The 255,360-nt window shown below is 43.2% G+C and overlaps 4 protein-coding genes, 2 long non-coding RNA genes and 1 pseudogene across 14 annotated transcripts; 4 read left to right on the top strand and 3 right to left on the bottom strand.

Moving 5' to 3' along the window:
• Positions 1-52,899: 52,899 nt before the first annotated feature.
• LOC139537460 (dehydrogenase/reductase SDR family member 11-like) lies at positions 52,900-93,911 on the top strand. Its single transcript, XM_071338774.1, has 7 exons — positions 52,900-53,233; positions 89,935-90,144; positions 91,012-91,106; positions 91,330-91,459; positions 91,648-91,740; positions 92,002-92,067; positions 92,288-93,911. Exons 1-7 carry the CDS (start codon positions 53,102-53,104, stop codon positions 92,327-92,329), a joined length of 768 nt encoding a protein of 255 aa, XP_071194875.1. The 5' UTR covers positions 52,900-53,101; the 3' UTR covers positions 92,330-93,911.
• Positions 93,912-94,246: 335 nt separating this feature from the next.
• Positions 94,247-172,753, bottom strand: LOC139537457 (T-box transcription factor TBX6L-like). Of its 3 annotated transcripts, none has more exons than XM_071338765.1 (10): positions 172,304-172,753; positions 171,819-171,984; positions 161,697-161,799; positions 161,271-161,435; positions 155,270-155,416; positions 152,803-152,873; positions 152,419-152,495; positions 151,647-151,911; positions 150,798-151,459; positions 94,247-94,464 (listed from the first exon to the last, which is right to left on the bottom strand). In XM_071338765.1, exons 1-10 carry the CDS (start codon positions 172,383-172,385, stop codon positions 94,433-94,435), a joined length of 1,770 nt encoding a protein of 589 aa, XP_071194866.1. In that variant the 5' UTR covers positions 172,386-172,753; the 3' UTR covers positions 94,247-94,432. The 3 variants fall into 3 exon arrangements, with proteins under 3 accessions (XP_071194866.1, XP_071194867.1, XP_071194868.1); XM_071338766.1 differs by having other exon boundaries at positions 151,647-151,908; positions 172,304-172,752; XM_071338767.1 differs by lacking the exon at positions 94,247-94,464 and adding an exon at positions 143,308-143,913.
• Positions 101,467-150,178, top strand: LOC139537458 (flotillin-2a-like). Of its 5 annotated transcripts, XM_071338772.1 has the most exons (12): positions 101,765-101,857; positions 122,692-122,773; positions 135,672-135,762; positions 138,323-138,477; positions 141,926-142,049; positions 142,356-142,474; positions 142,583-142,696; positions 142,822-142,941; positions 143,099-143,313; positions 144,830-145,013; positions 145,280-145,429; positions 145,922-150,178. In XM_071338772.1, the coding sequence occupies exons 4-12, from the start codon at positions 138,475-138,477 to the stop codon at positions 145,958-145,960; spliced, it is 1,068 nt and encodes a 355-aa protein (XP_071194873.1). In that variant the 5' UTR covers positions 101,765-101,857; positions 122,692-122,773; positions 135,672-135,762; positions 138,323-138,474; the 3' UTR covers positions 145,961-150,178. The 5 variants fall into 5 exon arrangements, with proteins under 5 accessions (XP_071194869.1, XP_071194873.1, XP_071194874.1 ...); XM_071338768.1 differs by lacking the exon at positions 138,323-138,477 and having other exon boundaries at positions 101,467-101,857; XM_071338769.1 differs by lacking the exons at positions 101,765-101,857; positions 122,692-122,773; positions 138,323-138,477 and adding an exon at positions 131,605-132,225.
• On the bottom strand, positions 137,661-142,453 carry LOC139537459 (uncharacterized). Its single transcript, XR_011667539.1, has 3 exons — positions 142,338-142,453; positions 141,915-141,986; positions 137,661-137,771 (listed from the first exon to the last, which is right to left on the bottom strand). It is a non-coding gene; the product is annotated as an uncharacterized lncRNA (long non-coding RNA).
• Positions 172,754-177,269: 4,516 nt separating the features above from the next.
• Positions 177,270-178,472, top strand: LOC139537482 (uncharacterized). Its single transcript, XR_011667548.1, has 2 exons — positions 177,270-177,515; positions 178,023-178,472. It is a non-coding gene; the product is annotated as an uncharacterized lncRNA (long non-coding RNA).
• Positions 178,473-178,577: 105 nt separating this feature from the next.
• LOC139537478 (GTPase Era, mitochondrial-like) lies at positions 178,578-190,493 on the bottom strand (annotated as a pseudogene).
• On the top strand, positions 190,436-252,776 carry LOC139537474 (protein FAM222B-like). Of its 3 annotated transcripts, none has more exons than XM_071338827.1 (3): positions 190,436-190,573; positions 235,491-235,618; positions 245,449-252,776. In XM_071338827.1, exons 2-3 carry the CDS (start codon positions 235,537-235,539, stop codon positions 247,170-247,172), a joined length of 1,806 nt encoding a protein of 601 aa, XP_071194928.1. In that variant the 5' UTR covers positions 190,436-190,573; positions 235,491-235,536; the 3' UTR covers positions 247,173-252,776. The 3 variants fall into 3 exon arrangements, with proteins under 3 accessions (XP_071194928.1, XP_071194926.1, XP_071194929.1); XM_071338825.1 differs by lacking the exon at positions 190,436-190,573 and adding an exon at positions 198,943-199,165; XM_071338828.1 differs by lacking the exon at positions 190,436-190,573 and adding an exon at positions 234,348-234,818.
• The last annotated feature ends 2,584 nt before the right edge of the window (positions 252,777-255,360 follow it).

Raw genomic sequence — 255,360 nt, 5'->3', positions numbered from 1 at the left:
TAAGAGTGCAGTGTTTGAAGTCAGAACATCTGCTGTCTCAAGGTACTCCCTTGGTGACAGGTAATGGCTAAGGCTCGATCCTAGGTCCCACGCTCTTCTCAATTTACATCAACAGCATAGCTCAGACAGTAGGAAGCTCTCTCATCCATTTTTATATGCAGATGATAGTCTTATACTCATCTGGCCCCTCCCCAGATGTTGTGTTAAATTCTCTACAACAAAGCTTTTTAGTGTCCAACAAGCTTTCTCTACCCTTAACCTTGTTCTGAACTCCTCCAAAACAAAGGTAATTTGGTTTGGTAAGAAGAATGCTCCTCCCCACAAGTGTGATTACTACCTCTGAGGGTTTAGAGCTTGAGGTAGTCACCTCATACAAGTACTTGGGAGTATGGCTAGACGGTACACTGTCCTTCTCTCAGCACATATCCAAGCTGCAGGTTAAAGTTAAATCTAGACTTGGTTTCCTCTATCGTAATCGCTCCTCTTTCACCCCAGCTGCCAAATGAACCCTGATTCAGATGACCATCCTACCCATGCTAGATTACGGAGACGTAATTTATAGATAGGCAGGTAAGGGTGCTCTCGAGCGGCTAGATATTCTTTACCATTCGGCCATCAGATTTGCCACCAATGCTCCTTATAGGACACATCACTGCACTCTATACTCCTCTGTAAACTGGTCATTTCTGTATACCAGTCGCAAGACCCACTGGTTGATGCTTATTTATAAAAACCCACTTAGGCCTCACTCCCCCCGTCTGAGATATCTACATACAACACCCGTTCTGCCAATCACATTCTGTTAAAGATCCGCAAAGCACACACGTCCCTGGGTCACACCTCTTTTCACTTCTCTGCACCTAGCGACTGGAAGGAGCTGCAAAAAACAATCCAACTGGACAATTATCTCCATCTCTTCATTCAAAGGCTCAATCATGGACATTCTTACTGACACTTGTGGCTGCTTCGTGTGATGTATTGTTGTCTATACCTTCTTGCCCTTTGTGCTGCTGTCTGTGCCCAGAAATGGTGTGTTGTCATGTGTTGCTGCCATGCTGTTTTGTCTTAGGTCTCTCTTTATGTTGTGTTTTGGCGTTTTGTCCTATATATATATAGGCCTCGCAGGAGGCCTTTTGGTAGGCCATCATTGTAAATAAGAATTTGTTTTTAACTGACTTGCCTAGTTTAAAAAAATTAAAGTACACTTGGGAATAGCACACTGGGAATGCCACTGTTCTCATACTGTACTTCCTATTTTTCTGGCAGCAGCCTGGGCTTCTTGAGACTGGACTCCCTACTCTTACAGGTGACCCTAGAGGTGAGGAAACTGTCAGTCCTCTGATGCTCTTTTCCTCTTAAGGGGTGTGTCCTCTGGCTGAAAACCTCCTGGGCAGCTAGTAGTGGTTGATTCTGTGGCTGTCCTATGGCAGCACTTTAGCACTACAGAGATTTGTTTATCATGCAAAGATAGTCATGAAGAGGTCACGACAACACCTTTTCCCTCTCAGGTGACTGAAAAGATTTGGCATGGGTTCCCCAGATCCTCAAAAAGTTCTACAGCTGCACCATCGAGAGCATCCTGACCGGTTGCATCACTGCCTGGTATGACAACTGCTCGGCTTCTGACCATAAGGCGCTACAGAGGGTAGTGCGTACGGCCCAGTACATCACTGGGGCCAAGCTTCCTGCAATCCAGGACCGATATAATAGGCTGTGTCAGAGGGAAGCCCATAAAATTGTCAGAGACTCCAGTCACCCAAGTTATAGACTGTTTTCTCTGCTACCGCACAGCAAGCGGTACCGGAGTGCCAAGTCTAGGACCAAAAGGCTCCTTAACAGCTTCTACCCCCAAGTCATGAGACTGCTGAACAATTAATCAAATGGCCACCAGACTATTACATTGATTGCCCACCCCCCCCCCCTCCCTCCATTTGTTTTGTACACTGCTGCTACTCGCTGTTTATTATCTATGCATAGTCACTTCACCCCTACCTACATGTACAAATTACCTCAACTAACCTGTACCCCGCACACACCCCATGTATATAGCATTGTTATGGTGTTACTTTTTATAATTTTTTTACTTTAGTTTATTTGGTAATTATTTTCTTAACTCTTCTTGAACTGCACTGTTGGTTAAGGGCTTGTAAGTAAGCATGTCACGGTAATGTCTACACTTGTTGTATTCAGTGCATGTGACAAATAAAGTTTGATTTGATTTGAATGACATTTAAATAAAAGTTGAATACCTCTGGCGGCAACACCACACTGAAATTCTGGAGGATGCCCTTGTGCCATGATAAAAATATATATTTTTAAGTTCTAATACCTGAATTTGAAGATCGAAAATAAATCTTTGCTCAGTGTCACTGCGGTCTCAAGTTGTTTGTGTGGGGCTTTGCATATATGGTTATTTTAAGGAGCAGTTCTCTCTCTGGGTCTAACCCTAAGAAGTTCTGGAAAATGGAGAATAAACCCTTCTCACAGCTGCCCATGTCCCTTAATGTTGTTGATGGTGTTGTTACTGACAAGGAGCGCATGGCTGGTCTACACGGACAAGTTCTGGCCTGGTTTAGATCTTATCTGTCAGAAAGATATCAGTGTGTCCCTGTTGCACCCTCTACAACCACTGATTATTATTATCTGACCCTGCTGGTCATCAATGAACGTTTGAACATCTTGGCCATGTTCTGTTATAATCTCCACCCGGCACAGCCAGAAGAGGACTGGCCACCCCTCAGAGCCTGGTTCCTCTCTAGGTTTCTTCCTAAGTTCTGGCCTTTCTAGGGAGTTTTTCCTAGCCACTGTGCTTCTACATCTGCATTGCTTGCTGTTTGAGGTTTTAGGCTGGGTTTCTGTACAGCACTTTGTGACATGGGCTGATGTAAAAAGGGCTTTATAAATGAATTTGATTGATTGATTTAATCACCACTTCATTAAGTCAGGATTCCTATTTGACTCAGCCATGCCTCCTTGCCCGTCCAACATTTCCTCATCTCCCAGCCCTTCTAATGTGACTAGCCCTGATGCTCCTCCCTCTTTTTCTCCTGCCCCACTAAAAAGTTTCTCCCTGCAGGCAGTCACTGAGTCTGAGGTGCTAAAGGAGCTCCTTAAACTTGACCCCAAAACAATATCTGGGTCTTATGGTTAAGATCCTTTCTTTCACCGTGTTTCTACACCTGCATTGCTTGCTGTTTGGGGTTTTAGGCTGGGTTTCTGTACAGCACTTCGAGATATTAGCTGATGTACGAAGGGCTATATAAAATAAATTTGATTTGATTTGATTTAAGGTTGCAGCCCCTATCATCGCTGAGCCTATCTCTGACCTTTTTAACCTGTCTCTCCTTTCTGGGGAGATTCCCCTTACTTGGAAGGCAGCCACGGTGTGTCCTTTATTTACATTTACATTTACATTTAAGTCATTTAGCAGACGCTCTTATCCAGAGCGACTTACAAATTGGTGCATTCACCTTATGACATCCAGTGGAACAACCACTTTACAATAGTGCATCTAAATCTTTTAAGGGGGGGGGGGGGTCAGAAGGATTACTTTATCCTATCCTAGGTATTCCTTGAAGAGGTGGGGTTTCAGGTGTCTCCGGAAGGTGGTGATTGACTCCGCTGTCCTGGCGTCGTGAGGGAGTTTGTTCCACCATTGGGGTGCCAGAGCAGCGAACAGTTTTGACTGGGCTGAGCGGGAACTGTACTTCCTCAGTGGTAGGGAGGCGAGCAGGCCAGAGGTGGATGAACGCAGTGCCCTTGTTTGGGTGTAGGGCCTGATCAGAGCCTGAAGGTACTGAGGTGCCGTTCCCCTCACAGCTCCGTAGGCAAGCACCATGGTCTTGTAGCGGATGCGAGCTTCAACTGGAAGCCAGTGGAGAGAGCGGAGGAGCGGGGTGACGTGAGAGAACTTGGGAAGGTTGAACACCAGACGGGCTGCGGCGTTCTGGATGAGTTGTAGGGGTTTAATGGCACAGGCAGGGAGCCCAGCCAACAGCGAGTTGCAGTAATCCAGACGGGAGATGACAAGTGCCTGGATTAGGACCTGCGCCGCTTCCTGTGTGAGGCAGGGTCGTACTCTGCGGATGTTGTAGAGCATGAACCTACAGGAACGGGCCACCGCCTTGATGTTAGTACTATTCTATTCTTAAAGGGGAGATCAAGCTGATCCTAATTGTTATAGGCCAATTTCTATTTTGACCTGTTTCCAACACTTTTGGTAAAAGCCAGTCAGTTGATTATTGCCAAGTTTTCTTGATGTCTATACTATTCTCTCTGGTATGCAATCTGGTTTACTCTAAGGTTATGGATGTGTCACTGCAACCTTAAAGGTCCTAAATGATGTCACAATTGCCCTTGATTCTAAGCAATGTTGTGCCGCAATTTTTTCTTGGCCAATTGGACTTGGCCAAAGCTTTTGATACGGTAGACCATTCCATTCTTGTGGGCCGGCTAAGGAGTATTGGTGTCTCTGAAGGGTCTTTGGCCTGGTTAGCTAACTACCTCTCTAAGAGTGCAGTGTTTGAAGTCAGAACATCTGCTGTCTCAAGGTACTCCCTTGGTGACAGGTAATGGCTAAGGCTCGATCCTAGGTCCCACGCTCTTCTCAATTTACATCAACAGCATAGCTCAGACAGTAGGAAGCTCTCTCATCCATTTTTATATGCAGATGATAGTCTTATACTCATCTGGCCCCTCCCCAGATGTTGTGTTAAATTCTCTACAACAAAGCTTTTTAGTGTCCAACAAGCTTTCTCTACCCTTAACCTTGTTCTGAACTCCTCCAAAACAAAGGTAATTTGGTTTGGTAAGAAGAATGCTCCTCCCCACAAGTGTGATTACTACCTCTGAGGGTTTAGAGCTTGAGGTAGTCACCTCATACAAGTACTTGGGAGTATGGCTAGACGGTACACTGTCCTTCTCTCAGCACATATCCAAGCTGCAGGTTAAAGTTAAATCTAGACTTGGTTTCCTCTATCGTAATCGCTCCTCTTTCACCCCAGCTGCCAAATGAACCCTGATTCAGATGACCATCCTACCCATGCTAGATTACGGAGACGTAATTTATAGATAGGCAGGTAAGGGTGCTCTCGAGCGGCTAGATATTCTTTACCATTCGGCCATCAGATTTGCCACCAATGCTCCTTATAGGACACATCACTGCACTCTATACTCCTCTGTAAACTGGTAATTTCTGTATACCAGTCGCAAGACCCACTGGTTGATGCTTATTTATAAAAACCCACTTAGGCCTCACTCCCCCCGTCTGAGATATCTACATACAACACCCGTTCTGCCAATCACATTCTGTTAAAGATCCGCAAAGCACACACGTCCCTGGGTCACACCTCTTTTCACTTCTCTGCACCTAGCGACTGGAACGAGCTGCAAAAAACAATCCAACTGGACAATTATCTCCATCTCTTCATTCAAAGGCTCAATCATGGACATTCTTACTGACACTTGTGGCTGCTTCGTGTGATGTATTGTTGTCTATACCTTCTTGCCCTTTGTGCTGCTGTCTGTGCCCAGAAATGTTGTGTTGTCATGTGTTGCTGCCATGCTGTGTTGTCTTAGGTCTCTCTTTATGTTGTGTTTTGGCGTTTTGTCCTATATATATATAGGCCTCGCAGGAGGCCTTTTGGTAGGCCATCATTGTAAATAAGAATTTGTTTTTAACTGACTTGCCTAGTTTTTAAAAATTAAAGTACACTTGGGAATAGCACACTGGGAATGCCACTGTTCTCATACTGTACTTCCTATTTTTCTGGCAGCAGCCTGGGCTTCTTGAGACTGGACTCCCTACTCTTACAGGTGACCCTAGAGGTGAGGAAACTGTCAGTCCTCTGATGCTCTTTTCCTCTTAAGGGGTGTGTCCTCTGGCTGAAAACCTCCTGGGCAGCTAGTAGTGGTTGATTCTGTGGCTGTCCTATGGCAGCACTTTAGCACTACAGAGATTTGTTTATCATGCAAAGATAGTCATGAAGAGGTCACGACAACACCTTTTCCCTCTCAGGTGACTGAAAAGATTTGGCATGGGTTCCCCAGATCCTCAAAAAGTTCTACAGCTGCACCATCGAGAGCATCCTGACCGGTTGCATCACTGCCTGGTATGACAACTGCTCGGCTTCTGACCATAAGGCGCTACAGAGGGTAGTGCGTACGGCCCAGTACATCACTGGGGCCAAGCTTCCTGCAATCCAGGACCGATATAATAGGCTGTGTCAGAGGGAAGCCCATAAAATTGTCAGAGACTCCAGTCACCCAAGTTATAGACTGTTTTCTCTGCTACCGCACAGCAAGCGGTACCGGAGTGCCAAGTCTAGGACCAAAAGGCTCCTTAACAGCTTCTACCCCCAAGCCATGAGACTGCTGAACAATTAATCAAATGGCCACCAGACTATTACATTGATTGCCCACCCCCCCCCCTCCCTCCATTTGTTTTGTACACTGCTGCTACTCGCTGTTTATTATCTATGCATAGTCACTTCACCCCTACCTACATGTACAAATTACCTCAACTAACCTGTACCCCGCACACACCCCATGTATATAGCATTGTTATGGTGTTACTTTTTATAATTTTTTTACTTTAGTTTATTTGGTAATTATTTTCTTAACTCTTCTTGAACTGCACTGTTGGTTAAGGGCTTGTAAGTAAGCATGTCACGGTAATGTCTACACTTGTTGTATTCAGTGCATGTGACAAATAAAGTTTGATTTGATTTGAATGACATTTAAATAAAAGTTGAATACCTCTGGCGGCAACACCACACTGAAATTATGGAGGATGCCCTTGTGCCATGATAAAAATATATATTTTTAAGTTCTAATACCTGAATTTGAAGATCGAAAATAAATCTTTGCTCAGTGTCACTGCGGTCTCAAGTTGTTTGTGTGGGGCTTTGCATATATGGTTATTTTAAGGAGCAGTTCTCTCTCTGAACCCTAAGAAGTTCTGGAAAATGGAGAATAAACCCTTCTCACAGCTGCCCATGTCCCTTAATGTTGTTGATGGTGTTGTTACTGACAAGGAGCGCATGGCTGGTCTACACGGACAAGTTCTGGCCTGGTTTAGATCTTATCTGTCAGAAAGATATCAGTGTGTCCCTGTTGCACCCTCTACAACCACTGATTATTATTATCTGACCCTGCTGGTCATCAATGAACGTTTGAACATCTTGGCCATGTTCTGTTATAATCTCCACCCGGCACAGCCAGAAGAGGACTGGCCACCCCTCAGAGCCTGGTTCCTCTCTAGGTTTCTTCCTAAGTTCTGGCCTTTCTAGGGAGTTTTTCCTAGCCACTGTGCTTCTACATCTGCATTGCTTGCTGTTTGAGGTTTTAGGCTGGGTTTCTGTACAGCACTTTGTGACATGGGCTGATGTAAAAAGGGCTTTATAAATGAATTTGATTGATTGATTTAATCACCACTTCATTAAGTCAGGATTCCTATTTGACTCAGCCATGCCTCCTTGCCCGTCCAACATTTCCTCATCTCCCAGCCCTTCTAATGTGACTAGCCCTGATGCTCCTCCCTCTTTTTCTCCTGCCCCACTAAAAAGTTTCTCCCTGCAGGCAGTCACTGAGTCTGAGGTGCTAAAGGAGCTCCTTAAACTTGACCCCAAAACAATATCTGGGTCTTATGGTTAAGATCCTTTCTTTCACCGTGTTTCTACACCTGCATTGCTTGCTGTTTGGGGTTTTAGGCTGGGTTTCTGTACAGCACTTCGAGATATTAGCTGATGTACGAAGGGCTATATAAAATAAATTTGATTTGATTTGATTTAAGGTTGCAGCCCCTATCATCGCTGAGCCTATCTCTGACCTTTTTAACCTGTCTCTCCTTTCTGGGGAGATTCCCCTTACTTGGAAGGCAGCCACGGTGTGTCCTTTATTTAAAGGGGAGATCAAGCTGATCCTAATTGTTATAGGCCAATTTCTATTTTGACCTGTTTCCAACACTTTTGGTAAAAGCCAGTCAGTTGATTATTGCCAAGTTTTCTTGATGTCTATACTATTCTCTCTGGTATGCAATCTGGTTTACTCTAAGGTTATGGATGTGTCACTGCAACCTTAAAGGTCCTAAATGATGTCACAATTGCCCTTGATTCTAAGCAATGTTGTGCCGCAATTTTTTCTTGGCCAATTGGACTTGGCCAAAGCTTTTGATACGGTAGACCATTCCATTCTTGTGGGCCGGCTAAGGAGTATTGGTGTCTCTGAAGGGTCTTTGGCCTGGTTAGCTAACTACCTCTCTAAGAGTGCAGTGTTTGAAGTCAGAACATCTGCTGTCTCAAGGTACTCCCTTGGTGACAGGTAATGGCTAAGGCTCGATCCTAGGTCCCACGCTCTTCTCAATTTACATCAACAGCATAGCTCAGACAGTAGGAAGCTCTCTCATCCATTTTTATATGCAGATGATAGTCTTATACTCATCTGGCCCCTCCCCGGATGTTGTGTTAAATTCTCTACAACAAAGCTTTTTAGTGTCCAACAAGCTTTCTCTACCCTTAACCTTGTTCTGAACTCCTCCAAAACAAAGGTAATTTGGTTTGGTAAGAAGAATGCTCCTCCCCACAAGTGTGATTACTACCTCTGAGGGTTTAGAGCTTGAGGTAGTCACCTCATACAAGTACTTGGGAGTATGGCTAGACGGTACACTGTCCTTCTCTCAGCACATATCCAAGCTGCAGGTTAAAGTTAAATCTAGACTTGGTTTCCTCTATCGTAATCGCTCCTCTTTCACCCCAGCTGCCAAATGAACCCTGATTCAGATGACCATCCTACCCATGCTAGATTACGGAGACGTAATTTATAGATAGGCAGGTAAGGGTGCTCTCGAGCGGCTAGATATTCTTTACCATTCGGCCATCAGATTTGCCACCAATGCTCCTTATAGGACACATCACTGCACTCTATACTCCTCTGTAAACTGGTCATTTCTGTATACCAGTCGCAAGACCCACTGGTTGATGCTTATTTATAAAAACCCACTTAGGCCTCACTCCCCCCGTCTGAGATATCTACATACAACACCCGTTCTGCCAATCACATTCTGTTAAAGATCCGCAAAGCACACACGTCCCTGGGTCACACCTCTTTTCACTTCTCTGCACCTAGCGACTGGAACGAGCTGCAAAAAACAATCCAACTGGACAATTATCTCCATCTCTTCATTCAAAGGCTCAATCATGGACATTCTTACTGACACTTGTGGCTGCTTCGTGTGATGTATTGTTGTCTATACCTTCTTGCCCTTTGTGCTGCTGTCTGTGCCCAGAAATGTTGTGTTGTCATGTGTTGCTGCCATGCTGTGTTGTCTTAGGTCTCTCTTTATGTTGTGTTTTGGCGTTTTGTCCTATATATATATAGGCCTCGCAGGAGGCCTTTTGGTAGGCCATCATTGTAAATAAGAATTTGTTTTTAACTGACTTGCCTAGTTTAAAAAAATTAAAGTACACTTGGGAATAGCACACTGGGAATGCCACTGTTCTCATACTGTACTTCCTATTTTTCTGGCAGCAGCCTGGGCTTCTTGAGACTGGACTCCCTACTCTTACAGGTGACCCTAGAGGTGAGGAAACTGTCAGTCCTCTGATGCTCTTTTCCTCTTAAGGGGTGTGTCCTCTGGCTGAAAACCTCCTGGGCAGCTAGTAGTGGTTGATTCTGTGGCTGTCCTATGGCAGCACTTTAGCACTACAGAGATTTGTTTATCATGCAAAGATAGTCATGAAGAGGTCACGACAACACCTTTTCCCTCTCAGGTGACTGAAAAGATTTGGCATGGGTTCCCCAGATCCTCAAAAAGTTCTACAGCTGCACCATCGAGAGCATCCTGACCGGTTGCATCACTGCCTGGTATGACAACTGCTCGGCTTCTGACCATAAGGCGCTACAGAGGGTAGTGCGTACGGCCCAGTACATCACTGGGGCCAAGCTTCCTGCAATCCAGGACCGATATAATAGGCTGTGTCAGAGGGAAGCCCATAAAATTGTCAGAGACTCCAGTCACCCAAGTTATAGACTGTTTTCTCTGCTACCGCACAGCAAGCGGTACCGGAGTGCCAAGTCTAGGACCAAAAGGCTCCTTAACAGCTTCTACCCCCAAGTCATGAGACTGCTGAACAATTAATCAAATGGCCACCAGACTATTACATTGATTGCCCACCCCCCCCCCTCCCTCCATTTGTTTTGTACACTGCTGCTACTCGCTGTTTATTATCTATGCATAGTCACTTCACCCCTACCTACATGTACAAATTACCTCAACTAACCTGTACCCCGCACACACCCCATGTATATAGCATTGTTATGGTGTTACTTTTTATAATTTTTTTACTTTAGTTTATTTGGTAATTATTTTCTTAACTCTTCTTGAACTGCACTGTTGGTTAAGGGCTTGTAAGTAAGCATGTCACGGTAATGTCTACACTTGTTGTATTCAGTGCATGTGACAAATAAAGTTTGATTTGATTTGAATGACATTTAAATAAAAGTTGAATACCTCTGGCGGCAACACCACACTGAAATTCTGGAGGATGCCCTTGTGCCATGATAAAAATATATATTTTTAAGTTCTAATACCTGAATTTGAAGATCGAAAATAAATCTTTGCTCAGTGTCACTGCGGTCTCAAGTTGTTTGTGTGGGGCTTTGCATATATGGTTATTTTAAGGAGCAGTTCTCTCTCTGGGTCTAACCCTAAGAAGTTCTGGAAAATGGAGAATAAACCCTTCTCACAGCTGCCCATGTCCCTTAATGTTGTTGATGGTGTTGTTACTGACAAGGAGCGCATGGCTGGTCTACACGGACAAGTTCTGGCCTGGTTTAGATCTTATCTGTCAGAAAGATATCAGTGTGTCCCTGTTGCACCCTCTACAACCACTGATTATTATTATCTGACCCTGCTGGTCATCAATGAACGTTTGAACATCTTGGCCATGTTCTGTTATAATCTCCACCCGGCACAGCCAGAAGAGGACTGGCCACCCCTCAGAGCCTGGTTCCTCTCTAGGTTTCTTCCTAAGTTCTGGCCTTTCTAGGGAGTTTTTCCTAGCCACTGTGCTTCTACATCTGCATTGCTTGCTGTTTGAGGTTTTAGGCTGGGTTTCTGTACAGCACTTTGTGACATGGGCTGATGTAAAAAGGGCTTTATAAATGAATTTGATTGATTGATTTAATCACCACTTCATTAAGTCAGGATTCCTATTTGACTCAGCCATGCCTCCTTGCCCGTCCAACATTTCCTCATCTCCCAGCCCTTCTAATGTGACTAGCCCTGATGCTCCTCCCTCTTTTTCTCCTGCCCCACTAAAAAGTTTCTCCCTGCAGGCAGTCACTGAGTCTGAGGTGCTAAAGGAGCTCCTTAAACTTGACCCCAAAACAATATCTGGGTCTTATGGTTAAGATCCTTTCTTTCACCGTGTTTCTACACCTGCATTGCTTGCTGTTTGGGGTTTTAGGCTGGGTTTCTGTACAGCACTTCGAGATATTAGCTGATGTACGAAGGGCTATATAAAATAAATTTGATTTGATTTGATTTAAGGTTGCAGCCCCTATCATCGCTGAGCCTATCTCTGACCTTTTTAACCTGTCTCTCCTTTCTGGGGAGATTCCCCTTACTTGGAAGGCAGCCACGGTGTGTCCTTTATTTAAAGGGGAGATCAAGCTGATCCTAATTGTTATAGGCCAATTTCTATTTTGACCTGTTTCCAACACTTTTGGTAAAAGCCAGTCAGTTGATTATTGCCAAGTTTTCTTGATGTCTATACTATTCTCTCTGGTATGCAATCTGGTTTACTCTAAGGTTATGGATGTGTCACTGCAACCTTAAAGGTCCTAAATGATGTCACAATTGCCCTTGATTCTAAGCAATGTTGTGCCGCAATTTTTTCTTGGCCAATTGGACTTGGCCAAAGCTTTTGATACGGTAGACCATTCCATTCTTGTGGGCCGGCTAAGGAGTATTGGTGTCTCTGAAGGGTCTTTGGCCTGGTTAGCTAACTACCTCTCTAAGAGTGCAGTGTTTGAAGTCAGAACATCTGCTGTCTCAAGGTACTCCCTTGGTGACAGGTAATGGCTAAGGCTCGATCCTAGGTCCCACGCTCTTCTCAATTTACATCAACAGCATAGCTCAGACAGTAGGAAGCTCTCTCATCCATTTTTATATGCAGATGATAGTCTTATACTCATCTGGCCCCTCCCCAGATGTTGTGTTAAATTCTCTACAACAAAGCTTTTTAGTGTCCAACAAGCTTTCTCTACCCTTAACCTTGTTCTGAACTCCTCCAAAACAAAGGTAATTTGGTTTGGTAAGAAGAATGCTCCTCCCCACAAGTGTGATTACTACCTCTGAGGGTTTAGAGCTTGAGGTAGTCACCTCATACAAGTACTTGGGAGTATGGCTAGACGGTACACTGTCCTTCTCTCAGCACATATCCAAGCTGCAGGTTAAAGTTAAATCTAGACTTGGTTTCCTCTATCGTAATCGCTCCTCTTTCACCCCAGCTGCCAAATGAACCCTGATTCAGATGACCATCCTACCCATGCTAGATTACGGAGACGTAATTTATAGATAGGCAGGTAAGGGTGCTCTCGAGCGGCTAGATATTCTTTACCATTCGGCCATCAGATTTGCCACCAATGCTCCTTATAGGACACATCACTGCACTCTATACTCCTCTGTAAACTGGTCATTTCTGTATACCAGTCGCAAGACCCACTGGTTGATGCTTATTTATAAAAACCCACTTAGGCCTCACTCCCCCCGTCTGAGATATCTACATACAACACCCGTTCTGCCAATCACATTCTGTTAAAGATCCGCAAAGCACACACGTCCCTGGGTCACACCTCTTTTCACTTCTCTGCACCTAGCGACTGGAACGAGCTGCAAAAAACAATCCAACTGGACAATTATCTCCATCTCTTCATTCAAAGGCTCAATCATGGACATTCTTACTGACACTTGTGGCTTCTTCGTGTGATGTATTGTTGTCTATACCTTCTTGCCCTTTGTGCTGCTGTCTGTGCCCAGAAATGTTGTGTTGTCATGTGTTGCTGCCATGCTGTGTTGTCTTAGGTCTCTCTTTATGTTGTGTTTTGGCGTTTTGTCCTATATATATATAGGCCTCGCAGGAGGCCTTTTGGTAGGCCATCATTGTAAATAAGAATTTGTTTTTAACTGACTTGCCTAGTTTTAAAAAATTAAAGTACACTTGGGAATAGCACACTGGGAATGCCACTGTTCTCATACTGTACTTCCTATTTTTCTGGCAGCAGCCTGGGCTTCTTGAGACTGGACTCCCTACTCTTACAGGTGACCCTAGAGGTGAGGAAACTGTCAGTCCTCTGATGCTCTTTTCCTCTTAAGGGGTGTGTCCTCTGGCTGAAAACCTCCTGGGCAGCTAGTAGTGGTTGATTCTGTGGCTGTCCTATGGCAGCACTTTAGCACTACAGAGATTTGTTTATCATGCAAAGATAGTCATGAAGAGGTCACGACAACACCTTTTCCCTCTCAGGTGACTGAAAAGATTTGGCATGGGTTCCCCAGATCCTCAAAAAGTTCTACAGCTGCACCATCGAGAGCATCCTGACCGGTTGCATCACTGCCTGGTATGACAACTGCTCGGCTTCTGACCATAAGGCGCTACAGAGGGTAGTGCGTACGGCCCAGTACATCACTGGGGCCAAGCTTCCTGCAATCCAGGACCGATATAATAGGCTGTGTCAGAGGGAAGCCCATAAAATTGTCAGAGACTCCAGTCACCCAAGTTATAGACTGTTTTCTCTGCTACCGCACAGCAAGCGGTACCGGAGTGCCAAGTCTAGGACCAAAAGGCTCCTTAACAGCTTCTACCCCCAAGCCATGAGACTGCTGAACAATTAATCAAATGGCCACCAGACTATTACATTGATTGCCCACCCCCCCCCCTCCCTCCATTTGTTTTGTACACTGCTGCTACTCGCTGTTTATTATCTATGCATAGTCACTTCACCCCTACCTACATGTACAAATTACCTCAACTAACCTGTACCCCGCACACACCCCATGTATATAGCATTGTTATGGTGTTACTTTTTATAATTTTTTTACTTTAGTTTATTTGGTAATTATTTTCTTAACTCTTCTTGAACTGCACTGTTGGTTAAGGGCTTGTAAGTAAGCATGTCACGGTAATGTCTACACTTGTTGTATTCAGTGCATGTGACAAATAAAGTTTGATTTGATTTGAATGACATTTAAATAAAAGTTGAATACCTCTGGCGGCAACACCACACTGAAATTCTGGAGGATGCCCTTGTGCCATGATAAAAATATATATTTTTAAGTTCTAATACCTGAATTTGAAGATCGAAAATAAATCTTTGCTCAGTGTCACTGCGGTCTCAAGTTGTTTGTGTGGGGCTTTGCATATATGGTTATTTTAAGGAGCAGTTCTCTCTCTGGGTCTAACCCTAAGAAGTTCTGGAAAATGGAGAATAAACCCTTCTCACAGCTGCCCATGTCCCTTAATGTTGTTGATGGTGTTGTTACTGACAAGGAGCGCATGGCTGGTCTACACGGACAAGTTCTGGCCTGGTTTAGATCTTATCTGTCAGAAAGATATCAGTGTGTCCCTGTTGCACCCTCTACAACCACTGATTATTATTATCTGACCCTGCTGGTCATCAATGAACGTTTGAACATCTTGGCCATGTTCTGTTATAATCTCCACCCGGCACAGCCAGAAGAGGACTGGCCACCCCTCAGAGCCTGGTTCCTCTCTAGGTTTCTTCCTAAGTTCTGGCCTTTCTAGGGAGTTTTTCCTAGCCACTGTGCTTCTACATCTGCATTGCTTGCTGTTTGAGGTTTTAGGCTGGGTTTCTGTACAGCACTTTGTGACATGGGCTGATGTAAAAAGGGCTTTATAAATGAATTTGATTGATTGATTTAATCACCACTTCATTAAGTCAGGATTCCTATTTGACTCAGCCATGCCTCCTTGCCCGTCCAACATTTCCTCATCTCCCAGCCCTTCTAATGTGACTAGCCCTGATGCTCCTCCCTCTTTTTCTCCTGCCCCACTAAAAAGTTTCTCCCTGCAGGCAGTCACTGAGTCTGAGGTGCTAAAGGAGCTCCTTAAACTTGACCCCAAAACAATATCTGGGTCTTATGGTTAAGATCCTTTCTTTCACCGTGTTTCTACACCTGCATTGCTTGCTGTTTGGGGTTTTAGGCTGGGTTTCTGTACAGCACTTCGAGATATTAGCTGATGTACGAAGGGCTATATAAAATAAATTTGATTTGATTTGATTTAAGGTTGCAGCCCCTATCATCGCTGAGCCTATCTCTGACCTTTTTAACCTGTCTCTCCTTTCTGGGGAGATTCCCCTTACTTGGAAGGCAGCCACGGTGTGTCCTTTATTTAAAGGGGAGATCAAGCTGATCCTAATTGTTATAGGCCAATTTCTATTTTGACCTGTTTCCAACACTTTTGGTAAAAGCCAGTCAGTTGATTATTGCCAAGTTTTCTTGATGTCTATACTATTCTCTCTGGTATGCAATCTGGTTTACTCTAAGGTTATGGATGTGTCACTGCAACCTTAAAGGTCCTAAATGATGTCACAATTGCCCTTGATTCTAAGCAATGTTGTGCCGCAATTTTTTCTTGGCCAATTGGACTTGGCCAAAGCTTTTGATACGGTAGACCATTCCATTCTTGTGGGCCGGCTAAGGAGTATTGGTGTCTCTGAAGGGTCTTTGGCCTGGTTAGCTAACTACCTCTCTAAGAGTGCAGTGTTTGAAGTCAGAACATCTGCTGTCTCAAGGTACTCCCTTGGTGACAGGTAATGGCTAAGGCTCGATCCTAGGTCCCACGCTCTTCTCAATTTACATCAACAGCATAGCTCAGACAGTAGGAAGCTCTCTCATCCATTTTTATATGCAGATGATAGTCTTATACTCATCTGGCCCCTCCCCAGATGTTGTGTTAAATTCTCTACAACAAAGCTTTTTAGTGTCCAACAAGCTTTCTCTACCCTTAACCTTGTTCTGAACTCCTCCAAAACAAAGGTAATTTGGTTTGGTAAGAAGAATGCTCCTCCCCACAAGTGTGATTACTACCTCTGAGGGTTTAGAGCTTGAGGTAGTCACCTCATACAAGTACTTGGGAGTATGGCTAGACGGTACACTGTCCTTCTCTCAGCACATATCCAAGCTGCAGGTTAAAGTTAAATCTAGACTTGGTTTCCTCTATCGTAATCGCTCCTCTTTCACCCCAGCTGCCAAATGAACCCTGATTCAGATGACCATCCTACCCATGCTAGATTACGGAGACGTAATTTATAGATAGGCAGGTAAGGGTGCTCTCGAGCGGCTAGATATTCTTTACCATTCGGCCATCAGATTTGCCACCAATGCTCCTTATAGGACACATCACTGCACTCTATACTCCTCTGTAAACTGGTCATTTCTGTATACCAGTCGCAAGACCCACTGGTTGATGCTTATTTATAAAAACCCACTTAGGCCTCACTCCCCCCGTCTGAGATATCTACATACAACACCCGTTCTGCCAATCACATTCTGTTAAAGATCCGCAAAGCACACACGTCCCTGGGTCACACCTCTTTTCACTTCTCTGCACCTAGCGACTGGAACGAGCTGCAAAAAACAATCCAACTGGACAATTATCTCCATCTCTTCATTCAAAGGCTCAATCATGGACATTCTTACTGACACTTGTGGCTGCTTCGTGTGATGTATTGTTGTCTATACCTTCTTGCCCTTTGTGCTGCTGTCTGTGCCCAGAAATGTTGTGTTGTCATGTGTTGCTGCCATGCTGTGTTGTCTTAGGTCTCTCTTTATGTTGTGTTTTGGCGTTTTGTCCTATATATATATAGGCCTCGCAGGAGGCCTTTTGGTAGGCCATCATTGTAAATAAGAATTTGTTTTTAACTGACTTGCCTAGTTTAAAAAAATTAAAGTACACTTGGGAATAGCACACTGGGAATGCCACTGTTCTCATACTGTACTTCCTATTTTTCTGGCAGCAGCCTGGGCTTCTTGAGACTGGACTCCCTACTCTTACAGGTGACCCTAGAGGTGAGGAAACTGTCAGTCCTCTGATGCTCTTTTCCTCTTAAGGGGTGTGTCCTCTGGCTGAAAACCTCCTGGGCAGCTAGTAGTGGTTGATTCTGTGGCTGTCCTATGGCAGCACTTTAGCACTACAGAGATTTGTTTATCATGCAAAGATAGTCATGAAGAGGTCACGACAACACCTTTTCCCTCTCAGGTGACTGAAAAGATTTGGCATGGGTTCCCCAGATCCTCAAAAAGTTCTACAGCTGCACCATCGAGAGCATCCTGACCGGTTGCATCACTGCCTGGTATGACAACTGCTCGGCTTCTGACCATAAGGCGCTACAGAGGGTAGTGCGTACGGCCCAGTACATCACTGGGGCCAAGCTTCCTGCAATCCAGGACCGATATAATAGGCTGTGTCAGAGGGAAGCCCATAAAATTGTCAGAGACTCCAGTCACCCAAGTTATAGACTGTTTTCTCTGCTACCGCACAGCAAGCGGTACCGGAGTGCCAAGTCTAGGACCAAAAGGCTCCTTAACAGCTTCTACCCCCAAGTCATGAGACTGCTGAACAATTAATCAAATGGCCACCAGACTATTACATTGATTGCCCACCCCCCCCCTCCCTCCATTTGTTTTGTACACTGCTGCTACTCGCTGTTTATTATCTATGCATAGTCACTTCACCCCTACCTACATGTACAAATTACCTCAACTAACCTGTACCCCGCACACACCCCATGTATATAGCATTGTTATGGTGTTACTTTTTATAATTTTTTTACTTTAGTTTATTTGGTAATTATTTTCTTAACTCTTCTTGAACTGCACTGTTGGTTAAGGGCTTGTAAGTAAGCATGTCACGGTAATGTCTACACTTGTTGTATTCAGTGCATGTGACAAATAAAGTTTGATTTGATTTGAATGACATTTAAATAAAAGTTGAATACCTCTGGCGGCAACACCACACTGAAATTCTGGAGGATGCCCTTGTGCCATGATAAAAATATATATTTTTAAGTTCTAATACCTGAATTTGAAGATCGAAAATAAATCTTTGCTCAGTGTCACTGCGGTCTCAAGTTGTTTGTGTGGGGCTTTGCATATATGGTTATTTTAAGGAGCAGTTCTCTCTCTGAACCCTAAGAAGTTCTGGAAAATGGAGAATAAACCCTTCTCACAGCTGCCCATGTCCCTTAATGTTGTTGATGGTGTTGTTACTGACAAGGAGCGCATGGCTGGTCTACACGGACAAGTTCTGGCCTGGTTTAGATCTTATCTGTCAGAAAGATATCAGTGTGTCCCTGTTGCACCCTCTACAACCACTGATTATTATTATCTGACCCTGCTGGTCATCAATGAACGTTTGAACATCTTGGCCATGTTCTGTTATAATCTCCACCCGGCACAGCCAGAAGAGGACTGGCCACCCCTCAGAGCCTGGTTCCTCTCTAGGTTTCTTCCTAAGTTCTGGCCTTTCTAGGGAGTTTTTCCTAGCCACTGTGCTTCTACATCTGCATTGCTTGCTGTTTGAGGTTTTAGGCTGGGTTTCTGTACAGCACTTTGTGACATGGGCTGATGTAAAAAGGGCTTTATAAATGAATTTGATTGATTGATTTAATCACCACTTCATTAAGTCAGGATTCCTATTTGACTCAGCCATGCCTCCTTGCCCGTCCAACATTTCCTCATCTCCCAGCCCTTCTAATGTGACTAGCCCTGATGCTCCTCCCTCTTTTTCTCCTGCCCCACTAAAAAGTTTCTCCCTGCAGGCAGTCACTGAGTCTGAGGTGCTAAAGGAGCTCCTTAAACTTGACCCCAAAACAATATCTGGGTCTTATGGTTAAGATCCTTTCTTTCACCGTGTTTCTACACCTGCATTGCTTGCTGTTTGGGGTTTTAGGCTGGGTTTCTGTACAGCACTTCGAGATATTAGCTGATGTACGAAGGGCTATATAAAATAAATTTGATTTGATTTGATTTAAGGTTGCAGCCCCTATCATCGCTGAGCCTATCTCTGACCTTTTTAACCTGTCTCTCCTTTCTGGGGAGATTCCCCTTACTTGGAAGGCAGCCACGGTGTGTCCTTTATTTAAAGGGGAGATCAAGCTGATCCTAATTGTTATAGGCCAATTTCTATTTTGACCTGTTTCCAACACTTTTGGTAAAAGCCAGTCAGTTGATTATTGCCAAGTTTTCTTGATGTCTATACTATTCTCTCTGGTATGCAATCTGGTTTACTCTAAGGTTATGGATGTGTCACTGCAACCTTAAAGGTCCTAAATGATGTCACAATTGCCCTTGATTCTAAGCAATGTTGTGCCGCAATTTTTTCTTGGCCAATTGGACTTGGCCAAAGCTTTTGATACGGTAGACCATTCCATTCTTGTGGGCCGGCTAAGGAGTATTGGTGTCTCTGAAGGGTCTTTGGCCTGGTTAGCTAACTACCTCTCTAAGAGTGCAGTGTTTGAAGTCAGAACATCTGCTGTCTCAAGGTACTCCCTTGGTGACAGGTAATGGCTAAGGCTCGATCCTAGGTCCCACGCTCTTCTCAATTTACATCAACAGCATAGCTCAGACAGTAGGAAGCTCTCTCATCCATTTTTATATGCAGATGATAGTCTTATACTCATCTGGCCCCTCCCCAGATGTTGTGTTAAATTCTCTACAACAAAGCTTTTTAGTGTCCAACAAGCTTTCTCTACCCTTAACCTTGTTCTGAACTCCTCCAAAACAAAGGTAATTTGGTTTGGTAAGAAGAATGCTCCTCCCCACAAGTGTGATTACTACCTCTGAGGGTTTAGAGCTTGAGGTAGTCACCTCATACAAGTACTTGGGAGTATGGCTAGACGGTACACTGTCCTTCTCTCAGCACATATCCAAGCTGCAGGTTAAAGTTAAATCTAGACTTGGTTTCCTCTATCGTAATCGCTCCTCTTTCACCCCAGCTGCCAAATGAACCCTGATTCAGATGACCATCCTACCCATGCTAGATTACGGAGACGTAATTTATAGATAGGCAGGTAAGGGTGCTCTCGAGCGACTAGATATTCTTTACCATTCGGCCATCAGATTTGCCACCAATGCTCCTTATAGGACACATCACTGCACTCTATACTCCTCTGTAAACTGGTCATTTCTGTATACCAGTCGCAAGACCCACTGGTTGATGCTTATTTATAAAAACCCACTTAGGCCTCACTCCCCCCGTCTGAGATATCTACATACAACACCCGTTCTGCCAATCACATTCTGTTAAAGATCCGCAAAGCACACACGTCCCTGGGTCACACCTCTTTTCACTTCTCTGCACCTAGCGACTGGAACGAGCTGCAAAAAACAATCCAACTGGACAATTATCTCCATCTCTTCATTCAAAGGCTCAATCATGGACATTCTTACTGACACTTGTGGCTGCTTCGTGTGATGTATTGTTGTCTATACCTTCTTGCCCTTTGTGCTGCTGTCTGTGCCCAGAAATGTTGTGTTGTCATGTGTTGCTGCCATGCTGTGTTGTCTTAGGTCTCTCTTTATGTTGTGTTTTGGCGTTTTGTCCTATATATATATAGGCCTCGCAGGAGGCCTTTTGGTAGGCCATCATTGTAAATAAGAATTTGTTTTTAACTGACTTGCCTAGTTTTAAAAAATTAAAGTACACTTGGGAATAGCACACTGGGAATGCCACTGTTCTCATACTGTACTTCCTATTTTTCTGGCAGCAGCCTGGGCTTCTTGAGACTGGACTCCCTACTCTTACAGGTGACCCTAGAGGTGAGGAAACTGTCAGTCCTCTGATGCTCTTTTCCTCTTAAGGGGTGTGTCCTCTGGCTGAAAACCTCCTGGGCAGCTAGTAGTGGTTGATTCTGTGGCTGTCCTATGGCAGCACTTTAGCACTACAGAGATTTGTTTATCATGCAAAGATAGTCATGAAGAGGTCACGACAACACCTTTTCCCTCTCAGGTGACTGAAAAGATTTGGCATGGGTTCCCCAGATCCTCAAAAAGTTCTACAGCTGCACCATCGAGAGCATCCTGACCGGTTGCATCACTGCCTGGTATGACAACTGCTCGGCTTCTGACCATAAGGCGCTACAGAGGGTAGTGCGTACGGCCCAGTACATCACTGGGGCCAAGCTTCCTGCAATCCAGGACCGATATAATAGGCTGTGTCAGAGGGAAGCCCATAAAATTGTCAGAGACTCCAGTCACCCAAGTTATAGACTGTTTTCTCTGCTACCGCACAGCAAGCGGTACCGGAGTGCCAAGTCTAGGACCAAAAGGCTCCTTAACAGCTTCTACCCCCAAGCCATGAGACTGCTGAACAATTAATCAAATGGCCACCAGACTATTACATTGATTGCCCACCCCCCCCCCTCCCTCCATTTGTTTTGTACACTGCTGCTACTCGCTGTTTATTATCTATGCATAGTCACTTCACCCCTACCTACATGTACAAATTACCTCAACTAACCTGTACCCCGCACACACCCCATGTATATAGCATTGTTATGGTGTTACTTTTTATAATTTTTTTACTTTAGTTTATTTGGTAATTATTTTCTTAACTCTTCTTGAACTGCACTGTTGGTTAAGGGCTTGTAAGTAAGCATGTCACGGTAATGTCTACACTTGTTGTATTCAGTGCATGTGACAAATAAAGTTTGATTTGATTTGAATGACATTTAAATAAAAGTTGAATACCTCTGGCGGCAACACCACACTGAAATTCTGGAGGATGCCCTTGTGCCATGATAAAAATATATATTTTTAAGTTCTAATACCTGAATTTGAAGATCGAAAATAAATCTTTGCTCAGTGTCACTGCGGTCTCAAGTTGTTTGTGTGGGGCTTTGCATATATGGTTATTTTAAGGAGCAGTTCTCTCTCTGGGTCTAACCCTAAGAAGTTCTGGAAAATGGAGAATAAACCCTTCTCACAGCTGCCCATGTCCCTTAATGTTGTTGATGGTGTTGTTACTGACAAGGAGCGCATGGCTGGTCTACACGGACAAGTTCTGGCCTGGTTTAGATCTTATCTGTCAGAAAGATATCAGTGTGTCCCTGTTGCACCCTCTACAACCACTGATTATTATTATCTGACCCTGCTGGTCATCAATGAACGTTTGAACATCTTGGCCATGTTCTGTTATAATCTCCACCCGGCACAGCCAGAAGAGGACTGGCCACCCCTCAGAGCCTGGTTCCTCTCTAGGTTTCTTCCTAAGTTCTGGCCTTTCTAGGGAGTTTTTCCTAGCCACTGTGCTTCTACATCTGCATTGCTTGCTGTTTGAGGTTTTAGGCTGGGTTTCTGTACAGCACTTTGTGACATGGGCTGATGTAAAAAGGGCTTTATAAATGAATTTGATTGATTGATTTAATCACCACTTCATTAAGTCAGGATTCCTATTTGACTCAGCCATGCCTCCTTGCCCGTCCAACATTTCCTCATCTCCCAGCCCTTCTAATGTGACTAGCCCTGATGCTCCTCCCTCTTTTTCTCCTGCCCCACTAAAAAGTTTCTCCCTGCAGGCAGTCACTGAGTCTGAGGTGCTAAAGGAGCTCCTTAAACTTGACCCCAAAACAATATCTGGGTCTTATGGTTAAGATCCTTTCTTTCACCGTGTTTCTACACCTGCATTGCTTGCTGTTTGGGGTTTTAGGCTGGGTTTCTGTACAGCACTTCGAGATATTAGCTGATGTACGAAGGGCTATATAAAATAAATTTGATTTGATTTGATTTAAGGTTGCAGCCCCTATCATCGCTGAGCCTATCTCTGACCTTTTTAACCTGTCTCTCCTTTCTGGGGAGATTCCCCTTACTTGGAAGGCAGCCACGGTGTGTCCTTTATTTAAAGGGGAGATCAAGCTGATCCTAATTGTTATAGGCCAATTTCTATTTTGACCTGTTTCCAACACTTTTGGTAAAAGCCAGTCAGTTGATTATTGCCAAGTTTTCTTGATGTCTATACTATTCTCTCTGGTATGCAATCTGGTTTACTCTAAGGTTATGGATGTGTCACTGCAACCTTAAAGGTCCTAAATGATGTCACAATTGCCCTTGATTCTAAGCAATGTTGTGCCGCAATTTTTTCTTGGCCAATTGGACTTGGCCAAAGCTTTTGATACGGTAGACCATTCCATTCTTGTGGGCCGGCTAAGGAGTATTGGTGTCTCTGAAGGGTCTTTGGCCTGGTTAGCTAACTACCTCTCTAAGAGTGCAGTGTTTGAAGTCAGAACATCTGCTGTCTCAAGGTACTCCCTTGGTGACAGGTAATGGCTAAGGCTCGATCCTAGGTCCCACGCTCTTCTCAATTTACATCAACAGCATAGCTCAGACAGTAGGAAGCTCTCTCATCCATTTTTATATGCAGATGATAGTCTTATACTCATCTGGCCCCTCCCCAGATGTTGTGTTAAATTCTCTACAACAAAGCTTTTTAGTGTCCAACAAGCTTTCTCTACCCTTAACCTTGTTCTGAACTCCTCCAAAACAAAGGTAATTTGGTTTGGTAAGAAGAATGCTCCTCCCCACAAGTGTGATTACTACCTCTGAGGGTTTAGAGCTTGAGGTAGTCACCTCATACAAGTACTTGGGAGTATGGCTAGACGGTACACTGTCCTTCTCTCAGCACATATCCAAGCTGCAGGTTAAAGTTAAATCTAGACTTGGTTTCCTCTATCGTAATCGCTCCTCTTTCACCCCAGCTGCCAAATGAACCCTGATTCAGATGACCATCCTACCCATGCTAGATTACGGAGACGTAATTTATAGATAGGCAGGTAAGGGTGCTCTCGAGCGGCTAGATATTCTTTACCATTCGGCCATCAGATTTGCCACCAATGCTCCTTATAGGACACATCACTGCACTCTATACTCCTCTGTAAACTGGTCATTTCTGTATACCAGTCGCAAGACCCACTGGTTGATGCTTATTTATAAAAACCCACTTAGGCCTCACTCCCCCCGTCTGAGATATCTACATACAACACCCGTTCTGCCAATCACATTCTGTTAAAGATCCGCAAAGCACACACGTCCCTGGGTCACACCTCTTTTCACTTCTCTGCACCTAGCGACTGGAACGAGCTGCAAAAAACAATCCAACTGGACAATTATCTCCATCTCTTCATTCAAAGGCTCAATCATGGACATTCTTACTGACACTTGTGGCTGCTTCGTGTGATGTATTGTTGTCTATACCTTCTTGCCCTTTGTGCTGCTGTCTGTGCCCAGAAATGTTGTGTTGTCATGTGTTGCTGCCATGCTGTGTTGTCTTAGGTCTCTCTTTATGTTGTGTTTTGGCGTTTTGTCCTATATATATATAGGCCTCGCAGGAGGCCTTTTGGTAGGCCATCATTGTAAATAAGAATTTGTTTTTAACTGACTTGCCTAGTTTTAAAAAATTAAAGTACACTTGGGAATAGCACACTGGGAATGCCACTGTTCTCATACTGTACTTCCTATTTTTCTGGCAGCAGCCTGGGCTTCTTGAGACTGGACTCCCTACTCTTACAGGTGACCCTAGAGGTGAGGAAACTGTCAGTCCTCTGATGCTCTTTTCCTCTTAAGGGGTGTGTCCTCTGGCTGAAAACCTCCTGGGCAGCTAGTAGTGGTTGATTCTGTGGCTGTCCTATGGCAGCACTTTAGCACTACAGAGATTTGTTTATCATGCAAAGATAGTCATGAAGAGGTCACGACAACACCTTTTCCCTCTCAGGTGACTGAAAAGATTTGGCATGGGTTCCCCAGATCCTCAAAAAGTTCTACAGCTGCACCATCGAGAGCATCCTGACCGGTTGCATCACTGCCTGGTATGACAACTGCTCGGCTTCTGACCATAAGGCGCTACAGAGGGTAGTGCGTACGGCCCAGTACATCACTGGGGCCAAGCTTCCTGCAATCCAGGACCGATATAATAGGCTGTGTCAGAGGGAAGCCCATAAAATTGTCAGAGACTCCAGTCACCCAAGTTATAGACTGTTTTCTCTGCTACCGCACAGCAAGCGGTACCGGAGTGCCAAGTCTAGGACCAAAAGGCTCCTTAACAGCTTCTACCCCCAAGCCATGAGACTGCTGAACAATTAATCAAATGGCCACCAGACTATTACATTGATTGCCCACCCCCCCCCCTCCCTCCATTTGTTTTGTACACTGCTGCTACTCGCTGTTTATTATCTATGCATAGTCACTTCACCCCTACCTACATGTACAAATTACCTCAACTAACCTGTACCCCGCACACACCCCATGTATATAGCATTGTTATGGTGTTACTTTTTATAATTTTTTTACTTTAGTTTATTTGGTAATTATTTTCTTAACTCTTCTTGAACTGCACTGTTGGTTAAGGGCTTGTAAGTAAGCATGTCACGGTAATGTCTACACTTGTTGTATTCAGTGCATGTGACAAATAAAGTTTGATTTGATTTGAATGACATTTAAATAAAAGTTGAATACCTCTGGCGGCAACACCACACTGAAATTATGGAGGATGCCCTTGTGCCATGATAAAAATATATATTTTTAAGTTCTAATACCTGAATTTGAAGATCGAAAATAAATCTTTGCTCAGTGTCACTGCGGTCTCAAGTTGTTTGTGTGGGGCTTTGCATATATGGTTATTTTAAGGAGCAGTTCTCTCTCTGAACCCTAAGAAGTTCTGGAAAATGGAGAATAAACCCTTCTCACAGCTGCCCATGTCCCTTAATGTTGTTGATGGTGTTGTTACTGACAAGGAGCGCATGGCTGGTCTACACGGACAAGTTCTGGCCTGGTTTAGATCTTATCTGTCAGAAAGATATCAGTGTGTCCCTGTTGCACCCTCTACAACCACTGATTATTATTATCTGACCCTGCTGGTCATCAATGAACGTTTGAACATCTTGGCCATGTTCTGTTATAATCTCCACCCGGCACAGCCAGAAGAGGACTGGCCACCCCTCAGAGCCTGGTTCCTCTCTAGGTTTCTTCCTAAGTTCTGGCCTTTCTAGGGAGTTTTTCCTAGCCACTGTGCTTCTACATCTGCATTGCTTGCTGTTTGAGGTTTTAGGCTGGGTTTCTGTACAGCACTTTGTGACATGGGCTGATGTAAAAAGGGCTTTATAAATGAATTTGATTGATTGATTTAATCACCACTTCATTAAGTCAGGATTCCTATTTGACTCAGCCATGCCTCCTTGCCCGTCCAACATTTCCTCATCTCCCAGCCCTTCTAATGTGACTAGCCCTGATGCTCCTCCCTCTTTTTCTCCTGCCCCACTAAAAAGTTTCTCCCTGCAGGCAGTCACTGAGTCTGAGGTGCTAAAGGAGCTCCTTAAACTTGACCCCAAAACAATATCTGGGTCTTATGGTTAAGATCCTTTCTTTCACCGTGTTTCTACACCTGCATTGCTTGCTGTTTGGGGTTTTAGGCTGGGTTTCTGTACAGCACTTCGAGATATTAGCTGATGTACGAAGGGCTATATAAAATAAATTTGATTTGATTTGATTTAAGGTTGCAGCCCCTATCATCGCTGAGCCTATCTCTGACCTTTTTAACCTGTCTCTCCTTTCTGGGGAGATTCCCCTTACTTGGAAGGCAGCCACGGTGTGTCCTTTATTTAAAGGGGAGATCAAGCTGATCCTAATTGTTATAGGCCAATTTCTATTTTGACCTGTTTCCAACACTTTTGGTAAAAGCCAGTCAGTTGATTATTGCCAAGTTTTCTTGATGTCTATACTATTCTCTCTGGTATGCAATCTGGTTTACTCTAAGGTTATGGATGTGTCACTGCAACCTTAAAGGTCCTAAATGATGTCACAATTGCCCTTGATTCTAAGCAATGTTGTGCCGCAATTTTTTCTTGGCCAATTGGACTTGGCCAAAGCTTTTGATACGGTAGACCATTCCATTCTTGTGGGCCGGCTAAGGAGTATTGGTGTCTCTGAAGGGTCTTTGGCCTGGTTAGCTAACTACCTCTCTAAGAGTGCAGTGTTTGAAGTCAGAACATCTGCTGTCTCAAGGTACTCCCTTGGTGACAGGTAATGGCTAAGGCTCGATCCTAGGTCCCACGCTCTTCTCAATTTACATCAACAGCATAGCTCAGACAGTAGGAAGCTCTCTCATCCATTTTTATATGCAGATGATAGTCTTATACTCATCTGGCCCCTCCCCGGATGTTGTGTTAAATTCTCTACAACAAAGCTTTTTAGTGTCCAACAAGCTTTCTCTACCCTTAACCTTGTTCTGAACTCCTCCAAAACAAAGGTAATTTGGTTTGGTAAGAAGAATGCTCCTCCCCACAAGTGTGATTACTACCTCTGAGGGTTTAGAGCTTGAGGTAGTCACCTCATACAAGTACTTGGGAGTATGGCTAGACGGTACACTGTCCTTCTCTCAGCACATATCCAAGCTGCAGGTTAAAGTTAAATCTAGACTTGGTTTCCTCTATCGTAATCGCTCCTCTTTCACCCCAGCTGCCAAATGAACCCTGATTCAGATGACCATCCTACCCATGCTAGATTACGGAGACGTAATTTATAGATAGGCAGGTAAGGGTGCTCTCGAGCGGCTAGATATTCTTTACCATTCGGCCATCAGATTTGCCACCAATGCTCCTTATAGGACACATCACTGCACTCTATACTCCTCTGTAAACTGGTCATTTCTGTATACCAGTCGCAAGACCCACTGGTTGATGCTTATTTATAAAAACCCACTTAGGCCTCACTCCCCCCGTCTGAGATATCTACATACAACACCCGTTCTGCCAATCACATTCTGTTAAAGATCCGCAAAGCACACACGTCCCTGGGTCACACCTCTTTTCACTTCTCTGCACCTAGCGACTGGAACGAGCTGCAAAAAACAATCCAACTGGACAATTATCTCCATCTCTTCATTCAAAGGCTCAATCATGGACATTCTTACTGACACTTGTGGCTGCTTCGTGTGATGTATTGTTGTCTATACCTTCTTGCCCTTTGTGCTGCTGTCTGTGCCCAGAAATGTTGTGTTGTCATGTGTTGCTGCCATGCTGTGTTGTCTTAGGTCTCTCTTTATGTTGTGTTTTGGCGTTTTGTCCTATATATATATAGGCCTCGCAGGAGGCCTTTTGGTAGGCCATCATTGTAAATAAGAATTTGTTTTTAACTGACTTGCCTAGTTTAAAAAAATTAAAGTACACTTGGGAATAGCACACTGGGAATGCCACTGTTCTCATACTGTACTTCCTATTTTTCTGGCAGCAGCCTGGGCTTCTTGAGACTGGACTCCCTACTCTTACAGGTGACCCTAGAGGTGAGGAAACTGTCAGTCCTCTGATGCTCTTTTCCTCTTAAGGGGTGTGTCCTCTGGCTGAAAACCTCCTGGGCAGCTAGTAGTGGTTGATTCTGTGGCTGTCCTATGGCAGCACTTTAGCACTACAGAGATTTGTTTATCATGCAAAGATAGTCATGAAGAGGTCACGACAACACCTTTTCCCTCTCAGGTGACTGAAAAGATTTGGCATGGGTTCCCCAGATCCTCAAAAAGTTCTACAGCTGCACCATCGAGAGCATCCTGACCGGTTGCATCACTGCCTGGTATGACAACTGCTCGGCTTCTGACCATAAGGCGCTACAGAGGGTAGTGCGTACGGCCCAGTACATCACTGGGGCCAAGCTTCCTGCAATCCAGGACCGATATAATAGGCTGTGTCAGAGGGAAGCCCATAAAATTGTCAGAGACTCCAGTCACCCAAGTTATAGACTGTTTTCTCTGCTACCGCACAGCAAGCGGTACCGGAGTGCCAAGTCTAGGACCAAAAGGCTCCTTAACAGCTTCTACCCCCAAGTCATGAGACTGCTGAACAATTAATCAAATGGCCACCAGACTATTACATTGATTGCCCACCCCCCCCCCTCCCTCCATTTGTTTTGTACACTGCTGCTACTCGCTGTTTATTATCTATGCATAGTCACTTCACCCCTACCTACATGTACAAATTACCTCAACTAACCTGTACCCCGCACACACCCCATGTATATAGCATTGTTATGGTGTTACTTTTTATAATTTTTTTACTTTAGTTTATTTGGTAATTATTTTCTTAACTCTTCTTGAACTGCACTGTTGGTTAAGGGCTTGTAAGTAAGCATGTCACGGTAATGTCTACACTTGTTGTATTCAGTGCATGTGACAAATAAAGTTTGATTTGATTTGAATGACATTTAAATAAAAGTTGAATACCTCTGGCGGCAACACCACACTGAAATTCTGGAGGATGCCCTTGTGCCATGATAAAAATATATATTTTTAAGTTCTAATACCTGAATTTGAAGATCGAAAATAAATCTTTGCTCAGTGTCACTGCGGTCTCAAGTTGTTTGTGTGGGGCTTTGCATATATGGTTATTTTAAGGAGCAGTTCTCTCTCTGGGTCTAACCCTAAGAAGTTCTGGAAAATGGAGAATAAACCCTTCTCACAGCTGCCCATGTCCCTTAATGTTGTTGATGGTGTTGTTACTGACAAGGAGCGCATGGCTGGTCTACACGGACAAGTTCTGGCCTGGTTTAGATCTTATCTGTCAGAAAGATATCAGTGTGTCCCTGTTGCACCCTCTACAACCACTGATTATTATTATCTGACCCTGCTGGTCATCAATGAACGTTTGAACATCTTGGCCATGTTCTGTTATAATCTCCACCCGGCACAGCCAGAAGAGGACTGGCCACCCCTCAGAGCCTGGTTCCTCTCTAGGTTTCTTCCTAAGTTCTGGCCTTTCTAGGGAGTTTTTCCTAGCCACTGTGCTTCTACATCTGCATTGCTTGCTGTTTGAGGTTTTAGGCTGGGTTTCTGTACAGCACTTTGTGACATGGGCTGATGTAAAAAGGGCTTTATAAATGAATTTGATTGATTGATTTAATCACCACTTCATTAAGTCAGGATTCCTATTTGACTCAGCCATGCCTCCTTGCCCGTCCAACATTTCCTCATCTCCCAGCCCTTCTAATGTGACTAGCCCTGATGCTCCTCCCTCTTTTTCTCCTGCCCCACTAAAAAGTTTCTCCCTGCAGGCAGTCACTGAGTCTGAGGTGCTAAAGGAGCTCCTTAAACTTGACCCCAAAACAATATCTGGGTCTTATGGTTAAGATCCTTTCTTTCACCGTGTTTCTACACCTGCATTGCTTGCTGTTTGGGGTTTTAGGCTGGGTTTCTGTACAGCACTTCGAGATATTAGCTGATGTACGAAGGGCTATATAAAATAAATTTGATTTGATTTGATTTAAGGTTGCAGCCCCTATCATCGCTGAGCCTATCTCTGACCTTTTTAACCTGTCTCTCCTTTCTGGGGAGATTCCCCTTACTTGGAAGGCAGCCACGGTGTGTCCTTTATTTAAAGGGGAGATCAAGCTGATCCTAATTGTTATAGGCCAATTTCTATTTTGACCTGTTTCCAACACTTTTGGTAAAAGCCAGTCAGTTGATTATTGCCAAGTTTTCTTGATGTCTATACTATTCTCTCTGGTATGCAATCTGGTTTACTCTAAGGTTATGGATGTGTCACTGCAACCTTAAAGGTCCTAAATGATGTCACAATTGCCCTTGATTCTAAGCAATGTTGTGCCGCAATTTTTTCTTGGCCAATTGGACTTGGCCAAAGCTTTTGATACGGTAGACCATTCCATTCTTGTGGGCCGGCTAAGGAGTATTGGTGTCTCTGAAGGGTCTTTGGCCTGGTTAGCTAACTACCTCTCTAAGAGTGCAGTGTTTGAAGTCAGAACATCTGCTGTCTCAAGGTACTCCCTTGGTGACAGGTAATGGCTAAGGCTCGATCCTAGGTCCCACGCTCTTCTCAATTTACATCAACAGCATAGCTCAGACAGTAGGAAGCTCTCTCATCCATTTTTATATGCAGATGATAGTCTTATACTCATCTGGCCCCTCCCCAGATGTTGTGTTAAATTCTCTACAACAAAGCTTTTTAGTGTCCAACAAGCTTTCTCTACCCTTAACCTTGTTCTGAACTCCTCCAAAACAAAGGTAATTTGGTTTGGTAAGAAGAATGCTCCTCCCCACAAGTGTGATTACTACCTCTGAGGGTTTAGAGCTTGAGGTAGTCACCTCATACAAGTACTTGGGAGTATGGCTAGACGGTACACTGTCCTTCTCTCAGCACATATCCAAGCTGCAGGTTAAAGTTAAATCTAGACTTGGTTTCCTCTATCGTAATCGCTCCTCTTTCACCCCAGCTGCCAAATGAACCCTGATTCAGATGACCATCCTACCCATGCTAGATTACGGAGACGTAATTTATAGATAGGCAGGTAAGGGTGCTCTCGAGCGGCTAGATATTCTTTACCATTCGGCCATCAGATTTGCCACCAATGCTCCTTATAGGACACATCACTGCACTCTATACTCCTCTGTAAACTGGTCATTTCTGTATACCAGTCGCAAGACCCACTGGTTGATGCTTATTTATAAAAACCCACTTAGGCCTCACTCCCCCCGTCTGAGATATCTACATACAACACCCGTTCTGCCAATCACATTCTGTTAAAGATCCGCAAAGCACACACGTCCCTGGGTCACACCTCTTTTCACTTCTCTGCACCTAGCGACTGGAACGAGCTGCAAAAAACAATCCAACTGGACAATTATCTCCATCTCTTCATTCAAAGGCTCAATCATGGACATTCTTACTGACACTTGTGGCTGCTTCGTGTGATGTATTGTTGTCTATACCTTCTTGCCCTTTGTGCTGCTGTCTGTGCCCAGAAATGTTGTGTTGTCATGTGTTGCTGCCATGCTGTGTTGTCTTAGGTCTCTCTTTATGTTGTGTTTTGGCGTTTTGTCCTATATATATATAGGCCTCGCAGGAGGCCTTTTGGTAGGCCATCATTGTAAATAAGAATTTGTTTTTAACTGACTTGCCTAGTTTTAAAAAATTAAAGTACACTTGGGAATAGCACACTGGGAATGCCACTGTTCTCATACTGTACTTCCTATTTTTCTGGCAGCAGCCTGGGCTTCTTGAGACTGGACTCCCTACTCTTACAGGTGACCCTAGAGGTGAGGAAACTGTCAGTCCTCTGATGCTCTTTTCCTCTTAAGGGGTGTGTCCTCTGGCTGAAAACCTCCTGGGCAGCTAGTAGTGGTTGATTCTGTGGCTGTCCTATGGCAGCACTTTAGCACTACAGAGATTTGTTTATCATGCAAAGATAGTCATGAAGAGGTCACGACAACACCTTTTCCCTCTCAGGTGACTGAAAAGATTTGGCATGGGTTCCCCAGATCCTCAAAAAGTTCTACAGCTGCACCATCGAGAGCATCCTGACCGGTTGCATCACTGCCTGGTATGACAACTGCTCGGCTTCTGACCATAAGGCGCTACAGAGGGTAGTGCGTACGGCCCAGTACATCACTGGGGCCAAGCTTCCTGCAATCCAGGACCGATATAATAGGCTGTGTCAGAGGGAAGCCCATAAAATTGTCAGAGACTCCAGTCACCCAAGTTATAGACTGTTTTCTCTGCTACCGCACAGCAAGCGGTACCGGAGTGCCAAGTCTAGGACCAAAAGGCTCCTTAACAGCTTCTACCCCCAAGCCATGAGACTGCTGAACAATTAATCAAATGGCCACCAGACTATTACATTGATTGCCCACCCCCCCCCCTCCCTCCATTTGTTTTGTACACTGCTGCTACTCGCTGTTTATTATCTATGCATAGTCACTTCACCCCTACCTACATGTACAAATTACCTCAACTAACCTGTACCCCGCACACACCCCATGTATATAGCATTGTTATGGTGTTACTTTTTATAATTTTTTTACTTTAGTTTATTTGGTAATTATTTTCTTAACTCTTCTTGAACTGCACTGTTGGTTAAGGGCTTGTAAGTAAGCATGTCACGGTAATGTCTACACTTGTTGTATTCAGTGCATGTGACAAATAAAGTTTGATTTGATTTGAATGACATTTAAATAAAAGTTGAATACCTCTGGCGGCAACACCACACTGAAATTATGGAGGATGCCCTTGTGCCATGATAAAAATATATATTTTTAAGTTCTAATACCTGAATTTGAAGATCGAAAATAAATCTTTGCTCAGTGTCACTGCGGTCTCAAGTTGTTTGTGTGGGGCTTTGCATATATGGTTATTTTAAGGAGCAGTTCTCTCTCTGAACCCTAAGAAGTTCTGGAAAATGGAGAATAAACCCTTCTCACAGCTGCCCATGTCCCTTAATGTTGTTGATGGTGTTGTTACTGACAAGGAGCGCATGGCTGGTCTACACGGACAAGTTCTGGCCTGGTTTAGATCTTATCTGTCAGAAAGATATCAGTGTGTCCCTGTTGCACCCTCTACAACCACTGATTATTATTATCTGACCCTGCTGGTCATCAATGAACGTTTGAACATCTTGGCCATGTTCTGTTATAATCTCCACCCGGCACAGCCAGAAGAGGACTGGCCACCCCTCAGAGCCTGGTTCCTCTCTAGGTTTCTTCCTAAGTTCTGGCCTTTCTAGGGAGTTTTTCCTAGCCACTGTGCTTCTACATCTGCATTGCTTGCTGTTTGAGGTTTTAGGCTGGGTTTCTGTACAGCACTTTGTGACATGGGCTGATGTAAAAAGGGCTTTATAAATGAATTTGATTGATTGATTTAATCACCACTTCATTAAGTCAGGATTCCTATTTGACTCAGCCATGCCTCCTTGCCCGTCCAACATTTCCTCATCTCCCAGCCCTTCTAATGTGACTAGCCCTGATGCTCCTCCCTCTTTTTCTCCTGCCCCACTAAAAAGTTTCTCCCTGCAGGCAGTCACTGAGTCTGAGGTGCTAAAGGAGCTCCTTAAACTTGACCCCAAAACAATATCTGGGTCTTATGGTTAAGATCCTTTCTTTCACCGTGTTTCTACACCTGCATTGCTTGCTGTTTGGGGTTTTAGGCTGGGTTTCTGTACAGCACTTCGAGATATTAGCTGATGTACGAAGGGCTATATAAAATAAATTTGATTTGATTTGATTTAAGGTTGCAGCCCCTATCATCGCTGAGCCTATCTCTGACCTTTTTAACCTGTCTCTCCTTTCTGGGGAGATTCCCCTTACTTGGAAGGCAGCCACGGTGTGTCCTTTATTTAAAGGGGAGATCAAGCTGATCCTAATTGTTATAGGCCAATTTCTATTTTGACCTGTTTCCAACACTTTTGGTAAAAGCCAGTCAGTTGATTATTGCCAAGTTTTCTTGATGTCTATACTATTCTCTCTGGTATGCAATCTGGTTTACTCTAAGGTTATGGATGTGTCACTGCAACCTTAAAGGTCCTAAATGATGTCACAATTGCCCTTGATTCTAAGCAATGTTGTGCCGCAATTTTTTCTTGGCCAATTGGACTTGGCCAAAGCTTTTGATACGGTAGACCATTCCATTCTTGTGGGCCGGCTAAGGAGTATTGGTGTCTCTGAAGGGTCTTTGGCCTGGTTAGCTAACTACCTCTCTAAGAGTGCAGTGTTTGAAGTCAGAACATCTGCTGTCTCAAGGTACTCCCTTGGTGACAGGTAATGGCTAAGGCTCGATCCTAGGTCCCACGCTCTTCTCAATTTACATCAACAGCATAGCTCAGACAGTAGGAAGCTCTCTCATCCATTTTTATATGCAGATGATAGTCTTATACTCATCTGGCCCCTCCCCAGATGTTGTGTTAAATTCTCTACAACAAAGCTTTTTAGTGTCCAACAAGCTTTCTCTACCCTTAACCTTGTTCTGAACTCCTCCAAAACAAAGGTAATTTGGTTTGGTAAGAAGAATGCTCCTCCCCACAAGTGTGATTACTACCTCTGAGGGTTTAGAGCTTGAGGTAGTCACCTCATACAAGTACTTGGGAGTATGGCTAGACGGTACACTGTCCTTCTCTCAGCACATATCCAAGCTGCAGGTTAAAGTTAAATCTAGACTTGGTTTCCTCTATCGTAATCGCTCCTCTTTCACCCCAGCTGCCAAATGAACCCTGATTCAGATGACCATCCTACCCATGCTAGATTACGGAGACGTAATTTATAGATAGGCAGGTAAGGGTGCTCTCGAGCGACTAGATATTCTTTACCATTCGGCCATCAGATTTGCCACCAATGCTCCTTATAGGACACATCACTGCACTCTATACTCCTCTGTAAACTGGTCATTTCTGTATACCAGTCGCAAGACCCACTGGTTGATGCTTATTTATAAAAACCCACTTAGGCCTCACTCCCCCCGTCTGAGATATCTACATACAACACCCGTTCTGCCAATCACATTCTGTTAAAGATCCGCAAAGCACACACGTCCCTGGGTCACACCTCTTTTCACTTCTCTGCACCTAGCGACTGGAACGAGCTGCAAAAAACAATCCAACTGGACAATTATCTCCATCTCTTCATTCAAAGGCTCAATCATGGACATTCTTACTGACACTTGTGGCTGCTTCGTGTGATGTATTGTTGTCTATACCTTCTTGCCCTTTGTGCTGCTGTCTGTGCCCAGAAATGTTGTGTTGTCATGTGTTGCTGCCATGCTGTGTTGTCTTAGGTCTCTCTTTATGTTGTGTTTTGGCGTTTTGTCCTATATATATATAGGCCTCGCAGGAGGCCTTTTGGTAGGCCATCATTGTAAATAAGAATTTGTTTTTAACTGACTTGCCTAGTTTTAAAAAATTAAAGTACACTTGGGAATAGCACACTGGGAATGCCACTGTTCTCATACTGTACTTCCTATTTTTCTGGCAGCAGCCTGGGCTTCTTGAGACTGGACTCCCTACTCTTACAGGTGACCCTAGAGGTGAGGAAACTGTCAGTCCTCTGATGCTCTTTTCCTCTTAAGGGGTGTGTCCTCTGGCTGAAAACCTCCTGGGCAGCTAGTAGTGGTTGATTCTGTGGCTGTCCTATGGCAGCACTTTAGCACTACAGAGATTTGTTTATCATGCAAAGATAGTCATGAAGAGGTCACGACAACACCTTTTCCCTCTCAGGTGACTGAAAAGATTTGGCATGGGTTCCCCAGATCCTCAAAAAGTTCTACAGCTGCACCATCGAGAGCATCCTGACCGGTTGCATCACTGCCTGGTATGACAACTGCTCGGCTTCTGACCATAAGGCGCTACAGAGGGTAGTGCGTACGGCCCAGTACATCACTGGGGCCAAGCTTCCTGCAATCCAGGACCGATATAATAGGCTGTGTCAGAGGGAAGCCCATAAAATTGTCAGAGACTCCAGTCACCCAAGTTATAGACTGTTTTCTCTGCTACCGCACAGCAAGCGGTACCGGAGTGCCAAGTCTAGGACCAAAAGGCTCCTTAACAGCTTCTACCCCCAAGCCATGAGACTGCTGAACAATTAATCAAATGGCCACCAGACTATTACATTGATTGCCCACCCCCCCCCCTCCCTCCATTTGTTTTGTACACTGCTGCTACTCGCTGTTTATTATCTATGCATAGTCACTTCACCCCTACCTACATGTACAAATTACCTCAACTAACCTGTACCCCGCACACACCCCATGTATATAGCATTGTTATGGTGTTACTTTTTATAATTTTTTTACTTTAGTTTATTTGGTAATTATTTTCTTAACTCTTCTTGAACTGCACTGTTGGTTAAGGGCTTGTAAGTAAGCATGTCACGGTAATGTCTACACTTGTTGTATTCAGTGCATGTGACAAATAAAGTTTGATTTGATTTGAATGACATTTAAATAAAAGTTGAATACCTCTGGCGGCAACACCACACTGAAATTCTGGAGGATGCCCTTGTGCCATGATAAAAATATATATTTTTAAGTTCTAATACCTGAATTTGAAGATCGAAAATAAATCTTTGCTCAGTGTCACTGCGGTCTCAAGTTGTTTGTGTGGGGCTTTGCATATATGGTTATTTTAAGGAGCAGTTCTCTCTCTGGGTCTAACCCTAAGAAGTTCTGGAAAATGGAGAATAAACCCTTCTCACAGCTGCCCATGTCCCTTAATGTTGTTGATGGTGTTGTTACTGACAAGGAGCGCATGGCTGGTCTACACGGACAAGTTCTGGCCTGGTTTAGATCTTATCTGTCAGAAAGATATCAGTGTGTCCCTGTTGCACCCTCTACAACCACTGATTATTATTATCTGACCCTGCTGGTCATCAATGAACGTTTGAACATCTTGGCCATGTTCTGTTATAATCTCCACCCGGCACAGCCAGAAGAGGACTGGCCACCCCTCAGAGCCTGGTTCCTCTCTAGGTTTCTTCCTAAGTTCTGGCCTTTCTAGGGAGTTTTTCCTAGCCACTGTGCTTCTACATCTGCATTGCTTGCTGTTTGAGGTTTTAGGCTGGGTTTCTGTACAGCACTTTGTGACATGGGCTGATGTAAAAAGGGCTTTATAAATGAATTTGATTGATTGATTTAATCACCACTTCATTAAGTCAGGATTCCTATTTGACTCAGCCATGCCTCCTTGCCCGTCCAACATTTCCTCATCTCCCAGCCCTTCTAATGTGACTAGCCCTGATGCTCCTCCCTCTTTTTCTCCTGCCCCACTAAAAAGTTTCTCCCTGCAGGCAGTCACTGAGTCTGAGGTGCTAAAGGAGCTCCTTAAACTTGACCCCAAAACAATATCTGGGTCTTATGGTTAAGATCCTTTCTTTCACCGTGTTTCTACACCTGCATTGCTTGCTGTTTGGGGTTTTAGGCTGGGTTTCTGTACAGCACTTCGAGATATTAGCTGATGTACGAAGGGCTATATAAAATAAATTTGATTTGATTTGATTTAAGGTTGCAGCCCCTATCATCGCTGAGCCTATCTCTGACCTTTTTAACCTGTCTCTCCTTTCTGGGGAGATTCCCCTTACTTGGAAGGCAGCCACGGTGTGTCCTTTATTTAAAGGGGAGATCAAGCTGATCCTAATTGTTATAGGCCAATTTCTATTTTGACCTGTTTCCAACACTTTTGGTAAAAGCCAGTCAGTTGATTATTGCCAAGTTTTCTTGATGTCTATACTATTCTCTCTGGTATGCAATCTGGTTTACTCTAAGGTTATGGATGTGTCACTGCAACCTTAAAGGTCCTAAATGATGTCACAATTGCCCTTGATTCTAAGCAATGTTGTGCCGCAATTTTTTCTTGGCCAATTGGACTTGGCCAAAGCTTTTGATACGGTAGACCATTCCATTCTTGTGGGCCGGCTAAGGAGTATTGGTGTCTCTGAAGGGTCTTTGGCCTGGTTAGCTAACTACCTCTCTAAGAGTGCAGTGTTTGAAGTCAGAACATCTGCTGTCTCAAGGTACTCCCTTGGTGACAGGTAATGGCTAAGGCTCGATCCTAGGTCCCACGCTCTTCTCAATTTACATCAACAGCATAGCTCAGACAGTAGGAAGCTCTCTCATCCATTTTTATATGCAGATGATAGTCTTATACTCATCTGGCCCCTCCCCAGATGTTGTGTTAAATTCTCTACAACAAAGCTTTTTAGTGTCCAACAAGCTTTCTCTACCCTTAACCTTGTTCTGAACTCCTCCAAAACAAAGGTAATTTGGTTTGGTAAGAAGAATGCTCCTCCCCACAAGTGTGATTACTACCTCTGAGGGTTTAGAGCTTGAGGTAGTCACCTCATACAAGTACTTGGGAGTATGGCTAGACGGTACACTGTCCTTCTCTCAGCACATATCCAAGCTGCAGGTTAAAGTTAAATCTAGACTTGGTTTCCTCTATCGTAATCGCTCCTCTTTCACCCCAGCTGCCAAATGAACCCTGATTCAGATGACCATCCTACCCATGCTAGATTACGGAGACGTAATTTATAGATAGGCAGGTAAGGGTGCTCTCGAGCGGCTAGATATTCTTTACCATTCGGCCATCAGATTTGCCACCAATGCTCCTTATAGGACACATCACTGCACTCTATACTCCTCTGTAAACTGGTCATTTCTGTATACCAGTCGCAAGACCCACTGGTTGATGCTTATTTATAAAAACCCACTTAGGCCTCACTCCCCCCGTCTGAGATATCTACATACAACACCCGTTCTGCCAATCACATTCTGTTAAAGATCCGCAAAGCACACACGTCCCTGGGTCACACCTCTTTTCACTTCTCTGCACCTAGCGACTGGAACGAGCTGCAAAAAACAATCCAACTGGACAATTATCTCCATCTCTTCATTCAAAGGCTCAATCATGGACATTCTTACTGACACTTGTGGCTGCTTCGTGTGATGTATTGTTGTCTATACCTTCTTGCCCTTTGTGCTGCTGTCTGTGCCCAGAAATGTTGTGTTGTCATGTGTTGCTGCCATGCTGTGTTGTCTTAGGTCTCTCTTTATGTTGTGTTTTGGCGTTTTGTCCTATATATATATATAGGCCTCGCAGGAGGCCTTTTGGTAGGCCATCATTGTAAATAAGAATTTGTTTTTAACTGACTTGCCTAGTTTTAAAAAATTAAAGTACACTTGGGAATAGCACACTGGGAATGCCACTGTTCTCATACTGTACTTCCTATTTTTCTGGCAGCAGCCTGGGCTTCTTGAGACTGGACTCCCTACTCTTACAGGTGACCCTAGAGGTGAGGAAACTGTCAGTCCTCTGATGCTCTTTTCCTCTTAAGGGGTGTGTCCTCTGGCTGAAAACCTCCTGGGCAGCTAGTAGTGGTTGATTCTGTGGCTGTCCTATGGCAGCACTTTAGCACTACAGAGATTTGTTTATCATGCAAAGATAGTCATGAAGAGGTCACGACAACACCTTTTCCCTCTCAGGTGACTGAAAAGATTTGGCATGGGTTCCCCAGATCCTCAAAAAGTTCTACAGCTGCACCATCGAGAGCATCCTGACCGGTTGCATCACTGCCTGGTATGACAACTGCTCGGCTTCTGACCATAAGGCGCTACAGAGGGTAGTGCGTACGGCCCAGTACATCACTGGGGCCAAGCTTCCTGCAATCCAGGACCGATATAATAGGCTGTGTCAGAGGGAAGCCCATAAAATTGTCAGAGACTCCAGTCACCCAAGTTATAGACTGTTTTCTCTGCTACCGCACAGCAAGCGGTACCGGAGTGCCAAGTCTAGGACCAAAAGGCTCCTTAACAGCTTCTACCCCCAAGCCATGAGACTGCTGAACAATTAATCAAATGGCCACCAGACTATTACATTGATTGCCCACCCCCCCCCCCTCCCTCCATTTGTTTTGTACACTGCTGCTACTCGCTGTTTATTATCTATGCATAGTCACTTCACCCCTACCTACATGTACAAATTACCTCAACTAACCTGTACCCCGCACACACCCCATGTATATAGCATTGTTATGGTGTTACTTTTTATAATTTTTTTACTTTAGTTTATTTGGTAATTATTTTCTTAACTCTTCTTGAACTGCACTGTTGGTTAAGGGCTTGTAAGTAAGCATGTCACGGTAATGTCTACACTTGTTGTATTCAGTGCATGTGACAAATAAAGTTTGATTTGATTTGAATGACATTTAAATAAAAGTTGAATACCTCTGGCGGCAACACCACACTGAAATTATGGAGGATGCCCTTGTGCCATGATAAAAATATATATTTTTAAGTTCTAATACCTGAATTTGAAGATCGAAAATAAATCTTTGCTCAGTGTCACTGCGGTCTCAAGTTGTTTGTGTGGGGCTTTGCATATATGGTTATTTTAAGGAGCAGTTCTCTCTCTGAACCCTAAGAAGTTCTGGAAAATGGAGAATAAACCCTTCTCACAGCTGCCCATGTCCCTTAATGTTGTTGATGGTGTTGTTACTGACAAGGAGCGCATGGCTGGTCTACACGGACAAGTTCTGGCCTGGTTTAGATCTTATCTGTCAGAAAGATATCAGTGTGTCCCTGTTGCACCCTCTACAACCACTGATTATTATTATCTGACCCTGCTGGTCATCAATGAACGTTTGAACATCTTGGCCATGTTCTGTTATAATCTCCACCCGGCACAGCCAGAAGAGGACTGGCCACCCCTCAGAGCCTGGTTCCTCTCTAGGTTTCTTCCTAAGTTCTGGCCTTTCTAGGGAGTTTTTCCTAGCCACTGTGCTTCTACATCTGCATTGCTTGCTGTTTGAGGTTTTAGGCTGGGTTTCTGTACAGCACTTTGTGACATGGGCTGATGTAAAAAGGGCTTTATAAATGAATTTGATTGATTGATTTAATCACCACTTCATTAAGTCAGGATTCCTATTTGACTCAGCCATGCCTCCTTGCCCGTCCAACATTTCCTCATCTCCCAGCCCTTCTAATGTGACTAGCCCTGATGCTCCTCCCTCTTTTTCTCCTGCCCCACTAAAAAGTTTCTCCCTGCAGGCAGTCACTGAGTCTGAGGTGCTAAAGGAGCTCCTTAAACTTGACCCCAAAACAATATCTGGGTCTTATGGTTAAGATCCTTTCTTTCACCGTGTTTCTACACCTGCATTGCTTGCTGTTTGGGGTTTTAGGCTGGGTTTCTGTACAGCACTTCGAGATATTAGCTGATGTACGAAGGGCTATATAAAATAAATTTGATTTGATTTGATTTAAGGTTGCAGCCCCTATCATCGCTGAGCCTATCTCTGACCTTTTTAACCTGTCTCTCCTTTCTGGGGAGATTCCCCTTACTTGGAAGGCAGCCACGGTGTGTCCTTTATTTAAAGGGGAGATCAAGCTGATCCTAATTGTTATAGGCCAATTTCTATTTTGACCTGTTTCCAACACTTTTGGTAAAAGCCAGTCAGTTGATTATTGCCAAGTTTTCTTGATGTCTATACTATTCTCTCTGGTATGCAATCTGGTTTACTCTAAGGTTATGGATGTGTCACTGCAACCTTAAAGGTCCTAAATGATGTCACAATTGCCCTTGATTCTAAGCAATGTTGTGCCGCAATTTTTTCTTGGCCAATTGGACTTGGCCAAAGCTTTTGATACGGTAGACCATTCCATTCTTGTGGGCCGGCTAAGGAGTATTGGTGTCTCTGAAGGGTCTTTGGCCTGGTTAGCTAACTACCTCTCTAAGAGTGCAGTGTTTGAAGTCAGAACATCTGCTGTCTCAAGGTACTCCCTTGGTGACAGGTAATGGCTAAGGCTCGATCCTAGGTCCCACGCTCTTCTCAATTTACATCAACAGCATAGCTCAGACAGTAGGAAGCTCTCTCATCCATTTTTATATGCAGATGATAGTCTTATACTCATCTGGCCCCTCCCCGGATGTTGTGTTAAATTCTCTACAACAAAGCTTTTTAGTGTCCAACAAGCTTTCTCTACCCTTAACCTTGTTCTGAACTCCTCCAAAACAAAGGTAATTTGGTTTGGTAAGAAGAATGCTCCTCCCCACAAGTGTGATTACTACCTCTGAGGGTTTAGAGCTTGAGGTAGTCACCTCATACAAGTACTTGGGAGTATGGCTAGACGGTACACTGTCCTTCTCTCAGCACATATCCAAGCTGCAGGTTAAAGTTAAATCTAGACTTGGTTTCCTCTATCGTAATCGCTCCTCTTTCACCCCAGCTGCCAAATGAACCCTGATTCAGATGACCATCCTACCCATGCTAGATTACGGAGACGTAATTTATAGATAGGCAGGTAAGGGTGCTCTCGAGCGGCTAGATATTCTTTACCATTCGGCCATCAGATTTGCCACCAATGCTCCTTATAGGACACATCACTGCACTCTATACTCCTCTGTAAACTGGTCATTTCTGTATACCAGTCGCAAGACCCACTGGTTGATGCTTATTTATAAAAACCCACTTAGGCCTCACTCCCCCCGTCTGAGATATCTACATACAACACCCGTTCTGCCAATCACATTCTGTTAAAGATCCGCAAAGCACACACGTCCCTGGGTCACACCTCTTTTCACTTCTCTGCACCTAGCGACTGGAACGAGCTGCAAAAAACAATCCAACTGGACAATTATCTCCATCTCTTCATTCAAAGGCTCAATCATGGACATTCTTACTGACACTTGTGGCTGCTTCGTGTGATGTATTGTTGTCTATACCTTCTTGCCCTTTGTGCTGCTGTCTGTGCCCAGAAATGTTGTGTTGTCATGTGTTGCTGCCATGCTGTGTTGTCTTAGGTCTCTCTTTATGTTGTGTTTTGGCGTTTTGTCCTATATATATATAGGCCTCGCAGGAGGCCTTTTGGTAGGCCATCATTGTAAATAAGAATTTGTTTTTAACTGACTTGCCTAGTTTAAAAAAATTAAAGTACACTTGGGAATAGCACACTGGGAATGCCACTGTTCTCATACTGTACTTCCTATTTTTCTGGCAGCAGCCTGGGCTTCTTGAGACTGGACTCCCTACTCTTACAGGTGACCCTAGAGGTGAGGAAACTGTCAGTCCTCTGATGCTCTTTTCCTCTTAAGGGGTGTGTCCTCTGGCTGAAAACCTCCTGGGCAGCTAGTAGTGGTTGATTCTGTGGCTGTCCTATGGCAGCACTTTAGCACTACAGAGATTTGTTTATCATGCAAAGATAGTCATGAAGAGGTCACGACAACACCTTTTCCCTCTCAGGTGACTGAAAAGATTTGGCATGGGTTCCCCAGATCCTCAAAAAGTTCTACAGCTGCACCATCGAGAGCATCCTGACCGGTTGCATCACTGCCTGGTATGACAACTGCTCGGCTTCTGACCATAAGGCGCTACAGAGGGTAGTGCGTACGGCCCAGTACATCACTGGGGCCAAGCTTCCTGCAATCCAGGACCGATATAATAGGCTGTGTCAGAGGGAAGCCCATAAAATTGTCAGAGACTCCAGAGACTCCAGTTTTCTCTGCTACCGCACAGCAAGCGGTACCGGAGTGCCAAGTCTAGGACCAAAAGGCTCCTTAACAGCTTCTACCCCCAAGCCATGAGACTGCTGAACAATTAATCAAATGGCCACCAGACTATTACATTGATTGCCCACCCCCCCCCCCTCCCTCCATTTGTTTTGTACACTGCTGCTACTCGCTGTTTATTATCTATGCATAGTCACTTCACCCCTACCTACATGTACAAATTACCTCAACTAACCTGTACCCCGCACACACCCCATGTATATAGCATTGTTATGGTGTTACTTTTTATAATTTTTTTACTTTAGTTTATTTGGTAATTATTTTCTTAACTCTTCTTGAACTGCACTGTTGGTTAAGGGCTTGTAAGTAAGCATGTCACGGTAATGTCTACAATTGTTGTATTCAGTGCATGTGACAAATAAAGTTTGATTTGATTTGAATGACATTTAAATAAAAGTTGAATACCTATGGCGTCAGCACAACACTGAAATTCTGGAGGATGCACTTGTGCCATGATAAAAATATATATTTTTAAGTTCTAATACCTGAATTTGAAGATCGAAAAAAAATCTTTGCTGAGTGTCACTGCGGTCTCAAGTTGTTTGTGTGGGGCTTTGCATATATGTGTCTGTCTGTTTTAGGGGAGCTAAATAAGCTAACAGCTTTAGCTTTTCTCCACTACTGTCCTTCATGACTACTGATCTGAAAGGATATACTGTAGGTAAATTGTGGTGTGTTGGTGTTGTACACTTTTCCAGTATTTTGAACATGCAGCACTCATGAATGTAAGGAGATTAGTTTAAGAGAGGGAGGGAAGGAAGGAGAACTCCGCTATCCCTTGTTCTGGTCAGTGGGAGAATTAAGGCTAGAGGTGTAGCAGCTAGTTGACAATAATAGTCAATGTGGCAGAGATGGGTGTGGTGTGCCATTCTATTAACTTAAGACGATGCCAAAAAAAAGTATTTGGTGGCTTACTCCATTATAATACACACTTGTCCTGTACAGAAGCACAGTCATTCATGAAACTTTGGCTCCTCTTGGTGGCAAGAAAATGCAACGTGAGTTTGACGACAGTTTACACTGTTTTGCTATACATACTTTGTGAGGATGTCATTGCCTCTGGACTGTTTTAATGGCTCTTGTTTTCCATTCATGCCATGCCGGTGTTGAGATCTCTAACCAACAATTTACAGCAGTATTGTAATTGTGGGTTTGTAGCTAGGTTTCCATCCAATTGGCGACAGATTTTCATGTGAAAACTCTAGAATCCGCATAAAGAAAATATGCGCATTTTCCCATCAGTGCCCACGTTTACATGCACGGCAATATCCCGTTATTATTAGGGATGCTCAAGTATTCTGTATTTGAATTGACGGATATATACATCCTATCCCGTTTAGAATAACCCGCAAAGGCTTGTATGCCGGTTATGAGAAACCCGGATAAAATGCCTGGGATATGCTAATCTAAGACGGGATACTGTGACATGTAAACATTTTATCTCGTTTACTGTTGTTTTTGCAGTCTGCGCAGGTTCAGTTTCGCATATCATGGGTGTCGTGAGATTATATTTTTATCTGATTTTCAAACAAATCACTTCAAAATTAAGCTACCTGCGCAGTTCGATCCACCATTTTAATTCCTTAATAATTGTGCCTAATTATAATAGATTTGCTATAGTTTAAATTACGTTTCTACTTTCTACGACATTTGATAGGCACTATTATAATTTCCTACATTTGGTAGGCCATTTGTTTGTCAACTATAGTTTGATACATGCAGCTTCTCTTCTGTCATAACTTGTTGCCTCAGAAGACTAAATAAAATAGTGCTCACCAGAATGTCTTAAATCGATAGAATTAATGCATTAGTAATCTATACTGAACAAAAATATAAATGTAACATGCAACAATTTCAAAGATTTGACTGAGTTACACAGTTCATATAAGGAATTCAGTCAATTGAAATACATTCATTAGGCCCTAATCTATAGATTTCACATGACTGGGAATACAGATATGCCTCTGTTGGACGAAGATACCTTTTTTTTAAATAGGGGAGTGGATTAGAAAACCAGTCAGTATCTGGTGTGACCACCATTTGCCTCATGCAGCACGACACATTTCCTTCGCATAGAGTGTATCAGGCTGTTGTTGATTGTTGCCTGTGGAATGTTGTCCCACTCCTCTTCAATGGCTGTGCGAAATTGCTGGATATTGGCGGGAACTCTGTTCACAACGTTGACATCAGCAAACCCTCACCGGGCCATGCAAGTGGTCTGCAGTTGTGAGGCCAGTTGGATTTACTGCCAAATTCTCGAATACAAAGTTAGAGGCTGCTCTGGTAGACATTCTTGCAGTCAGCATGTCAATTGCTAAATCCCTTAAAACTTGAGACATCTGTGGCATTGTGGCACAAAAAATGCTAATTTTAGAGTGGCCTTGTATTGTCCCCAGCACAAGGTGCACCTATGTAATGATCATGTTTAATCAGCTTCTTGATATGCCACACCTATCAAGTGGATGTATTATCTTGGCAAAGGAGAAATGCTCACTAACGGGATGTAAACAAATTTGTGCAAAACATTTGAGCGAAATAAGCCTTTTGTGCGTATGGAACATTTATTTTATTTCAGCTCATGAAACATGTGTTTATATTTTTGTTCGGTGTAGTTAACACCGGTTGTCACGCCCTGACCGTAGAGGTCCTTTTTATGTCTCTATTTTGGTTGGTCAGGGCGTGAGTTTGGGTGGGCATTCTATGTCTGGTGTTCTATGTTGTCTATTTCTTTGTGTTTGGCCGTGTGTGGTTCTCAATCAGAGGCAGCTGTCTATCGTTGTCTCTGATTGAGAACCATATTTAGGTAGCCTGTTTTCCCACTTTGAGTTGTGGGTGATTATTTTCTGTTTAGTGTTTGTCGTCACCTTTCAGAACTGTTCGTTTGTCGTGTTGTTGTTTTGTTAGTGTTCATATTTATTAAAGAAACGTATTTTATGAGTACTTACCACACTGCACCTTGGTCCTCTTCTCCTTCTCCCGACGACAATCGTTACACCGGTAAAATTGTCTGTTTTGTTTTAGGGACAGAGGAGAAAACGCAATAACTCCAAAACAGTGGAAAGACTGGCCAGTGCAAAATGTCCAAATGTCATCAGTTTAACCGGTTTTAAGGAAATAAAAATCTGAGAAAATGAAGAAACACATTTTTGATAAGACTCGTCTTAGGTGCATATTTTATGTGGTGGAAATACTGTCTGCTTGCATAACAGTTTAAAAAATAACACATTACAAGATGTCGTGTCTTTGGCTATGCCGGATTAAGTGATATGACATGCTATTCTATAAAATCCTTTCTCTGTAATTAATATTACCTGATTGAGCCAATCATTTAAATGTAATTAACTAGAAAGTTGGGGCACCACGAAAGAGTGTTTATAGAGCTGTTATCTTCCGAATAAACTCTAAAAGACCTAGTAATATTTTACATCAATAGCAGTCAATATTAATCGTCACCTTATTTCAGTCTCATCTGAACATCGTAGAATTCTTGGTTATCTTCACGAACCCTGGATAACAAGTTGAATCAGCAATACAAAATTGGGTTTAATTATTTATTTACTAAATACCTAACTAATCACACAGAATTACATATACACAGAATGAATCATACCTTGATTACAAATTTTGTCATAAAGGAAAACGTCCCTAGCGGACGGAACAGACATGACAGCTGGATACACAAAGAAAAGGGGGTTGGGTTTGAGTGAAAGAGCGGGAAGACTGATAAACAAAGGGAGAAGCTGTGCTATCGTAAATACAGTATCTTATGCATTCTAAATTACCGCCCATTTAGAAAAGGAAAATGCAATAAATATTTACTCTGAGCTGCGCTTCGGTAGGTTGGTCGTAGATGCTGGCCGTGTTGGCCAACAGAGATCTTCCTGTCCTCGGAAGAATGTCACTGGTGGTAAACTGGATACATTGTAGTATCGTCGTTGTGTGGTAGACAGGATAGGTCGTCCGTCCTTTCCTAGCCCATGTTTACAGCTGCTGTTGCTAACTCAACAGCTAGGATGTCTCACTTCTTTAGTGAATAAGAGTTCAAAGTTTATACCATTCACAACCAAAGCTCACGCTGAGGTTGGCTTAGTTCTGTAGTTGACATGTTAGTCCTTTTCAACGTATGGACCGTCGTCCTATCGTCCTCTGGAACAGATAGTTACGTTTTTGTCAAGGGCTTATATAGTGGAGGGAGAGAAGGGTGTGTTTCATAGTTTATTACCCATGTCTCTTCACAGGGGCGGGCCACTGATTGAGCAGAGCTCTAACTTTATGAAAACCCAAATCTCTCATTTCGAAGCTAAAATTACATTTAATCTTTTCACAAATAGTGTCATATTTAAACATTTAAATTGCACAACAATTCCATGTGAATCTGATAACTAGAATGTGTAGACTTTCCCAGATACAGTTTGTTGTCCTGTCATCAGTCATAATGTCTCAGATGACAACCGAACTGACATCATATTCATTAAGTACCAACGCATATTTTCAACTGGTTCTATTACCGAAATATGGTTCCTTTCCCCCCCTTTTGTTTGATGTTCCCAGACTCTCTATGTTTAACAAAGGCTATTCAAGAGTCCTCCAGTAGAGTCAGAGAGAGACGGAAGGGAGAAAGGTATTTATGGGGGGGTCATAAACCTTACCCACAGGCCAACGTCATGACAAAGTGCATTTTCTCTAAAGATGCTGAAAGAAAGAAATCATATTTCTCCACTCCTGTTCCCGAGACAAAATGTACATTTGTTTATAATTTCTCTGTAAGAAATGCATAATTCTGCAGAAGTTCAGTGCGTGATGACGTAGTGCACACAAAATGTACTTTTTCAACTAAGTTTTCATGTACCAAAATACAAATCTAAAGTTCAATATGTTTCCATCGCATTTCCAACTCTATGGATCATATTGTCACAAACTGTTGCCTTAAATAGCAAATGTGCCTACTCTGGTCTTCGCACATGAGCTCCAGCCAACAACCGATACAGTGCTAGTACTTTGTGCGGGTATAGTCTACATCATGTGTCAAACTTATTCCATAGATGGCCGAGTGTCTGCGGGTTTTTGCTCCTCCCTTGCTTTTGGTTGATGAATTAAGGTCACTAATTAGTAAAGAACTCTCCTCACCTAGTTGTCTAGGTCTTAATTGAAAGGAAAAAACAAAAACCCGCAGACACTAGGCCCTCCATGGAATGAGTTTGACTGACACCCTTAGTCCACATGATGAGATTATTACTGATAAGAGCAAGAATATTTTTATTTGTCAAACAGCTGTCACCAGAATAAGACCCTTGATATTAATTGGAAATGGGCATCAAGATCACAATGCACTTTCACTACCCTGTGAAGTTCATAATTGATTTAAACTGTAGCCTAATAAACTGCATGGTTTCCAGAGTCATAGTGGGAGGAGGATCATCGCGTTACTCCAAGTTTATGTCGATATGATGGTTATTATATCAATATTTGCGAATTAAGGCGTTTCCACCGCCATTTCTGGCATAATTAATTTTACCGACACTAAAAGATCCCACCATGTAGAATGAACAAGTTGTCTGTCAGCATTTATAAAGTTGTACCGAAACTTCCTGTTTCCATCATAGCTGTTGTGATTTTTTTTAAATATGGTATGACTTTACTCTAATAACTGGATGGAAACGTGGTTTGTCTGTAATCCTTAATTTTTGACAAGTTTAGCCATTTGCCTCTGTCACACTCACTTAGATGTTACATTCTATTGCAACCAAGGGGAGACTAAGTTTCATCAGTGAATGACTGTGACAGCTAGCCATGGCTAATATTTCATCCAGGAAAGAAGGAATATGGAGGGGAAATGAGTTAGTAAAACAGACAAAGACAGACAAGTTCAAGTTTTTAATAATCTCCACATGGCAGTCATAGACACTGAAACACATGGATATTGCATTGCTAATAGACAATAAAACATACAAGAGAAAAGCATGACAAAATGTACATTTGACCTTTGAAGATACTCAAGTTGTGTTGATAAGTTGGCAAAAATAAGGTATGGGTGACTGTGCCTTTCACAGACAGACAAATGCAAACATGCATAAAGTCAAAAACACACTGCAGTGGAGGCTGCTGAGGGGAGGACGGCTCATAATAATGACTGGAACGGCGTAAATGGAATGGTATCAAACACATAGAAACCTTGTGTTTGATACCATTCTACCGATTCCGCTCCAGCCATTACTAGAAGCCTTTCCTCCCCAGTTAAGGTGACACCAACCTCCTGTGATACACTGAGTATTCAAAACATTAGGAACACCTGCTCTGTCCATGACATAGGCTGACCAGGTGAATCCAGGTGAAAGCTATGATCCCTTATTGATGTCATCTGTTAAATCCACTTCAGTCAGTGTAGATGAAGGGGACGAGACAGGTTAAGGAAGGATTTTGAAGCCTTGAGATAATTGAGACATGGATTGTGTGTGTGCATTTTTGTTACACTTTTTATATACACTGCCTGTATTTATATACTGGATTCATGCCATCGCTTACTGTTAAATACAGTATCTACTGCTGTACATATCATTCTTAGTATATATTTTTGCTGTATATACGCATAGATTGCATTTGGATTACAGATACAGTGTTATTTGGGTTGTTAACGGGACTTGTCTTGGCATTCGTGGTTTCTTGTTTTTCTGTTTTTGATTATTATTTGTGCACTGCATTGTTAGGAGCTGGTAACACAAGCATTTCGCTGCACCCGCTATAACATCTGCTTAACTGTGTATGCGACCAGTAAACTTTTATTTGATTTGAAATCCACTGTGATTATTATTTGACCCTGCTCATCATCTTTAAACGTTTGAACATCTTGAAGAACGATCTGGCTTTAACGGTTATGTACTCTAATTATCTCCTCCTGGCACAGCCAGAAGAGGACTGGCCACCCCTTGGAGCCTGGTTCATTGCTAGGTTTTTTCCAGGTTCCTGCCTTTCTAAGGAGTTTTTCCTAGCCACTGTGCTTCTACATCTGCATTGCTTGCTCTTTGGGGTTTTAGGCTGAGTATCTGTATAAGCAATTTGTCACAACTGCTAATGTAAAAAGAGCTTTATAAAATACATGTGATTGATGGAACAGGCAGTGGTCCAGGCTAGGCATGCTCATTATGGCCCCTGTAGGCCAGGAGATCATTATGGGCGAGCACCATGGTCCCCTGTCCCCTCCCTGATGCTTTACTGTTAGCATGACACAGGACTGATGGTAGCGCTCACCTTGTCTTCTCCGGACAAGCTTTTTTCTGGATGCCCCCAACAATCAGAAAGGGGATTCATCAGAGAAAATGACCTTACCCCAGTCCTCAGCAGTCCAATCCCTGTACCTTTTGCAGAATATCAGTCTGTCCCTGATGTTTTTCCTGGAGAGAAGTGGCTTCTTGGCTGCCCTTTCTTGGGCGCCCTGAAGCCTTCTTCACAACAATTGAATCACTCTCTCATTGAAGTTCTTGATGATCCAATAAATGGTTGATTTAGGTGCAATCTTACTGGCAGCAATATCCTTGCCTGTGAAGCCCTTTTTGTGCAACGCAATGATGATGGCATGTGTTTCCTTGCAGGTAACCATGGTTGACAGAGGAAGAACAATGATTCCAAGCACCACCCTCCTTTTGAAGCTTCCAGTCTGGTATTTGAACTCAATCACCATGACAGAGTGATCTCCAGCCTTGTCTTCGTCAACACTCACACCTGTGTTAACGAGAGAATCACTGACATGATGTCAGCTGGTCCTTTTGTCACAGGGCTGAAATGCAGTGCAAATGTTTTTGGGGGATTCAGTTCATTTGCATGGCAAAGAGGGACTTTGCAATTAATTGCAATTCATCTGATCACGCTTCATAACATTCTGGAGTATATGCAAATTGCCATCATACAAACTGAGGCAGCAGACTTTGTGAAAATTAATATTTGTGTCATTCTCAAAACTTTTGCCCATGACTGTAGATTGATGAGGAGAAAAAAATGATTTAATAAATGTAATCAAAATGTGGAAAAAGTCAAGGGATCTGAATATTTTCCGAATGCATTGTATGTCTCTGTAGTACCAAAGGGCTGCCATAGGACAGCCACAGAATCGACGACTACTAGCTGCCCAGGAAGCTTTCAGCCAGAGGACACACCCTCAAAGAAGAGGACACACCCTCAAAGACGAAAAGATTATCAGAGGACTCTGACAGTCTCTTCACCTCTAGGGTCACCTGTAAAAGGAGCACAGTCCTTCAAAAAGCCCAGGCTGCTGACAGCTAGAGGGAAACCCTCTGAATAAAAAGAGGAAGTATGAGGAGGACAGTGGCATTCTCAGTGTGCTAGTCCCAAATGTACCTTCAGTCTCCCGGAAGAGGACCTGGGAATTAGCCAGTGTCCCGGGAAACTCAGAGTCCATATAGAGTCCGAAGAGACAGAGGGTCCAGTGAGGATAGTGACTTGTCTCAATTTAAATTGACCAATCTGAACTAAACTTGTGCACATTGTTGCATTTCTTTTGTTGTATTTACATTGCAATAATTGTATTGTGGTTCCAACTAACCAATCATGGCCCATATGGTGCATTTATTACAGCATTATTAAATTATACTAATTTAAATAGGAAAACAAATATATTTTAAATCTACATTGTCCTTGTGTTTGTTATTATCATTGAGATAATATTTGATTATTGCTTACAAATGGTTTACCGGACGGGTACATTACATTTTGACTGGGTAGATACGTTTTGCATTTAGCCTAAATCAATTATTGACCAAAGTCAATACATTTTGAAGGAAATGTATGACATTGTCTCCTAGAGTACATATAATAACCAATAAACTCATTGAACATAAATGTCTTTCTTTATTGCTCATAAATTCTGCAATGAGGGCCCAGCAATGCAGCGGTTTCAGGTCTGCGAAAGTAAAAGCGCTAAAATAAACAAGCGGAAGGTGACGTCAACCAAACACATAGCGCAATGTTTGTCATTTAATATTTAATCCCGAGCGCAGGGATTGGGGTTTCCGCACTATGCCTTTTCCTGGATGCTACGAAAACAATATAAGGGAGGGTTGAACCGTGTAACAGACCGCCTCATATAAACAAGTAACTGTTATGTCTATTGTGACTGTTCAACAGACATAGGTAAACGAAATCTGTCGTTCTACTACGACCGTTTTGAAAACTAGCTAGCTAGTCTTTGTAATAGCCAAATAATCATTTGAAATGGAGCGGTGGAAAGGCAGAGTAGCTCTCGTGACTGGAGCCTCGGTCGGGATTGGAGCGGCTGTTGCACGGGCACTTGTCCAACACGGCATGAAGGTTGTGGGATGTGCCAGGAATGTTGACAAGATAGAGGTGAGTAAACATTAAACAATGTAAAAGTGAGAAAACTGTCGCAATCACTCAAAGTAGCGAGCTGACAGTTCCTCTGATGGCTGAAATGCGCCAAAAGACCAGTGTGCAGCTAACTGGCAGTGGCTAGCTATAGCCATTTTTTCTCACCTACAGTCATTGTTTCTCACTGTATTAGAGATACACAGTAGCTAGCTTTAGCCAGCCGATTCTAGTCTGCAATAGGTTTGCCCGCTTTAGAATTCAGAATAAAATAATACATTTCTGATTTACTTTGGCCTAACCAAATGAAATAAATGTAACCTTTTAAACACAATTTACAATTTATTTTTTAGAAACCTTCATGTACCATTTTAAGAAAATGTTAAATTAATTTCCCAGTTATTAGCTAGCTAGTTACATATCTAATCACTATTATTCCGTTTTATACAACGGATGGGTCTAATCCTGAATGCTAATTGGTTAAAACTGCCTTCCAGACGGTGTCTATTCCACAAGTTACCACCGCCTAAATCTATGAAGTTAAAATGCTTATTTACTCTCTTCAGTCTAACTGCGTAATTCACTGTCTCGTCAGCCCAGCCAGGCAAATTATAAACTTGATCTCCACTATAAAAAGCATCTAGACATTATCTCACATTTCTTTTAGACTAACATTTAGTTTTCAACAGCAGAGATTTGTTTAAACCTTCTTTTGTTGCTAATTTATTCATTACTCAACTTCATCTCGGGCCTAACAACACCCGTGACAATATATCCTCCAAACAGCGGCTTCTCGGGAATTATCACTTAAATACACATTCTCATTCTCTCTTTCCTAAGATTGAGAAATAGATGTGGCATGTCTTGTCAACATTGCATTACTGACAAAAGTTGTCTTCTAAAACAAGTGAATATAAATATTTTATTGTCACATACACCAGATATGTGCAGTGAAATGTGTTGTTTTACAGTGTCAGCCATAGTAGTACAGTGACTCTGGAGCACAAACACACACACACACACACACACACACACACACACACACACACACACACACACACACACACAGATTGGGAAACTGGCTTCTTTAGCCCTCCACCTATTTGCTGATCACCTGGCTTCCTGTCCTGTCAATCGTTAATTGCTCCAGCTTTGGCCAGAATTCTGTACCACCATATGACTCGTAATAAATATAAAACCTAGCTGTCAAATAGGGAAATGGTTCCAATTGTTTTGATAACCATGTACATCTCAGTAGGACAAGGTGACTTTTATCAATATATTTGCCTGTATTTACCTGCAAAACAATAAATGCTAATTAGCTGCTATCTGGACGAGAATGCCAAATCGAGGCAAAGGTAAGAATCTCTGGATTAACTGTCTAATGTTAGCTAAATGATGTAATGAATAAATTGCCAAAATGTCTTTCATTTGACAGTTCTGTGAATTGTCTTGTGCAAGTTTTAAATTGGCACAATACCTGTTTAGCAAAGGTTTCAGATAGAGATGACGTGCAGGAGCTTGCAGGGATTTGTGGTCTTCCAAGATGTCTACTTTGAAGCTAATTAGCATTTTCAAATATGAGATTAAATAGAGACGAATATATTAATAAAAGTCACCTTGTCCATGCACATTGGTGTGGCTGGCTACTTAGTTAAGCGAGTAGTGTGTCAAGAAGCAGTGCGGCTTTGTCACGCCCTGGCCATAGAGAGGCTTTTATTCTCTATTTTGGTTAGGCCAGGGTATGACTAGGGTGGGCATTCTAGTTTCTTTATTTTTATGTTTTCTGTTTCTATGTTTTGGCCGGGTATGGTTCTCAATCAGGGACAGCTGTCTATCGTTGTCTCTGATTTGGAATCATACTTAGGCAGCCTGTTTTTCCACCTTAGTTGTGGGTAGTTGACTTTGTTAGTGGCCTGTATAGCCCTAGTAAGCTTCACGTTTGTTTTTTGTATTTCTTGTTTTGTTGGCGACATTTATAACATTAAAAGAAATGTACACGTACCACGCTGCACCTTGGGCCTGTCATTTCCAAGACGACAGTCGTGGCAGGGTTGTGTTTCGGAGGACGCATGGCTCTCGACCTTTGCCTCTCCTGAGTCCGTAGAGGAGTTTCAGTGCTGGGACAAAACTGTATCGAGAAAAAGGTGTAAAAGTTTTTTTTTTAAACGAGTCACCTTGTCCAAGAGAGATTTACATGGTTATCAAAATATCACGCCAGGATAAGCCTACACGAAACGCAGCTCTTATTTTATTGTAGTGTTTCTAAAATCTCCAATGGGAAAAATGAATGGTGTAAAAACGTATAAACGATTGGAACTATTTCCCTGTTTGACCGCTAGGTTTTATAGGTATTATGACACCTCCACTGTGGGGCTCTATGGGCCCCTGTCCTTGACTTCTGCAAAACACCACAGCCACTTAGTTTCTCTAGATCAATCAGAGATTAGAGCAGTGACGGCGTGCCATTGCAACCTATAGACCAGACTTACTCTTTTCCATTGATAAGGAAGAGTTTGTCCACTATTAAAAGTTTGAATTTGTTCCATTATTTAGACTACAAAAAGTTACTCCAATGTTAAGACATCTTATTATTCTACAGGGTCACCATTGTTTGGAAGGTTGACAAACTCTGACACCTTTCTTGACCACAGAGAAAATTGCTTTACTATTAATTTTCATATTTTAGCAGACACTCTTACCCAGAGCAACTAGGGCTAAGTGCCTTGCTCAAGGGCACATCACCAGATGTGAGGGATTCGAACTAGTGACCTTTCAGTTACTGGCCCAATGCTCTTAACTGCTAGGCTACCTGCCACCCATTCAGCAACCTTTTGAATTTCAGGTTTCTGATATTGGAAATCACGGGTGATAAAAAGACATTAAGCAATAGGCTATTTGTTCTTTATTAGAATATGCTTGGCTTTACACAAGATTCCACTGACACTTTTGCAACCACAGGCCATCTCCAATGTTTGGCCAAGAACTGAGGGAAAGATGTCAGATTGTGTGGAAGCTGGAAGGTGAAGAAGGAGCGACAAGCTTTCAACGCCCCCTCTCTCAGACAGACTGCATCACTTGTATGAGGCCTCTGAGCATTGTCTGTGTTTGAGCTTAAGGGGAAAGGGGGGCACAAAGCTGGCATTGTACCCCCTCTGCCATGCCCACACTGGGGACTGGCTGTAACAGTGCCAAGCAGTGTATGCGCTCACTGAAACGGGGGCTTGTAACTAAGTGTCCATCACCATTTTGTGCTCTTTTTCTACATGGGGAAAATGAGGTGATGAGTACAATGTAGGCTACATATCCCAAGATAGCTATGTTCTTTGATAGCAGACAAGACACAGGTAGTTATAGACAGGTTTCCTAACAACGTCAAAAGGATGCGCACACATTGCATGGGTAGAAGGGATTCTGAACTGTCAGATAGCTAGCAACAATGACAAGAAGCTGCCATGTGGGGAGTCATAGGTGGCTTGTTTTTATTTAACCAGGAAAGTCAGTTAAGAACAAATTCTTATTTACAATGACAGCCTAGGAACAGTGGGTTAACTGCCATGTTCAGAACAGCAGATTTTTACCTTGTCAGCTTGGGGATTCGATCTAGCAACCTTTCAGTTACTGGCCCAATGCTCTAACCACCAGGCTACCTGCCGTGGATTCGCAACTATGTCTTTGAGAAATAACAAGTGCTTATAAAATGTATTTGAAGAGAACATATAGTTTACATGTTGTCAGTAATTCTATAATTCTAAACCAACCCAATATGTTTTGTCCTGAAGATCTGCACGCATCGGTTTCATTGCTAAACAACACACCCGTCTATTAACATAGATGAATCCCTATCTAATCCCATGGCTAATGTTTCTATATTATCTGGTTGGCCAGTTCCTGTGTAACAAAAGCCTGAATGAGTAGAGTTGAAATTTAGGGGGAATGTGACAGCAGTAGAGGCCAGTGTCACTGAGAGGGTAGAAAAATAGTAGAAAACAGAAAAGGAAACGATAATGAGATGGATGGAGATGTGTGGTCGCCAAGGGCTGCCTGCAGGAATGGGGAGATGGAATAGGAGCAACTTGGCTTCAAGAAGCAGGTGCCAGGCCATTACTGACATTAAACAATCCATTCTCAGATTGAAACTGATATTCAGCTGATCTAGCTACAGTAGGACTGTGGTGACCTCTTACCTTGCATAATGCTATAGTAATTACCAAGGTGTTTCAATATAATGAATCCTATGATAGTAGGTTGAGACCTTATGTTTCAGTGGCTTCATTAAGAAGATTCGCTATGCATTCATGGTCATCAATTGTATGCCTGTGCCAGCCCTGCTCTGTGGTCGTTCGCATTCAGGAGCTCTTTGACTGTCACATAAAAGCAAAGTGCCTTGGGCTATATTTAGGTTAGAGCAATAGCCTAGTCGTGCCACAGGCGTGTTGATGGGTGTGTTTTGTTGTTCTCTAGTCCCCTTTGGGTGTTTTGCATAGAACTTAATTGATTTATAACTTAGACTGTCAGTAAGTTTGATTGGTTGAATGTTAAGAATGATAATAGATTTAAACAAAGATTGATGCCTTAGTTTTTCCTGCTTTGCCCTGCCATGTTACAGCAGTTGGCCATGTTTTAGGCCTAGTTTGTGGTTGCACCCACAGATGTCATACAGTGCACTCAAACTAATATAATAGCTACAGTAGGCTATAATTCACTTAGCCGATACATTTATCCAATGCGACTAAAGCAACATTTTAATACATCAGTGTTGGAACGATGCTTTGTACATTTCCTATCACGGGCCAACAAGCAGGTAAAAAGGCATCCCACTTGCGGTCAGACTGAACTGTAATTCACATAAAAATGACAGCAGTACTTAATCGTCCCATGTTGTTCCAATATAAATGGACCTTTACTGTACAGTGAGAGTATAGTGCTAAATTTACCAAATAGGACCACACAGGACTGTGCACTGAGACTTTAGACAAGACTGGTTTCAGTGTGACTGTGATGTGTGGCACAGGCGGGAGTTTAGGACAAGCTGGAGGGGGGGCGATGAGGGTGTCTGTCATTTAATCTATGAGTGGCTGCACTTTGGGCTCAGTCAATTCCTAGAAGATGTATGAGTGGTGGTGCGTGGCATGATGCAGTTCCAGCAGGACGATCATGGTGTCATCTTTGGATCTAGTGTGAAATAATTCAGCTAGAATATTCCACTGACCTTGGCTTGAAGGGGGAGACGAGGAGCTAACAAAGAGGGAGGGGCCCCAGACCCCTGTCTCAGTTGGTGTCCTTTTGATTGGTCCGGAGTTTCTAAGGTCATCCTTTTTTTGATATCCAACCATCTTCATCATTTACATATCTTAACATTTCTGTGTCATTATTTGAACAGAGACCTTCAGTGATGCTTAATGCTGCATAATTGTGGGAAATAAAGGGTCACCCTAGCCTACTTTCAAGTACCTTTGTTCAATGTGCCTTGAGCTGCAATAGACAATCTTCTATAAACATAATGATGTTACACATTTGATAAATTACAGAGTAATCCTACATTCTAATTGTTATTGCCAACGGCAAGCAGGTCAGTTGTAAAGCCAGTGACAATAATGGACTTATTATCAGATTTTCCTACACAACCCCCCCAGTCCAGCCCAGTTTGTCATGTTTGCCAAAGATGGGCCAGTGTACAGTATGTAAGGGTATATTTGGCGTTGCTCTGCTTGTGAAGGATAGGATTCGATAGGGAGCTGAGGAGGATCGGTCTGGCCCTGGCCTTCAGTGATAGGAGTAGTGTGCTGTGCTGCTGTGCCTGGCCTGCATCTTAAAGCTAAAGTTCTCTGTGAGATGTTAATGGGTAGAAATCTAGTCGGGTTGCCCAACTTGCTTTGAAAGAACATACTGTAGGTCTATAAATCACACAGGCAGAATGCATTTGACATGACAGCCAACTTTATTTAGCCTTGTACAGCACCGTAAGGCTCCATCAATATGTGGTTGAATCCTTTGATTAGCTGTGTGTTAATGACAGCATGTCAGCAGAGCTTTAGTGGTACAATGGCCCTGGTCAGTCCGGACCACTGGTTTCACTGTAGCAGACAGTGGCAGTCAGAGCTGTTTAAGATGAGAGGGGACGATCATTTTTTTAGTGAGCATGGCCTTATTTCTATTACAGCATATTGAATGACTGTTATTCAAATTCCATTCACCCTGTTCAATGTAACAGCGATAGGTTTAGGCTACTACTCAAATTTTCCCAATACCCATCATGAGGTTGCCACAACCTAGCCTATGAATGAAAGTTTACAACTAGGTGCACACAGGTCGAGAGAAACATTTTAAGTGACAGTCACTTAAAATGTTTCTCTCGACCTGTGTGCACCTAGTTGTAAACTTTCATTCATAGGCTAGGTTGTGGCAACCTCATGATGGGTATTGGGAAAATTTGAGTAGTAGCCTAAACCTATCGCTGTTACATTGAACAGGGTGAATGGAATTTGAATAACAGTCATTCAATATGCTGTAATAGAAATAAGGCCATGCTCACTAAAAAAATGATCGTCCCCTCTCATCTTAAACAGCTCTGACTGCCACTGTCTGCTACAGTGAAACCAGTGGTCCGGACTGACCAGGGCCATTGTACCACTAAAGCTCTGCTGACATGCTGTCATTAACACACAGCTAATCATGGACAGACAGTGACACATTCAATACCGCCTTGCACACTCTTGCCTGCATCTAGCTGATAAAGGGTGTAATCGTTAGTCTAACAGTTGCAAACGAGAGTTTCTATTGAATAAATTCAGGTATGTTTATCCCCATTTTGTTCTGTTTAAGAAACGTTTTTAAATAGAATCGGCGGAATGAATACACCCCATATCACGCGTAAACAGTTCACTTTCATAACAGCCACGTTTTATTCCTTCTCGCATCTATGTGCTCTCCTCCTCTCATCTTTTCCCTTTGTCGCTTGTGGACATCAGTGCACAACACATCAACTGTATGTGACCAGGCGAAAACACCTTTCCAAGTCAAACCATAACATAACTGCTACACACAGCCTACATCGCTGTCACCATATTAGCTAAAGTAACGTCATATCCAACATAGCTAATAGAACTAATGCGTTAGTAAACCTAATACAATCATGCAGTAACATTACAGTGTACAGTCAGTAAGCAGTTTAGCACTTTAACTTCTTTGGGAAAGGGGGGCAGTATTGAGTAGCTTGGATGAATAAGGTGCCCAGAGTAAACTGCTTGTTACCCAGGCCCAGAAGTTATGATATGCATATAAGTAGTATATTTGGATAGAAAACACTCTAAAGTTTCCAAAACTGTTAAAATAATGTCTGTGAGTATAACAGAACTCATATGGCAGGCAAAAACCTGAGACAAATCCAACCAGGAAGTGGGAAATCTGAGGTTTGTAGTTTCATTTGTCGCTTATTGGATATTGCCTATCCAATATGCTGTGTCTAAAGATGCCAACAGTCTTTCTAAAGATGCCAACAGTCTTTAGAAAGTTGTTTGAGGCTTCTATTGTGGAAGGGGGTTGAATAAGAGCTGTTTCAACAAGTGGACTAGGCTGAGGCCAATGAGTTGTTTACTGCGCGGACGCGCCGTTCCTTCCTTTTCCTCTGTAATGAATACGCTATTGCCCAGTTGGAATATTATTGAAGATTAATTATAAAAAGACCCTAAGGATTGATTGTAACCATCGTTTGACATGTTTCTACAAACTGTAATGGAACTCTTTTGACTTTTCGTCTGGATTTTGAGCTCGCTCATTGTGCCTTTGGAATAGTGAACTAAACGCGCAAACAAAACGGAGCTATTTGGACATAAATATGGACGTAATCGAACAAAACAAACATTTCTTGTGGAAGTGGGAGTCCTGGGAGTGCATTCCGACGAAGATCAGGAAATGTAAGTGAAGATTTATAATGCTATTTCTGACTTTTGTTGACTCCACAATTTGGCGGGTAACTGTATGGCTTGCTTTGGTGGCTGAACGCTGTACTCAGATTATTGAATATTGTGCTTTTGCCGTAAAGCTTTTTTGGAATCTGACACAGCGGTTGCATTAAGAACAAGTTTATCTTTAATTCTATGTAAAACATGTATCTTTCATCAAAGTTTATGATGAGTATTTCTGTTATTTGATGTGGCTCTCTGCAATTTGTTTTGGAGGCATTTCTGAACATGGTGCCAATGTAAAGAGGTTTTTGGATATAAATATGAACTTTATCGAACAAAACATACATGTATTGTGTCCTGGGAGTGTCATCTGATGAAGATCGTCAAAGGTTAGCGATTCATTTTATCTATATTTCAGCTTTTTGTGACACCTCTCTTTGGTTGGAAAATGGCTGAATGCTTTCTGTGACTAGTTGCTGACCTAACATAATGATATGTTCTGCTTTCACCGAAAAGCCTTTTTGAAATCGGACACTTTGGTTGGATTAACGAGAAGTGTATCTTTAAAATGGTGTAAAATACTTGTATTTTTGAGAAATGTTAATTATGAGATTTCTGTTGTTTTGAATTTGGCACCCTGCAATTTCACTGGCGATCCCAGAGAGGTTAAGTCGGCGGGCCCCTGTGGCAATAAATTAGTAAAACCAAAAGCTTACCTTGACTTAGAAGAGTTCCAGTGTTGTGTTGGATAGTCATAGCCAGCTAGCTAACATAGCATCCCTCTGTTTGAGCAGGGTGTTTGAGTAGGCTAAACTAGCTAGCTGTATTTGCTAGCTAAGTAAGTGAAACTGAAAGTGAAAAGAATGGCAATGTCTCTCTCGCTCTCTTGCTTCGTGTTCATTTTGTAAGAAATTAATTTGTTCAAACTGTTCAACTATTGTCTTTCTCTCTCTTTGAGTCAACTACTCAGCACATTTTATGTACTGCAGTGCTAGCTAGCTGTATCTTATGCTTTCAGTACTAGATTTATTCTCTGATCCTTTGATTGGGTGGACAACATGTCAGTTAAGAGCTCTGATACGTTAGAGGACGTCCTCTGGAAGTTGTCATAATTGCAGTGTAAGTCTAAGGAAGGGGGTGAGAACCATGAGTCTCCTGGGTTTTGTATTGAAGTCAATGTACACATAGGACAACGGAAGCTAGCTGTCCTTCGGCTACACCATAGTGCTACTCTACAGAGTGCCGTTGAGGCTGCTGTAGACATTCATTGCAGAATAGAATGTTTTAATCAATTATTTGGTGATGTGATTATATTTAGTACAGTTTTATCTAAAAAGGATAACTTTTTTAATGTTTTACCATTTTTATTTGTCTGAAAATCACTGAGGAGGATGGTCCTCCCCTTCCTCCACTGAGGAGCCTCCACTGGTAGCAGGGTTAAACTGTCCATGTCCAACAACACTGTTGACTGTAGTTCTAGATTGTTTCTTTGTGAAGGGGTTGGTTCATATTCTCTCGAAAAGGTATTGCTCCCTCTCCCCTCTCTCTCTCTGTTTGACTCTTCAAAGAAAGCAATCAAAGAGGAGCTATGTACCTAAAAAAAAATATTTGCTTACTCAGAATGGCCTCAGAAGACTCCAGAAGAGATACAGTGCATTCAGAAAGTATTTAGACCCCCTGATTTTCCCCCCACATTTTGTTACGTTGCAGCCTTATTTTAAAATGGATTAAATCATTTTTTTCTCTCATCAATCTACACACAATACCCCATAATGAGAAAGCAAAAACAGGTTTAGACATTTTTGCTAATTTATAAAAAATAAAAAAAAACCTTCACCCTTGTCTGAGGTCCTGAGTGCTCTGAAGCATATTTTCATCAAGGATCTCGATGTACTTTACTCTGTTCATCTTTCCCTTGATCCTGACTAGTCTCCCAGTCCCTGCCACTGAAAAACATCCCCACAGCATGATGCTGCCACCACCATGCTTCACCGTAGGTCTGAGCGTCCTTTAGGTGCCTTTTGGCAAACTCCAAGCGGGCTAATTGTGCTTTGAAAGTTGATAACTTGTAACCCCACTTTTGAGAAAACGCCGGCTAGCTTGCTAGCTACTTCCAGACACAAATGAGAGAACAGCTAACTGACCTTTTTATTCGCCCTAGCAGAGCTGGTTAAGCTGTTTTTATGTTATCCAGAGCATTGGTGACTGCAACTGTGCTGCTGGTAACAATTTACACTTTTTTGCCAACATTTACTGACACTGATGTTGAGCGTTTGTAAATTTGTCAGTTATTCTACGCTCTGTCACACTCAAACGAGAGTGCTCTGAAATTGGAGTGAATTTACGTCTATCAACAGTTGTCGCAGTGACATTCTATTGAAATGGTTACTTGCATAGTGGAGTCTTTTGTTAAGACATGTTAGTTTTCATTGCAGCCTCGTTTGAATGTCGCGGTTGCGCAAATTTGTACGGAATGGGATTAGTCAGGTAAACAATTAACCATAATCCCAACTCATGACGTTACTACCCTGCATGAATCTGCAGTTAGCTAACCAACCAGGTTCAATGTTAGCTAGCTAACATCAGGCTATAACTAGCAATGGAAATGGCTCTGATATACGAATAATATCATACACGTAGTGTTAGCTAGCGAGCCATCCAGCTAACATTAGCTAGCTAGCTAAAAGTACACTTTAACTTCAAATGAAAACGACTTTCTGTCAAAATTAGAAACATGTAATATCTGAAAATGTAGCTAACTAGACTATCTTACCCGTGCTCTGAAATTGGAGTAGATATCAGCAGTGCCGTTGAGGCTGCTGTAGACATTCATTGCAGAATATAATGTTTTAATCAATTATTTGGTGATGTGATTATATTTAGTACAGTTTTATCTAAAAAGGATAACTTTTTAAATGTTTTACCATTTTTATTTGTTAGCAGTTGTCACAGTGACATTCTAATGAAATGGTTACTTGCATAGTGGAGTCTTTTGTTAAGACATGTAGCTATCTAGCTAGGTAAACAATGAACCATAATCCCAACTCATAACTTTACTACCCTGCATGAATCTGCAGGTAGAAAACCAATCAGGTTCAATGTTTTTATTTATTTTTAATTTTACCCCCTTTTCTCCCCAATTTCATGGTATCCAATTGTTACTATCTTGTCTCATCGCTACAACTCCCGTACGGGCTCGGGAGAGACGAAGGTCGAAAGCCATGCGTCCTCCGAAACACAACCCAACCAAGCCGCACTGCTTCTTAACACAGCGCGCATCCAACCCGGAAGCCAGCCGCACCAATGTGTCGGAGGAAACACCATGCACCTGGCGACCTTGGTTAGCATGCACTGCGCCTGGCCCGCCGCAGGAGTCGCTAGTGCACGGTGAGACAAGGATATCCCTACCGGCCAAACCCTCCCTAACCCGGACGACGCTAGGCCAATTGTGCGTCGCCCCACGGACCTCCCGGTCGCGGCCGGCTGCGACAGAGCCTGGGAACGAACCCAGAGTCTCTGGTGGCAAAGCTAGCGCTGCGATGCACTGCGCCACCCGGGAGGCACCCAATCAGGTTCAATGTTAGCTAGCTAATATTAGGTTAAAACTAGCAAATGGCTCTGAGATATGAATAATAAGATCATACAGGTAACGAGCCAGCCAGCTAACATTAGCTAGCTAGCTAACAGTACACTTTAACTTGAAATGAAAACTGTCAAAATTAGAAATGTGTAATATCTGAAAATGTACCTAGCTAGACTATCTTACCTGTATACATCATGGATGGACACCTCTCCCTGTCACGAATACCATGGTTGCCCTTAGTTTAAAGATGTAATCCGGAGACAGGTGTTTTCTCCATCTCCTTACCTATCATGCTCTAATTCCACTGATTTCAAAACTCGGTCCTCCAGAAAGTGGAGAGCAACACTTATACAATTCTACTACGAGATACATTTATTTTTAAAAAGACGCGTTAGACAGGATTACCTACACATACTGACCAGCTCAAATAGACAGAAGTGTGCTATATGGTAGACCAATTCGAACTCATCTCTCGGCATGTCCAGCCCACTCATTATCTCAGCCAATCATGGCTAGAGGGAAGGGTGCTGCATTTTTCTGTGGCTAAACCAACTAGGCTCGTAGTTTAAGAAGTTATTCATATTTACAGATGGCATACAAGTCTGTTATTAAGGCACATGAAAGTTCACATGTTCCAGAAGGTATTTCTGCCAAAAATCGTTTAGATAAAAATAAAAAAACATTTACGTTCAAATGGCTCTCCTATGAGGTAGTGACCCGCGACATATGCCTAGTTTCCTGAAACGAGTCACATTTTAAAATAAGACTGTAACATAACAAAATGTGGAAAAAGTCAAGGGATCTGAATACTTTCTGAATGCTCTGTATCTCTTCGAGCTATCAGAAAAGGGATGTCACCCTTCCATAAAGAAATTTCACCTGAATCACCCGTGGATTGTCTTGACAAACAAATCAGTGTCTTTTCAGCTGTCTGTTATGTCAGTGTCAATGCTCAGGAATAGACCCAGCGGCAATGTGGATGGATTGTGAAAGTCCCTTTCTCTTTTTCTCTCTTTCCATCAATTTATCACTTGAGCTTCTCAACATCATTGTTTGCTTTGATATTGAAAAGCTTATTTGGTTTTGATTTCAATAAAAAGCTATGGTTTTAGTTGAGAAGCAAAGGTTCAACAAATGCAATATACTGTAGGTGTAGTAATTCGGACCCTTTTGTCATACCTTTGACTGTATGCCAAAACTGCATAAGACATGATCTTATTCTTGGCACAACATGCTCAATCATGTTTCAAAGGACTGGAGCTGACACTGTAGAGAGTTTGTGAGTCTTTTCCCTGCTCTGGCTCCGCATTCCTGTGGTTTTAGATGAGGCTCAGTGGCCTGGTCCCAGATCTTTTTGTGCTGTCTTGCCAATTCCTATGGTCATTTTCATGCCAAAAGACCAATCGACCATAGTAGTTGGCAAGACAACACAAACAGATCTGGGACCAGGCTATGGGCTCAGTCAGTGGATTGTGAATAGTTTTGTCTCTCTACCTGGCCTCAGCCCGCCACCCATAGTATCTGTGAGACTGTCACTGTGGTGCCACTGGAGTGACATGCCCCCCCAACTCCCCCCTCTTGTAACTGTGGGTTCTAGGCGGTTAGCCAGTCTGATGTTCAGTTTGTTCATAGTGAGTAGTTTTCACACAGCAAAGCAAGGCTTTGAAGTGGGTCAGACCAGTAAGGGGTGACTTCACGTTATTTTACTCACTCACTCTGTCTTTTTCTCTCACTTTCTCTGTCTCTCTCTTTCCATCATCCAGCTTCTTAACATCAAGTTTGTTTTGATTTTGAAAAGCCTATTTGGTTTGGATTTCAATAAAAAGCTAGGGTTTTAGTTGAGAAGCAAAGGTCCAACAAATGCGATATATACTGTAGGTGTTGTAGTTTTGACACTTTTGTCATACCTTTTACTGTATGCCAAAACTGCATAAGACATGATCTTATTCTTGGCACAACATCTCTCACAGGTGACGATCAATGTTAGTTTTAGCAGTTTGGGAAAATCTGCATACTCATGACCTAAACAAAATGTGTATTCAGTCCCTGAAAAAAAAATCACTGTGTCTGCATGTTGAAGTACCTGCAGTGCAGGTAGGGTATTTGATGAGTCAGTTCACCCCGCAGCTCATCCGCTTATCACTAATTCATTGGGAGCAGTTTGTCTGGCCCACAGGACTTTTCCACTGACTTTTGATTTTCCATTGGGATCTAAGTGGATAAACCACTGCATCTAGCCTATCTGATGATGTGGTGATTTCCCCGTTTCAGACCGTTTTCTTTGGGCTTGGTGCCTAATGAACATGACCCTGTTCTCTGTGTTCACCCTGTGGAGTACCTAGCCTGGCCCTGTGTGTCTGTTGGCCCTAAGGCAGACACATCCTTTCACGCTGCTGTGGCTTCGAGAGAGAGAGAGAGAGAGAGAGAGAGAGAGAGAGAGAGAGAGAGAGAGAGAGAGAGAGAGAGAGAGAGAGAGAGAGAGAGAGAGAGAGAGAGAGAGAGAGAGAGAGAGAGAGAGAGAGAGAGAGAGAGAGAGAGAGAGAGAGAGAGAGAGAGAGAGAGAGAGAGAGAGAGAGAGAGAGAGAGAGAGAGAGAGAGAGAGAGAGAGAGAGAGAGAGAGAGAGAGAGAGAGAGAGAGAGAGAGAGAGAGAGAGAGAGAGAGAGAGAGAGAGAGAGAGAGAGAGAGAGAGAGAGAGAGAGAGAGAGCACTGAGAGAGAGAGAGAGACGAGAGAGAGAGAGAGAGAGTCAGCAGAGAGACACTGAGACGAGAGAGAGAGATCACAAAACACTGAGACAAGAGCTAGGTTCATTGAGTTCATATTTTCCAGTGGAGGAGGGGACAAATACTGCTGAGGAAAAGGAATATAGCTACAGTACAAATCCAGAGGGAATGCAGAAGTGATGAGACTGTCACGGCGGCACAGTGTGCACCAAGGCTGGGATTTGCCAGGGACCTCACAATCCGATATTATCACCATGCTTAGGTGCCAATACGATATGTGTTTTGCGATTCTCACGATTCTATATGTATTGCAATTTGATGTTGCTAACTATATGTCTGCTGCAAAGAGACGAGAGAGCATGAGGGGAAGTAAAAGTGCTCAAAACATGTTGGCTCACTATTTAAAAAGAAGATAGAGTCAAATATCGATATAATATTGTCCAAAAATAATATGAATAATATACAGTACCAGTCAAAAGTTTGGACACACCTACTCATTTCAGGGTTTTTCTTTCTTTTACTATTTTCTACATTGTAGAATAACGGGGATAGTGAAGACATCAAAACTATGAAATAACACATATGGAATCATGTAGTAACCACAAAAGTGTTTTATAACCTCTTGACGCTAGGGGTCAGATTTTTTATTTCTTTTAAATAACGTTCGCAAGGTAAACGGACTATTTCTCAGGTCCAGATCGTAGAATATGCATATCATTTACAGATTAGGATAGAAAACACTCCAAAGTTTCCAAAACTGTCAAAATACTGATTCTGCAGGCGAAAACCTGAGGAAATCTAACCCGGAAGTGATTTTTTATATTTTTTATCTGTGTTTCCTTGCCAGTCTTTCTTCCATTTAAAGGGGTATCAACCAGATTCCTTTTCCAATGGCTTCCTCAGGCTGTGACCAGGTTTTAGACATAGTTTCAGGCTTTTATTTTGAAAAATGAGCGACATTTTTCAAAAGTAGTCAGGTGTCCTTTGATTAGTTCCTGCGCGCAAGAGGGGTAGCTCTCCATTTTCTTTCTCTCTTTTATTGAATAGGTTACGGTCCGGTTGAAATATTATCGATTATGTTTGTTAAAAACAACCTGAGGATTGATTATAAAAAATATTTGACATGTTTCTACGAACATTACGGATACTTTTTGGAATTTTCATCGAACGGAACCAGGTTTTGGTTTTCTGAACATAACGCGCAACCCAAATGTTTTTTTGTTTGTTATAAAAGTAATATTTATCGAACAAAAATAACATTTATTGTGTAACTGGGAGTCTCGTGAGTGCAAACATCCGAAGATTATCAAAGGTAAGCGATTAATTTTATTGCTTTTCTGACTTTCGTGACCATGCTAATTTGGGGCTAGCTGTTGTAGCATTGATTGATACTATTCCATTTGCACAACAGCATGTGACATTTATTGTCAATCAGTGTTGCTTCCTAAGTGGACAGTTTGATTTCACAGAAGTTTGATTGACTTGGAGTTACATTGTGTTGTTTAAGTGTTCCCTTTATTTTTTTGAGCAGTGTATATAGGTCCATTATCTTTTCTACATACTTTCTATCTGGTATTAGTAGTTTAGGTTTACAGTTTTCTTTTTACTGTTTGGACATAGGCGAGAGAAAAAAAACTTAGGCGGCCCGCCCAAGACTTTTCTATGCAGAAAAATGCTGGTCTACTAGAGTTGGGTCTTCACCTCTCCTCAGCCACAGTGATGTACAGTAGGCCAGGGGTTCTCAAACTTTTGGGGGACGGGACCCCTTTTGTGATATCAAATTAATCAGGTATCCCCTCATAACTCGAGTAAGATAAAAAAAATAATAATATGAATATGAATAGCATACAATAAGTTTTACTATGACTTTGGCAGTGCATGGCAGGACGAACCAAGTCTCGGGCCCTGGGAAGGAACACTTTAAAGGCCCACCTCTTGGCATCCGAGAGAACTTTTAGCAGTTTTCAAGCTAATTTCCTACAGTTCTGCACGTTCATTGTGTCACGAGGCAGAGAGATTTTTGTTGTTACAGCTTTTAAGCTAATCTCTTGCAATTCTAAAGCTTAAAGCTAGAGTCCTTAATTGAAACAATAACAAAGCGTACACCCCGCCTCTGTTTTGGTATAAAGCTGAGGGATGGGCCTAGAGAAAATTGAACCGCTCTCCAATTCATAGACAGAACTATGGATGCAAACACTGACCATCCAAGATATTAAAAGTATAGTGTTTTTACCAATGTTTTGAGGCTATACAGATTCTACCTTTAGATTACAATGCAATGTTGTAATATATATTTTTTTAAGCAAATTACAAGAACATAATACAATAATTATTAAGTTGAAAAATTGGTGAAGCCCTGTGGATACCAATAGCCTACCAGGCCCATGTGGCCCAGGGTTTACAACATAAATTGTAGATTAATAATATTTCAACCTCTAAACTTATTCCACGGATCCCTTTGGCAAAATTATTTTAAACTGCTGAGATATATATATACACATACACACACACTGCATTCGGACCCAATATTCAGACCCATTGACTTTTTCCACATTTTGTTACGATACAGCCTTATTTTTACCTCATCAATCTACACACAATACCGAATAATGACAAAGCAAATACAGGTTTTTAGAAGAAAAAAAATCACATTTACCTAAGAATTCAGACCCTTTACTCAGTAATTTGTTGAAGCAACTTTGGCAGCGATTACAGCCTCGAGTCTTCTTGGGTATGACGCTACAAGCTTGGCACACCTGTATTTGGGGAGTTTCTCCCATTCTTCTCTGCAGATCCTGTCAGAGAAACTCTATAGGAAACATATTAGATTTGCAAAAATTAAGCAATCAACCATCACTAAGAATAGTCAGAGTTGAAAGCTCAATGAACAGAGCTGTCTCTCTTCTTTTATAGAAAGTACATCCTTTTTGACAGTTAGCAGACGTGCAGAAACAGGCCCTGGGTACAGAGATGTAAAAAGTAATTTAGCTCGTCTGTGTAGATCAAGATAGATGATATCGCCAACACTCTCTGTTCCTGCACTTCCCACATAGTTAAATTCCTGCCGATTGTAAACACAGGAGGTCACATACTGTGGTCGCACCCAAGCAGCTCATAAATCTGTATGCTCAGATTTATGACTAAGTTACACAAGACAAGCCTGTATCAGCAAAAACACTAACATATAACAATGGACAATTCTCAAAGTAAAAATAGCATGTATGTCTAATTAAACAGTATAGTATGTAATGAATATTACATTTCCACCACAATCCTCTCAAGCTCTATCAGGTTGGATGGGGAGCGTTGCTGCACAGCTATTTTCAGGTCTCTGGCAGTGCTCCTCCTTGCACAAAGGCGGAGGTAGCGGTCCTGCTGCTGGGTTGTTGCCCTCCTACGGCCTCCTCCACGTCTCCTGATGTACTGGCCTGTCTCCTGGTAGCGCCTCCATGCTCTGGACACTACGCTGACAGACACAGCAAACCTTCTTGCCACAGCTCGCATTGATGTGCCATCCTGGATGAGCTGCACTACCTGAGCCACTTGTGTGGGTTGTAGACTCCGTCTCATGCTACCACTAGAGTGAAAGCACCGCCAGCATTCAAAAGTGACCAAATCATCAGCTAGGAAGCATAGGAACTGAGAAGTGGTCTGTGGTCACCACCTGCAGAACCACTCCTTTATTGGGGGTGTCTTGCTAATTGCCTATAATTTCCACCTTTTGTCTATTCCATTTGCACAACAGCATGTGAAATTTATTGTCAATCAGTGTTGCTTCCTAAGTGGACAGTTTGATTTCACAGAAGTGTGATTGACTTGGAGTTACATTGTGTTGTTTAAGTGTTCCCTTTATTTTTTTGAGCAGTGTATTTAAAAGAAATATGCATGACTTACTGACATGGAGTGTTCCATGTTCCTGCTTGTAGCAGGCCTCAACTTGGATGCAGGGAAATGTCCTGCCTTGGAGTATTGTTATATTCATCTCCACCAGGTGCCTGGAAATCACATGACAAAGCTGCATAGATTAACAAAAGAAAATGGTAACTGTATTTAGTCAATTGAAGTCATGACAGCCATAGATTCTTTACACAGCAGTGTACAGGTTTTTGTTCCAGCACTTCACTACCACCTCATTCAACAAATTGTGGTTTAAATTGAGCAAAAAACTTGCACAGTTTAGTCCCCTGGGACAGAAATCACCCATGTCTGTATTATTGAATGACCGTCTCAACTTACAAGCTTAGCTACCTACAATTATGCATGATAGAGAATAACATGTGGATCTATTTCTATCTAACCTTGGTGGCTGTGAGTTTCCCAAGTTCTTTACATCTGTCTGGGTGTTAGGGATGTGCTTCAACCTGAGGAAAAGAGCAGAGAGGGGGAAGAAATCAGTGCTGGTTCAAGTTGCTGAGAACCACAACTACCTTAAATGTGCCATATTTTTTACATTTTTACATATTCATAAGCTTGATCAAGTTGTCACCAGTTTATTTTTAGCTAGTCTATTTGCAGTGAAATTGAGAGGGACGTTTTTCTTGACAACATTTTCATTCACCAATTTAATTAATCAATCAATAAACAGGTAGTGGACTGAAGTAGTTTGACAAAAAGTGTTCAAAAGTTGGTAACAAGTCTTTAAAATATAGCTATAGTTTTTAGAAACCTAGCTAACATTAGCTACACTGCAGTGATGATGGTGGGAGTTAGCTAGCTACCTTTCCCCCAGCAGTTTAAATTTAACGTAAACTGTGGTTTTGTCAGAGGGAACTGATTGGTCAGGAGTAAATGTCCTGCCCCCAGAGCGGAAATCAAGATTTTACTTGCAAATCTCTTCCTACAAATTTACAAAACTTTCTACAACGTGACAACAGTGACAGAACTCTGAGCACACACAGATTCAAAATCTGCAAGTCTATTTTTGATTCACAGCAGAATATTTATAGTTGTAAATGGACTTGCAATAATTCAGACATTTTTTTTTTGCAAATTGTATTACATGTATTCAAATGTGAAGTTACAAGTTTGCGACCGTTGTTAAATCTTTCACACATCATGATACACGCTTGCGAAATGAAATTACACATTTGCGAATCGTCCTTGCAACTATGAATCTGAATGTGCGACCACGAAATTCTAAATAGAAACTCAAGTAGTTCTGTCATCATTATAATCCCTTACCAACCTGCCTCTGGAAGCAACGTCAGCACAATAACTGTTTTTCAGGAGCTTCATGAAATGGGTTTCCATGACTGAGCAGCCGCACACACACAAGCCTAAGATCACCATGCGCAATGCCAAGTGTTGGCTGCAGTGTTGTAAAGCATGCCGCCGTTGGACTCTGGAGCAGGGGAAACGCGTTCTCTAGAGTGATGAATCACGCTCCACCATCTGGCAGTCCGACGGACGAATCTGGATTTGGCGGATACCAGGAGAATGCTACCTACCCGAATGCATAGTACCAACTGTAAAGTTTGGTGGAGGAGTAATGGTCTGGGGCTGTTTTTCATGGTTCGGCCTAAGCCCCTTACATTCTGTCCAGACAGAGCATGCGCGTGCACTATCTCACGCATGTTGATTTTGTACATCCACACCAGACGCAATCCAGACACACAGGTTGAAATATTAAAATGAACTCTGAACCAAATACATGAATTTGGGTGCAGGTCGAAACACATGAAACATTCATGGACGTTTAGCTAGCTATCTCTCTGTTACTAGCTAATTTGTACTGGGATATTAACATTGGGTTGTTATTTTACCTAAAATGCACAAGGTCCTTTTTTTAGGGATCTTTGTAGAATTTTGAACCATTTTGAGTCACACAAAAGCGTGTGCTCTCTACTCCGACATTTAATCCACAGATAAAAGGGGAAACTAATAGTTTCTAGTAATCTATCCGACTGTTGTAGTAGTAGTAGTAGTAGTAGTAGTAGTAGTAGTAGTAGTAGTAGTCTTCTTCTTCTGTGGACTTTATATGTCGGTTAGCAACCTGTTTAAGGTGCATTACCACCACCAACAGGACTGGAGTCTGGACCTCAGTTCATCTTTCAATCACACACGTAGGTATATGCGCCTAAAAACCAATGAGGAGGTGGGAAAGGCGGGACTTGCATTCTAGACAAATCTGTGCTTCCAACTTTGTGGCAAGAATCTGAGAAAGGCACTTTCAGCATTACAACGCCCCCGTGCACAAGGCGATGTTCCATACTGAAATGGTTTGACGAGATCGTTGTGGAAGAACTCGACTGGCCTGTACAGAGCCCTGACCTCAACCCAACCGAACACCTTTGGGATGAATTGGAACGGTGACTGCGAGCCAGGCCTAATCTCCCAACATCAGTGCCCAACCTCACTAATGCTCTTGTGGCTGAATGGAAGGAAGTCCCCGCAACAATGTTCCAATAGTGGAAAGGCTTCCCAGAAGAGTGGAGGCTGTTATAGCATCAAAGGGGGGACCAACTCCATATTAATGCCTATGATTTTGGAATGAGATGTAAAACGAGCAGGTGTCCAATACTTTTGGTTATGTAGTATATATATATATATATATATATAGTAGTAGTAGTACTACTATATACACTGCTCAAAAAAATAAAGGGAACACTAAAATAACACATCCTAGATCTGAATGAATGAAATATTCTTATTAAATACTTTTTTCTTTACATAGTTGAATGTGCTGACAACAAAATCACACAAGAATTATCAATGGAAATCAAATTTATCAACCCATGGACGTCTGGATTTGGAGTCACACTCAAAATTAAAGTGGAAAACCACACTACAGGCTGATCCAACTTTGATGTAATGTCCTTAAAACAAGTCAAAATGAGGCTCAGTAGTGTGTAGTGTGTCCACGTGCCTGTATGACCTCCCTACAACGCCTGGGCATGCTCCTGATGATGTGGCGGATGGTCTCCTGAGGGATCTCCTCCCACCATCCGCCAACTCCTGGACAGTCTGTGGTGCAACGTGGCGTTGGTGGATGGAGCGAGACATGATGTCCCATATGTGCTCAATTGGATTCAGGTCTGGGGAACGGGCGGGCCAGTCCATAGCATCAATGCCTTCCTCTTGCAGGAACTGCTGACACACTCCAGCCACATGAGGTCTAGCATTGTCTTGAATTAGGAGGAACCCAGGGCCAACCGCACCAGCATATGGTCTCACAAGGGGTCTGAGGATCTCATCTCGGTACCTAATGGCAGTCAGGCTACCTCTGGCGGGCACATGGAGGGCTGTGCAGCCCCCCAAAGAAATGCCACCCCACACCATGACTGACCCACCGCCAAACCGGTCATGCTGGAGGATGTTGCAGGCAGCAGAACGTTCTCCACGGCGCCTCCAGACTCTGTCACGTCTGTCACATGTGCTCAGTGTGAACCTGCTTTCATCTGTGAAGAGCACAGGGCGCCAGTGGCGAATTTGCCAATCTTGGTGTTCTCTAGCAAATGCCAAACGTCCTGCACGGTGTTGGGCTGTAAGCACAACCCCCACCTGTGGACGTCGGGCCCTCATACCACCCTCATGGAGTCTGTTTCTGACCGTTTGAGCAGACACATGCACATTTGTGGCCTGCTGGAGGTCATTTTGCAGGGCTCTGGCAGTGCTCCTCCTGCTCCTCCTTGCACAAAGGCGGAGGTAGCGGTCCTGCTGCTGGGTTGTCGCCCTCCTACGGCCTCCTCCACGTCTCCTGATGTACTGGCCTGTCTCCTGGTAGCGCCTCCATGCTCTGGACACTACGCTGACAGACACAGCAAACCTTCTTGCCACAGCTCGCATTGATGTGCCATCCTGGATGAGCTCCACTACCTGAGCCACTTGTGTGGGTTGTAGACTCCGTCTCATGCTACCACTAGAGTGAAAGCACCGCCAGCATTCAAAAGTGACCAAAACATCAGCCAGGAAGCATAGGAACTGAGAAGTGGTCTGTGGTCACCACCTGCAGAACCACTCCTTTATTGGGGGTGTCTTGCTAATTGCCTATAATTTCCACCTGTTGTCTATTCCATTTGCACAACAGCATGTGAAATGTATTGTCAATCAGTGTTGCTTCCTAAGTGGACAGTTTGATTTCACAGAAGTGTGATTGACTTGGAGTTACATTGTGTTGTTTAAGTGTTCCCTTTATTTTTTTGAGCAGTGTATATATGTATACTGAACAAAAATATAAATGCAAAACATTTTTTACCTTCATTTAACTAGGCAAGTCAGTTAAGAACAAATTCTTATTTACAATGACGGCCTAGGAAAAGTGAGTTAAATGCCTTGTTCAGAGGAGAACGACAGATTTTTACCTTGTCAGCTTGGGGATTCGATCTAGCAACCTTTCAGTTACTGGCCCAACGCTCTAACCACTAGGCTACCTGCCGCCCCGGCAGCAATTTCAACGATTTTACTGAGTTACAGTTCATATAAAGAAATCAGTTAATTGAAATAAATAAATTAGGCCCTAATCTATGGATTTCACATGACTGGGCAGGGGTGCAGCCATGGGTGGGCCTGGGTGGGCGTAGGCCCACCCACGAGAAGCCAGGCTCAGCCAATCAGAATGAGTTTTAGTACAGACAGAAGTACTCCTCAGTTTCATCAGCTGTCCAGGTGTCTGGTCTCAGACGATCCCCCAAGTGAAGAAGCTTGATATGGAGGACCTGGGCTGGCGTGTGCTGTGTTGAGGCCTGTTGGATGTACTGCCAAATTCTCTAAAACTACATTGGAGACGGCTTATGGTAGAGAAATTAACATTAAATTCTCTGGAAACAGCTCTAGTGAACATTCCTGCAGTCAGCATGACAATTGCACGGTCCCTCAAAACTTGAGACATTTGTGGCATTTTAGAGTGGCCTTTTATGTCCCCAGCAAAAGGTGGACCTGTGTAATGATCATGCTGTTAAATCAGCTTCTTGATATGTCATACCTGTCAGGTGGATGGATTATCTTGGCAAAGGAGAAATGCTCACTAACAGGGATGTGAACAAATTTGAGAGAAATAAGCTTTTTGTGCATATGTAACATTTCTGGGATCTTTTATTTCAGCTCATGAAACATGGGACCAACACTTTGTATATATATATATATATCAGTTGAAGTCAGAAGTCTACATACATTTAGGTTGGAGTCATTTTTTAACCACTCCACAAATTTCTTGTCAACAAACTATAGTTTTGGCAAGTCGGTTAGGACATCTACTTTGTGCATGACACAAGTAATTTTTCCAACAATTGTTTACAGACAGATGATTTCACTTATAATTCACTGTATCACAATTCCAGTGGGTCAGAAGTTTACATACTTGTATTTGGCTAAGGTGTATGTAAACTTCCGACTTCAACTGTATATACATATATATATATATTATACATTGTTTTGAACTGGCCGCGGACCCCCTGCAATACCTCAATACCCCACTTTGAGAATTGCTGTCGTAGGCTACATATAGTACCCAGTCTTTTAAAGGACAGCCCTAACCAGCAGTCATATTGCAGAACCTTAAGAACATGACATAAGACTTGGCATGATTTGGTAAGATAGGGCCCCTCAGGGGTGCATGCCTTGTCCCCTCCTGTACTCCCTGTTCAGCAATGACTGCATGGCCAAGCACGACTCCAACACCATCGTTAGGTTTGCTGACGACACAACAGTGGTAGGCCTGATCACCGACAATGATGGGACAGGCAATAGGGAGGAGGTCAGAGACCTGGCAGTGTGGTGCCAGGACAACAACCTCTCCCTCAATGTGAGCAAGACAAAGGAGCTGATCATGGACTACAGGAAAAGGAGGGCCGAACACGCCCCCATTCATATCGACGGGGCTGTAGTGGAATGGGTCGAGAGTTTCAAGTTCCTTGGTGTCCACAACACCAATGAACTATCAAACACACCAAGACAGTCATGAAGAGGGCACGACAACACCTTTTCTCCCTCAGGAGACTGAAAAGATTTGGCATGGGTCCCCAGATACTCAAAAAGTTTTACAGCTGCACCATCGAGAGCATCCTGACCGGTTGCATCACCGCCTGGTATGGCAACTGCTCGGCATCTGACCGTAAGGCGCTACAGAGGGTAGTGCGTACGGTCCAGTATATCACTGGGGCCAAGCTCCTGCCATCCAGGACCTAAATACTAGGTGGTGTCAGAGGAAGGCCCAAAATATTGTCAAAGACTCCAGTCACCCAAGCCATAGACTGTTCTCTCTGCTACCGCACGTCAAGCGGTACCGGAGCATTAAGTCTAGGACCAAACGGTTCCTTAACTTCTTTGGGATAGGTGGGACGGCAGTGTCCCACCTGGTAAACATCCGGTGAAATGGCAGAGCGCCAAATTCAAATTAAATTACTATAAATATTAAACTTTCATGAAATCACAAGTGCAATACATCAAAATAAAGCTTAACTTGTTTTTAACCAGCCACGGTGTCAGTTTTCAAAAATGCTTTACGGCGAAAGCAAACCATGCGATTATCTGAGGACAGCGTCCAGCACACAAATGCATAACAAATTATTTTCAACCAGGGAGTTGCGACACGAAAGTCAGAAATAGCGATATAATATATGCCCTACCTTTGAAGATCTTCTGTTGGCACTCCAAAAGGTCTCAGTTACATTACAAATGGTCCTTTTGTTCGATAAATTCCTTCTTTATATCCATAAAAACTCAGTTTAGCTGGCGCGCTTCAGTCAATAATCCACTCGGTTTCCCTCCGTCAAAATGCATACAAAATGAATCCCAAACATTACCAATAAACTTATCCAAACAAGTCAATCAACGTTTATAATCAATCTTTAGGTACCCTAATACGCAAATAAACAAATAAAATTAAGATGGAGAATCGTTATTGTCTTTACCGGAGATAAACAAAAAGAACGCGCTCTCTCGGCCATGCGCTTGGAAACACTACAGCCAAAATGGGAGCCACTTAGAAAAACTACAACTTCTCCCTCATTTTTCCAAATTACCAGCCTGAAACTCTTTCTAAAGACTGTTGACATCTAGTGGAAGCCCTAGGAACTGCAATTGGGGACGATTTCGCCCTATTATAAAAGTGCCAGGCATTGAAATCAGTGGTATGCTGAATTCTTTTTCTTTTTAATGGTTTGTCCTCGGGGTTTCGCCTACCATTTCAGTTCTGTTATACTCACAGACATTATTTTAACAGTTTTAGAAACTTTAGAGTGTTTTCTATCCAAATCTACCAATTATATGCATATCCTTCTGGGCCTGAGTAGCAGGCAGTTTACTTTGGGCACGCTTTTCATCCGGACGTCAAAATACTGCTCCCTATCCTAAAGAAGTTAACATATCTTCTACCTCCAAGCCATGAGACTGCTGAACAGTTAATCAAATGGCCACCTGGACTATTTACATTGACCCCCCTCCCCTTTGTTTTTACTCTGCTCCTACTCGCTGTTTACTATCTACAGTATGCATAGTCACTTTACCCCTGCCTACATGTACAAATTACCTCGACTAACCTGTACCTCCGCACATTGACTCGTTACCGGTACTCCCTGTATATAGCCTCGTTATTGTTATTTGATTGTGTTACTTTTTTTAAATGTTATATTTTACTTTAGTTTATTTAGTAAATATATTCTTAACACTATTTCTTGAACTGCATTGTTGGTTAAGTAAGCATTTTACGGTAAGGTCTACACCTGTTGTATTCGGAGCATGTGACAAATACAATTTGATTTGATTTGACTTGACTGATGTAGCATAAGCTTATTGACTGCAGTGAACATACAACATACCAGCCAGACTGGCTCAGTTGAGTTGCTTCCCAGGCCCACCCTTATTTATAGTAAACCTCTGCTCCTATCTATAGCTTCCTATGCTCTGTGTCAGTCAGTCAGCAGGTAGGATGAAATCCCGGCATACTGGCTAGCCTGACCCAGTGAGCGAGTTACACAACACCTGGCGGTGGGCCGTTCTGCCTCTGTCATTAGCCTACTCCACCCCCAACATGTTATCAGTGTGTCACAGCCATTCACACTGGGTTATACTTTCCAATCAGAGACTACTTTTTATACTTATTATTTGCCATATGTTCAATTTACCTTACCACTGCATGTAGGCCTACCCTTATATACCGTGGGGCAAAAAAGTATTTAGTCAGCCACCAATTGTGCAAGTTCTCCCACTTAAAAAGATGAGAGAGGCCTGTAATTTTCATCATATGTACACTTCAACTATGACAGACAAAATGAGAGAAAGAAATCCAGAAAATCACATTGTAGGATTTTTAATGAATTTATTTGCAAATTATGGTGGAAAATAAGTATTTGGTCAATAACAAAAGTTTATCTCAATACTTTGTTATATACCCTTTGTTGGCAATGACAGAGGTCAAACGTTTTCTGTAAGTCTTCACAAGGTTTTCACACACTGTTGCTGGTATTTTGGCCCATTACTCCATGCAGATCTCCTCTAGAGCAGTGATGTTTTGGGGCTGTTGCTGGGCAACACGGACTTTCAACTCCCTCCAAAGATTTTCTATGGGGTTGAGATCTGGAGACTGGCTAGGCCACTCCAGGACCTTGAAATGCTTCTTACGAAGCCACTCCTTCGTTGCCCGGGCGGTGTGTTTGGGATCATTGTCATGCTGAAAGACCCAGCCACATTTCATCTTCAATGCCCTTGCTGATGGAAGGAGGTTTTCACTCAAAATCTCACGATACATGGCCCCATTCATTCTGTCCTTTACACGGATCAGTCGTCCTGTTCCCTTTGCAGAAAAACAGCCCCAAAGCATGATGTTTCCACCCCCATGCTTTACAGTAGGTACGGTGTTCTTTGGATGCAACTCAGCATTCTTTGTCCTCCAAACACGACGAGTTGAGCTTTTACCAAAAAGTTCTATTTTGGTTTCATCTGACCATATGACATTCTCCCAATCTTCTTCTGGATCATCCAAATGCTCTCTAGCAAACTTCAGACGGGCCTGGACATGTACTGGCTTAAGCAGGGGGACACGTCTGGCACTGCAGGATTTGAGTCCCTGGCGGCTTAGTGTGTTACTGATGGTAGGCTTTGTTACTTTGGTCCCAGCTCTCTGCAGGTCATTCACTAGGTCCCCCCGTGTGGTTCTGGGATTTTTGCTCACCGTTCTTGTGATCATTTTGACCCTACGGGGTGAGATCTTGCGTGGAGCCCCAGATCGAGGGAGATTATCAGTGGTCTTGTATGTTTTCCATTTCCTAATAATTGCTCCCACAGTTGATTTCTTCAAACCAAGCTGCTTACCTATTGCAGATTCAGTCTTCCCAGCCTGGTGCAGGTCTACAATTTTGTTTCTGGTGTCCTTTGACAGCTCTTTGGTCTTGGCCATAGTGGAGTTTGGAGTGTGACTGTTTGAGGTTGTGGACAGGTGTCTTTTATACTGATAACAAGTTCAAACAGGTGCTATTAATACAGGTAACGAGTGGAGGACAGAGGAGCCTCTTAAAGAAGAAGTTACAGGTCTGTGAGAGCCAGAAATCTTGCTTGTGTGTAGGTGACCAAATACTTATTTTCCACCATAATTTACAAATAAATTCATTAAAAATCCTACAATGTGATTTTCTGGATTTTTTCTTCTCATTTTGTCTGTCATAGTTGAAGTGTACCTATGATGAAAATTACAGGCCTCTCTCATCTTTTTAAGTGGGAGAACTTGCACAATTGGTGGCTGACTAAATACTTTTTTGCCCCACTGTAGTTAGCCTAATTTCAAGGGTATTTATTTTTTTGCGAAGCTTCTATAGCAATGCTTTGACATTGACAGTGTAATAGGTGTGTTTAATGGGCTTAATCTGATTGAGCATATAGTGACTAACTAGCGACAAGCTAGTGATGTTGTTTTATAGCCCTATCTTGATTATCCTCAGGGAGAGGGGTAATAAAAGCCTTTTCCCTCTCCAACTTTTGGACCTTTCTGCGGCTGCTCTTTCATTCTGTTCAATGGATGTGATCATGCAGCACACACCCTCTCAGTGACGGCTCCACCACCTCCTCCTCTGCCATAATCCTTTTATATCTCGTCATCATTCCTCCCCAACTCATGAAGGACCTGCTTGTAGTCGATGTCTACTACTCTAAAGGCAATGATTTCAGGAAAGACAAGCAATGTTTTTGGTCAGTTTGTCAGGTCTCAGGTGACAGGATGAAAAAGATAGCCTATCTTTCATTTTGAAAGATCAGACACCCCTTACTCATTGAATTCATTACAACGGGTTGTCTCACTTCACTGTTATGGAGTTTTTCTGTTAGAATGTCTGAACCAAGAGTTTGATATCAGACCGTTTCTTACATGAATATGTCACTTTGATTTGTCCTGCCATTCACTTGGTCATTTTGTACATATATATTAGATTTCTTTGTAACTGCTACGTGTGCCCATCTCATTGATATAAAATTATTAGAGGTACACAAGTTGTTTTTTAAATAGGTCACTGTAATTATATATATGGCCACCGCACGTCCTGCGCGTAATGGACATATGGGCAGCTATTCCAACATAATCTCTTTTTTGCTTTTTTATTTTATTTTTTACTGTTGCCTAAATTTGTACTTGGACCCATTTGTATGTTATAATCCTTTATGACCATATATACCTCTGTGATTAATTATGATTGACTATGCGCAAAAGTGAATTTAATTGTTTCCACACCCACCATGCGTCATGTGCGTAATGGTCATGTGAGGTGAAATGTGTATATTTTGGGATGTGAACACTCAGTCTGTTTGACCTGACGAAGATCCGTTTCGGATGGAAACGTAGTCAATAAAGCGGTGAATTGGGAGCCTGAACAGTGTGCAGGCCTTCTTGTTCTTTATACGGTCTGGGCTGATCATGCATTGTTATGTGATTGTCATAGCTGCAGATTTGTCTTGGGAGGGTAGCTGGCTGCCATGGTGAGGGACTGCATTTAATAACTGTAATTAGAGACTTAAAGCTCTGACTTGACATCGCAAGACAACTACTGTGGTCTCCAGTTTCTCTCCTCTTTGTCATCCCTTTCCCTCCTCTCTCTCTCTCATTTTCTCTCGTCCACACGCATAGGCCTACATTCATTGAAAAAATATTTTATTTTATTTCCATTCTGTGTAATCTTGTGATTTGCTCATTTTGTAGTATGCTTTCTATCCAGCCCATTCTTTACCCCCCCCCCCCCCACACCCACCCAACCACCCTCTCTTTCCTTCTCTGTCTTGCTCACTCACTTTTTGTGAGGGCGGCACAGCAGTCTTGATAATGAGGACAAAAATGCAATGTGACAGGCCCAGTTGCATTTTGTGTTACAGGTGCTTAAAAGAGACGGGAAGAGAAAGAGAAGGGTAGGGGGGATGAACTAAACTGTCCGTCTTAGCAATGATGCCCACTTTCCGATCAAAAGGAGAATAGACACATTAGCCTAAAATACAATCCTTCTGTTGTCTCACTCAGTGCCATGCAGAGTGAGTTTACCTGAGACAAATCTAATTTCAGAGCACTTCCTGGCTGCTCATGGCTGCACTGTAGCTTACTAGCTTAATCGATTACTGCTGTCTCAACATAGGCTCCCATCCCATCTGAAAGCATTGTAGCCGATATTAATAATATTATTTATTTCATTTAGAATAGAAATACATCTAAATCCTATTAGAAGTGTGAACAATTGTGGATAAGCAGGGCTAAACGCGTACCCAGTCTTGTATAATATGTATGGATGAATGATTGGAACTATCTGATGCTGGATGGGTGTGTGGGACTCGGACACTGCCTGAGACAGTCAGTTAATGATGTCTCTCTGCATTCCTGACCTTACATAACAAACCGACCCAGCAGGGCTAGACTACTCGCCACTAGATGTCAAAAGAGCCACTAGATGTCTTGTGATACATTACATAAAATCCTTGAAAGATACCAACATTTTGGTAGTTTACTGGTAAACTTAACAAATATACCAACCCTTTACAACCCTAATCCCGTCCCGTCTACCCCTGCTCTGCTCACTCGCATCACCCCCTCTCTTCTTCTGGCCAAGGCTGCACTTCAGTTCACTGCTCTGTTTGGCGATCATTCCTGTCTGTTCCAGCCCACACAGACACACACACACACACACACACACACACACACACACACACACACACACACACACACACACACACACACACACACACACACACACACACACACACACACACACACACACACACACACACACACACACACACACACACACACACACACACACGGGGGTGCAGGGCAGGGTAAAGAGGGAAGCCCCTGTTAGAATGCTGAGGCTGTGATTACCAATTGAAATCCTCTTGCTTGTATTTGTGCTATTGAATTGATATTATGTTCACCCTCATATGACCCTATTTATTAACTCTGTTTACATTTACATTTTTGTCATTTAGCAGACGCTCTTATCCAGAGCGACTTACAGTAGAGTGCATACATTTTATTACATTTTTTTTTTTTTTTTTACATACTGAGACAAGGATATCCCTACCGGCCAAACCCTCCCTACCGGCCAAACCCTCCCTAACCTGGACGACGCTATGCCAATTGTGCGTCGCCCCACGGATCTCCCGGTTGCGGCCGGCTGCGACAGAGCCTGGGCGCGAACCCAGCCCAGCCTGGGCGCGAACCCAGAGACTCTGGTGGCGCAGCTAGCACTGCGATGCAGTGCCCTAGACCACTGCGCCACCCGGGAGATTAATATTGAATCATGTGTTTGTAAAACTAGAGAGAGCTTACAAAAATATTTCTAATCCTGGGGTTTTGTGTTCAGGTAATGCCTTCTCTGTAGATAATCCCAGTTCAATCACTACATCCCAGTCTTTGGAGGCTCTCTAGGCAGTTTAGAATATTAGGTAGCCCTTTCCACTCACAGCCCCTGTCATCCCGTATATGGGTTAAAAATGGCAGATTTTGTCATTGAGAAGCGCATTAATTGGAATGCAGTGGCTGTATAGTAAAACAGCTCTGTGTGGGTTTTGACTGACAGGCGTTATAAACTTGAGCACCACGTGCGACATGAAGTTGCCCCCACCCCTCCCGCTAATTGGGCTACTTTTGCACATTTGTTATTGTCTGAATGAGGGAGATGCTGTAAATCAAGAGGAGTCGATGTGTTCTGAAAGATGAGACGTTGAGGATTAGAATAAATACTGCTTTGATGTCATACAAGCAAACCACACACCCATGAGTCCAAATGTGCACATTTCCTTCCATATTTGAAAACTCGTGTAATTTACAGTATCACCGTTTATGATCGCTATGTTTGATCCACAGTTACAAGGAGGACATGCATAATACCCTGGGTTGTCCTGAACAGAATGAGCCTATGTTTGTCATATTGTGAAGAAAATGTTGCCGAGGAACACGAATTAACTCCATTCTATGCGCACCAAAATTACAATCTGTTTGAAGTGTCTTTTGAAAGCCTAACACTGTAAGATTGTATTTTATAACTTAGTTAGCCATGCTGGGAATAAGCTTTCAAATGATGCTCACCTGACCCAGAACACTATATATAACGGAACGTTTTTGGATTAAGTAAACAACAACAGTAATTGTGTGATGGTAGGGACGTAGGGCTGTATTCCAAAAAAAACTACAAGTGTACTTGCTTCAGTTCCTCAATTGCAAAGCTAGGAGGGCTCAAAAACCACCTTATAGTTGAAGGCTCTTTTCTTGAGTCATAAAGTGCATTGAAATTACTAAAGAACTGTGCCGTTTGGAGAGGTGTTTGGCCACTTGGAGACACCAGTTAGACCTCTCACACAAACCCTTGTAATCAGTTTCTTATCTTGCACCTACACCAACATGACAATGATTATTATGTCACTGAATGTATCCAGAGTATTTTTTGATTTTGTTATTGACTAATGCTGAGAAAAGTACAGTAAAAGTAAAATGCACAAATGACTCAGTCTTGTGTCAGGTGAACTGCGTGTCCTCACCTTCGTTCTGATAATTTCCCCATAATCTGCAAATTGTTCTCTATCAATTTCTACCATGGCCATGTACAGTGGGGAGAACAAGTATTTGATACACTGCCGATTTTGCAGGTTTTCCTACTTACAAAGCATGTAGAGGTCTGTAATTTTTATCATAGGTACACTTCAACTATGAGAGACGGAATCTAAAACAAAAATCCAGAAAATCACATTGTATGATTTTTAAATAATTAATTTGCATTTTATTGCATGACATAAGTATTTGATCACCTACCAACCAGTAAGAATTCCGGCTCTCACAGACCTGTTAGTTTTTCTTTAAGAAGCCCTCCTGTTCTCCACTCATTACCTGTATTAACTGCACCTGTTTGAACTCGTTACCTGTATAAAAGACACCTGTCCACACACAATCAAACAGATTCCAACCTCTCCACAATGGCCAAGACCAGAGAGCTGTGTAAGGACATCAGGGATAAAATTGTAGACCTGCACAAGGCTGGGATGGGCTACAGGACAATAGGCAAGCAGCTTGGTGAGAAGGAAACAACTGTTGGCGCAATTATTAGAAAATGGAAGAAGTTCAAGATGACGGTCAATCACCCTCGGTCTGGGGCTCCATGCAAGATTTCACCTCGTGGGGCATCAATGATCATGAGGAAGGTGAGGGATCAGCCCAGAACTACACGGCAGGACCTGGTCAATGACCTGAAGAGAGCTGGGACCACAGTCTCAAAGAAAACCATTAGTAACACACTACGCCGTCATGGATTAAAATCCTGCAGCGCACGCAAGGTCCCCCTGCTTAAGCCAGTGCATGTCCAGGCCTGTCTGAAGTTTGCCAATGACCATCTGGATGATCCAGAGGAGGAATGGGAGAAGGTCATGTGGTCTGATGAGACAAAAATTGAGCTTTTTGGTCTAACTCCACTCGCCGTGTTTGGAGGAAGAAGAAGTATGAGTACAACCCCAAGAACACCATCCCAACCGTGAAGCATGGAGGTGGAAACATCATTCTTTGGGGATGCTTTTCTGCAAAGGGGACAGGACGACTGCACCGTATTGAGGGGAGGATGGATGGGGCCATGTATCGCGAGATCTTGGCCAACAACCTCCTTCCCTCAGTAAGAGCATTGAAGATGGGTCGTGGCTGGGTCTTCCAGCATGACAACGACACGAAGCACACAGCCATGGCAACTAAGGAGTGGCTCCGTAAGAAGCATCTCAAGGTCCTGGAGTGGCCTAGCCAGTCTCCAGACCTGAACCCAATAGAAAATCTTTGGAGGGAGCTGAAAGTCCGTATTGCCCAGCGACAGCCCCGAAACCTGAAGGATCTGGAGAAGATCTGTAGGGAGGAGTGGGCCAAAATCCCTGCTGCAGTGTGTGCAAACCTAGTCAAGAACTACAGGAAACGTATGATCTCTGTAATTGCAAACAAAGGTTTCTGTACCAAATATTAACTTCTGCTTTTCTGATGTATCAAATACTTATGTCATGCAATAAAATGCAAATTAATTACTTAAAAATCATACAATGTGATTTTCTGGATTTTCGTTTTAGATTCCGTCTCTCATAGTTGAAGTGTACCTATGATAAAAATTACAGACCTCTACATGCTTTGTAAGTAGGAAAACCTGCAAAATCGGCAGTGTATCAAATACTTGTTCTCCCCACTGTATATGCTTTCTATAGTTCTTCTGTTAGAAACATTTACATTTGGCCCTATCCATATAGGCCAATTTCCACAAGTGTAAGGGGCTAATGTATGGTGTGTGTGTGCGTGTGCGCGTGTCCCCATGTCGCTCCATCCCTGCCCTGTCCTCATGAGACTGAGTGCTCTCGTCCCAAATGTCACAGCACTTTGGCTTGAAAAGAGAGAGGGAGAGGCTCAGAGTGCCATACAGTCCTTGGCATCATCTCTGCCTGCCAGTGCTGCTGCTGCCACCAACCCCCCCTTCTCCCTCCACACACACACTCCTCCCCCATCCCTCCCCTCTCTGTCTGTACTGAGAGCAGTCCAGACAGGGACATCATGTGATGGGTGCAGTTGTGCCCAGTAAAGGGATCTGTGTCCAGTTGTATCAGACAGACAGAACCACCCTCCTGGATGCCTGCAGGGTCGGGAGGCTGACCTGTTTGTGCTGGTTGGGCCTGGAGCAAGTCAGGGAGGCAGGGACTGTGGCTCTCCATAGCTGCATCTTTAGTGGAGGAGTAAGGTTCATAAGGGTCAAGGGTCACTGTAGTCATCATGGTTAGTAAGGGTCATAAACGTATTGCTTATTTCCTTAAACCAGACACTGTGTCTAGACAAACATATGGCCCAAAAGGAAACTTGTATAATACCTGCATTTTGTCAACAACACTTTTGAGATTGCAGATGTTTGGTATTAAGGTGTTCCTACACTCTTCAGACAAGACTAGATTAAAAGTTTGTTATGGTGTGCAGCAGCTGACTAGCCTGAGTTTGCCCTGATCATCTTCCTTTTATGCAATACAGGGATTGATTTTATGGTTGTGGCTCCTTTCAGATAATGTATGGGTGAATGGGTAGGGCAATGTTTCTTTACAGCTGAAATCAATGTGACTGACCAAATTCAATAGGCATATTTCATTACTAATAATTTTGATTGCTGAAAGCACAAGTTTTAATCTGGAGTTTTTTTAATTCTCATGTCACGGGCCTCCCGAGTGACGCAGCAGTGTAAGAGGCGTCAGTACAGACCCGGGTTTGATCCCAGGCTGTGTCACAACACAACCGGGAGTCCCATAGGGCGGCACACAATTGGCACAGTGTCGTCCGGGTCATGGGAGACTTTGGCCAGGGGGGCTTTACTTGGCTCATCGCGCTCTAGCAACTCCTTGTGGTGGGCTGGGCGCCTGTAGGCTGACTTCAGTCGGCAGTTGAATGGTGTTTCCTCTGACACATTGGTGCAGCTGGCTTCCAGGTTAAGCGGGGCGGGTGTTAACCTGTCTAGGACTGGTTCGCCAACAGCCAATGAAATTGCAGGGCGCCAAATTCAATCAACAGAAATCTCATAATTAAATTTTCTCAAGCATACAAGTATTAGGCATCATTTTAAAGATAAAATTCTCGTTAATCCAACCAGTGTCCGATTTCAAAAAAGCTTTTCGCCGAAAGCAGAACATGTCATTATGTTAGGTCAGCAACTAGTCACAGAAAGCATACAGCGATTTTCCAAGCAAAGAGAGGTGTCACAAAAAGCAGAAATATTTCTACAATTAATCACTAACCTTTGATATTCTTCATCAGATGACAGTTCCGGGACAACATGTTACACAATACATGTATGTTTTGTTCGATCAAGTTCATATTTATATCCAAAAACCTCAGTTTACATTTGGCTTTGCCACCAAAACATCCCGTGAATTTGCACAGAGCCATATCAAATCACAGAAATACTCATAATAAACATGAATAAAAGATACAAGTGTTATTCACAGATTTAAAGATATACTTCTCCTTAATGTTAATGCAACCGCTGTGTCCGATTTCAAAAAAACTTTACGGAAAAAGCAAACCATGCAATAATCTGAGTACGGCGCTCAGAGACATACAGAACCCAAGAAGGTATCCGCCATGTTGGAGTCAACATAAGTCAGAAATAGCATTATAAATATTCACTTACCTTTGATGATCTTCGTCAGAATGCACTCCCAGGAATCCCAGTTCCACAATAAATGTTTGATTTGTTCCATAAAGTCCATCATTTATGTCCAAATTCCTCCTTTTGTTAGGGCGTTTAGTAAACAAATCGAAACTCACGAGGCGTGGGCAACTCCATTGGAAATGTCGGACGAAAATTCCAAAAAGTTATATTACTGGTCGTAGAAACATCAAACGATGTATAGAATCAATCTTTAGGATGTTTTTATCATAAATGTTCAATAATGTCCCAACCGGAGAATTCATTTGTCTGTAGAAAAGCAATGGAACGAGAGGTTACTTTCCCATGCCCGCACATCACGAGCACGTGGCTGCTGTCAGACCTCTGACTCATTCCCCTCTCATTCAGCCCCCCTTCACAGTAGAAGCCTGAAACAATGTTCTAAAAACTGTTGACATCTAGTGGAAGCCTTAGGAAGTGCAAGATGACCCATATCCCACTGTATATTCAATAGTGGCTGAGTTGAAAAACTACAAACCTCAGATTTCCCACTTCCTGGTTGCCATATGAGTTCTGTCATACTCACAGACATCATTCAAACAGTTTTAGAAACTTCAGAGTGTTTTCTATTCAATACTACTAATAATATGCATATATTAGCATCTGGGACTGAGTAGGAGGCAGTTTACTCTGGGCACGCTTTTCATCTAAACGTGAAAATGCTGCCCCCTATCCATAAGAAGTTAAGAAGTGCGGTTTGGCGGGTCATGTTTCGGAGTATGCATGACTTGACCTTCACCTCTCCCGAGCCCGTTGGGGAGTTGCAGCGATGAGACAAGATCGTAATTGGATATCCCGAAATTGGGGAGATAAAGAGGGTTAAAAAAAAAATGCATGTCATGTGTTTACCTGATTTGTGACCGAGGTCTTGTTCCTATCTGTGTTGTGTTTGTAGAAGCTGGCAGCAGAGTGCCAGAGTGCGGGCTACAGCGGTACGCTGATCCCCTATAAGTGTGACCTGTCCTGTGAGGAGGACATCCTGTCCATGTTCTCTGCCATCAAGACGTTGCACCAGGGGGTGGACGTGTGTATCAACAATGCAGGCCTGGCCCACAATGAACCCCTGCTCAGTGGCAAGACAGACAGCTGGAGGAACATGATCGACGTGAGTGGACAACACGCACACTGTATACATGGGTTTACACACATACACGCTTTAACGAGCAGAAATATAAAAAATGAAGAGAATAACTAGCTAAGCAAGGGAAATACTTGTTGTTGTAGAGTAGGTGGTGTGAAGCATAGTTCAGGGGGTTCAGTGAACCCACATAACCACACACACTCCCCCTCACAAGAAGTCGTTCCATTGGTTATGAGAGTAGACCTGGCAGTGGTACTACAAAAAGGTCCACTTGTGGAAGAAGAGAGGCGTTATTTCCCTCTATCTATTATGCTGGAACTTTTCTTTACACTGTGATTCATGGAGCTCTTGACCATTACATTCAAGACCCCCAGGCTGAGCCCCCCTGCTCTAAAAGTAGTCCCATCCCTCCAGAGGAGCTGAGCATTTCTAACGCCTGTCCATCTGTTGCCATGGCAGCCAAGATGAATGTGTATGGCGTGTATATTTTTAGATGGTGTATTCTGACCTTGTTCCGCTGTGGCAACCCCCCAATGCTACCTTAGCTACGCCACTGTGACTTTAACCTGCCCTGCCTGGCATCACTCTCAAAGTCACTGTGACACGGTCATATGATGGATGAGACAGGTCAGGTGCCACAATCTGACACAGTGACACACAATGACACTCTCTACCTGTGTGACCAGCCAGTAACCAACCAGTATGTTGTCTGAGGTCATTTTTGGTCTGTTGTAATTTTTTGCGATGTAATTTCACAAGGGGCCTTAGCTTTGACACTGTTGAGAACTATAACTGTATTCTCATTCACCTAGACAGACTGTCTTAAACAAGTATTTTTGTGTGTGAAGGCAGATGCAGGTGCTTGTTTTTGACAGAAGCTCTCCCTTATAGGTGAATGTCCTGGCCTTGTCTATTTGTACACGTGAGGCCTACCAGTCAATGAAAGAGCGGAATGTGGACGATGGCCACATCATCAATATTAACAGGTAGACTACAGCTTCTTTACAGCCCATTAAATGCATGTTATAATTGACATTTAAATGATGAAATACTCTCTCAGGAGATACAGTGAAGAAGGCCTACAATTTCACTCTTGGTTTTAGACAGAAGATTCAGAGGGATACAGGATGGGGATGTAGCACAATCGTATACATGCCATTATTTCACTCTCTTTTACTACCTCCCGCACTCCCTTCTTCCCTGCTATAGTATGGGGGGGCATAGAATGGTACCTAGTGCAGATGAACATTTCTACTGTGCCACAAAATATGCTGTGACTGCTCTAACCGAGGGGCTGCGGCAAGAGCTACGGGAAGCAAAGACCCACATCAGAGCCACGGTGAGCAGAGCAACATTACCTGGTCACAGTTTTTCATATGAATCTGACAAATATCTTATACAATTATTAGATAGAAAGATGATTGTTGAGTATGTGTGTGTATTCGTCCGTGTATGTGTAACCATGTGTGTGTGTGTGTGTATATAAACATCAACAACGAGCATCGTTTGAGCCTTTCTCTTCCATAGTGTATATCCCCTGGAATAGTGGAGACTGAGTTTGCCTTCCGGCACCACAACAGCGATCCAGAGAAAGCAGCTGCTGTGTATGAGAGTATAAAAGTAAGGCAGCTAGATTTTGTGCGAGTTTGTGTGTTGGTGGCACCTTCAATTGGGGAGGACGGGCTGGTGGTAATGGCTTGAGTGGAATCAGGGGAATGGTATCAAATACATGGTTTTGATGCCATTGCATTTGGTCCATTACAGCCATTATAATGAGCCATCCTCCCCTCAGCAGCCTCCTGTGGTGGATGGGCCTACGGCTTCTCTCAATACAAATACTTTAACAAACTGTATTACTAATTGGCCATTTTTCCTCTGCAGTGTTTGAAAGCACAAGACATAGCCAGTGCAGTCACATACGTTCTGGGAGCCCCGCCTCATGTCCAGGTAAAGTAGTGCTCTGTCTATCTGTTGCTTCTGTCAACATTTGGCTTACTTATATCCTGCCTCTCTCAAGGCTAACTCTTAGATAGACTAATGATACTCTATGTTGTCAATGTTCCTGACCTGCAGAGTCTGAAACAGTGCGCTTTTATAGAGGACATTCATGCAATTTGTTGGATGCCTCTATTTTTTTGTGTATGTAACCCTGCTTGTTGGCCTCTAGATTGGAGATGTGCAGATGAGGCCGGTGGAACAAATGTCATAGCAACAGAGCAGGAAGTTAAGCAACTGGAGGAGCCGATAGAGCCAGGCAGCAAGCGCCATTGTGACGACTTCTTAGCGACCTCTGCTGGGCAACGACAAAAACAAACAAACTAGTGTTCAACTGGATTTGGACTGAAGGAATCAGTTTGAGGAGGTATGGAGGAGGCTGTGTGTGGTGGAGTGATATCTGGTCTGGAGATGAGAGGATGGGCAGGTACTCTTAACCACTACTGAATTACTGTGAGTGCTGCTACAACATGGGTTTTGGTGTATTGCTCTGGCAGCCTTGTTTCAAAATGAAGCCACATCAAACTTAGGAGAAGAAAAGAGGGTTGTTGCTCCTGTGCTTATGTGAGTCATCTATTCTACATGACCAGACAGACAGACAGACAGACAGACAGACAGACAGACAGACAGACAGACAGACAGACAGACAGACAGACAGACAGACAGACAGACAGACAGACAGACCGACCGACCGACCGACGGACGGACGGACGGACGAGTATGCCATCAATTGCACATAAAAAAAAAAATGTAGGTCATATTACATATATGTTTAAAATGATGGAATAAAACACTGCTATTTGTATTATTTTTTATATAAATATTTTAACTTTGATTATTGGTAGATTTGGATAATATGCTGTACCCTCTAACCATAGACGCGCGATCCATTTTTACTATTTTGACATGTTTTTAATAACAAGCAGATTTGGTTAGCCTGTTATGTATCAAGTAAGTCCCGCTTGTACGTTTTTCAAAACCTATGCCAACCATCACCAATCAACAAATGTGTATAAGGGACAGTCAAGCATGATTACGCAACCATCACTTTGGACCAAGTGTATTTCCCCACTCCATAAATCAACCATATGAGATAGGCCTAGATTCAATCAGATCAATTGTTAAGCGGCAATAGCCGACATGTGCATAGCTGATGTTTTGGGGGTGTTGGAGGTGTAACTGCGTTGGAGTTGTCAAAATCGGTGAGCAGTTGCTCTTTATTATTGTCACGAAGCCACACCTGCCGGGAGATGCTTGTGGATTTGACAGCTCTAACACAGGTCCACCTCCGACACTTTCAAAACATACGTTTTACAGATGTCAGCTAAAGCGGATTTGATTGAATAAGGCCCTTAAATTGTTTTGCACCATAGAGATAGATAGAGGACTCATCTTTGTATCTGTGATAGCATGGGCCACGCCACTGAGGCTTAGTAAATTCTCTTCTTCATGATTGGCTGATCTCTCCTGATGACCCGGTTGGACATGACTCCAACAGGGTCACCAGGAGGAATCAGCCAATGAAGTTGGAAGTCCCACCCATTTGACGACATTAAAATGGTGGAAGCCCTCAATGGCGCTGCCCATGCTAATATGACATTTTGGCCACTAGAGGCCTTTGTCATTCTCTATGTTTTGACTTTGGATCCATTTGGAGGAGCATAAAGAAAACACTGGCATCTTGTCTCGAGGAAGTTACTAACTCATGAGTGCACATGTATACTTTCCCCCAAGTGTGTACTTGTATGATACAGTAGATATTTCTCAATAAAATGAAATAAGAATTGTCAAAGGTGGCCTCTGTTTTGTGTGCCATTATTTGTTTTCGTCATGTGTTTTCTTCTTATGGATGACACTTTACTGTCAAATTCTATCCAAATAGACCTAAACTCGTAGAGCTATTCAGTTCATTGAACAAATATCAACTAGATGGCATAATCTTGGACAGGTTTATAAACGAAACACCTCTGAATATGTTTTTCTAAGGAACCTCTGTCTGTAGTGGTGTTTGTGACACCACCTACTGTTGATTGTAAAAACCTGGCACACCCTTTGGACTTTGAGTCAGTTGGCTTTTTTATTTTTACTAATGCTATAATAATGCTATAGGTAGGTAGATGAATAGAGAGAGAGAGAGATTGAGAGAGATAGAGACTGACAGATGAGTATATAGTAATTCAGTATCTCATTGAATAAGCCAGGCAGAACCCACAGTGTGAGAAGAGCTCTGGGGATCCAGATGATGGACGCCATGGCGATGACCCAGCCAATCCCCTGAGCCCACGGGGGATACACGTAGTCCTCATAGCTGGCTGGTTTAAACTGGATGATTGTGAACACCAGGATCCCCTGTTGCACAAGAGGAGAGAGAGGGATGATGAAATACATTTATCAATTGCATTCAAAGTATTCCTACTCTCAAACCTGGATGTGCCCATGTCATGGAACTTCCTTCTGAAACTTCTCAGTCTATTCTTGTTCTCAGAAATGAAGGCTATTCCATGCAAGAAATTGCTAAGAAACTGAAGATCTCATACAACGCTGTGTTCTACTCCCTTCACAGAACAGCACAAACTGGCTCTAACCAGAATAGAAAGAGGAGTGGGAGGCCCCGGTGCACAACTGACTGAGCAAGAGGACAAGTACATCATAGTGTCTAGTTTGAGAAACAGACACCTCACAAGTCCTCAACTGGCAGTTTCATTAAATAGTACCCGCAAAACACCAGTCTCAACGTCAACAGTGAAGAGGCGACTCCGGGATGCTGGCCCTCTAGGCAGAGTTGCAAAGAAAAAGCCATATCTCAGACTGGCCAATAAAAAGAAAAGATTAAGATGGGCAAAAGAACAGACACTGGACAGAGGAACTCTGCCTAGAAGGCCAGCATCCTGGAGTCACCTCTTCACTGTTGACGTGAAGGAAGGCCAGTTTTATTGCTTCTTTAACTAGAACAACAGTTTTCAGCTGTGCTAACATATTTGCGTAAGGGTTTTCTAATGATCAATTAGCCTTTTAAAATTATAAACTTAGATCAGCTAACACCACATATCATTGGAACACAGGAGTGATGGTTGCTGATAATGGGCCTCTGTACACCCATGTAGATATTCCCTAAAAGAAATCTGCTGATTCCAGCTACGAGTAATTTACAACATTAACAATGTCTACACTGCATTTCTGATCAATTTGATGTTATTTTAAATGGTCAAAAACTGTGCTTTTCTTTCAAAAACAAGGAAATTTAAGTGACCCCAAACTTTTGAACGGTAGTGTTAATACACATACACTTTTTTTTTTTGAATATCCTTTCCTTTATTATTCCCCACAAAGCCTACCACCCCTATCCCCAATTGGAGTAAACTAATAAACAACAACACTTGGGCTTCTACTTCCAGCTTATACATACTATACACATTTTACAGACACAATCTATTTTACAATAGTTATATTTTGTTTGTTTTTAGTCCTGGCCTTCCTCTATTTCTGATGTCCATCCAGTTTGATTTCTATTTGCCATATATTTGTAACTGTGCTATTTCACAAAAGTTCTGAACCTATATACATTTTACTTAGAGTTAGCAATCTAGTTAGTTAATTAGTTTTGATTTTCCACTTCCTCATGTGTTGAACACCAAATGAATAATCCTATGATATTAGTTAGTGCACATAAAGATGTATAGTGCCTCCAGAAAGTATTAATACCCAATGTTCCCTCAAATGTTTTCTGGTGCAGAGCGTAAATTTCAACATTGTGAAAATTCTGTGGAACTTCAAGTGCGTATTTACTGTGAACACTGAGGCTGTACCTGCTTTCAGTTACAGTTTCAGTGGTCAAGTAGGATACGATGGCTATTTGATCCTAATGTAGGCCTACCAGAGTGGCCTACCATTAAAAACAATGGCCAATGTGTGGTGTTGAATGTAGGCCTACATTTCATGAGACTTTTGGAGAGAAAAGAATACAGGGCTTGATATTAACCTGTTTATCAACTTTTTGTGTTGTTTGATGCAAGATACCACTTTACAAAATAAAATGCATTATTCCCTTACTATTATCACAGAGAATCAGACAAATGATGCTCCCCTCTGTCTATTGTCTACTTAGCTTATTCAAAACCGTCTCAAAATACAAAAACTGCCTCTTTAAGACAAAAAAGATCTTTACCAGACTTGCTTTTCAAAGACGTCAAGAAATGTACACATTTTGTGCTCTGTAGGAAACAATCACTCTCCCATTCCTGACTACAACTGCATGTCCGAGAAAAAAACCAAGCCATGAGGTTGAAGGAATTGTACGTAGAGTTTCGAGACAGGATTGTGTCGAGGCACAGATCTGGGGAAGGGTGCACATTTTTTTTTGCCATCATTGAAGCTCCCCAAGAACACAGTGGCCTCCATCATTCTTTAATGGAAACAGTTTGGAACCACCAAGACTCTTCCTAGAGCTGGCCGCTTGGCCAAACTGAGCAATCGGGGGAGAAGGGCTTTGGTCAGGGAGGTGACCACGAACCCGATGGTCACTCTGACAGAGCTCCAGAGTTCCACTGTGGACAAGGGAGAACCTTCCAGAAGGACAACCATCTCTGCAGCACTCCACCAATCAGGCCTTTATGGTAGAGTTGCCAGACGGAAGCCACTCCTCAGCAAAAGGCATATGATAGCCAGCTTGGAATTTGCCAAAAGCCACCTAAAGAACTCCCAGACAATGAGAAACAACATTATCTGGTCTGATGAAACTAAGATTGAACTCTTTGGCCTGAATGCCAAGCGTCATGTTTGGAGGAAACCTGGCACCATCCCTACGGTGACGCATGGAGGTGGCAGCATAATCCTGTGGGGAGGTTTTTTCAGTGGCAGGGACTGGGAGACTAGTTAGGATCAAGAGAAAGTTGAACGGAGCAAAGTACAGAGAGATCCTTGATGAAAACCTGCTCCAGAGCACTCAGCACATCAGACCTGGGCGAAGGTTCACCTTCAAACAGGACAACGACGCTAAGCACACAGCCAAGACAACACAGGAGTGGCTTCGGGACAAGTCTCTGAATGTCCTTGAGTGGCCCAGCCAGAGGTCGGACTTGAACCCATTCTAACATCTCTGGAGAGACCTGAAAATAGCTGTGCAGCGACGTTCCCCATCCAACCTGACAGAGCTTGAGAGGATCTGCAGAGAAGAATGGGAGACTCCCCCATTATGGGGTATTGTGTGTAGATTGATGGGGGAAAAAACAATATAATCAATTTTAGAATAACGCTGTAACGTAACAAAATGGGTAAAAAGTCAAGCGATCTGAATACTTTCCGAATGCACTGTATATAGGGGTGTGCCTTTACAAATCACTTCCAATTATTTGAATTTACCACAGGTAGACTCCAATCAAGTTGTAGAAACATTGAGGATGATCAATGGAAACAAGATGCACCTGAGCTGAATTTTGAGTCTCATAGCAAAGGGTCTGAATATCCCTTTCCTCGCGTCCTCTCCTCCGTAACCTTTCAAAAGGAGGCCAGAGAGGACAGAGGAGAGAGGACACAGGAGTTGACGGAATTTAATTGAGAAAAGGCCATGGACTGTTCTCCATGTTCCCAACCGTAATGCGGTACCGGTTTATCAAGGCTCAGACCAACAGACTCCAAAACAGCTTCTATACCCTGGTCATAAGACTGGTAGATGGCTAACAACTACTGCTTTCTCTCGCCCACAGACTATCCACACTGACTCTATGGCCGTCCACTGACTCTATGGCCATTAGACTTTTACTCAAGTAGTATTTTACTGGGTGACTTTCAACAACCTCTCCCCCATTCAGACACACGCACCTTCACTGTCACTCTTACTCACACGTACAGTGCCTTGCAAAAAAGTATTCATCCCCCTTGGCGTTTTTCCTATTTTGTTGCATTCCAGGTGACTACCTCATGAAGCTGATTGAGAGAATGCCAAGAGTGTGCAAAGCTGTCATCAACGCAAAGGATGGCTATTTGAAGATTCTCAAATATAAAATATACTTTGATTTGTATAACACTTTTTTTGGTTACTACATGATTCTATATGTGTTATTTCATAGTTTTGATGTTCTCACTATTATTCTACAATGTAGAAAATAGTAAACATTAAGAAAAACTCTTGAATGAGTAGGTGTTCTAAAACTTTTGACCGGTAGTGTACAGTGCCATGCAAAACTATTCATCCCCCTTGGCGTTTTTTCTATTTTGTTGCATTACAACCAGCCATTTAAATTGAAAAAAATAACTTGTTCCAAAAAATGTAAAAATAAATAAATAAATAAAAGTATTCACCCCCTTTGCTATGAAGCCCCTAAATAAGATCTGGTGCAACCAATTTCCTTCAGAAGTTACATAATTAGTTAAATAAAGTCCACCTGTGTGCAATTCAAGTGTCGCATAATCTGTCACATGATCTCAGTATATATACACACACACATGTTCTGAAAGGTCCCAGAGTCTGCAACGCCATTAAGCAAGGGGCACCACCAATAAAGCAACACCGTGAAGACCAAGGAGCTCCCCAAACAGGTCAGGGACAAAGTTGTGGAGAAGTACAGATCAGGGTTGGGTTATTAAAAAATATCAGAAACTTTGAACATCCCACTGAACACCATTAAATCCATTTTTCAAAAATGGAAAGAATATGGCACCACAACAAACCTGCCAAGAGAGGACCGCCCACCAAAACTCACAGACCAGGCAAGGAGGGCATTAATCAGAGAGGCAACAAAGAGACAAAAGATATCCCTGAAGGAGATGCAAAGCTCCACAGCTGAGATTGGAGTCCATAGGATCACTTTAAGCCGTACACTCCACAGAGCTGGGCTTTACGGAAGAGTGGCCAGAAAAAGCCATTGCTTAAAGAAAAAAATAAGCAAACATGTTTTGTGTTCGCCAAAAGGCATGTGGGAGACTCCACAAAAATATGGAAGAAGGTACTCTGGTCAGATGAGACTAAAATTTAGCTTTTTGGCCATCAAGGAAAACGTTATGTCTGGCGCAAACCCAACACCTCTCATCACCCTGAGAACAGCATCCAGGTACAGGGAAACTGGTCAGAATTGAAGGAATGATGGATGTTAACGGGATCGATTTGACAACAGCCAGTGAAAGTGCAGGGCGCCAAATTCAAACAACAGAAATCTCATAATTAAAATTCCTCAAACATAAAAGTATTATACACCATTTTAAAGATAAACTTGTTGTTAATCCCACCACAGTGTCCGATTTCAAAAAGGCATTACAACGAAAGCATACCATGCGATTATGTTAGGTCAGCACCTAGTCACAGAAAAACACAGCCATTTTTCCAGCCAAAGAGAGGAGTCACAAAAAGCAGAAATAGAGATAAAATGAATCACTAACCTTTGATGATTTTCATCAGATGACACTCATAGGACTTCATGTTACACAATGCATGTATGTTTTGTTCGATAAAGTTCATATTTATATCCAAAAATATCAGTTTACATTGGCGCGTTATGTTCAGTAATGTTTTGCTTCCAAAACATCTGGTGATTTTGCAGAGAGCCACATCAATTTACAGAAATACTTATCATAAATGTTGATGAAAATACAAGTGTTATACATGGAATTATAGATCCACTTCTCCTTAATGCAACCGCTGTGTCAGATTTCAAAAAAACTTTACGGAAAAAGCACACCATGCAATAATCTGAGTACGGCGCTCAGACACAAAAACAAGCCATAGAGGTACCCGCCATGTTGTGGAGTCAACAGAAGTCAGAAATAGCATTATAAATATTCACTTACCTTTGATGATCTTCATCAGAATGCACTCCCAGGAATCCCAGTTCCACAATAAATGTTTGTTTTGTTCGATAAAGTCCATCATTTATGTCCAAATACCTCCTTTTTGTTCGCGCGTTTTGTTCGCGCGACGAAAAGTCAAAAAGTTCCGTTACAGTTCGTAGAAACATGTCAAACGATGTATAGAATCAATCTTTAGGATGTTTTTAACATAAATCTTCAATAATGTTTCAACCGGAGAATTCCTTTGTCTTTAGAAATGCAATAGAACGCAGCTAACTCTCACGGGCGCGCTAGAGACTGAGCTCATGGCAGTATGCCAGACCTCTGGTTGAAAAAACTCTCATTCTCTCCCCCTTCACAGTAGAAGCCTCAAACAAGGTTCTAAAGACCGTTGACATCTAGTGGAAGCCTTAGGAAGTGCAATCGGACCAAATGTACACTGTATCTTGGATAGGCAAAGAGTTGAAAAACTACAAACCTCAGATTTCCCACTTCCTGGTTGGATTTTTTCTCAGGTTTTTGCCTACCATATGAGTTATGTTATACTCACAGACATCATTCAAATAGTTTTAGAAACTTCAGAGTGTTTTCTATCCACATCTACTAATAATATGCATATCTTAGCTTCTGGGCCTGAGTAGCAGGCAGTTTACTCTGGGCACCTTATTCATCCAAGCTACTCAATACTGCCCCCCAGCCATATTATTAAAAGACTCCTTTCGAAACCCCCACTTCTCTTTATATAGTTCCTTTCGAAACACCCACCCCTTTTGACACCCCAATTTTTCCTGAAAGATGCGCCACAGATAGAACAATGAGACAAAACAAGCGGGAAGGTACGTCAACTAGCGCAATGTTTGTCATTTAATATTTAAAACAGATAGAACAATGAGACAGATATTTCAACGGATGTATAAATGTGATGCATCAGCTTGGCGTTTCCACTCACTACCAAATATGGTAGCGAGAGGAAGCCCAGTGGCCGACAATGGGAGAAGATTGAACAAGATGGATTTTGGTCAACATTCTGCTAATTTTTTGTTGTTGTATTTAACCTTTATTTAACTAGGCAAGTCAGTTCAGAACAAATTCTTATTTACAATGACGTCCTACCCCGGCCAAACCCGGACGACGCTGGGTCAATTGTGCACCGCCCTATGGGACTCCCAATAACAGCTGGATGTGGTACAGCCTGGATTCAAACCAGAGACTGTAGTGATGCCTCTTGCATTGAGATGCAGTGCCTTAGACCACCGTGCCACTCGGGAGCGATTTATAATCAATGAAACATTTGATCTCAATATAGTTTCCGGTTCCCAAAACTATAATCTGTTATTAACAGAGTGGACTAAGTTGTATAGACTTTACCCTTTGCTAAAGTTTAAAAAAATGCGTTGTTTAGGAGTGCAAAGGCGAATTTAGTTATTGCACACGCGCACTTCACAGAGTAGGCGTTCCGTAACGGAAATTAGCAAATGTGTTCTAGAACACGCCAATAGGATCTCGCTAGCTTGTGCTTGGTTCTGCCCACCTCCTTGCTTGTTCTGCCGACTATGACGCGTTTGATTCCGTTTGAAACGACAGGCTGTGGTCTATCTTGGTTTAATTATACAACTCTTTGGATTGTCATTCTGCAACGCACTGAGAGATGTCATATCAGTAGATGGCAGCATAGAGACCCTGAGGGATGACTGCTCTGAGAGATGACGTCGCAGCTGGACCCCTCTTGTTTTGACGTCGGCCGAGGTGAAATCCCGGGGGACCTCTTCTCTCATAATGATAGGGGCGGGGCAGGTAACGGCTTCGAAGACGAGAGAAATCGGTCTGTTACGTTAGGTTTTTATTCTCGGTTGTGTTGCAACAGATTTGTAGGCGACCTAGGCACTTGGTTTGGGATCCGTGTTTTTAAATAACATGGGTAATTGCCACACAGTTGGACCAAATGAGGCCCTTGTGGTTTCAGGTACGTAACGTTAAATTACATTCATCTTCAACTTTGGGAATTGTAATTTAACGTTAGTTAACTACTTTCACCTCTTATTTACACAGTGCCACGCACATTGCAGCGTTATTCACAATGGATAACCTCATTTTGTCATTAGCTACGAATTCAGATGCTGCTCTGGCTTTCGATCTGTGGCTATATTTTATTTTGGCTTCCAGCTAACGTTTTTTGTGTTGATTTCAATATGCCACACTTCTCCTAACCACCATATGATTGTAAACAACACAACGTTACATCGCATTTATGCTGATATGAATAAGGGATCGTGTTCAACCAAGTCATTGATGCGATTTTCTAGTTTGGGAAATAGGAACGTTGTGATTATGAATGACGGTATCCGAGTCGTGAGGGAAGGGAGTATGATAGTGGGAGGATGCATATTACCGTATGTCAGGCCCATATATTCATACCACAAATGTCAGGCCAGATTGCATAATACAGATGAAATTATATGAAATTTGGCCTGGTATGTTATAGCCTCAGTGATTGCAACTAATGGAGTATTACCCATGAAATACCTATAAATACAACTCTAAACGTAATATAACTAACATAGGATATAAAAAACAAGGACATATTAATAAGTTATTAATAGGTTGTAATAACTGTTGGACAGATATAGCTAGTCTATCATATACTGTAGCCTTCTATTTGCTGAGTGGCAGTATGGGAGAGAGGTTGCAGTGACATGTGAAACCTGAACAAGCCAATGGAATTTGTGGAAGTAGGCCTAATGTGCTCTAGGCTATCTCATCTGTATGAGTTGAGTTAGAGACATTACAGATGTAGCGTTAGGTATTTTAAGGTCTGGGAACTAGAGCTGGGTATTGCCAGGGATCTCACAATAGGATATTATCACGATACTTAGGTGCTGATACTTGTATCACGATTCTCACATTCTATATGTATTGCTATTCGATACTGTGATTTTATTGCGATTCGATGTTCTAAACATATTACTCACCATATGTCTGCTGCAGAGGGACAAGAGAGAGCCATGAGAAAACAACTTTTGATTTTGATCAGTCATGAAAATAAAAGTGCTGAAAACAAATTGGCTCCCTGTTTAAAAAGAAAATGGAGAACAAGCAATGAAGGAAAAATACTGGGGTTTTGGTGCAGATACAGGCAACTACCGCAAACATAATATTGAGAAATTATCAAAACGATAAGAAATTATAAATTCAAAAATGATATCCTGATTATGTAACCTTATTGACCCCCCCTTTCAGTCTTTGCAGACCCTGATCTGTAGCAGCATGACTGGATAACGGCAATTAAATGGAAGCCATGTTGCTACGTTTTGTTGTGTGTATGCCTAGAAAGATTACAATGCCATTTCAATTAGGCTATTTCAAGGATAGGCCTCAATTTGCTATTCAAGAGTAACTAGGCTGTGTTTGGTGTAACCCAGGAAATCGTAAGACTTATTACATACAGCTGGGAAGAACTATTGGATATAAGAGCAATGTCAACTTACCAACATTACGACCAGGAATACGACTTTCCCGAAGCGGATCCTCTGTTTGGACAACCACCCAGGACAATGGATCGGATCCCAGTAGGCGACCCAAAACAACGGCGCCGCAGAAGGGGCAAACGGAGCGGTCTTCTGGTCAGGCTCTGTAGGCGGGCACATCGCTCACGAGTATACTACTCGGCAATGTCCAGTCTCTTGACAACAAGGTAGATGAAATTCGAGCAAGGGTTGCCTTTCAGAGAGACGTCAGAGATTGTAACATTCTCTGTTTCACGGAAACATGGCTCACTCGGGATACGTGTGGGCCCGGTTTCTTCACGCATCGCGCCGACAGAAACAAACATCTCTCTGGTAAGAAGAAGGGCGGGGGTGTATGCCTTATGATTAACGAGTCGTGGTGTGATCATAACAACATACAGGAACTCAAGTCCTTTTGTTCACCTGACCTACAATTCCTTATGATCAAATGCCGACCGCATTATCTACCAAGAGAATTCTCTTAGATTATAATCAGCCGTGTATATCCCCCCCCAAGCAGACACCTCGACGGCCCTGAAAGAACTTAATTGGACTCTATGTAAACTGGAAACCACATATCCTGAGGCTGCATTTATTGTAGCTGGGGATTTTAACAAATCTGAAAACAAGGCTCCCTAAATTTTATCAGCATATCGAATGCGCGACACGGGCTGAAAGCATTCTGGATCATTGCTACTCTAACTTCCGCGACGCATACAAAGCCCTCCCTCGCCCTCCATTCGGCAAATCTGACCACGACTCCATGTTGTTGCTCCCAGCCTATAGACAGAAACTAAAACAGGAAACGCCCGTGCTCAGGTCTGTTCAACGCTGGTCCGACCAATCTGATTCCACGCTTCAAGATTGCTTAGGTCACGTGGACTGGGATATGTTCCAAATAGCCTCAGACAACAACATTGATGTATATGCTGACCAGTTTTTTAGCAAGTGCATCGGTGATGTTGTACCCACGGTGATTATTAAAACCTTCCCCAACCAGAAACCGTGGATTGATGGCAGCATTCGCTCAAAACTGAAAGTGCGAACCACAGCTTTTAATCATGTCAAGGCAACCAGAAACATGACCAAATACAAACAGTGTAGCTATTCCCTCCGCAAGGCAATCAAACAAGCTAAGCATCAGTATAGAGACAAAGTAGAGTCGCAATTCAACGGCTCAGACACGAGACGTATGTGGCAGGGTCTACAGTCAATCACGGATTACAAAAAGAAAACCAGCCCCGTCGCGGACCCCGATGTCTTGCTCCCAGACAACTTCTTTGCTCGCTTTGAGGACAATACAGTGCCACTGACACGGCCCGCTACCGGAACATGCGGGCTCTCCTTCACTGCAGCCAATGTGAGTAAAACATTTAAACATGTTAACCCTCGCAAGGCTTCCGGCCCAGGCGGCATCCCTAGCCGCATCCTCAGAGCATGCGCAGATCAGCTGGCTGGTGTGTTTAATCCCTATCCCAGTCGGCTGGTCCCACATGCTTCAAGAGGGCCACCATTGTTCCTGTTCCCAAGAAAACTAAGGTAACGGAGCTAAACGACTATCACCCCGTAGCACTCACTTCCGTCATCAAGAAGGGCTTTGAGAGACTAGTCAAGGATCATATCACTTCCACCCTACCTGACACCCTAGACCCACTCCAATAGACCCACAGACGACACAATCACACTGCCCTAAACCATCTGGACAAGAGGAATAACTATGTAAGAATGCTGTTCATCAATTACAGCTCAGCATTTAACACCATAGTACCCTCCAAACTCGTCATTAAGCTCAAGACCCTGGGTCTCGACCCCGCCCTGTGCAACTGGGTCCTGGACTTTCTGACGGGCCGCCCCCAGGTGGTGAGGGTAGGAAACAATATCTCCACCCCGCTGATCCTCAACACTGGGGCCCCACAAGGGTGCGTTCTCAGCCCTCTCCTGTACTCCCTGTTCACCCATGACTGCATGGCCATGCACGCCGATGAGGGCCCTCGGAGTGTGGTGTCAGGAAAATAACCTGATACTCAACGTCAACAAAACAAAGGAGATGATCGTGGACTTCAGGAAACAGCAGAGGGAGCACCCCCCTATCCACATCGACGGGACAGTAGTGGAGAAGGTGTAAAGTGTTAAGTTCCTCAGTGTACACATCACGGACAAACTGAAATGGTCCACCCACACAGACAGCGTGGTGAAGAAGGCGTAACAGCGCCTCTTCCATCTCAGGAGGCTGAAGAAATTTGGCTTGTCACCGAAAACACTCAAACTTTTACAGATACACAATCGAGAGCGTCCTGTCGGGCTGTATCACCACCTGGTACGGCAACTGCTCCGCCCACAACCGTAAGGCTCTCCAGAGGGTAGTGAGGTCTGCACAACGCATCACCGGGGGCAAACTACCTGCCCTCCAGGTACCTACACCTCCAGGTACCTACACCTACACCACCCGATGTCACAGGAAGGCCAAAAAGATCATCAAGAACAACAACCACTGCCTGTTCACCCCGCTATCATCCAGAAGGCGAGGTCAGTACAGGTGCATCAAAGCTGGGACCGAGAGACTGAAAAACAGCTTCTATCTCAAGGCCATCAGACTCTTAAATAGCTATCAATAGCCGGCCTCCACCCAGTACCCTGCCCAGAACGTAGTCACTGTCACTAGCCGGCTACCACCCGGTTTCTCAACCCTGCACCTTAGAGACTGCTGCCTTATGTACATAGACATGGAATCACTGGTCACTTTAATAATGTTTACATACGGATTTACTAATTTCATGTGTATATACTCTGACGTTGCTCATCCTAATATTTATATATTTCCTAATACTTTTACTTTTAGATGTGTTTATTGTTGTGAATTATTAGATACTACTGCGCTGTTGGACCAAGGAACACAAGCATTTCACTACACCCGCAGTAACATATGCTAAATATGTTGATGTGACCAATAAAATGTTATTTTATTTGAAACTCTTGTTGATTCAAGAAAATGTTAGGTTATTTACTGTGGTGGTGGTTCATGAAAGTAATGATTCTTTAATTCCCTCTCAGGCCTAAAGTACTTTAGGCAAACAGCATTTCCTTAGATTTGGAAGGGATATTGCACAATCACATCCCAGCTAGCACATTTGGTTCCTTGGAAGTTGTGGGAACGTATGTTTTTGGTTTTCCATTGGTTTTGGGAACAAGCCATAAGTTTCCTGAGAACTGAGAACTGAAGTGAAAATTTCACCTGTTCTGGGAACGTTAATCTTTAGGTTGCAGGGAGGTTATTTGAACGTTTTACTGTGGTTCCCTGAAAGTTTTCCCAGGAAGTTTTATTCATGTTTTCCTTATTGAAAACACTGAATGTTTCAATTAGACTTTTAATAACACTGCTAGCTTAGTTTTGGTTAAAGCTACAATATTTAACTTTTTGGGATACCTGACCAAATTCACATAGAAATGTGACTTATAGATCTGTCATTCTCATTGAAAGCAAGTCTAAGAATTGGTAGATTATTTTCTTTGTGCGCTATTTCTATGCTTCCCTTAAGTTTTGTTATGGCATATTTTACTTTTGGTTTTGTACACCAGCTTCAAACAGATGAAAATACAATCTTTTTGGTTATGGAAAAGATATTTCACAGCGGTTTTGATGGCACGATGATTCTTTACCAGTGGCAGTCGGTGCCGTTTTAAGATGAGGGAGGACGATTATATATTTTTATGAGCATGGCATTTCTATTACAGCATATTGGATGACTGTCATTCATATTCCATTCACCCAGCTCAATGTAACAATAGGTTTAGGCTACTACTCGAATTTTCCCTGTATCCATAATGAGATTGCTACAACCTAGCCTATGAATTAAAGTTTACAACGTAGGTGCACAGGTCGAGAGAAATTTGATTAATCAAGGTAACAGACAGTGACACATTCAATACTGCCTTGCACTCTTGCTTGCATCTAGCTGATCTAGAGTGTAATCATTAGTCCAACAATTTTAAACAAGAGTTTCTATTGGACATATTCAGATATGTTTATCCCCATTTCATTCCGTTTGCTTTGGTTTAAGAAAGTTTAACAGATTCGGCGGAATGAATACACCCCTGATCACACGAAACACAGTTTCATAGCAGCCACATACAAACAGCATGATCACTTTGATCGTTGTAGCTATAATTTATTCTCATATCTACACTCTCTCCTCCTCCACCTTTACCCTTCGCTTGTGGGCTTCAGTTCACAACATATCAGCTGTCTGTGACCAGGCAAAAAAATCTTTCCAAGCCAAACCACCATATCATAACTAGAGGTCGACCGATTAATCGGAATGGCCGATTAATCGGGGCCGATTTCAAGTTTTCATAACAATCGGAAATCGGTATTTTTGGGCACCGATTTGCCGATTATTTTTTATTTTATTTAGAAAAAAATGTACACCTTTATTTAATCTTTATTTAACTAGGCAAGTCAGTTAAGAACACATTCTTATTTTCAATGACGGCCTAGGAACACGGGCAGAACGCCAGATTTTTAACCTTGTCAGCTCGGGGGATCCAATCTTGCATTGATTACATTGCACTCCACGAGGAGCCTGCCTGTTAGCGAATGCAGTAAGCTAAGGTAAGTTGCTAGCTAGAATTAAACTTATCTTATAAAAAACTTACTTAACCATAAACATCAATGCCTTTCTTAAAATCAATACACAGGTATATATTTTTAAACCTGCATATTTAGCTAAAATAAATCCAGGTTAGCAGGCAATATTAACCAGATGAAATTGTGTCATTTCTCTTGCGTTTATTGCACGCAGAGTCAGGGTATATGCAACAGTTTGGGCCGCCTGGCTCTTTGCAAACTAATTTGCCAGAACTTTACGTAATTATGACAACATTGAAGGTTGTGCAATGTAACAGGAATATTTAGACTCATGGATGCCACCCGTTAGATAAAATACGGAACGGAATAAACGTTTTGTTTTCGAGGTGATAGTTTCCGGATTAGTCAAAGGTATATGGTTTAGAGAGAAATAGTCGACGCGTTATAATTCCTGTAATAACTTGCGGCTGAATTTGAAAGGGGTTCCTTCGTTATTTTACCGTTCATGTCTTCCATAGAGAATGTCTTGATCTACTTCAAATAAGGTCTGTGTTTCGTGCAGGCTTAAACCGCCTCAACGTTTTCACGTGTAAATCTCACTAGGATAAGGTAACGTTTGTCAACATATTTTCATAAATCCAGTCTACAATTTTTTTTTTATCTTCGCTTATATTTAGCCAATATTGATCAGAGTTACCTTGTCCTATGGATATCTACACAGTTATAAAATTGGCACGGTGATGTAAGCCTACACGAAACACAGACCTTATTTTAAGTGAATCTAAAAATATCCTATGGAATAAATGAAGGAACCGCTTTTCAGATTTTGCTAGGTGTCATGGGAATTATGACTCGCACTTTGGTTGTCAATTCTTACCATGCCCATTATTAAAATAGGATTTCCTGCATATAGAAATTAAAGTTTTTGTTTTCAACATTCATCACAGGTATCTTAAACTCTATTTTTATTCAAACAGTTGAGAGTATTTGTCTCCTAAGCAGACTCTTCAGTATCATTGTCACTTCAGAGCTGTGTGCGTGTGTGTATTTATGTATTATATTAAGTTAAAATAAAAGTGTTCATTGTTCATTCAGTATTGTTGCAATTGTCATTATTACAAAAGTGCGTGTGTGTGTATGATATATATATATATATATATATATATATATATATATATATATAAACATTTTTTTTAAATAAATCGGCCGATTAATCGGTATCAGCTTTTTTTGTCCTCCAATAATCGGTATCGGTATCGGCATTGAAAAATCATAATCGGTCGACCTCTACTCATAACCGCTACACACAGCCTACATCGTTATCACCATTATTAGCTAAGGTCATATTCAACATAGCTACTAGAACTAACACATTAGTAAACCTGTTACAATCAGGCAGTACAGTGTAGTCAGCAAGCAGTTACACCTGCGGGCCTGGTGCCAATAAATTAATAAAACCAAAAGCTTACCTTGACTTGGAAAAGTTCCAGTTTTGGATACCCACAGCCAGCTAGCTAACATAGCATCCCTCTCTGTTTGAGCCAGGTGTTTGAGTAGCCTAAACTAGCTAGCTACATTCGCAAGCTTGATTGGGTGGACAACTTGTCAGTTCATGATGCAAGAGCTCTGATAGGTTGGAGGACGTCCTCCGGAAGTTGTCATAATTACTGTGTATGTCTATGGAAGGGGGAGAGAACCATGAGCCTCCTAGGTTTTGCATTGTCCTCCCAGTGGAGGATGGAAACTAGCTGTCCTCTGGCTACACCATGGTGCTACCCTACAAAGCGCTGTGGAGGCTACTGTAAACCTTCATTGCAAAACAGTTTGTTTTAATCAATTATTTGGTGACGTGAATGTATTTAGTATAGTTTTATCTAAAAAGGATAACTTTTAATGTTTCACTACTTTTATTTTCATGAAATTCACTGAGGATGGTTCTCCCCTTCTCCTCTGAGGAGCCTCCACTGTTCTCTACACTAAACTTGCTTTTTTTGTCACAAACTGAAATTAGGTGAACTACTAGAATTTTAGCAACCAGGGATTGGCGAAGAGATTTCTGCATAGTGCATGTTTAACTGTTTTGAACTCCAAGCACAGATGCAACACATAAATTAATTTGCTTAGGCATTAATCATGCAAGCATTTTTTTTTTGTGGCACAGCATCAGTGAGATTCAAACCTATGATATTCTGTTCTCCATCCATTAGTCCATTGCACCACCAGGATGGAGCTAGCATGCAATGTTATTTTTAACTCATACAAAGCTGTTGATTTGAGTGTATTCAAAAATACCCCATTTCAAAGGAAACAAACTCTCATTAAGATCTGGTGAGGCCAACTAGTGTGCGCGGCCATCACACCTTAACACACAAGATAGAGGATAGAACATTTTGTTGACTCTGAGAACAGAATGTAAATGTAAATGTTTTTCAAAAACATTCTCAGAACACTATTTGAACTTTACTAATGTTGTCTGGTTTTTTATTAAAATGTTTCTTAATGTTCTAAGAACATGACTTAAAATACAGTGGCTTGCGAAAGTATTTACCCCCTTGACATTTTTCCTATTTTGTTGCCTTACAACCTGGAATTAAAATTGAATTTTTTGGGGGGTTGTAATCATTTTAGTTACACAACATGCCTACCACTTTGAAGATGCAAAATATTTTTCGTGAAACAAACAAGAAATAAGACAAAAAAACAGAAGACTTTAGCGTGCATAACTATTCACCCCCCCAAAGTCAATACTTTGTGGAGACACCTTTTGCAGCAGTTACAGCTGCAAGTCTCTTGGGATATGTCTATAAGCTTGGCACATCTAGCAAAAATTAAATTAAATGTAATCATGTTTGAACTTTAAGGAAACGTTCTGTTAAAGTAATGAAATAGCAATAAATTATGCATTTGCGCCATCTGAAAGGAAGCTATAGATTCTGAACAATGAAGGAAATGGCCAAATAATCCCATTGATATGAGCACTGTCCTATTAGTTTATTCACTCTTAAAAATACCTCATATCATAGCCTTTGAAGCCGACAACCAGGGTTGAAAATTCGGTTTTGTCATTGGCGGGTAAGAATGTATATTTCACCAGCCTCGTGGCGGGTGGTCACACAGAGTATTTGGGAACAGTTTTGTTTTTATCCTAAGCCCACATGTAGAAGTTGGTCGAATTGACAAGAAAGGCTACTAAGTATGACTTTGTACTTGTGTTTCTTGGCCAGTTACATCGTTTTGTTCACATGCTATGTTTTTCAATGTTAGTTTGAGTTTGCTGCAACTGTCTGCTGCTAGGAAGAGGTTGCAGTCAGAGATTTTTCTCATCACAGACAATAGAGTTCCGGAGTTACCATAATGGCCCATCCCTTAAAAGGCCAGCTGAACATTTTTGTCTCACCTAATCATTGTGCTTGATTGAGCATGGATCACTCCCAAAAATGTTTATTAATGAACTTTTAGCCATTGTTCTCCTAGATTTATTTGTGTGTTTCTACATTTATACTTAAAACATTATGTACTCCTTGTAAAAAATGTCAGCGTAGAGCCCAGATCTATCACTCAGCATTTTGTGACAGGGCAGGAACTTTGTTGATTCTTGATGTTCAGTTGTAGAACTGTTTATCTGTTTTTATTATTGGATCTAAATGATTTATTTTAACATACATTGGTTAATAGATGCAGGTTACAAAAATGAAATTACACAATATACCCCATTACTTCTTACTAGTAATACATTTATTGTTTTTTAAACAGAAAGCATGTTTATTTGTTCTTTTGTTGTGAGTTTGAGTAATTATGGAGAAAAAATAATGTTTTGGCTGATAAAAAATGTCAGTGGCTGGTAGATTTTTTTTATCTACTGTACCTGCCACAATGGCTGGCGGACCAAAAAGTACATTTCCCACCCTGCCGACAACTAGTACCAGTAAGACCCATTGATAACTGCCAAATGTTACCACAATTGTGTTTTCCAAAACTTTATTTCTGATTTGAGTGTGAGCTAACTTTCCTGTACTAGAAATGTCACCAACACCATCAAGTGTGGTTTGTTGGTGGTGTAGTGTTCTGTATGTGGAGCAACTGTTGAAGTGAAAGTGTCAGGGGAAGTTTTTAGAGACAATGCTTTAGTTTGTGGTCTACAGGAGGCTTGTCGTGACAGACAAAGTGTTTACACATAAGGCCTAAAACCAAGGCTGTGACAGTCATGGAATTTTGGATGGCGGTTATTGGCCAGCCGGTTGCAAGTGTGGTGAAACTGAGAAGACACTGTCTGTCCTTTTGAGTTTTGAAACTCATGTTAGGATATGTCAGTTATCCCGTGAGAGCTTTTGTGCCAAACCCACTAAGGCGTTTCAGATACCAAGCTTATGGTCATGTTGTGAAGGAGGGAGATTCTGAGATGTGAGAAGTGTGCAGGAGGGCATGGCACAAAGGAATTTGTACTATCGGTGGAAAAAACTGTGTGTCAATTGTGGGGGTGCCAATATTGCTGGGGATCAGAAGTGCCCGGTGCGAGAGACAGGTTGAGGTTGCCATTGTCAGAGTAGAACAGAAGGTGTCATTTGCTGAGGCAGTGAAGAGAGTAGAGGATGATGAGTCAAGGGTAGGCCTAGGCCAATACAGAGTGACACATTTGTGCTTCAGTAAGGTTGGCTTCTTAGCATTCAGTGCCATGGTTATCAACTGTACCGCAGAAAGGGTATGCAAGTCACAGAAAATAGACATTGTGGTGGCAGCTGCAGAGAAGTACTTGGGTGTACAAGGTTTTACTGCAGAAGATTTACAAGGTGTGTTGAACGAAAGAGTCCTGTCCTCCCAGGCTGTCAGTTAGGGTCAAAGTAGTGGAATGGGGTGGTTAAAAAAAATAGTAGAATAAGGTGTAGGGTTAGTTAATCGTGCAATTGTATTTAGGTAGGACTTCCCAACTTTAAATCTTCGTCATACTTCTTATTATTCTTCTTCACACAACACCTCTTATACCGTTTAAGCTAGAAACGACATTCAAACTTTATAACGTGTAAACCAGGGGTCTCCAACAGAAATCTTCTTCTACTTCTCTGCTATTCAAATCTGAAATTATAACAGAATCATCTGGTACCAATCAAACATTACAGCTGTTTAAGTAACAGCATCAACTTTTGACCACTTTCCGAACAAGTTAGACAAAAGATTGGAGAGTATGACATTTTTGTCAAATTCTCTGATATTTCAATCTGGCAACGAAACAAAAATACCCACTACGGATCTAAGGATACAGTTCTTTTAGTAACTGCATTAACACATTTCCCCAACTTTTTCCGAACAACTGCCGTTCTGACCAGTCTCCCAATAAGTCAGACTCCAGAGATTTGAGACTGGGACGGAGGTTCACCTTCCAGCAGGACAATGACCCTAAGCATACTGCTAAAGCAACACTTGAGTGGTTTAAGGGGAAACATTTAAATGTCTTGGAATGGCCTAGTCAAAGCCCAGACCTCAATCCAATTGAGAATCTGTGGTATGACTTAAAGATTGCTGTACATCAGCGGAACCCATCCAACTTGAAGGAGCTGGAGCAGTTTTGGGCAAAAATCCCAGTGGCTAGATGTGCCAAGCTTATAGAGACATATCCCAAGAGACGTACACCTGTAATTGCTGTAAAAGGTGGCTCTTCAAAGTATTGACTTTGGGGTGGTGAATAGTTATGCATGCTCAAGTTTTGTTACACACACAAAAATATGTTGCATCTTCAAAGTGATAGGCATGTTGTGTAAATCAAATTGCACAAACCCCCCCCAAAAATCTATTTTAATTCCAGGTTGTAAGGCAACAAAATAGGAAAAATGCCAACGGGGTTGAATACTTTCGCAAGCATTACAATTGCTTGCCCAGATTTTTTTTTAACTATATATTGTCATTTTTTTACTGTAACCATTTAAAATGTTCATAAATGAACATGGGTTTGAATGAGAACCATAGGAATACAGAGGTAGCAATTGAAAATGGTCCTGCTCCTTGGTCCATTAAGCTACAAGACCAACTTTAAAACATTCAGGCTATCAAATTCTTTAACACTTTTATAAACTATAACTAAATACATTTGAGAGCATTTGCATAAAATAACCAACAGTAATTCTTGAACCGTTCAAGCGAGATACAGTAAACCAAACTTTTCATCTACCTACTTTTTCAACTATAACCAGTCATCACATTACAACTGCAGACACTACCACTACTATAACGTTTTTCAAAACCATACATACAGTTGAAGTCAGAAGTTTACATACACTTAGGTTGGATCATTAAAACTAATATTTTTGGCAAGTTGGTTAGGACATCTACTTTGTGCATGACACAAGTAATTTTTCCAACAATTGTTTACAGACAGATTATTTAACTTATAATTCACTGTATCACAATTCCAGTGGGTCTGAAGTTTACATATACTAAGTTGACTATGCCTTTAAACAGCTTGGAAAATTCCTGAAAATTATGTCATGGCTTTAGAAGCTTCTGATAGGCTAATTGACATCATTTGAGTCAATTGGAGGGGTACCTGTGGATGTATTTCGAGGCCTACCTTCAAACTCAGTGCCTCTTTGCTTGACATCATGGCAAAATCAAAAGAAATCAGCCAAGACCTCAGAAAACAAATTGTAGACCTCCACAAGTCTGGTTCATCCTTGGGAGCAATTTCCAAATGCCTGAAGGTACCACGTCCATCTGTACAAACAATAGTACGCAAGTATAAACACCATGGGACCATGCAGCCGTCATACCGCTCAGGAAGGAGATGCATTCTGTCTCCTAGAGATGAACGTACTTTGGTGCGAAAAGTGCAAATCAATCCCAGAACAACAGCAAAGGACCTTGTGAAGATGCTGGAGGAAACAGGTACAAAAGTATCTATATCCACAGTAAAACGAGTCCTATATCGACATAACCTTAAAGGCCGCGCAGCAAGGAAGAAGCCACTGCTCCAAAACCACTATAAAAAAGCCAGACTACGGTTTGCAACTGCACATGGGGACAAAAATCGTACTTTTTGGAGAAATGTCCTCTGGTCTGATAGAACTGTTAGGCCATAATGACCATTGTTATGTTTGGAGGAAAAAGGGGGAGGCTTGCAAGCCCTTTTGCTAAAATAAATCATTCTCTCTACTATTATTCTGACATTTCACATTCTTTAAATAAAGTGGTGATCCTAACTGACCTAAGACAGGGACTTTTTACTAGGATTAAATGTCAGGAATTGTGAAAAAATGTGTTTAATTGTCTTTGGCTAAGGTGTATGTAAACTTCCGACTTCAACTGTACTTTAACACTGCTTTGCTTTAAATCAGTGTTCACTGACCAAGATCACTTTCTGAGTCAAAATGCAAGCTAAGATTTTTTTTAAACATGACTTGAAAAACGTAAGCCTTTGCAACATTAACCAGTTCAATACAGTTCTGTAGCAATGAGGTTTAGGCTAAAGGCCCAATACATTATCAAATCAAATCAAATTGTATTTGTCACATGCGCCGAATACAAGAAGTGTAGACCTTACCGTGAAATGCTTACTTACAAGCCCTTAACCAACAGTGCAGTTCAAGAAGAGTTAAGAAAATAATTACCAAATAAATTAAAGTCAAAAGTAACACAATCAAATAACAATAACGAGGCTATATACAGGGGGTACCGGTACCAAGTCAGTGTGCGGGGGTACAGGTTAGTTGAGGTAATTTGTACATATAGGTAGGGGTGAAATGACTATGCATAGATAATAAACAGCGAGTAGCAGCAGTGTACAAAGCCAATGGTGGGGGGGGGCAAATGTAAATAGTCTGGTGGCCATTTGATTAATTGTTCAGCAGTCTTATGGCTTGGGGGTAGAAGCTGTTAAGGAGCCTTTTGGTCCTAGACATGGCGCTCTGGTACTGCTTGCAGTGCGGTAGCAGAGAAAACAGTCCACGACTTGGGTGACTGGAGTCTCTGACAATTTTATGGGCTTTCCTCTGACACGCCTATTATATAGGTCCTGGATGGCAGGAAGCTTGGCCCCAGTGATGTACTGGGCTGTTCGCACTACCCTCTATAGCGTCTTACGGTCAGATGCCGTGCAGTTGCCATACCAGGCGGTGATGCAACCGGTCAGGATGCTCCCGATGGTGCAGCTGTAGAATTTTGGAGGATCTGTGGACCTATGCCAAATCTTTTAGGTCTCCTGAGGGGGAAAAGGTTTTGTCGTGCCCTCTTCACGACTGCCTTGGTGTATTTTGACCATGATAGTTTGTTGGTGATGTGAACACCAAGGAACTTGAAACTCTCGACCCGCTCCACTACAGCCGCGTCGATGTTAATGGGGGCCTGTTCGGCCCGCCTTCTCCTGTAGTCCACGATCAGCTCCTTTGTCTTGCTCACATTGAGGAAGAGGTTGTGTTGTCCTCGCACAACACTGCCAGTTCTCTGACCTCCTCTCTGTAGGCTGTCTCCTCGTTGTCGGTGATCAGGCCTACCACTGTTGTGTCGTCAGCAAAATTAATGATGGTGTTGGAGTCGTGTTTGGCCACGCAGTCGTGGGTGAACAAGGAGTACAGGAGGGGACTAAGTACACACCCCTGAGGGGCCCCAGTGTTGAGGATCAGTGTGGCAGACGTGTTGTTGCCTACCCTTACCACCTTGGGGCGGCCCGTCAGGAAGTCCAGGATCCAGTTGCAGAGGGAGGTGTTTAGTCCCAGGGTCTTTAGCTTAGTGATGAGCTTCGTGGGCACTATGGTGTTGAACGCTGAGCTGAAGTCAATGAACAACATTGTCACATAGGTTTTCCTTTTGTCTTGGTGGGAAAGGGCAGTGTGGCGTCTGATTGAGATTGCGTTATCTGTGGATCTGTTGGGGCGGTATGCGAATTGGGGTGGGTCTAGGGTATCAGTTGCTGTTGGAGTGGGTCTAGTCATATTCCAGTTGCTGTTGATGTGAGCCATGGCCAGCCTTTCATAGCACTTCATGGCTACCGACGTGAGTGCTGGGCGGTAATCATTTAGGCAGGTTACCTTCGCTTTATTTGGCACAGGGACTATGGTGGTCTGCTTGAAACATGTACAGTAGGTATTACAGACTCGGTCAGGGAGAGATTGAAAATGTCAGTGAAGACACTTGCCAGTTGGTTCCCGCATGCTTTGAGTACATGTCCAGGTAATCCGTCTGGCCCCACGGCTTTGTGAATGTTGACCTGTTTATCTTCTTTCAGCTAGGGGGCAGAATTTTTATGTTTGGAAAAATAACGTTCCCAAGGTAAACAGACTATTTCTCAGGTCCAGATGCTAGAATATGCATATAATTGACAGGTTAGGATAGAAAACACTCTAAAGTTTCCAAAACTGTCAAAATATTGTTTGTGAGTATAACAGAACTGATTTTGCAGGCGAAAACCTGAGGAAATCCAACCCGGAAGTGCCTTTTATTTGGAAAAATCCCTGTTCCGTTGCCTGCCCCTCCTCCATTTAAAGGGGTATCAACCAGATTCCTTTTCCAATGGCTTCCTCAGGCTGTGACCAGGCTTTAGACATAGTTTCAAGCTTTTATTTTGAAAAATTAGCAAGATTTTTCAAAACGCGTCAGGTGTCCTTTGATTAGTTCCTGCGCGCGAGAGATGTAGCTCGACATTTTCTTTCTCTGTAGTATTGAATAGGTTACCGTCCGGTTGAAATATTATCGATTATGTGTGTTAAAAACAACCTGAGGATTGATTATAAAAAACGTTTGACATGTTTCTACGAACATTACGGATACTTTTTTGAATTTTCGTCTGCCTTTCAGGACCGGAACGAGCCTGTGGTTTTCTGAACATAACGCGCAAACCAAATGCCGGTTTTTGGTTATAAAACGAATCTTTATCGAACAAAAATAACATTTATTGTGTAACTGGGAGTCTCGTGAGTGCAAACATCCGAAGATTATCAAAGGTAAGCGATTCATTTTATTGCTTTTCTGACTTTCGTGACCAAGCTAATTTGAGGCTAGCTGTTCTTACTGTTTTGTCTAGTGATTGATAAACTCACAAACGCTTGGATTGCTTTCGCTGTAAAGCATATTTTCAAAATCTGACATGATAGGTGGATTAACAACAAGCTAAGCTGTGTTTTGGTATATTTCACTTGTAATTTCATGATTATAAAAAAAAATTGTATTTTTTTTGAATTTGGCGCTCTGCAATTCAGCGGTTGTTTACGAAAATGATCCCGCTAAAGGGATCCGTGCGGCAAGAAGTTAAAGGTCTTGCTCACATCGGCTACCGAGAGCGTTATCACACAGTCATCCAGAACAGCTGGTGCTCTCGTGCATGCTTCAGTTTTGTTTGCCTCGAAGCGAGCATAAAAGGCATTTAGCTGATCTGGTAGGCTCACGTCATTGGGCAGCTCACATTTGGGTTTCCCTTTGTAGTCCGTAATAGTTTTCAAGCCCTGCCACATCCGACGAGCATCAGAGCCAGTGTAGTAGATTTCAATCTTAATCCTGTTTTGACACTTTGCTTGTTTGATGGTTCGTCTGAGGGGATAGCTGGATTTCTTGTAAGTGTCTGGATTAGTGTCCCTCTCCTTGAAATTGGCAGCTCTAGCCTTTAGCTCGATGTGGATGTTGCCTGTAATCAATGGCTTCTGGTTGGGATATGTACGTACGGTCACCTAGGGGATGACGTCGTCGATGCACTTATTGATGAAGCCAATGACTGAGGTGGTATACTCCTCAATGCCATTGGATGAATCCCAGAACATATTCCAGTCTGTGCTAGCAAAAACGTCCTGTAGCGTAGCATCGGCGTCATCTGACCACTTCCGTATTAAGCAAGTCACTGGTTCTTCCTGCTTTCGTTTTTGCTTGTAAGCAGGAATCAAGAAGATAGAATTATGGTCAGATTTGCCAACTGGAGGGCAGGGGAAAGCTTTGTATGCATCTCTGTGTGTGGAGTAAAGGTGGTCTTCATATCAAATCAAATATCTTTGGTCACATACACATTTTTAGCAGATGTTATTGCGGGTGTAGGGCTATGCTTGAATTGCTCTGCCAATGTTGTTCTTCTCAAACCATTTTGAAATGATATTATAACATTTTAGGTATATGATCACACTGGTAATAGATAATTTATTGTTTTACTTGTGAGGCACAGCTGAGTGAGCTTAATAATTTGCAATTTTTTTACTGGACTGATGGCCTGCATCCAGGGCCTATAATTAACACTCGCCAAATGTGGGTAAGAATGTCTAATTCACCAGCCACATTGGCGGGTGGCCACACTCAGGGCTCTAGAGTGTGTTTTTGCGAGTATTTCATAAATAGTCAAGTATGGGCACAAATGCAAGTTGTGATTTATAGCTAAATAAATGCTGCAGTAGCTATTTTCAAAGTATTTCTGCAACGTTGTTTCATATCTGATAATGCACAAAGAAATTTGAATCCTAATGTTATAGCTATCCGACCTCACACAGAAATACTGCCTGTCTGAGGGGCTGTGAGCACTGTGAGTGAAGTGCTGAAAGATTCATTTTTAGAAGCAATGCGCACAGGCATAAAGGTTTACTAGAAGTCTACTTAAGTGAGACTTTGTCCTTATGTTTCTTGGCTATTTACATTGTTTTGTTCACAACCTAGGTTGCTTTTCAATGTTTGAGTTTGCTTCCACTGCTAGCAAAAAGAGACATCATTGGCCTCAATTAGTGAGATTCTAACGGGCACACAAAACTACTGGAGTGGCCCTGTTACTAAGGTAACCTTAAAAGGGGCAGCTGAAAATGTTTGGTTAAAAGACTCTATTAAATTAAATCGACCAATATATACCACATTGCTTATTATTAATAATAAATTTATTATTTTAGAAACATTAATAAGCATGCTCGTCCATTTTTTCTGTGTTTTTAAGTGTATTTATGGCGAGAAAATATTTCAGCTGGGGAAAAAATGTGGGTAGCTGGTTGATAAAAAAAATAAATAAAGTGGCTTATATACAAAAAAGTACATTTTAGGCCCTGCCTGCATCTGATGGTCAGTCTGAGGGCAGGGAGCAGCGGTGAGGCTGCATCTCACCCGACTCGCCATCCCTCCACTCTCCCTCCCTCTGCTGAGAAAATGTTTCTGCCTCATGCACCAATTCATGTTGTTACTCTTATGACCAGAGAAAGTGACATTTTCCTTGATTTAAAAAAAGACACAAGCCACTAATAATAACAACGCAAGCTTATCGGAACATTTTGCAATACGCATTCATTACAGCTGCAGTGGCAAATAAAAGTGTTGACAGTGCTGATGGCTTATAAAAGTGTTCACAGTGCTGAATAACAACTTAAACATGAACTTACTCATAAAAACAGCAGCTCTTTGCTGTATTCGTTTAGTCTCTCTCTAGTCATAATCTCATAGTATCAACTTTGCTGTGCATTCAAGGCTTCCTTTTACAGTCTATGGCTTGAGGAGACTGTGCAAACACGGTGATCTTAGCTAGCTGATTGGCCAGGTGCACTTGATTTGCTCTCTTGGCCTGCCGGGTAGGCAGAGTTATACCTTCAGACACACAAAATGTGTCACGTTCCTGACCTGTTTTCCCTTGTTTTGTATTTATTTATTATGGTCAGGGCGTGAGTTGGGTGGGTTGTCTATGTGTTGTTTTCTATGTTGGGGTTTTGTGTGTTCGGCCTGGTATGATTCTCAATCAGAGGCAGCTGTCAATCGTTGTCCCTGATTGAGAATCTTACTTAGGCAGCCGGGGTTTCACGTGTGTTTTGTGGGTGTTTGTTCCTTGTTAGTGTTTCGCCACACGGGACTGTAACAGTAGTTTCATTTTGTTATTTTGTATCGCATATTGTTTTCGTGTTATTAAATTACCATGGAAACTAACCACTCTGCATATTGGTCCGATCCTTCTCGCCTCTCCTCGTCCGATGAGGAGGACGACATAGACTATCGTTACAAAATGGCTACTAAATCAAGTGCACCTACCGCCAACAGGCTTTATCGTTTGTTTTTTTAACAGAAATGTTTAGTGATCGACTAGGAATTTCTTAAAGATAGACCAGTCGGTGACCACTGCTTTAAATAGTAAATTAAAACTTTAAAACTTTTACCACTATCACAAAAATACTTTTAAAGAGTTAAAGCAAGCCCCATCAGTTTTCTTCATGGAAAATTGCCATCTATTTATTTTTTATCCTCCTTTTTATTTTTGTTTCACAAAATGTAATGTGATCAACCACACCCTCCCGCACAGTAGGTTGTTGACATGCACAAACAAAATGTGCAAACTCCATGATACCGAAGAAGAAGGAGGAAGTAAAAGCAGAAAGTGTACCCATCAGTATGTGGTGTGATTTGTTGACTCAACTCAACTGACATTACAAAAAATACATTCCATTGCATGAGCCACATTAGTTAACATAATTTGAATGTGGGCCTCCCGAGTGGCAGTGCTTGAGGCGTCACTGCAGATCTGGATTCGATCCCGGGCTGTATCGCAAGCCACCCGCGACCGGGAGACCCATGAGGAGGCACACAATTGGCCCAGGGTCGTCCGGGTTAGGGGAGTATTTGGCCGGCCGGGATGTCCTTGTCCCATCGCACTCTAGCGACTCCTGTGGCGGGCCAGATGCATGCACGCTGACACGGTCGGCAGTTGTACAGAGTTTCCTCCGACACATTGGTGTGGCTAGCTTCCGAGTTAAGCGAGCAGTGCGGCTTGGCAGGGTCGTGTTTCATGGGGCGCATGGCCCTCGACCTTCGCCTCTCCTGAGTACGTACTGAAGTTGCAGTGATGGGACAAGACTGTAACTACCAATTGGGGAGAAAAAGGGGTAAAACGTACCCAAAAAATATATAGAATTAAAAAAAATATGTAACATCATTTGAATGAACTTTACATTACCATGGAAATTATTGCATCCCAATACCAGGCAGCCATTGTGTACCCTGAGTTTACCAGTCAAATTGCCAGGGTTAGAGGCTCTAAGCCTGAGGCAAGTTCAACACGGCTTCTGTTTGCAACGAACATGTTGCCAGAGAAACAATTTCAGTTGAACGATTTGAATGAACATTCCAAAATGTTACGGTGAAATATCAAACAGCTACTTTTTGTAAGGATTACTGTGGCTTTTTAGTGACAGTATTCAAACTGAAAATTAGAAAATGTGTTAGAAAGCTTTTAGCGTCAATCCCAAGAAGACTCGAGGCTGTAATCGCTGCCAAAGGTGCTTCAACAAAGTACTGAGTAAAAGGTCTGAATACTTGTGTAATGTGATATTTAAGTTTTTTACTTGTAATGAATTTGCAAACATTTCAATAAACCTGTTTTTGCATATTCATTATGGGGTATTGTGTGTAGATTGATGAGGGGGGGAAACAATTTAATCAATTTTAGAATTAAGCTGTAATGTAACAGAATTTGGAAAAAGTCAAGGGGTCTGAATACTTTCCGAATGCACTTACATTGACAGGTACTGTAGATGGAGTCACTGACCCATTGTCCTAACCACTACACCACCTACTGCTCTCTGGGACCTCAGCTCTTCAAACTGTGGTCTGATACCATTGTACTGGTCTGGTTTACTGTGGTCTAATAGTGTAATACTCTAATGTTGATGATACTGTCAGTGGTGCAACGACACTGATTGTCATTCCATAGAAATAGAATACAGTACTATTTCTGTGGTGTTATCAGTGATACAGTGGTTACAATGTGATGCTCATGTTGCCTGTGCTGGCTCTCAGGTGGTTGCTGTGGCTCCGATGAGAAGACCTACGTGGTGGGAGGCTGGTCCTGGGCCTGGTGGCTCATTTCAGACATCCAGAGGTAAGAACGGGGTGTAACCCATTCAGAGGGTTTAAGTACAGTTTGGGGAATTATACAATCACTGCCCTAACATCCAGAATTTACCTCCAAAACAAACCATTTAGGCCTACTGTTGGATGGCAGACAGATTTGTCTGTTTATATTTTTAAACATCAAAATCAGTTTTAACACCATATTTAAAACTGTACCCACTCATCCTCACATTTACACCACACATTTAAACATATTTACAATCTACATTAAATATTATACCTAGTCTCTTTACCCACACAAAAGAAATAAGCAGTTTGTTATTGTTATGTGGTTTGCAGTGAGAGTGCAGTGGAGTGTTTACTGTGTGTGTGTAAACACAATGTGTCACAGTTAGCAAGTCAGCTGGGGCCTGTTGCACAAAACTAGGATAAGGGATTAAGCCAGGATATCTTGGTGATCCTAGCTCAATTGATCCGTAATCCGGTTGCACTAAAGATGGATAGGGGGCAGGAGGATATGTTATGGTATAAATTACCATGGAGATTTATTCTGTGGAGCTAGCCTGCTCCAGACCAGGCTAAATTCCAGGATCTATTTAATCTCATCCCTAATGTCAGTCAGCAGTCACCACAAATGGAAACCAATAGTTATTTCACTGCTCACTATACATTGTTATCACATATAACTAGACCCACTGTTATTATTTAAACGTTTGTGATCATTAATTTCAATGATTTTGGATAAAAAATGATTTTTAGATGATGTTGCTATCATTAGATAATTTACAGTTTCCCATAGACTATAAGGCTATATATAAAATGATAGAATATTAGGGCCACAGAGGGGAAAAAAACACAAGTCATAATATTGTAACCAGTTGTTTTAAAGGAGGACAGTTGTTAAAATGACAGATGTGGGGCATTTCGTGAAATTGTACTTCAGTATGGTTTCATAAACAAAGACATGCTGATGTGCCAGAATATTAAGTATCACATTGTCATAAGTATCAAAACTGTAAAAACAATATGTAGCTTTTCTGCAGAAAGAACCAGCCTCATAAATTTATGACTTTATCCTTTTTCTTCAGTGTGGCCCTAGTACTCTGTCATATAAACAAATACACATTCCATATGAATATAAAAACACAATGTGTAACATTATGTTCCTTTATTGAATAAGGACAAAACAAAGCAGGTAAACCATCAGCTCCTTTCGAAACTGAAGTCACAGTGACTCTACAAGATGGAAAGCACAGAATCCAAGCATATTATACAAAATGATACATACACATTCAAAGGTCTGTATATAACACACCCTGCATGTCTGCACACTAAAATAAATGCAGGACAAATCCATACACATCAACTGAACAGACAAATGAATGGATGCAGTAGCCTCCCTGCAGCCTTGTATTACACACAGTATACCGCACAAACATCATAAGAGGCCAAATTCGTCAAAAAACGAACCCAAAAAAAACCAAATTCCTCTGCCACCGCAGGACATATTTAACCAAAATTGAAAGCACACATACTAACTAAAATAATTCAACACATATTGGTCCCTCAGCAGCCGACCACTGTCGTCATCAGGGAAGATTGCCGGATTGTCCCAGTCCATGGCTGGTGGCACTCTGGGGGCCCTCTCCTTCCTCAGGCAGGCCACATTGTGGAGGACAGCACAAGCCACAGTAATATCACATGCCCTAACAGGGCTGACCCTTAATTTGTGAAGGCAGTGAAAGCGTGCCTTCAGGAGGCCAAAGGTCATTTCAACTCTGGCCCTGGTCCTGGCATGGGCATGGTTGTAGGCCTGCTGTGCTTCCTGGGGGTCTGTGAAAGGTGTCAGGAGAAAAGGCTGGCAGCCATACCCCCTGTCTCCCAGCAACACACCAGAGAATTCACCTGTCAACACAAAATCTCATCATTACTACCTCATAAACACAGTGATATTCTTGACACAGCCATGATGGTTATAAATAGGGGTTGTGTGGCTTACCTTGTGATAGGCACTGATAGATTTCAGAGGCCCGAAAGATTCTGGAGTCATGGACTGAGCCAGGCCATTTTGCCACAACATTGCTGATCACACAGTCAGCATTGCAGACCATCTGAAATCATAAGATGAGGAATATTACACCAATCAATGCACATCACTGGCAATGCAGAGTGTTCGTCAATGGACAATATCAAAAAGTTATGTTCACCTGAACATTAATGCTGTGAAAGGATTTCCTATTCACAAAATCGGCCTCATGGGCACCTGAGGGGGCTTTTATCCTTATGTGTGTGCAGTCCACTGCACCAATGACATTGGGGAAACCTGTCACACAAAGTAATGAGTATCCTACTATGTGTTAACAGTTGTTCTGTAATTTGTAGATCCTCTTACCTGCAATCCTATAGAACTCCTCTTTGATGTCACAGAGTCTTCTGTGGCCAGGGAAGGAGATGAAGACATCTGCTAATGCTTTGATAGCCAGACACACACTCCTTATTGTGCGGCAAATTGTGGCCTTGTTCAGCTGTTCTGCATCCCCCACTGAGTACAGGAAGGCTCCACTAGCAAAAAAGCGCAAGGCCACACAAACCATTTGCTCCACACTCAGTGCATGGCTCCGTGCAGTGCGGTGCTTAATCCTGGGACCCAGTAGTCTGCATAGATACCTGATGCCATCTGCAGAAAACCTGTATCTTTCATATAGATGGTCATCAGGGAAGGCCAGTGGGTCCAACCGGTCCCTGAAGACCCTTTCTCGCCTGAAGGCTCTCCTCAGCACAAGTGCTTCTTCATCCACCACATCTCGCACGAATGGGCATGCCATTGTCAGAGCAGAAAGGAACACACAATTTTGGGCCTTCATATAGGCTAGTGGCCACACCTGGTGCTGGGGGGGTGGGCAAAAGAGGGCGATGCCTTATAACGATGACTTGGTTGTACTGATTGCTGGGAAAATAAAAAAAACCTTAGAAAGATGCCACCGTCCTGTGTGCTCACAATAAGAGCTCATATGTCATGGCTCACTTGACTTTACGAGAATATACCTAATTTTTATTTTGAGCTGTGTCATCTTCTTGGAGCTGGGGGAGGAAAGAAAAATAATGATTAATACATTTGTGTTACAGTTAGCATACAGTGTACATTGAAGGCATATCTCACCTCCCTCTCAAGTTTTTTTATTTCAAGGTCCAGTTTCCTAATTGTCCTCTTTTTTATTTCGGACTCCAGTGCAAGATTTTCCATCTTTTTCTTCTTGTACTGAATGTCTATGTCTGCCAGTTCTATTTGGCGCCGGAGGTGGTTGCCATACAACTTTCTGATAGCTTGTGAGCTCTGTGAACACAATACAATTAGCGCAGCTGGAATTTGGCAGGATGTGGTGTCCTTTTATTAATACGCACTATGTTGCCAGGCTGGTTTTCCCACTGTATAGCATCTGGGTCCTGTAAAAGAAATTAGATTTTTTGATTTTGATGAGGACTCCTCACCATTGTAGAGTAAATAGTACTTTCACAGTCTTAACATGATACCTCATGCCTTCTGGAATCCAGAGAGATGGTCTCCTCCTCATCATCGTCTCCATCATGTGCTGTTGCTGCTGCACTGGGGCCTTCACCCTATCACATTTAATCGGATTCATATTGAAGCTAGTAGACAAGACATGCCAGGCCTACAGTATGCCTTTGATGGAGTACTCACTGGATCAGCATCGTCTGGTGCTTGTGCTGGTGGCTCTAACAGGAACACAGTGCTGCCAGACACTGCAAGGCAATAGGTAAACCAAAGTCAGACAGTCCAAATTGATTCAATATGAATGTGGTTGTATCCCATGTAGAGATGGAAGGACATACCTTGAATGAAGCGGGTGGCATCTTGGGAGGAACCTATGCTCGTCTCTTTCCCCCCAGGGATCCCCTCTAAGACGGGCCTGCCTTTATTTAGCTCCAAGGCCATGTCCTCTGCTGGGGTAAGGTCAGCCTTTGGTGACCCACCACCCGTGCCTTGTCTGTGGGTATTCTTTTTCACTGCTAAAACAGTACAGACAATGTGTGAGCAGGCACCTTCTGGGTACAATATATGCTTGTGCTTTGTTAAATATTAGTCAGGGACCATACCATTCTGCAGAATGTTCTTGTATTTGATTTTGACCTGCTGCCATGTCCGTTTTGGCCCGTTCATGTTTAATCTACACACACACACACACACACACACACACACACATTTAATGGAGTCACACTGCAAAAAATTACTTGGTATTTTTGTCTTGTTTTCAGTAAAAATATCAAAAAATGTATCATAGCTTTATACAGTGTGATGGAGTTACTTTACACAATTTCACTCATATCTGCAGTGCATTTCAATTAAAAATTTAACCGTTTCATAATTACAGTACAACTGCATTTTTGGAGATGTGAATTAAATATTTGAATTGTAATTGTGATGTTTCAGCGGAGCGGTGAGTGTGTAATTGTGCACTACTTACGCATTCAGGCGGTCTGCAATACTTTGCCACGCTTTTTCTCTTTGCTTTATCACTGTGGCGGTGTTGCCTTTCTTCTTAATTATATCTTTTACCTCCTCGTATGCCTCCATGAGGATTTGTGCTTCCGACGGGGAAAAGTACGCGGCTCTAGTTGCCATGGTAAATCAGTTAATCTGTGATCTGTGGCGGGGTCTATTTGAGTGAGCCGTGAGCGCGCACCTATCCAGGATTGGTTTCACCTGGCTTAATGAATCCGTGTCTGCTCATCCTGGCTTGGTCTTTGTGCAACCAATTAAGCCTGGACGCACATGTTTTGGCTTCATTGAGCTCAGCTGAGTCATTTATCCCGGATGTCTTAATTCTACTTTTGTGCAACAGGCCCCTGCTCTCAAATACAACCTTGCTGTCATCAACCCCTGTAAACACTACAGCACAGAATTAAAGTGGAAAAACAAACACACTGAGAGAGGTTAGGGTCAGGTGAAGTTCAATCTCACTGAATTATATTATCCTGTTAGAGACAGATAAAATACAGTTGGCCTATGTTTAAAATAAAACAAATCAACGTTAGCTTACACAGCACATATGATAGTTGTGAAATCAAATTTAAAATATAATAGTTTTTAGATCTCTGAACACAACAGATCCCGTTACAATTTACTTAATGCATTTTCCCTTAACTATTAAGTATTGTGTTTGTTTGTTACTTCTTGTCTCTTTGTTTCTGCCATGCTAATCTGCCTTGCCTTGCCTGGTGTTCAACTCACCATGTCTCTCTCAGCCCTGCTGTGTCTTGGGGATGATGTCTTAACCATAGCGATTCTATTAAATTACTAGAGGGGCTATGTCATAAATCCTCAGTTTCAGAATGGGGTGAAAGTGGCAACCATATCCGTCAGGGAGAAATCCAAATCCAGTCTAATTGGAATGAATTGCAGTAGAGGCATAATCCTTATTTTACTTATGCAGGAAAATAAAAGTAAGGCATGTGATGTATCATAAATTGTGTAATGGAATTATAGTCAACCTAAAATATTTTCAAATAATTATAAATACAGGTTTTAGCCTCTAAAATATATTTAAACTGACCATAAATGTCTCAGATTTTGTGATCTTGGAAAGCTGTGAGTGCTATTATATGATACAGTATCAGTACCGTTGCATTTACAACTTGTCTAAGTCCTATCATCGACTGATTTGAGCCAGTGTATGGCTGTGGATTGAGTGCATTGTTTGAATGGAATGTCGGTGTATTGGCAGTTAATTTCACACATTTATGAAATCATTCCTCTAAACCTGGTTGGCTAGCTAACACACATACAGTGCAGATAAATTCTTCACATTCATCGTTTTACACAATATCTTATGACAGCACTGGAAAACCAGGGTTGACCAACTCCCTGACCAACATGGCTGACCTTTGCAAGGTTCATGTCCATTCTAGTATTCTAATTCCTCATTCTATGTTCCTAACTAGCTATATAGCTCATGCCAGAGCCATATATATACAGTGCCTTCGGAAAGTATTCAAACCCCTTGACTTTTTCCACATTTTGTTACGTTTCAGCCTTATTCTACAATGGATTAAATAAATAAAAATCCTCAGCAATCTGCACACAATAACCCATAATGACAAAACAAAAACAGTTTTTTTGAAATTTTAGCAAATGTGTTAAATATACAAAACAGAAATACCTTATTTCCATAAATATTTAGACCCTTTGCTATGAGACTTAAAATTGAGCTCAGGTGCATCCTGTTTCCATTGATCATCCTTGAGATGTTTCTACAACTTGATTGGAGTCCACATGTGGTAAATTAAATTGATTGGACACGATTTGGAAAGGGACACACCTGTCTATATAAGGTCCCACAGTTGGCAGTGCATGGCAGAGCAAAAACCAAGCCATGAGGTTGAAGGAATTGTCCGTAGAGCTCCGAGACAGGATTGTGTCAAGCCACAGATCTACCAAAAAATGTCTGCAGCATTGGTCTCCAAGAACACAGGGGCCTCCATCATTCTTAATGATTCATCATCATACGTTTGGAACCACCAAGTGTCTTCCTAGAGCTGGCCGCACGGCCAAACTGAGCAGGCGGGGGAGAAGGGAGGTGACCAAGAACCCGATGGTCACTCTGACAGAGCTCTGGAGTTCCTCTGTGGGGATGGGAGAACCTTCCAGAAGGACAACCATCTCTGCAACACTACACCAATCAGGCCTTTATGATAGTGGTCAGACAGAAGCCACTCCTCAGTAAAAGGTACATAACAGCCCACTTGGAGTTTGCCAAAAGGCACCTGAAGATTCTCAGACCATGAGAAACAAGATTCTCTTGTCTAATGAAACCAAGATTGAACTCTTTGGCCTGAATGCCAAGCGTCATGTCTGGAGGAAACCTGGCACCATCCCTACGGTGAAGCATGGTGGTGGCAGCATCATGTTGTGGGGATGTTTTTCAGTGGCAGGGACTGGGAGACAAAGATGAACGGAGCAAAGTACAGTGAGATCCTTGATAAAAACCTGTTCCAATGCGCTCAGGACCTCAGACTGGGGCGAAAGTTCACCTTCCAACAGGACAACGACCCTAAGCACACAGCCAAGACAACTCAGGAATGGCTTCGGGACAAGTCTCTGAATGTCCTTGAGTGGCCATCCAGAGCCCGGACATGAACCCAATCAAACATCTCTGGAGAGACCTGAAAATAGCTGTGCAGCAATGCTCCCCATTCAACCTGACAGAGCTTGAGAGGATCTGCAGGTGTGCCAAGCTTTTAGCCTCATACCCAAGAAGAGTCGAGGTTGTAATCGCTGCCAAAGGTTCTTCAACAAAGTACTGAGTAAAGGGTCTGAATACTTATGTAAATGTGATATTTCAGTTGTTTTTTTATATACATTTGCTAAAAAAATGTGCTTTGTCATTATGGGGTATTGTGTGTAGATTGATGAGGGATAAAACAATTTAATCAATTTTAAAATAAGGCTGTAACCTAACAAAATGTGGAAAAAGTTGAGGGGTCTGAACACTGTCCGAATGCCATGTATATATAGAGAGAGTTAGGTTAAGGTTTTAGAATGGCTGCCATGTTAGCGCCCATATAGAAGTGTATTCTTGAAATGTTGCTGATGTAACAATACGAGAGCGCCTCCGACAGTTCCCTTTGAAATTACCCGCTGTAAACAAGCAAAACAGAGCAGCGAATTTAACAGACGTTTTTATTGATTAGCCTTCAGGATCATGTGTATCCAAGTCTTGACTGTGTTTTAGTGTCAACAAATTGCGTATCTGCTTTCACTGGACATCTTCACAGGTTTAGAAAACTATCAGAAATAAACAGCACAGCGCGGATGTAAGAATCAACGCTGGTAGAGACGAGTAGCAGGTACAGGGAGTGAACATTTAATGAAATGCTTACATGAAACAGGACAGGACAGCATCTGGACATAAACACATAACAACATAAATACTGACACCGGGAACAAACGGGGGAGCAGACAGTTATAGACAGGGCAATCAACAAAAGGAAGGAGTCCAGGTGAGCGATGCTGCGCGTAATGATGGTGACAGGTGTGCGTAATGAAGGGCAGCCTGGTGCCCTCGAACTTTAGAGTGGGAGAGCGGGAATAGGCGTGACAGCGGAAGCCTTAATTATTACTTAGCAATGGCTATGGAGGGGAAAGTGGTGCTCCCAGAACGCTCAACCACATTGGCCCAACTCTCTATATATTGAAAGAATAATTAACATTTATTTAACTAAGCAAATTCTTATTTACAATGATAGCCTACACCATCCAAACCCGGACAACGCTGGGCCAATTATGCACCGGCCAATGGGACTCCCAATCACGGCATGTTGTGATACAGCCTGGATTCGAACCAGGGTGTCTGTAGTGACGACGCCTCTAGCACTGAGATGCAGTACCTTAGACCGCTGCGCTACTCAGGAGCCCCTATATATATTTAGTGTACAAAACATTAGGAACATGACATAGACAGGTGAATCCAGGTGAAAGATATGATCCCGTATTGATGTAACTTGTTAAATCCACTTCAATCAGTGTAGATGAAGGGGAGGAGACAGGTTAAAGAAGGATTTTTAAGCTTTAAGACAATTGAGACATGGATTGTGTATGTGTGCCATTTAGAGGGTGAATGGGCAAGACAAAATATTTAAGTGCCTTTGAACGGGCAATGGAAGTAGGTGCCAGGCACACTGGTTTGAGTGTGTTTAGAATTGCAAAGCTGCTGTTTTGTACACTCTGTGTATATGGTTCTGGCTCATACTATAAAGACACGTTATTTTATCTAGTAGTTGCTAGGATACCTGCCATTAGGGCTGTAAATATAGTTAAGTAGAGGCATGGGATGGCTCAAGTGTTTGTTGCCCATGGTGCTCTTTTAAGAAATAAGATATACTAGTCTGGCCTGGTCCTTGATCTGTTTGTGCTCTTTGGCATAACAACAACGACCATAGGAGTTGTCTTTACAGCACAGATTTGGGATCAGGCTAATAGTAGTCATCCCCAGCCTCTAGTTGGACCTCTCCTATTTCCAATAAACCTCATGCGATCTAAATATTTCAGTCACACTTTCCTATAATTTTGAATGACTAAATAAATATACGAAATAGCGTATCTGTGTATAGTTTTTCTCTGGTACAGCGTTTGTTTGAGCCAGCTCCGCCTGCATTAGCTGGTAGCCATTACAGACTGGAGAATAGGGTGGGCTCTGAATGGGTTAACTAAAGCTCCCAGCCTCCGAGCTACTTCCCGTTAGTGATGCAGTAATCTTGTTAGTGTCTCTGGCCCAATGAGTCATTGATCCACTTCTCTCTTAACACAGAAAGAGAAGGAGCCTGGGAGGCCTCGGGGAGTGATGCTGCAGCAAGCCCATCCCCTGACTCTGTCTCAGACTTGAACATTGAAGCTGAAAGCCACGTCCATGTTGGTGGGGAGCTTCTGAGGACTCGGCCAGCTTCTAAATGCACTTCAGCTATGTCAGTCAGTGTGTCTACAATTGATTTGATGTTAGTGTTATTAGCCATGTTGTATACAGCTCATATGCATATAGTATGCATAGCTCTCTCAAGTGTGTGAAAGAGCAGTGGAAAAATGTTGGTGTGAATGTTCACATTTGTATTGTGACTCAGTCAATTGTTTTGTTGACAATACTTGTTAACCGAGCCTCAACTAAGCAGTAGAGATTGTCATTAGGGTCTTGCAGTGTGTAGAGGCATTCTTGAGTAATCTCTAGTGCCTTTAATGCCTTAAACTCAGATGTGGGTTAAGAATGCTGCTGTGTGACTGCTATGCTGACCAATCCAATCCTTCCCCGTGATTTCTGCCGTTTGTCCTAGTTGTTGCTGTCTGTTGTGTTGTGAAGAGAACTGACTGGCTGTGCTGTGTTTGTGCTTGTAATGTAAACACCAGCATATTAGATCATTGATAGACTGGAGACATTTCGGTTCCATCTGAAGCTCTCTGCCTCAGCCTCTGGTGGTTAGGCTACACAATGGTTCCTTTTTGCTGTAGAGCAGGGTTCCCCAACTGGCAGCCCACGGGCCGAATTCGGCTCGCAAGTGATTTTATTTGGCCCGCCCAAATTATTATATATATATTTTTTTCATTATTGCGTTTTTATTTTTTATTGTTGGACATAAAAGACTAAAAACACCAGGAAATCAGCTCCAAGTCAATTTAATTTTGGAAATCTGTTCCAAAGTATTCCCACGCATAATAGACAGATACAGTGGGGAGAACAAGTATTTGAAACACTGCCGATTTTGCAGGTTTTCCTACTTACAAAGCATCTAGAGGTCTGTAATTTTTATCATAGGTACACTTCAACTGTGAGAGACGGAATCTAAAACAAAAATCCAGAAAATCACATTGTATGATTTTTAAGTAAATCATTTGCATTTTATTGCATGACATAAGTATTTGATACATCAGAAAAGCAGAACTTAATATTTGGTACAGAAACCTTTGTTTGCAATTACAGAGATCATACGTTTCCTGTAGTTCTTGACCAGGTTTGCACACACTGCAGCAGGGATTTTGCCCCACTCCTCCATACAGACCTTCTCCAGATCCTTCAGGTTTCGGGGTTGTCGCTGGGCAATACGGACTTTCAGCTCCCTCCAAAGATTTTCTATTGGTTTCAGGTCTGGAGACTGGCTAGGCCACTCCAGGACCTTGAGATGCTTCTTAGGGAGCCACTCCTTAGTTGCCCTGGCTGTGTGTTTCGGGTTGTTGTCATGCTGGAAGACCCAGCCACGACCCATCTTCAATGCTCTTACTGAGGGAAGGAGGTTGTTGGCCAAGATTTCGCGATACATGGCCCCATACATCCTCCCCTCAATACGGTGCAGTTGTCCTGTCCCCTTTGCAGAAAAGCATCCCCAAAGAATGATGTTTCCACCTCCATGCTTCACAGTTGGGATGGTGTTCTTGGGGTTGTACTCATCCTTCTTCTTCCTCCAAACACGGCGAGTGGAGTTTAGACCAAAAAGCTCTATTTTTGTCTCATCAGACCACACGACTTTCTCCCATTCCTCCTCTGGATCATCCAGATGGTCATTGGCAAACTTCAGACGGGCCTGGACATGCACTGGCTTGAGCAGGGGGACCTTGCGTGCGCTGCAGGATTTTAATCCATGACGGCATAGTGTGTTACTAATGGTTTTCTTTGAGACTGTGGTCCCAGCTCTCTTCAGGTCATTGACCAGGTCCTGCCGTGTAGGTCTGGGCTGATCCCTCACCTTCCTCATGATCATTGATGCCCCACGAGGTGAGATCTTGCATGGAGCCCCAGACCGAGGGTGATTGACCGCCATCTTGAACTTCTTCCATTTTCGAATAATTGCGCCAACAGTTGTTGCCTTCTCACCAAGCTGCTTGCCTATTGTCCTGTAGCCCATCCCAGCCTTGTGCAGGTCTACAATTTTATCCCTGATGTCCTTACACAGCTCTCTGGTCTTGGCCATTGTGGAGAGGTTGGAGTCTGTTTGATTGAGTGTGTGGACAGGTGTCTTTTATACAGGTAACGAGTTCAAACAGGTGCAGTTAATACAGGTAATGACTGGAGAACAGGAGGGCTTCTTAAAGAAAAACTAACAGGTCTGTGAGAGCCGGAATTCTTACTGGTTGGTAGGTGATCAAATACTTATGTCATGCAATAAAATGCAAATTATTTACTTAAAAATCATACAATGTGATTTTCTGGATTTTTGTTTTAGATTCCGTCTCTCACAGTTGAAGTGTACCTATGATAAAAATTACAGACCTCTACATGCTTTGTAAGTAGGAAAACCTGCAAAATCGGCAGTGTATCAAATACTTGTTCTCCCCACTGTATATGTGATTGTATACAAATGTAAGCGACGTTTGAAATTCTTATGTTTTTTGTCAAATATTATATCTGTTTGGGCTTCTTGCGATCAATTTGCAGTGTACAAATTATTTGTAATTATGTTCCGGCCCCCTGACCATCCGCACAAGAAGAAATCGACCAGTGGCTGAATCTAGTTGATGATCCCTGCTGTAGAATCTAGTCTATGGTAGGCTATGGCGTAGGCCTCCTAAAGTGTCTTCTAGAGTGTCTTCCCTCTCCTCTCACCCCTGAACCTCCATTACTGACATCCCTAAAAGCTGTTATAAGTGTACTATATTCACTGCCCTGCCTCTCCTATTCCTACTATCCTACCGCCTGCCTGCCCGCCTAGGATGTCTCTGGAGATAATGACCATCCTCTGTCGCTGTGAGAATATCGAAACCTTGGAGGGTGTCCCCCTGGATGTGACAGGGGTGGCTCAGGTAATGCTTCAGATAGCCTTGAAAAGACCACAAAGACACGAAAGACAACAGACAGTCAGGCAGTGACTGATGCACTGGTCAAGAACAAAACAAACGCCAGAGGCAAACAAACGGTTGGACTAACTGGCTAACTACTCTGTATCTTTGTTTTTCCATCTTCATGTCACGTTGTTTTCTCCCTCTGCAGTGGAAGGGAGAGAGAGTCAGCTGTCTGTCATTGTTCTTTGGGCTTTGCTACACAGCTAACGTCTGTGTTTGTTAACTCACTCCTATGGGCTTTGGCAACAGGGTCCCCATAATGCATGCTCTGAGAAAGGGATGCAAAGAAGTGTCCCACCATTGCTAGCTATTACACTGTTGATAAACACAAGTTTACATGACTTGATATTTATTTCAATGTGGGGATTCGATGCACATCACATCTACATTGGGAACCTAATGATATTTTGCACTCCAGAAAAAAAGCATTCAATTACATCCTGTTGTCACTGCCCTGGAGGAGGCCTTGGGTGAATGTTGTTTATTTTCCTTCACTTTTTGTGTTTTTACTCCCCCTCTCTTTATTTGCTCTCTCTTCCCTCCAGAACATGCCAATTTTTATTTTATATTTTCTCCACGTTCTCCACAGGATAACCCTTGAGATTATGACCCTGCAGCCCAAGTGTGAGGATGTGGAAACAGCGGAGGGTGTAGCTATTACTGTCACTGGGGTGGCACAGGTAAAACACCTACCTACTGTACCACGTCTACCTTCTGGGAATGGACTGGAATGCCTCTTTCAGCTCAAATTGGGATAGGGTTCAGCCTCCATCCCCTCCCTCCCCTCCTATGCCTCCCTTCTCCCCAAGGGGGACTGGTGCCATAGCCATGACTGAGGGTCAATCATTCTCCTGATAGAAGTTACAACAGAAGAATTGCCTCCATCAATTATTACATTTAATTATTTTTAATATTATAATATTAACTATAATCCAGAGTTGCAACTAGAAACTAGAACAACTAGAAATATGCCAAGTCACCACAATTTTCCAAAATGGAGATATGTTTCTTCATTGCAAAGGTTGTGCCTAGAGCGAGTACAGCTATGACCGGAAGGGACTTTTCATAGCAGGTTAGGAGAGCATTTTAGCTAACCTTAACCCTTTTACTAACCTTATCCTAAGTCTCCTAACCTGCCACGTTAATTATCCTAATCTGCTGTGTAAATTCTCCTAGCCTGCTACAAAAAAGTAACTTCCGGTCGTAGCTGTACTCTCTTTAGTCAGAATCTGTTGCAAGGGTTTAGTTATTTCAGACCCTGTTTGCTTTACACTAAACAAGAAGGCCTGTTTAAAGTGAAACGTTTGTGTCTGTGGTCAAGTGTAAATATGGAGTAAACACCATAGAGCGTGTAGTCTCACATCCCTGGTTGGATACAGTACTTTACAGAGTTTGTTACAGATTCAAAAAAAATGTATCTCCTTACTAAAATTATTTGCCCATGTCTATTACTAAATAGACCCTATATTGCTCAAGCAGGAATTATAGTGATGAATCTAATGTCCATGAATATCAGGTTGAGCTAGCTGTTTGTGGAGAATAACTGACCCTCATATCAAGGCAGAAACAGTCCAGACAGACATTTGACTTGAATGGTGTCTTCCTTAAAGGGATACAGGGAAGAAGAATAAAGCCTGACATGGTTTTTTTGCATCCAAACATTTACATTCCTTATTTTTACAGTCATTAACTTTTTGTAACCTTTTGTGTTTAAATCATTATTTAATTGTGTTAACCCCCTAGTGCCAATCTGCAGTGAAAGTTATTACAATTGGTGTCACATGGATTGACGCTGGAGAGACGAAGCAGGTACAGGGAGTCAAACATTAAATAAGGATCGGACATGGAACGAGACAGGAACAGCGTCAACATACAAGAAACAATCAATGCATCAGCAGGGAACCTGACATATAGGGAGGTAATAAACAGATGATAAGTGAGTCCAGGTGACTCCAATATTGCTGAAGCGTGTGACGAGGGAAGGCAGGTGTGCGTAATTGATGGCAGGAGTGTGTGATGCAGGGCAGCCGGGCGCCCTTAAGCGCCAGTGGAGGGAAGAGCGGGAGCAGACGTGACAGTACCCCCCCACCCTGGCGCCCACCTGGGCGAACCTGCCGAGACATGTGCGCTGGGCAAGCCGGTTGGGGCGTGGGAGCCCAACGAACCGGCAGGAGCGTGAGAGCCTGGCGAGCCGGCTGAGGCATGGAAGCCAGACAATCCGACTGAGGCAAGACGCCTGTCGATCCTGCTGCAGAGAGGGAGCCAGATGATCCGGTGGAGAGTGACGTGGGATGGGAAGCCGCTGAGCCAACCGAGGCAAGGAAACCTCTCGAGCCAGCCAGGGCGTGAAAGCCCGACGGGCTGGCTTAGGCACCCCCGGTTCCATCGACGGCGGAATCCTCCCCGACGTTACCAACAAAACCAAGAAAACTCCTGGACCGGCTGGGCGAACTGGGCGAACAAGAACTGACGATCCGGCTGAAGCCTGACGTGGGATGGGCGCCATCTGAGCCAACCGGGGCAAGGAAATCTCTCGAGACAGCTAGGACGTGGAATCCCGACGAGCTGGCTAGGCACCCCGGGTTCCATCGGTGGCGACCCAGAGCCGATGTCACCATACCAACCGGAACGCCAGTACTCCCCGATGCTTCGTGTGATGGCTGATGCATTCTGTCACATGGAATTGACGCTGGAGAGACGAAGCAGGTACGGGGAGTCAAACATTTAATAAGGATCGGACATGGAACGAGACAGAAACAGCGTCAGCATACAAGAAAACAAATCCAAAAAACAATCAATGCATCAGCAGGGAAACTGACAAATATAGGGGAGGTAATAAACAGATGATAGGTGAGTCCAGGAGAGTCCAATATCGCTGAAGCGCGTGACGAGGGAAGGCAGGTGTGCGTAATTGATGGCAGGAGTGCATGATGCAGGGCAGCCTGGTGCCCTCAAGCGCCAGGGGAAGGAAGAGCGGGAGCAGACGTGACAATTGGTTTAATTGAAAATGTGAGCTAATCAAATTTAGTTATGTATTTAACTAGCTACTGTTAATTCAATGTGAGTATACAAGTTCAAGTGTTCCTGCAATTTACTTTATTACTTTAGATTTTATTTATTCGTTCTCACTGGACATTTCTGTCTTATTTACAACTAATCTGGTCTATAATTTGTAATTCATTACAACCAATTCCATTACTTCTAACCCAGTGCAAGTTGTGTGATGTTCCCTTTTCTTAGTTTCCTAGTCTGTCCAGTGGGCTTGACTACAATGAGCCCACTGTCACTGATGCAGAGGGAGCTTTAACGATGAACTTCTCTAACAAGGTCCATCATCAGGTCTCTCTCTATCTGATTGGACGAGCCTATACAAGCCTCCTGTCCTGGTTTCTATGGTAACGGTGGTGACTGAAGTTTACAGTCTTTGACATTGTATTTTAATGAGACTGTCCCAACTCAATGTAATGGTTTGAGTTGGGACAGTGCAGATTTGGATAATGGAAAGTGGATATACCCACCTTCCTCTGACCTTAAACACACCCATATGGTGTCTCATATTTCTCATATTATATTACCTTTTACTAAAATATTAAGAGATCTAAATAAGTTTCCACATGTTTGTGAAACTGGAAGAGTCAGTTTGTCTCTTGGCAACCTCCTAAGTGGGCGGCCGTAAAGTAAACAATGCTTCCATTTCAACCAGATGTCAGGGAGAGAAATAAAACATCTAAAAAAATAAATAAATGAAAGCAGTTCCTCACGAAGGTCATTATCACCTTAGAGTGTGAGAAAGTAGGAAATGGTTGTTTAAATAATTAAATAAGCAGGAAATAGATTTGTATTATTTCCGATCATTGGTCTCATATTTCCAGTTTCATGGTTTTTATTTTGTAATGTACCCTGCCCACCACAGGCGGTTGGTGGCACCTTAATTGAGGAGGACAGGCTCGTGGTAATGGCTGGAGTGGAATCGGTGGAATGGTATCAAATACATCAAACATGGTTTCCATGTGTTTGATGCCATTCCTTTTGCTCCGTTCCAGACATTATTATGAGTTGTCCTCCCCTCAGCAGCCTCCACTGCTGCACACCTTTCAGAGCATGCTGGAGGAACCTTGGTGTTTGAAGGGGGGGGTGGAGCCAGGGCACATTTGCATGGGTCCTCATCTCAGTTCTGGCCTTCACTTGGCATAGCTCCCCCTGCTGTCTATGTCAGGTGGCCTGTCTGTTTGTCTGTCTGTTTGTGGTCATTTGTAATCAGTGTTTTCAAGGAATGATTGCCATCTCCCCTCCCATTACACTGTGATTCCTCTCAGCCCATTTCTGAATGCATGCCTCATTGGAGTCAATGTCCAGTCACATTTCTCACCTCAGGACCAGCTCACTCTCTTTCCTTTCAGCTGCAGCAGACAACACAACCGCCATTGACTTGTTTACCTTTAAAATGATTGATTCAATGATTGATTGAATAGGGCCAATCTGAAGATATCTTATCTCCTCTGACTTGGTTTATCATCACCTTTAGTACTTCTGTTGTTTTATTAGTAACCTGAAAAGACTCTTGACTATATCTCACATGGATGATATGCACCAGGCCAGAGTTTACACAGTTTCTTATGGCTCAGTTATATTCAGGATTTCTACTGCTTGTTATTAACACAGAAACCCACACCTAGCCTCTTCATTACAGAACTGTCTCACTCAGTCCTTACTAAAACCAGGGTGGAATCTCAAATATTTTCCTTCGATTCCTCCTTTTCAAAACATCAGATGGAAACAAAGACTATTGGAGGACATCTTCTCCTCTGATCTTCTCCTCCAATGTTCTCGTGTCCTCTTATGTTTTGAGAAGGAGGCAAGCAGAGAGGAATCCAGGAAAATTATTTTAAGATTCACCCTAGATCAGTGTTTTGTGTAGCACAACATTCCCACAACATGAGCAATGACTGCAGTCCTCAGTATGAAGAGATGTTTCTGAGTGGAGTTTGGCCTTGAGGAGAGTGAATAGTGGTGGAAATATACCCAATTGTTATAAACTCAGCAAAAAAAGAAACATCCTCTCACTGTCAACTGCGTTTATTTTCAGCAAACATAACACGTGTAAATATTTGTATGAACATAACAAGATTCAACAACTGAGACATAAACTGAACAAGTTCCACAGACATGTGACTAACAGAAATGGAATAATGTGTCCTTGAAAAAAAGGGGGGGGTCAAAATCAAAAGTAACAGTCAATATCTGGTATGGCCACCAGCTGCATTAAGTACTGCAGTGCATCTCCTCCTCATGGACTGCACCAGATTTGCCAGTTCTTGCTGTGAGATGTTACCCCACTCTTCCACAAACACACCTGCAAGTTCCCGGACATTTCTGGGGGAATGGCCCTAGCCCTCACCCTCCGATCCAACAGGTCTCAGACGTGCTCAATGGGATTGAGATCCGGGCTCTGCTGCAAGGAGGCATGAGGACTGCAGATGTGGCCAGGGCAATAAATTGCAATGTCCGAACTGTGAGACGCCTAAGACAGCACTACAGGGAGACAGGACGGACAGCTGATCATCCTCGCAGTGGCAGACCACGTGTAACAACACCTGCACAGGATCGGTACATCCGAACATCACACCTGCAGCACAGGTACGGGATGGCAGCAACAACTGCCCGAGTTACACCAGGAACGCACAATCCCTCCATCAGTGCTCAGACTGTACGCAATAGACTGAGAGAGGCTGGACTGAGAGCTTGTAGGCCTGTTGTAAGGCAGGTCCTCACCAGACATCACCGGCAACAACGTCGCCAATGGGCACAAACCCACCATCGCTGGACCAGACAGGACTGGCAAAAAAGTGCTCTTTGACGAGTCGCGGTTTTGTCTCACCAGGGGTGATGGTCGGATTCGCGTTTATCGTCTAAGGAATGAGCGTTACACCGAGGCCTGTACACTTGAGTTGGATCGATTTGGAGGTGGATGGTTCGTCATGGTCTGGGGTGGTGTGTCACAGCATCATCGGACTGAGCTTGTTGTCATTGCAGGCAATCTCAATGCTGTGCGTTACAGGGAAGACATCCTCCTCCCTCATATGGTACTCTTCCTGCAGGCTCATCCTTACATGACCCTCCAGCATGACAATGCCACCAGCCATACTGATCATTCTGTGCGTGATTTCCTGCAAGAAAGGAATGTCAGTGTTTTGCCATGGCCAGCGAAGAGCCCGGATCTCAATCCCATTGAGCACGTCTGGGACCTGTTGGATCGGAGGGTGAGGGCTAGGGCCATTCCCCCAGAAATGTCTGGGAACTTGCAGGTGCCTTGGTGGAAGAGTGGGGTAACATCTCACAGCAAGAACTGGCAAATCTGGTGCAGTCCATGAGGAGGAGATGCACTGCAGTACTATATGCAGCTGGTGGCCACACCAGATACTGACTGTTACTTTTGATTTTGACCCCCCCCTTCTTTCAGATACACATAATTCAATTTATGTTAGTCACATGTCTGTGGAACTTGTTCAGTTTATGTCTCAGTTGTTGAATCTTGTTATGTTCATACAAATATTTACACGTGTTAAGTTTGCTGAAAATAAACGCAGTTGACAGTGAGAGAACGTTTCTTTTTTTGCTGAGTTTATAACTACAGACAGAGTATGTTCACATTTTAGGGAATAAAATAACTAAGTATAATGTGCATGCATGGGATTTTAAGAAATAACCTATAATCACATAGATTAGCCAGTGTAGTTATGTGTCTGAAGTGCTAATCAGATTATGTTGATGTTGCTCAGATGATGTCAGTGTATTAATTAGCTGGCTAACAGCTGACAATGTTGTCTATTACCCTGGCTCCAGGTGAAGGTGATGGTAGACAATGAGCTGCTGGGCTATGCCTGTGAACAGTTCCTGGGGAAATCTGTGATGGAGATAAAGAGTGTCATTCTGCAGACCCTGGAGGGTCATTTACGCTCCATTCTCGGTAGGGACCTTCTGACAGACACGGGCTGCTGCTCAGTACTATTGGGTCTCAGAGGAGTATTACTATTAGGTCATGCTATAGAACTTAAAACCATTTTACATGTTCTCAGGAAATCAAATTCTATATGCCATATAATGTATGCATGTTCTCCTCAGACCTTTAGGCTCTGGTTTAACTCTGATATAGGATACTAACAATTTTACAATGTACAACTCATTTAAATAAATCACCACTTCAGATAGAGGAATCCATATCAGTCTATGGTTAGTGACCCAGCCAGACACTGACCCCAGTCCTGTGTTCCAGGTACTCTGACGGTGGAGCAGATCTACCAGGACAGAGACAGATTTGCTGCTCTGGTGAGGGAGGTGGCAGCGCCCGACGTGGGCCGCATGGGCATCGAGATCCTCAGCTTCACCATCAAGGTAAGAGACAGGAGCACAGTCATCCTATTACAGCTTTATACACTTAAAGTGACACCACTTGCCGCACAATGACTGAGGGCCTCTGTGTTTTTTCCCTGTCCTTGTCAGGATGTTTATGATAAAGTGGAGTACCTGAGTTCCTTGGGCAAGAGTCAGACAGCTGCAGTACAGCGAGACGCAGACATCGGAGTGGCCGAGGCAGAGAGAGACGCAGGAATCAGGGTAAGAAATATACTGCAAACAAGTAGATTCCCTGAATGCGTCGCAGTACATCGCACTCAGTATTCATGTTAGTCTTTGCTACACTGAATCTTCTCTTCTCATCTTGTGGTCTGTGCCCCCAATAGGAAGCAGAATGTAAGAAAGAGATGATGGACATCAAGTTCCAAGCAGATACCAAGATGGCTGACTCTAAGAGAGGGTTGGAGATGCAGAAGGCTGCTTTCAATCAAGAAGTAAACACAAAGGTATCAGACATGGGCATCATTGCTCTAGATTAGATTCACCTAGTAGTCAATCGATGACATCAAATCTACGCCTAATGTGAAAAATGGTTAATCCTTTATAAGAGATTCACCCTGGTCATATTCATTAGTGCACACCAAACCCCCCCCCTCCCCCCAGAAAGCAGAGGCCCAGCTGGCCTACGAGCTGCAGGCTGCCAAGGAGCAGCAGAAGATCCGTCTGGAGGAGATAGAGATCGAGGTGGTTCAGAGGAAGAAGCAGATCACCATTGAGGAGAAGGAGATTGACCGCACTGAGAAGGAGCTGATCGCCACGGTCAAGAGGCCGGCCGAGTCTGAGGCCTACAAGATGCAACAGCTGGCCGAGGGACAGAAGTGAGTGACCAATCACTGAGCCACTCCCAGAATGCATGGAAAATAAGGACAATGTGTATGCTCGTTCAAATTCTGGATGCAACGGAGGGTGTCATACAAATAGGAAGTGAGTAAACCACCACGGGAGCCTAGAGTGTCTGCCTTTCAAGCATCTATGCAGCAAGTAAGTTACACTCAGACATAGGTCTAGGATAAGCTTAGCCTTTTCTAAATCCTAACCAAAATACAAAACTGATCAGTGTGTAGGGGCAACTTCATCTCACACTTGCAGTAGTAGCTAATCAAATCGAATTGTCACATGCTTCGTAAACAATAGGTACTGAGTCAATATGCTGGGGTACGAGGTAATTGAGTTAGATTTGTCCACATTTTTGGGAATAAAATAACTAAGTATGATTTGCATACATGGCATTTTAAGAAATAACCTATAATCACTGTCTGTAGTGCTAACTAGATGATGTTGATGTTGCTCAGACTATGTTTTAGTGTATTAAGTATCTAGTTAACAGCTGACAATGTGTCTATTACCCTGATTCCAGGTGAAGGTGATGGTAGACAATGAGCTGCTGGGCTATGCCTGTGAACAGTTCCTGGGGAAATCTGTGATGAAGATAAAGAATGTCATTCTGCAGACCCTGGAAGGTTCCTGGGGAAATCTGTAACTAGGAATAAAGTGAGAGATAATAAACAGTAGCAAGCAGCATATGTGATGAGTCAAAAAAGTGCAAAAGGGGTCAACGCAGATAGGTAGCTATTTGGTTAAGTACTTAAGTCTTATTTATATATATTTTTGAACCTTTATTTAACTAGGCAAGTTAGTTAAGAACAAATTCTTATTTACAATGACGGCCTAGGAACAGTGGGTTAACTGCCTTGTTCAGGGGCATTTCGATAGATTTTTACCTTGTCAGCTCGGGGATTCAATCTAGCAACCTTTCAGTTACTGGCCCAATGCTCTAACCACTAGGCTACCTGCCAACCCCTTATGGCTTGGGGGTAGAAGCTGTTCAGGGTCCTGTTGGTTCCAGACTTGGTGCATTGGTACCGCTTGCCTTGCGGTAGCAGAGAAAAAAGTCTATGACTTGTGTGGCTGGAGTCTTTGACCATTTTTAGGTCCTTCCTCTGACACCGCCTGGTATAGAGGTCCTGGATGGCAGGGAGCTAGGGTATGCACTACCCTCTTTAGCGCCTTGCAGTCGGATGCCAAGCAGTTGCTATACCATACAGCGATGCAGCCAGTCAAGATGCTCTCAATGGTGCAGCTGTAACTTTTTGAGGATCCGAGGTCCCATGCCAAATCTTTTCAGCCTCCTGAGGGAGACGAGACATTGTTGTGTCCTCCTCACGACTGTGTTGGTGTGTTTGGACCATGATCGATCCTTAGTGATGTGGTTTAAACCAAATTATAGCTATGATTTAGGTGTGTAGCCGATGTTCATACTGTAGTTCGATGAAATCTAGTCTGCAATCTAATGATGTTGTTTGAGTTAAACCCTTTACATGCCCTCCTGAACAGGATGAAGAAGGTGCTGACGGCCCAAGCGGAGGCAGAGAAGATCCGTCGTATCGGAGAGGCAGAGGCCGGTTCCATAGAGGCTATAGGGAAGGCTGAGGCTGAAAAGATGAGGCTGAAGGCTGAGGCCTACCAGCATTATGGAGAGGCTGCCAAGACTGCTCTGGTCCTAGAGGCCCTGCCTAAGGTCAGTGTGTCAGGACTGAGAGGCATTTAACACTTTATACGTAGTGTTGTGGTAAGGAGGAGTTGACATAGAGCTGCACACAATAATTTGGTACAATGTGTGTGTCAGCTTTTGGACATGAAAAAATGGAAGATTTCAGTGAAAATGGAAGTTTTCAGTGTTACCATTTTTATTTGCTTTAAACCTGACAACTAAAGGCTGTGTTAGGTGAGTTCTCTCAGAAGAACACCCAGGTGAAGAAGGTTTGTGTCATTGTGTTGGTACAGATCGCTGGCAAGGTGGCGGCACCCCTGGCCCAGACCAATGAGATTGTCATCCTGAGCGGGGACGGTAGTCGTGTGACCGGCGAGGTTAACCGCCTATTGGCTGAGCTCCCCGTGTCCGTCAACGCCCTCACAGGGGTGGACCTGATGAAGGTGAGGGGGGAGGGGAGGAGGGAGGGGGTACCTTCACATTCCAGGGGGGTCAGTAGAATGTAGCTATATGAGCGATACCCCGCCCATACTCATAATCACTGCAGGTGTCTGAACACATTCCATCTATCCAGCCTCAGCTAGCTAGGTTTATAAGGCTGAATCTACAGTAGGCCTATACATAAACATTTGCACTTTTGTACACAATAGAAATACAATTTTGCTGTGAAGTCCATGTCGAATTGCAGTCATTCCAGAGCATACTCCCTACAGATCATACAATGTTTCATCCCTATCTACACTCAGTTTCCTCACTCTGTGTGTCCCAAATCGCATCCTATTCCCTATGTAAATATTTGGGACAAAGCCTAAGTAATGTGCAAATAGCCAGTTGATGGCAATGGGCCAACTTTTTGATTCTCACTAAGTCACAGGGCTCTCCATTGTTCCAGTGAAGGCTGCAGCTAACCCAGTCTCTCTCTTATCATCCCACAGATCCCTTTTCTTCAGAAGATGACCAACCCTCAAGCATGAAAACAATCCAATGCACCCAGACTCCAATACATCTCTATTATGCACTTTAAATCAACAAGAAACACTTGAATACAAGAGTTGTTGTTTTACTACGAAAAGTACTACGAAAGAGTAGAGTCGTTTTCATTTCCTAGACCCCTGATGCCTTAGCTCTATAGGACCAGATCATCTGCATGGACCACTGAATGTTTTTTTTTTTAAAGAACAAAAAAAAGCAACCGTTCATTTTATATTTTGTTTTTAAGAAGTTACCCCCATTGTGTTGTACTTACACTCGTCTACATTATAGAAAAGGGGCATTCATCCTGATTTTTCTGTGCAGGCCTTATTCTGGTCTGAAAGGTCTCGCCAGGTCTTCACCTTGTGTCTTCATAGTTTTTTTTAATGTGTTACACTTAGTACCTTGGATATGCCCATGGTTTTTTACAGTTACTTGTGCAAGTGTTTTTAAGTATTTCGTCACCCATTTTTATTGTTTCATTCTTATGTGCAGTCAGTGCCTGTTTACCAACCAAGTGGCCAAACCTCAGGAAAAGTAATGGTTTGGCAATTCAAAAAGTTTAGTGATACTACAGTGAAATTCAATGAGAGATGTAGAAATGTCCTCCCCCATCCTCATATCATTTGCCTTTTTCTTTACTAGAATCTTCATTTCATTCTTCATCTTGGGTATGGGAGAGGTGTGCCTTCTTAGGACAAGACATGCAAGACGCAGAAAGCATACAGATGAACACGTGTGCATCAAACTTCATGTCTGTATGAAGCCATATACTTTCAAGATTAGCCTTAATATAGAGACCCGGGAGTCCTGCTAGCTTTCCTGATCATCTGGATTACCTCAGTCAATCTAAGCTTTAATACTTGTTCTACTTTCCAATTATTGAGATGCCATATGACAATATGCATTTCAGTCTCTTAGGGTAGCCAATGCTGTGTTATGTCACCTTGTGGTTCCATTCTTAAATTACATATACATTTTTATAAAGGATTTATCTCTACAGTTTACTAGACTCCTTAATTTCAGGATTTTACAAGGTGCTGCTTGATATCTTTGACTAGGAATGCAATGCTGCCAAGACCTGTTGACCATCCAATCATTTATCAGCTATCTCCACATGCCTTACCCAATGTGCTTTAAACACAAGAAGACATTTCAGTTTGTTTAGACGTTTGAGTTGGACTGGAGTTCATTTTAAGTCGTTTTTATGAAAATATATTTTTGCGTTTAGGGGATTTCTAGACACTTGCTGAACCAATGTTGCTCCGGCCAAACGCTACGCCACGTCCATGGACGTTCTCCACAATGAGTCATAATACCCTTAAAACATAGTGGTCAAACAAGGAAATGGTTCCAATCGTTTTTCCACAATTAATTCTTCCTGTAGGGGATTTTAGAAACACTTTGGGCAGTGTTTCATGTAGGCTTACATTGGCGTGACGTTGTGATAACCGTGTAAATCTCTCTAGGACAAAAACAAAGGAGATTTTGTCCCCCGAAAAAAAAAATAATAATAATAATAAAATAAATAATTATCTCTAGGACAAGGTGATTTTTATCAATATAGTAGCCTGTATTTACCCCCAAAAATGAAATGCTAATTATCTGCTAATGTGGCTATCATAAAGAACTACAAATGCCATGATGATCTGGATGAGACTGCCGAATCGAGGCAAAGGTAAGAATCTCTGGATAAACTATCTAATTTTAGCTAAATTTAGTAATTAATAAATTGGCTACATTTCTTTAAATTGACAATTCTGTGAGTCGTCTTGTGCAAGTTTTAAATTGACAAAATACCTGTTAGCAAAGGTGTCAGCTAGAGATGATGTGCAGGAGCTTGCAGGGATGTGTAGTCTTGCATTGACTACTTTGATGCTAATTAGCATTTTCAAATCTGAGCGTAAATATATTGATAAAAGTCACCTTGTCCAAGAGAGATTTACATGGTTATCAAAATGTCATGCCAAGGTGCGCCTACACAAAACACAGCCCTTATTTCAAGTGTTTCTAAAATTCCCTATGGGAAAAAATTTATGTTGGAAAAACGATTGGAACCATTTCCCTGTTTGACCACTTTGTTTTATGGGTTTTATGACACCACCACTGTGGGGCTCTATTAGAGAAAGTACCCCCCCCAATGATTTCTAGAATGCAAACTCATTCAAATCTGATTGGTCCCAGAAACTGAAGGGTTGGGCCAGAGCCAGAACAAATTGTAAAGTGGCGTTTTGAAAATGTGTCATTGGCTTTGATACTCTGATTGGTTAGAGATGATCCAATCACTGATGACTTTGTTTTGTACAACCATATAAATAAGAATGAATTCCACCCTTCATTTTGATGTCACCACAATTGACTTCACCAATGCAGATATGTATTCACCAATGCACCCAAGTATGTAGCGAACATAGCGCAACGGAATAATTCAGTTTGTGTAGTCAGGCAAATGCATTTTATTTTACAGTAATGTTAACCTGCTGCCAATGCCAACGGCGGTATATCGCTGGTCTGGGGGAGAATCTAATCCCTACTGATCACCAAAAGTGTTTCTTTGGAAATACTGTATTTATTTTATCGTGCTTTTATTATAGTCTCTGTTGTAAGATTTACATCTTAGACCAGACCGTAACATTTTGAAGTGATAAATTGTGTGATACAGTACTGGAAACCAGAATGCAACCTGTATTCTGTTTGATGAAATGGCTGGTTTGAATTGTATAAAGTTGGAAATGTTGAACAGGGCCGTAGGCATGGGTGGACACAGGCCCACCCGCTGGGGAGCCAGGCCCAAAAACAAAACAAAAATTATACAATATGCCCCATCCATATTTCTGCAGGCCCATCCACCAACTAATTTCTTTCTACGCCCCTAATGTTGTGGTGTCATGTTCTATCTAAACATACTGAAGTCTTTCCCTGGTCAAAATGTGTTTTTGTTCAGCTGAAAAACACCCATTGGATTTTAAACTGTTATTTTTGGCCCCTCTTTTTGTGCCAATGTTCTTTAAAAAAAAATGGCATTATGTATTATGGATAGTGTCATTTGATTTCAGCGGAGTAGAAGCAGCTTTCAGTTCAGGCAAAATCTACCTTTTGAAGCTAGAAAATAGTTGAAGACCAAACATTGTATGCCTTTAACTGTTATCTTTATCTAAAGAGTATATACAGTGCAATCGGAAAGTATTCAGACTCCTTGACTTTTTCCACATTTGACTTTTCCTTCCAGAAGGACAACCATCTCTGCAGCACTCCACCAATCAGGCCTTTATGGTAGTGTCCAGACGGAAGCCACTCAGTAAAAGGCACATGACATCCCGCTTGGAGTTTGCCAAAAGGCAGCTAAAGGACTCTCAGACCATGAGAAACAAGATTCTCTGGTCTGATGAAACCAAGATTGAACTCTTTGTCCTGAATGACATGCGTCAAGTCTGGAGGAAACCTGGCACCATCCCTACGGTGAAGCATGTTTTTCAGCGGCAGAAACTGGGAGACTAGTTAGGGTCGAGGGAAAAATGAACAGAGCAAAGTACAAAGAGATCCTTGATGAAAACCTGCTCCAGAGTGCTCAGGACCTCAGACCTCAGGTTCACCTTCCAACAGGACAATGACCCTAAGCACACAGCCAAGACAACGCAGGAGTGGCTTCGGGACTAGTCTCTGAATGTCCTTGAGTGTCCCAGCCAGGACTCGGACTTGAACGCGATCGAAAATCTCTGGAGAGATCTGAAAATAGATGTGCAGCGACGCTCCCCATTCAACCTGACAGAGCTTGAGAGGATCTGCAGAGAAGAATGGGAGGAACTCCCCAAATACAGGTGTGCTAAGCTTGTAGCGTGCTACCCAAGAAGACTCGAGGCTGTAATTGCTGCCAAAGGTGCTTCAACAAAGTACTGAGTAAAGGGTCTGAATGCTTAAGTAAATGTGATATTTCCGTTTTTTTATTGTTATAAATTTGCACAAATGTATAACTGGGTCTGAATACTTTCCGAATACAGTGTGTATATATAAAAAAAGATTGCACATTATTGAAATATACAATATCTATTCAGACTTAATAAATGTGTTTATGTGAATTTGTCTATTTTGGATTTATATAGATTGTTACATTACATACTACTGGAAAACTGGTCCCAAATGGATATTTCAGCATGTGACCCTCCAGTCTTGCTGTTGCAAAGTATTATTCACTTCCCTGTAATAAATGTTCTGCCACCTCATACAGTTTCCTCAGTATTCTTTCAGAGAATCAGTTACCAGTGGCCTGTTACATTATCCTCGTCCCATAACTCCTATGCTGTATGTGCTGTATCCAACCTTTCTAGCATGACAACGATACATACAGTATGGATATGGCTAATGTTATCAGCCTTAACATCAAAACCAAAAAAACATAATTTTGTATGTTTGATAAACCACTGCTCTTCTGCATTCACATCTCACATATAATCTCACTCATTATTTACTGTTAATTACAATGTCCCAAGAAAGTGGGGAAACATGTTGACGGTTAAGACATGATGCAAATCTATTGCATAGGTGTTAGCTCCCCTTACAAATTATAAAAATCTAATGTCAGGGCAAAAGAGTCCCCAGTTCCTTATCCTAGCAAACCACTTCCCTATTCTACAACTGAAAAATATGGATTTTTTTTGCAACGTCTAACATAGCAAAGAAAAAATAACTATACATGACTCAATATTGCATATTAATTTGCTTCAAGTCTACCCAGAGATGTTGCTAGATGTCCACAAGTGGTGGGGAAAATGTTCATGTCTACCTGACCTGTTGTGTTTACTGAACAAGAGATCACTTATAAATCGAGCATAGGTGACTTACAGGAGGGTACTCTAGGGTCCACATGGTTGTCTCTTAGCAGCCCAGCAGAGCCAATCAAGCTGTTCTGGTGGTAGCACATCATGTTGTGGAGAGGCAGGTACTCTGGCTCATGATCAGGTAGTGGTGGATTGGGCTGTGGTGGCCGGAGCTCCCTGTTCACCCCCAGCTCCAGGCCTGGCCTCTCATACTGGGCCTGGGCCTGGAGCAGCTTCCCCTGGGGGCTTACTGAGTTGATCCCAGACCCTTCCCTGCTGTGGATCCTGTTGAGCATGTCGGTGAGGGACCAAGGGTTGCCGGACACCGAGGGGGAGGGGCTCATCTCCAGGCTACGCAGGGCACTCTCAGGTAGGTACATCCTGCTGACCTTTGGGGGCAGGGGGAGAGGGTAGTCAAACTCGGCCTGATGGGGCTGTGGCTGCTGGGGCTGGTGGTCTGATGTGTGGCTGTGGCTATGGCTATGGGAGAGTTCTGGTGCTGGACCACTTGGACCTCCTCGGTGGTGAGGTGGGTGAGGCAGCACTGGTTTCCTGCTCTGCGCCTGGGGCCTCCTGAAGCCAACCGACCCTAGGTGGTGAGTCTGGCCCAGTGGAGGGTGTGGGAGGAAGAGAGGAGAAGCAACGTTTGATAAACCAGTATGCCTGGCTTCGTTATGCTGCCCAGGGCTGAAATAGAACAATAGAGTACAGTTTCAGAATATTAGCCTAGTTTTTATTTTTGTATTTATCCAATCATCATACTCTAGAAATACTGGACTGGTAAGAAGAAGCATTATGATTCTCGTTCACAATTCATTGCTGATTATTTGATTAAATACACTTTTAAGATTGAAAATGGCCTTGATAATCCGACCTGCCATAGTCCCTGGTAGTAAGTGTGTTGTATGTGTGGGTGTTGTGGGTCATTGGGTCCTGGACCCCCCATCCCTCCTGGCCACAGGGCAGGGCTGCAGCCGCAGCCCCCCAGTTCATGATGGCAGAGATTAAGGGGTTAGGTGCAGCAGAGAGAGATGTGATGTCATCAGTCCTGGATCCTGCTGCACCATAGGAATTCACTGAGCTAGAGCTTGAGACGATGACATCAGCCTCATCATCTGACTCCACTGGTCTGGATCCTACTAAAACAATGAGGACAGGACAGAAAAGAACAGGGCCGTATTCATAAAGTGTCTCAGAAAAGGAGTGCTGATCTAGGATTCATGTAATCGTATTCATCATTATTAAATGGCAAACTGATCCTAGATCAGCACTCCAGCTCTGAGACATTATGAATATAGGCTCAGATGCTAGAACAGTGAGGAGAGATGATGCATGGAGATTCCTTAACCTTCTACTTTGACAAACTCTTTAAAATGTCCTAAAATGAACTTTAGAGGACGGGTATAGAATAACTACGTAGATAGCCTACTACAGTTTTTGGATTGTCTCAAAATGAAATAATGACACCTGCTGGCTATTGTCTTGAGCAGTTTCCTTTTCCCATGTTAGGAAAGATCAATAGACAGCTGGCTTGACTGTCATAGTATGAAATAGAAATACGTTCTTTAGAAATTAGGTGTAATGTTTACAATTTCCTTTACAGATGTTTGAATAAACTCTGTTATTAACTCTGTATGTGACTATACCATTTGAAGATTTCAATTCCATCTGGAGTTGTCTTTCATTTAGTTTTTCGGAGCTCTGACCTTCCTTTTCTCTGAACCTACAGAGAGAAACTATTGTCATTATTCACAGTTTCTTATTAACATGATAGTGATGTGTACCAGTAAAGTGGAAAAGAACATGTCACTTAATTGATCAGTGAGTCGACAAAGTACCATTCCAATTCTGCACAATCATCATATCTTCCACTGAGTAAACAATTCAAAGGTTTACCAAGAGGAACATATTGGGGACTATATAATTGACAAACAAATTTGATAGTTATTCTGAGTCATACTGGGAGGAGTATTGTATCACTTTCAAGTGAGTTGCTGTTCATGTTTCAAGCTACTAGAAGACTGTCTCACCTTTTTCTGTTCAGCCCATTGTCACGAAATCCTTTTGCAAAGGGGTTGTTGTCTATCTTGAGCTTTGTTATCTGTTGGGTAAATTAGCACGTCTCATTTATTATGAACTCAGCAAAAAAATAGACGTCCTCTCACTGTCAACTGTGTTTACTTTCAGCAAACTTAACACGTATAAAAATTTGTATGAACATAACAAGATTCAACAACTGAGACATAAACTGAACAAGTTCCACAGACATGTGACTGACATAAATTGAATTATGTGTATCTAAAAGAAGGGGGGAGTCAAAATCAAAAGTAACAGTCAGTATCTGGTGTGGCCACCAGCTGCATTAAGTACTGCAGTGCATCTCCTCCTCATGGACTGCACCAAATTGCCAGTTCTTGCTGTGAGATGTTACCCCACTCTTCCACCAAGGCATCTGCAAGTTCCAGGACATTTCTGGGGGAATGGCCCTAGCCCTCACCCTCCGATCCAACAGGTCCCAGACGTGCTCAATGGGATTGAGATCCGGGCTCTTCGCTGGCCATGGCAGAACACTGACATTCCTGTCTTGCAGGAAATCACACACAGAATGAGCAGTATGGCTGGTAGCATTGTCATGCTGGAGGGTCATGTAAGGATGAGCCTGCAGGAAGAGTACCATATGAGGGAGAAGGATGTCTTCCCTGTAACGCACAGCGTTGAGATTGCCTGCAATGACAACAAGCTCAGTCCGATGATGCTGTGACACACCACCCCAGACCATGACGAACCCTCCACCTCCAAATCGCTCCCGCTCAAGAGTACAGGCCTTGGTGTAACGCTCATTCCTTCAACGATAAACATGAATCCTGTCATCACCCCTGGTGAGACAAAACCGCGACTCGTCAGAGAAGAGCACTTTTTGCCAGTCCTGTCTGGTCCAGCGACGGTGGGTTTGTGCCCATAGGCGACGTTGTTGCCGGTGATGTCTGGTGAGGACCTGCCTTACAACAGGCCTACAAGCCCTCAGTCCAGCCTCTCTCAGCCTATTGCATACAGTCTGAGCATTGATGGAGGGATTGTGCATTCCTGGTGTAACTCGGGCAGTTGTTGTTGCCATCCTGTACCTGTGCTGCAGGTGTGATGTTCGGATGTACTGATCCTGTGCAGGTGTTGTTACATGTGGTCTGCCACTGCGAGGACGATCAGCTGTCCGTGCTGTCTCCCTGTAGCGCTGTCTTAGGCGTCTCACAGTACGGACATTGCAATTTATTTCCCTAGCTACATCTGCAGTCCTCATGCCTCCTTGCAGCATGCCTAAGGCACGTTCACACAGATGAGCAGGGACCCTGAGCATCTTTATTTTGGTGTTTCTCAGAGTCAGTAGAAAGGCCTCTTTAGTGTCCTAAATTTTCATAACTGTGACCTTAATTGCCTACCGTCTGTAAGCTGGTAGTGTCTTAACAACCGTTCCACAGGTGCATGTTCATTAATTGTTTATGGTTCTTTGAACAAGCACGGGAAACAGTGTTTAAACCCTTTACAATGAAGAAGTTATTTGGATTTTTACGAATTATCTTTGAAAGACAGGATCCTGAAAAAGGGACATTTCTTTTTTTGCTGAGTTTAGTACTGTACACCCCAGGAGGTTGGTAGCACCTTAATTGGGGAGAATGGGCTTGTTCTAATGCCTGGAGCGGAATCAGTGGAATGATATCAAATGCAGCAAACAAATAAAATAGCACATGCACCGAATACAACCTTACCGTGAAATGCTTACTTACAAGCCCTTAACCAACAATGCAGTTCAAGAAATAAAGTTAAGAAAACATTTACAAATGACAACGATAGATTTTTAACGTTACAACATTACATTTTGACAACGTTACATTTTTAAAATAAAGTAAAAAATTAAATAAAAAGTAACACAATAAAATAACAATAACGAGGCTATATACAGGGGGTACCGTTACCAAGTCAATGTGTGGAGGTGCAGGTTAGTCGAGGTAATTTGTACATGTAGGTAGGGGTAAAGTGACTATGCATAGATAATAAACAGCGAATGGGGGAGGGGGTATCAATGTATATAGTCCGGTTGACCATTTGATTAATTGTTCAGCAGTCTTATGATTTATGGGTAGAAGCTGTTAAGGAGCCTTTTGGACCTAGACGTGGCTCTCCAGTACTGTTTGCCGTGCGATAGCAGAGAGAACATTCTATGACTTGGGTGACTGGAGTCTTTGAAAATGTTTTGGGCTTTCCAGGTGTTTGATGCCATTCCATGTGCTCCATTCCGGCCATTATTATTAGCCGCTCTCCCCTTAGCAGCCTCCTGTGCTGTACACGTCTCTTATTATGCTCTCTTGAAGCAGCATTTGACATTCCAGACTTTACATGCATTGTCCATATTCAACCTCCAGAGAGCACTCTAATCAACACAATTGGATTAGAGCTGTTCCAATATCTCCTTCTGGGAGAATCCCAAGGGTGTCCTGGCCTTACCTCTGAGTTCTGGTAGGCAGTGACAGCTATGAAGGCTGCCTCAGGGAAGGTGAAGCGCAGGTAGCCCCCTGACAGAGGGTTATAGGGGTCTGGAGACTGGACGATGTGCAGACGGGGCTGGTACTTATGCATGGAGTGAAGAACCACCTGCAGAACATATGATGATCCCTGTTACTACTATGCCTGTCGACACATACTCTCCAAATGGTTTAATTTGGCACCCAAAATTTCTGCGAAAAAATAAAAATACAATACCAGTCAACGGTTTGGACACACCTACTAATTCAAGGGTTTTTCTTTATTTTTACTATTTTCTACATTGAAGAATAATAGTGAAGACATCAAAACTATGAAATAACACATATGGAATCATGTAGTAACCAAAAAGGTCTTAAACAAATCAAAATATATTTTATATTTGAGATTCTTCAAAGTAGCCACCCTTTGCCTTGATGACAGCTTTGCACAGACAGCTTTTTATATACAAATGTAAGCAAGGTGTAAGGATCTGGGTGTAGCTGGTGCAGAGGAGTCAGGCGCAGGACAGCAGAGATGAGTAACACAAGGAACTTTACTCAAAATTTCCAAATACATGAAGTAATACCAAGCACACAAACATCGGACCGAACTTACAATAAAACAATCACGCACAAAAACCATGGGGAAAACAGAGGGTTAAATAATGAACATGTAATTGGGGAATTGAAACCAGGTGTGTAAAACAAAGACAAAACAAATGGAAAATGAAAAGTGGATCGGCGATGGCTAGAAGGCCGGTGACGTCGACCGTCGAATGCTGCCGGAACAAGAAGAGGGACCGACTTCGGCGGAAGTCGTGACAGTACCCCCCCTTGACGTGCGGTTCCAGTAGCGCGTTGACACTGACCTCGGGGACGACCCGGAGGACGAGGCGCAGGGCGATCCAGATGGAGACGGGGGAACTCCCGCAGCAACGAAGGGTCCAAAACGTCCTCCACCGGCACCCAGCATCTCTCCTCCGGACCGTACCTCTCCCACTCCACTAGGTACTGAAGGGCCCTCGCCCGACGCCTCGAGTCCAGTATGGCTCGAACAGCATACGCCGGGGCCCTCTCGTTGTCCACAGGGGGCGGAGGAACCTCCCGCACCTCAGACTCTTGGAGTGGACGAGCCACCACCGGCCTGAGGAGAGACACATGGAACAAGGGGTTAATACGGTAATCTGGGGGAAGCTGTAACCTGTAGCAAACCTCGTTCAGTCTCCTCAGGACTTTGAATGGCCCCACAAACCGCGGACCCAGCTTCTGGCAGGCGGAGGGGCAGGTTTTGGATCGAGAGCCAGACCCGGTCCCCCGCCTCACTGCGGTGGCGATCGGTGCTCGCCTTCTGACGCCTCACGGCCCGTTGCAGGTGCACATGAGCGGCGTCCCAGGTCTCCTCCGAGCACTTAAACCATTCGTCCACCGCAGGAGCCTCGATCTGGCTCTGATGCCAAGGTGCCAGAACCGGCTGATACCCCAGTACGCACTGGAAGGGGGAGAGGTTAGTGGAGGAGTGGCGGAGCGAGTTTTGGGCCATCTCTGCCCAGGGGATGAACGCTGCCCACTCCCCCGGCCGGTCCTGGCAATAAGACCGCAGAAACCTACCCACATCCTGGTTTACTCTCTCCACCTGCCCGTTACTCTCGGGATGAAATCCCGAGGTAAGTCTGACCGAGACCCCCAAATGTTCCATGAACGCCCTCCAGACCCTTGACGTGAACTGGGGACCTCGATCAGACACTATATCCTCAGGCACCCCATAGTGCCGGAAGACGTGTGTAAACAGGGCCTCCGCAGTCTGTAGGGCTGTAGGGAGACCGGGCAAAGGAAGGAGACGGCAGGACTTAGAGAACCAATCCACAACGACCAGGATCATGGTGTTACCCTGTGAGGGAGGAAGATCCGTGAAGAAATCCACCAATAGGAGCGACCACGGCTGTTGTGGAACGTGTAAGGGCTGTAACTTCCCTCTGGGCAGGTGCCTAGGGGCCTTGCACTGGGCGCACACTGAGCAGGTGGAAACATAAACCCTCACATCCTTGGCCAAGGTGGACCACCAGTACTTCCCACTAAGACAGCGCACCGTCAGACTGATGCCAGGATGACTAGAGGAGGGTGACGTGTGGGCCCAATAGATCAAACGGTCGCGGACAGCAGACGGAACGTACAGACGCCCAGCTGGACACTAAGGGGGAGTGGGCTCTGTACGTAACGCCCGCTCGATGTCCGCGTCCAGCTCCCACACCACCGGTGCCACCAGGCAAGAGGCCGGAAGTATGGGAGTGTGATCTATGGACCGCTCCTCTGTGTCATACATCCGGGACAGTGCGTCTGCCTTAGCGTTCTGGGAACCTGGTCTGTAGGACAGGGTGAAAACAAAACAGGTAAAGAACATGGCCCACCTTGCCTGGCGAGGGTTCAGTCTCCTCGCCGCCCGGATGTACTCCAGATTGCGGTGGTCAGTTCAGATGAGAAAAGGGTGTTTAGCCCCCTCAAGCCAATGTCTCCACTCCTTCAGAGCCTTGACAACAGCCAACAGCTCCCGGTCCCCCACATCATAGTTTCGCTCTGCCGGGCTGAGCTTCGAAAAGAAAGCACCAGGGCGGAGCTTTGGTGGCGTACCCGAGCGCTGAGAGAGCACGGCTCCTATCCCAGCCTCGGATGTAGGACAGGGTGAAAACAAAACGGGTAAAGAACATGGCCCACCTTGCCTGGCGAGGGTTCCGTCTCCTCGCCGCCCGGATGTACTCCAGATTGCAGTGGTCAGTCCAGATGAGAAAAGGGTGTTTAGCCCCCTCAAGCCAATGTCTCCACGCCATTACCTGACCAAAGCCCCGGATAAACCTCCGGTAATAGTTGGCAAACCCTAGAAACCGCTGCACTTCCTTTACCGTGGTGGGAGTCGGCCAATTACGCACGGCTGAAATGCGGTCACTCTCTATCTCCACCCCTGAAGTGGAAATGCGATACCCTAGGAAGGAGACGGACTGTTGGAAGAACAGACATTTCTCAGCCTTGACGTACAGGTCATGCTCCAACAGTCGACCAAAATTGCATCTCAGGAGCGCTTACAACCATGCTCGGCGCGTGTAGTGGAGTATATCAGAATGTCGTCGATATACACCACTACACCCTGCCCGTGCAGGTCCAGGAAAATCTTGTCTACAAATGCCTACGGCATGACGAGGTACTCATAGTGCCCTGAGGTGGTACTAAATGCCGTCTTCCACTCGTCCCCTCCCGGATACGCACCAGGTTGTAAGCGCTCCTGAGATCCAATTTTGTGAAGAAGCGCGCCCCGTGCATTGACTCTATCGCACTGGCTATGAGAGGCAGCGGGTAGCTTTACCTCACAGTGATTTGGTTGATACCTCGATAGTCAATGCACGGGCGCAGACCTCCATCCTTCTTCTTTACAAAAAACAAACTCGAGGAGGCAGGTGAAGTGGAGGGCCGAATGTACCCCTGCCCCAGGGATTCGGAGACATATGTTTCCATAGCCGCCGTCTCCTCCTGTGACAGGGGATACACGTGACTCCTGGGAAGTGCTGCGTCTACCAGGAGATTTATCGCACAATGCCCCCGTCGATGGGGTGGTAATTGAGTCGCCTTCTTCTTACAGAAGGCGAGAGCCAAATCGGCATATTCAGAGGGGATGCGCACGGTGAAGACCTGGTCTGGACTTTCCACCGTAGTAGAACCGACGGAAACCTCTAAACACCTCCCCGAGCACTTTCGTGACCACCCCTTGAGAGCCCTCTGTTGCCACGAAATAGTGGGGTTATGACAGGCCAACCAGGGTAGGCCCAGCACCACGGGAAACGCAGGAGAATCAATAAGGAAAATACTAATTCTCTCCTTGTGACCCTCCTGCGTAACCATGCCCAGTGGAGTGGTGGCCTCCCTAATTAGCCCTGACCCTAATGGTCGACTATCTAGGGTGTGCACAGAGAAGGGCACATCCACAGGAACAATGGGGATCCCTAAACTATGGGCAAATGCTCTGTCAATAAAATTCCCAGCTGCGTCTGAATCTACGAGCGCCTTATGCTGGGAATGCGGGGAAAACTCAGGAAAATGTATAAACATGTGAGCAACAGGGGGCTTTGAGTGAGCCTGGTGCCGACTCACCTGGGGTGACACGAGAGTGCCCTGCCTGTTGTCTCGACTCCCAGAAGAACCTCCCCAGCACCGACCAGCAGTGTGCCCTCTGCGACCACAGATGGGACAGGGAACGACCCCTCCTCCGGTCGCCCTAAGCGCAGCACCTCCCAGCTCCATGGGCGTCAGAGCGGTGGTGCTGGGGGATGGAACTGACAAACCCCGATCCGGACGTCCGCGGGTAGCCAGCAGGTTATCCAGTTGGATGGACAGGTCCACCAGCTGGTCAAACGTAAGAGCGGTGTCCCTGCAGGCTCGCGCAGACTGCACCGGTAGTGATCAATCAGGGCCCTGTCGTTCCATCCCGCGCTGGCGGCCAGGGTCCGAAAGTCCAAGGCGAACTCCTGTGTGTTCCTCGTCCCCTGCCTCAAGTGGAACAGACGTTCACCCGCCGGTGAAAACTGCCCGAAAGCGGCGGGTGAACTCCGCGTAATTGTCCAACACCGCTTCTCCTTCCCCCCATACGGCGTTGGCCCACTCCAGGGCTTTCCCTGAGAGACAGGAGACGAGGGCAGACACGCTCTAACGTCCCGAAGGAGCCGGGTGGACGGTTGCCACGTAGAGCTCCTGCTGGAGTAGGAACCCCTGGCATCCGGCAGCTGTCCCATCATATTCTCTCGGGAGCGCGAGCCGAATCCAACTGGGACCGTGTGAAGGAGGGGTGAACTGTGGTGCCTGTTGTAGTGGTGCCGGTGGAGGCGCTGGCAGAACTCTTCCTCTCTCCCATCGGTCCATCGTCTGCAGCACGCGATCCATGGCGGTGCCGAGACGTTGCAACATGGTCGCATGCTGCTGGACGCGCTCCTCGACCGCCATAGGGGGGTTGTCTGCTCCTGCTGACTCCATTTTCGGGTGCGTGATTCTGTAAGGATCTGGGTGTAGCTGGTGCAGAGGAGTCAGACGCAGGACAGCAGACATGCGTATCACAAGGAACTTTACTCAAAATGTCCAAATACATGAAGTAATACCAAGCCCACAAACATCGGACCGAACTTACAATAAAACAATCACGCACAAAAACCATGGGGAAAACAGAGGGTTAAATAATGAACATGTAATTGGGGAATTGAAACCAGGTGTGTAAAACAAAGACAAAACAAATGGAAAATGAAAAGTGAATCGGCGATGGCTAGAAGGCCGGTGATGTCGACCGCCGAACGCCGCCCGAACAAGAAGAGGGACCGACTTCGGCGGAAGTCGTGACACAAGGTTTGAAATGATTATGTTTTAGTCAAACATTATATCTGTCTGGGCTTCTTGCAGTCAATTTGCAGTGTACAAATTATTTGTAATTATGTTTACATTTTTGTAATTTAGTAGATGCTCTTAACCAGAGCGACTTACATGATCAATTAGGGTTAAGTGCCTTGCTTAGGGCACATCTACAGATTGCTAAAATTCTAATAGTTCGCCTAATTTCAGTTTATGTGACAAAACAAGCAAGTATAGTGTAGAGAATCATTGTACCATCTAAACTGCTGTGAAATATATTGTGCATAACCAAAAATATTGTACTTTCAGCTGTTTGAAGCTGGTGTACAAAACTGAAAGTTAAAGACACAAATATGTTACTTAACCACAGGAAGCATAGAAACACAGCACATAGAACAGATCTAACGCTTCTTAGACTTGTTTTTTAACAAGAATGACCGATCTATAACTCACATTTCTATGAGAATTTGGTTGGGTTGCCCAAAAAGTTGCATTTTCCTGGTTTAAGTAACATTCAGTGACTATCAGCTCTTTTGCAACAGTGTCATGGTGACATGACACTTTTAATGTCATAAAATATGCCATGGTCCTTCCATGCCAAGCCTTACCAGGCCACTGGAGTTGAGGGTGTTGTTGGTGAGTTTGAGCTTGTGGAAGGAGACGGGGTATTGCATCCACCTCTCCCCCAGGGAGGGAGAGTCTGGGTGGATGAAGAAGCGGTTGGGAAGATGTGGCTCGGTAATACCACTCACTTCCCAGCGATCTCTGCTCCACTGCACAGGACAGAGGTACAGTTTAGTGTCTAAACACATTGATAACCAGCATCTTCTGCAGTTTTGAATCTAACATATTTTTCTAAAGCTTATCAATCTAAACACAAACACTAATCTACAACGTTAGTGTGTGTTTGTGTGTGTGTGTGTGTGTGTGTGTGTGTGTGTGTGTGTGTGTGTGTGTGTGTGTTGTGGTAGCAATAGATAACACAAAATTTAAATAAACAGTAGCCTAATACTGAGAGGGGTAGGGTGAGGTACCTTGTATTTGTCGTCATCAAATGAGACCATGTCCATCATCAACACATACTTTGCCTGAGGATTCAACCCTGTCACAGTGACTCTGCAGCTCGGAAACATACGCCTATAAAATACAATCAGGTGGGAAGTTTGAACAATATTGAACCAACCGGTTAGGAGAGACCAGGGCACAAAGTAACAACGAAACTCAAACTAGAAACCACGTAGAAAGCTGAATGATGTAATTCAATGTGCTAATGCTTGGTTAGTGTATTTTCATGCCTTGTAACTTTTGCTAGAATCCATACATTTTTCAAGGAGAATTGTCAATATTCTTGCCGCCTCTCTTTTTTTAATATATAATAATTCTTATCAGTAAGAAGAGGTCTGTTGATTGGTAAAGCTGATGACAATAATTACTGTTGTATTTTCTCACAAAACTCAGATTAAACTCAGATTTGTAGAGGGGCAAATTTTTACATTTATCACAATTAACCCCTTATCTAAAATTCAATGGTATTTTATATGGTATTTAGAAATATTCACATAATATTCACATAATGAAAAAAATATATATATCAAGTTTGCAATTACAACTAAGATAATACCTTTAAAAAATGTAAGGGAAAAAATCATACTTTTGAATGTGAAAAGTATCCTATCTATAATATATACATTTTGGTTACTCGGTTTTTGGTCAATATGACATGCCTAAAATATCAAATATACATATATTTTTGTCAATGTAGTGAATTTTCATCCAAGTATCAGCTTCAAGTCAGAAAATGTTTCAATTACCCCTAATTTGTATCATTGAAGACAGTATTACATTTAACCCTGCAGCCTGTTACAATGATCCCCGCCAAAGGGTGTCGTGCACCCCAAAAATCTGAGGGCGCACAAGGTACGTGAGGATGCCTGGGGGTGGTCCGTAGTGGGGCTATGCCCCCGTCTGTAAGTTGGAGAATTTAGCATTATTCAAACACCTAAAACAGATTTTTTTCTGCAATCTAGAGACATCATCATGCTTAATTCTGTGTCAAAGAAATATGTATATTTTTCTGCATATGTAAGCATACTTCTTGAGCTGTCTGTATCCTCCTGACTGGTGTGTTTTTTAAAGAAACGAAATATGCTTCTCTGCATCTCTGCTCAAATCTGGGTAAAAGATTGAAAGGAACATCTTATTCAGTATATTTAGTTATTGCTTGCTTTTCTAAAGTCTACCAACCTTGCCAGCAGGTATGCCAGCTAAGATGGTTAGACAAGCTAGCTACTCTAACTTGATTGATAGCCTGTCAATTTCTCGCATGGAATAGCCTTAATTTCTCAGAACAAGAATAGACTGATGAGTTTCACAAAGAAAGTCTTTGTTTCTGGCCATTTTGAGCCTGTAATCAAACCCACAAATGCTGATGCTCCAGATACTCAACTAGTCTAAAGAAGGGCAGTTTTATTGCTTCTTTAATCAACACAAGTTTTCAGCTGTGCTAACATGTGTGCAAAATGGTTTTCTAATGATCATTTAGCCTTTTAAAATTATAAACTTGGATTAGTTTACACAACGTGCCATTGGAACACAAGAGTGATGGTTGCTGATAATGGGCCTCTGTACGCATATGTAGACATTCCATTAAAAATCAGCCATTTCCAGCTACAATAGTAATTTACAACATTAACATTGTCTACACTGTATTTCTGATCAATTTGATGTTATTTTAATGGACAAAAAATGTGCTTTGATTTCAAAAACAAGGACATTTCTAAGTGATCCCAAACGTTATATGTGTATATATATGTGTGTGTGTGTGTGTGTGTGTGTGTGTGTGTGTGTGTGTGTGTGTGTGTGTGTGTGTGTGTGTGTGTGTGTGTGTGTGTGTGTGTGTGTGTGTGTGTGTGTGTGTGTGTGTGTGTGTGTGTGTGTGTGTGTGTGTGTGTGTGTGTGTGTGTGTGTGTGTGTGTGTGTGTGTGTTTATTACAGGACAAATCTGAGGGCACATGCTCCTGTGCCCCCTCTGACCCTAGCCTGGGTACCAGTCTTTAGCTAATCCACTCCCTGTACACCGTCGTGCCAAAAAGACTGGCCTTTCTGCCATCTTTAAATATGAACATTCTATAATTAATGAACTGGAGGAGAACAGAGGATTTGTTCCTGATTCGATCACCGCTATCCTCTAATCACAACTATTATGCAAATATTGGAACTCATAAACTTTTATATCCACAGAACATGTTGGCATCCGGTTGCTAAGCAACTGTTTTTTGTTTGTCCAGATGAAAAACCAGTCTAACAAAAGCACTGAGGTACTAACGGTCAAAAAGTTGCTAGCTCACCTCTAAATTCTCAAAGTATATTCCAACCACAAAACGTCTGAGTTTTACTTGCCTAGCTAACAGCTAAATATAGTTTTTATAAATTCTAATTACATTTTCGACACTCCACATGTTGTCAAGGAAAATATTAATGTTATTTCCAAAAACCAATAGTAACTCCGCCATAAATTAGTAGGGTATATTGTCTCGTTCAGGTGCTAGTCGGACATACGACACTCGGACATTTCCGACTTGCAAACTGGTTGAACGTAGCCAGTGTATAACTACAACCAATTAGCAAGTTGGAAATTTCCGAGTTTCCTAGTTCCGACAAGCACTGCTGCATATGTTGGTCACAGATACCTTAAAAAATGGTGGGGGAGTGGATCAGAAAACCAGTTAGTATCTGTTGTGACCACCATTTACCTCATGCAGCGCAACACATCTCCTTCGCATAGAGTTGATCAGGCTGTTGATTGTGGCCTGTGAAATGTTATCCAACTGCTCTTCAATGGCTTTGTCAAGTTGCTGCATAATGGCGGGAACTGGAACACCCTGTCTGTTGAGTATGCAAGCCATGGAAGAACTGGGACATTTCCATCTTCCAGGAATTGTGTACAGATCCTTGCGACATGGGGCTGAGCATTTTCATGCTGAAACATTAGGTGATGGCGGAGGATGAATGGCATGACAATGGGACTAAGGATCTTATCACGGTATCTCTGTGCATTCAAATTGCCATCGATAAAATGCAACTGCGTTCATTGTCCGTAGTTTATGCCTGCCCATAGCATAATCCCACCGCCACCATGGGCACTCTGTTCACAACGTTGACATCAGCAAACTGCTCACCCACACATCGCCATACACGCTGTCTGCCATCTGCCTGGTACAGTTGAAACCGATATTCATCTGTGACGAGCACACTTCTCCAGCATGCCAGTGGTCATCAAAGGTGAGCATTTGTCCACTGAACTTGGTTACGACGCCGAACTGCAGTCAGGTCAAGACTCTGGTGAGAACGACGAGCACGTAGATGAGCTTTCGTGAGATGGTTTCTGACAGTTTGTGCAGAAATTCTTCTGTTGTGCAAACTCAGTTTCATCAGCTGTCCAGGTGGCTGGGCTCAAACGATTCTGCAGGTGAAGAAGCCAGATGTGGATATCCTGGGCTGGTGTGGTTACACGTGGTCTGCGGTTGTGAGGCTGGTTGGTCGTACTGCCAAATTCTGGAAGCGGCTTATGGTAGAAAAATGAACATTCAGTTCTCTGGCAACAGCTCTGGTGGACATTCCTGCAGTGAGCATGCCAATTGCACGCTCCCTCAAAACTTGAGACATCTGTGGCATCGTGTTGTGTGACAAAACTGCACATTTTAGAGTGGCCTTTTATTGTCCCCAGCACAAGGTGTACTTGTGTAATAATCATGCTGTTTAATCAGCTTCTTGATATGCCACACCTGTCAGGTGGATGGATTATCTTGGCAAAGGAGAAATGCTCACTAAACAAATTTGTGCAAAACATTTCAGCGAAATAAGCTTTTTGTGTGTATGGAACATTTCTGGGATCTTTTAGTTCAGCTCATGAAACATGGGACCAACACTTTACATGTTGCGTTTATATTTTTGTTAAGTGTAGTAACCGCAGTCTGCAGATAGACATTAGAAAGGCCAGTCTGTAATGGGTCAGCGGTCAAACGACCACCCCTCATCACTGTCAAATGTTCCCTAAAACACTTAAGCGAACAGGCCTTTCTAATCGACCTGGCCCGGGTATCCTAGAAGGATATTGACCTCATTCCATCAGTAGAGGATGCCTGGTTATTCTTTAAAAGTGCTTTCCTCACCATTTAAATAAGCATGCCCCATTTAAAAAATTTAGAACTAAGAACAGATATAGCCCTTGGTTCACTCCAGACTTGACTGCCCTTGACCAGCACAAAAGCATCCTGTGGCGTACTGCATTAGCATCGAATAGTTAGGAACCAATATACACAGGCAGTTAGGAAAGCTAAGGCTAGCTTTTTCAAACAGAAATTTGCATCCTGTAGCACAAACTCCAAAAAGTTCTACGACACTGTAAATTCCATGGAGAATAAGAGCACCTCCTCCTAGCTGCCCACTGCATTGAGGCTAGGAAACACCGTCACCACCTATAAATCTACGATAATTGAGAATTTCAATAAGCATTTCTCTACAGCTGGCCATGCCTTCCACCTGGCTACCCCTACCCCGGGTCAACAGCTCTGCACCCCCCACAGCAACTTGCCCAAGCCTCCCCCATTTCTTCTTCACCCAAATCCAGATAGCTGATGTTCTGAAAGAGCTGCAAAATCTAGATCCCTACAAATCAGCTGGGCTAGACAATCTGGACCCTCTCTTTCTAAAATTATCCGCCACAATTGTTGCAACCCTTATTACTAACCTGTTCAACCTTTCTTTCGTATCATCTGAGATCCCTAAAAATTGGAAAGCTGCCGCGGTCATCACTCTCTTCAAAGGGGGAGACACTCTAGACCCAAACTGTTACAGACCTATATCTATCCTACCCTGCCTTTCTAAAATCTTCGAAAGCCAAGTTAACAAACAAATCACCGACCATTTCGAATCCCACCGTACCTTCTACTCTATGCCATCTGGTTTCTGAGCGGGTCATGGGTGCACCTCAGCCACGCTCAAGGTCCTAAACGATATCATAACCGCCATCGATAAAAGACAATACTGTGCAGCCATCTTCATCGACCTGGCCAAGGCTTTCGACTATGTCAATCACTGCATTCTTATCGGCAGACTCAATAGCCTTGGTTTCTCAAATGACTGCCTCGCCTGGTTCACCAACTACTTCTCAAATAGAGTTCAGTGTGTCAAATTGGAGGGCCTGTTGTCCAGACCTCTGGCAGTCTCTATGGGGGTGCCACAGGGTTAAATTCTCGGGCTGACTCTTTTCTCTGTGTACATCAATGATGTTGCTCTTGCTGCTGGTGATTCTCTGATCCACCTCTACGCAGACGACACCATTCTGTATACTTCTGGCCCTTCTTTGTACACTGTGTTAACAAACCTCCAGACGAGCTTCAATGCCATACAACACTCCTTCCGTGGCCTCCAACTCTTCAACCGATCGCTGCCCGCACCCTCCCGCCCGTCTACTCTGGACGGTTCTGACTTAGAATATGTGGACAACTACAAATACCTAGGTGTCTGGTTAGACCAGGGGTGTCAAACTCATTTCGCATCGTGGGCCACATACGGCCTAGGGAGATGTCAAGTGGGCCGGACCATTAAAATTATACCATACTCTGCTATAAATAACCAAAATATCATGTCTTTCCTTTGTTTTGGTGTAAAGAAGCACAAGAACATTAGGAAAATATTGAAATTTAATGAACTATCCTTTTACAAAACATTTAATGAAACACCTCATATTTCCTTAGACAAATGTGCAATTTACTTTTATCATTCACAAATATGCATTGCAACTGATCCCACTGATTGTACAAAGGCACAAAACTTTAATTGGTACTGAAAAATATAGTAATGCACTTTAAGATTAAATGAGACTTTTAAAGAAAGGAATTTTTAAACCACTTACACATACGCATATAAAATCTAAATGTAATCCCTGCGTACACCTTACAAACTAAGGAGAGTGATTTTAAATGTGTAATGAAGAAAGTGTTCGCCTGTCCTGTAAATCTGTAAACTTCATACATGAAACATACATACACATACAATACATACTGAAAATTTATGGAGTTGTATGAACAGTAGAATTCCATCACACAACTTTTGTTTTGAAGCTGCTGACTAACATTAAAGTGCACATTTTTTTAAATCACCACAGTAAGGATTCATCTTCACAGAGCTGTATTCTTTCAATGCAAACAGTATCTAAGGCAGCATTTTAAAGGTGTTAGTCTAGTCTGGACTTGTATTTGTTCCTGAAACTTGGCATCTTTTGGCCTGTACAAGTGCATCAACACCAGGTGTCATGTCCTGACTAGCTGTCACTTTCAGAATGTCATTTAAGTGCTTGTTTATGAGCCTTGAACGCATTTTTGTTTTATTGATATTCATCACTGAGAAAATTTGTTCACAAAGGTAGGTTGTCCCAAACATGCACAAAATTTTAGCAGCCAGGGCTGTTAATTTGGGGTACCCTGGTAGTAGATACTGATAAAATCTGTCCAGACCTACAGAGGCAAATTTGCCCTTCAAATCTGCATCACACTGCAAATCAATTATCTCTAGCTGAATTTCGACCGGCAGATCAGAAGCTTTAACTGTGAAAGGTGAGCGAAAAACTGAAAATTCTGTCTCAAGTTCACCAAATACCTGAAAACGTTTCTCAAACTCCCGCAGTAGTCCTGCAATTTTGTCTTTGTACCGTTTCATGTCCGCATCAGGTCTGGTCACACACACATCTCTCAGACAGGGGAAATGAGCAGGGTTGCCATTTGCCAGTTGCATCTCCCACAAAGTCAGCTTCAACTTAAATGCATGTATGTTGTCAGAAAACTGTGTGACAACTTTTTTGCGGCCTTGCAACATTTTGTTCAGATTGTTCAAGTGTTCAGTAATATCAACCAAGAATGCAAGGTCCCGTAGCCATTCCTGAGATTGTAATTCCAACACCGGTTTTCCTTTTTTCTCCATGAACTGTCCGATTTCCTCTCGTAGATCAAAGAAATGCCTCAGCACAGCGCCTCGGCTTAACCATCTCACTTCAGTGTGGTATGGCAGGCTGTGGGTAATGTTGCTGTCGCTGAGAAGTTTGTCAAACTGACGATGGTTCAGACCTCTGGACCGGATGAAATTTACAGTGCGAACAACCACCTCCATGACGTGGTCCATTTTCAGCGACTTGCAACACAATGCCTCCTGGTGCAAAATACAGTGAAATGTCCAGAAACGATCTCCTCCATTAAGGGCTTGAACTTTGTCTTTGAACTTTGTCGCGACACCTGCTTTCTTTCCGACCATGGATGGCGCGCCGTCTGTAGCCAGGCTGACAGCGCGGGACCAGTCCACTCCAACTCTGTCCAATGCAGCAACGACAGAGCCGAAAATGTCCACGGCTGTTGTGGTGTCCATCATTGGCACCAACTCAAGAAACTCTTCAGTAACAGTCAATGTCTCATCAACTCCTCGAATAAATATGGCCAGTTGGGCCACGTCTGTGATGTCAGTGCTCTCGTCAATTGCCACGGAAAATGCAATAAATGACTTGACTCTCTGTTTCAATTGACTGTCTAAATCTGCCGATAGTTCCGAAATCCTCTCTGCTATAGTATTCCTCGTCAGGCTAATATTGGCAAAAGCTTGTCGCTTCTCGGCACATACAAGTTCAGCCGCCTTCATCATGCATCGTTTAACAAAGTCACCGTCGGAATACGGCTTCGATGCTAATGCTATTTCGCTAGCAATTAGGTAGCTGGCTTTTACCGCTGCTTCACTGACTTCTCGGCTCTGGATGAAAGTTGACTGCTGTTTCCTCAGACCCGCCAGCAATTCGTTAATCTTATCTCTTCTCAGTTGTCCTTGCAAGCCGTCATATTTTTCGCTGTGATGAGTCTCGTAGTGGCGTCGAATATTATATTCCTTCAATACCGAAACTTGTTGCAAACACACCAAGCACGAAGGTTTTCCGTGCATCTCTGTAAATAAATAGGACGTGGTCCATTTTTCTTTGAAAATTCTACACTCCTTATCTACTTTTCTCCGTTTGGATAACGACATTTTGGCTAATGAGGTATTAAGGTATTAACAACGTCGTAACAAGCAGCAGATGGCGCATTGATACCGTCTGCTGTTTTCAGTCTGTCTCAGTGATGCAGCTTGTCTTCTACTCTGATGGAAAGAGTGCGCCCCTTAGCGGATAATCCATGAATTGCAGCGAATTAAAAATATTAATTCCATGTCTTTTATGCATTTTTTCCACTTTCAAATTATCCTGCGGGCCTGATCGAACCTCCTTGGGGGCCGGTTCCGGCCCGCGGGCCGTATGTTTGACACCCCTGGGTTAGACTGTAAACTCTCCTTCCAGACTCACATTAAGCATCTCCAATCCAAAATTAAATCTAGAATCGGCTTCCTATTCCGCAACAAAGCATCCTTTACTAATGCTGCCAAACACCCTCATAAAACTGACTATCTGTTACGCCCTGACCTTAGTTCCTTTGTTATGTCTCTAATTTGGTTTGGTCAGGGCGTGAGTTGGGGTGGGCATTCTATGTTTTTGTTCTATGTTTTATATTTCTATGTGTTTGGCCGAGTGTGGTTCTCAATCAGAGGCAGCTGTCTATCGTTGTCTTTGATTGAGAACCATACTTAGGTAGCCTCATCCCACCTGTGTTTTGTGGGTAGTTGTTTTCTGTTGTGTGTCTGCACCAGCCAGAACTGTTACGGTCGTTCTCTTTGTTCTCTTTGTTATTTCAGTGTTCATTAAATAAATATGGACACGTACCACGCTGCACCTTGGTCCTATCCTTCCAACAGCTGTTACACTATCCTACCGATCCTTGATTTCGGCGATGTCATTTACAAAATAGCCTCCAACACTCTACTCAGAAAATTGGATGTAGTCTATCACAGTGCCATCCATTTTGTCACCAAAGCCCAATATACTACCCACCACTGAGACCTGTATGCTCTAGTCGGCTGGCACTCACTTCATATTCGTCGCCAAACCAACTGGCTCCAGATCATCTATAAGTCTTTGCTAGGTAAAGCCCCGCCTTATCTCAGCTGACTGGTCACCATAGTAGCACCCACCCGTAGCACGCGCTCCAGCAGGTATATTTCACTGGCCATCCCCAAAGCCAACTCCTCATTTGGAAGCCTTTCCTTCCAGTTCTCTGCTGCCAATGACTGGAACGAATTGCAAAAATCACTGAAGCTGGAGTCTTATACCTCCCTCTCGAACTTTAAGTATCAGCTGTCAGAGCAGCTTATCAATCATTGCACCTGTACACAGCACATCTGTAAATAGCCCACCCAACTACCTCTTCCACATATTGTTAATTGTTTTTTGCTCCTTTGCACCCCAGTATCTCTATTTGCACATTCATCTTCTGCACTATCTATCACTCCAGTATTTAATTGCTAAATTGTAATTATTTCGCCGCTATGGACTATTTATTGCCTTACCTTCCTAATCTTACTACATTTGCACACACTGTATTGATTTTTATATTGTGTTATTGACTGTACGTTTGTTTATTCCATGTGTAACTCTGTGTTGTTTGTGACGCGCTGCTTTTTTTTATCTAGGTCGCAGTTGTAAATATCTAGCCTACCTGATTAAATAAAGGTGAAATAAAATAAATAAATAAATAAAAGTCTCTTTGGCAGTGACAAGGAGTGGAACTTCAGCTGAAGAAACTGGTACTCAGACTACTCTTACGCCGCCGCCTACAGGGTTAAGTGTACATTTTGACTTCTGACACTTTCTGTTGACTTGTAAAGGACTGGTATGTCCTAGAAAGGTAGTTACAGTGGGTCATGGTAGCTGAGATATGCATGTTGTTTGTATAAAATATTATTAATAACTCAAATAATCTTTTCATAAATAAGCAAAAGACTGAAAGTGTTACTTTGTGCTCCATACTACTATCGGTTATTCAATTTAATAAAAAATAGTGGTTCTTTGCAACAGAATTACTCTGAGACTAGGCCTATGTCCCAAAACAGTCACCAAATGGAAATTACATTTTTTTATGCTATCATATTTAATTAATTTCTAATGTTTCTATCACTCATGTTTCATATTCTTGACAAGCGGTTATTATGAAGGCCTATGGCTACCGCTATTTATCATCCACACATCCTACCTTCCTGTTTTGGTGATGAGCATCTCAGTTCCTATATCGCCAAATTGTTCCCATAGCTCGCGACCCTGGAGCGACACCCGAACTTGAAGAGCTGAAAGCTCGGGTTCACACCCGACTTTACCACCGCCGTTCCAAGACTGGCCCCGTCGAACCGCATCTTTCCAATCTAGTAGAAGGTATTTATTTGCGTCATTCATAGCCTATATTAGAGTTACGTTTTTTATTCCACAAACCTATGACAATAGACTACATAAATAGCTAACCACTGGGCACACAGTGGTTGAATGAATCAACGTTGTTTCCACGTAATTTCAATTAAATTATGTTAGATGTTGAATTGACGTCTGTGCCCAGTGGGATAGGCTACCCCTCTCAATAGAAAAGAGCATTGGTATTCTTAGGCTCAATTAAGACTTTTAAACACTGTAATGCAACGTTTTCAATAACATTTGGTCATGTTGTCTATCCATTAAACACAAACCTACCTGGTGGACAATAGCCATAGTTCCTGGGCTGAGAGTTGAGTGGGTAGTCACCACACAGCAGCCTCTCCTCATGCAGATACATGGCCTTGGAGCTCCAGTCAGCGCTCTTGTTGTTAATTCCTCTCTGATTTACTCCAAACTCGAACTCAGTGATATGCACTTGAGATGTGATTAGGGCAGCTATCCCCTATACCTTTCCCTCCCATATGGAAGAAGACAGAGGTGTGTATGTGTGTGTGTGTGTGTTAAGTGTTGGAACATCAATCAGAACCCCACTTTGATCTTTATACAGTTTAGAGTAGCCTACATGTTGTTGTGTGAAAAGAGGGGTGCAGGTAGGGGGAGGTTGGTGTTCAGTATAGGCAGTGAGGCATTGGTGTTCCCCAACTTCAAAACCCCCAACTCCCAGGCCAGGTGCTAATCACCTGGGCAGTTTGGCCTGCCATTACTACAGGAAGCTGGTCCCGGGTCCTTTATTATACTGGCTGACCAGACAGACACAGGACAGAAAGCAGGGGAGTGTCAATGCAGAGGTGTGTGTCGAGTGACACCTTGCTCCCTAAGTAACGACCTCCAGTCCATTGGACTTGAGCTCTACAGGGATGGCCTGGCTCTTTGAGATGTGGCTTGGTTATGATAAATATCATCATGATACCAAAAATATCTGAACACTTCTGATCTTCTCTAATGTAGTAAATGCTGTCACAAAAATATATATTTGTCTTTGGTCTTCAAGGCAAGAGGGTGGAATTATTAATGTGGTTGTATGATTAAAATATATTTTAAATTATCATTAAATTATCATTAGGAATGGATAAATCATTCTACATATGAAATACGTATTTGAGAGAACTTACAAATCTCTTATCCCAGCATATGAAGAGGACCTACACAGAACTTGTATGGACTGGAGACTCATGTTCTGCTCTTATGCTCATATGTTATGTAGAGGTAAATCAGAACATTACAGAACATTTCTATGAATGTCTATAAATAGTAATTTACTTTCCTTCAATGTGCTACAATATAAAATGAACTGCATCAGATTCATTACCCAAGATGATCCGTTTTTAGGGATATTTATATATTTTCCCCCAATACTTCCATCTGATACATACTTAATAATATTAAGAGCAAATTTTGTCTGATTTAGATGTGAAATGTGAAACTGCATTCTTACAAAGTAAAGCAAATGTGTATTATTCTTTTTCATTCCGTACATAAATAAATTACATTTTTGTCCTCCTGTTTTTCAATGTCTGGCTGGCCGCACAAATAAATTTTTATTTGAATGCGCTGTAAAATTCACAGAAATCTCAATTTATTTCCCTGGTGCCTGGTGTCCCTCCAACTCTTTGCTGATAAAGAGTTGGAGGGACACCAGGCACCTCAATGGTGCCGCCCAGATAGGCCTGTTTACGTCTTTATCTGTAGGATCAACCCGACCACTCACACCCCCTTGGTCCCCCGCCCAAACTGGGGAGATTGTTTCCACAGTAACTGGGCTAAGTTGTCGCCCCCACTTCTGTCCTCACCCCAAACCGTGTCACCCGACACCTCCCACTTGCATCATACATATTTATTTCAATTTTGTTGAAATATGATACAAATATTGTGCCAGAAAATATGCCAACCACAATGAATGCTCCAGAAAGATGGTTGCAGTTATGTTTGATATGTCGATGATTCAAACCACTAACATTTACATCAAGAAGAGTCATTGCATAATATTCAGTTGAAATCAGCTGCTGATAGTTGGATAGATACCCTTTCCTTTGTAGTCAACATCTAAGACACAATTGATTGCATTTGCCATGACGTGAACTATAAAGTATTTGTAGTGGGGAAGAACTGTCAATTATTATACAGTACCAGTCAAAAGTTTGGACACACCTACTCATAACAGGGTTTTTCTTTATTTTTGTAATGCATACTCAGGGAGAAAAAGGTGTAGATTTACGCGCAGAGCGCGGCAAATGTTTATTAAGCCTTCGCAGAAGGCAGGAATCGTAGTCACACGCAGGCAATGGTCAAACACAGGTAGGCAGTAAAAAAATAAAAAATAAAACTCACAACCATACAAACAGAAAGAACTGAACTAACTAGGGAGCTGATGAGACCAGGTGAGAAACGAACACAGGTGAAAACAATGAACAAAATGAAAGACAGGGCTACGTTCCAGAACACAAAGAAACAGAGCTACGTTCAAGAACACAAAGAAAAAGAACACAAGGTTGACTAAGAAAAGAAAAGCAGAACCTTACCATTTTTACAATTTTCTACATTGTATAATAATAGTGAAGACATCACAACTATGAAATAACACATATGGAATCATGTTGTAACCAAAAAAGTATTAAACAAATCAAAATATATGTTACATTTGAAATTCTTCAAAGTAGCCACCCTTTGCCTTTGATGACAGGTTTGCACACTCTTGACATTTTCTCAACCAGCTTCAGCTGGATTACTTTTCAATTAATAGGTGTGCCTTGTTAAAAGTTCATTTGTGGAATTTCTTTCCTTCTTAATTGTGACAAGGTAGGGGTGCTATACAGAAGATAGCCCTATTTAGTAAAAGACCAAGTCCATATTATGACAAGAACAGCTTAACTAAACAGAGAAACAACAGCCAATCATTACTTTAAGACATGAAGGTCAGTAAATCCGGAAAATTTCAAGAACTTTGAAAGTTTCTTCAAGTGCAGTCGCAAACACCATCAAACACTATTGTTTTGCACACTTTGTACAAAATAATAAAATGCAGTACTACAGGATATTTCTTAACGTAGCTCTTTATTAGCTAGCTATAACTGGCATGTTCACGTATCGCCAACCAGGATCAAACTGACCATGACCTAACCATTTGGGTGGTCTTAACCAATCATAGCACAGTATGATATGGCGGTAAAATGCATCCAATTACAATTCAGTATGTTTACACATATGAATATTACAACTATAATGAAACTGGCTCTCATGAGGACCACCACAGGAAAGGAAGACCCACAGTTACCTCTGCTGCAGAGGATATGTTCATTAGAGTTAACTGCATCTCAGAAATTGCAGCCCAAATAAATGCTTCACAGAGTTCAAGTAACAGACACATCTCAACATCAACTGTTCAGAGAAGGCTGCGTGAATCAGGCCTTCATGGTCGAATTGCTGCAAAGAAACCACTACTAAAGGACACCAATACGAAGAAGAGACTTACTTGGGCCATGAAACACGAGCCATGGACATTAGACCGGTGGATATCTGTCCTTTGGTCTGATGAGTCCAAAGTTTTAATTTTTGGTTCCAACTGCTGTGTCTTTGTGAGACGGAAAGTAGGTGAATGGATGATCTCCGCATGTGGGGTTCCCACCGTGAACCATGGAGGAGGAGGTGTGATGGTGCTTTGCTGATGACACTGTCAGTGATTTATTTCGAATTCAAGGCACACTTAACCAGCATGGCTACCACAGCATTCTGCAGAGATACGCCATCCCGTCTGGTTTGAGTTTGGTGGAACTATCATTTGTTTTTCAACAGGACAATGATCCAAAATACACCCCCAGGCTGTATAATTGCTATTTGACCAAGGAGAGTGATGGAGTACTGCATCAGATGACCTGGCCTCCACAGTCATCCGACCTCAACCCAATTGAGATGGTTTGGGATGAGTTGGACAGCAGAGTGAAGAAAAAGCAGCCAACAAGTGCCCAGCATATGTGTGAACTCCTTCAAGACTGTTGGAAAAGCATTCCTCATAAAGCTGTCATTGTAAATAAGAATTTGTTCTTAACTGATTTGCCTAGTTAAATAAAGGTTACATAAAATAAAACATTAAAAGCTGGTTGAGAGAGTGTGCAAAGCTGTCATCAAGGCAAAGGGTGGCTACTTTGAAGAATCTCAAATATACAATATATTTTGATTTGTTTAGCACTTTTTTGTTACTACATGATTCCATATGTGTTATTTCATAGTTTTGATGTCTTCACTATTATTCTACAATGTAGAAAATAGTAAAAATAATGAAAAACCCTGTAATGAGTAGGTGTGTCCAAACACATTTTTGAAAGTTTTAAGACAGAAATTATTTCAGTTGGCTGTTTCTTAAGATGTCCACTTAAGGTCATAATGTTTAATTATTCAGTGACTTCAATAACCAGCTCAGTGGAGGTCATGTTTGTGTAACAGTATAACTTTAGACCATCCCCTCGCCCCGACACGGGCGCGAACCAGGGACCTTCTACACACATCAACAACGGTCGCCCACGAAGCATCGTGGAGCGATGGGTAACGATGCTTCGTGGGCGACCGTTGTTGATGTGTGCAGAAGGTCCCTGGTTCGCGCCCGTGTCGGGGCGAGGGGACGGTCTAAAGTTATACTGTTACATTGATGCTGTTGACCCGGATCACTGGTTGCTGCGGAAAAGGAGGAGGTTGAAAGGGGGGTGAGTGTAACGGATGTGAAATGGCTAGCTAGTTAGCGGGTACGCGCTAATAGCGTTTCAATCAGTTACGTCACTTGCTCTGAAACCTAGAAGTAGTGTTTCCCCTTGCTCTGCAAGGGCCGCGGCTTTTGTGGAGCGATGGGTAACGACGCTTCGTGGGTGTCAGTTGTTGATGTGTGCAGAGGGTCCCTGGTTTGCTCCCGGGTCAGGGCGAGGGGACGGTCTTAAAGTTATACTGTTACATTTGAACAATAGGTAATGTTTGCTTGGGTGATTTTGAATGTTGACAAAAGAGACATAGACAATTTGTTAAACAAAACACCTTTTAAAATGCAAGCTGGAAATAAATCTGCCAAAATAAGGCCAAAAAAACTGGAGAAAAACATTTCTTAAGAAATACTTGCTTTGGAATGGGTGTGTACGGGGGCATGGAGGGGTGTCAGACGAGATGTCAAACACCTGATGTTGCAAAACTGTTTGGGGTATGATTAGAAGGGGTGCGGCACATCATTAGATCAGAGGCAAACAGGACAAGACCCAGAGCATGATAGATAAGGGGGCCACAGCTCTGATGTCATCACCATATGCAAATTAACTGGTGGCCTTAAAGGAGACCTTTGCGAGCTGTCATGAGTCTGTGAACAATGTGGTGGTGTTGGAGACGTGCTGGCTGTTGTAAACCAGAGCAGCGTGGTAATAGAAAACAACCAACGCCCTTAATTAACACTTTTTTCTTCAAGAGAGAGGACAACGCAGACAGACCAGACATGGAGGTGAGCTGAACATTTAAAGGCCCACTATGTGAAATTTACAGACGTTTTGATCACTTAACTCAGTCACGCTAAACCTCTGAAGCTGTCAATTGGGCTTCATTTGAAGGGGATAATTAGGGGAGAGAGCTGATGTTTAGTGGTTTAGAGAAAGTCCTCTATTAAGATGCTCTGCAAGTGGTTTCATTTAGTTAACTACAAGCAATTACATTAAGAAAACTCATGTACATGGTATCGGTATATAATGCAATGTCGGACCTGAACTTGGTTAGTCTTACAATAGGACTTCAATAGATTTAATTAAGAAATTGATGTGGATCATGCATGAATTTGTTGTCTGAGAAAATATCATTCTGTAATATAGCATGCATATTGTATTCATTCCTTGGGTGGTTGACTTCTCAGAATATGTTATAACACATTGATAACATATTGACTCAACCCTGTTTCTGTACATATTTGTTTGTGTATTTATTTAATATGTAATATCCATAATTTTATCCCCAACAGGTTTATTCATTTAGGCAATGTCATCATGGGATATTGTTCGTTAGTCTTGTACCCTGGACAGGATATCATCATATACTGTAAGTTCGTTATGGTGACACTACAGTATAGATGATGTACTATCCAGGGTCTCATTCCCCCTCCGGATACTATCAGCACACACACACAAGCTGTTGACGGTTGGAAGCTAGAGGGTGGCAATCTAACCGTTACCATTACTGAGTTTTAGCAATGGTAAGGGTTCTAATGCTGCTTCTCAATGTCACTGGAGTTGCATTAAAGGAAACTAAAAACTGGTGGACTGGTCTCGTCTTCCTTGCAAGAAGTCACATTTGATTACAACACCTTAGTGATACCAAGAGCCAAAGTTGTGTTTAAGAGCTGATTTTGATATTGTAAGATGTTTGTTGACTTGTGAAATAATGTTTCAAATTAAAAACCAAAGAATGACTATCAATGTCTTGGTGTACATCTCACTCTGAATGTTAAATACTGTACCAAGGTTACCACCTCAATGCATTGACAGGTTACACATATGAAATTGTATGAAAGCATACATATTATTATTTGTTTTTTATTTATCATTTCATATACTCCTTGCAGTGTACATCTTTTTAAAAGCAGTTGGTTTGTCTAATTGAAGATTACCTCTAGTATTCTGCACTAAACATACGGTTGTTAGGAGTGTAACTGCCAGTGTAATCAATGGAGAGCAGCTGTTTCTGTAGACAGAGTGAACTGAGACATTACAGCCCTCTCTCTCCCCCCCTCTTCTTCTCACCGTCTCACTCTCTTCATTGAGACACCCCAGCCCTCCCTCTCTTTATCACTCTCTCTCTTTGGCCTTGCTTTAGGCCACAGGGCACACACTTGTTTTTCATCAAGATAGCCTGGATAGTGACAGCACATAGAGCAAACTTACAGGGAGGGGGAGAAATGAACCTAATTACCATTATCTGACCGATTTTTACCAGCAGGCTAAAGCTCCATTTTACCAGCAGGTTAGCGCTCCATTTTACTAGCAGGTTAGCGCTCTATTTTACTAGCAGGTTAACACTCTATTTTACCTGCAGGTTAGCACTCTATTTTACCAGCAGGTTAGCGCTCCATTTTACTAGGAGGTTAGCACTCTATTTTACCAGCAGGTTAGCGCTCTATTTTACCCACAGGTTAGCGCTCCATTTTACCAGCAGGTTAGCGCTCCATTTTACCAGCAGGTTAGCGCTCTATTTTACCAGCAGGTTAGCGCTCTATTTTACCAGCAGGTTAGCGCTCCATTTTACCAGCAGGTTAGCGCTCCATTTTACCAGTAGGTTAGCGCTCTATTTTACCAGCAGGTTAGAGCTCCATTTTACTAGCAGGTTAGCACTCTATTTTACCTGCAGGTTAGCGCTCTATTTTACCTGCAGGTTAGCGCTCCATTTTACCAGCAGGTTAGCGCTCCATTTTACCCACAGGTTAGCGCTCTATTTTACCAGCAGGTTAGCGCTCTATTTTACCAGCAGGTTAGCGCTCTATTTTACCAGCAGGTTAGCGCTCCATTTTACCAGCAGGTTAGCGCTCTATTTTACCAGCAGGTTAGCGCTCTATTTTACCAGCAGGTTAGCGCTCTATTTTACCAGCAGGTTAGCGCTCTATTTTACCAGCAGGTTAGCACTCTATTTTACCAGTAGGTTAGCGCTCTATTTTACCAGCAGGTTAGAGCTCCATTTTACTAGCAGGTTAGCACTCTATTTTACCTGCAGGTTAGCGCTCCATTTTACCAGCAGGTTAGCGCTCCATTTTACCAGCAGGTTAGCACTCCATTTTACCTGCAGGTTAGCGCACCATTTTACTACCAGCAGGTTAGCACTCAATTTTGAATTCCATTAAAGAGAAACAATTCAGTCCTCAGGGGTTTTGCTTAGAGAGAAAGAATAAGAAGGATAGATAGAAAGAGAGCGAGAAAAATATAGAAATCAAGGCTTGAGGGGACAGCAATGCTATTGTCAGCTGACAGAGAGAGAAAGAGAAAGAGTGAGAGGAGAGAGACAGGGGGTGGATAGCACAACAGGGACATTCGACAGACAGAACGTGACTGTGCTACTCCCTGTTCAATCATCACAGGGCCAGGTGAGGCAGAGGTCTACTGCCAAGGGGAAGGTTCTGGAAGCCTAAAATAAAACATGAACCTTTTCACAGTTCGCCTCACCACACACACACCAAAATATAGCCATTTAAATAACAGAGGTGGAGAGGTAAAAATTATAATTACAAGATAATATGTTACAGAAGCTCTGAAAGACAAACCAGTGAAAAATATATGCAAAAATATACGCAAGTCATCCTTTACTCAAGAGCAATGCTTATGCAAGAATACAGTATGATGACCCTTGAGAGAAGTGACTGTAGAAAAGGCTGGGAACAAGTTCAAGGGGAGAGAGCTGTCACTGTGTTCCCATTAACTCTCAATAGCTGACTCACGATGAGCACTCACAAGCTCAGCAGCACAGTTTAGCTGTAGGTCTGTCCACAGTCAAGCAATAGAAACCAGTCATATCTTTCACTGAATATAGTGACCAAGGAATCCGTAGAGTTCAACCATGTTAATTTCCAACACACTAGGCCACCATAATACTGTGTTTGCTCCAGATGATCATAATACTCTGTTTCCCATAATCCTCTTCAATTCTTCACCTTCACTGAGAGCCTCAGCTTGACCTCCCTGAGGAACACAGTGCTAAGGTCCTCTCCAGCCTCTCTGGCTATCCTGGCAACCATCTGACCAGCCTGGCCAATCACCATTTTCTGTCACCAGGATAAATAAAAAAAACAGAGAAAAGGAAATACATTATATTAATATGAGCATGCATTTCAATATAATGCCAATGTTTTAAGTCCACAAGAGGACCCCAGTTACTACAGCAGATAAGAAGAATGTATACTGTAATAATCACTCGGTCCTAACAACCAAATATACAGTAAATCAATGACTTTCAACTCTGTCATCATTCACTTAACTGAATGAAAACTAGAGAGTAGCATGGTGCAGGGATAAAGTTTAAATCACTGAGCACTGCTGCACCACTGCAGATATAGGCTAACATTCATCCAGTCTGTCTGACATTAAAAAAGTATGGTTTAAAAAGGAGTCTGCTTTACTGTATATAAATTACACCACTTTTTGTACATAGTCCCCCCATTTTATGGGAGCAAAAGTATTGGAACAAATTCACTTACAGTTGAAGTGGGAAGTTTTCATACACTTTGGTTGGAGTCATTCAAATTAGTTTTTCAACCACTCCACAAATTTCTTGTTAACCAACTATAGTTTTTGCAAGTCAGTTAGACATCTACTTTATGCCTGACACAAGTCATTTTTCCAACAATTGTTTACAGACAGATTATTTAACTTATAATTCACTGTATCACAATTCCAGTGGGTCAGAAGTTTACATAGACTCAGTTGACAGTGCCTTTAAACAGCTTGGAAAATTCCAGAAAATTATGTTATGGCTTTAGAAGCTTCTGATAGGCTAATTGACATCATTTGAGTCAATTGGAGGTGTACCTATGGATGTATTTCAAGGCCTACCTTCAATCTCAGTGCCTCTTTGCTTGACATCATGGCAAAATCAAAAGAAATCAGCCAAGACCTCAGAAAACAAATTGTAGACCTCCACAAGTCTGGTTCATCCTTGGGAGCAATTTCCAAATGCCTGAATGTACCATGTTCATCTGTACAAACAATAGTATGCAAGTATACACACCATGGGACCACGCAGCCGTCATACCGCTCAGTAAGGAGACGCGTTCTGTCTCCTAGAGATGAACGTACTTTGGTTCGAAAAGTGCAAATCAATCCCAGAACAACAGCAAAGGATCTTGTGAAGATACTGCAGGAAACAGGTACAAAAGTATCTATATCCACTAGAGGTCGACCGATTATGATTTTCCAATGCCGATACCGATTATTGGAGGACAAAAAAAGCTGATACCGATTAATCGGCCGATTTATTATTATTTTTATATATATATATATATATATATATATCATACACACACACACATTTTTGTAATAATGACAATTGCAACAATACTGAATGAACAATGAACACTTTTATTTTAACTTAATATAATACATAAATACACACACGCACACAGCTCTGAAGTGACAATGATACTGAAGAGTCTGCTTAGGAGACAAATACTCTCAACTGTTTGAATAAAAATAGAGTTTAAGTTACCTGTGATGAATGTTGAAAACAAAAACTTTAATTTCTATATGCAGGAAATCCTATTTTAATAATGGGCATGGTAAGAATTGACAACCAAAGTGCGAGTCATAATTCCCATGACACCTAGCAAAATCTGAAAAGCGGTTCCTTCATTTATTCCATAGGATATTTTTAGATTCACTTAAAATAAGGTCTGTGTTTCGTGTAGGCTTACATCACCGTGCCAATTTTATAACTGTGTAGATATCCATAGGACAAGGTAACTCTGATCAATATTGGCTAAATATAAGCGAAGAAAAAAATTATAATTGTAGACTGGATTTATGAAAATATGTTGACAAACGTTACCTTATCCTAGTGAGATTTACACGTGAAAACGTTGAGGCGGTTTAAGCCTGCACGAAACACAGACCTTATTTGAAGTAGATCAAGACATTCTCTATGGAAGACATGAACGGTAAAATAACGAAGGAACCCCTTTCAAATTCAGCCGCAAGTTATTACAGGAATTATAACGCGTCGACTATTTCTCTCTAAACCCTATACCTTTGACTAATCCGGAAACTATCACCTCGAAAACAAAACGTTTATTCCGTTACGTATTTTATCTAACGGGTGGCATCCATGAGTCTAAATATTCCTGTTACATTGCACAACCTTCAATGTTGTCATAATTACGTAAAGTTCTGGCAAATTAGTTCGCAAAGAGCCAGGCGGCCCAAACTGTTGCATATACCCTGACTCTGCGTGCAATAAACGCAAGAGAAATGACACAATTTCACCTGGTTAATATTGCCTGCTAACCTGGATTTCTTTTAGCTAAATATGCAGGTTTAAAAATATATACTTGTGTATTGATTTTAAGAAAGGCATTGATGTTTATGGTTAAGTACACATTGGAGCAATGACAGTCATTGATTGATTGTTTTTTATAAGATAAGTTTAATTCTAGCTAGCAACTTACCTTAGCTTACTGCATTCGCTAACAGGCAGGCTCCTCGTGGAGTGCAATGTAATCAATGCAAGATTGGATCCCCCGAGCTGACAAGGTTAAAAATCTGGCGTTCTGCCCGTGTTCCTAGGCCGTCATTGAAAATAAGAATGTGTTCTTAACTGACTTGCCTAGTTAAAAAAAGATTAAATAAAGGTGTAAAAAAAAAAATAATAATAATAATATCGGCAAATCGGCGCCCAAAAATACCGATTTCCGATTGTTATGAAAACTTGAAATCGGCCCCGATTAATCGGAATGGGATCGGTCGACCTCTAATATCCACAGTACAACAAGTCCTATATTGACATAACCTGAAAGGCCGCTCAGCAAGAAAGAAGCCACTGCTCCAAAATCGCCATAAAAAAGACAGACTACAGTTTGCAACTGCACATGGGGACAAAGGTCGTACTTTTTGGAGAAATGTCCTCTGGTCTGATGAAACAAAAATAGAACTGTTTGGCCATAATGACCATCATTATGTTTGGAGGAAAAAGGGGGAGGCTTGCAAGCCGAAGAACATGCATCATGTTGTGGGGGTGCTTTGCTACAGGAGGGACTGATGCACTTCACAAAATAGATGGCATCATGAGGAAGGACAATTATGTGGATATATTGAAGCAACATCTCAAGACATCAGTCAGGAAGTTAAAGCTTGGCCGCAAATGGGTCTTCCAAATGGACAATGACCCCAATCATACTTCCAAAGTTGTGGCAAAATGGCTACCAAATACTAATTGAGTGTATGTAAACTTCTGACCCACTGGGAATGTGATGAAAGAAATAAAAGCTGAAATAAATAATTATTTCTACTATTATTCTGCCATTTCACATTCTTCAAATAAAGTGGTGATCCTAACTGACCTAAGACAGGGAATTTTTACTAGGATTTTAATGTCAGGAATTGTGAAAAACTGAGTTTAAATGTATTTGGCTAAGGTGTATGTAAACTTCCGACTTCAACTGTATACAGTGGGGCAAAAAAGTATTTAGTCAGCCACCAATTGTGCAAGTTCTCCCACTTAAAAAGATGAGAGAGGCCTGTAATTGTCATCATAGGTACACTTCAACTATGACAGACAAAATGAGGAAAAAAAATCCAGAAAATCACATTGTAGGATTTTTTATGAATTTATTTGCAAATTATGGTGGAAAATAAGTATTTGGTCACCTACAAACAAGCAAGATTTCTGGCTCTCACAGACCTGTAACTTCTTCTTTAAGAGGCTCCTCTGTCCTCCACTCGTTACCTGTATTAATGGCACCTGTTTGAACTTGTTATCAGTATAAAAGACACCTGTCCACAACCTCAAACAGTCACACTCCAAACTCCACTATGGCCAAGACCAAAGAGCTGTCAAACGACATCAGAAACAAAATTGTAGACCTGCACCAGGCTGGGAAGACTGAATCCGCAATAGGTAAGCAGCTTGGTTTGAAGAAATCAACTGTGGGAGCAATTATTAGGAAATGGAAGACATACAAGACCACTGATAATCTCCCTCGATCTGGGGCTCCACGCAAGATCTCACCCCGTGGGGTCAAAATGATCACAAGAACGGTGAGCAAAAATCCCAGAACCACACGGGGGGACCTAGTGAATGACCTGCAGAGAGCTGGGACCAAAGTAACAAAGCCTACCATCAGTAACACACTACGCTGCCAGGGACTCAAATCCTGCAGTGCCAGACGTGTCCCCCTGCTCAAGCCAGTACATGCAAGTTCATGCATGTCCAGGCCCGTCTGAAGTTTGCTAGAGAGCATTTGGATGATCCAGAAGAAGATTGGGAGAATGTCATATGGTCAGATGAAACCAAAATATAACTTTTTGGTAAAAACTCAACTCGTCGTGTTTGGAGGACAAAGAATGCTGAGTTGCATCCAAAGAACACCATACCTACTGTGAAGCATGGGGGTGGAAACATCATGCTTTGGGGCTGTTTTTCTGCAAAGGGACCAGGAAGACTGATCCGTGTAAAGGACAGAATGAATGGGGCCATGTATCGTGAGATTTTGAGTGAAAACCCCCCTTTCAGCATGACAATGATCCCAAACACACCGCCCGGGCAACGAAGGAGTGGCTTCGTAAGAAGCATTTCAAGGTCCTGGAGTGGCCTAGCCAGTCTCCAGATCTCAACCCCATAGAAAATCTTTGGAGGGAGTTGAAAGTCCGTGTTGCCCAGCAACAGCCCCAAAACATCACTGCTCTAGAGGAGATCTGCATGGAGGAATGGGCCAAAATACCAGCAACAGTGTGTGAAAACCTTGTGAAGACTTACAGAAAACGTTTGACCTCTGTCATTGCCAACAAAGGGTATATAACAAAGTATTGAGATAAACTTTTTGTTATTGACCAAATACTTATTTTCCACCATCATTTGCAAATAAATTCATTAGAAATCCTACAATGTGATTTTCTGGATTTTTTTTTCTCATTTTGTCTGTCATAGTTGAAGTGTACCTATGATGAAAATTACAGGCCTCGCTCATCTTTTTAAGTGGGAGAACTTGCACAATTGGTGGCTGACTAAATACTTTTTTGCCCCACTGTATGTGTATTAAAGTAGTAAAAAGTTAGGTATTTGTTCCCATATTCATAGCACGCAATGACTACATCAAGGTTGTGACTCTACAAATTTGTTGGATGCATTTGCTCTTTGTTTTGATTGTTTCAGATTAGTTTGTGCCCAATAGAAATTAATGGTAAATCATGTATTGTGTCATTTTGGAGTCACTTTTATTGTAAATAAATGTGGATGCTACCATGATTACGGATAATCCTGAATGAATCGTGAATAAGGATGAGTGAGAAAGCACAAATATTGTACCCCCAAGACATGCTAACCTCTCACCATGACAATAACAGGGGAGGTTAGCATTTTTGGGGGGGGTTATGATATTTGAGCATCTGTAACTTTCTCACTCATCATTATTCACCTAACTTTTTACTACTTTAATAAACATATATGTGAATTTTCCCCAATACTTTTGCTCCCCTAAAATCAGGGGGACTATGTACAAAAAGTGCTGTAATTTCTAAATGGTTCACCCGATATGAATGAAAACACTTTAACCTCATAGTCATTGTTTGAGTTCAAATCCAAAATGTTGAAGTATACAGATATTTTTTTATTATAAATGCTTCACTGTCCCAATAATTACAGAGGGCATTGTATCTAAATCAACATTCAAAATAGTACTGAAAAATGCAACACACTTACCATGTGACTTTCTTTCTTCAAATACAGTTTTACTGCTATTGCGAGCAAAAAATAGTTAATATAATTTCAATTAGTACTACTGTGTGTATTTCTCTATATGTGCTACAATGTTTATGTCTGGCACATAATCATCATATATTAGGGACTAAAGTGTAAATAATTGTGATTCGACACTGGACCTACAATACATCTCAAGCTGGGATAGGAGGTAGCTCTTGACAGTTACATCTGCATGTGGCTATATGAGTGCAGTGTATTGTCTGGCTGTGAAGTCTGTGTGCGTCCGTAATGACAAGTCACCTGTGTCATTGTGTAGGGCACTTCATTGGGCAGATACTCGAGAAGCTTCTCTCTGACAGTGTTGGTGCAGACCTCCTCAGGAGTCTGGTCAGTCAGAACGTCACTGTGGTATTGCCAAGAACCAGGCTTCGACCCCACTACTAGGTACCTCTGTAGGACAGACAGACATGATGTCAATAGCAATATTAGTTGTCACACATCAACATAGACGCAATTGCTTTCCATGGGTTTTAAATAACTTTAATTATTCCACAATGAGTGTACTTGTCTACTTGGTATCAGATTTGCTTCTAGTCCGTATATGACCATAAGCTACCATCACCTTCAGTGTCTCCACATCCTCTCTATCCACAGCAGAGAGCATGAAGACATCCTTGAAGTGGGCCCAGCCCTGTTGGGTCTTCAGGGCTCTCAGCTGCTTCTTACTCAGCCCTGACTGAGCCTCACTGCCCTCACCAGGAGCCACATCACCACCTGGCTCGCCCTCATCTCCAGACCCTGGTGTCCTGGTCTCCCTGTCTGTCCTCCTCTCAGCCCAGGGGGGACCTGCGGACCTGCAGCTTCCGCCCATTCACCACTCCACATGTCAGATTTGCTGTAATCTCCAACAACCTGCTCTTGCTCTTCAGCGAGTCAACCTGTGCCATACACACAGTAGAGGGTTCATGTAACAATTCATATGTAGTAGACAGTTCCTAGTATATTACATGGTAATAATGCATTATATCATATGACAACCACGATCTCACCTCAGTGCATATGATCAGTGTTATGATTGACTTTATGATGAGGCCATGGAGAGAGGATGAGGTTTGCATGTGTCTGCTATATAAATAGAGAAGTACCTTATTGAGAACAAGGACTGCTGTGATATCTGGGTACTGGGTCAGGCATTTCAGGACCTCAAAGTCTAGCTTGTTGCAGGCCCACTTGTCCGACACATCCACCATTATCAACACTGAAGAGATAACAACAAGAAGAGGACATAAACACAATGCAGTGCATTGTCATTTGCCCAAAAACGTTTTATTTCAAAGGAATTGCAAAATGTGTGGGACCACATATTGTTTAAAAAGCATAGACTAGACTGTCTGAAAAGCAATAGCCTTACAGCAGTCATCTGTGTGCCCGAAAAGTTGCAAAAAGTGAAGAATCATACAGTACCAAGGTCAGCTTCCTTGACTGTATTCCAAAGATCCTCGAAGAGAGACTTCTCCAGCTGGTGCCTGTGGAGAAGATAAATAGCCCGTGGGAGATTCGCCTATTTCATTTTATGCAATGCAATACCACAGTACTGAAAACGGTGTAAGAAATCACATCTTGACTTTGGAAGGTGTAGTGAGTCCAGGAGTGTCCAGTAAAATCTAGAGAGAATGTATAAGTATGCATGTACAGTTGAAGTCGGAAGTTTACATACACCTCAGCAAAATACATTTAAACTCAGTTTTTCACAATTCCTGACATTTAATCCTAGTAAAATGTCCCTATCTTAGGTCAGTTAGGAACACTACCTTGTTTTAAGAATGTGAAAGGTCAGAATAATAGTAGAGAGAATGATTTATTTCAGCTTTTATTTCTTTCATCACATTCCCAGTGGATCAGAAGTTTACATACACTCAATTAGTATTTGGTAGCATTGCCTTTAAATTGTTTAACTTGGGTCAAACGTTTTGGGTAGCCTTCCACAAGCTTCCCACATTAAGTTGAGTGAATTTTGGCCCATTCCTCCTGACAGAGCTGGTGTAACTGAGTCAGGTTTGTAGGTCTCCTTGCTCACACAAGCTTTTTCAGTTCTGCCCACAAATGTTCTATAGGATTGAGGTCAGGGCTTTATGTTGGCCACTCCAAGACCTTGACTTTGTTGTCCTTAAGCCATTTTGCCACAACTTTGGAAGTATGCTTGGGGGTCATTGTCCATTTGGAAGACTCATTTGCGACCAAGCTTTAACTTCCTGACTGATGTCTTGAGATGTTGTTGCTTCAATATCTATTTTGTGAAGTGCAGCAGTCCCTCCTGCAGCAAAGCACCCCCACAACGTGATGCTGCCACCCCGTGCTTCATGGTTGGGATGGTGTTCTTCGGCTTGCAAGTCTCCCCCTTTTTCCTCCAAACATAACGATGGTCTTTATGGCCATTATGGCCATTTTTTGTTCCATCAGACCAGAGGACATTTCTCCAAAAAGTACGATCTTTGTTCCCATGTGCAGTTGCAAACCGTAGTCTGGCTTTTTTATGGCGGTTTTGGAGCAGTGGCTTCTTCCTTGCTGAGCGGCCTTTCAGGTTATGTCGATATAGGACTCGTTTTACTGTGGAAATAGATACTGTTGCACCTGTTTCCTCCAGCATCTTCACAAGGTCCTTTGCTATTGTTCTGGGATTGATTTGCACTTTTCGCACCAAAGTACGTTCATCTCTGGGAGACAGAACGCGTCTCCTTCCTGAGCGGTATGACGGCTGCATGGTCCCATGGTGTTTATACTTGCGTACTATTGTTTGTACAGATGAACGTGGTACCTTCAGGCATTTGGAAATTGCTCCCAAGGATGAACCAGACTTGTGGAGGACTACAAAAAAAATATCTGAGGTATTGGCTGATTTCTTTTGATTTTCCCATGATGTCAAGCAAAGAGGCACTGAGATTGAAGGTAGGCCTTGAAATACATCCACAGGTACACCTCCAATTGACTCAAACTATGTCAATTAGCCTATCAGAAGCTTCTAAAGCCATGACATAATTTTCTGGAATTTTCCAAGCTGTTTAAAGGCACAGTCAACTTAGTGTATGTAAACTTCTGACCCACTGGAATTGTGATACAGTGAATTATAAGTGAAATAATCTGTCTGTAAACAATTGTTGGAACTTGTGTCATGCACAAAGTAGATGTCCTAACCAACTTGCAAAAACTACAGTTTGTTTACAAGACATTTGTGGAGTGGTTGAAAAACGAGTTTTAATTACTCCAACCTAAGTGTATGTAAACGTCCAATTTCAACTGTATAAGTGTGGTTATCTAATCAATATAAAGTTTGTATATTGGACAGATACTGTACATAATGTAACACAGCACTGATAAAATAATGAACAATTGCCAAATTTCTGCTATGCTCAATGCATGGTCTGAGAGGTGATTCTCACTTGAACAACAAACACCTATGAGAGATCATGTTCAAAGAAACTGGTGTTAATGGAAAATAAACTCCAGGCTGACTGATGCCATGATGTTTACAGCTTAAACTGAAAAAACTGGCCAGTACAATAAAGTGAACTACCTTTCAGCCAAGCAGTTGGTTGGACAGTGTGGACTTCCCAGCATTTGGGGCACCAATAATGGCCACTCTTAAAACCTTTGATTTCTCTGGTTGACTGGATCCTTCACCAGCCATGATATTTGCTTAGCTGAAACAAGAGTTTAGGGGTTGACATCAGAAATATGAGTAAAATATGAGGTACATAATACAGATCTACAGAATACAGGGGCATATGTAATATTCATACTATAGTCTACACATTCAGTGCGCAGCATTTGCATAAGGAGCAACTGTACTACTATGCCAGGAGGTAACCCTCTTTTGTTTTCAGAGGCAGCAGCAGCAGTTGTGTTTACCGCTGTCGGGCGGAACTGAGGCTGGATAGTGATAAAGACTGTCATCTGTCTCTGCCTTTCGCCAGTCTGCTCAGAAACGCATCCGATGTAATAAAACAGGCGGGGGTGAAGCGAAAACCCTGTCCATTATTGGTCCCTGGACGACGGGCAGCCCATCCTAAAACCAAAGCAACAGAAAGAGACATCGAGAATATCATCATCACTGCGTATCCCTGCCAGGTAACTGATGCAACGGCTGTGCCTAGTTTACAATGTCGCAGGAATCAGATAAAAAAAATATTATAATTATAACTAAATGACATGTATGTAACCTGACATCAATGGAGTTATTTCCTCAACATGAAATAAATAGCTAGCTGGATAAGGCATGGCTGTCAAGAAAATCTCATTATTGCAGACCCTTCCAGTTAATGTATTATTTCAGACAAAATAAAATATATTTCTGGTTGGTGGAAAGGCTATTACATTTATATGATCGCTTATTAATTTGAGAGAAAGCTAAGCAGATACGGTAGAAGATGACTGACCCGTTCGGAGAAATTGTGACACATTTAACAGTGGCGCAGAGATGTTGAAAGCAACTCTCGGAAAATATACAGATTTTCGGGAAAATCGAGATGCTCACACGGAAAGCCATTTATGATATAAACTTATCTTGCCGCGTTATCGATGAAATTCCAACATATTTCGGTGACACTATCCGAAACGCAAGGTTACTTCATGGCATGATTATTTACGTTCATATTGCACTTAGGGGGGCAGCCATGATGGATAAACAAAAGAGTGGTTTTGTCTGTGGAAGAGGTTCTGCTTGGTTGTTGTGGCGAGCTATTGGCTTTACCGCCCCCTAGCGAACAAGAGGAGGGAACGCCATTGATCTTTATTGCTTGACTTCTGATTCCATCTCCTGATTCCATCTCCATCTCCATCTCCTTCCATCATCTCTCTTCCATCTCCATCTCCATCACCCCAATGGAACCACTGAATGTTGGATCACATTATAGAAAACCACATAATGTAGAAATATGCATTCAATAGCTGACACATCACAAACAATTTAAAGCTGTCTTCAGTTTGAGAGGGATGTTAAAACTGTAAAGTGCTGCACCTGAGAAGGAGCAACTACCAGCTCTCTGCATTACATCCATGATAAATAATGTGTCTTCTGAGCCATTGCTATTGGTCATAATAGCAATCTCTTTGCTGCTTATCTCTGGCAAATGTATGTATTTATTTTTTATTTAACCTTTATTTAACTAGGCAAGTCAGTAAAGAACAAATTCTTATTTACAATGACGGCCTACCAAAAAGCAAAATACCTCCTGCGGGGACGGGGGCTGGGATTAAAAATGAAAAATAAATAACATATAAATATAGGACAAAACACACATCACGACAAGAGAGACAACACTACATAAAGAGAGACCTAAGACAACAACGTAGCAAGGCAGCAAAACATGACAACACAGCATGGTAGCAACACAACATGACAACAACACGGTAGCAAAACAACTTGGTAGCAGCACAAAACATGGTACAAACATTGTTAATACTCAACTGAAAGTAAATTAACTTGAGCTTTTATTGATGAAATAGGCCTATGGATCATCACACTGAGAAAAATGGCTTGATAATATACATGAAAAATAAGCAACAGACAAGTCTGCCATTACAGATTGTCAGTCCCCGAAGGCTATTTACGTACCCCTTGGCGCTGACTTGTTTATCCCCGGGGGTACCCACATGCACCACAGTTTTGGAAAACACTGCAATCGAAACGCCCTGGGCTTTAGCAACATGTTATCCTGAGGAATACGCAGCAACGATGCCTAAATGTCCTTACTTACTAATTCACAACAAGAAGTTGACAAAAATTGGATATGATTATACATTATAAGTCTGCTCTAAGGTTAATTTAAGGATAAGGGAGTGCATATGTAGTTGATCGATTGATTTGTTCTATTTTATTATGTTGTTTTCAGTCTCTTTCCTCGCAAGTAAAGCAAGAGAGAGCAGATGTTTCCTCATAGTCCATCAAACATGCCGTCTGCTTGTTAGTCTTCCAGGACTCCCTCAGGATGTAACAAACACCTCCACTGGGGAGGATGATGTAGGATATCAGGTAGCTCACAATCTGTCATCATCCAACTCTAAAAGTTCTGCAGAAGAAGAGGGAGCAACAAAAACAGAGCCTTTAGCAGACACTCACTGTGGAATAGACTTTCAGTGGAACTAGAAACTGAAGGATATTTGAGGATCAGTATGTTAGAACTGAGCTCTCTCGCACGCTTTCAAACACTCACGCACGCATGCACACACGTACAGACACGCACGCACGCACGCACGCACACACACACACACACACACATACACACACACACACACACACATTTATTCAAGGCCTTTGCTCCCTCAGGGCTTTCCTCACATGGCCATTTCACGTGGGAGTGCATCAGAGTTCTTTCTATGACTGCATTAACATTGGCCTTCAAAAAGGGAAAGGGCTCTCTCCAAAAAGAACAAAATGGCTGTGCCTGCAAACCATTTAATCATAAATTATTGTAGAGCCCATGTTGCCATTTAAAGTGCACTTGTCAAGTGGAAATGGAATACTGTCATAGAAGATCTCTTCTCTGATCTGGTTCATTTTCCAATTCATTCTATTCTCTATCTTGCATCTGTGATGTTTGATAGCAGTAATGTTTCTTAATTGTCAGTAACAATGAAGCCAGTAACCTCCCCCAAAACATACAGTGAATTCCATTCCTCTTGCTTATCTATGTTGACTCCAGGCAGAAAGTAACTCCTGTCACGTCAAATTTACCCAGCATCTCCTATAGCAGTCAGACTAACTAGATGTGCCTTAACAGGCAGCTGCTAGAGTGAGGCTGTCAACCTTGCTGCTGGCGAGGAATAACAAAGTTTATGAAATAATAAGCATGAGACATGAGCACGTCAAGAGGTAGCTGTGGGAGAAGGCAGGCAGGGGTTGCCAATGCAACCGAGCATTCACCAATCCATTACATATGATTGCAGTCAGTAACACAATACAGCAGCTGCACAGCTGCCACATCCTCTATAAGGCCTTCATCAAAATGCTTTTTAAGAAACACCCACCAGGTCACAAATATTCTCTGTTGATTGTAAAGTCCCTCTGTCATTGGAGCGAGAGAAAAAAGTTAGTCAATCTAGACTTGCAATCAATATGACTTGTCTGTAAAGTGGATCGATTATGCCTCCCTTTGAAATCATCAATCATGTCGGCGGTGAATTTAAAAAGCGTAATTAGGTACAGCTTTCCTAAACATCCTGTATTGACATTATTCTGGGGCAGGAGAAAAGACACCATTCTGCGTCATTAACTTTGTACTATGGCCTGATGTGCCCACTGCTGTGCTGTTACTTTCCCATCCCCAGATGAAGTCACTGTGATTGGGCTTTCAGACAGAGCTCTCCCCCTGCCCCCTCACTTGATGTTGGGATTTGGGTGCAGTAACACTTGCAGGCCAGGCAGGATTTGTCTTGGGTCATTGTAATGGTCTGGTCGGGATGATAACCAAGTAATTTCCATGTATTATATAATGACATATGATGTCTCAATCCGTTACAGTTGAAGTGGGAAGTTTACATACACCTTATCCAAATACATTTAAATTCAGTTTTTCACATTTCCTGACATTTAATCCTAGTAAACATTCCCTGTCTTAGGTCAGTTAGGATCACCACTTTATTTTAAAAATGTGAAATATCAGAGAGTGATTTATTTCAGCTTTTATTTCTTTCATCACATTCCCAGTGGGTCAGAAGTTTACATGCACTCAATTAGTATTTGGTAGCATTGCCTTTAAATTGTTTAACTTGCGTCAAATGTTTCAGGTAGCCTTCTACAAGCTTCCCAGAATAAGTTGGGTGAATTGTGGCCCATTCCTCCTGACAGAGCTGGTGTAACTGGTTCAGGTTTGTAGGCCTCCTTGCTCGCACATGCTTTTTCAGTTCTGCCCACAAATGTTCTATGGGATTGAGGTCAGGGCTTTGTGATGGCCACTCCGATACCTTGACTTTGTTGTCCTTAAGCCATTTTGCCACAATTTTGGAAGTATGCTTGGGGTCATTGTCCATTTGGAAGACCCATTTGCGACCAAGCTTTAACTTCCTGACTGATGTCTTGAGCTGTTGCTTCAATATATCCACATAACGCTACAAGACCATGGTGCTTGCCTACGGAGCTGTGAGGGGAACGGCACCTCCGTACCTTCAGGCTCTGATCAGGCCCTACACCCAAACAAGGGCACTGCGTTCATCCACCTCTGGCCTGCTCGCCTCCCTACCTCTGAGGAAGTACAGTTCCCGCTCAGCCCAGTCAAAACTGTTCGCTGCTCTGGCAGCCCAATGGTGGAACAAACTCCCTCACGACGCCAGGTCAGCGGAGTCAATCACCACCTTCCGGAGACACCTGAAACCCCACCTCTTTAAGGAATACCTAGGATAGGATAAAGTAATCCTTCTAACCCCCCCCCCCCCCTTAAAAGAGTTAGATGCACTATTGTAAAGTGGTTGTTCCACTGGATATCATAAGGTGAATGCACCAATTTGTAAGTCGCTCTGGATAAGAGCGTCTGCTAAATGACTTAAATGTAAATGTAAAATAATTGTCCTTCCTCATGATGCCATCTATTTTGTGAAGTGCAACAGTCCCTCCTGCAGCAAAGCACCCCACAACATGACGCTGCCTCCCCTGTGCTTCACGGTTGGGATGGTGTTCTTCGGCTTGCAAGCCTCCCCCTTTTTCCTCCAAACATAATGATGCCAAACAGTTCTATTTTTGTTTCATCAGACCAGAGGACATTTCTTCAAAAGGTACGATCTTTGTCCCCATGTGCAGTTGCAAACCGCAGTCTAGCTTTTTTATGGCGGTTTTGGAGCAGTGGCTTCTTCCTTGCTGAGCGGCCTTTCAGATTATGTCGATATAGGACTCGTTTTACTGTGGATATAGATACTTTTGTACCTGTTTCCTCCAGCATCTTCACAAGGTCCTTTGCTGTTGTTCTGGGATTGATTTGCACTTTTCGCACCAAAGTACGTTCATCTCTAGGAGACAGAACGCGTCTCCTTCCTGAGCGGTATGACGGCTGTGTGGCCCCGTGGTGTTTATACTTGCGTACTATTATTGTTTGTACAGATGAACGTGCTACCTTCAGGCGTTTGGAAATTGCTCCCAAGGATGAACCGGACTTGTGGAGGTCTACAAAAAAAATATCTGAGGTCTTGGCTGATTTCTTTTGATTTTCCCATGATGTCAATCAAAGAGGCACTGAGTTTGAAGGTAGGCCTTGAAATACATCCACAGGTACACCTCCAATTGACTCAAACTATGTCAATTAGCCTATCAGAAGCTTCTAAAGCCATGACATCATTTTCTGGAATTTTCCAAGCTGTTTAAAGGCACAGTCAACTTAGTGTATGTAAACTTCTGACCCACTAGAATTGTGAAAAGTTAAATAATCTGTCTGTAAACAATTGTTGGAAAAATTACTTGTGTCATGCACAAAGTAGATGTCCTGACCGACTTGCCAAAACTATAGTTTGTTAACAAGAAATTTGTGGAGTGGTTGAAAAACTAATTTTAATGACTCAAACCTAAGTGTATGTAAACTTCTGACTTCAACTGTATATCATATACTTGCTACTTATTATTATTCATGGTACAGTAGTATTGCTGATTCAAACCACCATTTAAGATTTTTTAAACTTTGCCTACCTGTTTGTAACTTGTTTTGTATTTTTCCCAGCAAAGAGATATTCATTCCTATATCACAGATATATAATTACCTGCTCCTAAATACCTGGCATGCAGGAGTTAAGAAAATATTTTCGGTACCAAGTCAATGTGCGGGGGTACAGGTTAGTCGAGGTAATTTGTAAAGTGACTATGTATAGATAATAAACAGAGAGTAGCAGCAGTGTAAAAACAAAGGAGGGGGGAGTCAATGTAAATAGTCTGGGTGGCCATTTGATTAATTGTTCAGCAGTCTTATGGCTTGGGGGTAGAAGCTGTTAAGGAGCCTTTTGGTCCTAGACTTGGTGCTCCGGTACAGCTTGCCGTGATGCAACCGATCAAGATGCTCCCGATGGTGCAGCTGTGGAACTTTTTGAGGATCTGGGGACCCATGCCAAATAATTTCTGTCTCCTGAGGGGGTAAAGGTGTTGTTGTGTCCTTTTCACAACTGTCTTGGTGTGTTTGGACCATGATAGTATGTTGATGATGTGGACACCAAGGAACTTGAAACTCCCGACCCACTCCACTTCAGCCCTGTCGATGTTAATGGGGCCTGTTCGGCCCTCTTTTTCCTTAAGTCCACAATCAGCTCCTTTGTCTTGGTCACATTGAGAGGTTGTTGTCCTGGTACCACACTGCCAGGTCTCTGACCTCCTTCCTATAGGCTGTCTCATCGATGTCGGTGATCAGGCCTACCACTGTTGTGTCGTCAGCAAACTTAATGATGGTATTGGAGTCGGGCTTGCGGGTGAACAGGGAGTACAGGAGGGGACTAAGCACACACCCCTGAGGGGCCTCAGTGTTGAGGATCATCGTGGCAGATGTGTTGTTACCTACCCTTACCACCTGGGGGGCGGTCCGTCAGGAAGTCCAGGATCCAGTTGCAGAGGGAGGTGTTTAGTCCCAGGGTCCTTAGCTTAGTGATGAGCTTTGTGGGTACTATGGTGTTCAATGCTGAGCTGTAGTCAATGAACAGCATTCTCACATAGGTGTTCCTTTTGTCCAGGTGGGAAAGGGCAGTGTGGAGTATGATTGAGATTGTGTAATCTGTGGATCTGTTTTGGCGGTATGCGAATTGGAGTGTGTCTCGGGTTTCCGGCATGATGGTGTTGATGTGAGCCATGACCAGCCTTTCAAAGCACTTCATGGCTACCAATGTGAATGTTACGGGGCGGTAATCATTTAGGCAGGTTACCTTCGCTTTCTTGGGCACAGGGACTATGGTGGTCTGTTTGAAACATGTAGGTATTACAGACTCGGTCAGGGAGAGGGTAAAAATGTCAGTGAAGACACTTGCCAGTTGGTCCGGGCATGCTTTAAGTACACGTCCTGGTAATATGTCTGGCCCCACGGCTTTGTGAATGTTGACCTGTTTAAAGGTCTTGCTCACATTGGCTATGGATATCGTGATCACACAGTCAGCCGGAACAGCGGGTGCTCTCATGCATGCTTCAGTGTTGCTTGCCTCGAAGCGAGCATAAAAGACATTTAGCTCATCTGGTAGGCTTGCGTCACTGGGCAGCTCGCAGCTGTGCATTCCTTTGTAGTCCGTAATAGTTTTAAAGCCCTGCCACATCCGACTAGCATCAGAGCCGGTGTAGTAGGATTCAATCTTAGTCCTGTATTGACGCTTTACCTGTTGGCTGATGGTTCATCTAAGGGCATAGTTGGATTTCTTATAAGCGTCCGGATTAGTCTCCCGCTCCTTGAAAGCGGCAGCTCTAGCATTTAGCTCGGTGCGGATGTTGTCTGTAATCCATGGCTTCTGGTTGGGATATGCACGTACGGTCACTGTGAGGACGATGTCGTCAATGCACTTATTGATGAAGCCGGTGACTGAGGGGGTATCCTCCTCAATGCCATTGGATGAATCACGGAACATATTCCAGTCTGTGCTAGCAAAACAGTCCTGTAGCGTAGCATTCGCGTCATCTGACCACTGCCATATTCCGGCATCTTGCCTATGCCGTTCTGTACCATCACTCATTCATATATCTTTATGTACATATTCTTTATCCCTTTACACTTGTGTGTATAAGGTAGTAGTTGTGGAATTGTTAGGTTAGATTACTTGTTGTTATTACTGCATTGTCGGAACTAGAAGCACAAGCATTTCGCTACACTCGCATTAACATCTGCTAACCATGTGTATGTGACTAATAAAATTTGATTTGATTTGATTTGTATTAAGCAAGTCACTGGTACTTTCTGCTTTAGTTTTAGCTTGTAAGCAGGAATCAGGAGGATGGAATTATGGTCAGATTTGCCAATTGGGGGGCGAGGGAGAGCTTTCTATGCGTCTCTGTGTGTGGAGTAAAGGTGGTCTAGAGTTTTTTGCCTCTGGTTGCGCATGTGACATGCTGGTAGAAATGAGGTAAAACGGATTTATATTTGCCTGAATTATAGTCCCCGGCTATATTTTAGGGAGGTGCATGAAGTGGACACTGGATTATGTGTACATATACATGCTTTGAATTACTGTGATAAGCAATGAACTGTTTTCTAGTCTTGCAAATGTAGAAATATAAAATTATTTGTCATTTTTAACTAGCCCAGTCATATTTTTTATTTATTTTTTATTTAACATATATTGTGTACCAATATGTTATGCATTCAATATCGCCATCAATATGATAATGATCACCACCTTTGTTATTGTCACAGTAATGAAGGATATCAATTCAATTCTGGAAATGTTATTTATTAATCGATGACATTTCCCTCATTCTTGGGACTTTGCCCGGTTAAACGTTGTCACTGACCACAGTTCTAGGACCAGCTATGCCTAACCTTATCAAAACCTTAATCATTATTTAGGAAAATGAACCAAACTGGTCTTAGGGGAAAACTTCAGTCAAGACCGACTTGGCTCGGTGCTGAGAAATCCTGCGCATGCGTTGGAAGTTTCTGCCGCAGACAGCAGCAGCAGTGATTCGGCAACGCAGAGTAACAACAAATAGCAAAACAAATCTGTATTTGAATTTTAAACCATGACGATGTTTTAAGGAATGCCTTTCGAGGAGGTACATGGAGAGTAAGTATTTCTACCTAATATCTGATTTAGTTCATCACGCTGGAAGATAATTACTTGTCGTAAATGTGTGCAAAGCAGAGACGGCAACAAAGGAGTCAACGTTAGCTAACAAGCTGCTAGCTTTCTGTTTCATTAGTTAGCTTGCTAGTTAGCCTGCTATCCAGGTAGCTAGCTACGAGTTAGCATGCTAACAAGCTAGCCCTTGATCATGACTCTCGGGTCCATTACACATACGAGTCATTGGACCTTAAGTTGTAACTATACAGTAGGATCCTTTAAGAGTACATCTTGGGCTAGCGTACAAGCTGTCTATCGATATTGCACTTACAAAAATTTAATTAAACGTTATTCCCTTGTTCAAATAACTCTTAATTCAAGGTTAGTGGTAGCTGAATTTTGGCATTACGTTCGATACTTCAGTTTTCTATACTGAATGTGTCAACTAGCCAGCATCTTATGTCGTCTAATGTTGATGCTAAATCTATCATAATTGAACGGATTATAACGGATTACATTATCCTCAATAAATTAATTAGCTATACATTATTTTACCTAACCATTTTGTCGAACATTTAGCTAGCTAATGTACTGTAGTTATCGACTGTAATCAATTTGTTAGAATATGAAGATTGTATTTTCTTTATTGTGGCATTAACTAACGTTAGCTAATTGTTTTGAATTACACACAGGTTGATTTTCAGTTCACTGAATAACGAGTCAACTATGTAGTTTACAAGCATACCACCTCCTTAAAATATTGTCATCTCAGCCAGGGGCGAATAGCGGGTGTGTTCTTCTCTGGGGAGATGGATAATTAATTGATTGCCAACTTTCTGCATTTGGACAGCCTGCCGCTGGTGGGTGGGCTAGGTCGAATTTGTTGTGCTTACACTTACAGTAAAGTTACGCAGTGTGTTTCCCAATTGCTGTGCTGCTTTGATAGGACTGAATCATCCAGTAGCCATGCAAGGGCTCCAGAATGGCACAGTACCTGGTTCGAATTCAGGCTGTATCACATCTGGCCGTGATTGAGAGTCAGATAGGGCGTCGCACAATTGGCCCAGCGTTGTCCAGGTTTGGCCGGGGTAGGCCGCCATTGTAAATAAGAATTTGTTCTTAACTGACTTGCCTAGTTAAATATATAAAAAAAGATAGAAGGGTTAATAATTTCTTTGTTCGGTCTGTCTCTGTGAGGTGGAGGCTGAGAGAGAGAGACTGGAGAAGCACCTGACATAGCTAACAGTGGCCTTTGAAACAAGACAGGGGTCAGGTGTGTCAATGCCACCATATTCAGATTGATCTGACAGTCAAGGAGTGGTTTGGATGTGATGTCAGAAACTGTTATCATTTTGCAGGGCTTTTTTTTCTGATAGGGCTACTGTTCCTCATTTTCATAGACAGACACTCAGTATTGTGACTGTCTCACAGTTTAGCATGAATATAATCTCTCTCGACAATCCAGCATTTAGTTGTTCTTCTACACATCAGCGTATTATTAGTGTTTAACTTGGACTCCTCTTACACAAACCAGTGAGAGGTTTGGCAAGGTAACAAAAGCTCGACCTCATGCATCTGGCTTTTTACTTTGCAGAAAGCTGTTTGATTGGTCAAACAGACTGGCTGAGGCTTCCTATTCGAACGAGATCCAATTGTCATGAACCGAAATGTGAATTCTGGGTTGATGAGTAAAACAATTGTACATATCCATGTATATGGAGGAGAGGGTAGCCGCAGCCCGGAGTATAGATGGGTTAGCTGACAACGTTACGAAAACGATGTGCGTGCTTCCATGGGGCAGAAGCTAGCCTGTCATTGTGATTCTGGATGGCCAGGATGACCAACCAACAACTGTAACAATGCATTTGAGACAAGTGCTCATTGTGCAAATTTATTTACGTATTCAATAAACATTGGAGACAAAATATAGCTTGCATGCTGTCAACAGTCTTAGCCAACCCCTTTGTTTTGCCCCATAGTAGTGCATGCTTCGGTTTTGTTGCTAAACAACAAACCTGTCTATGGGGGAGTGGGTGTGTAGAAACCGCTCTGCTATCCACCTAATTTTGGAACGCTTTTAAAACACGAAAACCAAACGCGGGAAACTATGTATACAACTTCCTCCGCGCTGCTGCATTACCATAATTCATATGTGCGCCACTAAAAATCCCTGCATTAGCATGTTTCTGTTAGCTGAAACATCATGAGAAAATACACCATATTACTTTCCTGCTAATGTGCCTGGACCTTGTAGACTAAACTGCAGAGAAAACCCCCATAACTGATCCAAATGGTTGCCAATCAGGCAGGCTGGATGCAGTTAATTCAAAAATAATATGCATAAAAAAACACCAGGCTTTTGAGCGTTTATTCAAATGACATAGACTATTCACTGCAGTTTAAAGACTGGAGTTTTGTACTCACTTGAAACAATAATAATGTTGTTGTAGCCTAGGTAGGATACATTTCTTGTCCCCATTTCTAAAACAATATGGTAGCTTGTCGAGCTGCATACCTGGGGACTGGCAGGTGGTGCGCTCATAGTGTGTAGCTACCTATTATTTAGTTATATGATAGTTTTTTTTCTTTCGCTGTGTAAATTCACTGGATATATTCACTGCAGTATTAAACATTGAGCCTATAAATTATGGGCTAATATGCATACACTTATAATTTAGGCTATATAGGCTGTTCCTTTTAAATCCCAGGAAAAGCCGGCCTGACGCTTACATCGAATTATTTTCTTTAGCCATTTTCTTGTCTAACAATCTAGGCCTAATCAATAGTGGAGCTTTGCGTGTCCAAGGACCACAGAGCGCAGCCTGGAGGAACGCACTACAGATCTGCCATTTCATAATATTTTAACATTTTTCCTGCATTTTGACAAGTAAATATTTAGCCTATAGCCCTAATATTTAGCTAATGAATGGCCTAATATTTAGCTTCTTACTTTGGCTACACATCACTCGCCTCTCTCGTCCAGCTGTTCCCATGCGCAACAGGCTATAGGCTACGCAAGCCTCTCCGCAATAGGCCATTCCTCTTCTCGTGAAGAAATCTCAGGAAAATCTGTAGCTGCAAAAGCTTTAGTACATTTATTTTGCTACCTTGTTTTATACTAGGCCTAATAGCCTATTCGGGGAAAGAAGCAGGCTTGCTCTTGCTAATTGCTGAATGTAAAACAGGCCTACAGTATAGAAATGCATATCAGGGAAAGTTGAGAGAGTGCATTGGTGTTAGAGGTCGACCGATTATGATTTTTCAACGCCTATACCGATTATTGGAGGACCAAAAAAGGCCGCTACCGATTAATCGGCCCATTTTTTTTTTTATATATAAAAAATAAAAATGTATATATATTTTTTTAAATTAAATATTTGTAATAATGACAATTACAACAATACTGAATGAACACTTATTTTAACTTAATATAATACATCAATAAAATCAATTTAGTCTCAAATAAATAATGTGTCACGATCGTTATATGGTGGAAGAGAGGAGGACCAAGGCGCAGCGTGATAACAATACATCTTCTATTTATTGAAGACGAAAATGAAGAACACTTAAACAAACTACAAAACAACAAATGAACGCGACGCTATAAACAAATAGTGCAGACACAGGCAACTAACATAGACAATAAGCCACGAAATACCCAATGAATATGGCTGCCTAAATATGGTTCCCAATCAGAGACAATGATCAACAGCTGCCTCTAATTGAGAACCAATCTAGGCAGCCATAAACATACAAACACCTAGACTAGACACTGCCCCATAAACATACAAAAAACCCTAGGCAATACAAAACACATACATTCCCCATGTCACACCCTGACCTAACTAAAATAATAAAGAACAAAGATAACTAAGGCCAGGGCGTGACATAATGAAACATGTTCAATTTGGTTTAAATAATGCAAAAACAAAGTGCTGGAGAAGAAAGTTAAAGTGCAATATGTGCCATGTAAAAAAGCTAACGTTTAAGTTCCTTGCTCAGAACATGAGAACATATGAAAGCTGGTGGTTCCTTTTAACATGAGTCTTCAATATTCCCAGGTAAAAAGTTTTAGGTTGTTATTATAGGACTATTTCTCTCGCCAGCATTTGTATTTCATATACCTTTGACTGTTGGATGTTCTGATAGGTACTTTAGTATTGCCAGCCTAATCTCGGGAGTTGATAGGCTTGAAGTCATAAACAGCGCAATGCTTGAAGCACAGCGAAGAGCTGCTGGCAAATGCACGAAAGTGCTGTTTGAAGGTAGGCTGTTTGCCTACCACCGCTCAGTCAGACTGCTCTATCAAATCATAGACTTAATTATAATATAATAACACACAGAAATACGAGCCTTAGGTCATTTAATATGGTCAAATCCGGAAACTATAATTTCGAAAACAAAACGTTTATTCTTTCAGTGAAATACAGAACCGTTCCATATTTTATCTAACGGGTGGCATCCATAAGTCTAAATATTGCTGTTACATGGCACAACCTTCAATGTTATGTCATAATTATGTAAAATTCTGGCAAATTAGTTACGGTCTTTGTTAGGAAGAAATGGTCTTCACAGTTCGCAATGAGTCAGGCGGCCAAAACTGCTGCAGATACCCTAACTCTGCTTGCACAGAATGCAAGAAAAGTGACACAATTTCCCTAGTTAAAAGAAATTCATGTTAGTAGGCAATATTAACTAAATATGCAGGTTTAAAAAATATATGCTTGTGTATTGATTTTAAGAAAGGCATTGACGTTTATGGTTAGGTACACATTGGTGCAACGACAGTGCTTTTTTCGCGAATGTGCTTGTTAAATCACCCGTTTGGCGAAGTAGGCTGTGATTCAATGACAAATGAACAGGCACCGCATCGATTATATGCAACGCAGGACAAGCTAGATAAACTAGTAATATCATCAACCATGTGTAGTTAACTAGTGATTATGTTAAAATTGATTGTTTTTTATAAGATAATTTTAATGCTAGCTAGCACCTTACCATGGCTCCTTGCTGCACTCACATAACAGGTAGTCAGCCTGCCACTCAGTCTCCTCGTGGAGTGCAATGTAATCGGCCATAATTGGTGTCCAAAAATGCTGATTACCGATTGTTATGGAAACTTGAAATCGGCCCTAATTAATCGTCCATTCTGATTAATCGGTTGACCTCTATTTGGTGTGATCACTTTTGGCCGGTTATGATAACATTGTTGCATTGCAAATAGTTGCACAGGACATGGAGATGAGCACAGTGAAAAAGACCCAAAAGAATTGACAACCATTAGAAAAATGGAAATCACTTGCAAACCACTTGAGCAACGTGGTAATGACATACTGTAAAAGATGTGCAGGCAAAATGGCATTTGTTGTTGAATTGCTACATTTAAATGTGAGTTACTATATTTTTCATTAGGCCTACATGTACATTGAAGTATCATTTGCAGTTTTCACTATGACAATGAACACACCATAAAAACACTGAATGCTCTTAACCAGTACCTGTTCATTAAAGACCTCATGAATGGTCTAGTGTTACCACCTTATTAATAGGCAGCATGCAGTAGGATGCGTTGATCAGTTGAATGACGGGTGTAGGACTGTAGAATGATTAACTTTCCTCTAGTGTGGATGCTCACCAATGTTTTATAGATTAATACAACAATGTCATTACAAAATCCTATTAACATGGATTGCTTCATTCTCACTCGTACAGATGGAGTGATATTGATATTGGTAATATTTGACACTTTTTGAAAAGTGCAGTTAAACAGAATGTCGCAAACCCATGCTAGTTCCCATATAAGGAGATGGCTGTGACTAGATAGCATTGTAAACGACAAGGGAAGTATTATATCAACCAATGTTATTTTCTTACAGCACTCCTTTCCACACGCCTATACTCTGGTCACCATATTGGGCTGCAGCTATATGGGAAATGTTTGGGGTTGAGAGAGGGAGGGGGATGTTTCAGCCTGTGTGCCTCGACAGATCTGGTTTAGGTGACTCCTCATTACAAAGAGTAGATTTCTTCCTGCTGCAATTCTGGACATCTATTACCATGCATTTTTAGCAGAAGGGATCTTTTCTGTATTTGTGCAGATTCACCAAATGCTACCCACGATCCAGTGGAGCCTGGGGTAACGTTACGTTTTTTTCAAGTGGTCAATTTCATTCTATTACTGCTCAGCTACTTGTGCTGTCAAAATACCAGCTCAGTTATTCCTGTGTCTTGTGCAATGGGATGTAGGCCTACTACTGTTTAATGGTTGTATTTTATGCAATGTTGAAGAGCCACTCTAGTTTATAAGAGTGTAATACTGTATTTGTGATTTGATATCAGTGGTGATTAGGGTGGCAAAATTCAAGTAATTTTTCCCAAATTCACTGGTTTCCCGGATTTTGTCCTTATTCCTTCGTAATTCCGGGAGTCTTCCAACCAGGATTTCTGGAAAAAAACTGGTAATTTTGGGAAAGTTCCAGAAGTTTGCAACCCTAGTGATGATATGCTGACGAAATTAAGTGTCATTTCACCCACTAATTTACAGTTTCTGGTCACAAATTAACACTTCAGTGTCCTCCAATATGTTGTAGAATGTAGCAACGTTATGTCCTGTCCTTACTCGTGGAGTCTGACAGTTTTTAAAGTGCAATTTCCTTTGCCAACTGGGAGAGCGGTTATTTAATTTACGACGGAGATCTAATCATTCTGCTCTTTGATATCTTCTGCTTACTCTGTCAAAAATGAGAGCTTGACATTAGTTTGCCCGAGAGTGGCGCTTTACATCGTTGCACAGTTGCCCTACATTTTCCAAAGGGTGGATAATTCAATTTCAAACACGTGTTTCCCGAGAAACGCAGACTCCTTGACTCAGTGCAATTATCGAGTATTGTAAGGGATGATTTTGTCATCTGGGTGCTATGTTTCCACAACGAAGAGCCATTAAGTGATTTAATGTTTTTCAATGAATCCCAGACAGTTTTCTCTTGATGCTCAATACTTACATTAGTGATGCAGTATTACATTATTGGTTGTCATTTCAAGTTTATTGTTTGGTAAGGAATGATGAAGCCTCAATAGTTGAAATGGGAAATGCATAGAATGGAAATGGTCTACTGTCTAAATTTAAGTTTCGCTGTAAGGTATTAAAACATCTTGATGAGAATAAATTATTATGCCCACTCATATTTAATGTATCATATTATTTAGCCTTTTTTTTTTTACAGGCTCTGTCTGCTCCATTAAATAGCCTTTCTTTGTAACAATGCCTTCATTATAGAGAGAGAGGATGGCTCGATAAATTGGCTCTCATTTAGAGAAGGCACTGTTGTTCTCAAGTGCAAAGCACCACAATGCATTGCAACCTAAATGCATGTGCTAATTAGCCACTGCAAGAAGCCACCATACAGGCTTTATAAGTATATGTTCTAATGTTAATGTTTAATTGACCTGCCAGTGCAACGTATGACTCTAGCTGAGGGCAAATGAAGAGGAAAGCATATTTGTCATTAATGTTTTTTCAGTAAACCACTTCAGGCTGGCAGATACTAATTAGGTGCTTTTGTGGCTACTGTTAGAAATGCTTGGCTAAAATAAATCTCAAACAATGTCATATTTTTTAAATCAATATTACTGACATATTTCCATATTAAGCATAAAGGCTATGCTACATGGTTTTAGTGTCAAATAAGTTTTAGGCAAATTGGAGAGATATTTGGCTAGCCGATGAAAAATCATCCAATGGGATTCATTCATCATGATACTAGCTCTAGATCTACCATGATCTGACCTAATATCCAGCTGCTGCTGATGTATTTTAATAATAGGTCATTGTAAGTGAAGATGGTTGTCCCCACAGAGAGAGTGAATCAGATACACCACATCAGTTGACATTTTATTCTTCAAAAGATTCTGTACTAAGGTCAAAATATAGGTTAGGTCTATAGAATATCCATACATACTCATTTTAAACAGCGGTAATAGAACGCCTTGGCAGCAGCTAATGGGGATCCATAATAAATACAAATACGGGATTACATCAAGTCATGCTTGATTTCTCAGAACCTCTTGAGTTCTACGCTATGAATAACAGATAATAAGGTACAGAGAAAGAACAAAGAACTTGAGTAGCTTTTCTGATGTTTCAACTGTTGTTGGGAATTGATTTACTGGAAAGCCCATTAAGATACATTGATTCGTGACAATTATGATTCAGCACCCGCCTGTTTACTGTGAAATACCCTGGAAAAAACAGCATCATTTTATGATGCGATTATTGTCTGTGCTGGAATGAGGACCGAGTTTGGGAAACCCTGCTCTAGATGATAAAAGTTTATTTAAAAACTGACTAGAGTTTTGACAGGAACTTGACAAAATGTTATAGTAATGAGAAACATGTCCACAGACACTGCTTTTATGTAAGAAATATTATAGTTTAATGTTAACTATTAACTACTGTAGCGTTGTTATGAATTATGGACATACTACAGCAATTTGTATTTTGTATTTTATCCTAATAAGTTAGGTTTTTCTGAAGTAAAATATTGAAAAAATTACCAGAGAATTTAACCTGGACACATTTCGGTAATGAGAATTAGGGGTGACAATGTACTGGGCCATAAACTATGCATCTTACTTTTCAGAATGATAGAACATTTTTGCGGATGCATTATGTTTTTGTAACTGCCTACTTTCTACGGACATGGTTAAAACTGGTTTCATGAGAAGGTTGGCCAGGGCACAAACACAGATGGGGCCAAGCTATGTCTTAGTACTGTGTTCTGTTTTTCTTTTGGATTTTTTCATGGGGAAGCAGAAAGCACCAGTGACTCGGTCAATAAAAAAAGTGGTCCGATGAAGCAGATGCTAAGCTACAGGACTGTTTTGCTAACACAGACTGGAATATGTTCCGGGATTCTTCCGATGGCATTGAGGAGTACACCACATCAGTCAATGGCTTCATCAATAAGTGCATAGATGACGTCGTCGCCACAGTGACTACGTACATACTCCAACCAGAAGCCATGGATTACAGGCAACATCCGCACTGAGCTAACGTGTAGAGCTGCTGCTTTCAAGGAGCGGGACTCTATCCTGAAGCTTATAAGAAATCCCGTTATGCCCTCCGACGAAACATCAAACAGGCAAAGCGTCAATAAAGGACTAAGATTGAATTGTACTACACCGGCTCCAATGCTCGTCGGATGTGGCAGGGCTTGCAAACTATTACAGACTACAAAGGAATGCACAGCTGCGAGCTGCCCAGTGACACGAGCCTACCAGATGAGCTAAATTACTTCTATGCTTGCTTCAAGGCAAGTAACATTGAAACATGCATGAGAGCACCAGCTGTTCCGGATGACTGTGTGATCACGCTCTCCGTAGCCGATGTGAGTAAGTCCTTTAAACAGGTCAAAATTCACAAGGTCGCAGGGCCAGGCGGATTAGCAGGACGTGTACTGCGAGAATGCGCTGACCAACTGGCAAGTGTCTTCACTGACATTTTCAACCTCTCCCTGTCCGAGTCTGTAATACCAACATGTTTCAAGCTGACCAACATAGTGTTCTTGGGCACAGGGACTAAGGTAACCTGCCTAAATGACTACCGACCCGTAGCACTTACGTCTGTAGCCATGAAGTGATTTGAAAAGCTGGTCATGGCTCACATCAACACCATTATCCCAGAAACCCAAGACCCATTCCAATTTGCATACCGCCCTAACAGATCCACAGATGATGCAATCTTTATTGCACTCCACACTGCCCTTTCCCACCTGGACAAAATGAACACCTAATGTGAGAATGCTATTCATTGACTACAGCTCAGCGTTGAACACCATAGTGTCCTCAAAGCTCATCACTAAGCTAAGGACCCCGGAACTAAACACCTCCCTTTGCAACTGGATCCTGGACTTCCTAACGGGCAACCCCATGTGGTAAGGGTAGGTAACAACACATCCGCCACGCTGATCCTCAACATGGTGGCCCCTCAGGGGTGCGTGCTCAGTCCCCTCCTGTACTCCCTGTTCACTCATGACTGCATGGCCAGGCACGACTCCAACACCTTCATTAAGTTTGCAAATGGCACAACAGTGGTAGGCCTGATAGGGCTGGGCAGTATACCGTATTTTACTATATCCCGGTATTTATGCACAGACCGGTTTGGGTTTTTACTTTACCTTCTAAAACAGTATTTGAATGTTTGCTTTGTTAAATGTGATACGTCGTATGTAACGTCATTTTTATAGTTTACTCCGCTACTTAAGTCATCCCTCTCCGCTCTCTCTCTCTCCCTGCCTCTTTCCACACAGACTTAGTCCCACCCCCCTCTCACTCAAGGAGCGCATTTGTTGTTTCTTGACCATGAGACACTTTCGTTCAGTCTGCATGGTAAATGCAGCACATGCAACAATGTTGATGACAACGATGTTGTTTCCACTTTGATCTTAATATAAATCCACAAGCGTTCTATAAGTACAATATTAGTGTGTTTCTTACATCTGCAAACAGCTAGTTTGTATTTTCTTAGCAAGTTAAGCTAAATCGTGTTAGCCATTAATGCTAATCGCTAGTTAGCTGGCTAGCTAATAAAAGTACCGAGTCAGAGCAAACGTAGATATCTAATACCGCTTGATACCAGTACTGGTGGAGGCTTAAATCAGCATGTTGTTTGTGCAACAGTATCTTCTAAATCAAAGAGGAATAGGCGAAACATGAATATGTTGGCTATATGAATAAAGATTTAATGTTGCCAAAGATTATAGGGTCCCCTAGGAAACACTGAACATCACTTAGGTTTCTACTCTGTCACAGTAACTCATCCATGGCATTTTCATTCGTTGTCATGTCAAACAACACTGTATTCAAAGTACCCACTATTATTTATATTCTAACTATAGATTTATAATAAACATTCTATTTCCATGATTCCAAAAGTTCACCCAAGTGTTTTGATCTAAATTGCAATTGCAACATTTGGATAAAAATAAGGCCTAGTATTTTTGCCCATATCGTGGCAGTTTGGAAATGATCTCAAATGAGTGCAGGAAATGCAAAAATTGATGGAAATGCAGGAAATTATTTTAGGTTGAAGTTGAATTGAACAGAATAAAACAATCTGAATGAAGAAAGACCCATTGAAATAATTTAGAATATATGTGTTGCCACCCTAGGGTCACGCACTACTCATAAAGCAAATTTAGAACTTTTATTAATCAAAAAACATAAAATACAGTAAAAAAATTGAAAAATACCATTATATGATATTTTGGCCATAATAGCCCAGCCCTAAGGCCTGATCACCGAAAATGACGAGACAGCCTATAGGGAGGAGGTCAGAAGAGGGCACGACAAAATCTATTCCCCCTCGGGAGACTGAAAATATTTGGCATGGGTCCTCAGATCCTCAAAAAGTTTTACAGCTGCATCATCGAGCATCCTTACTGGTTGCATCACTGCCTGGTATGGCAACTGCTCAGCCGCCGATCGCAAGGCACTACAGAGTGTAGTGCGTACGGCCCAGTACATCAATGGGGCCAAGCTTCCTGCCTTCCAGGACCTCTAAACCAGGCGGTGTCAGAGGAAGGCCCTAAAAAATTGTCAATGACTACCCTTGTCATAGACTGTTCTCTCTGCAACCGCACAGCAAGGCGGTACCGGAGCGCCATGTCTAGGTTCAAAAGGCTTCTTAACAGCTTCTACCCCCAAGCCATAAGACTCCTGAACAACTAATCAAATGGCCACCCAGGCTATTTGCTTTGTCTCCCCCCTCTTTTACGCTGCTACTTTGTTTATTATCTATGCATAGTCACTTTAATAGCTCTACCTACATGTACATATTACCTCAACTAACCGGTGCCCCCTCACATTGACTCTGTACTGGTACCCCCTGTGTATAGCCTCATTATTGTTATTTTACTGCTGCTCTTTAATCACTTGTTACTTTTATTTTTTACTTAACCAACAATGCAGTTTTCATAAAAATAAGTGTTAAGGGCTTGTAAGTAAGCATTTCACTCAATGGTCTACACCTGTTGTATTCGGCGCATGTGGCAAATACAATTTAATTTGAATTGGGGCTCTGCATGTTAGCCAGCAGGTCAAAATAGGGCAAAAGCCCTCCTGGTCTAGCTGGTAAAGCCTGCATAATCAGCTCCACACCAACCCCAGGCCCAAAGGCCTTCAGCTGGGGATTGTTCAAACGATTTGCATCACCACCACCACCACCAAAGGGTTGTACTATGAAGTCTTTGGCTTGAGGGCAATTGCGTAGGAATCTAGACCCACACCACACTGCATTGTCTTTTACCTATTTGTTCAACTACAACAAGCGGTAGCAGTCCTTACTAAGGACTGGCACAGGGCAGGGCGATATGATCTGAATGACTGATTTGGGTAGGGTTCCCAATAGAGGCACCGGGGACGTGGGGGTTGTTTGTGCCCTCCCCTCCCTCTGACAAGAACAGTTTGAGAACTAAGGCACTGTTATCTGTTTATGGCACAAGATAATGCTGCCACGAACCGGATCACTGACCCATCTCTCACCCACCCTCCACCTCACCCACAACAGATCATCTTAACGAGAGGTTGCCAGGTGAGTCCCATATAATTCTTAGTAATCCTAAAAGATACCATTAGCAGGTCTGCACATCTGCAACACAGGTTTTCCAGCATCTGTGCCAAGTAAGAACAGATCTGGGAATGTAACCCCCCGGTCCCCACAATGTTTGTTGTTAGATCTTGTTTGTGGGTCATAAAGGATCATGCCAGCTAGTACAGTAAAGCTGAGATAGATCAAGTGATGACTGGGAGGGAAGGGGAGTGAGCTGGAAGAAAGTGTGATACTTGGCATGAACATCAAGAGGGCGAGGTTGAGACATTAGGGAGATCTAATTTTGATTATAGGGCTGGGCGATATGGCCGAAATGTCATGACAATATTTTCTTATTTTATGTTTCTGAATGATAAAAGTTATAAAACTTACATTTTTATGAGTAGTGCATGACCCTAGGATGGCAAGTGTTTTTTAATGGGCTTTCCCATTAATACATTTGCAACAATGTCAAAAAACCTGCTTTGTCATTATGAGGTATTGTGTGTAGATTGATAAGTGGGGGGAAATTATTTAATACATTTTAGAATAAGGCTGTAACGTAACAATGTGGGAAAAGTGAAGGGGTCTGAATACTTTCCGAATGCACTGTACAACTTGGAATAAAGTGACAGATGGTAAACCGTAACAGCAGCATATGTGAGTCAAAGTTAGTGCAAAAAGGATCAATGCAGATAGTCCTGGTAGCTATTTGGTATTAGCAGTCTTATGGCTTGAGGTTAGAAGCTGTTCAGGGTTCCAGACTTGGTGTATCGGTATCGCTTGCCATGTGGAATCAAAGAACAGTCTATGACTTGGGTGGCTGGAGTCTTTGAAAATGTTTAGGGCCTTACTCTGACACAGCCTAGTATAGATGTCCTGGATGGCAGGGAGCCGACTGGGGGCGTCCCGTCAGGAAGTAGTGTCTGGGATGATGGTGTTAATGTGACTTTCATGGCTTCAAATGTGAACGCTACGAGGCGATAGTCATTTAGACAGGTTACCTTGGTGTTCTTGGGCACGAACTATGGTGGTCTGCATGAAATATGTAGGTATTACAGACTGTTTTAGGGTGAGGTATAAAAAAAAATCTCAGTGAAGACGCTTACCAGCTGGTCAGCGCATGGTCGGAGTACGGGTCCTGGTAATCTGTCTGGTTCTGCGGCCTTGTGAATGTTTACCAGCTTAAAGGTTTTACTCACTTCGGCTAAGGAAAGGGTGATCACATAGTCGTCCAGAACAGCTGATACTGTCATGCAGGGTTCAGTGTTGCTTGCCACAAAGCACGCATAGAAAGCAGTTAGCTCGTCTGGTACGCTCGTGCCACTCGGTTTCCCTTTGTTATCCGTGATAGTTTGCAAGCCCTGCCACATCCGATGAGCGTCAGCGCCGGTGTAGTAGGATTAGATCTTAGTCCTGTATTGACACTTTGGTTGTTTGATGGTTTGTCGGAGGGTGTAGCAGGATTTCTTATAAGTGTCCGGGTTAGTGACCCATTCCTTGAAAGCTGTAGCTCTAGCCTTTAGCTCTGTATCAAAATACCTTTTTATAGACAGTATTGTGAATATCCATACCGGAATACCTTAAAAGACGATATCAGCCTTCCGAGTGGTGCAGCAGTCTAAGGCACTGCATTGCAGTGTTACGGCGTCACTACAGCCTGGGGTTTGATCCCCGGTTACAACCGGCTGTGACTGGGAGTCCCATATGGCGGCGCACATTTGGCCCAGCGTTGTCCAGGTTAGGGTAGGGTTTGGCAGGGGGGGCTTTACTTGGCTCATTGCGCTCTGGTGACTCCTTGTGGTGGTCCGGGTGCCTGTGGCGGGCCAGGTGCCTGCAAGCTGACTTCGGTCATCAGTTGAACAGTGTTTCTTCCGACACATTGGTGCAGCTGGCTTCCGGGTTAAGCGAGCAGGTGTTAAGAGGTGCCGTTTGGCCGGTCATGTTTAGGAGGATACATGACACAACCTTCACCTCTCCTGGGCCCGTTGGGAAGTTGCAGCGATGATCGGAATTGGATTGCAATTGGATATCACACAAAAAAATAGACAATATATCACCACGCCCTGATATTGATGATCAATTTAGTATTTTTATTGTTTTAATTAATCATTAAAGACTGAGTTGACCTGGCTGGCTGTGATCCTGGTCTTGAGTTCAGTGTCTGAGTTATTTTTCTGAGAAAAACATCAAGTGATTTGGTGTAGGCCTGCTTAGTTACTGAAATGTAACACTGGCTTGGATTTGTTCAGGTCTAAGGGTGGCTTTGGGTAATTGGTTAATTTACCTAGTCCCTAATCCCCATCCTTGTTGACAGTGTGGTATGCTATATGTCAAATACCCATTTCCATTGGTCATCACTCCATGGATGAGAGACTGAGGTAGTGTACCACTATTGAGCTAGGCCTATATCCTAGCCACTATCATTTCTAAACAAGAAAATAAACTGAACAAAACAACGTTTTTCATCGTCAATGTTTTTGTTTCTCCTGTTGTTTTTGGTTGAAGCTAAAATGCTGGCTGTGGAAAGTTTTGCATGAGTAGAAAGGATATTTTGTTGTTGCCCTTTGTAAATCTTAGGCCTGGATGTAGTTAAAAGTATGAAAGAGCTTAGTGTATCATGGCCGTCGTGTTCTCTTAAGTGATAAAGCGATTATCTAAGCCGACAGGGAGCTAGTGTTTCTGTGGGCCTGATTGAGCAGTCAGGGGCTCAGCCTGAAGTTCAGAGCAGAGGCATGTAGGTCCACAGTGCTGAGTGCTGGGCTGGGTGAGGGTGCAGTGGAGACAGCCAAGGCAGAGCGAGAGAGCTGGGGAGGTGAGTGGTGGTCAGTGCTATGGCACTTCGATGTGACCTGCTTAGTTTATCATCTGCAGCACCTCTCAAGCTTGGTGTGTGTCTGTGTGTTGGCGAGAGCCACTCAGAATAGAGGCCTTTATACAGCTTAACCCTCTGATCCTCTTAGAGCCCATTGTTGCCAATTAGTGAATGGTATCTCCATGCCTTGAGAAATGGCCAAATTACATTCTTCCTGTCATAAAAAGTACCTGAGGTTTTGTTGTGAAAGGTGGCTGAAAGGGTAAATTGACCTTCACAGTCTAATCTTGCACATGTCATTCAATGGATGTTTGTGTCCAACTAGGGCTGGGCAATATATTTAATTATTTTGAATTTAAGTTTTAGCGCGATATTCCAAATGCCTGTATCAAGGTTTTGTATTTTTATGAGTGATTGTCTGCTTGTTCTCGTGTTGTATTTTTGGTCTCGACTCATTCGCTTCTCTGTGCTGTTTGCGCCTTCCCATTTACACCAGAGATCAGTATATAATGACCAGATGCACGTCTCCGCCCTAACAATGGGAGTCGTTGTTCCAAAGGCGGGAAGGCAGGCGACAAGCTTAGGTCCAAAATAAGCCCATAGAAACGCATTGGCCTCATTTTGGGCAGATTTTAGCGAGAGTGAAACCTCTTTTGAGGTTTGGTCCAACAGAATAGGTCATATGGACACCGAAGCACATTGAGACGTTATTTTACTGTAATAGAGGAGAAGTTAACCTTTCTAATGATACCCTTTTAATGTCTCAACTACTCAAATTGTGCACACTACTAAAACAGGAGTATCAATGACCATTGATTCTGGAAAATTAATGCTGAGTTTGTCGCACACTGCATTGGGGTACCACATACCGCTGGCAGCATTTTAGCCAAAGACTATTATACTAGCGGTCTAGTTTGTGTTTTAGAAATGTGTAATAAGCATAAAACACAATTTTATTTAAGGAATTGGCAGCTTGTTCTCATTCTGAGATAAGGTAGGCCACTTGATTTCAACATGTGAACAAAGTTGACAGGCCAGCATGCTGTTCAAACAGTTGGAGACGGACAGAAGGGTGTGTTCATAACATTTCAACTGTTGAACCTTGTTGGCTAGCAAATAGATCCAAGTTGGCTAAACTTGAAATATAATCTCTAGCACGTGGGCTTGAGAGATTGTTGATTAGACCTGTGTTAATTTTCTATAGCCTATTGCCTGCTACAAGAATTTAGTCATTATTAGTGAATGTGCATTATGCATAGTTCTCGTTAAACTTGCAACAAAAAAGGGCATTTTCATAGATTTGAAAGCCAGATCGGTGATTATTGCAAAAAGAAAGCATGTTTGATAAACTAATTTTATTATTAGTTGGTATTATGGTTGTTTAAGGCATATATTCAACCTAGGTATAACTTCAAAATCCCTGAATTTATCTGACCTGCTAGAGCTTCCCTGGTCAACTGTGCTGTTATTGTGAAGTGGAAATGTCTAGGAGCAACAACGGCTCAGCCACGAAGTGGCAAGCCACTCAAGCTCACAGAACAGGACCGCAGAGTGCTGAAGGGTTTAGCGTGTAAAAATGGTCTGTCCTCGGTTGCAACACTCACTACCGAGTTCCAAACTGCCTCTGGAGCTTCATGAAATGGGTTTACATGGCCGAGCGGCCGCACACAAGCTTAAGATCACCGTGTGCAATGCCAAGCGTCGGCTGTAGCGGTGTAAAGTTCGCTGCCATTGGACTCTGGAGCAGTGGAAATGTGTTCTCTGGACTGATGAATCACGCTTCACCATCTGGCAGTTCGACGGACGAATCTGGGTTTGGCGGATGCCAGGAGAACGCTACCTGCCCAATTGCATAGTGCCAACTGTAAAGTTTGGTAGAGGAGGAATAATGTTCTGGGGCTGTTTTTCACGGTTCAGGCTAGGCCCCTTCCATCGCTACAGCATCCATGACATTCTAGATTATTCTGTGCTTCCAACTTTATGGCAACAGTTTGGGGAAGGCCATTTCTTGTTTCTGCATGATAATGCCCCAGTGCACAAAGCAATGTCCATACAGAGTTGATTTGTTGAGATTGGCGAGGAAGAACTTGACTGGCCTGCACAGAGCCCTGACCTCAACCCCATCGGACACCTTTGGGATGAATTGGATCGTCGACTGCGAGCCAAGCCTAATTGCCCAACATCAGTGCCCGACCTCACTAATGCTCTTGTGGCTGAATGGAAGCAAGTCCCCGCAGCAATGTTCCCACATCTAATTGAAAGCCTTCCCAGAAGATTGGAGGCAGTTATAGCAGCAAAGGGAGAGCCAACTCCATATTGATGCCCATGATTTTGGTGTCCACTTACTTTTGGTCATGTAGTCTATTTCGTGAATCGCACATACATAAAAATAAAAAAATCTGGATTTGATTTTAAGGTCATATCGGCCAGCCCTTTGTCCAACTGTCATTCTCTTTCTCGCTTATATGAGGAAAGCAGCCATAGCAGCCAGGCTTAAGGAAATACAACCATGTAAAAGTTGCAGTACTAGCAACGGTTGTCGGTCAGACTGAGCAGTGAAAACCAACTGTCTCTTTTCATCCAAACTCCACTTTAAACAAGTCCCTCTGTAGATGCACTGAGCTGAATTGCTATTCCAGACAGGCGTTGTGTTCTGTCTGACATCTGCAGTGTCCAAACACCAGAACCCAGTCAGCGACTGAACCCTCTGTACATAGACTGGTGGCTTTAGTAGCTAGTGCCTCTGTCTGCTCTGCACTGCATGCTGAAATGGTCTACTGCCTGAATTACTGCCTGAAATGAGCACTGGGGTGAAATGCACTGCACTAGTAGTAGGCCCTATAGATGTAGTAAACAAGGGTGCTACTCCGTGCTCTGCTCAAACCTGCTCAGCTTATGTTGTTTATATCTCCTCTAGTCCCATGTATTTGTCCTTTTCAGCTGGGTGCATTCCCTTGAATGCAGGGATGATGATGATTGTGTTTCTGTGGGATGGAATTTGGCTTGCTGTAATTACAGTTCATAGGTGGTCAGTGTTGATGTAGTCTGCTAGGCTAAGCAGCAGCAACATGACATGACTACCAGAAATGCCAGCCAGGGAAATTACCCAGGAAACGACGAATCTATTCAATTTATTTGGATTCAAATCAAGACAAGCAATCCGATTGTATTCAAGTGGTGTCGTTTCCATATTAGAAAATGTTTTAGATCTTCTTCTTTATCTCTTGCAATGTGCAGCTTAACTGGGCATAACAAATCATTATGTGATGTGTTTCTCAATATGCCATGTTTCGCTCTTTTAGTTTAGAGTTGTATTGCCTTTGAGAAGGTTAGGCTAGATTACATTTTCCTGACTAACCACCATGCATATGAGCCACTTTTTGTGTAGCTTAAATGGTCTTCACAGATAGAACTGGGCGATAGAGAGCAGCATTTTAGCCTTTTAGCTAGGCCCTGGGCCTAGATCCTTTTGAAAGGGCTTTTGCTTCCTGTTTTAGCAGCATAATGCCACCTGTAAAATGGTTGAGATGGGTTCAGACCTCTTGTGAGAGAGTCTCTTGTCAGTGACCCCATTTATTGTGAGGAGTTGGTTGAGCTGGAGTTGTGGAGTGACACAGAATATGCCACAGGGGGAAAAAGGCAGTAACGTTGTTTTGACTCCTTTTGTCTGACATCTTTCAGCAATCAATGATTGACATATCTCTTGCCATTTCCCTTCTTTGTGTGCGGCTGCTGAGTTCTGGAGCGAGTTATGAAATTGTCCATTACCTCCGCCGTGTATGTTCGAGCTATTTACTTACAAAGGGGGTTGTTTACAAAGGAAGCTTTGACTTAGAGCAGAAATGTAATCTTTTATCATGTAGCTGCATAGCGGCCACTGCACAACCTTTGTGTATTACTCACATTTAGAAAATGGCTCTAGAAAAGAAGTAAGTACTTTCACATCATTCAGCAGCGGAATGCGATGGATTGAGATGGAGGCTCACTGGGGTTGGAATCTGAAAGACCGGGGCCATGTTTTAAAGTGCTTGTGCAAGCCTGAATGAGTGTATGGTGTGCTCAGTTGTGCGTGTGTGCTCAGTCACAGGGAATCATCCGTCTTCCTGTATTTGACGTCCCAGGGTCTCGTTGCACGGGTTGGCCGGCGTGTCAGCTTTCTGTAATTAATAGTAAATAGCCCCCTGCACTCACCCCATCAGGGACCAGGTGCTGCTGAAACCTAGCTACACCAACCCCACCAGCCGACCGGGGATGGAGGGATAGAGGAGAGCAGATAGCCAGTGTCTCACTCCACAGGGATGGGTTTCACAGCTATACCAAAGAAAATTCAAAATGTCAATTGCTGTCTCCTCTCCCTCACCACCAGTCCAACACCATCTCTCATCCATCTCCATTATTGTGTAGGCTATACACACACACAGGTTAGACATGGTGCAAGCCCAGTCCTAAGGTAGACAAAAAGATGTGAAAAGATAAGTTTGTCTTCTGTCTTTTTGACAGTAGGCCTAACTCTTGCACCAGTTTATTTTCACGGTGTGAAGTTGATACATAGCTTTTTCTCCCTAACATTTTGTTGTCTTTAGTTAGGCCTGCTTTGTGACAAACATTGATAGTCGCACTCCACTGTCTGTTTTTACTTTTATATAGAGCGAAAAATTAGGCCAGACAGGCTCCTGTCCTATAGGGAGATTTTGATTTAGCCAACACACACACACACAATCATTAGGGCTTTGATCAACGGCATTGTGAAGGCAGAAAGGGAAAAAGACAGTCATATTCCTGATCTAATTACTGTGAGAATTCAGTTTAGCCTAGCTGCCTGTAATGTGTGATTTAACCTCTTGTCAGGTGCTATTAAAGGAAGCTGGGTTAATATTTCTGGCAAACTTCTTTCCACTCAGGGAGGTGTGCCTGGTTTAAATTCCCTACTAATTATATGAAGCCTGCAAGAAGCGTCATACCACTGTGGTATGTATGAGCTAAACCATGATGGGACTGTTGACTGATTTTCTACTGCTACCCAGTGTGTCTGCTCTTTTCTTCTCTGAAGGAATGGACTTTGATTGCTATTTGCTAGCGACAGCTGGTTTAGAAAGAACTCTCGCATGTGCATTTTGGCAAATAGTAGCTTGAACAACAAACCTGTCCTTTTGCCTTCTTCTCCACATTTCTCCCGAATGGACTGTTTTACAGCCCGCTTCTCTCTCACTCATTCACTCACTTACGCTCTCTCTCACACTCACACACTATCACCACTCACACACTGTATCACTACTCACATACTGCAGCTAGATTAACTAATACATTAAATGCACAATTTGATGTTTGGGGTTAATCAACCAGTTAAACATTTTGTGGATTTAAAGGGATTAGTCTTGGCTGTGTGAAGCGCTGGGCTGAACCCATTCAACTCAGCCTGGGCCAGGCTTTTAGAGCAAAGGGCCATGGCCTCACTGCTTCCTAAGATAATCAAACACACACACATAAACAAAACACTTCATCGCGTTTGAATAGCAGCAGCACTCTATCTTGTTGTTAGATGAGGCATGCAGATTAAAGCTGCAAAATGTAACTTTTTGGGCGATCCAACCAAATTCATATCGAAATCTATCATTCTCATCGAAAACAAGTATAAGAAGCGGAAGATCCCTTCTATGTGCGCTATTTCTATGCTTCCCGTTCTTAAGTTTCGTTTTTTGAATCTTTTATATTTATATATATTTTACACTAGTGAAAAAAAACTATATATATATATTACACACACACACACTTTGGATGTTTATAGTTTTTTTTTACTAATGTAAAAAAATCACCATAGAAACATGAATACAAAAACATAAATGCAAAAGGCCCAGGGTTCAGTTTTTTTTTGCATCTTTTACTTTCTGTTTTGTACACCAGCTGAAAATACAATATTTTTGGTTGTAAAAAATATGTTTCACAGCGGTTTAGATGGTACAATGATTCTCTATACTCTGAGTGCTTGTTTTGTCACATAAACCGAAATTTGGCAAACTATTAGATTCCTATTAATTGCAGACCCTTTTTAAAGAACTTATTTGTCATGTATTTGTCACTCTGTTTCATTCACTGCATCTATAATTGGTATGTTCTGAGTTTTAAAGACACTGCATGTTTTTTCAAGTTCTAACTTGCCATCAAATGCCATTTTACTTTGAGAAATAGAATATTGTACCCTGACCTATAACGTTTAATGTTGTTTCTTTATGTGGATTCTATTTGACCATTGCCTGTGCTCTTTCCCTGGTACAAATGTTTTTTCTGGATCAAAATGGGGCTTAGGTGGTGGGTGTGCCCAATGGAGCCTTCCTGTTGGCCGCAGAGTAGATGTTTTATTGAATTTTTTGTTGTAATTATCTCCCAAATTTTGTGATTACGATCTTGTCTCATTGCTGCAACTCCCCAACGTGCTCGGGAGAGGCGAGGATCGAGTCATGGGTACTCCGAAACATGACACGCCAAACTGCGCTTCCTAACACTTACTCGCTTAACCCGGAAGCCAGCCGCACAAATGTGTCAGAGGAAACACCATTCAACTGATGACTGAAGTCAGCCTGCAAAAAGTCAGCCACAAAAAGTCGCTGGAGCACGATGAGCCAAGTAAAGGTCCCCCGGCCAAACCCTCCCCTAACCCGGACGAATCTGGGCCAATTTTGCGCCGCCCTATGGGACTCCTGGTCACGGCCGGTAATGATTGAACCCCAGGCTGTAGTGACACCGCAACACTGTGATGCATTGCCTTAGACCGCTGCGCCACTCGGGAGGCCCAGTGTAGCTTTTTTTAAAGCAATTTTCTGCAATTCTACACATGTTGCCAAAATTTGCAGTTTTAAAGCATATTTCCTTCAATTCTACACATTTTTCCATGACTTATGCTATCAGAGTGACTCAAACATTAAAACAAAATATGTGGGGCCGCATGCCATGACAAAAATATTCCTGAATGCATCATTTGGGGAATTTTTGATTCTCCCATAGTTGCTAGTTGTTTGTTCTTATCTTCCATTATTTTTTCTACTTACTTTATATCATTTAAGTTTACACTTTATTATTATTGTTGTTATTTATTTTTACTTTTTGGACATAGACGGCTGCTTCCCCATTATTCAGTGCTCCAGCTGAACAGATAGGTCTATATGGATGTCTAGTCTGTTGCTAAGGCCAGCGGGCTGTGTAAGCCACCCTGCTAAATCACTTCTCACTAAATCACCTGTATCACTGCCTGCTGCCTGCCTCTCCCATGTGACAGAGAGGGAGCAGAACAGGTTATAACCGTTCAACCATCCACACCCTGCCCTGAGGATTATTTTACATTAACCCACAGTACCACCCATCCCATCTGTCTAGCTCTCTCTCTCTCTCTCCCCCCCCCATCTATTTCTCTACCCCCTCTACCTCAGTGTAGTGTGTGGGGGGCCAATGGGTCTGCTCTTTAGAAATCCAAAAGGACCCTGGCTAGCAGACCTCCTGAAGGGCTCAGGGTGGAGAGAGGGCCAGGCCAGCGCAGCTGTAATAGTGATGGGATGGCTAGAGCAAGCCATGTCTAATATTTGCTAAATAGTGGTGCACATCATCAGCAGATTGACTTTGCATAGGTTTACACAGTCCTGTATAATCTGGTGTGTATTAGTGCCAGGTCAGATGGTGTTCATGACGACTGAGGAAGATTGACTTTACAGAAGCCTAGTACACACTGTCCTAGTAGGCCAGGGGTATTCGTCCGGAGGTCTGCGCCCCCATGTATTGCAGGGGTTCTGCAAAAATATATTTAACAAATTCCAACGTTTTTATGAATATCGCTAGCAACAACAGAATAAAAACATTTTGAATTGCATACCTACAGTAGAAAAACGGAGAATATCTTATTTCTAATTATGTAAACTTTATTTCTCAACTCCGAATATTTACCAAATTACACTCATTGGAGCCAATTACACACAGTGGAGTGTCTGACATAGGCTTTGAAAAAGCACCCGCAAATAAGCCACCAGTGAAGCAAGTGCTGCTGGTAAGCTTTCTTGACATGGACATACATTTTTACCAACACATGGCTAACCTTTGTGTAACCAGCTAAACAGCTGCTCTTAGCGAATATGTGTTTGGAGTTAACTTTCTAGCTAATAGACGGTTAGTTTACACTTCCTCTTCTAATTATACTGTGGGGAGGTCGAAATAATGAAAAACAACCAAATCTATTCATTTTAAAATGTTGATTACTTCTCCTTGCCATTATCATTCACCTGACGATAAGACAAGATGTACTAACATGATGGGGGTCTCTCGGTCGCCGGTTTGCCTGAGAGTGGGTCCCTGGGCAAGAAAAGGTTGAAGACGCCTGCTGTAGGCCTATATAAGGCCAATGAATATTATGTAGTTTGTGTGGTGGTGGTGTTCACTTCATGTCGACTTTGTTAAAGGTCATATGTCCTCTGAGACGCCCTGGTCGGGTCTGGGCGGTTTTAGCCAAGCCATATCTGAGATCCATTCATCATTAATCTGCTCCATCCAAAGTCCCCTCCTCCTTCAGCCCATGTCTGATGTCTGCTATCTCAGCCTGATTGATTCCTCCAGCCTTATTGCAGAGGAAAGCGGGTCGATGGCGAAAAATTTGCTGCTGGGTACATTAATGTTGGGTTCAATTGCATAGACCTTTGAGCGAGCCTCATCAGTCTTTAACCATCGGACAGCTAGGGGAAAGGTGGCTGTATGAGTTAGGTAGTTGGAGAGGGCATGATGCGAGAATGTTTGTGTGACTATCTGTGTGAGTGTGTTGCTCTTTCTAACCATAACCGGCGTAGGCCTAGTTCTTTCAGAATAATATATCAATAAATATTAATCTGTTTTTTACAATCAGGTATTTGCCATGCAGACCATGCTTCCTCCCCACCATCCCCTCCCTCCTCTCCCAGTGAGTGGCAAGAGCAGAGAGGCAGGAAACAGACAGATTCTGTGGTGTGCTTTAGACAGATGGATAGATGGACAGTGCGGTGTCGCTGCCGCTCTGAACCTGGGAGGGCCAGATGTTCCCAGGCTAACACAGGGTTGAGATGTTTGCCATGCCGGCCCTGTGTTTGCCATGCCGGCCCTGTGTTTGCCATGCCGGCCCTGTGTTTGCCATGCCGGCCCTGTGTTTGCCATGCCGGCCCTGTGTTTGCCATGCCGGCCCTGTGTTTGCCATGCCGGCCCTGTGTTTGCCATGCCGGCCCTGTGTTTGCCATGCCGGCCCTGTGTTTGCCATGCCGGCCCTGTGTTTGCCATGCCGGCCCTGTGTTTGCCATGCCGGCCCTGTGTTTGCCATGCCGGCCCTGTGTTTGCCATGCCGGCCCTGTGTTTGCCATGCCGGCCCTGTGTTTGCCATGCCGGCCCTGTGTTTGCCATGCCGGCCCTGTGTTTGCCATGCCGGCCCTGTGTTTGCCATGCCGGCCCTGTGTTTGCCATGCCGGCCCTGTGTTTGCCATGCCGGCCCTGTGTTTGCCATGCCGGCCCTGTGTTTGCCATGCCGGCCCTGTGTTTGCCATGCCGGCCCTGTGTTTGCCATGCCGGCCCTGTGTTTGCCATGCCGGCCCTGTGTTTGCCATGCCGGCCCTGTGTTCGCCTGGCTCCCCTTTGAGAGAGAGGCTGGCTGGACAGGGGCTGGGGATGGCGCCTGTCTGGGTGGGTGACATGCAGTCGCGCACACACACACAGACAGGAGATGAAGGGATCCCAAATGTCTGCTGCTCTCTCTGCTCTTGGCGACACACCTTTATAAACTCTGGGCCAGTGAGAATGATCTCTTTTATCCCAGACAGGCCCTGTGTGAGAGGCTCTGGCTCTCTGTGGGGCCCAGACTGAATGTCAGCGCTGCCATTGAGCTGACCTTACCTGCTGCTGTACATGGACAGAAAATAGAATTGTTTCACCTTTTGGGTTGTATCGACCAGGAAATCCATTACATACGGGGGAAAAGGATCAGGCATACAGGGAGGACATGGCAGGCCTCTCACCACATTTTGGTGTGCATATCTGACTGTCTGTGTGTATTTAGGCTATGTGAGGTCGGTATAGTGTAATGGCACTGTGGATAAATGTCCTAGCCAGGCTGAGGGCGTGGCTGGCTGTGTAACGCCTGCCTGCCTGCCTGCCTGGCTCGTGGTTTGTGTGTTAAGTCCTTTTAGGATGATTTAATGGCCTTAGCTCTCCCACAGTTCAGACTACTGGAGCTGCTTTGACCCTCCTCCTACATCAAGCTGCCTGACACCCTGGTGCTGTGGCTGCCTATGCCCGAGTCCTCCTGTCCCCTCTTTTCCTCCTCTCCTCTCCTACCTCTCCTCTCCACAAATAGAAATGTTATGCAAAGAGACTAAATTATTTATTATTCTTATAGAGGCATGTTTGTTCTACATAACATATTTCCATCTGAACGTTCCGCTACATTGTGCCCTGCTGAACACACCCGGACTCTCACTCGGAGAGGGAATGGGAAATCACACTGGTCATGCAGGGAGTCATTATGCTGCTCAAGGCTCATCTTACAGCTGGCTAGGAGGGGGGGGTGTGTGTCCGTCTGTCCGAGGAACAGCTGCATTGATTTGGATCTGTTTGCTGAGCATTCGGAGCAGAAATGTGAGCCGTAGGAACACCTGGAGAGAGGGGGCTGTCAGGAGGCACTGTTCTACGTGTGCGCACACACCACCCAATCTCTGATTCCTTCGTGAGGGCAGCCCGGGATCCCAATCAGCAGCACTTTAAAAGCTTTCCTCTTTCTCCCTTTAATCGTAGGCTCAATTTGTCACTGGGGTGTCCAATTTCTGATAAGTGCTTGACAGAGAGAGAGGCAGAGGAGGTGTGGGGAAGAGCAGCACAAAATGGATGCACCTGCTCACATATGAAATCAAGCCACTCCATCTTAATTTCTCTATGCTGCTGCGCCAGCTCGCCTGGAACAATGCTATTGTGCATTAGCTCTGCTCTGTCCACACACCCTCATGCTGGGTCTGAAAGGGAACCCTATGCCCTATAAAGTGCACTAGCTTTGACCAGGGCCCATTGGGTCAAAGAGAGTGCACTATATAGGGAATAGGGTGCCCTTTTGGACAGACTGAGTCAAGCCCATTTGAGACTTAACCATAATGGAGAGGCTGGGCTGCACAGTCGTGTTTGGGCTGGGCTGCACAGTCGTGTTTGGGCTGGGCTGCACAGTCGTGTTTGGGCTGGGCTGCACAGTCTATCCTCCAGGCCGGCTCGGTCCTCCCCTCCTGCTCCGTGGCTCGACGACTCATTGCGAGCTCACAGAACAGGGCTCCGGGCAGCCGAGCGGAAATGGAGGAAAACTCGCCTCCCTGCGGACCTGGCATCCTTTCACTCCCTCCTCTCTACATTCTCCTCTTCTGTCTCTGCTGCTAAAGCCAATTTCTACCACTCTAAATTCCAAGCATCTGCCTCTAACCCTAGGAAGCTCTTTGCCACCTTCTCCTCCCTCCTGAATCCTCCTCCCCCTCCTCCCCCCTCCTCCCTCTCTGCTGATGACTTCGTCAACCATTTTGAAAAGAAGGTCGACGACATCCGATCCTCGTTTGCTAAGTCAAACGACACCGCTGGTTCTGCTCACACTGCCCTACCCTGTGCTTTGACCTCTTTCTCCCCTCTCTCTCCAGATGAAATCTCGCGTCTTGTGACGGCCGGCCGCCCAACAACCTGCCCGCTTGACCCTATCCCCTCCTCTCTTCTCCAGACCATTTCCGGAGACCTTCTCCCTTACCTCACCTCGCTCATCAACTCATCCTTGACCGCTGGCTACGTCCCTTCCGTCTTCAAGAGAACGAGAGTTGCACCCCTTCTGAAAAAACCTACACTCGATCCCTCCGATGTCAACAACTACAGACCAGTATCCCTTCTTTCTTTTCTCTCCAAAACTCTTGAACGTGCCGTCCTTGGCCAGCTCTCCTGCTTTCTCTCTCAGAATGACCTTCTTGATCCAAATCAGTCAGGTTTCAAGACTAGTCATTCAACTGAGACTGCTCTTCTCTGTGTCACGGAGGCGCTCCGCACTGCTAAAGCTAACTCTCTCTCCTCTGCTCTCATCCTTCTAGACCTATCGGCTGCCTTTGATACTGTGAACCATCAGATCCTCCTCTCCACCCTCTCCGAGCTGGGCATCTCCGGCGCGGCCCACGCTTGGATTGCGTCCTACCTGACAGGTCGCTCCTACCAGGTGGCGTGGCGAGAATCTGTCTCCGCACCACGTGCTCTCACCACTGGTGTCCCCCAGGGCTCTGTTCTAGGCCCTCTCCTATTCTCGCTATACACCAAGTCACTTGGCTCTGTCATATCCTCACATGGTCTCTCCTATCATTGCTATGCAGACGACACACAATTAATCTTCTCCTTTCCCCCCTCTGATAACCAGGTGGTGAATCGCATCTCTGCATGTCTGGCAGACATATCAGTGTGGATGACGGATCACCACCTCAAGCTGAACCTCGGCAAGACGGAGCTGCTCTTCCTCCCGGGGAAGGACTGCCCGTTCCATGATCTCGCCATCACGGTTGACAACTCCATTGTGTCCTCCTCCCAGAGTGCTAAGAACCTTGGCGTGATCCTGGACAACACCCTGTCGTTCTCAACTAACATCAAGGCGGTGACCCGTTCCTGTAGGTTCATGCTCTACAACATTCGCAGAGTACGACCCTGCCTCACGCAGGAAGCGGCGCAGGTCCTAATCCAGGCACTTGTCATCTCCCGTCTGGATTACTGCAACTCGCTGTTGGCTGGGCTCCCTGCCTGTGCCATTAAACCCCTACAACTCATCCAGAACGCCGCAGCCCGTCTGGTGTTCAACTTTCCCAAGTTCTCTCACGTCACCCCGCTCCTCCGCTCTCTCCACTGGCTTCCAGTTGAAGCTCGCATCCGCTACAAGACCATGGTGCTTGCCTACGGCGCTGTGAGGGGAACGGCACCTCCGTACCTTCAGGCTCTGATCAGGCCCTACACCCAAACAAGGGCACTGCGTTCATCCACCTCTGGCCTGCTCGCCTCCCTACCTCTGAGGAAGTACAGTTCCCGCTCAGCCCAGTCAAAACTGTTCGCTGCTCTGGCACCCCAATGGTGGAACAAACTCCCTCACGACGCCAGGTCAGCGGAGTCAATGACCACCTTCCGGAGACACCTGAAACCCCACCTCTTTAAGGAATACCTAGGATAGGATAAAGTAATCCTTCTAACCCCCCCCCCCCTTAAAAGAGTTAGATGCACTATTGTAAAGTGGTTGTTCCACTGGATATCATAAGGTGAATGCACCAATTTGTAAGTCGCTCTGGATAAGAGCGTCTGCTAAATGACTTAAATGTAAATGTAAATGTGTTTGGGCTGGGCTGCACAGTCGTGTTTGGGCTGGGCTGCACAGTCGTGTTTGGGCTGGGCTGCACAGTCGTGTTTGGGCTGGGCTGCACAGTCGTGTTTGGGCTGGGCTGCACAGTCGTGTTTGGGCTGGGCTGCACAGTCGTGTTTGGGCTGGGCTGCACAGTCGTGTTTGGGCTGGGCTGCACAGTCGTGTTTGGGCTGGGCTGCACAGTCGTGTTTGGGCTGGGCTGCACAGTCGTGTTTGGGCTGGGCTGAACAGTCGTGTTTGGGCTGGGCTGCACAGTCGTGTTTGGGCTGGGTCAATCTGTGGGGCCGGGTCAATCTGTGGGGCCATGGGGGAAGGTGCTGGCTGGTATTAAACAGTTTTTCACTTGTCTGACAGGTCAGAAAACGCATAACGCTGGCATCTGGCCCCCTCTCCTCTCTCCTCCTGCTTGTGCAGTGTGTACTCAATCAAACACATATTTTAGACTTACACACACACATTTTGAGGCAGAGAGACACAGATTTTGAGTCAGGCTACACAGTACGCACACATTTTACGCCACATTCACTCGCATATCAGGCTGGTAGCCTAGCGGTTAAGAGTGTTGGGCAAGTAACCAAAAGGTTGCTGGTTCGACTCCCCGAGCCTACTACGTAGATGGAAAATCTGCTGGTGCCCTTGAGCAAGGCACTTAGCCCTATTTCGCTCCTGTAAGTCGCTATGGATAAGAGCATCTGCTAAATTACTTAAATGTAAATAACACACACACATATTCAAGATGGTATTGCTTAGAATTTTACCCTGGGCGTAGCTGTAATTCCTTGCCTAACTAGCTGTGTGGTATGTTTCTCAGAGACAGGCCCACACCACGACTGAAATATTAGTGCTTCTGAAACTCTAGTGTCCCTTCAGGGGTATCACAGCCTCCTGCTGATTTACAACCCACAGGATTCTCACATTAACCCACCCTGCCGACCCTGCGGACTCCCTCCCTCCCTCTTTTCTGTGGTATGGCTCGTCAATGTATAGGGTTGTAAAATGTTCAGTAACTTTCCCAGGTTGTCCAGAAATCCCAGTTTTGAAGATTCCTGGAATCAGGAGGAATTATGCAGGACATCTGGGAAACCTGTGAATTTGACCTGAATTTTGCAATGTGCTATCTGCAGATGTAGACTTGTTATATCTGCAGTAGTGCTGTTACAAACAGTTTATAGCTTGGTATCGGTGTCAGTCAACTCAACATGTGACTGTCTGGCTGCATTGTTGTCTCCTTTTGATAAAGAGCAAAACTATGTGGGATTTAGAAAGATAGAAAAGGGATAATGTTGCTCTTGTATGAGGACAACTAGGCCTTTCTCAGAGCTGTAGTGTGGTTAGCCTACCCCTGAGAGTGTATACTGTAGAGTAGGGACTCTCCTCTCCCGTGGCATGCAAGTCTCTCCCTCAGCAGAATCTGTGATCCGCCAATCTGTGTTTAAACAGTTGCAGACCAGGGCTGCTCCAATCTAGAGGATGTGAGTGGAGTGGAGCGAGGAGCGGAGCGTCCGTAATTTGGTTTGAGCGTGGAGCAGATAATTTTTTTTTTGCAGTTGGCCTTCTCTCCCGCTCCAATGGGGTGTCACAGCTGGGTGTCACAATCTGTGTAATTGATGGCAAGACAACGAATGAGCCCATGCAACAGCACTGGAGACATTTTGATTTCTATGTTGGCTGTTGTTAAAAAAAGAATAAAAAAAGAGGAGTATAAGTTTGTAATTGCACAACAGCAACACTTACAACTGAAATATCTGATCATCAATAAATTAGAGAAAAAGCCATTTGTTTTTTAACACACCAGCTTCTTATCAGGTAGGTCCTTGTTTAATAGCCTACGACAAGTTGTTGAACTGTTGAGCGCTTCTTACAATAACCTACTTCAAAACCAAATAGTACATAGTCACAAAAGTACATGGAGTGTTTGTTTAAATGTTCCTTTTAAACAAAAAATGTATGGATTGAATTTGGAGCAGGGGAAAGAACTCTCCCTGAGCGATGAGGGGAATTTCCAACCGCTCAACTCCACTCACATACTCCGCTCCAAACCCTGCCAAGTGCTACTCTGTTAATTGCAGAGCAGGAAGAGTAATGGCCGCCACAGATCCTTGCCACTGCTGTTTTTATAAAAACTCCCCTGGCTGAATATTTTGAAAGGCAAGCAACTGAGTGTTTAATCAGATTTAGCGCTAGGTGTATTTAGTGACTAAATCAAATGTAGGGCTTTTAGATGGTGTGTTTAAAAACCTACAGCTCTGGAGCGCTGCCCAGAGATCTTGCTGTGGTTTTTAATGCGTGTCAACCATTGGGATTTCTTGTTCGTTCGTTTTTAGACTGTCACATCTCTGGAAGCGGTTGGTTTTTCCCTCACTGAGGCATGTCCTCTCCAGCCCTCTGACTGTCTGCTCTGTGGATGGATGTAGAGTAGATAGATGGGTAAATAAAGAAGTAGCCAGGCATCCTTCAGTTTGGATCTACTCTGTTTTGTCAGTGCCGTCCACACATTTTACATCTGGTGTAAACACATCCGTCAAATGATACTAGTAGAAGGGACCAGGGAAATTGGTATTCCGGGCCAGCATGCAATGCATGCACCTCTGTCGGCTTCTTCAGACTAGTGCCTTAACTTTGAGCATGGACACAGACACACACTCCAGTCTCTCACCTCCCACATCAAGGAGCCATGAGTGGTCATTACAGTGAGTAGACTAGAGTTGTGGTGAAATAGCCAGTGGCTGGACTAGACTGTCCATGGCTTACTGGCCCACGCTCAATCCTTTCAGCCCTTCAGTGGGTGTGTGTGTTGTAATGACTATAGCCTCAGGATGAGATCAGGTCAGGACACCACCAGGTCATATCTCCTGACTCATAGTCACTCACTCTACCAGTCCACGCAGACATATTCCCAATATAGTACACTAGTTTTGACCAGGGCCAATAGGAGATAGGGTGCCATTTCAGACACACCCCCAGCTAGATGAGGCAACAAGATCTCATAGTTTCCCTTCGAAATTCAATGTATTATGGATGAATGTCTATTTTTGATGCATTAATTCCATGTGATTACAGGGTTAATTCCTCTTGGTTACAGGGTTAAAACAGAAACAACTCAAATGGTTAACAGTTTAGCCCTTCATTCTGAGTGGTTAGAGCTATGGTTTGGGGAAGGCTTAAAACAAAATAATAAAAAATCTGTGTTCATAGTATTCTCACGGCTTGCTAGAGCATTGTGGTCTGCCATAGGACAGTGGTTTGACGTAGTGCAGCGGTTTTTTAAAGCGCAGAGGAAGTCATAAATCAACGTTCTCAGGATCTTTTCAGATGTCCAAAATCACCGTCTGTTTCTAGTGACCAGCCTGGATGAGGATCCAGTCAGTACTCTGTTGGCTGACTGGCTAGGGGCAGGCCCAGAGGCTCTCATTCAGGCTAAAGATGAGAGCCACTGATGTTAAAGACTGACACAATGCGAAGATGAGGCCAATGGGGTGATGAGGGCTCATACATTTTGTCCCCCCCCTCCCTTTCGTGTCATGACATCTCATCCTGTTAAGAGCTTCTGCTGTAACTGTAAAGCAGACTTCTCCTCTGTGACACTCGGACAGTCCGAGATTATCCAATTGCGGACTGAGCACTATTTTAGGTGGAGGCTGTCTGTCTGGCTCACTGGCTGGCTGCTGCTCCTCTTCCTCTCTTCCATCCCCCCTTCACCTTTAATTAGAGAAGTGTCAGTTAATCTGTTACTCCCCCTCAGCTCGGAGTAGCTCTCAGTCAACACCACCAATGCAATTTCCTTGTTTGATTTTTGACACCTTTTGTGTTGCCTGTTTGGAAACAGTACCATACTGACTCTTTCTCTCTCCTTTCTCACTGTCTCTCTCTCTCCCCTCCCTCACTCATTTAAGTACACATGCATTCTCTTTAGTTGCAAATAACATTCCAGGTTGATGAGGGCTGGCGTCTCTATGGTTGAAAAATATAAATGTCAGCCAGCCCAGCCCAGCCCAGGACTAAACACCTCAGGATCTGCTACAGTCATCAGGAACTCTTTTGTGTGAGAATGTCGAACACACACACGCACACGCACGCACACACACACACACACACACACACAGTGGAACAGAACAGCACTGGCTTCCATGCCTGTGGGCCCTGGGCTAGCAGCAGCACTGTTTCATTAAATCCTGTTCCACCTTACTGTTTGCACAACCCAGATGGGCTAATGAAGGCCACACTGATGTGAACAGTCAGTTCTGAGTAACATGCACAAGAGCAGGCAAGGTCTTTTTTCATTTAGAATGTTCTGGTTTGGAATTCAAGGGTAAAAAGTTATTATTTTCTCTTTCTTTTCCCCCAGCATTCAGCTCTCCTCACTCGCAAAAGAAAAGTCATTTCATTCTCCCTGGTAGAATCCACACACACACAACATGCTAAGGATACAACGCATTTCTCCCAACAAGATTATTCCTTGGCTCTATTATGGACACTATAACCTCAGGGTAAACACAATTAGATAACAGCAGCACACAGCCTGCTCTGCTTTCTCCTCTCCTTCTCCCTCAGCCATTATCACAAACAATGGAACAACACAAAGGCTTAGCTTTCTTAATTGCTTTCGCCTTTATTTGGGCAAGACTGCTAAGGACTAGCTGTTAATGCAACCAACCAACCATACAGGGTTTTCTTCTCACCTTGTTTTTGTAACATGGAGGCATTTTTCGGAAGCATCTTTTCTAATGAGCTGCTTATTTTGATGCAGAACTCTTAATTTTCACACACCTCACACGCCTCATACTCACACACCTCACACACCACACCACACACTCACACATACACATACACACACTTGCATGCACTAGTAACCAAGGCAGATCCTCCTGAATGTGTAAACAAGGCAGATCCTCCTGAATGTGTAAACGAGGCAGATCCTCCTGAATGTGTAAACGAGGCAGATCCTCCTGAATGTGTAAACGAGGCAGATCCTCCTGAATGTGTAAACGAGGCAGATCTTCCTGAATGTGTAAACGAGGCAGATCCTCCTGAATGTGTAAACGAGGCAGATCCTCCTGAATGTGTAAACGAGGCAGATCCTCCTGAATGTGTAAACGAGGCAGATCCTCCTGAATGTGTAAACGAGACAGATCCTCCTGAATGTGTAAACGAGGCAGATCCTCCTGAATGTGTAAACGAGGCAGATCCTCCTGAATGTGTAAACGAGGCAGATCCTCCTGAATGTGTAAACGAGGCAGATCCTCCTGAATGTGTAAACGAGGCAGATCCTCCTGAATGTGTAAACGAGGCAGATCCTCCTGAATGTGTAAACAAGGCAGATCACTCTTATAAAAAGAGGCTCACCCAATGATTAGGAGACTATTATAGATGTATATGAGCTGTGGTGGAGACTGGAGAGTCACTTGCTGCATCGTCATGGGGTCCCTAATGCCATGATGAAAGCACTAGGGGTGTCTGGGTCAGTCAGTGTTAGACACCTGGTTTAACTCCACTGGCTGAGCCATAGCTCCACAAACATCAACTGGATATACAGGTGCCTGCCTGGGTCACTGCAGAGTAAAGTCCACATCATACCAATCTAACCCACCTGGGTTTTACCCTGTGGGCAATTAGGAATCGGTTGGAGTAGCAGAAGCCACACACAGCACTGCTGCAGCATCTGATCTTTCATAGCGGTGCTAGAGAGAGTCTTACTGCAATGTCTGAGTGTTTGTATTGTTGAAAGAGCCTGTGTTTTATTTTCTGTCTGTCTATTTGAAGTGGATGTATCATAGTGACTGGGTGGCTGTCAGGCCAGGGCCCGTCTGTCTGTCTGGTTTCATCATCTCTTGCTGTAGTCTCTCTACCACTCTAAAGCAGAGTGTCAGCTGGAGCATTACCGTAGGCTGACCTTTGCTGCTGCGCTCCCCAGTTTTCTGACATTCAGGGGCGCTGTGGGGGAGGATGATTGTGTGTGTTTGTGGTAGATGCCTCTGGGTGTGTATAAAACAAACCAATCGAAAATTGGGATCTTGCTTTGACTGGTAACCCTCCCTTCCTCGTCTATCTATATTCTACACGTCTGCATTTGATGTGAGGTTGACTACCTCCACCCCAATGCCTTTGTGTTCTTGAAAACATTCTTGTTATCCTTGTTGAGAAACATTGGCACTAAGATGAATTGAGAGAAAAAGCTGAAAATCTCCCTTGCGGCTTTAAGACCGGCACTAAAATCCGCCGCATCACCCTGGCCGCACAGAACGAAACAGCAACTAATCCTTAGATCTGTGTGCTAGTAAGAGAGAGAGCACTCCTACCGCCCACTCCCCCCATCATTCCTCCCATAGCCACCCTTCCACAGGCCCCAACTGTCCTCCCCATGCCACCCCCGCCCAGCCACCCTCCCTGTCACTTCCAGCCCCCCTCCGACCCCAAACCTCCCCACCCAGACCCCAAGGTGCAGCACAGACAGCTCCATCTCGGGTATCTCTCTCTGTGTAACTGCCAGCTTCATTAAGGCTTGTTTTCTTTCCCCTCGCTGGGAGGATTTAAAAGAGCTGTCATCCTGACCTTTTTCAGCGCCTGTGTTTTTAGAGTTCATCTCACCCCCTCCTCTCCCTTCCCCTCTCTCTCCCCCCTCTACGGGGGACAGGCACTTTTAAGCCGCCACCCTGCGGCAGACGGCCGTGCCAAGGTTGTTGGTGGGTAATTGCCTCCCTCATAACAACGCGGTGTGTGTGTGGTTTTTGTCTGTGCTCCAGTGTTTGTTCTGATGCCACGCGGCAGCAAAGGAGATGGGCACGGGGCAACGCACTCTGTCGACTTAATTTACTCCCTGACTGACCTTCGTGCTGATTAAGCAAGCATCTATGGTGTTTTGAATACTGTAAGTGAAGCAGACTGCAATTAAAGCTGTTCTCTCTCTGCTGCTGCTGTTACCTCTGATTGTTACTTGGTGGCAACCTCTCTCACACACAGCTTCTCACTATTTAAAGTACCTTATTATTTTTATTTTTCATACGGTTTGGTCTCTATTACTATACTTTGTTTGACGTCCCCTAAATGTACCGCTACACATGTTGTAGCGCTAGCCTCCTGGGGCCTGGTTGGGGACCATAGGATTGATGTGGTACTTACTGCCATGTTTCTGCTACTGCTCTCTGGAGTGGCTTCCTTGAGTGGAGTGCAACACACACACACACACACACACACACACACACACACACTCATATAAGGGTAATTAATTCCTCCTGCTAAGGTCTTGTAGAGGCAATGCACAGGTAGCAGCAGGGTCGTACCACCTGACCAACACAAGGGGGGGGGGGGGGGGGGTGTGACTGTGAGAGTAATTTTCATCCTGCCTATGCATATTGACAGAGTCTGCCCCATGTTTTACCACTAGCTGTTTGATGTTATAATTGAAGTGATTCACAACTGAGGGTTGTATTAGCCATCCCTGTGCTGCTCTATACTATTACTGTATTATCTCCATGTAGCATATGTGGACCTGCAGTTATGTCTGAGTTCTGACCCCTCCCTCCTCTCTCTCCCCCTGTAGTGTGAGGAGGACCCAGTGTCCCATGTTGCATTAGTGTCTGTGTGAAATGCTGGCCTGTCTGCCAGGGCCAGGTGACCTCTCCCTCCAGCTTCTCTCACACACGCAGATGAACACTGGACTTCAGAAATGTAAGTGTCTGTACTCTACTCTCCTACACACACACACACCAGGTTGCTAAAATCCTTCTGCCCACCCACCCCACATTCGATGAACAGAGCTGCTGGGTGCTGACCTGGTTCTCTGTAACAGCCTTGTGTCAAAACTAAAAGAGATGACCGAGAAAGAAAGAAAGTGTTGTGCTCCAATACAATAGATCACAATTCAGGGAGAAGTCAGGGGATGAGACTGTACTAATAACTTGCTAGAGAACGTGCGCTCGCCCCCCTTCCTCTCTCTCTCGCACGTCCTTCCTGTCCTCCCCCTAAAGACCTGTCTCCCACAGGGATGTGTTTCGGTGATAATAAGGAAGTCAATCTCGTTAGGATGAGAAACGAGGCGGACCAGGCAGCCAGTCAACATCCAGTCAACAGCCAGCCACCAGCACACTGAGCAGGATGTTTGTGTGTGAACAACATGCCCTTCTCTCACACAGTCTCACCTGTCTCCACATGTGACACCACAAAACCCCACCCCTCCCGCTCTCCCCCACTTCCTCCTGGGGTGAGGCACTGGACATGTGACATACCTCTCACATACACATACACCATATGGATTATTAGGTGTCAGTCAATAGTTGTAGATCGTTTCGGTGTTTGCCGTTATTGGATTCACTTCATAGATTCCTATGGTTTATTATCAAATAACGGTTACAGTGCCCAACATGTACAACCTAAAATGAGTAACAGGACATACAGGTTGTGTTGAACAATAGACACACATGCATGTCTTTCCCAGTCTTTTTGGTTCCTCAGAACTGGTGCAAAGTCCTGTAGAAAGCTTCTCAAATCTCCTATCCAGGACCTCGTAGATGACATCATAAAGGGAAGGGGATACCTAGTTAGTTGTATAACTAAATGCATTCAACTGAAATGTGTCTTCCACATTTAACTCAACCCCTCTGAATCAGTCATGTACATTATAGATCAGACCCACCCAGCCAGGGTATAGCCACCCCAACAGACCAGCTTCATTTAGATTCACACATCTCCCTGAGGCACAGAGATTTCTAGAGAATGTCCCCTCATACTTGGAGGAATCTCTTTCTCTCTCAGCCCCAGTCTGACCTAGTTCTGCAGCAGTTTTGTGTGTTATAAAACGCTGTCTGTCTTGCTCCGTCACTATGGCTCATCAAGACTAATTGGAAGAATCACTGTAATCAGCCTACCCCCAAGAGCACAGCAGTGCCGAGCGAGGGGGTGTTTCGCTAAGTGCCAATGTCCGCATCTTAGTCGCGCAATTTTACATCTCAGATCTCTGCAAAAGCGTCAATTAATGACATATTTCTTGAGTTATCTTAGAATTAATCTGACTATTTTGCGGAAGTGTATACTGGCTACGGCATCTCAAAATGGACAAACAGTACTATTGTGGCTTTGTATTCGTTTTTCAAGTGAACATCTTTTAAGGGAGTAGGCGAACACACTCGTTTGGTACTGATGCATGCTGACGCCTTCAGGCATCTGTCCCATAGAATAGGGACTGTCACACAGAGCCAAAGGGTCCTGTCTATAGCGCCCTGGTTGGTCACACAGAGCCAAAGGGTCCTGTCTATAGCGCCCTGGTTGGTCACACAGAGCCAAAGGGTCCTGTCTATAGCGCCCTGGTTGGTCACACAGAGCCACAGCGCCCTGGTTGAGCGCCCTGGTTGGTCACACAGAGCCAAAGGGTCCTGTCTATAGCGCCCTGGTTGGTCACACAGAGCCAAAGGGTCCTGTCTATAGCGCCCTGGTTGGTCACACAGAGCCAAAGGGTCCTGTCTATAGCGCCCTGGTTGGTCACACAGAGCCAAAGGGTCCTGTCTATAGCGCCCTGGTTGGTCACACAGAGCCAAAGGGTCCTGTCTATAGCGCCCTGGTTGGTCACACAGAGCCAAAGGGTCCTGTCTACAGCTCCCTGGTTGGTCACACAGAGCCAAAGGGTCCTGTCTACAGCTCCCTGGTTGGTCACACAGAGCCAAAGGGTCCTGTCTACAGCTCCCTGGTTGGTCACACAGAGCCAAAGGGTCCTGTCTACAGCTCCCTGGTTGGTCACACAGAGCCAAAGGGTCCTGTCTACAGCTCCCTGGTTGGTCACACAGAGCCAAAGGGTCCTGTCTATAGCGCCCTGGTTGGTCACACAGAGCCACAGCGCCCTGGTTGAGCGCCCTGGTTGGTCACACAGAGCTACGGGTCCTGGTTGGTCTCACAGAGCCACAGGGCCCTGGTTGGTCTCACAGAGCCACAGAGTCCTCTCTACAAATCCCTGGTTGGTCACACAGAGCTACGGGTCCTGGTTGGTCTCACAGAGCCACAGGGCCCTGGTTGGTCTCACAGAGCCACAGAGTCCTCTCTACAAATCCCTGGTTGGTCACACAGAGCCACAGCGCCCTGGTTGAGCGCCCTGGTTGGTCACACAGAATCACGGGGTCCTGTCTACAGCACCCTGGTTGGTCACACAGAGCCACAGCGCCCTGGTTGAGCGCCCTGGTTGGTCACACAGAATCACGGGGTCCTGTCTACAGCACCCTGGTTGGTCACACAGAGCCACAGGGCCCTGGCTGGTCACACAGAGCCACAGGGCCCTGGCTGGTCACACAGAGCCACAGGGCCCTGGCTGGTCTCACAGAGCCACAGGGCCCTGGCTGGTCTCACAGAGCCACAGGGCCCTGGTTGGTCACACAGAGCCACAGCGCCCTGGTTTGTCACACAGAGCCACAGGGTCCTGTCTACAGGGCCCTTGTTGGTCACAGAGCCACAGGGTCTTGTTTGGTCTCGCAGAGCCACAGGGTTCTGTCTACAGCGCCCCTGGTTGGTCACACACAGCCACAGCGCCCTGGTTGGTCACAGCCACAGGGTCCTGTCTACAGCTCCCTGGTTGGTCACACAGAGCCACAGGGTCCTGTCTACAGCTCCCTGGTTGGTCACACAGAGCCACAGGGCCCTGGTTGGTCACACAGAGCCACATGGTCCTGTCTACAGCTCCCTGGTTGGTCACGCGGAGCCACAGGGTCCTGGTTGGTCACGCGGAGCCACAGGGCCCTGGTTGGTCACACAGAGCCACATGGTCCCGTCTACAGGGCCCTGGTTGGTCACGCGGAGCCACAGGGTCCTGGTTGGTCACGCGGAGCCACAGGGTCCTGGTTGGTCACGCGGAGCCACAGGGCCTAACAAGGGTTCTTTAGTGATGTAGCAGGCCATCAATCTCCAGGCTGTCTACATGCCACAGAACACATTTTCTCTCTGACAAATTTTTTTACATTAAGTGTGAGACTGAAGAGACATGTTAGACTGTTATTTTTTACCCCCAAGGTGAGGAGTGTTATCAGTGGTAAGGGGAATATGTATTCAGTATCTTGAGAAATTCTTATTGAAAGGAACTAAGGTACAGAGTAGAGCAGGGCGGTATGAACAAAAAGTAAAATCATAAATTGACCCATTTCGCTCTAAAGAGACATTTTATTTGTCAATTTATGCACAGTTACTTTCAATTAGCAGCAGGGCTCTAGACTGACATTTCCAGTTTTTATTTATTTTATTTTATTTCACCTTTATTTAACCAGGTAGGCCAGTTAAGATCAAGTCCTCATTTACAACTGCGACCTGGCCAAGATAAAGCAAAGCAGTGCGACAAAAACAACAACACAGAGTTACACATAAACAAACGTACATCAATAACACTATAGAAAAATATATGAACAGTGTGTGCAAATATAGAAGAGTAGGGAGGTAAGGCAATAAATAGGCCAAAGAACCGAAATAATTACAATTTAGCATTAACACTGGAGTGATTGATGTGCAAGTAGAGATACTGGGGTGCAAAAGAGCAAGAAGATAAATAACAATATAGGAATGAGGTGCTATTTACAGATTGGCTATGTACAGGTACAGTGATCGGTAAGCTGCTCTGACAGCTGATGCTTAAAGTTCGAGAGGGAGATATAAGTCTCCAGCTTTAGTGATTTGTGCGATTCGTTCCAGTCATTGGCAGCAGAGAGCTGGAAGGAAATGCGGCAAAAGGAAGTGTTGGTTTTGGGGATGACCAGTGAAATATACCTGCTGGAGCGCGTGCTACGGGTGGGTGTTGTTATTGTGCCAAGTAAAACATTAAATAAGTTTGCTATTTCATCTGACCTGTTCAGGGACTGCATGATGGATATTTTGATTTGCAGAATGTCAAAACTGGATCCAGAATGGACAGATTTATTTGAGGGTCTTTAGAGATGAATTTGCCTGTATATTGATGCATTTTTGTGCATATTGGCTTACGTTATATGCTACATAATTCCCCACATGAGGAAGTGGGAACTCAAAACACATTAGCTAGATTGCTAGCCCTAAATTATATTGTTGCTATATAATGCTGAGCGATTAGTGCTTCTTGAGTTCTGTTTGGTTTCGGTTCGATAAAAAAAAATATCTTCACAGATTTTGGTTTCGATAATTTTTTTAAGCATTAAATGCATTATGTGGGCAAAATGCTGTAACGACACAATAAAACAATTCAGTTAAAGTCCCATGATGGTAGTGACTGCCCATTGTTGCTTATTTACCATCATTTATTCACATTACTTTAATTTAACAAATTCCATTTTTATTTGATGACTTTAAATCAAATCAAATTTTATTTGTCACATACACATGGTTAGCAGATGTTAATGCGAGTGTAGCGAAATGCTTGTGCTTCTAGTTCCGACAAGTCATCAAGTCATCTCATCTCTAGAGCTACTGCCTATTCTTTCTGACAAAATCACTATTTTGTAGTTCTTCAAAGTAAATAAGGCATACTTTTATGACTGCTGAATACCAACTATCAATCACTTAGATCATGTATTTTCAGGTAGAGATAACTCACGAAGCAACAGCCCTCTTATCCCTCTTGATCACGCATTCTTCTGTCTCCCATGTCTTCCGCACACTAACTTAACATGGCAGTCGTAAAAGAAACACACAAGCCGGACAAGTAGGCACGCAATGGATTATGGTCATTGTAAGCAAAATGTTGGTTTAAAAATAAAACAAAATGCTCTAGTGTACAGTTCATTCGGAAAGTATTCAAACCCCTTGACTTTTTCCACATTTTGTTATGTTACAGCCTTATTCTAAAATGGATGAAATAGTTTTTTTCATATCATCAGTCTACACACAATACCTCATAGTGGCAAAGCAAAACGTTGTTTTTTTGCAAATGTATTAAAAATAACAAATTGAAATATAACATTTGCATAAGTATTCAGACCCTTTACTCTGTACTTTGTTGAAGCACCTTTGGCTGTGATTACAGCATCGAGTCTTCTTGGGTATGACGCTACAAGCTTGGCACACCTGTATTTGGGCAGTTTCTCCCATTCTTCTCTGCAGATTCTCCCAAGTTCTGTCAGTTTGTATGGGGAGCGTCACTGCACAGCTATTTTCCGCTCTCTCCAGAGATGTTCGATCGGGTTCAAGTCTGTGCTCTGGCTGGGCCACTCAAGGACATTGAGGCTTGTCCTGAAGCCACTCCTGCGTTGTCTTGGCTGTGTGCTTAGGGTCGTTGTCCTGTTGGAAGTTGAACCTTCTCCCCAGTCTGAGGTCCTGAGTGCTCTGGAGCAGGTTTTCAGTAAGGATCTCTCTCTACTTTGCTCCATTCACCATTCCCTTAATCCTGTCTAGTCTCCCAGTCCCTGCTGCTGAAAAACATCCCCACAGCATGATGCTGCCACCACCATGCTTCACCGTAGGATAGTGCCATGTTTCCTCCAGACGTGACGTTTGGCATTCAAGCCAAAGACTTCAATCATGGTTTCATCAGACCAGATAATCTTGTTTCTCATGGTCTGAGAGTACTTTAGTGCCTTTTGGCAAACTCCAAGTGGCCTGTCATGTGCCTTTTACTGAGGAGTGGCTTCCGTCCAGCCACTCTACCATAAAGGCCTGATTGGTGGAGTGCTGCAGAGATGGTTGTCCTTCTGGAAGGTTCTTCTCCACAGAGGAACTGTAACTGTCACCTCCCTGACAAAGGCCCTTCTCCCCCGATTACTCATTTTGGCCAGGCGGCCAGCTCTAGGAAGAGTCTTGGTGGTTCCAAACTTATTCAGTTTAAGAATGATGGAGGCCACTGTGTTCTTGGACCTTCAATGCTGCAGATTTTTTTTTTTTTTGCCACCCTTTCCCAGATCTGTGCCTCGACACAATCCTGTCTCAGAGTTCTACGGACAATTCCTTCAACCTCATAGCTTGGTTTTTGCTCTCATATGCACTGTCAATTGTGGGACCTTTATATAGACCTTTATATGTGCCTTTCCAAATCATGTCCAATCAATTGAATTTGACAGGTTGTAGAAACATCTCAAGGATGATCAATGGAAACAGGATACACCTGAGCTCAATTTTGAGTCTCATAGCAAAGTGTTTGAATACTTATGTAAATATGGTATTTCTGTTTTTAATTTTTTAATACATTTGCAAAAATGTCTAAACCTGTTTTTGCTTTGTCATTATGGGGTATTATGTGTAGATTGATGACATGTTTTTATTTAATCAATTTTAGAATAAGGTTGTAACGTAACAAAATGTGAAAAAAGGGAAGGGGTCTGAATACTTTACTAATGCACTGTATATCCCACGGTTAGCTCTAATTCGTGTTCCTGTGCACCATGCTAAGTACAGTAGAATCAGCTAGTGTCCACTGTCCTATACGTTTACCTAAGTTACTAGCCTATAGTGGATCTGTACAATACGTTGCCACTGCAATGTCTACCTCTTCCTCATTAGAATCTCTTTCTCCTCCCGTCCTTTTCCTCTGTGCGTGTGTGTACAAGGGAGAGTCGTTTAAAGTTACGAGCTAGCAGGTTGCCATTAAGAGTCCAGGCCAGGGCAGCATCTTTATTTATCATTGGGGGAGAGAGACTGAGGAGAGATGTTAAATAGATGAGAACACACACACAATACCTGTGAAATGTTAAGGGCTGTCTGAGCAGAGGAGAGGAGTGGGTCAAGTACATACTGGAACACACAGAAACAGCTTTTCGTCAGACTGAGTCAGAGCTCAAATGCCTGGAAAGTGGAAATGGCCCCCCGGTTCCTCTACAGAACAGAGAAGAGAAGGAAGCATGTAGAGATAAGAGAGAAGTACAGCAAATGGAGCAGGCAGAAACATTTTACTCTTTCAGTAACTACTTTACCGAAGGGGCTGCAGGGGAAGATACTGAGATCTGAAGTAGATGGCGACTACGTTCGCTCTGTCAGCATAACGAGTCTCTTGCTGTTTAAATTAAGTCTCTCTTGTCTTATCATTATGGAACGCTCAGAGAGAGCAGTGTAAAATTGAAAAAAGGGACGAGGAAGCCTTAATTGTCATTGCTGTATGGCTCTGATGTCTGATTCAATATCCTGCTAGTTTGTGAAACATTTTTCATTTAAAACAGCGTGAGCCTTTGGCTTCCCTACTGTTTTAAATTTTGTTTCGGTGAAAAGCGTAGTTTGAATAAGAACCTGTGTGTGTACTTACCGAGTGTTCAGTAGTTTTCCTATTCATCTCTCCAAGGATCTGTTCAGCTGGAGGTCACACAGATGTGCCCGTAGCCACATGCACAGTGCACACACAGTACAGTTTAGCTAACTTGATTAGATTAGATCTTTCTGTCATTGAATGGAGAGATGGCTCATGGAGGTCATTAGTAATCTCTGCAACAAATGTTGCAAAGGTGTGACTGGCTGGCTGGGCAGGTGTTGCGGTTGTGTCTGTGCTCTGTGCTCTGTTTGCTTACCCAGGCATTAAGTCAGACGAAGGAATTAAGCAGCCAGTGATTGAGAGTGTTGAGCTCAAACTCCTGGCCCAGACCCCTGCATTAATGAGCAGTTAGTCACCCCCCACCCACACACGTCAATGCCACCCCGGCCCCTCTCATTGACACCCTTTGTTTCCTGCTTGCTAATAGAGGATGAATTAGTCCGTTGGCATGACTTCCTTGTGCCACCGCCGTGCCAATGCCTGTCCTCACAGCTCAGCTCTCTGCCTTTTGCCACTGCTGCCTAGCCCACTCACTCTGCATGCTGCCTGTGAGGCTGAGCAGAGGAGAGGAAGATGGAAAGAGACTTTCAGCTAGACGAAAGACATTAGAAGATGAGTCTGCTAAAAAGGGAACCCATTAGCATTCCAGTGAAGGATAGAACTAGCCACCCTCCAATAAACACTACTTTTTTTTTTTTTACCCGCGTATTTAATAGAAGAATGTTGTACGAGATAGAATTATTGAATAGAAAAACTAAATATAAGTAGTGCACTATATAGGGATAGGGTGCAATTTAGGATGCAGCCTGTGTGTATGTTTAGGTCAGGCTGGCTGGGCCAGGGAGGCTGTGAGGCCCAGGGCTCAGCCTGGAGAGGGGATGCTTGGTGAGGCTGCAGATACAGAGCCTCTCCTCAGTCCAGATCACAATGGCTGGAGGCAGGCCCCTTTCTCTAATATAACATTATTACTGACTTCTAGTTGGGGAAGAAAATGGGTCTCATTGAGTGACTGTGCAAGACTGAAACACGCAATCACATTAACACATGCTAAACACACACAGACACACCTGTCAAATACACACCTTATCAGTCTCTCTCTCTCTCTCTCTCACACACACACACACACACACACACACACACACACACACACACACACACACACACACACACACACACACACACACACACACACACACACACACACACACACACACACACACACACACACTACAGCATCGGCACACACACTGGGGCATTGTTAAATATAGCCAGTGAGGTGCTTAGCAGCTGTAACAAATGACTGTCAGAGGGCTCAGTGGTGTTCCGGAGATCAGAGATGCTGTGTGATTACTGTCTGCTGACATGGAGTTGCGCCACTCTCTCTCTCTCTTTACCACTTTGCCTCCTTCATTTTCAAGGTGTTGACTGTACTTCCATTCTCAGCACACTAACACAATAAATGTAATTCTACATTTCAAAGGAAGAAAGTAAATGATCCCGTGGGGGATTCGAACCTGCACAGCAAGTTGCCGCAATTGTCAAGAACTCAGCGCTCTACACTGTGAGCTGTTTGTGCAGTCATGTTACAACTTGTGATAGTTATTTTGATTATCAGAAGTTGCCGGTGGACTTCTGGTAAGGACGCTTTTGTGAAAAAGTGTTGGATCAAGTCCAACTACATCAACGATTTTAATTGGCCTATATGGAATCTGTTACCAGATGTAATTATGTGCTCAGCTGGTTGTCCTCAGGCCAACCTGGCACAATTAGCCGCTATGCTATGAGAAAAGCTAGTAGATAGCCATTTTAGGCTCAGTTATAAACCTTGGGTCTAAGCCAACGTTTGAGTATGGCCCCATTGTGGCCGGAAGCTACTGACCTCACTGTTACCGTCTGAATGACTGACAGCCCTTAACCCCTACTATGGCACTTCAGAATGTGTTGCTTGCCCGGGAATCCAGGCAAGAACTCTCTGTATGCATCCAAAGTGGCACCTTATTCCCTTTAGACTGAACTATAAAGGGAATAAGATGCCATTTGGGACTCGGCTTGTGTCCCCATGAGATGAGAGCACTGTGCTGTTTTTCATGTTAGGGGAAGCACTGAGATTTGGAATGTGATAATGTTGTTGAAGTCAGTCAGGTTCTGTTCTACTCAGAAGAGAACCTTAGAACCTCAGTACAGATTATCACACATCTGCTCTTCTGATGGGAAACCTGTCCTTTTGCTTTTTACCTGCGTTAACATGTTTCTCTCTCGCTTCCCCTCTTTCTTTGTCCTTCCCCCCCTCATCTTCTCCCCTCCACCCCACTGTCTCTGTCTGTCACCCCAGGGGACACTACACAGAGGATGAGATCCGCTCAATATCCAACCCCTGCAGAATTGGATGCTTATGCTAAGAAGGTTGCCAACAACCCCCTGACCATTAAGATCTTCCCCAACAGTGTCAAGGTCCCCCAGAGGAACCACGTGCGCCGCACAGTCAACGGGCTGGATACTTCAGGCCAGCGCTACAGCCCCTACCCCCCCTCTCAGGCCAGCGCCAAGGCCGGCCTCCTTGCCATCATCAAGATGCCCATCATCAAGGGCATCCTCAAAGACTTTGATGGCAGCCGAGTACGCCTGCACCCCTCCGAGGTCATCATGAACCCCCCTGGCCCCGGAGGGCCATACGCAGCAGCAGCTGCCTCGGCCAGCACTTTAAACCTCCACCACCCCCCTTCCCAAGGCCAGGGCATGCCCCGGCAGAGCCTGAACCCTCACCCTGGGAGCCAGACTCACCCTCAGACTCTACAACAGACTCACCCCCAGCAGCAGGGTCAGTGCCAGGTCCTCAGACACCCACCCTCCATGCCCCAGCAGCACCCAGAGCAGAGTCTGCCCAGGCCCCAGACTCTGTCCCACCCCCAGCCTCCCTCTGGCCCCACCCTCCTGCTCCAACAGCAGCAGCAACAGAACCTTCTGCAGCAGGGGCAGCCTCCTCCCGGCCTTCAGGGGGGCCGGAAGCTGCCAGACGCCGACGCGCCGCCTAACGTGACAGTCTCTACCTCAACAATTCCTCTGTCCATGGCCGCCGGCCTGAACCAGGGCCGCCAGCCAGACCTGAGCAGCATCGTGCACCAGATCAACCAGTTCTGCCAAGCCCGGGCCCAGGGGGCTGGAGCCACCTCCATGTGCGAGGGCCAGATCGCCAACCCCAGCCCCATCAGCCGCAACCTCCTTATCAACGCCAGCTCCAGGTTGTCCATGCACAGCCACCCACACCCCAACGTCTGTCCCCCCGGGCTGCCCCCACACCCCAACTGCATCATGTGTCCCGCGAACAAGGCTGCTGCCCCCTCTCACCCCCAAAACAACATGGCTGCCTCAAACATGATGCCTGTTTACCACAATGATATCAAACAGCAGCAGCAACAACAGCATCAACAACAGCATCAACAACAACAACATAATCACCAACAGCAGATGCGCTGGAACCAGCAGCAGTTGGCTCATCTACAGCACATGCAGCAGGATGGCGGGGGCCACCCCTGCAAGCAGCCCTCTCACATGGGCTACCCCCCAGAGCTGTGTGTGGGCCAGCCATACAGCCTGAAGCCTCCTATAGAGAAGCCCACCCCCTCTCCCCCAGTCAACAACAACAATGGCATGCCTGGGGGTCCACTGGCCCACTACACCAGTGGTGGCCACTATTTCCAACAACACGCTGTGTGGAACAGCAGTATCCTGCCAACGCCCAACAGCGACAGCTCCGGGTCTCAGGACCTGGCCATGCCATTCCATGGTGGGCCCCCAGGGGGCTCCACAACCCTAGACTGCGGTGGGCCCCCTGGGGGAGGCCATTACAGGCCCGCGGTGAGCTCCTCCTCCTCCGGCCAGACTAGTCTGGTGCAAACGGCAGATTACTTGGGCGGGGACTTCCAGACGCCCTGCTTCCGAGATCACAATCTGGGGCTGATGGGAAAGATGCACAGGCCTCCCATGAACAGGGTGGGGCCCGAGGTTGGCCCCGGGGACGGCAGAACCGCTCACATCCAGCACCCAGGGTACAGATAAGATAAGCTAAGGCCGGTCTTGTCTACACAGCAGTTAACGAAAACCTTATTTTAGTCTTAAAGGAAAAATATGAAATATAATTAAATTAATAAATTAAGTAAATTTTCACTAACATTAAAAAGAGGACAAATTAATATATAATAAAGAGCAGTGTTGGTTTTTCTTTTTCTTGGAGTCTATCTTGCAAGTGATCAATTGATTTTGTAAATGAGTGCTTTCACTAGGCACCCTCTAGAGAGCGTTTCTTATGTATGTGATTGTCATCATTCCCTACCTTTTTTCCATCTGACCTGTCTATCAGTGTGCCTGGATCTAAGGATACAGAGTTATTTTTACTTCAGATCTGTTCAATTTCTGCAGAGGATGGATGAAAACTCACTGACGCTTCATGGAGGAAAGAAAAAACATTAATTTGTTTGTTTTTACTGAGTCGTGTGGGGATTTCTCTGCTGCGATTAGTTTTTTTGGACTAGTGGCTAATGTTCCCTTTTTGCGTTTACTTCTGAAACTCGTAGTGACATCAAGATTAAAAACCTCTTGAAATCACCTTGCAGACGAGATAATGAATGGTTCAGTGTGAAACTGAAACTATCATTCACTGGACACTACAAAGGACAGACGGAGACACATGTACAAAGAGGCTTTTTCTTTCTATAGAAATGTATTTATTTGTGAAATAGGACTGTTTTCTGAATCAGGTCACTGGTCAAGGTTGATTCCTCGCTATCATCAAAGTATCTAATCAGGTTGATGTTTGTACAGAGTATAGATATATACTGTATAGACAGTGTAGACATCTAGATCCAGCAGGGAGCAACATACGTGGGGACTGACTGGGGGAGCTGACCAACGCTCTCTTGCTCAAAATGCTGCAATGAATTCAGGTGTCTGTTACAAACCATTTGTCGCCAATTGAGATTGGCAACATGATTGTGGATTAATATATTTTTATTTTAATGGAGTGAAAAAATTAATGAAATGAAATCTGTTCATTCTGTCTGAAGCCTTAAATGGCCAAAGTCACATAATTGACAAGGAAAACTTATTTTAAAAGATGTAATTTTATGTTTCCTATCATTTTTCGTGAACCCGAAAACAACTACTTGAATTGTTGAAATGCGATGTTCTGTTTGGCAGTTGTTTAGTGAAGGCAGTGGGCTAGTTAGGTTTAGTCCTGCTATCTACTGGAGTGAAATAAATAGCATTGTTACTAATGTAATGTTATTTTAGAAACTAACTATGAACCAAATCAGAGTTTTGATCCTGAGTGTATTTTGTTTTTAATCTCTAAAGGTAACTTAGTTGCTACTGATTCTGGTATGAAGTCTGCTGAAAATACCAAATTGATCACTTGCAAGATCACTTGGAGGTTAAAGGAAATTGACTTTAACTTAAGTGAAACAGCAAATGCATTGTTTATTTTATTTTACACTGGCTTACCTACTATACTACTGTAACTTTTTAAAGTGTAATGATTGTGTGTGAATGATGCCTGCTGATGCAGGTTGAGTATAGACGTGTGTGCATGTGCGTTTTGTATGTATGCAGATGTGAGTGTGTGTCTGTACGTGAGAGTGGTGGACACACTGGCCACTTTCTGTTCGCCTCCTTCCCTAACAGCCCTTAAAAAGCCTTAAGTATTTGGTCCTTGAACTTTCCTTTGAAAACATGCATGGTTATAACGAATACCCAAAATGATGATTATGAGAATGACGATTGCAAGGATACATACAGAGGACCCGCAATTTCTGTTTGTTAATTTGCCTTTTATTTTAATGGGAGTTTTTGTTGAATAGGAAAGGCAATTCCTTAGATTCTTCTTTTATTACGAAAACAAGAAATGTAGTTATATTTTGTAATTATATTTTAATCCTACAGTGCCTTGCAAAAAAGTATTCATTCTCCTTGGGTTTCTTCAAATTTGATTGTGTTACAAAGTGGGATTAAAATGGATTCAATTGTAAATTTTTGTCAACAATCTATGCAAAATACTCTGTCAACGTTTAAGATGAATGACTAAAATATAGTCGTTGCATAAGTATTCATCTCCCTGAGTCAATACATGTTAGAAACACCTTCGCAGCGATTACAGCTGTGAGTCTTCTTGGGTTGGTCTCTGAGCTTTACACCTATATTGTGCAATATTATAAACTGGTGGTTAGAGCCCTGAATGATGATTGTCTGAAAGCTGTGGTATATCACACTGTATACCACGGGTATGACCCTTTTTTTTTTTTTACTGCTCTAATTACACTGGTAACCAGTTTATAATGGCAATAAGGCACCTTGGGGTTTTGTGGTATTTTGCCAATATACCACGGCTAAGGGCTGTATCCAGGCGCTCCGCGTTGCGCCGTGGTTGAGAACAGCCCTTGGCCGTGGTATATTGGCCAAACACCAAACCCCCTCGGGCCTTATTGCTTAATTAGCCCATTATTCTTTTCATAATTCTTCAAGCTCTGTCAAGATGTTGGGGATCATGGCTAGACATCAATTTTCAAGTCTTTTTCATAGATTTTCAGGCATATTTTAAGTCAAAACTGTAACTTGCCCACTCAGGAACATTCTCTGTCGTCTTGGTAAACAACTTGTGTACATTTGGCCTATTGTTATAAGTTATTGTCCTGCTTAAAGGTGAATTCCTCTGCCAGTATCTGGTGTAAAGCAGACTGAAGCAGGTTTTCCTCCAGGATTTTGCCTGTGCTTGGCTCCATCCCATTTCTTTTCATCCTGAAAAACTCCCCAGTATTCGCTGATGTCAACCATACCCATACCATGATGCAGCCACCACCATGCTTGAAAATAAGGAGGCAGTTACTCAGCTATGTGCTGTTGGATTTGCCCCAAACATAAGACTTTGCATTTAGGCCAAAAAGTATATTCTTTGCTGTGTTTTTTTTCTTCAGCTTTATTGCTTTGCCTTGTTGCACACAAGATGAATGTTTTGCAATATTTTTATTCAGTATATTTATATTATTTTCACTCTGTCATTTAAGTCATTGTGGCATCACTACAAAGTTGTTGATCCATCCTCAGTTTTCTCCCATCCCAGCCATCGAACTGTTTTAAAATCACTAATGGCCTCATGGTAACATCTCTGAGCAGTTTCATTCCTGTCCTGCAGCTCAGTTTAAAGGTTCACTGTGTCTGGGTGGTTTAATCTATAATCCATAATTATTAACTTTACCATGCTTAGCGAGATTTTCAATGTCTGATTTGTTATTGTTACCAATCTACCAATTACTGTCCTTGTTTGTGAGGCAATCGAAAAGCTCCCTGCTCTTTTTAGTTGAATCTGTGCTTGAAATTCAATACTTGACTGAGGGACCTTACATGTAGATATACAGTGCCTTCAAAAAATATTCAGAACCCTTGACTTTTTTCACATTTTGTTACGTTACAGCCTTATTCTAAAATTGATTAAAACAAATGTTTTCCACCTCATCAATTTACACACACTACCCCATAATGCCAAAGCAAAAACAGGGTTTTAGAAATGTTTGCTAATTTATTTAAAATTTGAAAAACAGATATCACATTTACGTAAGTATTCAGACCCTTTACTCAGTACTTTGTTGAAGCACCTTTGGCAGTGATTACAGCATCAAGTCTTCTTGGATATGACACTACAAGCTTGGCACACCTGTATTTGGGGAGTTTCTCCCATTCTTCTCTGTAGATCCTCTCTGTCAGGTTGGATGGGGAGCGTTGCTGCACAACTATTTTCCGATCTCTACAGAGATGTTCAAATCCGGGCTCTGACTGGGCCACTGAAAACATCCCCACAGCATGATGCTGCCACCACCATGCCTCACCGTAGGGATGTTGCTAGGTTTCCTCCAGACGTGACGCTTGGCATTCAGGCCAAAGAGTTTAATTTTGGTTTCATCAGACCAGAGAATCTTGTTTCTAATGGTCTGAGAGTCCTTTAGGTGCCTTTTGGCAAACTCCAAGTGGGCTGTCATGTGCCTTTTACTGAGTAACGACTTCCGTCGGGCCACTCTACCATTAAGGCCTGATTGGTGGAGTGCTGCAGAGATGTTTGTCCTTCTGGAAGGTTCTCCCATCTCCACAGAGGAACTCTAGCTCTTTCAGAGTGACCATCGGGTTCTTGGTCACCTCCCTGACCAAGGCCCTTCTCCCCTGATTGCTCAGTCTGGCCGGGCGGCCAGCTCTAGGAATGGTCTTGGTGGTTCCAAATTTCTTCCATTTAAGAATGGTGGAGGCCACTGTGTTCTTGGGGAACTTCAATGCTGCAGACATTTTTTGGTACTCTTCCTCAGATCTGTGCCTCGACACAATCCTGTCTCGGAGCTCTACGGACAATTCCTTCGACCTGATGGTTTGATTTTTGCGCTGTCAACTCTGGGACCTTATATAGGCAGATGTGTGCCTTTCCAATCATTTGTATTTAACCACAGGTGGACTCTAATCAAGTTGTAGAAACATCTCAAGGATTATCAATGGAAACAGGATGCTCATAGCAAAAGGTCTGAATACTTATGTAAATAAGGTGTTTCTGTTTTTTATTTGTAATAAATGTGGAAAAATGTCTTCAAACCTGTTTTCGCGTCATTATGGTGTATTGTGTGTCAATTGCTGTGGAATTGTTTTTATTTAATCAATTTTAGAATAAGGCTGTAACGTAACAAAATATGGAAAAAGTCAAGGGGTCTGAATACTTTCCAAAGGCACTGTATGTATGAGGGAAAGTGGAAGGGTTAGTCATTAAAAAATCATGTCAACCCCTAGTATTTCACACAGTGAGTCCATGTAATTATCTGATGTTTTTCTATAAGCCAAATGTTTATCCTGAACTAATTTAGGCTTGCCTGAGCAAAGGAGCTTCATTTTTCTTCTACTTTGGCACTACATAGAATTTTGAGTAGATTGTTGGAAGAAAAAACAGGACAAATCCATTTGAATCCCACTTTGTAACACAAAATGTGAAGAAGTACAAGGGGTCTGAATACTTCTGCAAGGCACTGTATGTGTAGTTACTGGGCTGTAACAAACAATTTTTCCCCCCAGTTTCAAAGCTTCAGTTGTGACTCGTTTATAATACTTGATTTTCTTGTTGTTTAAAAAATTGTCTTTGTTTCCTTTACTGTTGCTGTGAAATGGAGGAAGGCTTAATAAGTCTTTCTTTTACATGTCACTCTGTGGCTGTACGACAGATAAAAAGGCGAGAGAGTGAGTTGTGCTACTCTTTTTGTAATATTGTAATAATAAAATAAAGTTCTAATTTATGCTTAGAAATGAGTGTTCTACGGATGTCCTGTTCTTTTGATGCCCAAATGCCGTTTCTCCTATTTGATGAGTCGTACAGAACTTTCAAATATGAGTATTTGAAATACATATGCTCACAACCTTTCATTCAATGAGAACAGATGGAGGAAATTGGACATTCTTCCACCTTATGTTTGTCTCCAAACCATATACCTGTCTGCTCACTGCCCTACAAATCTGCATGGGTTACCCCCTGAGTGCTTGAATTATTTCTTTAGATCAGACAGTATTGCAAGTTTTTTTTCCCCCATTTGAGTACCTGAGATTTAATTTCAACAGTACTCTGTGTGAAATAAAGTTTTACCTACATCATCATCACATAGTCATTGATTTTTATGTAGCACCTCATCTCTGCGTCAATCAGGAACAGAAACCTAATTGTAACAGTTTCTGCAATTGGACCTAGTTAGGAAGTCAACAATCAATCAATGATTCAAGAGGCTATACAGTATATAGGCCTACACCCCTTGTGCTTCACATTGCTGTTTAACGGTGACCGCTGGTATACAAAGCGGTGATTGCACCAATTTCATTCAGTGCTTTGACTGCTTTCCTACTGTATAAAAGCGATCCGGTGTAAAATAGCGACAGGAAGTCACGTAGCCAGAGCAAGCTGTGAAATCGAGAAATCTGCAGGACACACTGCCTTTGATCCGTCCGGCAGGAGTTCTATAAAGAGAGCACAGTGGGGGGGGACTGACCGACTGCTTTCTGAGTTCAGTTCAGACACTCGCTCTTGAGAGATTTGAGGAAGGCAGGGGTTGAATCATCAACAGCAACAGGGATATTATTCTATGATCTATCACTGAACTTTAAAAATGCTTATTTATGTAGCGTTTTCATTGAGACAGTTCACCGAACTGGCCACAATGAGTCATTGATTTATCAATAATCATTAAGTATGCTGTTAGAATGTGGACAAGATCAAGACAAAGGACGCATGTTAGAATCAGGTGTAAACCGGGCTCATATAATCAAGAAAGATGACATTGGCTACTTTATAGTGGTGGCCAGTCTGAGGCTTTTATAGTAAAGACATGTAATTTAACTGTAAAACTGTATTACCTTTGAATGTGCCGTGAACACAACCAGTCATGATGTTTTCATCTGATTGTCAAACAAATCACTTTAAAAAGCAGATTACCTTCGCACGTTTATCCAAAATAATAACGGCATCCAAACAGTGCGAATTTTCTTCAATTCGCAAGATCCCTGACAGATCCACGGATGACGCCATTGCACTGCACACTGACCTAACCCATTTGGACAAGAGGAATGCATATGTTCAGCAACTACAGCTTGGCCTTCAATACCATAGTGCCCTTTAAGCTCACCACAACGCTCACAGCCCTGGGACTGAACTCCCTATGCAACTGGGTCCTGGAATTCCTGACGAGCCGTCCCCAGGTGGCGAAGGTTGGCAACATTACCGCCTCCAAACTGATCCTCAACATGGGGGCCCCACAAGGGTGGGTCCTCAGTCCCTTCCTGTACACCCTGCTCCGTGACAGGATTGTGTCGAGGCACAAGAACCTAATGGTTTACTCTGACAGAGCTCCATAGTTTCTCTGTGGAGATGGGAGAACCTTCCAGAAGGACAACCATCTCTGCAGCACTCCATCAATCAGGCCTTTATTGTAGAGTGGCCAGACAAAAGCCATTCCTCAGTAGGCACAGGACAGACCGCTTGGAGTTTGCCAAAAGGCACCTAAAGGACTCTCAGACCATGAGAAACAACATTCTCTGGTCTGATGAAACCAAGATTGATGTCTTTGGCCTGAATGCCAAGCTTCACGTCTGGAGAAAACCTACGGTAAAGCATGGTGGTGGCAGCATCATGCTGTGGGTATGTTTTTCAGCGGCAGAGACTGGGAGACTAGTCAGGATCGAGGCAAAGATGAACGGAGCAAAGTATAGAGAGATCCTTGATGAAAACCTGTTCCAGAGCGCTCAGAACCTCAGCCTGGGGTAAAGGTTCACCTTCCAACAGAACAATGACCATAAGCACACAGCCAAGACAATGCAGGAGTGGCTTTGGGACAAGTCTCTGAATGCCCATGAGTGTAACAGCCAGAGCCAGGACTTGAACCCAATCGAACATCTCTGGAGAGACCTGAAAATATGTTATGAAAATGTTATGACCTGAAAATATGCTCCCCATCCGACAGAGCTTGAGAGGATCTGCAGAGATGAATGGGAGAAACTCCCCAAGTACAGGTGTGCCAAGCTTGTAGCGTCATAACCTTAAGTCTTGGGTGTAATCGCTGCCAAAGCTGCTTCAAAAAAGTACTGAGAAAAGGGTCTGAATACTATTTTTCAGTTTTTAGACATTTCTAAAAACCTGTTTTTGTTTTGTCATTAAGACTACTGAACATCTAATCAAATGGCTACCCAGTTTCGGCACGCAAGAAAATGGCCTTGCCAAAATCCTACCCCCATTCTAATTTCCTTAATTTTGTCACTAGAGTCAAATACTTTCTGTGGCACACATCAGAGTCAAATACTTTCTATAGAACAAACTTCACATCAGGATAGGCAACCTGAAATTAATAATTAATATATGTGTGTTATATTAAACATAGAGGAGGTGTAACGGAGGAGAAGTTAGAAGGATCGGAGGACCAATGTGCAGCGTGGTAATTGTTCATCTTACTTTAATAAAGGTGAACACTCAAAATACAAAACAACAAAAGTGACAACCGAAACAGTTCTATCTGGTGCAGACACAAAAAGACTGAAAACAACCACCCCCAAAACCCAACACAAAACAGGCTACCTAAATATGGTTCCCAATCAGAGACAACACAAAACACCTGCCTCTGATTGAGAACCATATCAGGCCAAACACAGAAATAGGAAAACATAGAAATACACACACAGACTGCCCACCCCAACTCAC

Source organism: Salvelinus alpinus, chromosome 13 (genome assembly GCF_045679555.1).
Source record: "Salvelinus alpinus chromosome 13, SLU_Salpinus.1, whole genome shotgun sequence".
In the NCBI taxonomy this organism is placed as follows: domain Eukaryota; kingdom Metazoa; phylum Chordata; class Actinopteri; order Salmoniformes; family Salmonidae; genus Salvelinus; species Salvelinus alpinus.
The sequence above is the reverse complement of the archived record's forward strand: the minus strand, read 5'-3'. Positions and strand labels throughout refer to the sequence as shown.

What these genes read in the sequence shown, in the direction of transcription:
- LOC139537460 (XM_071338774.1), top strand. Translation starts at nt 53,102, where the DNA reads ATGGAGCGGTGGAAAGGCAGAGTAGCTCTCGTGACTGGAGCCTCGGTC. An exon ending in CACATCATCAATATTAACAG is followed by an intron (nt 91,107 to 91,329) that starts GTAGACTACAGC and finishes TCCCTGCTATAG; the next exon opens with TATGGGGGGGCATAGAATGG. An exon ending in CTGTGTATGAGAGTATAAAA is followed by an intron (nt 91,741 to 92,001) that starts GTAAGGCAGCTA and finishes TTTCCTCTGCAG; the next exon opens with TGTTTGAAAGCACAAGACAT.
- LOC139537458 (XM_071338768.1), top strand. Translation starts at nt 101,809, where the DNA reads ATGGGTAATTGCCACACAGTTGGACCAAATGAGGCCCTTGTGGTTTCA. An exon ending in AGAGAGACGCAGGAATCAGG is followed by an intron (nt 142,697 to 142,821) that starts GTAAGAAATATA and finishes TGCCCCCAATAG; the next exon opens with GAAGCAGAATGTAAGAAAGA. An exon ending in ATCAAGAAGTAAACACAAAG is followed by an intron (nt 142,942 to 143,098) that starts GTATCAGACATG and finishes CCCTCCCCCCAG; the next exon opens with AAAGCAGAGGCCCAGCTGGC.
- LOC139537457 (XM_071338765.1), bottom strand. Translation starts at nt 172,385, where the DNA reads ATGTATCTGCATGAGGAGAGGCTGCTGTGTGGTGACTACCCACTCAAC. An exon ending in CTCATCACCAAAACAGGAAG is followed by an intron (nt 161,800 to 171,818) that starts GTAGGATGTGTG and finishes TGTATTTTATAG; the next exon opens with GCGTATGTTTCCGAGCTGCA. An exon ending in GGACCCTAGAGTACCCTCCT is followed by an intron (nt 94,465 to 150,797) that starts GTAAGTCACCTA and finishes CTTGTGCAACAG; the next exon opens with GGGATCCTGGTGTTCACAAT.
- LOC139537474 (XM_071338827.1), top strand. Translation starts at nt 235,537, where the DNA reads ATGCTGGCCTGTCTGCCAGGGCCAGGTGACCTCTCCCTCCAGCTTCTC. An exon ending in GAACACTGGACTTCAGAAAT is followed by an intron (nt 235,619 to 245,448) that starts GTAAGTGTCTGT and finishes CTGTCACCCCAG; the next exon opens with GGGACACTACACAGAGGATG.